The sequence below is a fragment of the Argiope bruennichi genome, chromosome 6 (genome assembly GCF_947563725.1).
Source record: "Argiope bruennichi chromosome 6, qqArgBrue1.1, whole genome shotgun sequence".
NCBI classification, from domain to species: domain Eukaryota; kingdom Metazoa; phylum Arthropoda; class Arachnida; order Araneae; family Araneidae; genus Argiope; species Argiope bruennichi.
Window position 1 is genome coordinate 43541055 of NC_079156.1, and position 239445 is coordinate 43780499.

Genomic DNA, 239445 nt, shown 5'->3' on the forward strand with positions numbered 1-239445 from the left:
GGATCGTTATCTTGTTGGAATAAGAAAGTGTCACCGATACCCAATTTTCAAGCACTGTCTAATAAGTTATGCCGCAACACATCAATGTAACTTAAAGCTGTCATTTTTGTGTCAATAAAGTGTAATTTTCCAACACCGCCATGAGCTACACAACCCCAAACCATCACATTTCCACCACCATGTTTCAGGCTCTGAAGTACATTTTTATTATCACGGGCTGTCTTATTTCTTCGCCAGATTTTTCGGATACTACGGCGTGAAAAAATTTCAAACTTACTCTCATCTGAAAAAATAACCTTTTTCCAGAAGTCCATCGGTTTGTCTTTGTATTTCATAGCAAATTGTAGACGCTTCTTTCTATTTACTTCAGAGATCATTGGTTTTTTTCTCGGTGTTCTGCCTTTTAAACCAGCACTATGTAACACATTTCTTATTGTTTGAGCGGTTACTCTAATGTTAGAAGATGCGAGAAGGTCATCTGCAATTTTCTGAGCAGAAATTTGTGGTTTTCTAATAGCTGCTTAAACAATACTTCGTTTATTTCTTGAAGTTAATTTACTCGGGCCTCCTGGCCTGCGTTCATTTTCACCACGTCCAGTATTTTTATATTTTCTTACGATGTAACCAATAGTTGTAAAGGGTAACTTAACCATCTTTTGAATTTCACGATAAGATTTTCCACTTTTATTAAGATTAACAATATGAGTTCTCATGTCTAAAGAGACTTCTTTTGATTTCGTGGCCATTTCTCAACTTTTCTCTGCGAGTGACCTTCACTGTTAAAAAAGAGAACCTTCAATGTTTAAAAAATACAAACTATCCAAAAAATTAACTATAATGTGAAAAATTACACGAAATGATAGTAATACTTACCGGAGATATAGGTGTACAAATATACTTTTTGCAAGAAATTTTCCAAGTTTGTTAGATTTAGATTTTATTTTCAATTATTTCAAAATATTTTTTTTGTTTACTTGGAAATAAACAACAAACTCACGCTCACACGTCGCAAGGAATAAAATAGCTGCTTATATGTTTCTAAAATTAAAAAAGTGGTGTACAAATAATCATTTTGCCTACTGTATGTATTTAGCTCTGAATTTATTTGAACTGCATAAATTCAACCACGTGCGTTAATTTATAATTTAAAAAAACTCTTTATTTGAAATTAAAAATGCCATATTATGATTATTGTTGTTTTTAATCTAAATTGCTTCAATACTTACAGATCCGTGTTTATTTTTTATTTTTTTGATTTTAATTTTTTAATTAATATTTCTCGCTTCGAGCCAAAAATCAAATGGCCATGAAAGTGGATAATTAATATGTAAAGATTTTTTAATGATGAAAAAATAATCGTTTTCATACGATTGAAGATCTAATCTTACTTTTCAATGATGTGGTAAATTAAAAATCTTGAATTGGACCTTTTAACATGTTTATTTTTAGAAAAGTTTCAAAGCGAATTCTGCGAACAATTAAGTAGTTATTTCCATTAAAAAAACCGTGTTGCTTTATCATTCTTATTTTGCATTTATTTCTTGTGAGTTTTATATGTTCAGTTTGTAGAATCTTTTTTTCCTAGAATTCGAATCCCTAATTAATATTTGAAAAAACATTTTGTTGCTTTTCATCCGTACTCCTTAGAATTAAGTTGGAGACTTCTTAAAAAGATTTTAAGTAAAAAAGCACTTAGATTTTATGTTCCAATTTCATGTAAGATTAATCAATACTTGTGATTCAACTTTTCAGCATAACGAATAACATTTTTATCATTAAGTGAAATAAAGAAAATGAAATCTATGAAATTAAGAGTTTTGGGTTGTAAATAGTATGGATCATTCGTGTAAACATTGGTCTTTAAACTTTGAGAGACATCCTTATAATTTTAAAAATATATACGTATATCTTTCGAAACAGACAAAGAATTACTCGTTTATTGGTCAAAATTTTAATTGAACTAAAAGGATTTGATAGTTTCAAAATTTGATTATATAAATGTAGCATCAAATATGTAAATGAAAACTTACAAAGAGATGAGTAAATATTTCAAAGAAACTTCGATTATCATTACGTTTATTGCAACGAAAATTATCATCATAAAAATAAAAGTAATTTCAACATTATTATAAAAAATTTTGATAAGGGAATTTGGATTAATTCTACATTTTTATTTCCGTGATTTCGCATTATAATTTAACAATTCTAATAATGGCAATGGTTATTTATAAAAAAAAAAATCCAGAAGTATATTCTTTATGAATATACTTCTGCCAAGAATCCTTTGATGATTAATTATGCCAGTATATTAGCTGATTTGATTAATTACAAATTCCATGTTGAAGAAAAATATACTTAATAATCGAAATCATGGCATTTAATAATTAAATAGTTCGTGATAACAAAAGAAAATATCTTATCGTTAAAATTGATTTTCAGAATGTAGTATCAAATTTATAAATGAAAAATTTGAGATGAGCTATTATTATAAAGAAACTTTTTCGATTATCTTCATGCTTATTCTAACTATTACTATCGTCATAAAAAATATTAACTTCAACTTCATTTTAAAACCTTTTCTTAAGGAAATTTGGAATCCTTCCATATTTTTAATTTTTTTCTTTTCGTATAATAATTGAACAATTCTAATAGTTGGAAATGTTCTTCAAATAAAAAATATCCAAGAACATATTCTTTAATTGTATTTTTTATAAACCAAGTATCTTTTATAGGCTTAATTGTGCCAGTATATTAGCTGATTTGATTAATTACGAATTCTATGTTGTAGAAAAAAATATACTTAATATTCGGAATCGTGACATCTAATAATTGAAAAGTTCGTGATAACAAAATGAAATACCTTATCGGTATATTTAAAATTGGATTTTCAGAATGTAGTATAAAATTTGTAAATGAAAAATTTGAGATGAGCTATTATTATAAAGAAATTTTTTCGATTATCTTCATTGCTTATTCTAACTATTAGTATCGTCATAAAAATATTAACTTCAACATCATTTTAAAACCTTTTCTTAAGGAAATTTGGAATGTTTCCATATTTTTAATTTTGTTCTTTTCGCATAATAATTGAAGAATTCTAATAATGGCAAATGTTCTTCAAATAAAAAAAACCAAGAACATATTCTTTAATTGTATTTTTTATAAACCAAGAATCTTTTGTAGGATTAATTGTGCCAGAATATTAGTGATTTGATTAATTACGAATTCCATGTTGTAGAAAAAATATACTTAATATTCGGAATCGTGGCATCTAATAATTAAAAAGTTCGTGATAACAAAAGAAAATATATTATCGTTATATTTAAAATTAGATTTTCAGAATGTAGTATAAAATTTGTAAATGAAAACTTCGAGATGAGTTAACATTTTAAAGAAACTTCTTCGATTATCATCATGGTTTTTCTAACGATTATTGTTATCATAAAAATAGTATTGATTTCATCATCATTATAAAACTTTTTCATAAGGAAATTTGATTTCCACTGACATTTTTAATTCGGTTCGTTTCGTATTCTAATTTAGCAATTCTAATAATGGGAATTGTTCTTCATATAAAAGAAATCTGAGAATACATTCTTTAATTGTGTTCTTTTTAAACCAAGAATCTTTCGTGAGATTAATTATGTCAGTATATTAGCTGATTTGATTAATTACGAATTACACTTTGGAGAAAAATATACTTAATAGTAGGAAGTGTGATATTTAATAATTAAACATTCCGTGATAACAAAAAAAAACCTCTGAATTGTAGCAAATTTGTTAAAATACATGCCCTAACGTGTTTCTTTTATGTGCCTTATTAATATTAGATAGAATTATCAAATTACCTAGCGAACATTAAAAGTTACTTAAGAAAAAGGTAGAAGTGCTTTTTTCATGCAACTAATGTCGACAAAACCATTATGCTAAGCTCTCGAAATCTCACTATTCATTACAATCCGACTGCGCTTAGTCATTTGCATGTGCTAAAAATGGAGGTTGAGAAAATTAGCCAAGAATTCAGACATTACCGAACCATTAAAGATTGCGGGATTTATTTTTTCTCTTATGCTTTCAACTATGAGAAATAATGTTTAATGATACAGACCGGAAAAGGAAGCACAGATTTCTGTAATAGCATTTTTTATATGAAGTCTCGGTACCTTTTTCTAGCTTTGAATGCACAAAAAAGCTAAAGCATTGGCTTTTGTTTTGTTTCAACAGTAAAACTGCAAACGATAATGCGTTGTAAATAAAATATTTTATGTTTTATATTATAGTACAGTATACACAATTTTTTGAAGAATATTCTCTTTGATAATATTTTAACACTTTTAACTATCTAGTCATATAATGTTTCATTTATATTTCACATTATGAGAATTTATATCCTTTCAAGATGTTGTATACAGTTTGCTAAATATCTAAATTCTAACTCATTTGCATCTGTAGAATTTTTCTTTCAATTTGTAGTAAGGAAAAAATAGATAAGGTTAACATAAAAATGATTCTCTTTAATTCAAGCATTATGTTTTCAACGTTATTCAATTGTAATTATACCAAAAGCTGAATTTCAATATTCTTACAAAGATGAAAGACAAATTATGTCTTTAAACATATCTCTATATTTTATTTCAGCGTGTTTATTAGCATTTGTAAATATGATGCATTGAACTCTGAATGTATTCAGTGATGAAATTAATTATTTGATACAGTTATTTTTCCTTTTTCATTACCTTAAGTGTATCAATTTTACCTGTATCACAAGTTTATTAAAGAGGCCAGAGCATATGTTACTTTCTTACTTTTATTATTATAAAGATACTTTTAATTATATATTTGTATAAACATAAATAAATCGTAATTGTGCAATGCATAATATTTCTCGTTATTTAATTATAATATCTATATGTACTGAATGGCTTCCTTATGCAAATTTTATGTAAGCGAACAATGTATTTCAAACTCCAGATCCTGGTACTAATTTCTAACTTGGAAATAATCACAGAAATAAATCTGTAAATGAAAAAAGTTGTTAAAAACTTGCATTATCAAATTGTCTTCAAGCTCTTTATTAATATTATATGGAATTATCAAATTATGAAATAATTATTATTAGCTTTATTTAAAAATAACGTAGAAGTATCTTTTCGAAGTAAATAATAGTAACAAAACCATTATGCAAAGCTCTGGCAATCTGACTATTCATCACTAGACAAATTTGCTAAGTCATCTGCACGTGCTAATAGTGAAAGTTGGAGAAATTAATCATGAGTACGGAGATTAAAAGAACAGTGAAAGCTCCAACAAATGTATTTTTTTCATTTTCTTTTAATGCAGTCTGAAAGAATATTTAATAAAAAATACATCGCAAATACTGGCTCAGATTTCTGAAATGGCTTTTTAAATTTATTTTAAGAGTTAAAAAGGGTTTTTTTTTCTATCTTTGGATGAACAATTACCATAAAGTATTATTTATGTTTTGTTGGTTTCAAACTATAAATAATATGCTGCAAATAATTAAAAAAAGAATTTTTCAGTTTTATTAAAGTAGGAAGCCATTAGAAGTGTCTTTATGGATAAGAAATAATTCTATGGATCACAAGAAAAGAAGCATAAGAAAAGTTTAGGCCTCATGTCTCCATTTAATGGTGCTAAAAACATTCTACAAAGTCATTTTCGTATTTCGATTAATATTATATTGATAATAAAAATATTGGAATCTGAAAGTAAGCCTTTAAAAAAATAATTATGTAAGTTATATCTCCGTTCATTTCATTTAAATACATACATTATTTATGAATCTAAACCTTCAGAGAGCAGCTGGCTAGAGGAAATATTAATTATTTTTAAAATCTATGAAACCATTCATACATAAATGTGATGTTCCTTCCTCCAAAAAAGTCATTTTATGGTTCAAATTGTAATTGAATATTAGAGATGTGTTATTTTATTAACCTCGCATTTGTTCTGGTTTTGTATAAATGAACCTTCTTAATGTTGTAATATCCCAGAACATCATAGTGCCATAAAAAACATAATTATCCGGATAATTTATCCTCTAAATGCACGTCGTCTTCCGTGGTGCTCCTAATATAAATTGCACAGATAATACATTCGTTTTCAAAAATAGAAGGAAATAAACAATTAAATATTGATGGGAAAATGAAAACATTTTTAATTTCAAGGCAATAATGTAATATTTTATTAAAAAACATGCAACAAAAATATTTTTTTTAAATTCAAAATTCAGGAAAATTTAGAAGTTACCATTGTTTAATATCTCGCCATTTTTTAGATACCATCGATTTTGTCAATTAAAGAAGAATTTAGTCTGTATATGCTCTTTCAAAATCCGTAATTATTTTAATGTGTTTGAAAATTGAGACAGATTTGGTAGCCTTTCAAATAGTTTTTTTTAGCTTTAATAACTCCAATAGCTTTTAGCTCCAATGGCCTTTAGGTAACTTTCTTTCTGTTTATTCTTTTGTGGGATGGCGTCGTGCAAAATAATATTATAAAACTTTCGGAGAGAACGTTGTATCGAGACTCAGAAATGAAAATAACAGATAATTACGATACTAAAAAGATTTTAAGGATTGTAACATGCTACAATAGTTAATAATATCATTCTTAACTATCGAAAACAATAATCATATTAAAATCAATAGTCATACATTACAGCTCTTTCCCTATTATCTCCTTGAATCCGTAGGGCCGCGGTGGCCCGGTGGTAAGGTCTCCGCTTGTGAACCGTAGGGTTTCAGGTTCGAGACCCGATTCCACCTAAGAACCGTCGTGTAAGGGGGTCTGTTGCACGTTAAATCCGTCATCCCAAACGTCCTCCCGCTGGTGTGGTGCGGAGAGGGGGGTGCTAGCTCAGGTGTCGTCCTCGTCATCCGACCGCGGTTCAAAATGACGAGGTCCATCCCAAAATAGCCCTAGTGTGGCTTTACAACGGGACGTTAATATAACTAAACTAAACTAAATCCTTGAATTCGTAAAACACTTCTTTGCATTTATACCTGTTCCTGAACACGATAGCTCAAATACTTTGAACCAAGTGAATGAAATTTGGTTTCTGATCTTTATACGAAATCGTTGATGGTTGCATTGTCAATATATAAAAATTTGGAAGGAAATCAATTCATAGGAAATCTGTCTTTCTGACTGTCTACATATGAATGCAATTAAAACAAAATCTAAAAAAAATGCAATTTAGTATCTTGATTTGTTATTAAAAGTGTAGTATGTGTCGAATTTTGAAACTCATCTGTTACCACGTTTCATGAATATGAAAAGTTAATTCAAAGATACATGACTTAGATAAAAAGAATTTTAGTAAGGTGCTTTAACATCTAAAGCACAGATTTGTATCAAAATATTAACTAAGTCTTTAAAGGGGTTGATCTCGCTTCGCCTTGTATCTTTCTCATGCATGCAAATATAATTACTAAAAAAATGTGAAGATTTAAACAAGTGAAGATTTTAACGTGACCTTTTTAACTAAGATGGTAATTATGCATTTTTGGTTTTAATAGGTGAAAAAAAAGAATCTGAAATTTGTTCTTCGTTTTCTTTCCTGTGATATGATGCGCTAAAATCTCATGTAAAGAATTCTGAAAATAACAATTGGAGGACTCATTGCAAGATCCACGATTTTTTGATGAAGGAAGGGCATTATAAGACTTTCTTTCGATAATATGGGAATTCCACTCCTACTTTTAAAAATAAAAATGCACTATCTTGATAATTTGTGCTTGTAGATAAATTTATAATATTTCCATGATTGTGAAATAACTATTCAGTATATAAAATCCTTTTATTAAGTCATTAATTTTTTTGTGATCTCAAAAACCATGACTATCAAATTAATGCTATTTTTTACATTATATAATATATTGTTGCGAAATTTCCGGGGTTCGTTTGGATAGTGGAAGTTATATGGTGTGGAGAACGCTCAATCACCAGGCGGCAGTAGAAAATAAAACAATGACGTTTATTTACACGAAGACACACAGGACAGCACAAAGACGACAACTACAAACAGCACAGCAGACGATTATCTTCAGCCGAGACGTGCAACATACAACAGCATACAACAGATTCTACTGCAGACAGTAGCACACAGCTTAGTTCAGCACTAGCTTCACTCCGTCACTGCTCCGCTTATCTCTGGAAGGCCAGTTCTTTCCGTCGGTTCCGACTACTCTTCACTGGTTCGCAACTACTCTTCTCTGTCGCTTCCGACTACTCAATTCACCACTGGTTCGCAACTCAATTCACCACCGGTTCACGACGACTCTCTTTGGAAGACTCGTTCTTCCCCTTCGATCCCGGCGACTCTCGACTACTACTCAATTCACAACGACTCTACTCTCTGTCGACCCCGACGACTCTACTCGGTCGCTTTCGACTACTCTCTCCGATCTGGTTCACGACTCAAATCACATCTACTCCCCGGCAGCTGCAGCTCCTTTTATAGGTCTTAGGAGGCGGGGCTAGAAGTCTCTCAACCAATCAGGAATGTTCGAGGCGTATTTCCGTTCCTACCTGACGGATCGGGAAAATTCTCGATGTTTCGGGTATAATCTATTTTGGCGCCAAAGTCTCCAAATTCGTCGCCAAGTCGCCAAATGGTCGCCAAGCTCTGGGACCTTCTATGGAACCCACTATGCTGGGAAGCCGCATCGCAGATTCGTAACAATATATATTTTATCTACTGCAATAACTTTTGATAAAATTATGGAATTACATTGTAAACAAATGTTCTTTTTGAAGAGCATTGAAGTGGTTTATCCGCAGCATTAATGTCGACAAAATTATTAAGATAAGCTCTCGCTGTCATACTATTAAAAAAAATATGACTTTGGTCAATCATTTACATGAGCTAAAAATGGGAGCTAAAGAAATAACACAGATTTTAGAGGAAATTAAAAGGTACAAACATTAATGGTCAATGTAATTAGAAAGTAATACTAATTCTTTTTCTTTAAACTCTTAGAAAGAATACTTAATGACACTGAACCAGACACAGATTTCAATAACGGCTTCTCATTTTATTTGGATTCTAAAAGTAAACTTTTTTACTGAGTTCAGGTGAAAAAAATAAGAGAATATTAGCTTTCTTTCAATTTGGATATAAATCCGAAAGCTTAAAAGTACAAGTAATGTATTACAAAAAAAATTATGGCATCAAGTCAAAATGGGAAATTGAGGCAAAAAATCTTCTAGGCATGGAAAGTTTTTATATATTAGCGATTTGTATCAGCTATAACCCATTAAAAAGTTTCAAAGTTCTATTAATAATTTTAAAATTCATAATAATTGTTTTATTCCTATTAAGAAATATCTATTATAGGCAGAGATATATACTCAAAAATTATTTAAAAAAAAGCATTAAAATTGAATTACAGATCATTTTTATTCTTGAATTTTGACGGATTTGAAAGTCTTTTATAATTATAAAATTTTAGATTTGGGAGGGGGAGTTATAAAGCTCTAGAAATAGTTAATATTTAATCTTTCCAGGTATGGTATTGCCATTTAGAATCACGGGAATAATCTGTTTTTAATAGCCATAAATATCTTCTCTTTACTCAATTTTATTCACCTGTTCTAAGATGGCAACATGACAAGAAGAAAAATTTGTCTATAATGCATCAATAACAGTAAAGTGTCATTCCTAAATTTCTTATTTGTATGCTGGTTTATTATAATCCGGATTCATTCACAATCATTGTACATTTTTTATACGACACAAAAGAAGTAATGCTTCTTCTATTCGCCATTTTCTCTCTTTTCTAAAATTCGCTCGTTTCCTGCCTCAATCATTTCTTAGCTCCAATAATGGAGGAAATTTTACCGAGTCAGCAAGGAGATAACTTCATTTCCTTGACTGCCATTAAACTAATTTGGGCGATGATGAAGAAGTACGCCCACCATTTTTACTTTCACGAGTATGAAGTATAAAGAAAGTATTGTAATTGTCAAAAAAAATTCAACCTCAATATTTTGACATGAAGTATATGACACTTTCCAGATCTTCTTGGATATGAAAAAAAAAAACAGATTTTTGGCATTATATTGTAGTGAAAGCTTATAATCCAGTTAACTGCTACGCTGCACATGCAATTGCTTTTGTATCGTAGTCATGTTACTGGATCTGTAGTGAAAGCTTATAATCCAGTTAACAGCTGCGCTGCACGTGCAATTTCTTTGGTATTGTGGTCATGTTATTGAACTGCGAACCACAAGGTCCCAGGTTCTATCCTCGCTCATCGCAAATTCGCCACAATATCTCTGTTTGAACACGGTAACTCAAAACCGATGTGACCTAGACAGATGAAATTCGGCATGTTATCTTTATTTGAGAGACGAAGACGTATTTCATCATTTTTGCTTTCACTTAAACGAAGTATAAGAATGTAATGTAACCTTCAAAAAGTTCGACCACAATATTTTGAAATATATTCACGTTTTAAATCTTTTTGGATTTGAAAAAATCATTTTTTAGCACTATGTTTATCTGTTTGAAACACGATAACTAAAAAACGCTGGAACCCAGGCGGATGAAATTCGGCATATTAACCTTAAACAAGATTAGTAGATTTCTATCGGATTTTGAACTAAATCCTTTCTGAAGAAGTTTGTTTACCTGGCTGTTCAAGTATCAGTGAATTTCATAACTTCAAAACGTAAAGAACTAGGCACAGCACATAAAATGTAGATTCTTAAGAAATTTTAAAACAAATCTATTATCAAAATTAAAGAGTCGTCCGTTTGCACTTCCGTAGATATATAAATGCAATAATTCATAAACGAAATGACTTAAATGAAAGAAATTCGATATATGACCTTGTGAGTGCAACTTTCTTTCTTTCCCCACAGAATATCCCCGAACTTGGAATCTCTAGGATTCTCTGTCGGTTGAAAGGATATACATTGGAGTATTTATTAAGAAATTTTTTTTTAGTTTACATATACAATACACAGAAAAACTAATTATATAGAATATTATAATGATGAAAGAGGTGTTCGGTGGGGAGTATGAGTAGATGAAATCTATTGAAGGTAATATATTCTGGAGAAGAGCTTGGTTGAGAGATGAAACGAAAATTTATAGTGGGCTTGGGTCTGGAGAAATCAATTCCTTGTTCTCTTGTAAGAACAGCACAAGATTTCTAATTTTGACCTTGGACGTCTTGTTTCTCATAACGTTAGTCCACCAGATATTTTCTAGGTCGTGGGTGGGTTTTTTTGAGACGAAAAGATGTGGTGAGAGGGCAGCTAGTGGCATAATGAAGGGGATCGCCTACTTCGCCACAACCACATTGATCCGATCCTTTTATATTGAATCGCTTGAAATATGAAGGGAAAGGGCCATGACCAGTTGTAAAGATAATGTCAAGCCTGTTCCAAGATGATGGGTTAAAGGACACTTTGGAAATGATTTGATAGATGTTTCTGCCAGTTGAGCCAATGTCCCATTCTTCTTGCCATCGCTGCAGTGTGAGTGCAACTAAGATTCAAGTCAAAGTCACATCTTAAAAATTCAGTAAAAATCCAAGATCTACTCCAAAGATCAATCGTGCAATTCATCCATGCTCCTTATCCACGGTTGACAGTTTTAAGCGACAGGAAGAGGTATAAATTTGTTAGAGACTAGGCTAAAAAAATACGGGAGGAACAATTGTTTCTGGTTCAAAGACATAACAGATTTTATTAAAAAACTTCAAAATGATTTTGTTTGTTAAGAGACTAGTAAAAATTTCATTCAGTGAAAGTGATTCAATTCATAATACTTTATTTAATATTATCTAATAATCAGATGTCAAACAACGATTTAACATTTTTTAACTATTTCCTTATCTAAAAAAGTGAATCAATGGAATGGATGCTGGTGGTTTGACTGAAAGGATCTGGTTTAAAACTCGTGATTCTGAAGTTGGTTGCGTACTATCGTACTATTACTGCCGTTCACTTTCAATAATCCCCACTCATAAATGGGAATATTTAATTGAAACTGGTTCTTGAATTTTTATGTAACTTCAGTTAAGTAATTTGAAGCATATAATAATTATTAATTATTAATGTATTTATAAATACATTAATTTACTTAAATTTTTTCGTCACAGTTAAAAAAATTTTTAGCTTCTAATTAATGTTATATATTTTAAAATATATTTAATGGATATTAAGTCATTTTTTGAAATTGAAGTGTAATGTAAAAAATTCGTGGAATCCTTAAATCTTGTGTTCTATTAAGTGCTCTATGGACTCACAGATGATTCAAAGAAGCTCTCTAAGCAGAACTTATAACTCATTTCAGAACTCGTAATATATTTAAATATTTTTATTTATTCGTAAACAAAGTATATAAAATAAAATAATTATCAAACAATTTGATTTTTAAATTTTGATTTAAAAATAATTAGAATTAAATCGATCTGTAAACTGAATAACTATAAAATTGATAAAAGCCAGGCAGATGAAGTTTGGCATTCGTTATTTTCTTCAAAACTGTTAATATTTGTACAAATCTTGGATGCGGCATTGTGTAATAAAGTTATTTGTGTACCGAATTGTGTGTCCCTACATTGTACAAATGAGCACAATAATTCAAAAGTGCAAGAATCTAGATGATTAAAATTTCCTATATCGTGTTGAAACCAAAATAATAGATTCATATCGGCGTGTAGACTAAATCAGCCAAAAAAGCAAGTTCAAAGTTCCTTATTTGATTCTTATTTATATATGATCTAGCTAAACTCAAAACGTTCAGTATTGTGGAAGTGAATGAAAAATTAAACAATTAGAAATCTTATGATGGCTACTTAATTTTTTGTTATGTTGCCAGAATTTCTTTTTTTAACGTATTTTATAGCAAAATCGATTTTAAAATATTACAGTTTAATTCAGCTTTAATATTCAGCTATACGAGAATCAATATAACATTCTTTTAGAGAAAACCTTAACTACAAAAACTTACTATAAAGAAATAAAAGTTTAAAAAAATCATTTAAACACGCCTCATTACTTTTAGAAACTGTTTTATGTATATCTTTATAAACCATTATAAACGTTAAATCCTTTAATTTTTAAGATGACTGGATATTAATATTTATCGATTTAAAAAGCGTATGTATGATTAAAAAGTGCGTTTTTGTGCGAAAAAACTTCTGTGTTTTAGGAGAGAATTTCAAAAATAAATTTTTCAAATATGTCTTGAAAAGCAATTAGGTAATGCAGGCATGAAGAACAAATTGAAGCTCTGTATCTTGGAATCTGATAGGATATTTTATCAGTTTTAAGGAGTAAAGTATAAGTTTTGATCAGTTCATTAGCAAATTAGAATAAATGTTTTCTTCAAAATTTTAAAAATATTTAATTTGAAATGTTCACCTTGGCGCCAAACGTAATGCAAATTTATCATAAATTCTTCGAGTTTAATTTTATAAACTGATTTAAACAAAAAAGATTACGACTTTATTTTCAAACCTTTTATCAGTAATAATAATAAACACAAATTTTTGTTAGCTCACTTCATTAGAATAATTTTCCTCTTAGAATTTTTGAAAATGGTGCTCTTGAAACATAAAGAACCTTGATACAAAAAGTGCTAAAAGTTTATGAAAATGAATTTATTTTCATTAAATGTTATCAAACTAATTTAAATTAAGAAATTAAGATTTTGTTTTTAACATCTTTTGTATGTATAAACAAATAAAGCCAAGTTTTCATTTATTAGCTAATAAGAATTAATGTTCCAAAATTTTTAAATTGTTGCTCTTGCATTGGAATCTTGAGTTCAAGCATAATAAAACGTTATGAGAATGAAATATTTTTATAAAGCTTGCCATTTAATTTTATTAAACTGATTTGAAAAAAAAATTAAGAATTTTTAAAGGCATTTTACCCGCATTAACAAATCAAGCCCAAGGTTTAAATATTTCATTAGATAAATTAGAACAAACGATTTCTTTTAAAACCTTGAAAATACTCTTTTTCAATTGTAAAAACATAGTATCGCACATAATTAGAATTTATCAAAACGAATATTTTTGTATTAAATTTTATGAAATTGACTTAACCTAGAAAATATAATTAAGGATATGTGCTTTTTGGAATATTTTATCTGCATTAAGAAATAAAATCTGACGGTTTATTAACTTAAAAAGGTTCTGCATTGAAATATAAAAAAATTTTATGCCGAAACATTATAGAAATTTATGATAATGATTTTATTTCTTGATTTCAAAAAGAAATTAATATTAAAATTCTGTTTAAACCTGAATATTTTATGAGTGTTGTTTTTTTTGTGTGTGTGTAATTTTCAAAATAACTGCTTTTAAATTACTTTAATAAAATCATTTTGTGTTTGTTTGAAAGAAAAGTCATGAAGTAGATATTTACATTCAATATATTTATTTTTTTGTTAAATGAATTCATATAACTTAACGTCTTTTATGTTTATAAAAATAGAATTTTACAATCGATATTTTTGCTCACTTCCTATTTTTATAATTTTGAATTTTTTCAGGCTGATAACGAAACAAAAATTCAGTATTTTCAGAGTTTCAATTTTAAATCAATAAATAATTTTTGGTTAAATTTTGATTCTAAATATTGGATAATTTTAAAAAAAAATGACTTGAAATTGCAGAAAAAATTGCCAATAGTTTCAAAGAAGTTTATAGAGTAGCGGTTACATAACTCTACTATCTTCTCTTTTGATACAATAGATGGCGCTACTTTATCAACATCAATGTATATTCCCATGATCCTTTTTGGGGTCGTTATTAGATTGCATTCTAAGTGAGTGTCGTGTATTTTCATTTTCTAGTTTGCTTTGTCTTGTGAAATGTGGAAGTTTGGAAATAATAATAATATAACTGTTCTGAAACTCGTCTATTACTTTCCTCTATCCCATAATAAAGTTATAAAGATTCTTGTCCATGTACAGTAGGATGTTATATTTTAGTAGTCCCTTTTCCTTTAATCTTTCACCACTTTAGTCAACTTTTACAAATAATTTGTCATGAATCAGACTAATGACTTTTAACGGGTTCCATGTGCAATAAAAACAGACTCCATGAATAGGAACGCTATTAAATACGAATCTTTTAGAACTGACAAGCATATATGTCAATTTAAACTATTCCGTTTAATTTTATTTTGATGTATTTTTATTTTTATATTAGTTTTTTTAGAGTCGATTTGTTTTCCATCTCGTTTTTATATTTTCACTTGTATTTAAATATTTTCTAGTTGTATTTTGCCATCTTTATTCGTCTTTAAAAAGAAGACTAAATGAGCATATACATTTTTATTCATTCAGATTAGAAACTGGCTCTAAAAATGAGAATGCAGGTGTTATAATGTAAAAAATAAATCGATTCCAGTAATGTGAAGACAAATTATTTAAATTCGGAAGAACCAAATCCTATTTGCGCTGTAATATATTCATTCTGCGGGATTCACAGATAAGTTTAGTTTGGCTTTATCGTATTTATATTCCATTTTGAACATGGTTTGATCATTTTGGTTTGGACAAGAATTATACGGTTTGGGAAACGATCTCGAAATTTTTAGGAGCAATCACATGACAAGAACGATGCATGGTCATCTTTCCTCAAATTTTCCATACCACATTACCGAAAGAAAATATGTTCCCGGATTTAATCTGCATCAAATTTTCTTAACTTAGCCGGCAATTCTTTAATGAAATCGAATATCGAACCCAGAACACTATTGACTAACGCCAAGGCCACCTTGGCGAAGGATATTGATTTTCTTTTTTTCTAAAATGTGTTTCAGATGCCGTACAAGTGTACAAACGGAAAATGGTGTCACATGACCACATGTGATTCCTAACATACTGGGAATATGCGTGGGAGTATTTCGGGAGGGTTTCAAACTAACTGTGATGAAAATTATCTTCTAAGATTTTAGATTAATTCTGATAAAACCTCTGACAGGATATACATCCAGCAAGCATTCAGCTGCTTGGGTTATTCTTTTGTGTGTGTGTTTTCAAATCTATGATCCTTATGATTAGGGATTGCAATACCGGTATTTTCAGCCATTTGTACAATTTTGTAATACCCGTATTCACAAGTTTAAATACCGTTTTTTCGGTATTTACTAGAAACTTTTTTAAATTGCCTCCACTATATGTTCAGGGATGGCCAACATAGCAATATAGTATACTTTTTTTGATTTTGTCTCCCTAACGGGAGAAATGAATTAGACTGTGAATACAAAGTTGCATTGTACAATCAAGAGAAGTGATAAAATTCCAAATACTATGAATATAGAAACTTTGGATTCCGACTTTAAAGAGAGTGAGAATGATATTGATAATGAAGATAATGACAATATAATTGTTGAAGAAAATATGCTAATGAGGATGAAATATTAACCCGTCACGAATTGCTTCCTATAATTTATAAAGTTCAAAAAATTGTTAAGATATTTAAACGTTCCCCTACAAAAAAAATGCCATATTACAAAAATATATACTAACTGAAAACAAAACAGACTATATGTTAATATTAGTTTCTAAAACACGTTGGAACAGTTTACTCCTAAAGATGTAGTGATTTTTGAAACTGAGAAATCCAATCCAAAAAACAATAATCGACTTAAACCTTCAAATTAATTTTTCAGATAGTGAATTCGAATTAATATCCAGAACTGTTCAGCTCTACTTCCAATAAAACTGGCTGTTGAGGCATTATGTTGGAAAGATTCTAATTTATTAACCGCTGATGCAACAATAAATATCACGTTGCAGTCACTGAAAGAACAACACACATCACTATCTGAAGAATTATATATTACATTGAAAAATCGCATAGAAGAAAAGTATACCGAAATAGAAAATGTCTTACGGTATTTACATAATTATAATGATTTTAAAAATGAAAATGAAAAAGAACAAAAGAGACTAACCCATTCAAATCTGATCAAGTTTATTGTAAATTTTCTTACATTTTCTTTTACCCAAAAACCTATCCACATTCAGAAGAATTCAGAAGAACAGTTATCGAAGATTATGATGACACTAATGTCGATAGTGAAAAGGAATTGTCTCTTGAACAAAAAGTAGAATCATCCATAAATAAATAAAAAAAATTCAACGAACTAAAATACAATACAGAAATCAGCTATATCCAAAAGCATCCGACGAGAACTCGATTTATTTGAAGATGAAGGGTTTAGAGGTAAATACTTGGAGAAAGTATATCGCGCATTGCTAACAGTACCAACAACCAGCGTAGATGCCGAAAGAGCGTTTTCGACAGCTGGTAATTTTTGCACAAAATTACGTTCTAGGCTTAATGATAGTACAATTGATGCAATATGTTTTTTAAGATCACATTTTGTAATAGCACCACAGACTAAATAGTGATATTTACACTTTTTTTTGTGATTTAAATAAATAAGATGTTCCTTTACTTTTTTGTGATTCCTTATATATTGTTATAATTTATAAGTTACAAATTATTTTTGTGATATTTACACTCTCTAATAAAACTGGCAAATAAAACAAAGAAACACTTGTTTTCTTCCTTTTTCTAAAATTTATACTACCGGTATTAAGACCTAAAAAATACCGAATACCGGTATTGAACTTTTGGTCCGATATTGCAATCCCTAGTTATGATCCTTTGTTTGAGATTGGTTAATTATGTACAAAAATTTTATGAAAAAAAATATTAACATTAGAATTTGTTAACTTAGCTTAATCCCAGAGTTACTAGAATACTTCACAATGTTCTGTATTAGTATAAATAGTCTTATTAAACTTAATTTTATATGACAAAAAGATTTTCATAATATTGATCTTCACCCTGTGTGGAATTTTCAAAAAACTATGTTTAATATATAGACCTAATACATTTCTTTTAAGATTCTTAATATTTCTTAAATGTTCTTCAAAAAAATGATTTTAGAATAGTTCATGAATATCTTTTCCAAAATTTACGAAACTCGATCAATCATTTGAAACATTAAACCTTCTTCTAAAACAGATTTCAGGAAGATTATACGTTGTCATCATGAATGATGAAATTCTTCTTTGCTTTAATCCTTCGTTTCCCTATGAGCAAAATATACAATGAAAAACTTCCTTCCTGTCTGTGTTATGTTTTATACATTTAGGAATAAAGTTACAGTGAAAAGTTCATGCATCTAAATTCTTTTTGATTTGCATATTTCTTATTCTATATGTTTTATCTCATCTTTCAATCATTCTTGGAATTATTAAATCGATTTTATCAACTCAAGAGAACATAACGCTGGAGCATATTAGAGTAAATTGAGTGGTCTCACCACAACTTTCTTGCACGCTTTCTAATAACTTGTTATGCCAGAGAATGCCTTGCGTGGCATTAACGTACAATGGTTACGAAATATTAACTTTTGGGGCGAATTTAGCATTTTTACTGACTCAGTCGTGTCATCCTTGGTGAGTTTTTTGGAGGTTAATCTCTGGCATGTCGTTAATAATAATTATCAAAAATCAAATGTATGCTTTAGATATGTTGTTTTCAACCGATTAGAACAAAGATTTGGCACAAAATTGTACTTTTTATCACAAAACCCATACAAAATATGATGTATTTAAGTCATTCCATTTTTGAACTATCGTGCGTACATGTTTCTGAAAGCACAAATCGACAGTCAATCAATCCGTTGTTGGATATGTCTTAAAATTTGTCAAGTATCTACATTGAAGATGTTAAATCTATGTACCAAATCTTATCTATTTGGCTCTCTTCGTTTTGTAGTTATGTTAACTTATATTCGAGAATACGGACAGACAGACTTCCTCTAAGCATATTTTTCTCAAAATTTGATAAAGAAAGCAGCAAATTTAGTGTTAATAGTTGCATCTATAAAATTTGTTATTAAAACTTATATAAAAAACATTTTTTAAAAATTATCAAAATTTAGGGGGATCTTACGATATTTTAACTGATATCATTCAAAGCACATTTCTTTAAATTTTAATATAGTCTCAATATGAATGTTTTGCAGTAATATTTTCTGAAGCTATATTTGAGGGAAACACTCCAAAATCTAACTTTTTTAAATATTTATGCTAAGATTTTAAAAGGCAATTCATTTTAAAGGGCACATTCTTAACCTGCAAAGTTTATTTATGCCCAATATGATATCGCCAAGAAAATGATTGTAGGCCAAGCAGTCTTGCCTATAAAGCGCCAAAAGACAAATACACAGAATGAAACATCCAATCTGTTTTATTATTAGAAGAGATAGAAATCAGAGAAAATAAAGATAGGGAAAGAAATTAATGAATTGCAAGGCATTTGGTCAAGCATATGAAGATAAAACTAAAGAGGAAAAGTTACGATACTGAAGAAATAAAGAACTAGAAAGTTGGAGTAACCGGTACTTAAATCGGAACCAATACAACTAAAAGTATTAAAAAATATAGGCATTATAAAAATGCTATGTTTGTACAAGAGCAAAAAAAATTCCCCTCAGAAATCTTTAAAACGGGTAGTAAAACTGTAAACTAAGCGGCAAGATTAAAGTAAGGGTTCATAATTCAAAAATTTTACTTTAGTGTTATAATTGTTTCATGATGTAAAAATTAATTCCCTTTATCACATATGTGAATCATTTTTCATTTTTTATATCAAAACTCTAAAATAAAATGTATTTTGTCTTATCAGAGCGAAAATTATTATTAACAAAATATAAGTTTGTTTAGTAAAAATAATTAAAATAAAAAAAAATGTTTTATTAAAGTTGTAGCACATATAAGAATTCTTTAGGGAAAAGTAAAGTTGTTTTGTATTGTGAAAAGATGTTGCTTTTGATAAAATAAAATAGTTTTTTTTTTCTATATCGTATCGCATTTTCTTTCATTTTGAAACATTTTTGAAAATTTTAATGAATTTTAACTTTCAAAGTTTTTGATTTTTTCCTTTGTTGATGTTATTTAGAATAATTTTGCGATGAATTTATATATAGTAATATGATAAAATCTCCGGTGAATTTTCCTTACAATATATGTGAAATATTTTTTTTAATTTCATTCATTTGATTCATAAAATTTCTAAATTATCATCTACTCTATACATTCGAATAATAAGACAAAAAGTAATTCCGATATTTTTCCTCTTCTATTTTGGGAAGTCTAGACTCTGAAATTCAACGAAATCTCATGATAGAATATTCTGATTATTAAAATATATTTCCTTTATCTGCTTTACATATACAAAGAGTTAAATATTTACATAGTCCCGCTCATATATATTTTTAAAAAACCAAGTAGCCGTTTAGAAAGCAACAGCGTGTAAGTTTCCGCAATTTTATAAGAGATATTAGTCTGATTTTTTTAGTCAGTAATAAATATTTCTTTTTTTTTCTTTTCTTACAAAGGTAGTATTAATATAAGATTGAATGTTCGTACTAGACTTAGAAAAAAATATATTCTTCATTAATAACGAAAATTATTTTTTTTCTTTCTTCTACAAAATTTTGATAAACGAGAAAGCCGATGTTCCTTGCTGAATGACAAATTGAAATCTTGCAGACGATTTTAATATTTTTCTTAGAGATTTGTAATCGCTCTTGAGTTTCCGCTCTTAAAATTAAAATACTCCCTCTTCTTGGGAATAACTCTCAATTGTATCATTAACATGAGGGCTCTCATACATTGGCTCGAATCCATAAAAAAATAACGAAGTTTAAACTGCTTTAGTCTCTAAAGAATAATATAGAATTTCAACCAAATAGAAGGAAAATATTTCTTCACAACGACTCACAAAGGAATGTGTGGAAAAAAAAGAAATTACAAAATGGAAATCCTGGAAGGTAGTATTCTTATTTTAAACTTCAATCTAATTCCAAACGCCCCAAGCAGTCTCTAAACTGAATATCTGTGTTAGTATTTTGTTTTAAAAAAATAAACTTTGAAACATTTTTATACTTGGAAGCAATTTGTTTTATACTGATATCGGTTTTCCAATTTTTGTGAAGAAACACTTGTATGCATTTAAGGAAAATTCTCATTTCAGTATTTTAACTTCTCCGCGGTTTTATTGATTTTTTTTTTTTATTGTGTGATCGATCATGGAATCAGTAGGGAAAAAAGTTTAGTATTATAATATCCTAAAGCAATTATATAAAAAAAGAAACAGATAAGTTTAAATGCTATAATTTTTCCATATTTAAATTTTCTCTTCATATTTTTTCACATTTTAACTATTTCCGGTCTCTGGTGGCAGTTGGCTTATTGGGGATAATGTTTGTAATTTGCCTTAAATATCGTATTAATGTCCTTGATTCCATTAAAGAAATCGTTTGAAGCATGAAGTGGTGATATTTCTTATAGTATCCCCCCCCCATTAAATACTCGTCCAGTGTTTTTCCCACGCCTGTGAGCCGTGTCTTTTTTGACCATAGTATTTTAATACAAAATTGCATATTGGTCTCTTATATGGCTAGTTCAAGCATGGCGGTCGGGAGATATCTCCAAATGGAAATGGTTCAAGTGGCAAAAAACTTTAATTATTTAATTTATTTTTAATTTTTGCTACTCCCAAAAAGTTATTTATGTAAATAACCTCATAGATTTCATCTGCCAAACGCTTGGAAAAAGATTGTATTTCGTCTTTCTTTGACAAAATAAAGGTTTTAAGTATTTCAATTCAATTCAATGATTCAATTCTGAAGATTTTGTGGTATGCTGATTGTAGATTACAAGAATCAACAATTTATTTCAGTATCGATAAATTATTTTTTTTTGCCATAATTTAAGATTTCATTTTGCTTGCAAATGAGCTTTGAACTTTCAAGAACTGTTTATATCTCCGTTTATTGAACTTGGAAGAATGAAGCAAAAATTAAACTCCAGAGTTATTATACTAATGATGTCCGGTCATTTCATGAAAATAATAGCGCACCTTTTGTACTTATTTATGCATCTAGTTAGTCTTTCCAAATGATTATGTATCCCTTAACTATTATAAAAGGCTATTTAGAGATATTCGTTAGCAGTCTAAATTTAAATGTAATCTAACAATCATTTTTCAAATGAATATTTCGTAGGGTCTTTTTTTCCTTTTTTTTATTTGGATTAATTTTGATTACATATGTCATCATAGAAGAATGGGCTTTGTATTGATTGTCATATGTAGAACTCTATTGAAAGAAATGTTTTTTCCTTAATCTTTTCAGCTTCTTTGGATATTGTAACCGTTGTTTTTATTTTCTATTATATTACTTTAGTAAAAAGATCACTATGGCGTCAGCAACAATTTGTTTAAGCTGCAGAGCTGTAAGTATCGCGGTATAAATTTCAAAAAATAGGTATCTCTTTCCCCATAATTATTATTTTTAAGCTGTTCGGAGGAAATAACCAATTATTTTTTATTTTTTGTAATTATTTGCTAATTTTGAATTATTGATACTATTATATTTAGAAAGTTTTAATAAAGATTCAATCGATATTTGCTGTCGTTTAGGAAAAAAAATTGATTTCTGATCCAGAATTTTAAGTAATAAGCTAATCAGAAAAGTAAAAGCATTAAATTTGACAAGTTGAATTTGAATATTTTAAATAATTTAAATGATGGCTGTAAATTTAGACATTGAAATAAAAATATATTTATCAATTCGTTATATGTAAAGTTTGATAATTTTAAATGATTTAAATAGTAACATCAGCTCAACATACTAAACAATTAATGTTGAACGATATGAGCTAAAATTATTCAAATAAAATTTTTTGGAACTCAATTTATGTAAAAAATAGTAATTATCAAATGTATGCCCATTTTGATAGAAAAAGGTTGTAAAGGCAGAAAAATAATAAACGATTCGGTATATGTAGAATTTATTTTAAATGATTTAAATAGTAATATCAATTCAACACTCAACAATTAAGTATTATTGAGCAAGATTATTTAAAATTATTCAAAAATTATGATTTTTGGAACTCAATTTATGTGAAAAATAGTTCCTATTAAATTAACATTTTGACATAAAAAGATCGGAAAGCAAGAAAAATAACAAAAATGACGAAAAATAAATATCTAAAAAAAAAATTTTAGTGAAAAAAAGATGAAGGTAATAAATTCTGATTAGCTATGGAGAATACACTGTTAAAGATTAAAACAAAAATTATTTCAGTTTTTTTATACACTCACAACACAAATAATGAGATCACTTTTAATTCCATTCACGTTTTATTGAAGCCTTTGAAAAAGAAGAAATGAAAAAATAAGCAAATAATAACTTAAGAACAATTTTACTTGCTTTTATAAAAGCAAATATAAAAATATTCCCGAGTGGGTTTTATTTTGTCAACTTTCTTGCACCCGTAAGTAAAATAAATAAAAAGTTCTCACGAGTGCTTTAAAGAAAAGACACTTACTTCAAGTTATTAGCCAGAAAGTTCCAAAAAACTTCCCATAAAGATTAAGAAGTGCTTCTCCTTTAAGTGCATAATCACATGAAATAAGAAAGATGGTTTATTCAGTGAAATTGAAAAGAATGGGATGAAATTTCTGACAAAAATAATGAAATAGTTTTAATTAAAATATTGAAACATAAAAAGCCAAAGAGTATTTCGTTTGTTTAAATTGATCCGTGTTATTATACATTGTTAGAGAAAGTATCTACAAAGCAAATTTTATAGTAAATAATTTAACTAACTTTACATGAAATTTCGAATATATTTAAATACTTTTTGTTTAGTATGAAAGTTAAAAGATAGGGTTAGAAATTTAATTTCGCATGTTTTGTTTTTTTATCATGTATTGTTTTAGATATTTCTTCTTTTAATGATTTGTATCTTGCTACAAAATTTACCTAATAGCGCCATTATTCCCTTAAAAAAACGATACAACTCTTTAGTATGTGTTGCATCGTTATTGAAATGGTTTCGAAAAATTACAATGTGTGTGTTCCCTAAAATTATTTTGATGCATTTCAATTTCTTAAAGATAAAAAAAAACTACCTTAATTTCTTGAATATAGAGAATTTTACAATTCTTCAGATATCTCTCTATAATTATTTATGGATTAAATAAATTTTACTGGATAATATAAATTATCTAAAATTCTATGACAGTTTTTAATTTATTTGTGATAACTTTGTTTCGAATTTTGATAATATGCTGGCAAGGATTTCGATTCCAATCTGAATAACCATTGTAAGGGTGTGTCGGTGGACATGTTTTGGTAGTTACGAAGTAAATTTGCTTTTTTTTATTATTATTCTTTAGATTCGAATGTTACTCTTGAAGGTATGAAGTAATGAAATGGTTTTTTTTAGCATTTATCAAACTGTAATTTTATATACAACGTTGAGTTGATTCCAAGAACTGACCAACTGTGCTATTAATTTTTAGTCGATTGATTTTTAAATTGAATTGAAAAAGTGAAATTAAAGAGATTTGAATCTAGATAGTTAGAAGAGATTTTATTGTACTAAAAAAGCTTCGTAAAACTGGAGTTTATACACGTAATCTTTAATACCTGTAACCAGCTACGATGCTGTGTGTTTCTGAGCTTATTGTGTAGGAATTTACAGCCAGTATTGCATTCCAAACAGTCAGTTTGAATGGTTGTATAAAAACAATTCTTCAGGAGTAGCGACATAATTGCTATTGTTTTTCTTAATTTTATGTAGGATTAATTTTTAAATATTGTTGTTAAATAATGTTCTATGTTAATTTCTAAAATTCAACGCTAAATGTTCTTACTCTTAACTTTTTTTTATTTATTTTTTGTCTGAATTTATCTTATTCTGATTTCATGAATTGTTTCGTTGAATGCGATATTAATTTAGCAAAAGAATTAAAATTTAGCATATTCTTAAACTATGGTTTGTGATTTAAAATATAATCTGCACCTTTGAAATTTTATCTAGATTCTTATTAATATTTAGAGAATCAAAGCTGAAGAAACTCGTATTTCACACTATATATATATATATTCCGGTTTATATTTCCATTCTATATATTCTATTTTACCTGTGTATTGTTAAATTCGTAGAATTAAAAACTTAAATGAGTTTGTAAAATTTAAAAATTTTTCTTTACTGAAAAAATTCTCTTTTTATAATTTTATATAATTGAATGTTAGATTTTAATTCAATATTGAATTAAATTCTGACACATTTTTTATTATTAAATGTTATGTTTTAAAGATTCCTCTCACAAAAGCGATAGAATATTTCTCCGTCCATCATCTTACACATTTTGAGGATTTATATTCTATTCTTAGAACCCCAAAGTTTGAGAAATATTTTACCTGTAAACATTTCTCAAATATCGAAATTTTTTTATTGATGTTTGTTGAGTTGACAGGATGTTTTTTTTTTTTTATCTCTCTTATACGAATTCATATGTGACTGTTTCCTACTTTGTTTCAGCGTATTTCTGTTCAGAACTCTTTACTCGTCTGATGTGTGATAATTTCTTATTCGTCCTTTTTATAAGTAATAAATCTTTTGTCTTAAATAAACTGGCTGTTGTAAGTTAGCTGTCTTTGATGACCAGATAGTCAGTTACGAATATTTGTTGTAATGAATTTGAATTAAATCTCTCAAGCTTAATTTCGTGTTCATGATTTCATCAAAAAAAGTACTTTTAGGCATTAAATTGGGACAAACATCAAAGCCGTATTAGTTATCAAATTTACAACTATTAATTGTATGTTTGAAGATTCCTAATGGAGTCGAGTCCCATGACATCATAATGTCATTAAAAGTTTGAATGAAAATAATTAAATTTCTTTCTCTAATGAAAACTGCATAAATAACAAACAGAATGCTTCATCTTTAACTTGAAACAAGGGAAGAAGATCCTGCGATATATTAGATATTTGATAAAGCAATGAAAAAGAGTTTTAATTTCATTGCATCAAAGAAATCTTCTGCAGAAAGAAATTTATTACATCAAATTTATTCAAAGAAATTTATTACATCTCCTTCAAAGAAATCTCCTCTAACTGTAATGCACTTCTTTCAAATTTTATTCCAATCATCAAAATCATGCCATAAAGCCATTTGCGTAAACTCCTTCATACTTCGTGGCAAATTATATCCAACAATTTAATGGACCCAAAACATGGACTCTGAACAGGTAGTTTCAATCGTAAGAATAAGAAAAAGTCACACAATGAAACCAGATCACTATGAAGCTCAATAATTGGTTAAAAACTCGCAAATAATCGCGCATTATCGTGATGCAAAACCCATCAGTTTCTCGTCACATTTCAGGCTATTTTCGACAAATTGCTCCCCAAAAACGGCAGAAAACACTCAAATAATAATAATCTTTAACTCCACCCAACTCCAAGGTGTTATGCATTAGAACTTCAACAAATTGCCCAGATAGCCATTTGGGTGAAGTGCATAATGCATAACACCATGACGTTCAAAGAAAATAGTTAACATTACTTGATTTTTTAGAAACTTTCAAAAGTTTTTTGTCGATTTTATTTCCCTGTTCAAACGCAATTTACTTATTGTCGAGCTGTTTCTATATTACAAGCATATATCCAAGTATCAATAAGTAATAATGCGTTTTATAGAGGAATCACATTTAAAGCTTCTCTAGCACTACTTGAGCGCATTAAAGAACAAATTTGTTCTTTAACATTAAACTTTTGAAGCGATGCATCTCATCCTTACATGATATTTCAAAACTGCTCGACAGGTATCAAATGATATTGAAACTAATTTAGTAGTACCTCTTATTGTCAAACGGCGATCAACAAGCGTAAATTATGTTGCCTTATTGATATGTTGCCAGTAAATAAAAGTGGGATTGTCTGCCAAATCGATCATAACATCTTTGAACTTTTCATACCAATAAAATATTTTTGTTTCCGATAAACAATTGCCGTGTTACAGACAACAATTTGTGATAACACAATTGCTTTGATTGTTGTAACATTTCATGTGGGGTTTTCTTCAGCATTTCATGTGGTTTTTTCATGCAACATTTCATGTATGTGGTTTTTGCAACTTTTTATGTAGTTTTTTTGCAGCATTTCATGTATGTGGGGTTTTATGGAACATTTTATGCATGTGGGTTTTTTTGCAACTATTTTATGCATGTGGGTTTTTTTGCAACTATTTTATGCATGTGGGTTTTTTTGCAACTATTTTATGCATGTGGGTTTTTTTGCAACTATTTTATGCATGTGGGTTTTTTTGCAACATTTTATGCATGTGGGCTATATTTTTGCAACATTTCATGCATTGCATGAAAACTACAATGTGCATATTTTCATGTTTTTGCAACTTGTGCTTTTGTTGCAGAAATTCCATTGAGGAAACAAAATTTAAGACATAATTTTAATTTAACATTTTTTAATCAAAATTTAAGATTTAATTTTTATTATTTTTATTTCAGGTATTCTACCAAAGATTCATCAAAGGATTTTGCATTTAAAAGTTGGAAGATCAGAAATAGAAGGGAAAATATGAACTGAAAAGCATTCATAATTATTCTTGAGGAAGTCGCATTTCAGGAATTGAATTCGAATTACATCGAAATGCAATAAATAACTTTTGCTTATAGCTTTCAATCCGTAGTTACAATAGTTAACGTTCCTCGATCTTCCAAATTTTTTCAGTATCTTTCTTGATAAATTGTAAATTAAATTCTTCAAAATTGAACGATAAGCTTTATTTTTCTTACAGGTTTTGTCTTTAAAAACAAATCCTTATGATCTGAGGATACCAACTGATTACACTATGGTGCTAAAATTCAATTTATAATATAAATATACATATAAGCGTATAATTGATATTCTTCATAGCAGTTTTCTGGAATTAGGAAACTATTTTGTTAATTTCATATTCAATTAAGAAATTTGGAAAAAGACAATAATTTAAAGTCACAAGATAATCGAAATATTATCTTCAAAAAAAAAACTGCAGAAGATATACAGTATACGAAATATCCCAAACATAATTTTTGCGAGAAAATCATCAGATTAATTTATTTAAACAATTAATCAAGTATTAACCAAGCAATTCAATCTACCATTCTAAATCTGAAAAGTAAATTTGCTGGAAGGCACCACAAATACCCGCCAAAATGATGCTCCGCCACCGCAAGCTTCACTCAAGCAACCTGTTGAAGAGCACGCCAGATCTGAGTGCCGAATCCAAAACTGACCAAAAGTCATCTCGAAGCAACTGGAGAACTTCCAGCGCCAACATCCCCCACAGGCACAATGCATCGCCGACTTCTGATACTTCGAGTCGCACGCACATGACAGACACTTCATCATCATCAGGAGACTGCAGTATCAGCAGCCCTCATCGCCGGACCAGAACGGTGAGCCCTCACCACAACAGGTCATTGTCCTTCAGGAATATGAAGAGACCCACGCCCCAGCAGATCCAGTGTGAGGATCTAGGGTACAGCCCCTCTGTCGCCGGCTTTCGACCACGAGGTTCAACAATGCCCTCGGATAATGCGAGCTATTACTTAGCTCGCAGGAGAATGAGGTGAGAATTTATTATGGATGTAGTAATAATTTCGATTCTTATTATTGTTGTAATGATTTCAAATTAGTTTCATTACTTCTTTAACAAGACAGCTTCATTACGTCTTTAACAAGACAGCCAGTGTTAAAGCTTTGAATCTGGAAAACCAAGTTTCGCTTGGCAGTTTTTTTGTAAAATTTTATTTTCTCGGGGGAAATATTTCGATATGAATCACATACTAATTACATATGAATATTTTTCAATCTTACCTACCTATGAACTGGTCATTTAAATAGGGAAAAAGGCACGAATGCATTTAGTTTAATCAGTTATTCGAAGCAATCTGGTATATTACAGTATTCATTTTACAGTTTATCTCTCATTATTCATATTTTTGAATTTGCACTCAGTTTTGCCATGGTAAAAACGAGTTCGAGACGGCGCTGTATGCCATTGTCGACATGAAAGCCAATAAAAAAAAAGCTCTATAGTTTTAAAAACTGGCGTGTGTGTGTGTGTGTGTGTGTAAAATCGTCTTTTTTCAAGAAATACCAATATAGATAAGCTTAAAAAGCAAGAATATTAAATATAAATAAAAAAGTAAAGCAAAAAGAACGGCTCGAATCGAGGACCTACAAGACAGGCGTCAATCCGTTGTTCTGGCCACTACACTGCACTGATCATACTTCTAAGAAGTTGAATATATTTATTCTAATAGTTGTAAAAAAAAAATGTGGCGATATTTTTTGTGTAAAATCGCATTTTTTTATAAAAAGCGACACTTTATCTAAATATAAAATTTGATTCAAGCCCATAGTCGTTTCTGAGATATACGAAATAAATAAATTTATAAAAAATTCAGTTGTTTTCTTTGGGCTTTAATTCCGGAGGAGCAGAATTTTCATTTTCACTCTTTTATCTAGTATCTTAAATAGATATTACTTCTGTAAATTGTTTAATACGTTGTTAGATACGGAACGCAAAGGCTGATGCAATCTAAAAAGATGAAGACAAGATAGAGTATTCAAAACTAAAAAATTATCAGGCCATGATGTTTCGAATAAGAGATTCGAAATTCAAAGGGATTTGTCTTTCTTGACTACAATATAGCATTTATATAGTTAACTTTTATATTCTTGGAGGCATTTATAAATTTAATCATTATATTCTTGGATAATATTAATGGAATCCTTTAAACATGGAAAAATTTGAAATGTTGCATTATGATGCAAATTAAATTTTAGATCGTTTTCCACAGATTTAAATACACATATTTCTGTTGCACGAGAATTTTTATTTATTGTAAATTAATGGGATCATTGTTATACATTAACTTACTGTGAGCCTTGAGGAGAAAAAATTCCACCTTTTAACTAAAAAAAATATTTAATTGAAAATTTTGAGTATTTACATGATGCCTATAAAGCTAACGAATATTTAACTCTATAGATACTTTTTCTATTTTCCCATTAGCTCTGAGCATTGTTGTTGAAAATTGACAGTTTGTTGCAAACTATTTAAAAGTGTTTCCTTTCTTTTGTTAACGCAGATTTGGTGAGATGTAAAGAATTTTGAGATTTTTTCAATGTGGTGGTCCTCTTTGTTAAACAGGATGGTAGGTATAGGGGAAGATGAAGGGGAAGGTCAGAGATTGACCATTTTGTGGCTGGAAGCCAAACGAGTCAAACAGGACGCCAGTTTGGTGAATTGAACCAGTGATATGGGTGGATTATGATAAAGACTACAATCGGCCACAAACAATTCCTGTCGATACTGATTTGTTCAGTGGTGGCAGGTTGGTCGGCTGTACACATAAAAAAAATCTGAGCAACGTTTTTAAATTTATGCCTGTTTACAATTCATTCAGCTCCACTGCTTAATAACTATACGCCAAACAATGTATTTAAATTGTAATTCTGAATTTTGAAATACAGTATTATAGAAAGCTGAGCTTACATGAGAATAATCGTTGACTAGAGTAAGAAACATCACAGGGACAGGACGACAACTTGGATATATGGATAAGCAGATCTTGAAATCATTGGACAGTCAGAACTTGGGCAGGACAATGGCATCCTATTGGCCTTGTTTCTATTCTTTCTCTTTTCCTTGTTGTCAGATTGTTGAAATTCTGATAGGTACACGATTTTGATGAAAGAAGGGAAAGGTGTATCTTCGTGTCATTCAGTGATCATTCCTATGTTACCTCAAATAAAAAAAAAATAACCAGAGGAAATTGTCTCCCCAAAACGTTGACTCATATTCTCTAATAACAATGTTATTCCTGAGAACTTTTTGAATGTCATTGGAGCACAGTAGTAAAAAATATCACCCTTTGATGTGAATTTAGCATTCTTAGTTAATCTATCGTATCAGCCTTGGCAAAAGTTTTGGCAATTACTTTATGGCATGTGGTTAATAATAACCAAAAATCGAATTTTTGTTTTAGATGCATTTTTTTCAATCGATTGCCACAAAAATTTGATCAAAAACTAATGTTTTGGTCATAAAATCTCATACCAAATTAGATATATTTTAGTCAATACGTTTTAGAGTTATAGCATTTATATGTTTCTGAAAGTACGGACCAGAAGCAGGTCAACCCATTGTTGGATTTGGCTCAAATTTTGTAGGTGTCTATACTATCGATTCTAAATCTGTGAACATAATTTTATCTATCTTGTCCACTTCACTTTGTAGTTATCAAGTTAACTTATGTTCGAACAGCCGGACAGACAGACTTCCTCTGTGCTAGCTTTGGTCAAACTTTGTTAGAAATCAACAAATTTGATGTAAATGTCATATATAAAATTTTATCCGTCCAGCTTTTAGTGCTTTTGAGTTATCCTTATCACAGACACGGACAGACACACGGGCATTCGAACGCAAGAAGCTATAAAACGTGCAGATTTGTCAAAATTTCGAGTTTGAATTCTTTTTCCCTCTGATTACTATACTCTATACTACGCACATGAGTAAGAAAAATTTGAGTTCGAAACGCAGATTTTTTTGTTACTATTGTTGTTTTTCTTATGGCACGTGCCACGGACAAGTCCTCTGCTCGAAGACAGCCGATTTAAGCCTAAGGGGGAGCGCCTCTTGTTTTTATCGTAGAGCCAACTTTGGGCAAGAGTACGACTTGACTACTCGCGCATCACTCATTCGCTTGCACAACCCCTTTTTACAGGATAGCACATTCACACATCTCGCAGATAGAATAGGAAGAACAACCATGCCCAAACCGGGACTCGAACCCAGGACGCCCAGATCACAGGGAAGACGCGCTACCCCTATGCCAGGCCGCCAGCTTTTTTGTTACTATACTTTCTCTATTCTTAAGCACACGAGGAAGAAAAATTAATTTATATAAAATTTCGCTATTGGTGAGAATAATATATATATTCTTCCTTTTTAGGTCAAAAGTGATGTACAACAGCAGAAATCTGACGCCTAGTCCACCGATACACGAACCAGGAGATGATGAAGACGATGAGTTCTATTTATGCCGTAGCTTCAGCATCAGTTCCAAAGGCGCCATCGTCAACAGGGGAGATTTCATTCGTCAGAGGTCTCGAAGCAACAACAGCGTGGCATCGACAACATCCAGCCTAACGACAGGAGGTAACAATACTTCATGTGCCTCCAACGCGACGTCTTATTCTTCTGGAGGACAGGGCAGAGGTCCTACATCCAAAGTCCAGATCTTAGGAGCAACAGGTGTGGGGAAAACAGCTCTCATCAACCAGTTCATGAACTCCGAATACATGAACACTTATGATACACAAGGTAAGATTTTTTAATTTTTTTTCAGTATATTTAAAACATTGTTCCAGGTTTAAACAAATAAATGTGATGAATCAACAAAAAACAATTTGTTTGGAGAGTTATATCTTTCATCAGTATGGTAACGTTTCATCCGTAATATCATACTGCTGCTAGAGATTGTAAATAAAATGCTTGGCGAAATCCTCTGATACTGTGAATGGTTGCTTTTTATCTTTCAGTTTGTTGGTATATTTAAGGAAAGGAGATCATCTGAAAAAGCTTCAATTTCTCTGTACATGCTGATCTGATTTCAAACGTTTTTTTTTTTCCTTATTTTTTATGTACATGTAAATATTTATATATTAAGTCTGGTATTATCGTTTCAACAAAAGGAACATACTACACTAGTTTTCACTCTTTTTGACTAATGAATGATATCTTTAGAACATCGACATAATTATAATAAAAATATGATGGACTAAAAGGAGCGAACTCATCATTATCACGCTGGCGAATTTTTTTATTGTTACAATACTTTGGATGAAATAATAATCATAAATCTAATGATATACTAAAAGGTGGGAGTTCATCGAAATCACGATGGCGAATTTTTTTGATTGTTACAATACTTTGGATGAAATAATAATCATAAATCTAATGATGTACTAAAAGGTGGGAGCTCATTGAAATCACGATGGCGAATTTTTTTATTGTTACACTACTTTGGATGAAATAATAATCATAAATCTAATGATATACTAAAAGGTGGGAGTTCATCGAAATCACGATGGCGAATTTTTTTGATTGTTACAATACTTTGGATGAAATAATAATCATAAATCTAATGATGTACTAAAAGGTGGGAGCTCATTGAAATCACGATGGCGAATTTTTTTATTGTTACAATACTTTGGATGAAATAATAATCATAAATCTAATGATGTACTAAAAGGTGGGAGTTCATCGAAATCACGATGGCGAATTTTTTTTATTGTTACAATACTTTGGATGAAATAATAATCATAAATCTAATGATATACTAAAAGGTGGGAGTTCATCGAAATCACGATGGCGAATTTTTTTTGATTGTTACAATACTTTGGATGAAATAATAATCATAAATCTAATGATATACTAAAAGGTGGAAGCTCATCAAAATCACGATGGCGAATTTTTTTTATTGTTACAATACTTTGGATGAAATAATAATCATAAATCTAATGATGGACTGAAAGGTGGGAAAACATCAAAATCACAACGGTGAATTTTTTTATTGTTACAATATATTATTTTTCATTACATTGTATAAGAAGTAATGATAAAAAAGTAGTTCGCCTTAATATTGTTAGAAGAATGCTACTCAGTGTACCTAACATTATATATTTTAGTACTAAAATTTCTAAAAATATTAACTTTAAATTGGTTATATTTGTGTATAAATAGTTTTTAATAAGTATCATATAGACATTCACAGTGTCAGGCAGACTGATATACTCTTCTTCAGTCTTATTCAGACTGATATACTGTTCCACCGAAAATGTGAGCAAAATCACTGACTTTGAGTTAGAAAACACACGTTAAGATCTATTGGCATCAATTTCCGTCCGGCCATCTGCAGTTGTTGTCACATATACAAAAATAGACATAAATAGGCATAATTAATAAAATTCTAATGATGAACTGAAAGGTGAGAGCTCATCAAAATCGCGAAGGTGAATGTTTAGATTGTTACAGTATTTTCTTTTTCCATACATTATATAAGAAATAATAATGATAAAAGAGGAATTTCTTCGAAATATTGTTAGATGAATACTAACCTCATATATGTTAGGAATAAACTTGCAGAAAATAGTATTTAAAATTATGCATAAAAAGTCTTTTGCGTAATTTTATGAGCACTTTTGTAAGTCACTCGATATATTTATGTAAACAGATTCACCTCGTATTCGTATTCAAAAGAACCCCATGTGATACTGTAAAAGCCATATAAATAGTATAAGATTTATGTTTCATGGCAATGCAAATATTTTAGAACTTTCATGAATTTAAAGCAACAGGGATTCTATCCAATACAAAATGTGTGAGCGAAACAGCAATAATGTTTTTATAGATTATTTTAAAACAAGCCTGAAATCCATTAATCGGAAAGTCTCCAATTTCTCCGATATCTTTCAAGCAGACATCTTTATTTTCGGTTTTTATTGCTACCGTTGAAAAAAAACCATATATGCTGTTTTACAACCTATAGCGGCTTTATTGAAGCACTCATGCCTTTAGAGATGGAGATTTAAGACCTACATTATGTATATATAAAGCAGAGAAGAATATCTTGCAAAATGATGTGCAAGAGAATCACAAATGTTAGTCGAAACACTTTCAGATATATTTTCAATAGCCATGGAAATGTTGTCAAATGTACAGGGAATTCCAATGTCCAGAATAAATTCAAATGTCAATAATTTACAAACTGTTGAAGATAGAAAAACCCTATTTGTGCTGAAAAGAAAATTGAAACAGCTCATGTAGAAAATGAAAATACAAAGACCTTAAAATCATTAATTTCAAAGCACTCAGAGAATAAATATTGTTACGAAATTTCCGGGTTCGTTTGGATAGTGGAAGTTATATGGTGTGGAGAACGCTCAATCAGCAGGCGGCAGTACAAAATAAAACAACGACGTTTATTTACACGAAGACACACAGGACAGCACAAGGACGACAACTATATACAGCATAGAGAAGACAATTATCTTCAGCCGAGACGTGCACACAACAAGACTGTACTTCAGACAGTAGTGCAGAGCTTAGTTCGGCACTAGCTTCCGTCGCTGCTCTGCTAATCTCTAGAAGACTCATTCTTCACCGTCGATCCCGACTACTACCGGCAGCACAAGGACACAAGGAAAAAATTTGGAGCGCCGGCGCCCGTAGGGCGCCATCTCCGATCGACAAATACTTTCTGCAGGACGAAAGATGGTTTGAACATGAGTGAGGAAGGGTCCTAAAAGAGGCTGGTGGAAAGGAACATCGGCTTAAGTACTATTGATGGGGTGGGTGGGCGGGCGAATCAGGCGTCTTGGTCACGGCGGTGGGCGTGGTTTTCAAGGAGTTGGATCTTCGGCGATGAGAGCGTCTATGAAAATGAGAAGTTTTTCTTGTTTACTCTTGGCTTTTTTGCTGAGTCTGATGGCATTTAGGATGTTGGGGAATTCGATCAGGAGTTCTCTGATTTCTTTTAGGTCGTTGAGGTGGTTTTTCAATTCTTTAATGTCATTTAATTCGTCTATCAAAGTGGGTTGGGAAGGCTGTGGTCTTCTGTTAATTGGTCTTTTGGGGATGACTTCTTGGCTTCTTGGGAGGGTAGGATTGATGTTTTGGCTATTGTTTTTATTAATAGCTTCAGCATATGATCTTCTGAGGTAGCTTGCAGATTGGGTTTGGGCTCTAGGTATAGCCGGACATCCTTTCCAGGCTGCTAGGTGACCGGTCGCGTTGCAGTTGATGCAGACAGGGTTTTCTATTTTTACTTTAATTTGGCAGTCACGGGTGGGATGGTTTCCGTTATATTTGATGCATCTGGGTGTTATTCGGCAGTTTCTGGCAGAGTGGTGGAATCCGGAGCAGTTATAGCATATAGTAGCGGTATTTTTCGTCCTGTACGGCTCTATTCTCACGGACAGGAAGCAGAGGTGATTGAGATTGAAGATATTTTTGTAGTTGCCGGTTTTCCTGACTTCAACGAGAAATAATGGGAGGAGGGTTTTTGCTCTGAAGTTTTTCATTTGATTAATTCTTTGGATTTGATAGTTGTTTGCTTCGAGTTCTTTTTTTGATATCTATTGTGGTGTACTACTACCGGCAGCTGCTGACTGCCTCCTTTTATAGGTGTCAAGAGGCGGGGCTAGAAGCCTCTCAACCAATCAGGAACTTTCGAGGCGTATCTCGGTTCCCAATGGACGGATCGGGGAAATTCTCGATGTTTCGGGTATAATCTATTTTGGCGCCAAAGTCGCTGAATTCGTCGCCAAGCTCTGGGACCTCCGACGCGACACCCGGACTCCGTCCAATACAGATGACTGTTTTACAGTCTTTCTGACGAGGGAACCAACTATGCTGGGAAGCAGCATCACAGATTCGTAACATTATATAAAGCTAGCTCCACGATCAACTCTTCAAACATAGAATTTCCTGCACCTCCACTTACTATAGTCTCCTTAAAAAGAAATGGAAATTTCTAGGGAAGGATATGGAATCGCATCTCCTAATACAGATAACGTCATAATTATTGTATTTTCTAAAATTTACATTTTTGGCGCCAAGTTTGTTGCCTAAGTCGGGGGCCATTGATCTGGCATCATTTAAGATATCTGCAACAATACCCGTCTTACCATCAAACTAATTACGCAGGGAAACAATAATACAAATTTGTAACAATAATGTTACACAAAATATAACTCCTCAACTCATAGATATGCTTCTTAAAAGGAAACGACATATTGATCATTTGAAAGTTGTTGTTCATTTTATTGTCTTATCCTAAGTAACAAGATGTTTCACTAAATGGAAATTCATCTTGTAGTTTGAATTGAGCTGTAAGATAATTCATCCTCGGTCCATCAAAAAAAAGCACTTTTTTAAATTGTTTTTTTATTTTGTATAAATGATTCACTTCTTCTTTCTTTCATAAGTATTCTATAAAGAAAAGGTAGAATTTTACAAAATATGATTAAAACAACTCAATGTAAAGTGATTACCGTTATATTTTAAATATAAAACTTAAATATAAATATTAATTAAATATAAATTAAATTTAAACATAAATATTTTTTAAAGTATGGAGAGCATTTTATATACTCTTGTATTCCCTTTTGTAAACCATCCGATTATGTATACAGCTTGATATAACTCTATATTTTTATCAAACGGTACTCGGTATATTATTAAAGCAGTCTAAAAAATGGGATAGTTTTTATGTTTCGTGAAAATGTAAATATTTTAAAACTCAAACTTTCATGAATTCAAAGTAAAAAGAATCCTATAACGCAAAATGCGAAAGCAAAAAAGCAGAAAATTTTCTGTAGAATTTTAAAGCAGACATGAAATCCGTTAACCGGTAGTCTCAAACGAGTTCTCGGATATCTTTCACTCACAGCTTTATTTTCAGTTCTTATCGCAAACAAAAAAAAGGTCATTTCACAATTTGTAATGCCATTCTTTAAACTATACTGAATTCTTTAGGCATTGAGCAATCATGTGTTATAGTTAAACCCCAAATTTTAAATCAGCAAATAATATTTTATTAAACAATGTATAAGAGAGTAGAAATTGTTTGGCATAATGTTTTCAGATACATTTTGAATAATTTAGTAATGAACATTGCAAGTTATTTTTTAGTTTGAATTTTCAATCTTTTAATTTTAAACACAGAATTTCCATAATATTTAATTATCAGGTATTGAGAATACAAGATTATGACATTTTTATTTTTACAATGAGTCTACAAAAATGGAATAACATAAAAGAACTCATTAAGAAAATTAATTCGGTAACAATTTTATAAGCAAAAGCAGTTGTAAACATCTTTAAAAATAATACAAATATAATTATTTATTTGAATAATTATATTAGTATTATTTTTAAAGATCTGTAGTCTCAAGTACTACATTGATACTTCAAGTACTACATACTACAATCAAGTACTACATACTACAATCAAGTACTACATACTACATTGATACTTTAAAATTTTTAATAATTTATTTCTGTTGCTTATTTTAACCATTTTCTCAAGGATGTTACAGAAGTTTTTCCATTTGCTTACTGATGGGTACATTTATCTGTATAGCAAAACACAATCTTATCCTTACATTAATATAACGAGCTTGAAAGTTGCTCAGTAAGTTGTTCAGTTGAAAACAATGTATTGTGCTATAAGATGTTCACGGAATAGGATATTCCACGGGCAATCGATCAAATGACAAGCAGCCCAAGCGGAACTCCAGTTTTGGTGGGAAATAGCAGAAATTGGCAAATATTAGAGCTTAGAGAATGAATTTGGAATTTTACAGCAAAATTTTTATTATTGATATTTAAAATTAAGCAAAAGGGAAATTAATGGTTTGTAAAAAATTATTTCATCTTACTTTAAGATATAGTGTGTGCGGGAATATAGAAAGACAGCTCACGTCAAAGAAAAGACAAAACGTATACTTGAAGTTATGACCGATAGAAATCTTATTGCATACAATTAGCAACATGCATGGAATGCATCTAATAAAGGGAAATATTTCGCATAAATGCACAATTTAACTCCTAACAAGTTTATTAACTACCTTGTTAGAGGAAAAACTAATGATGTCACATCACATTATAAAAGAACGTGGGGTCATATTTTAGATAAGTTACCAGTATACTTGAGTCTGATATCAATTTGATTCATTCCATTAGCTAAGTTAATATGAAAATGATTTAACTCTTTTGGAATGAAAAAATGATTTTGTAAAATAAAAAATATAGCATTTAAAATGGTGCAAATAATAGAAGGGAAACAGATGTATCAGATTAGGCTGGAAAGTACCGAATTTCAACGATCTGCTTTAGATTGAATATGCATTTTCTATTAGTTGTTCTAAGGCAGCGGTTCTTAACCTATGGGTCGCGACCCAAAATTGGGTCGCGAAGCATATTTCTTGGGTCGCGACAGATGTAAGTAAAGATGCTCAACTCATGGTTTACGTGCGGTATCCAGGTTTAACAGATATACAGGACATTTTATTTTGCAAACCAATGTCAACAACAACTAGAGGTGAAGATATTTTTCTTATGGTCGATTCGTTTTTTAAAGAAGAAGGATTAAATTGGAATCAGTGTTTCAGTATTTGCACCGACAGTGCAGCTGCCATGACAGCATCTAAAAAGGGATTTTTGACAAGAGCAAAACAAATGAATCCACAAATTATATCGATTCATTGTTACATAGACAAAATCTTGCTTCAAAAAAATTATCACCCGAATTATGTATCGTTTTGGATGAAATTGTTGCGGTAGTCAATTTTATCAAATTAAGAGCTCTTAACTGTAGAATTTTCCGCGAACTGTGTTTCGAATTTGGTGCAGAATACGAACATTTATTATATTATTCTGAAGTTAGATGTCTGTCCCGGGGCAAAGTTGTTCAAAGAGTATTATCATTACGGACAGAAGTCGAATTATTTTTGAGAGAAAAGAAACACCCATTAGCATCTATGTGCTAATCAAAATGTCAATTATTTTCAAAAAGTTATAAATATATTTTAATTTGGTCAATAAAAATTATTAAAAACACTTGATTATTAATTAAATTTTCCTTGGATCGAAAAGTACTTTTGTTTATCTTTATTATTAAAAAAATAAATAAAAAATTTGTAAGTTAAAAAAAATCATCATCGTAGGATTGAAGATTTTTTAAAAATACAATCTAAAATAAAATTTTGAAAAAATTTTGACTTTTTCTCAAATATTTCTCAAATTTGGGTCGCGGCTTAAAAAGGTTAAGAACCACTGTTCTAAGGTAATAGTCGATCAAGTACATTGAACTTAACTTGTTGAAAATTGGTTTCTTGTTGAAATGTGAAGCTTAATTTGTTTCTTATGGAATAAGAATGTCCCTAACCTGAAATTCAACATTAAACCGTTGAAGTTCATGGTGATCAGATAATAAGCAGGCATCACATCCGAAATGGTAATTTCTTTTGAATCGGGCTGAAGCGCATTACATACCCCACATTCAGCACCAAATTAAAAATTTGGCATAAAACTTCAGATAAGAAAAGGTGACATCTTCCATGTTGCCCTTCAGTCATGATTTGACTTCTGGTAATTATTAAAATGATATCCTCTTTTGTACTGATCTGAAAGGTAGTGTATACCAGACCCCGCGTTGACCACCAAGCTAAAGATTTTGCATAAAACTTCAAGTAAGAGATAAGATGACATCCTTCCAGTAGCCCATTCAGCCATGATTTGACTAGTTGATTACTAAAATGATATCAAACTTATATACTGGACTGAAAGGCAGTGTTTACCAATTCCCGCATCGCCCACCAAACTAAGATTTGGTCTAAAATTCCAAGTAAGATATAAAGTGACATCTCCCATGTATCAACCAATTCAGCCATGATTTAATTTCTGATGGTTATTAAAATCATGTTGCTCTTTTGTACTGGGCTAAAAAGCAGTGTTTAGCTAAGCCCCGCATTGATTACCAAACTGAAAATTTGGCATAATACTTCAAGTGAGCGATAAGATGAAATCTTCCATGTAACCCATCAGCTATGATTTGATTTCTCTTGCTTATTAAAATGATATCGCTCATTTGAATAGAATCGATAGGTAGTATATAACAGGCCCTAAACTGTCCACCGAACTAAAGGTATGACACAAATCTTGAATTAAGTGATGACGTGTCATCTCTCATATTGCTCTGTGATTGCTTCCCTTTCCCACACATGAAGTAGCACTTGTGAAGACAGGGAACTCTTCTGAAAACGAAAGCAAAATAAATATCAAGAAATGGTTAAATAATCAGAGGCATAATTTCTACCTAGCCAGGTTAAACAAGTTGGTCACGTTGTCTAATAAATACCTCAATCAACTTGATGATTATGTGGGATAGTAAATCATTTATATTTCTCTTGATTCTCATTTGTAGTTTATGCCGTTATTTAATTAGTTTTTATTGGCTTTGTAATAATCTTTTTCCTATCATTCTATGAATTAACAGGCATCTGTTCTTTTCGACAAATAATGTTATCCTAAAAATATTTACAACGCTTTCTTTCCATAAGACGCATCTTAATATTTAACAGTTCTTGCATTTGGCGATATTTATTTCTCCTTAAGAGACCTTTGTAAGTTTATTACAGATATGAATAGCAAGGAACATATTTTATTGGTCCAGTTGGAAATAGCAGATTTGATTATATGCTCGAAACACGTAAAAGGTTTACGATATTTTCTGTCAACATTCGCCAAATTTTATATCTCATATAAAAGATTCTTTCATTGGAAAGATTCGAGCAATCGATTTTTTTTTCATACTTCATTTATTCATTCACTCTTCATAGTAATCCCCAAAAAAAATTTTACCAATAAGAATTTTGAGTCTCTCGCATATTTTGTGTAATAAGCTTATCGTATAAAGTTAGTTACTTTGCTGTGCTTCTTAATTTTCTTTATTGCCTGAACGAGAAATGTTCTCCGAACGATTCGACGTTGAAACATTTTTTTCGAATAACTTGTTAAGGTTTCTATTTTTATACATAGCATTCTTTCAAGAGCGTGGTAAATGCAACAAGAAAAAAGCATAATTTGTTGTATTCTTTTCTTTTCGAAGCTAATTCACAAAAATGTTTTTATTACGTTGCTTTGAAATTCTACCAAAGCAAACATGTTTATAGGTTTTAAGTAGGCGTTATAAAAGTAAATATCTTCATACAAGGTATCGTTAATGAATTTACAAAGAAAGACACCAGTGGTATATGTATTTTGAAAACCATAAACATCCGATTCACTGAGTTCAACATTAGTTATATTTATATCAACAGATGGCGCTATATGTTGTAATTGCGGTGGATTCGTTAAGAGTTCATCAAGAGATCACCTATTTTCTAGATTATCCATTTATAGAAACTTGGAAGAAAGTTAGCCTATAAGAAGATTGACCAAGCGCTTCGTAATTGGTACATGATGGGCCCCAAATACAAGTTCCTTAACATTATTAACAGGTAATGTTAACAACGTATCTCCAGTGTGTGTCCGTGAAAAAAGTTACATATCCTTTGCAAGTAGTCGTTACAATCACATCACAATGGATTCAAAATATGCATAGAAAGGAAATGGAGCATATGAATAATGAAATTTTCTAAAACCGTCTGTAATGCGTCAATGGAAATGGAAACATCTGTGTCACCTATCAATGCTTGATGGGCATTGCGGATTGTTCTGAAAAGCAATGTCTCGCAAGAAGTAGTCGCAAAGGAAAGATTGAGAAAGTATGCTGGTTAATCCATGTCTGTTTCAGCAAATGTGGAATAATTCAAACCAATTCTTTCTTGAGGTATTTCTAAAGGACGAGAAAAGCTGTTTTGGCTCTTACGTTCAGGCCTCATTTCTAAATAAAGAAGGATATTTATATGTTTTGGCGATATACTAGATAAACCATTTAATCTAGAACTGCCAAATTTGGCATTATTTGGCATTAATATTTACTAAACTTCAAACAATATTTAAGAGAAGTGAAAGAATGTTGACAAGGTAAAGCGCAAAAGTTAATTAAATATTCGGTTAACTAGAGATAAATCAGAATTGTATCGTTTTTCAACTGGAAATTCAGAGTAAATTATCACACAAAAATAATTTTTAGATTAGCCATGAAAAAATGTTAACTCATTTGCGAGAAATTTTAATTTTTTTAAAATTTTACAAAATAAGTTCTTAAACATAATTTATTTTAATACTTTACATCATTGTATCGAAATTAAAATCAGCTTCTCTAATCTTTAAGCTAGAGTTCTATTAATTCAAAAATTATCATTTAACTTCATAATTTTTGTTAATTTTTATTAAAATAATTTTCAACTTTTAATTATTAAATTAAAACAAATGGCTGGTGATAATGATTAAATATTCAGTGATAAGCATACAGTTATTTAAAAAATCATAAGAACCGAATGAGTCAGGGCAAAAAATTGCGATGGATGTGGACGATGTTGAAAGAACTGGCATTGTGAATAGCAATAAGAAATAATTTTTTAAGTTAAAAATCTTAATATTAAAATCCGGAACTTAAAAGTTTAATTATAAAATAAAAATAGATAATTGTCCTAAATATCAGAATTGAAATGGTATGTTTGTGATTTTCTTCCCGAATGGATTTTACAATGAATTTTGGAGATTTATTTAGGGTTTGGATTTATTTATAGATTTAAGATTGAGATAATGTACAAGTACAACTAAAATTAGTTATTCATAAATTTTGGAAATAATATAGCTGAAATAAAGCTTCCTATAATTAACTATGAGCTGCTTAAGTTTGAAATAAACCGGCCGGTGTGATCTCCCCACTTTCTCGCAAATTCTACAATTAAAGTCTTACCCACACTAACCTTTGTAGAGGATTGGTATGGGCGAGGATAGAACCTTGGACCTTGTGGCTCACAGCCCAGTAACATGACCACGATACAAAAGCAATTGGTCGGGTAGCGTAGCTGTTAACTGGCTTATAAGCTATTCACTACACCCTACACAAAAGCATAGATATGGTTTAAGTTTAAAATGTCTATTTTGATCGACATTTTGCCGACCGAAAAATGCCAAAATTTGACATGGATCTACAGATGTAGTCATAAGATAATATCCCGAATTTCATTAATTTAAGCCATTCCGATTATAAGTTAATGCGTTTATACGTGCTAAAACATAGGACCAACAGACGATGAATCCTTTGCAAATTTGGTCCAAAATCTAATAAGAATCTATATTATAGGTGCTACACCATTATACCAAATTTTATCTATCTATATCTTTGCGTTTTGGAATTGTTGAATTCAATTTTAATCGAACAGCCAGACAGAGAGACTTTCTAGGAAAAGATTTCGTTCGCAGTTTGATAGAAATCGGCAAATTTTGTCCATGATTCGTATACGAGATTTCATCCATCTAGCTCAGAGCGTTGTTGAGTTATGTTCATGTAAATGCACAACATGCATTTTCAGAGCTAAGGAAGGTCTGAAATATAGAGATAAATCAAATTTTCGAGTTCGCATTTTTTGACGATTCCGATACTTTCTTTGTATTTCGTATTCGAGAAAATAAAATTAAAAAGTCAAAGTGCGGTGTAAAAAATATCTGTTTCGTAAAGAGTGAGTACTTTCTGATCAAATTTACAGTACATTTCAGGACAATTTTATAACTGAGAAACTTTGGAGTAATAAAAACTTTGAAAGAATGATTTAACGACGTTTAAGGAAAACATAAATTCATCGAAGAAATTCAAAATAATGCAAAGTTTAAACCTTTTAGAAAGTAAAAAACAAAAATAAATTTAAAGAATATTTTTTCTAAAAAAGGGAAGTATATTGAGTATATTGAAAGGGAAATGTATGATTATAAAATTGAACATCCTTCTTTTACTGCTAAGTTATGAGAAAATTTCTCCAGAAAATATCTTTTAAAATAGAAATATGTTACTTTAACTATAAATAACTCCAGAAAGAAGTATGTTAAAAGATACTCGACAACGAATTTGCTGAATAATCTTGCCAACTATTGTGCTCTTTCTTCTTTATAAGCTTTATAAAATCATGAAAAAATAAGCAAGATACCGGATCAAGAATTTTCCAATGATAATAAAGAAAATCCTCTTTCCAAGAAGAAAATTTATGCCCCCTAGAAAGCTGGGGCTATTATCAGCTCGATTTTGGAAGAAAATATGTACTCTTCCTCGTCTATAAAAGGCTGTTGACTGTGTAATGATGTGGGTCACGATAAGTTAAGGAGAAGATATATTATATATAAATCTTTTATTAAAAATACAGGAAATTGTGCGAATAATCCTGTTTAAAGCTAGTAATTTATTCAGAAGAGCTTTATCGTGTCGTTGTAAATCACTGATTGAAAATAATTTTATTTTTACCGGAAGAAATAATCTTCAACTTAAGAAGTAAATTTTAGCTTTGAGTATACAGAATTACTCCAAGTTATTGCATCGATTACAAATGACCATAAATTCCTGGTTTATTTAGGGCAAGTAATTTGTCATTTTAAGCGTAAATCTAGTTTAATGTGCCTCTTTACATTGCCAAGGATGCCAAAATTATCAGTCGTCAAAGTCATCTAAATAGCAGACCAAGGTAAATAGAGTGTATAGTAAATAGTGGTCTGTAAACAACACATATATCTTCCACATTTATACTTTTTTACTTTCTGGTACTTAATGTATACTAAGAGAAAATACAATATGCGCCAAAATATACAGTAAAATGATAAGATGAACAATATTACATAATACTGAAATAAAAAGATAAACAAAACTACATTACTGTTAATTTTTTCCTCAAAAGAAATTAACATATATGCATACACACTATTAGCGTGTTGATTTACCACGGTAAGCGTATTGTAAATGCTCAAAGTATGCACCGCCTCGCTGTAGACAGTGTTCATATTGTTCACCCAGATTCTCAAATATATTCTGAAACAAAGGTTGTTGCAAACTCCTGCTAAAAGAGTTGATTTTCTCACTTAATGCAGACACAGTTCTTGGTGGATCTTCATAGTTGAACGCACTCACCTATAACATTTGTGGTGAATAGCATATAAGCCAGTTAACAGCTCTTCTACCCGAACAATTGTTTTGGTATCATGGTTATGTTACTGGACTGCAAACCACAAGGTCCCAGGTTTTATCCTCGCGCATCCACAAACCGCTAAATATTCCCCACAAGTGGGCAAGCCTTCCGTTGATACGGTATACAACCAGAATGGCGACATTTCGTAATAATAGACAGCATAACTGTGTTACTTGGTACTGCCTTATTAATATTCTCTTGGAATTTTTTTTCCACCTTTTTCAAACTTGATCCACTGTCACGATCACTTTCGTATGAGCGGAAATAATGCTTACCTATAAATACTTTTTCCTCCGTCGAGAGACCCATTTCCAACAGCAACTGGGCAACACAATTTCCTTTTCACTATTGAGAATACATGTAGCTAGAGTTATGCCTCGTCGACAAATACAACCACGTGCTCGAGATGCGCGAGGTTCAGTACTGTATATTTTGGCTCCTACTGTATTGTATTCGTCGGAAAATTCGAATTCCAGATCTTGACGAACCTTTACATTTCAAACTCCTCGAGACCGAAAGATGCTTGAACAAAATTGTCTTATTATCTGTGAAGATGATAGTCAGAAACCATTTTGAAAGATGAGTTTTAAATCAAATGCGTAGATGTCTATCAAATTTTGAAAGAAATCCATTCAAAGGAAATCGGTCAGTTAGTGATTACTAAATCAATAGTCCAATGATTTAGCATAAATAATGCGTCAAGCGTTTTCAGTAGCCCATCTTATTGTTTGATCTCAACAGGACCGAATGTGTTTTGTGCGTTTTAGCGATTAACGTAGTGTCCACTTCCATCACAACTAGAGATTACATCCCACTTTGATGTTGACTTCAAAATATATATAACAATTTATCCGTTATCATAAAATACGTAACTAATAATCCGCAACGAGCGGCTGCCTATTTATAAACATAACTTATATAAACATATAAAACCTTAAATATATAACCTTATACTTACATATATAACCTTACTTATAAAACCTTACATTTTTTGCATCATATCTGTTCATGTGAACATAGTAAGTCAAAAGTGTTCTATCAAAATTTGAATGAAATCATTCAAAAGAAGTCGATCAACCTGGATGTTCAAATAAAAGTGAATTTGTTAATTTCAAATTATAAAAAGCTAATTAAATACACTTTCATACAAAAAATGCAGTATCGAAAATATCGATTCTTATCAAATTTTGAACCAAATTTTTCAAAGGGTTGGCTGCCTGTCGGTCTGTACAATCGCGTTTATATGTTTGTTTGTTTGTTTCTTATGGCACTTGCCACTAACAAGCCCGCTGTTACGAAGACAGCGATTTAAGCCTGAGGGGGACGTCTCTTATTTTTTATAGCAGCGCCAACTAGGGCCAAGAGTACGACTTTGCCACTCACGCATCATTCATTCGCTTGCACAACCCCTTTTTACAGGAGGGCACATTCGCACATCTCACAGATAGAACAACAGAAGAACAACCATGCCCAAACCGGGACTCGAACCCGGGACGCCCAGATCACGGGGAAGACGCACTACCCCTATGCCAGGACGCCGGCCCGCGTTTATATAAACACAGTCAGTTATAAACCCAATAACTTAAATCAATGAAATCCTGTGTATGATGTTATGACTACTGTAGTTCCATGCAAAGTTCAAAGGCATCCAAAATACACACGATAAATTCCCTAAAAATGTTTAAATTCATAATAAAGATATATATTTCATAAATAATTTTCACTAATACCATGCATGGTATTCGCTGCGTCATCCAGGATCCATTATTTTATCGCCGGGGAAATGGAATAAAATCATTATTAGATAATATGCGAGAAAGTTTCGTGGAAACCATTCCCTCTGGTTCAGTTATGAAATCGCTCAACAAAGTCATGCCAGCCCTTTATGATAAATTGCTCAGAAAATGAATAAATTTGCATAAGTCTGTGAACATTCTGTTCTATTTACTCATTTAGTTAATGATCTTAATTGCTCTTACCATGTAACGTTCGTTAAACTGTCGGAATAATTCAAATTTTCATTATGCTAATTTCTAAAATATTCAACTAAAAATGCTCCCACCCTAAGCGATCAAATGAGAATATGGAAGTTAACTTCAATGCTGTCTTCTAATCAAGTTGCGACAACAATTAGGGTTATTAAAATTAATCATATGCAGGTTATAACTCTAGGGAATTTCTGTACATGATAAGAGATGCTTACTTAAAATGATTCATAGTTACGGAATAAATAAAATTATACAGGAACCGTTGGTGGAACAAGGGTATAATGATTGATAAATTTTCTAGTAATATATTCATAGACATGGTAATTCTGTAAAAATATTTACGTTTTTTGCACTTAGGGTCAAAATGTATGAATAACTTTGGACAATTGTAAAATTTTAAAATCAAATTATTAAATTTTTAATTGAATAATTTAGTCTGAAATTCAGATTTATAATGCTTAAGTTGGATGCTTCAGAGGGATATAAAATTCCTTGTAGTTATTTTAAAAAGAAATTCTTAGGCATTTTAATAATCGTTACATAATTGCATACTATTAAAATTAGTATTCAACAACATTCCGATTGGAATAACAGAGCATGCGCCTGTTTCATAATATTATAACTTCTATTCAAAGGAAAACCTTCTTGTGTATTGGAGACGACATAGAGAACATATGCAAATGGTTTTCTTAAGGTATCTGACTAGGTTGAAAATATAAATAATTTTATTTTCTCTATTTTATATAGAAGGCAAGTTATATGACATGTAAGTAATGCTTATTAGGAAATTAATTGAGATTTAATTTAGATTAAGAGATTCATATATATAATATAAAGCTTATTTTGGTTGAAGCAGAATGCAGGTTCGAAGACACTGAAGAGACAATTAACATTTTTAGATTAATTTTAATATCCAGTCCGAGAAAGCAATTTATTTACAAGCAGGTGCGGACAAGGTGCGTCCACAACAGCGCGAAACAAAAGCAGAAGTAAGAAAAAGAACGAAACAAAATGATCTCTAATCTTATATAACATTTGATTTCCGACCTCGTGACGATAGAATACGCGTGTTGACCTTTGATAAGGGCGAAGGAGGGATCATTTTCAATTGATTCGTAGAGATGATTGCGCAGTAATTTTTACACAGCTTCAATCTAATTAATTAAACAGAAAGTGGAATTGTATCAGGAAATAAGAGAAGGAAATTACTATGGGCTAAATTAAAATAAAGCTTTGAAAATTAATTTGGTTTAAATTAAGAGTTTAAAATATCATTACATATATATATATATATATATATATATATATATATATATATATATATATATATAAGATGAGAGAGATATAGAAAGATAGATAATTGTTTTCTCTATAGATATATGTATTATTTTCTGTATTTCTTATATCGAACATTAAAAAACATAACCATTAATTGATATGTATGCAAACCATGTTACCAACAAATTACGATTTTGAAAAAAGACAATTCATTTCTACCATTGTATGGAAGCAACATCTTTTAATTTCAAATGCTTATACGATTTTTTGGATTTTAAAGATTTTTCTTTATTTCGGAATTACTAATATTATTTATCTCATATTCCTTAAACTAATTGACTTAAACTACATTAACTACACTAAAGGAAAGACGAAGTTTTATGGAGGAAAAAAAAGAAAACATAACAATTCTTCTTTATTTACTGCACAGAAAGTATTTGACTAAACGCAGGTACATTCCAAAAGTGACTCCACTTGAATAGCTTATGATGTTTTCTGAACAGAAAAATGCAATTTTTGATTCGCAAGAAATCCCATTTATTCTTAAATTTCATAACCACTCCTTCCTATATTTTTCAAAAATGAAGACGGAGAAAAACCCAGAACATTCTCGACTCTTTTCTTGTTATTAAGTTTGCGTTATTTATGGAAAGAATTTGATACGGAAAGTGAAAGGACGAATTTAACATTTCACGAAATGCACTGGTAAAGCCAGTGGCAATATTTGATTTTTGAAAATCAATTTATTGCTTCGCAAATAAAATAGATATGCTGCGCTTTAACAGACGTACGTTTCCGAAAAATATTTCCGGAATAAGGGAAACTCAAAATCGCATCTGATAATTCAATGAAATTTCGAGATATTTTTCCTATCTCACTTAATATTTATTGAACGCTGCTTTTTTGCTTAATATTGTATTGTCTATTTTAAAATTCACTAAAATAAGTTACTATTTGTGCACCTAATTAATTAATTTTCATTAATTTTACGAATCACTAATCATTAATTTTACGAATTGCTTTGACAGAAGATTTAATTTGATTGATTACCGTTCTGTTTGATGCTTTGTAAGAGTTTTGGGTACCAAGAATATATAATCAAAAAAATTGGATATCATCTGCTTTGATATACCGAGCGTTAAAGAATATATGCGATTGAAAAATATTTTTGGAATAAAATTCACATCTGATATTTCGGTGAAATTTTGAGATTTTTTTTTTTTTTGTCTGAAAAATATTACGCAAAATCTTTTCAGGATACGGAATTTTTAAAATTCACTAATCGAGAATTTTTGATATAGATGACAAATACTAATTTAGAAAGATAATTAAAAAGAATGGAGATCTCTTCGTTAAGGATATGAACTTTGGCAGAGCAATCCAAGTAAATGGTGAATAAATTGGGAAAAACCAATCAATAAAGGATTTATTGAAGCATCAGATTACTATCTTTTTGTTTAAAGAAATCATTTCTTCATTTACTTACTTCGAACTTCATAAGTAACTTTTCATCAATCCAATCTAAAAAACGATTATTTGCCTGTAATATATAGAGAATATTTACTTTTAAAGGTTTGCCAATCGATCTGAGGACTTGCTGGCAAATGGGTAAGTCAAAGTAAAATCTTTTGAGGGATTGTTCTATTACAAGTTGATCTCGAAAACCTTAAAGGAATTGATTGATTGTGTCTAATTGATCTTTATTTTATTGCCAATAGGATATTGCTGTACCCTAGTATGTTATGGGGCTTAGTGGCAATATGCATTGATATATAGTCAATTGCGCTGATAATTTGCTGGCAAATGGATAAATCAAAGTAGATTTTCCTGAGTGGGTCGTTCTATTATATGGTGATCTGGAAAGTCTTAAAGGGATTGATTGATTGTCTTTAATTGATCTTTTATTATCTATAGGATTTTTATTACTACCTTTTATTATTTCCTTTTGTGACCTAGTATTCGATGGGGTTTAGAGGCAATCTGCATTGATGATATAGTCAATTCCACTGATAATATGGTGGCAAATGGATAAATCAAAGTAGATTTTCCTTAGTGGGTCGTTCTATTATATGGTGATCTGGAAAGTCTTAAAGGAGTTGATTGATTGTCTTTAATTGGTCTTTTATTATTATCTATAAGAGTTTTATTACTACCTTTTATTATTACCTCTTGTGACCTAGTATTCGATGGGGTCTCCGGACAATCTGCATTGGCGACATTGCCAGTCAAGTTAGGGACCTGAAGAAAAATGGATAAGTAGAAATAAATTTTTCTGAGAAGATAATTCTATTACCTGATGATCTGGAAAATCTTAAAGAAATTGACTATCTATAATTGATCATTTTTGATCACCCAGGGACTCTGTTTCATCCCGATATTCAGCGAGGCTTCTTGGCAGCCTGCATCGACGTTCGCACGGGATCTTCTAGGATGGAATAAGATCCTACATACATTAAAAATTTTTTCAAATCTGCTTTCTTTTAAAGCTTCTATTTTAAAATTCTGCTAAAATCGTTTATCTTTTTATGTACTCAAATAGTATCATTACTTTTACGAATTACTTCGATAGGAGGTTTAATTCGATTGATTCTCTCTCGCTTAACCAGAAGAAAACCATCGTTTGTTGGGATATACTGCGCTTTTAGAAAATTTCTAAGAACTTTTCAATTTTCATATGGACTTAAGCTAAAAAATTGTCTTTGCTAATACGTCTTTATAATTCCATTTGTTCACTCATCAAGAGAGAGGTAATTGAAATATATTGTAAAATATTTTTTATTGGTTATATTTCGTAATATGGTATGGAGTTGCCTAACAACCATTAAAAGTATTTTATACAAGAATCATTTTAATTTTTATGACTAATATTTTATTTATAATATCATAAAATCAAATTAAGAGGTACAGCGCACTTAAATTAATTGCAATTAAATTAAATGGATATCTATTTACATTTCTTATTTTTTTATGTTCTCGATTTGTTTTCAGGTACAGAAAAATAATTGAATTTTTCAACCTCACCTTTACATATTACTTTCTCGAAACGTTTTTGATTTGTTGAGTCGCCATTTTTCTTCTGTTTATCCCCAATCAGACCATTAGACGTAGTGTAAATGGCGGAAAGATTTCATGAATGTCGGCACCTAATTTCATGAATGCAAATTTGAAAATTTAAATAATTTGTGAGGATAGTACCATAGAAACAATCAAATATGACGTAAATAGTGAGAAAACATTAAAACATGGGAGAGTAAATGAGGGAAATGCTGTATCTCAAATGAAGGAAACGATAACGCAAATATAACTTCAAAGTTAAAGACCACGTTAAAAACATTGTTATTCATAAATTGGAGAAATAAACTTGTTTTTCAAATTTATCATTCATATGTATTGATCTACATATGATCGAAGCCAATCAATACATTCTCAAAATGTTGACAAGGAACTATGCATAACTAAACAAAAGCAAAACTTCTATAAAAGAAGGGAAAACTTCACATCAGGCAGTCCCAAACTCCCACTGAGTTTCATCCGTCTTATTATTTAAAATCTGTTCTATCAGCGAAGAAAAATATTGACTACAAAAGTTTAACAAAACTTCTGCTGTTGCCACATTGGCCTTCTCAAAAACGGGTATTAAAACTCCAACTATGTAATTTCTTAAATCACCATTTAAATTTAACATTTTCTAACAGGTGCAAATATTTTTTTAAATTGGCTTAATTTTTATTTAAATGTCACACTATAATAGAATAATATAATTCAAATATAATATAAATAGTCATAGGTACGTATAATAGTTCCCAAAATATCGAAAATAAGTGGAAACCAGGCTAATTTAAAATTTGCCTAAATCTCAAGGAATGCCACAGGAGAACTAAGAATCAGACCATGAATCAAAAGAAATAAAATAAAGCTTTACAATTTCATATAACGATTTCTAAAAGGCATTGATTCATTATTTATAGATGACTCTGATAAAACATTTCTGTAATAAAAATGTGCATGATTTTTAACATATTTTCATTGAAAACACTGTAGCTTAAAATTAAATTTCCTCTTAAGGAAAAGCTTAGAGATCTTAATCAACCATAAAAGCATCGTGTATTTAAGTCCACCGACCTAATGGATCAAGCGCCTGCATTTGGTTTTGAAGTTTGAAGAGAGGATGTCGGCTCAGAAATTGACCTTCTCGTCTGACAACGGCTCAAATTAATGTAATGTGTCGCAAAAAAGTGTCTGTCTACGAATAGTTTCAACCTAAATTGAATTTTAATTTAACAAATATATTCGCTAAGGGAACTGAGCATGATTTAAAATTTAAATTATGATCTGTAAATAAATTCCAATAAGAATTATCTCAAATTGTTTGGTTTTGTAAAAGGTATTCTGTTAATGATGTTTTAATTTATATAATTTTTTCAAGCTTTAAATGGCTCTATTATCAATTTTATTATCGTTAAATTTTGGTGCGTTACTTTTTAATCTCAAAATAATTGAAACAAATTATTATAGAATCAATTTGCAAGGAGACAATAAATGTCCCGCTTTATCCACTTTTGCTTTATGTTTATAGAGATTTTACAGTCCATTATGATCAATCAATCCATCACTTACTGATGTACTAAAATTTGTACTTTGTTTTTTCGATAATATTATACATGTTTAATATTTTCATAACTTAATTAGTACTTAATTGATTAATTATCAAAATTTTACATCCGAACTATTGACCGAATTTAATTAAAACTAATCTTGAATTTGAACACAGTAAATTTCCAAAAAATTTAAATATTCCATAATACTTATAATGAAGAATTAAAAACTAAAAAGTAGAAAATTAAAAATTTAGGATTAAAAAGTAAAAAGTAGATAATTAAAATTTGAGGACTAAAAAGAATAAAGTAAATAATTACAAATTGAGGACTAAAAAGTAAAAAGTAGAAAATTAAATATTTAGGATTAAAAAGTAAAAAGTAGATAATTAAAAATTGAGGACTAGAAAGTAGATAATTAAAAATTGAGGACTAGAAAGTAGATAATTAAAAATTGAGGACTAGAAAGTAGATAATTAAAAATTGAGGACTAGAAAGTAGATAATTAAAAATTGAGGACTAGAAAGTAGATAATTAAAAATTGAGGACTAGAAAGTAGATAATTAAAAATTGAGGACTAGAAAGTAGGTAATTAAAAATTGAGGACTAGAAAGTAGATAATTAAAAATTGAGGTCTAAAAAGTAGATAATTAAAAATTGAGGTCTAAAAAGTAGATAATTAAAAATTGAGGTCTAAAAAGTAGATATTTAAAAATTGAGGTCTAAAAAGTAGATAATTAAAAATTGAGGTCTAAAAAGTAGATAATTAAAAATTGAGGACTAAAAAGTAAAAAGTAGAAAAATTAAATATTGAAGATAGAAAGTAAATCAATATGGAAAAAGTTTCTTGACAATATATAAGTAATAGTATTGACAAATATCTTAAGTAATTTTTATTTATGTTTTGCCATTGAGTAAAATTCGATTTGGAATAAGCAATTATAATCTCAAAAAAAAAAAATTCTAGATTTTATCTATTAAGTCCTTGTATTTATATACTCTTTGTTTTCTTAAGTGCTCGATACTATTAACGAAATTTTTTAACATAAAGGTGTCAAAGAAATGTTAGTTTTAACTATTACATCGCAAAGTAACAGTACAAATAATATAATTACATAAGTTAGATAAGTACTATCTGTGCTGAAAGACTTACTTAAACAAACTTAATCAAGTTTTCTTTCAAAGAAAGTATTTTGTGGTTTTGAATAATCACATTAAGTGCATGAAACTATGTCCTGCATGATAATTCTGTGTTTTGATACTTCGTTGCATTGTTTGTTACTTTGTGATGTAGCAGAAAATGGATGTCGTAATTTTGTTCACCAGTAAAGTTAATGGTTCTTACATTAATTAATGCATTAAATTATTTTACCACACTTATCTTTTTAATTATCATTCTTCTAATAAGGAAAATTTGTAATATTGTTCATACATTTTTAGAATAAAAGCATTAGGATTATATCTCTAAATATAATAAAATTTAAATATAAAAATATGTAGTGTTTTCATTATTAATTTATATTGCTTTAATCAGAAATTTATATTATAGCAAAGCCTTGCTAAATAACTACTCTTATGTCAATAACGCTTTGTAAATAGTGTAGCAAAATCATGTAACGAAAATCAAATTTGCATGAAAAGATACTTTATAAATAGGCAAAATTCAAAAAGTATGTATTTTTTTATTCTAATTTAACTGCTAGTGTATTTAATACTAGCCACCTTTGGCGACCAGCCGGTTCGTCAATCTTAATGTTCGGTTAAATTTTAATAATTAAATATATTACGCAATTCCTACTTTAATAGATTTTTCATCAAAATATTTTAAAACTTCAAATTTTGATAGTCATATAATTCACTCATAATATTATAAAGACCTTTAGTCATTACGTAATATGTATCTCTCATTTTCTGTTAGCCTCGTAGAATTTATGCTTTAAATTAAAGTGGAAAGAATTAATCTGCAATTAATATAATATTTTTTACTGAAACAAAGCATTTTTTATAATATGATTACTGATAACAGAGTCACTGAGCGTTTAAACTTTATGGGCACTAAGGAATAACTTAATTTATGTAATATGTCAAGAACAAAATTTTCTCAGATTCATCATGAACAGATCGATTAATTGACAATGTTTAATTTTAAATGCATCAAACACTAAGAAAATAAAATGAATCGTTTAAAATAATCGGTGGAAAACAGGTTTAAAAAAAAACTACTTAAAAAACTATGTACTTAAAACTATAAGCATATACAAAAAATATATAACTAACATAAATACAATTTAATTACAAAAGTATGCAACTAACCTAAAAATAATTTAAATCAAGAATCATCCGTTGATAATATTGTCAACAATCGGAACACAATGCGCATGCGTGAATTTTCATCGCCAGTTACGGTAACGCAAATGCGTGAATTTTTCTACGCCAGTTGGGGTAACGCTATACAGATTAGACATTTTTAATTTCCTTTATTCTGTTTTATTTTAATTCAAAAGTACTTCAGAATGAATCTGAAACATGGATTAATTAACAATGTTTAATTTTAAATACATCAAACATTAAGAAAATGAACAGAATCGTTTGAAATAGTCGACCGAAAAATGTTAACCCTAGCCTCATTACTGTTGGGGAAAAAAACTGAAGCCTTACTCATTTGGCGTTGGGAAAAATGAAAAGAATTTTTGGTGGAAAAGTTAGTTTTTAACTAATAATTAAAATTCTAATTAAAAATTCAAAAAAAGGGACTCCAGGTGCACATTCCCGACCTCTAAGGTATACACGTGCCAAATTTGGTAGCTGTAGGTCAAATGGTCTTTTCTGTAGAGCGCCAACACACACACATTGAGCTTTATATAAGTATAGAAGGAAAAATGATACAGAATTCGAGAATATGTATTTTATTAATGTTTAATAAATAGATGCATGATATAACTATTATTTTCTCGTAAACTAAGCATACAGAGAGAAAGTATTGCAATCGTAATATTTATGGAATTATGTATCTTTGTCTGGGAACACATTAACTCAAAACAGTTTTTGAGTATTAGGGGGTATTTACACCAAATATGTAAATTTTTATCAAATTTTTGAACCAAGTCAATAGTATATATGTCCATTTAGCTCTGTTGATTATAAGTAAACACAAATAACTACAATACTTAAAATATTAGATGGGTAAGATTTGTTACACAAAACCAAAACCATCAAGATGTTGTCCGTTTGTCGGACTATACTTATGCATGCACAAAACACTATAAATCAAACTCAATGATTTCAATAAATGAAATTTTTTGCACAATTTTAACATCTAGCCTTTTCACATTAACATCTAACCTTTATCAAATTTAGAGTTAAATCTTTCAAAGTATTTACTTTTTTCACATGCATGTAAAAGCGATAAATAAAAAAAACGCATTGTCTTGTATAAATGAAATCTGGAATGTTGTGTAGTTACTAAAAATGGATTGATATGTAAAATTTGTGTTTCTTTGGAACAAAAAAGAACTATCTAAAATGCATGTTCGGTTTTCTTTATTATAGAAATACTTTAGTAATAACAAGCAGTGACGTTGACTCTATTAAAATCAAGTAAAGTTGGTGCGCGTAGACACAAAGCAAAAAGAGGGATGGGTCGCTGACGCCTAGTTTATCCTCAGAGAAAATCGGACAAGAATCATTAAAAAATGGAATTCATCTGAATGTTTTCTTTTTAAAAGAAATGTTTATTTACATCCAAATAATATAAAATCCACATCAGACATCAACAAAAAGGAAGAACTTAGTAATTAAATGAAGCAAATATAATTTCAAATATATTATGTCTTTGTTAATTTAAAGCAAAATACATGAATATATTCTTTCAAAGCAGTAAGAAAATGGAGCAGGATTATTTCAATTTAAATCTACAATGCATCGTGTAGCCACTTGGCCACACGTTTTTATTTACTTTTGTAAGCTTCATATGGTTATTTCAAAGGGCAAAGGGTGTTTTTAAATCCTTTTTGATAAGGCATAATAGACCGATATATGGCGATAGTGCTATTGAAATTAACCTGGAAACTTAGAAAAATATCAAGATGGCTGTCATATGAATAGTTCTGCCACGATAAACGGTATCAAAATATTTTTTGCATTGTAAAATATATATTAGTAGAAAGGGACTTTTATTTTTATTCCAGAAATATTATAATGGGATTTGTAACAACGGGATATTGTTTAATTCATAATGTATACTAGTTGGCACATTTTAATTTATTTTTTTTAACTTCACAAAAAAATATTCAAACTTTTTAAAAATAATTTTCCTAAATTATATGCATTTATTTAAAATGCATATATTTTTTGTTAAAAAAATGAAAAATCATACATCATAGGGTTAAAAAAAAACCGAATGCAAGTATGGACATCTAGTTTGTGATACGAAACATTTTAAAGTATCTACGAAAATAATTCAATTGTAACAATTTGAGACATTTTCTGCGACACGTGAAAATAATAATGCATTGAAGCAGGGTTGGGAATTTTCTGCTTCACTAGTAGATTTTACTTGAAACAATGACCGCTGCCAAAATATGTCGGGGGGGGGGATTTTCCCCCATATTAAGGGAAATATTTCTTGGAATAGGAAGGGAAAAAAGCATCTTCCACCTTGAGAGCTTGGGAAAATGGACTTTCTGTTACTCAATTTCTTTTCATTCTCTGAGTAAAAAGCTACTTTTAAAGAGTTATTGTATTTCTTTTTTTGTTGTTCACTCAAGTGCTCAGTAAATAAGAAAGTTTCAAATATGTTGGACAGGAAATTTTGTCTTAAATGGATTAGGAGTATAAAAGTACTCAGCTATAAAAGTTCTTTGAAATAAATAAAAATTCTGTAGTTTCTGTTTGCTTTATGACAAGAGATTTATGTTATAATCTTTGAAGTAAATGATATTGGAACGACAACAAATGAAGGTACTATAATTTTTAGAAACCAAGGATAGATAAAAGGATACTGATGTCTAGCTTCTTTGTAAAGAGGTAATAAATCCCACAATTTGTTTTATTTCGATTTATTAAGTTATCTTATGTTTTGAAAACTTCATATTAAAAATAACAATTAATTTTTGAAATCAGTTTCCAATTTTTATGCTAAAACTGGATAATCATTATTTGATGCAATTGGCAATATTATTACATCCTAAGCCTCTTTTTCTTATGAAAGGAGGCACAAATTATATAACCTCTGGATTAAAATAACATTTTACTGTCAGAAATTTAAAACTGTGAAGAAGTATGCTTTCATAACTCAAAACTACTTCGCAATAGATCATTCATTATATAAGAATAGAAAATATCGCAGAGCTATTTAAGCTTCATAGTATTCAATAACTCGGCCAAAAGTTGCATTAAACTACAGACCAATTTTTTTCACATTTTATAATTTTGCGAAATAAGGAGAAGAACTCTCTGGAAATTCCTTCCTATCTCAAGAACCAAGTTTCGAGATATAGCTGTTCCTAAATAAGCATTTGCTGCTACAGCCGAGAAGAACACCGGCAACTCGCTGCAGTGCACTACAACAAACATTAGCTTACAAGTAGTAATCGGTTGTAATTACAACCATAGCAAACAAAGCAGCCAGGAGGAATTCAGCAGAAGGAGGGAATCTATGTAGCTTCACTCGACGACCTCTCCGAACGTCTGCAATTCACCACTGTCTCCTCGCTTTATCTGTATCCAACTGCCGACACACTATTTCATGACTGGCTGCTCCTCACATGAATTCAACGCTTCTTCCACAATAAACACCAGGACTCGGCACACAGTTCAGTTCAACAATTGCTTGAGCTCCACTCAACACTTTTCACCGAATTGATCCAACTATTCCGCCGTTGCATCGCTATTCTTTCGGTGACTCGTTTAACGACTACAACTACGACTGTCTTACGCTTGAGACTGCCAGCTTTTTATAGTTCTAGGGAGGCGGGCAGAGAAGGTTCTGGACCAATCAGGCGTATCTCGGTTCCTATTGGCTGCATTGCTAAAATTCTGAAAGTGTCCTATAATATCTATTTTATCTCCAAATTCGTGGCCAAATGATCGCCAAGTTCAGCGATAAGTTCTGAGATCACTCATGCGGCAAACGATCAGCACACAACAAAATGGTCTTTCCATGCTGGGAAGCAACATTACAGGTTTGTAACAATGTACTCCATTTATATTAAAGACATAAGCACATTGCAATCAAAATATTTTCACACAATTTTATAATAAAAATAATAATAAATAACTTATATATAAAATATTACATTTTTAACATAATATCACATATAAAAATTATAAAATTTCAATGGGAAACATTTCTTTTTGTTTACTACTCAAATTTCAACAAAAAGAGAATCTGAGTTCGAATGACTTCTTTAAGTACAAAAACTTTTATGTCTGACAATTGGTTGAATTTATTTCAAAGAAAAGGGTTCATACAAAGAATTGCAAATATGCTCTAGTATGGTGAAAAACGCAATATATATATATATATATATATATAATATATAATTTCTTATATCGCATGATTCGGCATATAAAAACATCTAGATTTTTGTTTGGTTGTCACGGATCATAGAATGAGAGCTATTATGGATATGTATCGTGGTTTTGGATAGTTTCCAGATGTTGAGTAAAACTTCAGAAATACCTCATTCTTCAAATATCATCCCATTGCGGTAAGAAAAATGACTTTTTCATCAGGTTTAAGGATAGAATACCACATATATGAGTTAATAACGTCAGCAGTTCGCTGAATACGTTAAGATTTTTCAGCTGCCGGGAGTTGGTAACTTTATTCCCTACAATACCGGACTCTTAATTTTTTTTACAAATATATATATATACATATGTTTTGAATAGCTGCCAATAATTTAGAATTGTTTTAAATTTAATTACTTTTTTGTGAAATTTTTTGAAAAAATTAAAATGTGACAAATGGCTACATTATGAATTAAACAATATCCCAATGACATAGTAAATATGTAATTCCACAATCAAAATAAAAGTCACTTTTTACCAATATATTTTTGCAATGCAAAAAATATATATTGATAGTATTTTTAATGGTAGAAATATTAGTACAGTAACCATCTTTGTATTTTTCCAAGTTTCCAATTTAAATCTAATTCTAGTATTGCTATTTCCACATATCCGTCTTTCTACAAATGTATTTTTAAAAAAAAGATTTCCAAACACTCATTATTGCCCTTTTAAACAGTCATGTGAAGTTTATAAATGAAAATAAAATCGTGAAGCCACATAGCTACAAGCTGCATTGTACGGTTAAGAACAGGGTCGGTTTCATATCAAACAAGTCAAAATCATGCCAATTACTTTGAGCCCCATCAAAAATCCTCCATAGTAGTTAGACATAAGAAATGGTAACAAATGTCTTATAGGGTTGCAATAAAAATTAGAGAAATTGTCACATTTGGCAAAAAATCGCCCAAAAAATTCAACTTTGGTGATCATAGAAGATATAATTCATTCATGATTTATTTCAGAGTTCACTTTCACTCTTTCTTCTCTCTGTACAAAGAAACAAAAAAAAAACAAGTTTTATTATAAAAGATTTAACATATTCAAAGGAATGAAAATTAATTTTTTATTATTAAATATAAATATTTTCAAAAGATAAGAAAATGTTTATAAGATTTTATTTATTTATACATTTTTCATTAACTTGGCATCATTCATATTTATTAGTACTTGGTTGATTTAACGTATTAAACAGAATGAAAATTAATTATTCAAATCTAAATATTTTCAAAAAAAATTTTAAAAATATCTTTTAAGATTTTATTTATTTTGATTAATTTGACATCATTCAAATTTAATATTTCTAGGTTGAAAAACAAACACAAGACGTAAAACAAAATATTCATTATTCTTATAGCAAAATCATATCTCGGCTTTATCCTTTTCAAAAAGTAAATCTTTTAATTAATAAACAATTATGCAAGAGATAATTAAAAAGTACCTTAACTAATAAACACATTTGACATTTCAGGGAAAAGAGATGAATTAAAATTCATATAAAAATTCATTAATTAAAACTTACGCTTTCTTGAATTTTTAATGATGTTTTTGTGCGTATAAGTACTAAGTAATCCTACGAAAATTTTACTTTAGTATAAACTTTTATTAAATATTAAACGCTGTCATTCTTAATTTTCGAAGTTGCAGATTAGATCATTAAAAATTACTTCATAGCGTGAGTTTTTTTTAATTAATTAAAGCATGGAATATATTTTAATAGCATAATATTAATAGCGATGGATTAAGGAGGCATATTTATCACATATTCGTAAAGTCGTATGTCATTTTAAAAATTAAATCTATAGAATAATCGTAAAATAACTTTCTCTTCTTTTCTTTGGGACTTCTGCTGATAAAAACTAAGGAATGAATGAAATTAAATGAAATTTTATATATAACTCATTGAATGAAATCACAGAGAATCACAATGAATGAAATCACAGAGAGATAAACCATCCTGTGGAAAAACCATCCATAAAACCTGTACAAAAACCATCGGTAGTGGTCTCCCAAAAACTTTCTCACATATTCTCTAAAAAGCTTGTCATGCCAGAGAACGCCTTACATGGTATTGACTTACAATAATTATAAAATATTGACTTTTGGCGTGAATTTAGCATTTTTATTGCATCTATCGTATGATCCTTGGCGAGATTGTTGGCGATTAATCCCTGGAATGTGGTTAATAGTATTAGAAAATCGAATTTGTGTTTTAAGTGAGTTTTTCACCAAACGGTTGTCAAAAAACAATTGATACAAAACTGTACTTGAAGTCATAAAATTCCCTTACTAAATTTGATAGATTTACGTCATCGCATTTTTGAAATATCGCGTTTGCATGTTTCTGAAAGTACACACACATACAGACAGTACAGAACGTTGTTAGATTTGGCGTTAATTTAGTGTTAATACGGTATACCAAATTTCAATCGTCTAACTGAAATCGTTTCTGAGTTATATATGTCACAGACTGACAGACGGATATTTTCCAAAAATGTGTGTTTTCTAACTCAGGTAGTCTAAAATGGAGATTCGTCGAAATCTCGAGTTCGAATTTTTTGATAATTACTGTATTTTTTCTATACTATGTATATGGAAAAATAAAAAAGATAGGAAGAAATAAAAAGGTTAGATATTTCTGTACCATTGGTTATTTCTTTAAATTGAGATAATTATCTATCTCCTTTATTTATTTTTTTGATGAGAAAGAAAATTCATTGCCAAAATACAGCTTAATTATGAAAGATGAAAATATACATAAGTTATAAATTTTTTATATAATTGTTAATTTATATATTTAAGGATATGTCCCGAATTCAGAACATCATACATCTTTGGAATCATTGAAATTATTTGTCACTGAGTTTAACATTTATTTTCAGTTCAACAATTATTCCTAATTTAGATTTTAAAAGTGTTCTTAAACTGAAGATTTTAATTAAAATAGTGACTTTACGCAAAATTAAATGTTCCAAATCCATGTTTAGAAATAACTGAAGTTCGGGTAACTAAATTTTCCAGTTTATGATAAATGCGATTCTTGTAAAAATTAACCTTAAAGAAATTATATTAAAATGAACAATCTTATTTCAAAACAAGAGTTTTAAAAACTATTCAATTTAACATTCGAATTTTAACCGATGGTAGATTATACATGCATTCTATCTTTATCGAAAGGTATTACAATGAAAATTTAATCATAATTTTAAATCATTTTATTTCAAAAGATCTGTATAAATAGCAATACATTCAAATTACGACGAAATTCGGCCTTTTATATTTCTAAATTCTATCTTTTTTGTATTCTTTCTAAAATAAGTTTTCAATTTGCAATCTGCGTCATTTCATTTATTTAATTGAAAGTCTGGATTCTATTTTTACAATGCAGATATTTTCATCAAGGAAATCCATTCTTGCATGATAAGAGATAAAATAGTAATATTTTAATCTCTTTCATGTGTTAATATTTTGAGGAAGACTTTGCTAATAGTATTGGAAAAATCTACTGAAGCATTAGATTTGCAAACATTTATCTAATTTATAAGATAAAAGTTATTGAAATCATATAAAAATGTAAATAGATGTTGATTCAAGATTTTAAATTTAATTAGAAACGTCTTTTGTTACCGTATTAAAAGAAACTGTTATTTAAAATGCAATTCTGCTTATTAATTTGGTAAGCAATAGGTTTGTAATAGTCCTTTCCAATTTTAAAAGAATTTAATTTAAATATAACCTACCTTTAAGGAATTATAAACAGTGTGCAATTATATAATAGAGGAGAAAATATGAAATGCATATTGCAGAATATGCATTTTATGTTATTTTGCAATTTCGAAATATCTATTTTTAATTTTTATTAAAAATTAAACAAAAACCAAAGGAGATTGAAGTGTCTAGTGCCAAACACCGTGGCATGATTATGTTTGTATTGCTTCCTTTACATTTATATCATTTTTTAAAAATTTAAAGTCAAACCTGTTTTTTGTGATAGATAGGACCCGCATAAAAGAAAAGTTGTTCTGAAACTTCATAAAAAGCTAAAACAAATTATTTTTTAAAACATATTAAAGAAAGAATTTTATGCTGTGAAGGGGGTGGGGGTCCCACTTATAAAATATATCGATGACTTGCGAAATAATGATGTATTTTCCAAATAAAATAAATAATTAAATTGCACATGGGAATATTACTTTAAAATATTATTTTTCATTTTAAACATGGAGAAATTTTCAAAATGCTCGTAATTCAATACTATTCGTCGTAATTCAAAACGCGAATCTTTTTGTGATAAACTAGTTCAAAATTCCTTTCAACACTTGAATATATTAGAGTTGATTTGATTTATTTTTTAAATATATTATCTGTTTTATTTTGGAATATTTGAATTATTTATCGTGAATGTGCATACATTACATACCATTGATATTGTATTAGTGTACATATGAACTTGACAGGAAACATTACAACAGTGCTATAATGCCAACACTGTTTGAATTCATATACCGCATTTAAAAAATCGCACAAAAAAAGGTCGTACAAAAGCAGGTTTGACTGTACTTTTATTTATAGAAACAACAACATGCTCAAAAAATATTCATTTAGAGTTGCAATGCATATGAATATGAATCCAATAATTAATTAGAGGTCTTATCGTATAATGTATTTGAAAAGTATCTTTCAAAATTTATTTAAATTAGAGGAAAAAAAATTATACAGAAATGAAAGTAAGTTTATAGTTAATTATAATAAGTTAAATCAACATTTCAGTTAATTTTTATTTAAAAATCTTTTTTAAACTTTGGAACCTCCTTCTTAGAATCATCTACTACCCAAGAAGCTGATGTGTGACAGACAAATGTATTTCCTAAAAACGGAATTAGTCCAAAATTTGATAGAAATTTTCAACTTTGATGTAAAGATTTCATATTATATTTCACCCTTATAACACAATAGAGTTTTGAAATTTTGTTTTCACACAGGCAAACAAACATAATTCTTTTTTCTTCGTGCAGAAATACCTAAAAATATACAAAATTTTCTCTTAATATACTACATATATAAGAAATTAAAGATACAATTTTGTTAAATATATTGAATATTTAATTAATGAGTTGAATATTTATTTGCTCAAACTTCATTTATCAATTTGAAAATTATAAATCGTTAATCCGATGCAAACGATTATCCAACTTTAATTATAGATTTTACTTAAATAAAAATATACATTAAATTTAATTGATATTAGTTTAAAAATTGTAAATGAATTTTCAATCAAAAATAATAATTAAATTCATTGTCAAACTTACAAAGCTCCTTTTCGACAATCGATGCCAGCAAAAAAGCGCTTTTTCCGCAATAATTAATTTCGAATGTAATTTTAAATGTGAATTCATGAAGTAACGACAATGGCCCTTCGTAAGTTTCGGAAAGCACTTTTAAATAACGTTATGTAATCAAAATCGACATAAATAATGCAATAAAAAATATCAAAATGAAAATGACATCAATTCATCGTCATAGGATAGTAATGAAAGCTGAAACACATAACTGATAGTTTATTTCAGTGATTGAATTTTATTGGAGGTCATTGCTTATAGGTACCAACCGAAAACAAATTAAATCAGGAACTACCTTATGTTCAGAATATACGTTACTCGAAACATATAAATTAAATCGGACTTTTTTTCTGTTTTATTTCAACATATTATGATAAATTATGTTGTATGATTTCAGTCTTCGTAAAGCCAACCGTAAACCGTTTCTATGACAGGCCAAAATTGTAAGGAAATCATTGGATATTTGTAGTACTCATAATACTCTTGGTATCGAATAGACTTTTGGAAATACATTTGACCTAATTTTGATGGAATTTTATAATTCTAATGTCATTTTCTAGTTGATAAACTTCTGTTTCAACCTTACTCTCGTTCTTAGTGAAAGAATGGAAAGTTATAATCAATTCTTATTAAAATGAAAAAATCTGAAAATTTCTTGGAGAAGATTTATCTTCCACTTTTGATAATATTTCACCTTCTTGGAATGGGAACACTATCATTTCCTAGGTTTTTGCAGAAAAAGAAGCTTTATAAATGGCTCTGGAATTCTCCAAAATATATCTTCAGCTTCACATTACTCTTCGTTACAGTGTCTCAGATCGCGCTGGTGTTACTGTTGCCACATAAAAAAAGGGAATTCACACCTCTCGTTATTCTTTTGCTTCAGATATCTGCTCACTTTCTTTATGTTTCGATCTCGTGAGTGTATAAAAAAATACTTAAAAAAGTGTCCGAAATTTTCATGATGTTAAATTCTGACTACAGAAGAAAGTAGTTAAAAAAAGACAATGGTGATTTTCTCTATTAGTTTTATAGTAACTACGATTGGTTTTGTGGCAATATATTTTATATCTAACGTTAGAATTCACTCACATAACCGTATTCGCAGTTCCACAAAATTTCCTAAACAATTCAAAGAACTGTGTTTGTTTCTTATAGATATACGACACGTATTGACTGTCTTAGTGTTTATAGTACTCAGTGCCTCTTTTACAGGTTATTACTATTTTGTTTGCCCCCATATTTCCCTATTGTGCTCTGAATTTTCCACAATATCTCGATATTTCATTGCGTCAAATAACTACTAAGCCAAATCCCATGTTTACCGTGATTTAGCTAAAATCATTTTTTCTGTGGATGATTTTCTATCATATCCAGCTTTCATACATGTCCTGGCTCATAGTGCTAAATAATTTTGTGCCTGCCTTGTGCTTGCGTTCATCCCAAATGAAGATTATTTATTTTATTTGTAATTTTGTGGCAGTTGTATTTAATTTTACCATATGGCTTCTGATGGTAATGCTACCAGCCTCTGAGGCGAATAAAGCTATTGAAATTGCGAGAAATATTACTATTTCGCTCCCAGGATGGTTCCCAGAACACCACAAGAAGCTAAAACCATATGTGAAAAGAAGAATAAAGTATCAAATACCATATTTGATTTTGTGGAGAATTTATATCATTGACAAATCTCTTCTGATTAGTTATATAAGTACTCTGGCAACATATGGGATTATGTTTGGAAATTTAGGATCTGTTCAAAATTCAAATGATGAAGTGTATATCACCAAAATGTAAAGACATACAAATTATAAATAATTTTAATAATATGGTTTGAGTCATCAAAATACAAGTTATTTATTTCTGTTTCTGTAAGTTATACTTCCTTATAGGTACTTTCCTCTAAGTAGTGTTTTAAATACGCTAATAACATATGATTTTTTGGGACCTTTAGATTCTGTTCAAAGTTCAAATGATGATTCATACATCATCAATCCTTTAAGATGTGCAAATAATTTGCTTAAGCATCGATTTAATCAGACTTGGGTCATTTAAATATGTTGTTGTAAATGTCCTATTTTTAAAGTACATTTTTCATAGCTCTACATAGGCTCTGCTTTCAGATGATATTTAATGATGACGTGTTCTGTTTTAATATTATGTTCAAAATTCGGATGATGACGTGTAAATCATACTTTTTTTAAGTATTCTTTTCTGATTAGTGTCCTAGGTACTTTAGTAACATATGGGATTCTCTTTGGGACTTTAAATTCTGTTCAAAGTTCAGATGATGAAGTGCGCATCATCACTCTCTAAAGACCTTGTAAAGGCATATCAGATCAAAATATGTTCATCAAAATAAAGAAAAAGGCAAATTAAAATTCTAAAATTGATTGTATTTCAGAAAAAAGGGAATAACCTACCAATCTAGGTAGTTTTTAAAAAACATTTCTTTTCATACGACTGAAAATTAAAAACAAAAACTTTAAACCCATTTTTTTTTTTTCGAAATGAGTTTTTTTCCAAAGATTTCCCCTTTTCAAACAGGATTACTAAAATACTATTAAAAATATCAGCCCAAAATTTGGCACACATTTGGTTCATTTCTAGAAATTATTATAATTAATCAAAGGAAATGAAACAAAATATAAATTCCATGTTCAGCCATATTGAGTTATAAAATTTTTAAGCTTAAAAAAAGCTTAATTAATTGTTTTACATATAAGTTTTAAGATTTGTTCTACAGAACAGGAACCGCTGGGAAATTTTTACTATTCACGCTGATTTGACTCCTTGCCAAATCTGCGGCAATGAAGAAGTAAAGACTGAAATTTAAACTGTTTTTTTTTTTATTCCCTAATTTCATTGTCTCTTTTACTCTTAGACTTCATTTCGAGTTATTTGTATAAGTACTTTTGACTGATTTCACCTGGTGATATTATTGTCTCCAAGAAAAATAAAAGTGAAAAATCAATAATTTTCTGATCCCTTTTGATAATATTATGCTTTATTCAAAGTCATTTTAGTTTTGATTTCACTGACATTCATCATGTTACGTATCATGCTAGGAGGAGAGTATGCTTGTTTACAATATTTGTTGTACAACAATTACATTAATATTATACAGCAATTATTTAAGACAGCACTGTAGAAAAGTTTATTAATGAATATGCAGTTTTAATTTCCCAATAAGAAGCAATTTAAATAATATACAATTTTTTTAAATATCCATACATGCAAAAGAACTAATATGGCCATGTATAAATAGTTTTTAATTTTCAAAACAGAGGCAATTTAAATTATATACATATTTTTATAATTTTTTATACAATCCTAATAAATGCCTAAAACGGAAACGGCAAGCAAAGATTAGTTAACCAAATTAATTGTTGATCTCAAAATCATGGCATGTTATTAAGTTTACTCACGTGCCTTGTTCGCCTGTATATGAACTCTTTTCAGAAATTATTTGAAAGAACTTTGCATTTTGGGTATAGTAAAATATTTTACTTGATATTATAGTGTTAGATAACTGCATATTTTATCCATGATTTGGGTATAGTAAAATATTTTACTTGATATTATAGTGTTAGATAACTGCATATTTTATCCATGATTTGGGTATAGTAAAATATTTTACTTGATATTATAGTGTTATTAACTGCATATTATATCTGAGATCAAAAGTTGCGTTGTCTTACAATCAACTTGAAACTTGATATAATTAAAACACTGCTCATGTGGCAGTGTCACTTGAGCATGGATTAACTTCAATTGCAGATCTGAAGTCTTCCTTTTTGTAAAAAAGTGACAAAATGTGTGATGAAGCCATCTTATAAGTCGCTATATCTTCTTAAGAAATATGAGGGTTGATTATTTCGGCAAACTCTGTCTTCTATAGCCATATAGCAAAAATTAAAGAATTAAAAGAATGAATCCAAAAGCAACTATGACCAGAATTAAAGTTTAGACTCCAATTAAGTTAAAATAACAGACTTTACCTAATCAGTGTTTTAGCTTAAATACCGTAATTAAATTCTTCAAAATATGTGCGAATTTTAAATTAGCTAGTCATTAGTTGAATAGTTAACTTTTCACTCATTTCTAACAACACAATCAGTCATCTTTTCCAACTGTTTCCTCTCTAATCTTTGCTTTTAAAGCACTCATTTGTCAACTTTCTTGAATTATCTTAAATTTCATTGAGATAAATGGCATTGCAGTGATTAATTAACTGATTGGGAAAACAAGTATTAACCTTCTGGTACAGACATTTTAATCTCGGGCTGTCTGAAATGTTATGTAATGGCTTTGTGGGCTAATCAGTCTGATGTGTGGAAGAAATGTATGGTGGCGCAACATCGTCGAAACATCACTTGAATAAGAACAACTGAATTGAAAGGAATTTCATTAAAATTTAGATGGTTTTAAACTGAGAATAAGAAAGTTTGGAGCAGGAAATCCACTTGATGGGAATTTTATCTTCGAAAGGATTTAATGAATACAACTTGGAATTTCGTAGTCAAACGAGAATTTCAGTTTCTCATTAATAAATTTGTTAGTTTGTAGCCAAATATAACGCAAGGAATTTTAGTTCTCATGAACAAATGAAATTGCTTTTCACGTAAATGAGACAAAGTCTTGAATATATCTTCGAAAATAAAGTCAGTAGGAAAATTTCTCCTTTGTAAGCAAGATTTTAATACAATTTAATAAGACTGTAAACTTTGCATTTAAAGAAAGTTTTAGAATAAAATTTAAGGTGTATGTACACACTTGAAACTTCGAACATCGTTCAAAATATCGAATATTTTTTTATTGCTTAATAATTTTCTCTGATCCTTTAGCTTTCAAACGATACCAAGATGTTGCCAATATTCCAAATATTTCTCGAGTTATAAATATTTTTCTTGAGGTGCTTTCATTAAAGACTCTAGTTACGGCATTTTTAAAACTCATTTTATGAAGAACGATATTTTTCCACAATGTTGCTTCACTCAAACAATCATAACTCATCAAGAAATGAACTAAATACAGTTATTTATATATCAAAATAATCTGTATGAAATAGCGGATGTTTTGTGCCTCAATCAAAGTTATAATTATAGAAATAAATTTTTAATAGCTGTTTAAAAGTTAAAATGACAGAAAAAATCTCGCTTTTTCTATTCATCGTTGATGAAAAAATTGTAAAAAAATAACTATATATTTTGATAACTTGATTGAGGCAGACAACATGCAGACTCATAGTAGGCATCATTTCCAACTAGAATTGTGTGTCCGTACAAATTAGAATTTAAGATATCATGTTTCAAAAAATAGACTAATTAGCTCCTTAAATATCATTTAATTAATTAATAATTAGTGTAATATGGTTTTTTCTCACTGAAATGAGTTTAAACATATATTAATAACCTACTGTAAAAAAATTGGATTTTTGAAGTTAAAATTTAAAAAAAAATCTTCAAGTGTGTACGTACACCTTAAGGATATGTTGTCCATGTCTTTCGATGAAAGATAAAATAAATTTTGGATTATTCTACTTTTCATATGCATTTGTAAAGTTAAGATGACGAAGAATATGAACACACATATAAATGATTTAAAAAACAGAAATAAATCTATTTCAATTTTATCGAATGAAATAAAAATTAAGGGGAAATTCGGGCTTTTAGTTCATAGCCTGTTTCGGTTTTATACATCTATTAATTTTAATATTTTTCTCTTAAAAACAATATTATTGCATATTAAAAAATTGTTTACTATCACTGTAACATACTTGTGTAAAAATGTATAACTTGCTAATAATGCAATATCGTTATAAAATGCATTTAATTCTTGTAAAGAAAAAATTAAATTGGAATTTATATAATACTCTTAATTTTTCATGATATTTTTTTTTTAATTTTTCATTATTATGACATTCATTGTGCTCGGTTTTCTTTATAATATTGTATTGTTTGTAGCTTATTTTTACCTTCATATTTTTGATTAAATATTGTTTCCATCTATTTTACTGCATAATAAAAAAATATGGTTCTTAATATTAATTTTATCATTTTATATTTTTAACCTGTAATATATTTCATAATTCCATACTATATAAATAATGTGGAAATTTGTAAAGAATCTTTCTTTTTTCAAATTCACAACCAGATGGCTCTGATATACGTAATTGAAATTTAATGAATAGATTGATTTATAATAAAATATCAAATCAATAAATATTCTTCACAGAACACAAGCAACTGAACACAATTTCAAAATTCTTGAAAACCAAAAAAAAAAAAAAAAAAAAAGTTAAAAAAAAATTGTTTCAAAACATGTTTTTACAAACTTGAAATATATGAAGTTAAATAAAATTGTATAAGCCTACATTCAGACTCAAAACAATTTATTTCCATATAAATCATAAAATCTATCAAATCTCTTATTTCATAATATAACTATTTCAAAGGCAAAAGTTACAGACTATTTTCATACCAGACAAACCTTTGTGAGTAAAATTGTAAATTGACATTCTGTTTCAGCGGATATTCAATTTCTAATTCCTTTCATAACGAAATTGAATTTTAAATTCAATGTGACTGTTTCAATGTAGAATTTCCTGTAAAATTCCATGTAAATTGACTCAAATATAAATGTCTAAATGATGTTAGAACAACTTTGAATTCATTTGTATCTCTAATACGATGCTGTTCCTAAAATTTCTTAGGTTTCATGCCAATTTAATGATGTTTAGGGAAAAGATCATTGTTTGCTTGGAAGTGTTTCAATTTTATATTTGTTTCTTTATTATTCCTTTCTTCATTGTAATTATTAATACAATCCACAGGACGCTGTACCTGATAGGATGTGTAGGTACAGGATTTAAGATTCAAGAAGAGCAAAAATTAGACATATATAAAATTAATTATTGAGTATATCATAATAGCATATCATAGCATAGCTAAAAAAAATAATACTTACTACATGACATAAAGAACTAAGCCTGATAATCCACACATAATCGATTCACATTTTTTTCTAAACTACGCAGTCTTTTTCTCTCTCTTGCAGCGTTCTTTTAAAGATACCTAAGATTCCCTTTCTTAACGTGTCACACGTGTCAAGAAATCAATATCAGAATCTCTTTGTGAAATACTGAAAGGAAAAATTTCTGTCCCTTTTGCTCTTATGTCGCGACGTAGGCTGACGCGTCATCTTATCGCTTCTTCCTTGTAGATAATGTGCCTGCCGTGTAAAAAGGATATCAATGTAATGATGACGCGATGATCAATTGACGTAAACAGACGTCAATTTGATCATCGCTTCGCTCATGTACAAATTATAACTCCCGTTTTGAAATAAATCGGAATTAAAATTGCAGAAGATTCTTCTTTTCGGCCATGCATCTGCTAAAACACACACATAGATATATAGGTGTTCCTATACTCATGGGCCAAACTTTGAGGGTAGGTTAAATTCATATAATAAAGCTTTTTTTTTTTTGTATAACAATATGGCTCGGAAAATAGTATAGGAAGGAGATCCGAGCCGTTCGCAACTGGTTTCATGACCTCAAATAAACTGTTCTCGCAAAGCTGGCGGTGAAATTTTTGTGATCCGGTTCTGTCCAACTGGAAAAGTGTTCATAGTACAATCTTAATGCATCCCTTCCGTTACAATTTGCAGCACACAAGATGCATGACTGCCTTTTCAAAGAGAATAAATCATTCCAACAGGCAAAAATGTTCTTTAGAGAATCGTTTAAAGCTTGCATAATACCATTCAAGCTCAATAAAATCGTTTTGCAGACGATTTGATAATGGTAATATATAAATAACCCTTCATAACTATTTAATATTTTTTTTCGAAAAAACATCTTTATTTAAGGTATGTCACTAAACTTGTACATCGTCTGCTCTAAAAATATAATATATATGTATATAATATAAAATGATATCTCTTAGTTTAGATCCTGATTAGCTTCCTTTTATCTTCAGTTAGTCCATGTTAACTTCAATATTAAATATTATCTTATTTCCTGATCTAATTCCCATTTTTTATTTAATTATTTTTAACACGCGTTGTAGAAAACTGACGATTTATATATTTTCTCGCTCTCCGAGTGAAAAGATAAAAATCTCTAACCCCCTTCTCATACCTTTCGAAGATACTCAAGATTATCTTGCCTAAATCTTCACATGGCAAAGAAATCCCTGTCAGAATCTAATATTAAAATCACTGAAGGGGAAAATGTCGGTCATTTTGCTCTTGTATCGCGAAATAAAAAATTTCATTTTATCGTCGCTTCACTTCTTTTCACAAAAATTATGCCTTCCGTGGTGAAATAAATCGAAGTTAAAATTTAAAGAGTTTCTTCTTTTCTTCCATGCATCTGCTAAAATATGTTTATATATATACACACACACTACAATATATATACGCCGTACTAATATAAAATATTACTATGAAAACTAAGCAGCAAATACGCTTTTATTCAGTGAAAACGATATCGACCGTTGAACTAAACGTGTTAAAAGTCGATAAATGAAAATAAAGATTAAAAATGATAGAAAAATAGATACGTGCTAAAAAATAGAGAACCGGTGAAATTAAAAAGTTTGCGGCAAAAGTTGCTGTGAGAAAACAGTTCTAATAATAAGATTTTTAAATAAAAACTAATCAAAATTTTTAATTAAAAGATTTTGTGATAACCTCAGAGCACATTATTATATAGAAACCCTTTTCACGCTACTTTAATATTCAAAATAAATTTACTTTTCTTTAATTTTAATAAATTTTCAACTATGAATAACTGCGAAATTTCAATTAATTTTTAATTAAAATTTATTAAATTTAAAAAAATTTTGGTGTTTATCTATTACCCAAGCAAATAAGTAGTAAATAATTGTGAAATTTGGATAGCTTTCGCCAAAAAATTTGAATAATTTTTGCTTTAATATATAGCTATTCATAATTTGTAGGTAATACTTTTTCTATTTTTAAAAATTTTTATTTATCAAAATGCTTTCAATGTAAAAATATTCATTTATGCACTTAGTCCAGCAGAAACTGAATTAATAATATTTTAAATCTGCTTTTTTTCCATCAACACTAATTAGTTTTTCACGAATATCACGAATATATAATTAGTTATCACGAATTTCAAGAATTCGTTGGGATGTAATTTATATTCATATTTTAATTATAATTATTTACTCAAAATGGAATCTGTGAAATCTCGAGGAATATTCTATTTTTAATTTTTGAATTCATTAAAATAAAGTTTGTAATCTCTAAAGAATAAATGAAAATCTTTAAAAAGAACTTAATTATACAAGAACTTTACTTTTCCTTTTTTAAAGTCTTCGTCATTGAATAGCAGTGAAAGGAACAAAAAGATAAATTAAGATTACAATACAATCTTCAATTTTCTCAATAAGTCAGATTGAAAGGGCTTGTCTTATTTATTTTTTAAATAATTTTGCTTAGAAAGTCTCGATGCAATTTTAAATCGCAATATTTAATAATCATAAATTTAAATTGAAGGGTTATTTAGGTTTTCAATCTAGTACTAAATATTATAATGCATCTTCCAGTAGAATGAATAGAATTTATATAATTCCAATTTATATAATTTATATAATCTAGTAGAATTTATATATTCACGAGTGTATATGTGAAATTTATTATATCTCATTAATTTTCAAACAAAATATAATAAAAATGTGTATAAAAAAAGTTTCAATAACTATTTCTAAACGATAAAAATTTCATCGAAAAATTTATTTTCAATTTCTTCTAAATCTGTTTTAAAAATATTATTTCATTATTCTAAAAAACTACCTAAACTTACCTGCAACATAATTCTTTTAGCATCGAATCTTCATTATTATAATATGTCGTCATATTTGTGAATTTCATGATTTTAAAAACCGCATGGTTTGCTGAGAAATACTGCGTTTTATAAATTTTATGTTTGGTTTACTTTTAAAACTTAGTTCTTACTTGGAGACGGACTTTTTACTAAGTCAATCTGTGATATTGTGACCTTGTATGAAGACCTTTATTATTTTTTCCGTCACAAAAACAGAAATTTCAATCATAGTCTTTTTATCTAAATTGCATGTTTCTATTTCTGCGTGGAAATTATATAATAACAAATTCATTTTATATTAATAAATTTCAGTGTCATATACAAATTTTGAATACTAGCATTTCCGGAGCCTCATATATGTTCAAACTTTATCTCTAGTTTAATTCTTCCTTAGTAAAGATATCTAAATGACATCACTTACAGCACAATATAATTTTTTCAAATGAAAATTCATTAAATGTCACAAAGAAGAAAATTTCAGTTACAAACCTATAACATGAAACTGAATTTTTTTCTTTATAACATTCCTTTCTCAGATGAAATGTTTTTGGCGACACACAAAATGGATACATTTTGGCGAGTATTTTAACAGTTGCTGAACATTTTGCAAGTTTGGCGACAAGATTATTTCATTAATAAATATAGCATACAAGCAATTCCTTTTCATTTGAAGCGGTTAAGACTTTTATTGAAGGAATATATTATAGTTTAAAGGAGTTTGTTTTAAGTATTTTAAATAAGTAACAAAATATAACAATATTTAAGCAAATTTAGAAACAAATTTTTTTTAATCCTCTTAAAATGTCACACAAATATCAATACCTAAAACCTTGTGTTTACCTACAAATATTGTCAATTTTGAGCTTCTATAAAAATCATTATCTCTATAATTTTATATAGATATACATATAGTGTCGTTCTTCTGGGAAATAATTTTTAATAATAAAATTGTGTTAATTTAAAAAATTATTGTCTAAAATTTTATAATTATGTGGAGTTTGTATATCATAGATGGCAGCAGAATCTAAATGATAATAAACTATTTAATTTTGACTCGTTTTAATGGAATGCTTCAATCTTTCATCATTTTGAACACAAGTTGATTTACTAACACATTTTGCAAGGGCCTATATTTTAACAAGTAGCCCTAATGTAGGTTTTAAATCCATTATTGAATGTAAAGAAGTCATAGCAATAAATCTTACTCTTTACTCTACAGGTTTCTTAGTTAGTCATCTGCTATGGTTTTGAAGTTTCTAATCATTGTGTAAATTTTTTTAACATACAAAAATAAATTTTCCTGAACATTCTTCGTGGGAATTTATATATATATCAATTATTATGCCATTTTTTAAAGTACATTTCCAAATTGAACAACAAATCTTATTGAGAATCTAAATGGCAAATAATTCTGCAAATATCACAATTTCTATTCCACAGAGGAAAAAATAATAGATTTTAATCAAAAATAAAGCAGAGAACCATCGGAAAAAAATCCAATCACAACAAATGCATTTTGTTACTGTTAAATAAAATTGGGATCAAATTTTTCTAACACTCAACGTAATACCTTTCCAGTAAATGCTCAAAGTTCGAAAGTTTTAGGATGGCAGTCACACCCTACTGGCTTCCAGAAATCGGTGAGTTTAAATGCGAGAAACGTTTTAGTGGAAGAGAGAGATTTAGAGTGAAATCCACTTTAGAGTATAAAATTTGTCCGAAAATATAAGAAAAGCCGAAAGATTAGAAGCACTCGCATCGAACTAGTTTCTACAGCATCAGTTGTGACATTTAAAATTAATCTAGATTAAAACGCTTTATTTCAATCTGCCAGGTTAAGTGTAGGTGATGACACTTTTTAGCAAATTATCGCTGATATGAGATTAATAAATAAGTACTAGAAAATCGAACATGTATTTTAGACATCTCTTTTCCTTAAGTGATGGAAAACTGTAATTATAAAACCTAACATAAAACTTAATTTTTTTAGGTCTTTGCCTTTTTGCGTTGTCGTGTCTGCATGTTTGAGAAAGTACAGATCGACTAATGATCAGCCCCTTGACAAATTTGATTCAAACTTAATAAACATTTACTCTTTAGATGCTGAAACTGTAAGCCAAATTTCATTTAATAAGTCCGTATACAGCCCCCTACAGATTCCCAGTAGAAAGTTATAAATGTATATAATTATTATATTATTTATATTAATGAGTTCTGGAGCAAATTTTTTTATATTTCTTATATCGACTTTTTAAATCAGACTATTAATTTATTTAAATAATTGTTTTTTTTTTGTATTTTAGTCCTGTATGGGTGAAATTTTGCAATCGAACTAATAATTTGAAACTAATTTTCCGCTGAGCTAATAACTTGGCATGGTAAACATCTGTCGTTAAAGTTTTGAATGAGTTGCAAAATTTTTACCGAAGACATAGACAGGAAAAAAAAACGAGTTAATATTGCTTTGACATTCATTTGTTTAAAATTTCAAGTTTCTAACTCATTGGGAGGTTAATATAAAATCGATTGCAAAATTTGCAATGAACGACAGGAAAGGAAGCGGATTAATAAAAACATGTTAATGAAATATATTTTTAGAATTCAAGAAGGTTTGAATCTTGGAGAATCATTAAAATCTCGAGTTCAAATATTTTTAGCAATTGCAATACTTTTTCTTTATATATTTCGAATACAGGAAAGTTATAAATGAAATTTAATTTACTACCTAATTTATAGATCAAACTAAGTGAAATACGCCTAAGATTTGATTGTCAGTTGTTTTGAAATGCAAATGCATTTAAGTGCAGTGATTTATATAAATAGAAATTTAGCATGTAATCTTCTGACTAAAATTGTAATTCTATATCAAATGTTGGTCTCAACCTGTCTTAGAAAAGAAATTGAAAGTATATACACGGTTTTCTTCTCTTCTTTATAAAACAGTGGGGCTCGTAACGAGACTCTGAAAATAAAAATCTGAAGACTCGCAGTGTTCACGGTCCTTTTTCCTCACTATTTAGCATGATGAGAACTTTTTAAAATGTCTTTTATACTGGAAGATTTTCATAATGATTTGATAGCTGGAACAGAAAGTGGTACAATATTTTGCTTTAGAAGCTGTTTTGTGAAAGAACGGATTTTTGATTTTGAACTCAGATTACTTAATGATTAAACAATCTCTAAAGCGGGTTTTCTAGAATTTGAATCTGTAATGAACATTTTAGAAATAAACTACCAGAGACGACCAACTTCATCCTTAGAACATTGATTTTTTTTTCAGAGGCGAATAGCGTATGTTCTTTCTGAAAATAAATATATGATAAATGTTTAAACAACTGATAAAAAATCACTTCGAAATTAATACCTAACTGAATTTAACGTTACTAGTGAAAAGAAACCTCTGATTATGTGGAATCCATTGTCTGGCATAGGCATAGTATTTTGATGAGGTCAAAAATCGAACCAATAGATGGCAGGACAGGACAGGACAGGACAGGATAGATATATCGTGGATAAAACGAGAATTCTTTAAATCCGTTATGTCATCTGCACATTGAAAAGAGACTTAAACATTTCTTTTCATTCAAAACGAGTCTTTTGTTTGCGTATTGTGCAATTTTTTTATCATGTTGTTCCTACGTGACTTGTTGACAATTTTAATCGCACCATCATATTTTTACAAATTCTGAAAAGACGGATATATATTCAGGATCTTGTCCCTTATTAAAAATTGAATCTCGATTTTAGTTTGGATACCGAAGATATAAAATATCTCTTATGAGTGAAATGTATGTATCATATGAAATAAAAGCACTTTAAACTGCGGAATTTTTTTGTGCGCAAAATGGATTAACACTAGAACGTCCGGGATTTCGATTACCCTTCAACGTCCGCCGGTGTCGTTTCGACACCTCGATATAAAATATATAAAATAATTGTAATAACTAAATTACAGTTGTTCAGTAGGGTTTAGTTTTAAGACTTTTTAATATTATTTCATGTAATTATCATATATTATGACCCTTTATATCATAAAAAACTGTAACAAAACAAATTACCTAATCTTGTAAAATGAAATAATAATTCATAAAATAATACATAAATACTAATATTTATGAATAAACATTCATAAATATTAGTATAATAAGCAAAATCGTAATTTTTGTGCGAATGCAAGTTTTTTTAATCATTATTTATCGTTTTTGTGCATAATGTTTTGTTCATACCTCATTTGCAATGGATACAGTGATATTCAATTTTCCTGTACATTTTCCGCACACCATTTTCATGTAAGGAACAAACATCTGTTCAGTTGCATTTCCATTACACAGTTTAATTTCGCATTTTTAGCGTTTTAGTGAATTTGTATTTACCTGATATTTCAAATTTCTTACGTAATTCATTAGCTAAGTTTAGTATATATTTTTTCTTGAAATAGATTTACCCAATATCGGGAGATAAATAATCTAAGAGTTGATTGCTGCAAGGTCCAAAATATTGTAAGATGTTTGTACAGGTCATCTTCTTGATGCAGCTTTTACGGAATATTTTCTTGCCATTTGATCCACACTATCTACACCACATTTGATTTCATTGTAGAAACTGACGATTTCCGGTCTTTTCTTTTCTGTATTGTCTATTGCTATTATTGAATGAAGTGTGCTCATCACAACATTTTTTTTCTTCTTTTCTTGATACATGGTAGGAGTGATACCGATATCAGCATGTTGATAAATTTTAGTGGAGTACAGATCTTTTTTTTTTGTTGTTGTTGTTTTTTACGCAATCAGAAATTTCTCTTCTTGCTTATGCATTGTTCCGACGAGACTGGTATTACACTTCAGTAGTTCTGCCAGTTTAAAAGAAGTGAAAAAGTTGCCCACTGTGTGCCCGTTGTATTCTTTGTCCTTAAATAGTTTCATAAGTTTCAAAACTACATATTCCTTTAATCTTTATCCTTCAGGCATCGAATTCTTTTTTCCCAAATATTGGAATGCATTCAATACATATTTACTCTCCAAATCAGTAGCAATCCAAAATTTCTTCCCATATTTATCAGGTTTGGACGCAATGAATTGAGTGATAGGGACAACGGGTTTTACTTGGAAGTAACTGTTCGTCGATCGTTACATTTTCACTAGGCTTGTAATTCTTCAATAAATTTGTCCCAAACTTTCGAAATCATGGCAAATTTGTCGGTTTGAAGTTTCTGAGAATGTGTGGATTTAAAATCAAATCTTTAAAAAAAAATGAAGAATTTCTCGAAACCTGTTTCGACACATTGTTTCTTTGCAAAAGTATAGCCCCCAATCAGACCCCCAATCAGACCATAGGGATTGTAGTTCTAAGTTTCTAGCACCACTTAAACTGCATACTGTGGTTAAAAGCTTATACGCCAGATAACAGCTACGACACACGGGCAATTGCTTTTGTCTTGTGGTCTTGTTACTCAGCTGCAAACCACAAGGTCCCAAGTTCTATCCCCGCTCATAACATATCCGCAACATTGGTGACCTCGGACGATGAACCTTCAACCTTCGTACAGCTATTGTGGCGCCATCTACCCACAGCAATTTAAAGTCGTCAGACTCACTTGACGCAAGAGCAACCACTCACTCACACACGCTCTCCATAACGCTTGGCGCTACTCAAATGGGTACAGGAACATTAGACTCAACAGCTAATACATCACCACTCAACAGCCATATCGTTCGTCTCACCTCCGACTCACTGAAGGGAGAGTACTGTGGTGAAAAGCTTATAAGCCAGATAACAGCTACGACACACGGGCAATTGTTTTTGTCTTGTGGTCTTGTTACTCAGCTTAGAATCGCAACGTCCCAGGTTCTATCCCCGCTCATAACATATCCTCTACAATATCGCTAGAAAAGCACAGAGTTCATCTATAGTTACAGCCCAGGTGATATCATTGAAAACTCTTTTTGCTTCAACTTCAGTTCATTTCCTTATGCTCTAATAAGCTGCTCTCAATGAAAAGAAATCATGAGTTTATAACAAATTAATTTACATTATATTTCGTGCAGCTTGTTGGACCACAGCTTTGTCGCAAAACACTTCGAGCAGCAAATCTGCCAAGAACATTACCATTATGTGGTATCCATTTTGAACCATCCCTAGCGACAAATATATCAGTATTTATTGGAATATTATCAATTTCATCAGCACTTTCTTCAGGTTCTTCGCAGTCACTTTCAAGCAATCTTATGTTTTCATCGGAATCTAAATTAGAACAAAATAGCTCACACCATCCGATTGATTCTCAGAAAGCTCTCGCAACAAATTAGCAATTTAATCAGAGCTTAGACCGTTTTTACGAGCCATCGTTTCAGGATGATTGCTTTGCACAAGGTTCGAAAATCAAATGAATTATTTTTATGAGCAGATAAATAAATGCTGTGAAACAAAACATTAAGACACAACAATTTTAGAATAATTGATTCATTTCAGCTGTGAACCCAATAACACTGTACTCAAGGTGAACAAAAGTGCGATAATACTTTGGGAAGTTTGCTTTATTTAGTAAACTATCCAGGGCCCGACTTAGCCTAATTCGGGCCCGGGGTAAAAACTTTTTTGGGGGCCCCCTTCTGTTTTACTACTTTAATAATGAAGAACCGAACTTCCTTACTGAAGCAGAAATCATGAAACAAACTTTCTGTTCGATGCCCCCCCCCCTCTGATGTGGGGGCCCGGGACAACTGCCAGGTGTGCGTTTCCTCAGTCAGGCTCCGAAACTATCGTTTGTTGAACGACAGTTATTTATAATGAAAAATTGTCTTTACGTCGAAATGACACCGACGGACGTTCTAAGTAGTCCGTTCTAAAATCACTCCTAATTAACCTAGAACCACAAAACTTTTTATGTGTAATCACCATGAAAAATGATTAAAAGTCACATAAAATTTTCAAATTCCCTGCTAAAATGCGGAAAGGAGAACAAACTAAACAAACTCCGATGTCCAATCGACACCGATGGACGTTCTAGTGTTAACAACGTTTAACATTTATACTACCTACGATATATAATTTTTAAAAAATTATTTTTAATGTAAATTTATTTTAATTAATTAAATTTTAAAGAATAGAGGTGTTTTCTCGTGTGATAATGAAATTATTTTGGATTTTTTTCCCACCTACAAATTATAATTCGTTAAATGTAAAAAAAAAAATCGAAAGAATATGGTTTTTATGACAACCGTAAATGTCTCTCAGATGCACCTGAACAATGAATTACCAGCGCTATTTGAAACTTGTGAAGCAGCTGCTTCAAAGTGATCTCGCTGTGTTTTCTCGTGTGATTATGAAATTATTTTGGATTTTTTTCCCACCTAAAAATCATAATTCGTTAAATTAAAAAAAAATTCGAAAGAATATCATATGGTTTTTATGAAAACCGTAAATGTCTCCCAGATGCACCTGAACAATGAATTACCATCGCTATTTGAAACTTGTGAAGCAGCTGCTTCAAAGTGATCTCGCCGTGAAATGGTTCTCAATTTGAACCCGCTGGCCCATTCTGCCATTTAAACTTGCTGTGAAAACTAGTTCGGATGACGGCTTAAATCCTTCGTGAATGCTTTGTGGCGAAACAGCCGGCTTTTGAATGTAAGGGATTCAAAGTCATTGTGTTGTACAGAATAATTGATGTCGCATAAAATATATTCTAGAGAATTATATTAAGTGCTATGAATTATTCGCCATATTAAGAAAATCCATTAAAATTAGTTTTAAAAAGTATGCGGTTGTTAGGTGTTTATATCGATAAATTGGTGGAAAATTTTATCTTCTTGCATGGCAACAGTAAAAAAAATTCACTTTTTTATATGCGAATATACAAAAAAAACATTGTAATAAAACACTTGATGCTGAAGATTTTGGTAATTTTATATATTTTGAAAATCCTGCTCTTAACAACAAATTTTTAGAATTATTTTAGCTTTAGTCATTTGATGAGTCTCTCTGACTGAAAACTCAGTGAAAATTATAAATCAAACAAACTTTGAGCTAGACGGATGAAATTTAGCATATAATCATTAAAAAAATTGTGTAGATTTCTGACAAATTCTGGACGTAATTCATTCAGAGAAAGTGCATTTGTATGTCTGTATAGTGGCAAAGAAAACACAATAGTTTACAAATAGTCGCTCTATGACTATTTGTAAAAACTGCAACTCAAACAAGCTTTGAGCTAGACGGATGAAATTTGGTACATCATCTTTAAAAAAATGTGTATATTTCTGATAAATTTTGGACAAAATTCCTTAACAGAAAGTGCATTTGTATGTGTATATAATAGCATAAATATACAATAGTTGAAAACTGAAAAAAGTAGAGGATAACTTTGATATCCAATTTAAGTACCTAAATTGTAGATATATCACAAACTGACTACTCCGACCTATCGGAAGGCACACAAAAAAACTTGAATGACCAGATTGCCGCAACAACAACACTGGCTGTAACTATGGGTGAGTCCTAAGGGCCATCACCGGCCACGGTACAACTCTTCCTTTTGGGAGTACATCCCGTCATCGATGGAAGGAACCAAATCCCCACCTATTCGTGTATCCATAAGGGTGGCGAGAACCAACCACCATGTCGAAAGCTTCTCAACCTCAATTACGAGGTGCCCCCCATGGGATTAAATTGTAAATATATGTGAAATTTTTAGCAAAAACTTTAACAGGTTGATCCTCTCTCAATCTGTACATGCTCATGTATATAAATGCGTTAACACAAAAACGCAATGACTTAGATAAAGGATATTTAATATGTGATCTCATTACTATAATTTCACAATTAGATATCATATTTTAATTTTAATCGGTTAAAAAAAGATTTTCAATATATTTATTCGATTTTCTTCATTATATTACGAGGCAGAAAGCGTTCTTATGTGGAACTTTGTGCTCGTTTATATTTGAATTAATATGAGACTTTGTACCTTTGTTTGTATTTGAATTAATATGAGACTGTGTACCTTTGTTTGTATTTGAATTAATATGAGACTTTGTACCTTTGTTTGTATTTGAATTAATATGAGACTTTGTACCTTTGTTTGTATTTGAATTAATATGAGACTTTGTACCTTTGTATGTATTTGAATTAATATGAGACTTTGTACCTTTGTTTGTATTTGAATACCTGCGGCATTAACGATGGTGCTCAAGTTTCGCAATTTTTATGCAGGGTGGAAAAAGGATAGAACTAAACAAGACAATTTCAAGGAGACCACTCAATTCAATGGAGAAGTCAAATAACCCACTGAAAACCGAATTTTTCGATATTATCGGAGCAATTAATGATGTTTTCAATACACAGAAAATCTTCCATTTTGTAAATCATTGAAAACAAAATAAAGTTTTAATCACTGAATAGAACTCAATGCGAATTTCCTTAACCTTTTTATATTCTTTTCCTTACCCAAGGAAGAATCATGATAGATGTTAATCTTATGATGGATGGTTAGAATTATAGTATTCCTATTCGGAGAAAAGTTGCAGAAAAGATCAAGGGAAAAAAAATCAGCCATCATTCAAAGAATTAAGTCTCGGTGGCATGCGCTTCGGAACACGAGAATCCGATTGGTAAGCATACCTTCAAAACTGAACGATGAAAATGAGGGGGCGAAAAATCTCCAGTATAAGCATAATCCATTCCGAGTCGTAGTAAATGTATACATACTATTTCAACATGATGCGGAAATGAATAAGGTATTAGCAATTACAATAAATACCAAAATATAAATGTAAAATGTACTTAAAATAAGATGAAATGTTTGGGGAAGTGAAAATTTAGACCCGCAAAAATGCTTTAATAGTTTAATTTTTCTTTTAAGTCTTTTGTTCTTTCATATTCGGAATTAATTTTATGATCAATGTTATTTTTTTCAGCTACATTTTTTTAATGAAAATTAATTTAATTTTAACCACTTTGTTTATATAGTCATGCACAGTACTTAGGATGAACGTATTTTCCGGATTCATTATTTGACTTTGATCTTTCACCCGTTACATGATTTTTTTCACCCATCTTATCAATTTAGGTTGTACTGTATTAATCTGTGTATTTATTATTCACAGGTGAGTATAGTACGGTTATAAGATGTATTATTCATATGACTATGGTTCATACTGTGTATTCATTGTTCATATTTCCCAGATAATCGTGATGTTGCCAAAATCAAATGCAAACGCCTCAAGCTCCATCTTTCATACTCTACCCATTTTGGTGAAATCAACACTTTCAGGAGCAGGCACAAACTCGCAGAAGATTTTCGAGGAAACAGTCAGGGCCCAACTTAGCCTGATTGGGGCTCGGGGCCAAAACATCTTTTGGGACACCCCCTTTGCTTCACTACTTCAGTAATGAAGAACCTTGCATAGAAGTACATAGAACTTATCTATGGTATTTTTCGTTAAGTAATTCTAAATGTTATTTAAACTTTAAACTAAAAATACTCTTAGTCTTAAACTTTCTATTCGATTTGGGGGGGGGGTCTATAACGTGGTGGCACGGGGCAATTGCCCCGTATGCCCCTGCCTTAGTAAGGCTCTGAATGCAGTAGTCGAGGACTCTCTCTTATTCATACTGAAGGACGACCGTATGTGAGACACGACACATAGAAAGTGTCTGGATAATATAGAATCCTATATCGTTGAATTACACAATGATACATAATAAAACAATCCAAAATTATGTCCGAGAAAGAAATACTATGGTAAGGCAATGAGTAGGAACACATTAAACATGTATTGAAAGGACGAAAGTTTCAAATTTTAAGAGAGAATGACTCCTCACCAAATAATAAGTTTCAAGAAGTGAGTCCGATTAGGGAGTAGCAATGTCTATTAAAAAGAGTCTAATTTACTAATAAATGCGAATACTTTTTTGTAGATGCTATTTCTATATGCATTGTAGTTCTATAGAGTAGACATACATTTGATCTGTATATACCAAAATTGACTTAGATATATGCGGAGAGGGGAAATGTGTTCCTCGGATCTTTTTCAAAAATTTTAATTTTCTAAAACAAATGAAATTTTATATTTCCAGCAAATTAAATACGAAAATATCATATCAAAATTATTTTTACGCCAATTTAAAATTTAAATTATTATCTTTTGAATGGTACTTATTAAGTTGTCTTCTCATTTTTTATCTTGAATTTTGACATTTTTAATAAAAAAAAATTATGCAATAATTTTAAAATTTGCGTTTATTGTTGCAATGAATTAAATATGAAATAAAATAAATATGAAATGAAATAAAATATGAAATAAAAATTTTTCCCAACAATTATAAAATCGCTTGTTGTTGTTTTTTTCCACTGCTGATGTTTTTTTTTAATGAAGATTATGTTTCATTGTTATATTCTTTGGCATTGCTATGAATTTTTACTCGTCTTATAAAAAAATTACAAAATAAAATAAATTATATTACATAATAAATTATTAATAAACCATTTTGTATTTTTTGTAAAAACAGTTCAATTTGTATGTAATAACTTTATTAAACATATTTTAAAAAATTTATTTGTCTGTAAAAAAAGGAAACAATTTTTTAATCTTAAATTCTTCCTTATATTTAATTTATATTTCATTATATTTAATATCGTTGAATATTAAAAAGTATATTATTTTTTCAACTAACTGAATGGCACTACTAGTATGGAATCTAAATTTAGTTTAATTAGTCGATTGGAAAATAATTTCTAGAAACATTAAAGTCGTGTATTGTGTTTGATAAATATGCAAGATTTCATAGCCTCAAAATATCAAGAAATGAATGAAAAATCTATTAAAAAATTCCATCTTGACACACATAAATCATGAGAAAATAAATAAAAGTGCTTAAAAATTTTTATTTTATTCTCTACGCTTTTATCTCATCTAATTTCCACTTAAGATTATTCGTTTTAACATTATTTCATTATGCACTTAAATCAATGACAATAAATAGTTCATTAAAATTAAAGACTTTATTAATACTATTAATACTAATTGCGAAATGATAAAAACGAAAATGTAAAAGCATTACTATGTCGCAATAAAGAAAATACTACTGGTAAGTAATCTTTCAAAGTATCCCAAGCCGAATCAGGATGAACTAATTAAAACGCAATTAAGATTATCCATAAATCCTCTTTGAAAATTCCACTTAGCGAATTTATTTCTTCGAGAAGAAAAATTGATTGCAGTGCAGAAATTTTTTTCCATCAACGTGATTAAGATTTATGATATACAATATTATTCTAACTTCGATATCGAAAGAGGCGAAAAGGATAAGAAAAAAAAGTCTAACGCTTTTCAGATAGTTCCCTAACTGGTCCTAACGACATGCATGTATAATTAACAGGGGAGAGAGTGTGTGTTGCTAATTAAACCTCGGTAGGTTTTGCAACAGCTTGAAGGACAAATATCTCGTCAGCCTCTTCAGGGATTTTGGGAAAAGAAAAACAGTCTTTAAATGAAATTGAAGAGTAGAGTTCCAAATCAAAACAACTTTGAAGTTTATGGCAGACTTTTTCAACAGACTTGCTACTGCTCTTGTTATTTTTGCTTCATCTAATTGAATTTCGCTCTTATTTTGCTACTCCGTGCGAAGTGCTTTATTTTAATTCTTGTCTGAGACGAAGGTTTTGCATGATTCGCACTTGTTTAAATAGGATAAAGTTCCACGTGGAAGGGTTTAATGTATTCCGATGAAACACTTGGGGACAGCTTGCGTTTTAAAACCTTTGAAAGATGGTCGGTAGTGAAAAGAATGTTAATGTTAAACATCGATTTGTTGTGCTTTGTTGAAGTTCGAACTTTGAAAGGGATTAATGAATAATAAACTGTTGAACGGATGCTGCGGAATTTGAATTTCTTGTTTGTTTTTCGTCAGTTTGTTTAATATTTTGCGGAAATTGTAGAATGAAGGACAAACAGCAACACTTAGATCATCAGAAAAAATATCTTTATTCTTCCAGCTGAAACTCTCTCTATACTAATACGATTGATATCATCAGAAAAAAATATCTTTAACCTTCCAGCTGATACTATCTCTTTACCAATACGATTGATATCATCAAAAAAGTTATTTTCAGTCTTCCAGTTGGTACTGTCTCTTTACCAATACGATTGATATCATCAGAAAAGTTATTTTCAGTCTTCCAGTTGGTACTGTCTCTTTACCAATACGATTGATATCATCAGAAAAGTTATTTTCGGTCTTCCAGCTGATACTATCTCTTTACTCTGAAGCTTTACTTTGAGCTGAAACTCTCTCTATACTAATACGATTGATATCATCAGAAAAAAATATCTTTAACCTTCCAGCTGATACTATCTCTTTACCAATACGATTGATATCATCAGAAAAGTTATTTTCAGTCTTCCAGCTGATACTATCTCTTTACCAATATGATTGATATCATCAGAAAAGTTATTTTCAGTCTTCCAGCTGATACTCTCTTTCTATACCATTCTCGGATATTTCCTTGATGGTTATTATAAAATTAAAAAATGTAAAGAGAATTAAATAGAATTAATAATAGTAATGAATAGAATTAATAATGTAAAATAGAATAGAATAAAAATGTAAAATAGAATAAATATTTTAAATAAAATTAAATAAAACTAACAGAACAAAATTAAAATAGAGCAAATATAATTAAATTTTAAAGAGGCGGTGGACTCTATCAGGCAATCTAGTAAATTATTCGCTTAGTTTCATGAATTTTTTTATGCATATGCGTTAAAATAGAAATACGCCAATTATCTTTAAAACTATTTAAAATGAAATGCATTATTTTCAAAAAAATTAAAAGCTATATAATTTCTAAAAATTTCAAAATATTCCAGATGATTTAATTTTTAATTATTACTGTTGTTTTTTACATATCATCCTATATAAATTTATTTGGGACAAAATTGTATACGATTTTGTAATTCCATTCAAATGTTAATTTTATGGAAATAGTTTTATGCACACGTTTTGAATTTTCATAAGAATTTTAAGACTTTTCTTAACTAAAATTGACTTTTATCTGAAACAATTGAAACATAAAATGCATACTTTGTTTTCTTTTAATGTTTAATTAAAATCTTTATTATCAATTTAATTTGATTTCCTCAAAAATAAAGTCACCAGAAACATTTCAAAGATATTTTAATCTAATTAGAATATTATTTTTCGAAAAGCCATTAATCATACTTTTTTTCTACAGCACCTTGAAATATTCATTTTCTTGAGTACATAATACTATTTTAGTTTAATATAAACATATATTTTAGTGAAATAATAATAAAAACAATAAAAAAAACTTTCATATTTTCTTCCATTTTTGTTTATTTCAAAGTCCACTGGCCCCTTAATAGAATTGAAGTTCACTTGTGATTGGGTGCATTTTAATACGTACAAATATTTCAAACATTTTTTTATTTAAAAAAAGAATGGAAACAATATGATTAAAAAGCAAAAAATAAGTAAATAAAATGAGTTCAAATTTTATGACGATTACTATACTTACTCTCTACTTCGTGTACAATAAAGTAATAATAATTCAAGAAACAATCTTTTTCAATTTTTAAATAGCCACCAATTACATTTTTGATATAATTTGACTTATAAAATGATTAATATTATAAAAATATGATATTACTTTTCTATCGTAATGAATCAATATTTTGTGACATCTGTAATAAAAAAAACCTGTAATAAGAGCATATATCTGCTAAAACAGTGACATTTTGGGTTATTAATTATTTATTTCTGATTTTATTATCATTTTTAGATTAAATTCCCTTACATACCCGCATCAAAGAAAAAAATCTCAGTTAATCGTTTCTAAAACGTGATACAACGCATGTTCAATGTGTGTTATCTCAAAAGTACTGCTTTTGATGTTAATCTAAACAATTTCGTGAAACTGAAAAATACAATACACCGACATGTGCATAACATTCCTCCTGAAATACTAAGAAGTACTGTTTAGAATGCAGTAATACGATTTAACTTACTTTCAGAAAATGGTCAACCCTACATTGAACATGCTTTTTAATAATTTTCAGAAATGATTAAACACGTTTTAAACCGATCTCTTCATGTCCTATTTTACCTAATAATATTGCATACAGCGTCACCCCCCCGGTGGTGAATTTTTGAATTTATTTTTTGACGAAAAATAAATGCCCATGATCTCCTTTAAAAATTAGTTTTCCTTTTATGACCATTTGAAAGTGGAACTTTAATTTTAACCACCCTGTACAATAATCAAAACGTACAGTGTACAAGAGTACTTTAAAACAAACAAGTTTAAATGAGTACATAAAATTTGATAGACTTTAAATACGCAAAAATTTGAGCATGTGGTGCCTTACCAAGTAAGAAAGGTAATGGAATGTTTGAGTTTTGAAAAAATAGCAACCGCTGATCATTGAAATGTGAGCATTCTGATATTATATGTGGGACAGACATTTGACAGTCACATTGAGAACATAGAGTTGGTTGTTCGCTTAGCAACAAGTGAATATGGGTGAATTTGGTATGCCCAATGTGTACACGGGTTGACACTGTGTCTGCTTTTCGATTCTATGGTGAAAACCACAGTTGCACGTGTGGTTTGTGGGCATTCTGATATTATATATGGGACAGACATTTGACAGTCACATTGAGAACATAGAGTTGGTTATTCGCTTAGCAACAAGTGAATATGGGTGAATTTGGTATGCCCAATGTGTACACGGGTTGACACTGTGTCTGCTTTTCGATTCTATGGTGAAATCCAGAGTTGCACGTGTGGTTTGTGGGCATTCTGATATTATATATGGGACAGAAATTTGACAGTCACATTGAGAACATAGAGTTGGTTGTTCGCTTAGCAACAAGTGAATATGGGTGAATTTGGTATGCCCAATGTGTACACGGGTTGACACTGTGTCTGCTTTTCGATTCTATGGTGAAAACCACAGTTGCACGTGTGGTTTGTGGGCATTCTGATATTATATATGGGACAGACATTTGACAGTCACATTGAGAACGTAGAGTTGGTTATTCGCTTAGCAACAAGTGAATATGGGTGAATTTGGTATGCCCAATGTGTACACGGGTTGACACTGTGTCTGCTTTTCGATTCTATGGTGAAAAAAACAGTTGCACGTGTGGTTTGTGGGCATTCTGATATTATATATGGGGCAGACATTTGACAGTCACATTGAGAACATAGAGCTGGTTGTTCGCTTAGCAACAAGTGAATATGGGTGAATTTGGTATGCCCAATGTGTACACGGGTTGACACTGTGTCTGCTTTTCGATTCTATGGTGAAAACCACAGTTGCACGTGTGGTTTGTGGGCATTCTGATATTATATATGGGACAGACATTTGACAGTCACATTGAGAACGTAGAGTTGGTTGTTCGCTTAGCAACAAGTGAATATGGGTGAATTTGGTATGCCCAATGTGTACACGGGTTGACACTGTGTCTGCTTTTCGATTCTATGGTGAAAACCACAGTGGCACGTGTGGTTTGTGGGCATTCTGATATTATATATGGGACAGACATTTGACAGTCACATTGAGAACATAGAGTTGGTTGTTCGCTTAGCAACAAGTGAATATGGGTGAATTTGGTATGCCCAATGTGTACAAGGGTTGACACTGTGTCTGCTTTTCGATTCTATGGTGAAAACCACAGTTGCACGTGTGGTTTGTGGGCATTCTGATATTATATATGGGACAGACATTTGACAGTCACATTGAGAACATAGAGTTGGTTGTTCGCTTAGCAACAAGTGAATATGGGTGAATTTGGTATGCCCAATGTGTACACGGGTTGACACTGTGTCTGCTTTTCGATTCTATGGTGAAAACCACAGTTGCACGTGTGGTTTGTGGGCATTCTGATATTATACATGGGACAGACATTTGACAGTCACATTGAGAACATAGAGTTGGTTATTCGCTTAGCAACAAGTGAATATGGGTGAATTTGGTATGCCCAATGTGTACACGGGTTGACACTGTGTCTGCTTTTCGATTCTATGGTGAAAACCACAGTTGCACGTGTGGTTTGTGGGCATTCTGATATTATATATGGGACAGACATTTGACAGTCACATTGAGAACGTAGAGTTGGTTATTCGCTTAGCAACAAGTGAATATGGGTGAATTTGGTATGCCCAATGTGTACACGGGTTGACACTGTGTCTGCTTTTCGATTCTATGGTGAAAACCACAGTTGCACGTGTGGTTTGTGGGCATTCTGATATTATATATGGGACAGACATTTGACAGTCACATTGAGAACATAGAGTTGGTTGTTCGCTTAGCAACAAGTGAATATGGGTGAATTTGGTATGCCCAATGTGTACACGGGTTGACACTGTGTCGGCTTTTCGATTCTATGGTGAAAACCACAGTTGCACGTGTGGTTTGTGGGCATTCTGATATTATATATGGGACAGACATTTGACAGTCACATTGAGAACATAGAGTTGGTTATTCGCTTAGCAACAAGTGAATATGGGTGAATTTGGTATGCCCAATGTGTACACGGGTTGACACTGTGTCTGCTTTTCAATTCTATGGTGAAAACCACAGTTGCACGTGTGGTTTGTGGGCATTCTGATATTATATATGGGACAGACATTTGACAGTCACATTGAGAACATAGAGTTGGATATTCGCTTAGCAACAAGTGAATATGGGTGAATTTGGTATGCCCAATGTGTACACGGGTTGACACTGTGTCTGCTTTTCGATTCTATGGTGAAAACCACAGTTGCACGTGTGGTTTGTGGGCATTCTGATATTATATATGGGACAGACATTTGACAGTCACATTGAGAACGTAGAGTTGGTTGTTCGCTTAGCAACAAGTGAATATGGGTGAATTTGGTATGCCCAATGTGTACACGGGTTGACACTGTGTCTGCTTTTCGATTCTATGGTGAAAACCACAGTTGCACGTGTGGTTTGTGGGCATTCTGATATTATATATGGGACAGACATTTGACAGTCACATTGAGAACATGGAGTTGGTTATTCGCTTAGCAACAAGTGAATATGGGTGAATTTGGTATGCCCAATGTGTACACGGGTTGACACTGTGTCTGCTTTTCGATTCTATGGTGAAAACCACAGTTGCACGTGTGGTTTGTGGGCATTCTGATATTATATATGGGACAGACATTTGACAGTCACATTGAGAACATAGAGTTGGTTGTTCGCTTAGCAACAAGTGAATATGGGTGAATTTGGTATGCCCAATGTGTACACGGGTTGACACTGTGTCTGCTTTTCGATTCTATGGTGAAAACCACAGTTGCACGTGTGGTTTGTGGGCATTCTGATATTATATATGGGACAGACATTTGACAGTCACATTGAGAACGTAGAGTTGGTTGTTCGCTTAGCAACAAGTGAATATGGGTGAATTTGGTATGCCCAATGTGTACACGGGTTGACACTGTGTCTGCTTTTCGATTCTATGGTGAAAACCACAGTTGCACGTGTGGTTTGTGGGCATTCTGATATTATATATGGGACAGACATTTGACAGTCACGTTGAGAACATAGAGTTGGTTGTTCGCTTAGCAACAAGTGAATATGGGTGAATTTGGTATGCCCAATGTGTACACGGGTTGACACTGTGTCTGCTTTTCGATTCTATGGTGAAAAAAACAGTTGCACGTGTGGTTTGTGGGCATTCTGATATTATATATGGGACAGACATTTGACAGTCACATTGAGAACATAGAGTTGGCTGTTCGCTTAGCAACAAGTGAATATGGGTGAATTTGGTATGCCCAATGTGTACACGGGTTGACACTGTGTCTGCTTTTCGATTCTATGGTGAAAACCAGAGTTGCACGTGTGGTTTGTGGGCATTCTGATATTATATATGGGATAGACATTTGACAGTCACATTGAGAACGTAGAGTTGGTTGTTCGCTTAGCAACAAGTGAATATGGGTGAATTTGGTATGCCCAATGTGTACACGGGTTGACACTGTGTCTGCTTTTCGATTCTATGGTGAAAACCACAGTTGCACGTGTGGTTTGTGGGCATTCTGATATTATATATGGGACAGACATTTGACAGTCACATTGAGAACATAGAGTTGGTTGTTCGCTTAGCAACAAGTGAATATGGGTGAATTTGGTATGCCCAATGTGTACACGGGTTGACACTGTGTCTGCTTTTCGATTCTATGGTGAAATCCACAGTTGCACGTGTGGTTTGTGGGCATTCTGATATTATATATGGGACAGACTTTTGACAGTCACATTGAGAACATAGAGTTGGTTGTTCGCTTAGCAACAAGTGAATATGGGTGAATTTGGTATGCCCAATGTGTACACGGGTTGACACTGTGTCTGCTTTTCGATTCTATGGTGAAAAAAACAGTTGCACGTGTGGTTTGTGGGCATTCTGATATTATATATGGGACAGACATTTGACAGTCACATTGAGAACATAGAGTTGGTTGTTCGCTTAGCAACAAGTGAATATGGGAGAATTTGGTATGCCCAATGTGTACACGGGTTGACACTGTGTCTGCTTTTCGATTCTATGGTGAAAAAAACAGTTGCACGTGTGGTTTGTGGGCATTCTGATATTATATATGGGACAGACATTTGACAGTCACATTGAGAACATAGAGTTGGTTGTTCGCTTAGCAACAAGTGAATATGGGTGAATTTGGTATGCCCAATGTGTACACGGGTTGACACTGTGTCTGCTTTTCGATTCTATGGTGAAAACCACAGTTGCACGTGTGGTTTGTGGGCATTCTGATATTATATATGGGACAGACATTTGACAGTCACATTGAGAACATAGAGTTGGTTGTTCGCTTAGCAACAAGTGAATATGGGTGAATTTGGTATGCCCAATGTGTACACGGGTTGACACTGTGTCTGCTTTTCGATTCTATGGTGAAAACCACAGTTGCACGTGTGGTTTGTGGGCATTCTGATATTATATATGGGACAGACATTTGACAGTCACATTGAGAACGTAGAGTTGGTTGTTCGCTTAGCAACAAGTGAATATGGGTGAATTTGGTATGCCCAATGTGTACACGGGTTGACACTGTGTCTGCTTTTCGATTCTATGGTGAAAACCACAGTTGCACGTGTGGTTTGTGGGCATTCTGATATTATATATGGGACAGACATTTGACAGTCACGTTGAGAACATAGAGTTGGTTGTTCGCTTAGCAACAAGTGAATATGGGTGAATTTGGTATGCCCAATGTGTACACGGGTTGACACTGTGTCTGCTTTTCGATTCTATGGTGAAAAAAACAGTTGCACGTGTGGTTTGTGGGCATTCTGATATTATATATGGGACAGACATTTGACAGTCACATTGAGAACATAGAGTTGGCTGTTCGCTTAGCAACAAGTGAATATGGGTGAATTTGGTATGCCCAATGTGTACACGGGTTGACACTGTGTCTGCTTTTCGATTCTATGGTGAAAACCAGAGTTGCACGTGTGGTTTGTGGGCATTCTGATATTATATATGGGATAGACATTTGACAGTCACATTGAGAACGTAGAGTTGGTTGTTCGCTTAGCAACAAGTGAATATGGGTGAATTTGGTATGCCCAATGTGTACACGGGTTGACACTGTGTCTGCTTTTCGATTCTATGGTGAAAACCACAGTTGCACGTGTGGTTTGTGGGCATTCTGATATTATATATGGGACAGACATTTGACAGTCACATTGAGAACATAGAGTTGGTTGTTCGCTTAGCAACAAGTGAATATGGGTGAATTTGGTATGCCCAATGTGTACACGGGTTGACACTGTGTCTGCTTTTCGATTCTATGGTGAAATCCACAGTTGCACGTGTGGTTTGTGGGCATTCTGATATTATATATGGGACAGACTTTTGACAGTCACATTGAGAACATAGAGTTGGTTGTTCGCTTAGCAACAAGTGAATATGGGTGAATTTGGTATGCCCAATGTGTACACGGGTTGACACTGTGTCTGCTTTTCGATTCTATGGTGAAAAAAACAGTTGCACGTGTGGTTTGTGGGCATTCTGATATTATATATGGGACAGACATTTGACAGTCACATTGAGAACATAGAGTTGGTTGTTCGCTTAGCAACAAGTGAATATGGGAGAATTTGGTATGCCCAATGTGTACACGGGTTGACACTGTGTCTGCTTTTCGATTCTATGGTGAAAAAAACAGTTGCACGTGTGGTTTGTGGGCATTCTGATATTATATATGGGACAGACATTTGACAGTCACATTGAGAACATAGAGTTGGTTGTTCGCTTAGCAACAAGTGAATATGGGTGAATTTGGTATGCCCAATGTGTACACGGGTTGACACTGTGTCTGCTTTTCGATTCTATGGTGAAAACCACAGTTGCACGTGTGGTTTGTGGGCATTCTGATATTATATATGGGACAGACATTTGACAGTCACATTGAGAACATAGAGTTGGTTGTTCGCTTAGCAACAAGTGAATATGGGTGAATTTGGTATGCCCAATGTGTACACGGGTTGACACTGTGTCTGCTTTTCGATTCTATGGTGAAAACCACAGTTGCACGTGTGGTTTGTGGGCATTCTGATATTATATATGGGACAGACATTTGACAGTCACATTGAGAACATAGAGTTGGTTGTTCGCTTAGCAACAAGTGAATATGGGTGAATTTGGTATGCCCAATGTGTACACGGGTTGACACTGTGTCTGCTTTTCGATTCTATGGTGAAAACCACAGTTGCACGTGTGGTTTGTGGGCATTCTGATATTATATATGGGACAGACATTTGACAGTCACATTGAGAACATAGAGTTGGTTATTCGCTTAGCAACAAGTGAATATGGGTGAATTTGGTATGCCCAATGTGTACACGGGTTGACACTGTGTCTGCTTTTCGATTCTATGGTGAAAACCACAGTTGCACGTGTGGTTTGTGGGCATTCTGATATTATATATGGGACAGACATTTGACAGTCACATTGAGAACATAGAGTTGGTTATTCGCTTAGCAACAAGTGAATATGGGTGAATTTGGGATGCCCAATGTGTACACGGGTTGACACTGTGTCTGATTTTAGATTCTATGGTGAAAACCACAGTTGCACGTGTGGTTTGTGGGCATTCTGATATTATATATGGGACAGACATTTGACAGTCACATTGAGAACATAGAGTTGGTTGTTCGCTTAGCAACAAGTGAATATGGGTGAATTTGGTATGCCCAATGTGTACACGGGTTGACACTGTGTCTGCTTTTCGATTCTATGGTGAAAACCACAGTTGCACGTGTGGTTTTTGGGCATTCTGATATTATATATGGGACAGACATTTGACAGTCACATTGAGAACATAGAGTTGGTTATTCGCTTAGCAACAAGTGAATATGGGTGAATTTGGTATGCCCAATGTGTACACGGGTTGACACTGTGTCTGCTTTTCGATTCTATGGTGAAAACCACAGTTGCACGTGTGGTTTGTGGGCATTCTGATATTATATATGAGACAGACATTTGACAGTCACATTGAGAACGTAGAGTTGGTTGTTCGCTTAGCAACAAGTGAATATGGGTGAATTTGGTATGCCCAATGTGTACACGGGTTGACACTGTGTCTGCTTTTCGATTCTATGGTGAAAACCACAGTTGCACGTGTGGTTTGTGGGCATTCTGATATTATATATGGGACAGACATTTGACAGTCACATTGAGAACATAGAGTTGGTTGTTCGCTTAGCAACAAGTGAATATGGGTGAATTTGGTATGCCCAATGTGTACACGGGTTGACACTGTGTCTGCTTTTCGATTCTATGGTGAAAACCACAGTTGCACGTGTGGTTTGTGGGCATTCTGATATTATATATGGGACAGACATTTGACAGTCACATTGAGAACATAGAGTTGGCTGTTCGCATAGCAACAAGTGAATATGGGTGAATTTGGGATGCCCAATGTGTACACGGGTTGACACTGTGTCTGATTTTAGATTCTATGGTGAAAACCACAGTTGCACGTGTGGTTTGTGGGCATTCTGATATTATATATGGGACAGACATTTGACAGTCACATTGAGAACATAGAGTTGGTTATTCGCTTAGCAACAAGTGAATATGGGTGAATTTGGGATGCCCAATGTGTACACGGGTTGACACTGTGTCTGCTTTTCGATTCTATCGTGAAAACCACAGTTGCACGTGTGGTTTGTGGGCATTCTGATATTATATATGGGACAGACATTTGACAGTCACATTGAGAACGTAGAGTTGGTTGTTCGCTTAGCAACAAGTGAATATGGGTGAATTTGGTATGCCCAATGTGTACACGGGTTGACACTGTGTCTGCTTTTCGATTCTATGGTGAAAAAAACAGTTGCACGTGTGGTTTGTGGGCATTCTGATATTATATATGGGACAGACATTTGACAGTCACATTGAGAACATAGAGTTGGTTATTCGCTTAGCAACAAGTGAATATGGGTGAATATGGTATGCCCAATGTGTACACGGGTTGACACTGTGTCTGCTTTTCGATTCTATGGTGAAAACCACAGTTGCACGTGTGGTTTGTGGGCATTCTGATATTATATATGGGACAGACATTTGACAGTCACATTGAGAACATAGAGTTGGTTGTTCGCTTAGCAACAAGTGAATATGGGTGATTTTGGTATGCCCAATGTGTACACGGGTTGACACTGTGTCTGCTTTTCGATTCTATGGTGAAAACCACAGTTGCACGTGTGGTTTGTGGGCATTCTGATATTATATATGGGACAGACATTTGACAGTCACATTGAGAACATAGAGTTGGTTGTTCGCTTAGCAACAAGTGAATATGGGTGAATTTGGTATGCCCAATGTGTACACGGGTTGACACTGTGTCTGCTTTTCGATTCTATGGTGAAAAAAACAGTTGCACGTGTGGTTTGTGGGCATTCTGATATTATATATGGGACAGACATTTGACAGTCACATTGAGAACATAGAGTTGGTTGTTCGCTTAGCAACAAGTGAATATGGGTGAATTTGGTATGCCCAATGTGTACACGGGTTGACACTGTGTCTGCTTTTCGATTCTATGGTGAAAAAAACAGTTGCACGTGTGGTTTAGTGACATGTAGTTTGTTGTTAGTTTCAAGGTCTCATTGAGCTTGTCATTTGAAATAAAAAATCATTTTAGTGGGCTTCTTTAAGTCGTTTACAGGGATAGATATAGCCACTGGAATACTTACCAATTTTGCTGCCTTGTCTGCCTCCGCATTTCCCAGAATTCCCACATGATAGGGTATCCAACAGAATAAAATAGTAAAATCCCGAGAAGCCAGTTTGTTAAAAATATGTAGGATTTTTTTAATCAAAGGATGATTATGAGGAGGAAGAAAAAAAAAAGGATTTTAGTGATTGTAAAATACTTAGTCTGTATAAACAATAAACTTTTTTCCCGGTCTCTCAGAAATTTCTTCTGATGCATAAAATACAGCACTTATTTTTGCTGTAAAAATTGAACAAAAGAAATGTAGTGTAAAAGAAATGACTGTATCTGGTAAATCTACAGCGAAAGACATGATTAGTTGATTTTTACCCATTGGTATAAATTGGAAGAAAGTCTTTGCATTGTTGTCAATATGAATTTTGTATCATTCAAAAGAGATTATTCTTTTTAAATTAACAAAGCTTCATTCGCTCAGTAATTATAAAGGTACCTGAAATGATTTATTTTTCTTTATTTATGTATCCTTGCTAATATTATTGGAAAAGTTTAATAAATAAATGCTTTTAATGCATTGAAACATTTACATTGCTAAACATTTACATTTTATTTACATAAACATTACATTTGCTTACATTTCTAAATGTAAGAAATTACGTGTATCTCATTTTCGATTAACTTAGCCTTAAGATTTTCATTCAGTATCTTAAAGTTTTAAGCAAAGCAAGCTAAGAGTATTGTTTATTTTGTCAGATTTATTTATACTGTCATTTGTCTTAGCAATATATTATCCTTGATATGTAGCACATGTAGAAACCTCAGGTGAGAATGTTTCTAATTTTCTTCTTCATGTACGCGTAACATTTATCACGAGAGGGTAAAACACATTTCTTGCAAGTAATGAAGAAAAATGACAAAGAACGCATGCAAAAGATAGTCATACACATAACCTTATAAACACTGTTGTTTTGTTAGCTTGGATAATAGTTTTTGAAGAATTTCTTGTTTCGGAAAATAGTATATTTTCGATCCAAAAAAATGTTTGGATTGTGCTCATGTTTTTCAAATAAATTTCAAAAATATTTATAAAGTCTAAGAAATTTTTTAATATAATTGGATATCTTTTTAGGCTCTGTTTACGAAAAAAAAGGGGATGGACATTTCGAAATTTTCCCACCTTATCCTTAATAAAAATGCTAGCAGCTCCATCCCTTTCACAAAAAAAATGCAGACCTTGGGTTAGATGATATATATCACAAGTGCTCAGATTTTTATTTTCAAAGTTGCGCACATGAAAGTTCCGGACTTCGCAATGTAATACAGAAACCCGAATATGCATTTACTTTTTTCGACCGATAAGAGCCAAAATTTGACATATACCTATAAATATAGCGACAAGGTCATATACACAAGTTCATCTATTTAAGTTATTGCATATTTGAATTATTGATATGTGTGAGAAATTACAGATAGAAAGATGGTCAAACTTTGTCAAATATAATTAAAATTTGATATGAATAAACGTATTAAATAGTCGTGGCTATCGTATTCACTTGTTCTAAGATAGATTGGAAAATTTCCTCATTAGATTTTGCCCAAAATTTGCTAACAATTAGCTCTATCTATCATTATTAAAACTCTTTTTAATTGTGTTCATAGACAGACAGACAAAATTCCAAAATGTAATTTTCGAACTCAGAGATGGAATCTGAAACATACAGTTTATCAAAATCTTAAAATTAAATAATTCGAAGATTACATTTTTTTTTTTCTTTTTATATTTAAAATAGTGAAAATGAAATAGTAAAATATTATTTCGATATATAATTTATAAAATGGTAAAAATAAGTCAGTGGACGAAAAACTAAATTCGTCCACGATACAATCAACCAATCGCATTTGATGATGCCACGATAATATGCTTTAGATGTCAAAAGCGACTGCAAAAGGTTGTCATACTCGAAATAAATTATTAAAATTTTCTGCTTTTGCCAGTGATCATTAACTATGTTAAAGATTTTTTTAATGTTTTTATCTAGTAACAAACAGTTAAAAAATATTAATACTTTCTGATACAGAAATGCTAATTATATCATTTGTTTTTGCCATTATTTTGATGCCAAGAAATTATAAAAATGTAGCGTACAAAAATAGAATAATTGCGTCTGGCTCTGTATTTCTCTTTTTCTATAAAAATAATTTATTATAAGAAATGTTATATAAAGGTTTTAAATCGTTTTATTTATTTTAAAATGTCTGGATCAAATAACTACTTCCCTTCATTCTAACAATAGTAAAGCATTTAACAATTCAATTCATCATTTAAAAAAAAAGAGAAATGAAAGTCTGAATTTTCCTCAGTAGAATTATTTCTGGATTTGATATGAAAATAAAAACAAATATCCATGAAAAATTACGAGACAATTTATATATTTGGCAGACAAAAGAAAAATCACGTCAGTTATTGTTATAGTTAATGCATCTTGGGAAAATAATGATAACATTTTTAATATCTAATGTAATTTTTCTATAATATAACGCATAGAAAAAAGATGTACAGAAGATATTTGGTTACAATTATTCCACGACTCACAAATGTATTGTTAGTAATTATTTTTGAATTTACTCCATTTCGACACTACTCCCAGAATGCCCCGTTCATAGACGTCTTTTGTCTGCTATTAAGATTAATTGTATACGCACTCCTTCCCTTCATCGTCCATTCGAAACTTTTATTTTCACAGTATCTCTGAGCTTATCGAAATTGTTTAAGTTATATAAGGATTGTCTAGACTAAAGGCGGAGGAGGGATTTAGGATTTCTCACTAGAGTTTCTATTAGTAATCTTTTCTTCATTGGGTGCATAAATATTTTTTTTTTTTACTTTCTCGTCATTTTTAACTGTACACTGTAATTATCAAAACATTCTAAATTAGGAGTTTGACCAATTTCTATGTTTCAGACTTTCTTGGGTCTGAAAAAACGATCTTGTCTATCAGTCTGTGAACTAAATAACTAAAAAATGATGAGAGATAGACAAATGAAATTTGGTGTAGGGAATTTATACCAAATTTGTAGATTTCAGTCAAATTTTAAATCATCCATTTAGATTGTTCAGTTGTTCGAATAGACGTGAACACGACAGCTACAGAAAGAGTTAGATAGAAAAAAAAATTGGCACACGAATTTAGCATCTAAAATATAGATCTTTTTCAAATTTTGAACAAAATATTTCAATAGATAGCTGGAACAAACAGGGTTAACAGACCGTTTTTTTTGCATGTAAACGCATTGACTTAAATAAATGAAATTTGGTATGGGTCTATGTGATTACTATTGCAATTCTAAGCCAAATTTTGTTTTCAATCAGTTCGTAAAAAAAAGATAAAATATTTATTTGACTTTCGGATACTTCTGTGTTATCAACATACCAGAGATTAATTGTCGAAAATCAATGTTTAGATTTACGCTAAAGATCCCTATCTTGCAATTTTTCTTTGACATTGTTATACAATTAATAAATAATTAAAGTTTATGCACTCTTTTTTGCCTTGGACTCAAAAAATAAAAATTTGAGCACACATTTGTTGCCTTGTCCAACCTTCTTGCAACTTCATTCGAGAACTTCCACTAGGGGCACTCTCAGTAAATTTAGAGTTTATTATATATATATATATATATGTTTCTCCCAGGGCTGTAAGTGACGACGTTTTGAATTTAAAGTGTGAGCGTGTGTGTGTGCGCGTACGTTTGTGTGAGAGAGAGAGTTTAGTCAGATATAATAACTTCCTGTTTTAAAGCAACAATAGGGCTATTTTGGGACGAACCTTATAATTTTGGAACATGGTCAGATGACGAGGACCACATTTGTGCTGAGAACCTCTCTCCGAATTTCCACATTACACCAGCGGGTGGTCGATTGGGCTCAACGCATTTAACATGCATCAGACCTGCTTACAGGACAGCTTATCAGTGTAGTCGTGTTTCGAACTTCCAACCTCCCGGTTCCGAAGCCAGGGCCTTACCACCAGGCACCAGGCTTTGTGTGTGTGCGCGCGTGAGATAGAAGGGGGGGAGGGAGATCCGTGATCCTTATGAGCTAACCTTTTAAAACAAAACACTATCTTAATTTGCTTTGTTCCAATGGTTCGCATGCCACAAATTCAATACTGAACTTGCGATTTTTAGATATTCCGGAAACCGATGAGCATCAAATTTTCTAAATTATGAGAACTTGATGCTTGATTGGTTATATGTGCGACCACACATATCGCTGTGTATTCAGTTTCTATAACTTGAAATGATAATAACTGATATCATCAAACTTTTATTGCAAAAAAAATTCAATGAGATGGATATCTTTTATTTTTTAAACATGATGCGTAAATTAGACATTTATTGTGTTCTGGATCAACAGCTATTTTCTTCAAGAAATATCCAAGTCTTGTATTCGTAAAGGTCGTCCAAGTTTCGTAAAGGTCGTCATTCACTGCCGCTTCATTCCACGTAAATCAGACCATTCCACATCAAAACCATCGCCAACGCGGAAATGGCTCAGAATTGGCGTGGCGTGGAATAGAAGATTCGATATCCAATCAGATTCAATTACCATCATTCCGCACCATTTGAATGTGCATTGAGGATCAATTGCGGAAATGAGTGTGGAAATGCGACGGAAGTAGAAAATAGGAAAACCGGATACGGAGAGCGTGACCTTCGTAAATGAAAATTGAAAGTACTGCACTTTGAACTCTAGCGAAATGTTCACTGAGGGAATTAGAAAAAGGTGAGAATCTGGATCTGAAAGATAAGGGTAAATGATAAAAGTAACTTGAAGTGATTAGATTTGCGTCATGAGAAGCGCACATGAATGGCAGATTTAATAAACTACCAGGTCGGAATTTAAAAAAAAATTTTTGATAATACGAAGCATAAAGTAAAGTATTAAAGAGAATAAGTCGTATAAAAATAGCATGGAAGAATTAAATAGGCATCTGTCCAGATATGCATTTTACAAAAAATGTTGAATAATGGGACCCATAATCTTAATACATATCTCGCAGCAATGATGTAAGAAATTATCAACTTTCTCTGACACATCATGCTTCCAGCGTAATAACTGGGGTCGCAATTCTTGCAGCAAGGTACTTTACAAATTTCTTTAACCCATTAACTGCCACGGTCCCTATTTGAGGATTTTGGAATTTTACGCACACCACTCGGCGCTAAAAATATATTTGGCACGCCTTATAGTTTAGTTTCATTTTATATATCAGTCAACATTGTGTAGCAGAAAGTGTATATTCTGTGCTTCCTTTAATCTATAACAGGCGTTCAAATTTGAAATTCGTCTGTAAATTGAAAGGAACAGAATTGCCGCGTTTGAAGCGTTAAATTTTTTGTTTGGTTTTTATAGTAAAATGAAATAATGTATATAAATATGTAATTTAAAGGTTATATTAATGATCTGTTATTTATTCAATCTTTTGTTTTTTTTATTGAATTCATTTTATTTGTCATTTTATAAAGATACCCATTTGGATTTTTTCAGAAGTATCAAATATTTTCAAAATAACACATAATTTGAATATAACACATTAACATGAATATAATGAATAAACATAAACATGAATATAACTGTTACATGACATTTTGTGCATGTATATATATATATATATATATATATATATATATATATATATATATATATATATATATATATATATATTCGACCAAGAGTTTTGAATTAATGCGTTAGGATATAATTGAATGCTAAGCTGTGTTAGCTGAAAAATGTTTTATATAGAATTATTTAGGATCAGTTCTATCTTTAGCGACATAATGTTTTTTAATATTCGGGAGTATATAAGGATTGTGGTTTATAAAAAGCAGGGAGAAGTCATTTTCTACTTGCCTTGCATACCATTTTATGCATGCCTCTGCCTATAAGGCAACATTTTTACGAAACTTACTTTGATGTGAACTATCACTTCTTTATATTCGACCAATCATTTTTTTTTTTTTTTTTACTTTTTCATGCACAAAATATAAAAAGAAAAAATAGTGAAATCGTTGAAAAATTTCAATTCGAAATTTAGTCGAAACGTCACTTTCCAGGGCTCTCTGAATCCGAAAAAGACTCATTTTCGGAATTATGTCGATTTGAGAACAAATAATTCAAAAATGCTTTAAGCTAAATGAATGAAATTTAATATATAATGACTACATCCAATTTTCAGAATTCTATCAAATTTTGAATGAAATCCGTTTAAAGAGAGTCTGTATGCTTAACTAACTGAATACGAGCAAGGCGATAGTTACCATACGAAAACAGCTAGATTGATCAAATTTGGTGCATAGATTTAGCATCTAAAGTGGAGATCAATTTCAAATTTTCAACCATCGAAGGTTTGAATATCTGCCGGGCCTACTTTTTTCGTGTATATAGTTACGAAATTTCCGGGGTTCGTTTGGATAGTGGGAGTTATATGGTGTGGAGAACGCTCAATCAGCAGGCGGCAGTAGAAAATGAAACAACGTCGTTTATTCACACGAAGACACACAGGACAGCACAAAGACGACAACTATCTACAACACAGAAGACGATTATCTTCAGCCGAGACGTGCAGCATACAACAGACTCTACCGCAGACAGTAGCACACAGCTTAGTTCAGTACTGGGCTCCGCTTATCTCTGGAAGGCCAGTTCTTTACCGTCGCTTTCGATGACTCTTCGACTCCACTGGTCCACGACTACTCTCTCCGATCTGGTTCACGATGACCCAATTCACCACCACTCCCCGGCAGCTGCAGCTCCTTTTATAGGTCTCAGGAGGCGGGGCTAGAAACCTCTCAACCAATCAGGAACGTTCGAGGCGTAACTCAGTTCCTACTGGACGGATCGGGGAAATTCTCGAGGTTTCGGGTATAATCTATTTTGGCGCCAAAGTCGCCAAGCTCTGGTACCTCCTATAGAACCTACTATGCTGGGAAGCCGCATCACAGATTCGTAACAATATTAACTAAATAACTTTAAAATGAAATGCAATGAAGAAATTGAATGAATGCGGTTTTATGACAACAATTGAAGATCTGTGCCAAACTTTAATTTCAATCAAAATTATCCCAAAATATGCATTTGGTGTTTTGTTGCTTGTATATTAACCTCATTCCAGCGATTAAAAGCCATAGATCACACACTAATGTGCTCTTTCACAATTATTGTTTGAAAATGACAAGTACTTTGTAAATAATACAAAAATATATATGTTTGAGAGTGTGCAAGACAGTTTCGAGGGAACCACCTCCGTTTATTAATCATTATCCTATTGATATATAGATATTGAGCGATATTTTTTATGAAGTTATTCGACATTCTGAATGCTATATAATATCCTTGCCATATTTCAGACCATTTTGCTCCAAAAAGGAATAAATATAATGTGAATTCATTTATTATTTAGTCACAAATTACCTTAGAGCTTTTCATTTTTACAGGATGTGCCATGGGTTCAAAAATCAAACTGAGGCATTTGTCAAGTAAAGTAACACTTCAGCAAAATTCGACACAATATTTTTCTATGATACAGCCTAATATGTTAAAAGTTAGCAGACAAAAAATATTCCTTGAATTACTGCAGTATCTCTTATACTTAATACATAATCTTACTGGAGTTAAATAACCCAAAATTAAAGTCTAAAAGTGTGAATCAACAGCCTAATGTTTAAATTGGAATAAAAAATATTAAATGTGTAAGTTCGATCTGAAGCTACATACTGGGGAAAGCAGGATCGTAATCTTGAAAATGAGCATCTGACTTAATGACACCTTGGACATTAGATGTCATCAGGCCACATGCTGTCATAACCCTTTTCTCCTGCTCTACATGGAAGTGAAGGCATTTGACATCTAACCAAAGTTCATTTAAATTAGTCATAGATTAATGGCATTTATTAGATGGAATTGGATTTCTATTTTGCAATATTCTCACAATAAGGTATCTTAAACTAGGGAAGTTATAACTTATTAGGCTCCTTATTTATTTCAACATTAGCACGAAAAAGAATAAGAATCAAGAGGTTCAAAAATTAAATTTATTTTATGAATTAGTTTTAAGATTGATTTTATATGTTTTTTTCAAGAGCAGATTCGAGATAATTGACTTAGTGGTACAAGGCAAAGTGTGCTTGAGGAACATGAATCAGTGAAGGAAAGTTGTGATTTATAACCTCTGAATGCCATTAGCGTTATTCGACAAACTGCCAGACCGATGTCTGTTTCAAACAATTAAGATGCCGTTGGAGAATTCCCAGTTTCTCGTTAAGAAAATTTGGACTGGTTTCCCTTGAAAGTCTTTTCGCAAAAGAATTTACCATATATATTTATTTCACCTATATCAAATTTCTATTTCTGATTTTACTTAAATGTTTAAATTTCACAATAATCAACAGAAAATTTACTATTTCTTCTATATCAAGTTCATTTGCATTTTACGCGATTACCTGCTCCTTTGACGAATTCGAAAGCAACTTGGAGGACATGTTTCCTAGCACCTAAAAGTTTTAGCTAAACTTTAAAAAAAAGTGCTTCATGCCCTAAAAAGAGATAAAAATGGGTAAAATAATTATAGGTTTTTCTAACACAAATATACAGCATATTATTGCATAAACTACTTTTAAATCATCTTAAAATTTTTAATTTTTAAAAAGATATTAATGATTGACACCTTTTTCATTCATCTTTTTTAGCATATTATTTATTAATGTCTCTTTATTCATTTATTTATTTTCGTCACGTTCTTATTTTTTAAAAATATTTAACAACTTTCTGAGAATTGCATATTTGCGTCTTTTATTTCATTTACGATCCATTATTGTAATCGAAATCCTCAAGATCTTCGGATTAAGATTATAATGCACCTCACTATATCAAAGGTTGAAACATTATACCTTGATTCCGTCGCTTCAGATCAATAATACATTATTACTTTAATAACACTCTCTAGACAAGTGTCAAATTTAAACCCCAAGTGATTAGACAAGGGCGTCACATTGCACTGCTATTGCAAAGTATAATTATCAAATAGAACATGCATTAGTCTTTCGAATATTGCAGTCATCCTTTATTAAATTTAGGGACAGTGGTACTCAAATATCATTCGTGGTGCGACCTCAATTAGTGAATCCAATCAAGTTCGGACATGCTTTGAGTATTGTTACATTTAACTCTATTCGTTAAATTCACGAATTAGCAGATATTGATTTGTTCAGTAACTTTGGTGTAATTAAAATGAAATTGTTTCGGTAAGTTGTTCTGTATCTTAAATTAAAGCATATCGCAATTTATACAATTATATACAAAATGAAGGTTCTTGTAAAAGGCTAGAAAATCTGACAATATCCAAAAATGATGGAATTTAAATTTCTTTTGTTTTTTTGGTAAAAAATCGATTAAGACGCTCTTGCATCGATTATTATTAGATTCTACACCGGAAAACAACGCCATCTTTCTCCACTTGTCTGTGTCTCTGCAACTTCGCCAGATTCTAAACATCTGATATGTGTACATTCTAGTGCAAATTACACTATAAACTTAGTTCACAGTATCGGTCGATAGTGGATAACACCGCTTTGCACCTTAGGAACCACGAACCATTTTCTTTATCCTGGCTAATCTATCCCAGTACTTACACTCACAGCAGTTTCTTTGTTTAGTTGTTTTGATTTTAATGTGTTTCTTAAATATGTTATCCCTGTTGCTGATTTAATTGATCTCTTGTTCATTATAGAAATTCTTGAATTTTCCATAATCCCGAATTAAATCGTGCAACTATTTAAATTGTACGTTTATTATTATTCACGCTGTTTTAGATAATAATATCGATAATTACCGAAATGTAAATATCTATTGAAGACTTTTCAGCGAGTATAATTAATAATAGTGGTTTTGATTTTTTTTAAAATTAAATTCATTAATTAATGAATTATTCTAAATAAAAGGACTGGTGAGACCGCGTTGGCCTGGTCGTAAGATATCGGCATAGGAACCGAATAGTTTCAGGTTGGAGACCCGATTCCACCCAAGAACCGTCGTGTAAGAGGGTCTGGCGCATGTTAAATCCGTCGAGAACATCTGTCGTTCTCCCGCTGATGTGGTGTGGAAATTTGGAGAGGGGGCTCTAGCTCAAGTGTCGCCATCGTCATCTGATCGCGGTTTAAAATTACGAGGTCCGTCCAAATTATCCTAGTGTTGCTTTAAAGCGGGACGTTAATATAACTGAACTGAGCTAAATCGCCAGATTCTGAACACCTGATATGTCTATTTTCCAGCGCAAACTACACTTAATTTTGTAACACTGTAACATTGTAAATTTAGTTCACAGTATCGGTCGGCAATGAATAACAGCGCTCTGCACCGTAGGAACCACAAACCATTTTCTTTGTCCTGGCTAATCTATACCAATACTTATGTTACTGTTACGCATTGGCAGTTTCTTTGTTTAGTTGTTTCAATTTTAATATGTTTTTTAAATATGTTATCACTATTGCTGATTAAATTAATTTTTTGTTCATTATAGAAATTCTTAAATTTTACCAGATCCCGAATTAAATCGTGCAATTATTTAAATTGTACGTTTATTATTATTCACACTATTATAGGTAATAATATCGATAATTACCGAAATGTAAATATCTACTTATCGTTTTTATTGAAGACTGTTCAGGAAGTAGAATTAATTATAAAAGTTTAACTTTTTTTCAAATTGAATTTATTAATTATTGAATTATACTAAATAAAAGGAATGGTGTAACCAAAAATTCCAAATTACGATGAATAGTATTCTACGCATATTAATTATTCTAAATCTTTTTTTAAATAATATCCAAATCTAAATTATTGTCCAATTAAAATGAAAAAATATAATGTTTTATGATCGATCATTTCATAAAGTAATATAATAAACTAAATACCGCAAGTGTATAAACGCTTTGGTTCATGATTGAACCAAACGTTGTTTATTTGTTCGTTGTTTAATTTTATTACACTCTTCTTGATGCTGTTAATTATTAACTCATTTTTCTTTTTTTCTTCATAACTACTTAGCTGAAACCTTCTATTTCGTTGCCAGGTTAATTTAATTCAAGCTTTTTAGAATACTTGAAATATTTGTAAATTTTGAGGGATTTTTATATCCAGAATTATAGAGCCTTTGAATGATTAAATTTCTGCATTTGTGAAGCGATAATTCGATGCTCGCATGAAGTAAGGCATGTTCTAAATGATTTCGATTATTCTAAGTTCAATTTTAATCGTCAATGTTGGGGAATTGACTTTGCCATGACTATATTTCCTCCATTAAAAATTCCCAAGACAAGTTAATAGAAGTAAATTGAAGTCTGTTCTAGGATTGATTCATTTGGCGCAACAAAATTATTGGCCCTTTTAAAAAAGAATTTTCTTTAACAGTGACTTCTCGTGAAAATCATTTAACGAAAATCTTGTCTGTAAAAATAAAAGACAACATTTGAAACACTTTTCTGGTAATGATTTATAGAACGGAATTTTAAATGTTTGATTGAAAAGGTGTAACCTTTTAAAATGAAAAATAATTTTTTTTTCTCTAAATCAAAAAAAAAAAAAAAAATTCTATCCTATGAATTTTTGCAGAGATTTTTTTAAGTAAGCATTATTTTTAAAACATTTTAAAGGACATATGCAATTGCGCAATTGTTCTCATTTTTCTTTCCAACAAAGAATTTTTTTAAATTAATGCAAACATGATAAATAGTTTCATTGTCATCCAAAAGTCATATTCAAATTTCTATGAAAATTTCAGCGTTCAGTTCATTTATGATTTAAAAAAATCCTTGTTCTACACAGCAGTTAAGAGCAATTATTCCTTTTTTGGAGCTTTTTTTATTAAAATAAATAAATATGTTTGGGTAAACATTCACCATTTAATATATAATACGTAAAAAATGATGAAAAATGTACGTATAAAATAATCAAAATTCGATTAATTTATAATATTTAATATCTATTTTTCGAAACGCTGAAATATGAAAGTAATAAAATTATGTAAATTTAATTTCAAATATAAAAAATATCTTTCAGATATCACATTATCAAAAATACCAACAAGTGAAGTGCTAAATATGATTTGTTTTCGTTGCTTATTTAAAAACAAACGTTATTCACATTTAAGCTTTTTAACAAATTTAAAATTTTTTTAAATAAATAATAATTAAATCCTTATTTCACATAAATGCAACTTATAATCGCTGATGTATTTTCTTTTTTAAAACTTACATGACTTTTCATAACCAGAGAATCCATAAAGTTTATATGAAAGTAAAAAGCAGTGATTAAATTTTCTATGAATGACTAAAGCATTTTTGTAATTGCTCAATGATTTCACGTAATAGTAGAAACAATAAAGTTAAAACTTTATTGCGATAGTAAATATTATCTGGACCATCAGATTACAAAAATCACGTCATAAATTATTATTTTTTGCCGAAAACATTTTTAAATTCATAAAAAGTGAAGTTTTTAGCCAGAAAACAATTATTTTAATACTTTACATAACCAGAAAATGCACAAAGTTTACATAAAATTAAAAAAAAATGTTGGTTATTTAATTCTGTATGAATGCCTAAAGCCTCTTTGAAATTGTTTAATAATTCAACATAATACTAAAAATCATAAAGTTAAAACTTGATTACAATAGAAAATATGATCTGGACCATCAGATTACAAATTCACATCATAAGTGATTTCATATTTATTATTTTTTTCCTGAAAACATTTTTAAATACATTAAAAGTGGCGCTTTTAACAAGACTAAACGCATTGTTGAAAATTGAGAAACAGGATTTTTGAAGTGCATCAAAAGATTAAAAGAATTACAGGCTTAAAAATTATTTTAAAATATTTTTTCAAAAAGGTAAAAATAGTAAATAGTTTTACAGAATTGAATAAAACTTTTAATGCACATTTTTCTTTTATTTATAATGGCGTTCTGCTTTTAACTCATTATTTCTATTTTTCTTTCTCCAGACATTTAATACAGCTTCATCCGTTTGCAAACGATTTTTCTCATCATAGTTTTTATTTTTCGCTGTTTCGTTTTATTTCTACAATTATGAGGTGAAATTTCCTTTATTGCATAATTGAACTTTCTCATTTCCTTTTTTACTTTCTCGTTTAATGTGTAAAAATGAAAGAAAATAGTCATGATTTCCCAATTAAATAAGAAAACACATTCGGAACTTTAATCAAATCGCTTATTTCGTTTGATTAGTTTCTTCTTATTAATGATCAGTAATTTTTTATGCTTCCCACAAAACAATTTTCCTGACAGTTAAGCCTAAAAGCAATTCAAATGTTTACTGCCACAAAATAATTTATTTTTTTATAAGGCTTCTCAAATTTCAATTTAATTACTTCTCGTATTCATTAAACAATTTCAATTAAGTATTTTTGGTCACATAACTTACATTTATTTTAATTTACTTTTTATTGGATTTATTTTATATTCTTAACAATTATATTTATATCAATGCTTTAATATGAATTGGAATAAATCTTGAAATTGCATTCAATAATTTTAATCAATATTTTCTTACATATTAATTAATAAATTTCAAATGGGGTCATATAAAAGTGATAAAACAATAAATAAATAAATATTCCTCAGTAACAGAGACGATTCGAATTAAATTTATAATTGAGGAAAAATTAAAAGCAGCAAACTTTTTCTATTAATACTTTCAATATTTTTTTTTCTTTTACCAGTAACAAACATATAAGAAAAATAATAATTTAATTAAAAATAATTTTTAAAAACATACTTTTACATTAGAGTAATAAACAGCAGATTTTTTTTATTTTAATTATTTTCTACTTTTTAATCTTAGAATTTGTTATTTATCAAATTTACGGCAATTTTATGCCGTAAATTAATTTAATTATTAACTTAACAAAAAGCCAACAATTTAATTTAATTATTAACTAAGAATACCAATTGATACCTTCAGACGTTAGATGTAAACATCTAACTCCTGAAAATATTAGGCAGTGTATAGCCAGATAGTGATAAAAAAATCAGCTACAAATTCCATCTTACCAAATCTGAAACAAAACAAGTTAGATAAAAATATATAATTGTTTCAAATGCAGAATCGTCCATTGTAAGAATATCATACTAATTTTTAAATCTCACTCATTTTTAAAGTGTTAATAATTTACTCCTTTTTTTTATATATGTATACCGATGCTATTAAGGTGTTTCCTATCTCCATATATTACAGTAATATGTGGAAGTTACCTCCCCTTTTTCGCATACTTTTAAAGTTATCCCCCCCCCATTTTTTGTATATAAAAATTGTAGAGAGTGGGAAAGGTCGTAAAAGTGCTCAGATTTTTATTTTCAGAGAATTTTATGATTTGTTGTAGAGGATATACAATCGACAACGCTTTTTCTGGACCGACTGATATCAAAATTGACACTGAACTACAATTTTAGCAACAAAATCACATGCCAAATCTCATGCATCGAGATAATTGCGTTTCTTATTTGTCATATTTAATGAATACAATTGTACAGATGGTCAAAGCTTTGAGTGATTTGTTTTAAAACTTGACATAAATGCTAATTTTAGAAATTATAACTATGAGCCAAATTTTATTTATCTAGATTTTTGCATTTTATTACTATCTAACTCGTTTGCATTTGAACAGACAGACAGAAAAATTTTCTATGAATGGGTTTCGTTCAAAATGGCAACTAAAATTTGGTTTGCATATTTTATACTAAATTTCATTTGTCTAGCTCAAAGAGTTTCTGATTTATCGTGTTCAAAGACAAAGAGATGGACAATCAAAGTGCTATTATTCCAAAAATGCAATTTTTTAAGTCAAGAGGGGAGAATTTGAACATTCGTCGAATTTTTTAACGGTTTTAATAGTTTTTATATGAATTCCTCGTACAAGAGAAAGTAAAAAGTTATTAATTTCATTCTTATAAAATATTTATTTTACTATCTTAAATGAATTCAAGTCATAGAAATTTTCTAACTTTTGGATTATCATAATCATTTAAATATATTTGCATTTGGAACAATCTAGGATTTCCTTCTAAAATTTAATTAAGATTTAAAAGTGAAATATTACAAATGAATATCTGTTTTTTAAGCAAATATTTATTACTTAACTATTCCTTTGAAAAATACTATTACAATAGGATATTAAAAAACTAATATCGTAAACTATTTAAAGTATTTTTATTAAAACTTAGCAATCCTAAAAATGAAGTTGTTTATATTACAAAGAAAATTGATTCTTAAAATTCAATACGATTATCTCTTTTCTTTGAAAAAAATTTTTAAGTAAACATTTGCTTTAAAAATGATAGAGAACCTTTGTGTAAGAAGTACTGAAATGTACATATTGAAAGCTACTTTTATTCTATTGAATCTTCCTTCTCAAACAAAAGGTGTTAAAATTCGAAGCATTTAATTTTAAATAGAAAACTTCATTATAAAAAGAGCGTTATTACTTTGACTTTAAAGATAATTTATAATTTCTATCTGGAGCAAATGTATTACAATATAAAGAAAGATTTTAAAAAAATAAAATCTACAAGTTATCATGTGAGAACATTATTATTTTTAATTCATTATTTGTCTTAATTAATTTAAGTCATTAACCAGTTTAAACCGGTTTACCAGAGCTCCAAAACATTTATGCCAGCCAAGAAAAAATTGAAAATGAAAATTGCCATTTATGCTTTATTCATTGCCTACGCGATTTCGAGCTTCAAAACCTCCTAACCAAAACAACATCATGTTCTCACATGATAATAATATTGAACCAATTTCGTAAAAAAAAAATAGTAATATTTATTAATTAAACATATTATTATTCAATGTAATATTTATTTCATTATAACATTTAAATCTGATCGAAGATACATTTATATATTTCTTTGACAACGATAGATTCTTCCATGTTCCATACATATCTCTATTAATATTAAAACTAGATTTATGGGAACTGGTTGTATGCTTACTTTTATTGAAACTCATCATTTTAACAAAGAAAAGAAAATTGAGGCTTTTGGTATATAATCCTACAAATTTTTAACATAAAATATTAGCAAGCAAGATTTATTAATAACAGTTACACGTTATATAATCCTTATAACATTACAAATTACACACGCTACTGCAAAATAAAACCAGCGGGAGTTGGTTCCCTCAAAACTATCCCGGATACTGTCAAATAAAGGTCCAGAGAATGCCTTGCATGGCATTAGCGTACAATAAATATGAAATGTTAACCTTTGACATGAATTTAGCATCTTTCCTTAATCTATATATCATTCTGGTGACATTTTTGGCGTTTAATCCCATGCATGTGGTTAATAGTATCCAAAAATCGAATTTGTATTATATACATGTATTTCAAAACGGATTAAAGCAAAACTTTGGCAAAAAACTATATTTGTTGTCCCAAAATAAAGTGCCAAATTTTATATGTTTAAATCATTTCGTTTTTGATTTACCGCGTTTAAATATTTTTGAAAATAGAGACCGACAGATGCTCCACTTTTTGCTAGATTTGGTTCAAAATTTGATAGGTGTCAACTCAATAAATGTTAAATCTTCGTACCAAATTTTATCTATCTAGCTCTTTTGGGTTAGTAATTATTGTATTAACTTATATTCGAAAAGTCGGAAAGACTTTCTTAGAAGTATTTTTTAACACTTTTGCTTATACTAAGCTATAATATTTAAGGTAACCGACTACGTTCAAAGCAATATTTTTTTTTAATTTGATTTTTTAAAAACTATTTATGGTTTTTAGATGTATTGTCAATTATAAATACTATATATACAAAAAAATCATTTGGAAATATAATATATTTTGAGAAATAGGAAAATTTGTAGTAAATTTTAATAAAATTTAACCTAAATGGTTAACACTCTATACAAAATTGTAATGCAGCAATCCTATTTTTCTTTGTACACAAGTTATAGAATATAATGATGAATGAATTGAACCAAAATCTAAGAAACATTTTGAAATGCAAAGAAATTATGAGTAAAATTATACGTATATATACATTTTTTCCATAAATTTACAACTTAATTTTTCTAAAAACACCTATACATGAAAAAGTATTTCACCAACAATAAAACTTTTGGTTCATTTCATTGCCCACAGTATTTAAAACACACGTTAAAATTTTTATGTAAATACCTCTATTAGTTTTTGAAATATCATGTTAACGGTGGATAATTTCTATAAAAATTAAAGTTTGAGATAATTGAAGTTAAAGAAAAATTTTAGCTAAAAAATTGTTTAAAATTCTCCTGAATGATAGTTCAGACCTTCCTTTTCCTAGAAAATACTATTTTGGAAAGAGGAAAGCCTGAACTACAAGAAATAATAAGAAAAGAAGAATTTGCCAATGTGGTCGATAACCAGTGTTTTCAACGTAGTCAGATACCTTAATTTTAAAACAAAATAGTTTTCTAAATATTATATAAATAAGTTTATATCAATTCCTTTTTTCTTCTTAACATATTGGTGTACTCTATATATCTAAATGAATAATGAAACATATATTTGTAAACCATCAAAATGAAAGCATTCAGGCTTTATTTGTCAATTTTCTTACCTTTTTTGCCCACATAGAGTTCCTTTCGTTTAAAAGATATCAGGTTCATTAATAATGAGAACTTGACGAAGAGACAACATCCCAAAAGTAAAGATCTTCTGTACACACCTTCGTCTCCTATTACATTTCCTTTCCCATTCTCTGTTCTAAACCATAAAAATGAAAGAATTCTGGATTTATTTTTCAATTTTTTTGCTTATACAGAATCCTTTTCGTTTAAAAGATATCAGATTCATTAATAATGATAACTTAACCAAGAGACAACGCTCCAAAAATCAAGATCTTCTGTACACACTTTCGTCTCCTATTACATTCCCATTCGCATTCCCTATTCAAAGCCTTATCACTCCAAATGATTACTTTGCCTTTCGTGGACTTTCAGAATTTCTTTCCCATCATTCCATGCAATCGAAGAGCCAGAAAGCAAAACCTGTGCACACTCAACACGGTGAAAAGCCCTTCAGGCATCTCTGGTCGGTGCTTCGGGTTAATGGAATTACATTCCCAGTCTTAAGAGAATAACATTCGAAGGACTGGATGAAAATTTCGAACCGAATCAACAAGAAAGAAAAGAAAGGATTATTTCTTGGAATCTTAATATCTGTTCTTAGTTAGGACTTTTATGACAAACCGGGTTCTTCATTAATTCAAGTTAAAATTTTTCAAGGATCATTTAAAGATATTAAGTACTTACTTAGATCCAGTAAGTAAAATGTTGGGTCATGTTAATTATGAGAAAGCAGCTGTTACACTTTGCGATTACTTTTCTTCAAGAAATATAATTCAGCTGTTACTTCCCTGTAGAGTAACTGTTAGAGGATATTACTGGTTTACTTAAATTCAGAATTTGAACGATCTCTTTGAATTAAAGGAAGATGAGAGTTAGATAGTTAATTACTATTTAATTATATAAAGTATTAATTAACTGCCCGAATATGTATTTGTGAGTTTAATTCAGTGCTTAATTCTTTCCAATATACTCTATTTGGCAGAAATTAAGTTTCAAAACTACATGGATTGTTAACTATGCACTAATCTCGTACGTCTGGGCAAGTATTCCTGTTTTCTATATTTTATGGATTTAAAACTTCCATGTGATCTTGAACTTTCTGCTAAATGCTTTGTCATTCGAAAGTATGAAAACGTCATCAACCTGTCAGTCTCTGTGTCTGAATGTCTTTTTTTTCCCAAATTTTATGATTTATGGATATTTTTAAAAATAATAATTAGATGCCGTGATCTAGGCGTCCTGGGTTCGAGTCCCGGTTCGGGCATGGTTGTTCTTCATCTGTTCTATCTGTGAGATGTATGAATGTGTCCCCCTGTAAAAAGGGGTTGTGCAGGCGAATGTGATGCGTGAGTAGCTAAGACGTACTCTTGGCCCTAGTTGGCGCTACTAAAACAAGAGACGCTCCCTTGGCTTAAAATCGATGACTTCGTCAGCGAGCTTGTCCATGGCAAGTGCCATTAGAAACAACAACAAACAAACAACAGAGATTTTTATTAAAGCTAACTGATAAACGAGCTAAACTGATAAAGCTAACTGATAATGAGCTATACTGATAAAATGCCCCACGAGCTTCATTGCCAGAATTGTAGAGCTTTGCTAAATGTTGGACCGAATTCATTAAAGAATTGATTCAGATGATCTATCTATTTTCAGGTATATGCATCTTATGTATATATATGTGTAAATATCTCATGTACATACTTATATATCTTATGTCTATTATTATTCCGATAATTCAAAATAAACCGGTTTATTTAATAATTTTCTGTTAAAATAATGTCGAACTTATACATGTGTATAATTAAATGTATTACAGTCAAATTCAATGATATTTGAAATAATCATGGAATAAATTATTACAGCCTCAATTCTGGCATTAAATTCAATTTCTTTGAACAGACCTCTTATTAGAAAGAAAAATCCGCAGAAAAAAGATGCATCTAAACATCGCAAAGTTTTTCTGAATAACTTTTCCAAAAATTGTTTCTAGGGTAATTCTCCGTTTTTATTTTGCTAATGTACATACGTTGGGACAACGGTCATTTTCTACTAGATGTGAGCGATAAAAACTTATTTTTGTTTTATATTTCCACTAGAACAGATAGAAAAAAAATTTGATAATAATTTTTTTCGAAACACCAGAAACGATAATGAAAAGGAAAAAAATTACACTTTTTTTTATAAGTCCTTGGAATTAAGTTGAAGGTCAAGGAAATAAAAACAGTGCATTTAATCTCAAATAATCACCATGTTTGGGAATTATTCATGAAATATAATTCTAATAATACTTTCTGCGAGTTATTATTCCTAAAATACTTGCATCTTTCTCATTAGTCATATCACGAAGAGTTACAAATTAAAGAACAAACTAGCTTCTTAGAAAAATCTTCAATATATATTTAGGAAGAGAATTGCAGCCTTCCTCATCGTATTATCCTTGAATGTGGATCCTTTAAAAGCTGTTCCCAGTTCCAATAGGAAAGGAATTTATTAAACTGCTTTTCTCACGGCCCCTATTCATGCAGATCAACAGCTTAACTCCCAGCAACGAAAAGATTTCAGAATCTTCTAGAATCTGATTATGGACTCGAATTTCTCAAGTTGAGCAATAGATAAAATATTCTAGAATGAATAAAGAAAATTAACAAAATTAGTTATTCGCGAGGCAGGGAAAGATGATCAAATAGACATTATGAGAACAAAAGACTTCGGAAACAGATTAAATTCTTTAATATATCTAGAGAAAGTTTTACATCCAAAAATTTATCTAAATTAGGAAGCATTTTTAGAATAAAGAGAAGAAATTATAATTATTTAATACCGACGAAATGATTATTCTTGAGAAAAAAATGATGAAAATTTTTGTCAGACAAAATGAGCAAAAGTACCTTATTTATTACATTTTCCTAATATTTATACAATATTTAATTTTTTAATTTCTCATATAAACATATTACTTACATACATAAGTATTTGAATGTCAAAAAATCCATGCTGTATTTTTTGGCGAATCTCCATGTTTCAGAAATATCAGAGTCTAAAAAACACATTTTTGGATTTATGTCTGTCTCTGATCTCATTAAAAAAAACCCCACTGAACTATAATCATGAAATTTAATAAAAATTTGTAATGTTACTTCCCAGCATGGTTAGTTCAACCACTGGAAAGACAATTTTACGATCAGCTCTTTTGGATGCTGATCAGATGTCAATGATCATAGGGCTTGGCAACAAACTTGGCGACCATTTGGTGACAAATTTGGTGACTTTGGCGACAAAATAGATAGTACTGGAATCTTCCAGAATTTAGGCGATAGAACCAATAGGAACCGAGATATTCCTGATTGTTCCAGAACCTTCTTTGCCCTGTTCCGGGAATTATAAAATGCCTGTTAAGCCGAAAGCAGTCATGTATAGAGTCGAGTTTTATAGTCGTATAGCGAGTCAACGGCGAATAGTTGTATTAATCCAGCGAAGTGTAAGCGTTGTGTGGAGTTCAAGCGTTTTGGGAATTGAGCTGTGTGCCTAATCCTGGTGTTTATTATAGAAGCAGCATCGAGTCGTGTGTGGAGTAGCTAGTCGTGGAGTAGTGAGTAGGCAGTTGGATATAACTAAAGCGAGGAGATAGTCGATAATTGCAGACGTTTGAAGAGACCGTAGAGTGAAGCTACATACATTCCCTTCTGCTGAATTTTGTCTCGCCGCTTTGTGTGCTGTGGTTGTGATTAATACTTGTAGGCTACTGTTTGTTTTAGTGTGTTGCTGTGTAGTGCGCATATACGTCTTGGCTGTGTATTTGTCGTCTTTGTGTTAGTGTTTTTGTGTTAATAACGTAGTCGTTCGTTACTAAGGACTATTTCTTTATCGACTAACAAATTGAAAGAACCCTGAATTCCTAACAATATAGTCTTAACACCAAATTCGCAGACTTTATTTTCAAAATTTGGATGAAATCCATTGAAAAACTGTCCATTTCTCGATGTGCATGTGAACACAATAACAAAAAAAACAAGAATTATAATCATGAAATCTGGTATAATATTTAAAACTGCATAAGCATTTTAAATTTCAGAATAAATCTGCCAAAAGTATGACTATTTATTAGTATGTATATATAACTATCGCGTGAAACCCAAAAACGCTGCGACTTATATCAATAAAATTTTATATTTTTGTTATGAAAACTGTAGATGTGTTTCAAATTTTGCATCTAATTGGTGGGAAGTAAAATGTCCAGAATAAAAACGCATCTCTTATCTCTATAATCCAATACATATGGCATCCAAGCACCTTTTGAAACATTTACTTTTACCTGGTTGTTACTGGTGACTATCTGTATCCCTTTCTCTCCTGTTATTACACCCTGATTGTTAAGAACGAGCCCATTGAAACTTGTCTATCCCACCAAACTTCATTAACAATCTTAAAGTGTTTTACTGTGTTTGTCTATGTTATGATTCTCGATACATAAATTGAGAAGAATTACCACATTTAGAAAAAAAGAATCATCAGACTCTTTGAGAATTTCAATTGACATCAGAGTTGAGAGTTTGAATTTCGGTCGGTTGCATTCTAAATAAACTGTAACTTAAGAGCCAAAGGGGAGGAATTGTATCAACCCTAGGATCAAAGAAGTCAACATCCTGATTTCTACAAGACGCTAAAGAGAGGATAATTTGAAAAATTATCCTCTCTTAAATTCTAAATAAACTGTAACTTAAGAGCCAAAGGGGAGGAATTGTATCAACCCTAGGATCAAAGACATCAACATCCTGATTTCTACAAGACGCTAAAGAGAGGATAATTTGAAAAATAAAATTATGAAATCCTATATGTCGCAAGATCACCAATGAAATAATCTATCAGATCTTCAATTACTGTCAAAAACATGATGCTTTTACCTTTTATTTTGATTTGGGGGGGGGACGTCATAGTTTCATTTTAACACACTTTATATATAATAAGTAATAATTCTCTTATTCCTCTTAACTCTAAATTAAATCCTAAATAATTTCCTAATTTTTATCTTAATTTAGCCCTTATTAACTTCATTCTAAAATTGTATCTTATTTCCTGATGCTGTTCCACCCTTTTTATTTACTTAATGCAACAGAAGCTCAATTAAATTGCTGACATCGACAAGTTCCCACACTCCGAGTGAAGCGATAAAAATGTGTCCATCTAACACATTCTTTTAAAAGATCCCTATAATTCCCTTAACTAAATCGACACGTGTAAAGAAATCCCTATCAAAATCTCACAATATATAATCATGGGGATAAATATTTCGTAGCTTTTCTCTTTTCGCTCTTGTGTCGTTCTGCGTTGATGTGCTTTGTCGCTTCTGCTTGTAACATAAATTAGGCATCCCGGGATGGAATAAAAGCGAAGTTTAAAATTCGGAAGTGTCTTCTCTCTCTCTCTTCGGCCTCTGTTTAAAAAATTATGTTTATATATTAAAAATAAGAATTTTCTTTAAATCATTCCTTTTTGTTTAAATCATTTTTCCTCGCCCATTATGTCTAAAAATATCTCTAAGACTTTTTTTTAATCACCTATCATCGAAATAAATGTTTTTTAAATGACGGGGCACATAACGATTCCATCTATCGAAAGGAAACAGTTTTCAAGCATCCCCATTAAACTTAATAGACTTGTCAAATCCTTCTCGAAATCTCCCTTAATTGGCGCATGATTTGAACTCGACAGGTCAATCGATTTTCGCCAAAGCAGTTCCAGTTTCGAAGATCTTCCGAAACAAAGTACCATAAAGGGCCTTAAGAGATGGGCGATAATTCAAAATGACTCTGATTAGCTTCCGGCAGGAATACTCCTATTAACGTGATAGATTTGCCCCATAGTGGGGCTCAGAGCGGAAAATTAGCTAATTCAGTTACTCGGATCTTGGCGTAAGTAAACGATACTTGTTTCATATTGCAAGAATTATATCGCCAACTGAAAGGAATTCTTCCGTGAATGTCTTTTACTGATAACCAAACTAAATAGCCTCGCGTGGTCTCCGTTAAATAAATGCGTTTCAAAATTTTGTGCACAAATTTGATTTTGATACCAGATAATTTATCTTACAAAATAAATTAACTGGTATTAAAATACCTTAATTTTTAATATTAACGTATTTAATTATTACCTTTATTTATTTAATTAATGTACATAACTTCAATCTTTATGGGTAGATTTATGTGCATTTGTGATAAAAAGAAACTGTAAAAAGTATTAAAAAGCTAATATATCTAACTATTATTTTCTTATTAGAAATTTTATTTTTAAGTGTTTGAATATTAACTATGTATTGTTGGCTTGTGGCTTCTAAAATCAGCAAATGTGGTCTCTCCGAAATTTTATCGCGTACTCTCGAGTGAAGTTTGTATAAAACTGCATAAAATTGTGGATTTCTGCATAAAATTGTGGATTTTTCGGTAAAGCCGCAAATATCTTTCATGGCATAGAAGGTAATAATCAAAAAATTTTTGCATTTTTACTAAATTTATCGCGATAATATATATTTTGGAAAGGTTTTCTTTTCTGGTGTCGAGACCACAATTTTAAACAAAACTACAATTGTAATCACAAGACAAACAACATATGAATTTCATTGAATTAAATCATTGAGTTTATGAGTTATTATTTTTTAATGCACATGAAAGCACAGGCCGACAGATGGTCAACTGTTTGATAGATTTGGTTCAAAATTTGATATTTTAGATACTAAACATCGGTACCATATTTGCTCTTTGCATTTTGGGGTTATCGAGTTCGCTTGTACTCAGACAGCCAGACAGACAGACTTCCTCTGAATAAATTTCGTTCGATATTTTTTAGAAGCCTATAGTTTTGGTTGTAATTTTATGTACCAAATTTCCTCAATTTAGCGCTTTGCGTTTTGGAATTAATCATGTTCCCTGACAGACAGACAGACTTAATACCAAAAAGGTGTTTTTCAGATTTAAGTTAGTTCTCAAAGTGGATATTCATCAAAATCACAAGTTTATTTTTTTAATTTTACAATACTTTCTATATACTTCTTATACAATAAAATTGTGAGGTTTTTTCTTTTCTTTTTTAGATCCAATCATTTTTTTTTTTTTTTACCTTCGTGGAGCTTTTTTCTTATCCTATGTTGTAAATCTTTTTTGATCCATCAGAACTACACTTGTGGTGGTAGCTTCATAAGCCATTTAACAACCTCCAGACTAGGGTGATCACTTTTGTCTAGTGGTAATGTTACGCAGTTTCGGACCCTAACGTCGCAGGTTCGGTCCTGAGCAATTCGATCTACCACATTGGAGACTCGGACGTGATATATTGATGGCACGAAAATATCGCTCATCTCTCCACTGACTCATTGGTGGGGAAGTATTGTGGTGGTAGCTTCATAAGTCAGTTAACAGTTCAGGACTAGGGTCATTACTTTTGTCTAGTGGTTATGTTACGCGGCTACGGAGCCTAACGTCGCAGGCTCGGTCCTGGGTAATTCAATCTACCACACACTTACTTCAGAATAGACAATTTTCAAGAGCGCAAAATATTCAAGAGATTTGGTCCTTTCCTCGTCTACCATTTATTGTTTGCTTTTGGTCTGATAATATTTTTTGCATTCTGTCTGTCAATTTCAGGATGCAAAAACCAATAATTGAAATAGAACTAAAACAAAGAAAACAGTTTCTATAATGCAGACAAAAAGATACATAGACATATTTTCACTCAAACATTCTTTTTGTGGATTGTCTGATGCAATCAGTGGGAGGGATCTTCTCAAATATTTTTCGCATATACTCTAGTAAAGGTATTATCTCGGAGAGCTCTTGGCGTACAAATAACTATGAAATACTAATCATTGGCATGAATTCAACAATTTTACTTAATCTATTGTGTGATCCTTGGCAGGGTTTTGGCAACTATTCCAGAAAATCGAACTTGTGTTTATTCACGTCTTTCCCAACAGATTAAAGCAAAACTTTGGCGCAAATCTACTCTTGTAGTGGCAAAATTACATGCCAAATTTAATATATTAAAGTCATTCCTTTATTCTAACGTCAGACTTTGCCTATTGTCCTCTTTTCTTGATTTAACAATAATATATATTATTTTGCTATAAAAAGCTCAAATAGATACTGTTATAAACCAGTAATTTGTTTCCCAGTACGACTAGTGTCATCGTAAGTAAGACGGGATGTACGATCTGTCCTGTGCGTGCTGAGCGTCAATGAACTCAGAGCTTGGCGACTAACTTGGCGACTTTGGCGACAAAAGGGATCATACTGGAAAGTTCGAGAAGTTTCACGATCCATCCAGTAGGAACCGAGATACATCCAGAGACGTCCTGATTGGTCTGAAGATTCTAGCCCCGCCTCCCCGAACTATAAAAGACGGGCACTCTGAAGCTGCGAAGAAGAAAGAGAGGTGTATGTGAAGGCGTTTGAGAAGTAGCGAGTCGGCAGCTAAAGCGAAAATGTCAGCCGTTAGAGAGACGGTAGAGCGAAGCTCCCAGGAACCCCTCTCCTGCTGGATTCTGTCTATCCGCTTCGTGTAGGGATTGCAATACCGGGATACCGAATACCGGTATTTTGAGCCATTTGTACAATTTTGTAATACCGGTATTATCAAGTTTAAATACCGGTTTTTCGGTATTTACTAGAAATTTTTAAAATTGTCTCCATTATAAGTTCAGGTATCGCGAACATAGCAATATAGTATACGTTTTTGTTTTTATATCTCCCTAACGGCCGAAATTAATTAGCTAATTAATGGCTTAATTAATTGCTCAAATTTAAATTAGCGAAACATGGATTATCCATGAAAGAAAATATTGTATCCATAACGAATGATGGAGCAACAATTATGAAAAAAGTTGGAAAGTTGATTGGTGCAAATCAGCAATTGTGCTATGCACATGGAATTCAATTAGGAGTAATAGATGTATTATACCAAAAACACTAAAGAACAGAAGAATTCAAATACTGTGGATATAGAAACTTCGGATTCCAACTTTGGAAACAGTAAGAGTAAGAGGGATATTGACAATGAAGATAATGACAATGTAATTGTTGAAGAAGATATTGCTAATAAGGGTGAAATATTAACCTATCAAGAATTGTTTCCTATAATTTAAAAAGTTCGAAAAATTATTAAAATATTTAAACGTTCCCCTATAAAAAGGATATGTTACTAAAATATATACTAACTGAAAATAAAACAGAATATATGCTAATAATAGATTCTAAGACACGTTGGAACAGTTTACTCCTAATGATGGAACGATTTTTGAAACTGAGAAATCCAATCCAAAAAGCAATAATCGACTTAAACCTGTAAATTAATTTTTCAGATAGTGAATTCGACTTAATATCCAGAACTATATCGGCTCTACTTCCAATAAAACTGACTATTGAGGCATTATGTCGGAGAGATTTTAATTTATTAACAGCTAATGCAACAATAAATTTCATGTTGCAGTCATTGAAAGAACAGCACACATCAGTATTTGAAGAATTATATATTACATTGAAAAATCGCACAGAAGAAAGGCATACCGAAATAGAAAATGTCTTATGGTATTTACGTAATTCTAATGATTTTAAAAATGAAAATTAAAAGAAGAAAAGAAAATAACCAATTCAAATCTGATTAAGTTAGAGTAAAGTTTCTTAAAAATTTTTTGCCACAAACCTATCCACATTCAGAATTCGGTTCAATTATCGAATATGATGTCACTACTGTTGATAGTGAAAAGGAATTGTCTCTTGAACAAAAATTAGAATTAGCAATAAATAAAAAAAATTTCAACGAACCAAAATACAATACTGAAATCAGCTATATCCAAAACCATCCGACAAGAAATCGATTTATTTGAAGATGAGGGATTTAGAGGTAAATACATGGAAAAAGTATATCGCGCATTGCTAACAGTACCACCAACTAGCGTAGATGCCGAAAGAGCGCTTTCGACAGCTGGTCATTTTTACACAAAATTACTTTTCATTGATGCATTGTTTTTTTAGATCACATTACAAAAATTTGTAATAGTACCACAGACTGAATAGTGATATTTACACTTTTTTTGTGATTTAAATAAATAAGAGGTTTCTTTACTTTTTTGTGATTATATACTGTTATAATTTATTACAGATTATTTTTTGTGATATTTATACTCTCTAACAAAACTAGCAAATAAAAAAAAAAGAAACGCCTGTGTTTTTTTTTTCTTTTTCTAAAATTTTTAATACCGGTATTAAAACCGGTATCCCGGTATTAAGATTTAAAAAATACCGAATACCGGTATGTAATTTTGGTCCGGTATTGCAATCCCTAGCTTCGTGTGCTGCTGCCTACTGAAGTGTGCTACTGTCGTCTACTGTGTTCGTCTCTGCTGTACATGGGTGTCGTCTGTGTACTCGTCGTCTTTGTGTAAATAAACGTCGTTGTTGTTTTTTTGCTATTGACGCCTGCTGATTGAGCGTTCTCCACGCCATATCACTTCCACTATCCAATCGAACCCGGAAATTTCGTAACAATACTCTTAATGAGGAATTACTTTCATCGTTAAGAGTATCCACCAATTCCTGCAACAAAAAGAGAGTGATGGTAACACACAGTTAGATGTTACATCTTTGTTACTATTCCAAAAAATACCAAAGCCAGAATCTATAATGCAGACAACATGCCCTTTTCATATTGATTTTTAAAGCATCTTTGACGACTATCCTTTCCTACAAAAACGGAAAACTTCCTGGTATATTTTTCGCCAGATATTCCAAGAAGCCAAATGCAAAATTCTTAATATCCAAATAAAACGATCAAAATTTAAATATTTCACATAACTATCTTTTGGGCATCCATTTTATTCAGATAAAGTGGAATGGAATTTATTCTTGTTACATCCCTTGAACTATTTTCCTTCTCCGAACCTAACAGAATCTGCCTCAAGGAGGAAATAAAATGCTAGGTAGAAAAAAAAACCATTATTTACCACAAAGTAAACAATTATTTACCACTGAAGAAAAGGTAGAATAAATTTCCATGTTTGATTGGATCACCAGGAATCTGTTTCTAAAATATGCAATATTCACTCTTAGTGCATCATGCCCAATACCCCACACAAGCTCAAGATCTTACATAAATACGTTTATAGCATAAAGTAATGTCTTTTTTTATGAATACCCAGAATATTTCGTATATTTGCTGTTTTAGAAAACTCGAAGTATGTTTTTAGAAGCATTATTTTCTTTTTCAGATGAAGACTTCGAAAAATGTGTATCTGTACTTTTGGATGGTGTGGAATATGAGCTTATTTTCCTGGATAATGCTTTACCTTTAGACAATATGGTAAGTTATTTGTTTATATACTTAATTCTTTGAATTCATAAAATCGAAATCGAAAATCAGTTTCATCTACTAAGAAGGTGCATTAGCTATAATCAAGAATGCTAAATTTAATGTGTGGAAAATAGTTGCTCCCTATTATTTTGAAAAATAAAAAAGAAAACAATTGTTTTGTTTCTATATGAATCCTACATAGCCAAAGTTTATGGATTGCGCGAAATAGAATTGTTTTTTTTTTCAAAAATAATTCTAATAAAAGATTTCATTCAAAAATTCAAAATGGAAGCCTGAATGAAAACTTCAGTAGATTAGAATTACATAATAATAGTATGAGATTATTTTCATCACGATACTTGTACGTTTAAAAAAACACACAAGAATAAAAAGAATTTATTTTTAAAATTTAAATAATTCGGAAATTTGCAATGTTTTAGAATAAAATTGCTGAAAGGATGCTAGAGCTATAACAATTCTACAATACGATCTGTGGAATATAATACTTATTAAAATTCGATTTAAAAAAATAAAAAGATAGGCAGAAATTGAGTGAACCGGAGTTTAACCCCCTTCTTCGCCAAGTTGCGATAACGCGCCAAGCTGGCAATCTTTATTATGCACTATGATTGGACATCTGCTCCCTTGCTTTTGAACATTTCGCAAGACCGTTGTTGGCGATTTTTAAAAATTGCGCCAAGCAGGGCGTTAAACTCCGATCGTACCCAGAAATTTTGTTGTTTACATCATTGGGCAGATTATTAGTGCACCTACATATTATAGCGGATTTAGTTTGGCTTTGTTTAATGGCACAAGAGCCAAATTGGCCACACTGCGCCAAACGTTCAATTATAGTGGAATCCGAAAACTAGCATTTTTTATTACGATTCTAAAATGCTTGCTAGGAAACGATTTTTTTTTCTCCATCCGAAATAATGGACATCTGGATAGTGTTTGGAAGATTGGCATGATTTTGGCATTCTTGGCCTGAAATCAGAAAAATAAATACGAAAACTGTAATTGTTTCATAATTCCACCCGATAAATCTTTAATCTCAAATTTTTAATGTAGTATTAAAAAATAATTTTGTTAAGAATATATTGAAAATAAATTGATAATAAAAATTCCAAGAGTTCATCAATTACAAAAGTATTTTTTGGTATCCATTATACTTCAAATCTTTAATTTCCTTCTTGGACATTCAGCAGGAAAATGATTTAATCTTTAATTTAATCTAATAACTTTTCATGAGGCTTTGCTTGGAAATTCTTTGCTGCCATTACTGATTTATTATGCTTGTTCCTTTTGCACACTTTTTTCTGTCTTGGAGCGGGAACACAGGAATCTTCAGGTGATTCTGATTCAAATAGCGAGCATCCATCACCTGATGCTTTGTCAGCAAATTTCCCATTATTAAAAAATTCCATAGATTCTGTAGAACTTAAAAAATCATAAAAGTCATTGATTCGATTATTCTCATAATGTCCGGTTGAAGATTTTCCTAAGAGATCATCGAAATTTCCGTCTTTTAATAACCCCAGTACTGATCTTGTAACAAGTTTTATTGACTTAAATGAGATCTCCAAGCCAACATCAAGAACTGTGCTCCAAATTTTATGCATTGAAGAATCAATCTCAGTTTCATAATTGGATAAAAATGGCTTCAGATAGAAGTTGTATAGAAATCTACTTCCGTTAAATTCAGAGTTAAGCATCCATAGAAGCGCTAGAAGAATAATTTCATTGTAGAGTGGCAGCCAAGCTCTTACTAGAACATCAATCCATTCCAAGAATTTAAGGAAGAGCATGAAGACCATCCAATACGTCAACCATCTTTGTGTTTCCTTTGCATTATGTGTTTTCATAGCTTTGTGAGACCAATAAACAGGAAGAAGTATTCCATAAATAATTATAATCATTTTCAAGCAGATTCTGGGAATCATATTTATTCCTTGTTTTAGCGATTCAGCAAACAGAAGATTATTTGAAAATGATTTAAAATTTTTTTTTTCAAATCTGATTGCAACCACAGTTTTAAAAAAGTAATTCATAAATTTAAAGCTGGAGCATCGTGTGTATTAAACACGCGAGCGCGGTTAAAAAATAAATCGTTTTTACCAAGATTATTAGATTTTTTTTTTTTTTTATTTAACGAACTTGAAATCGTCGATGTTGAAAATTGTGCATTTTACACTCAGCCAGTTATAAGACGGCCAGTAGGCAGCGCAAGCGTAGAAAGGGACTTTATTTATGTTTACTATAATTTCATAGGAATAGATTCAGGCATTCCATGCTTGGATATAAATTGCTGTTTTGGCATCCCTGAAATTTTCTTTTTCAATGCGTATCATATTAAAATGATGAATATTTACACAATGAAACTCGGTGAAATATAAAAAGTAAACGTATCTAAATTTGAAAAACAAAACTACAGAAAAAAATAACAAAAAAAATGAAAAAAAAAACCTGACATTAGAAAAAACAAAGAGCAAAAAATGTCGGACATCAATCTATAATAAGTCATCAATTTTTCCACCCAAAAAAAACCTACCAAATTCTACAAACGCATGCGCAGTAAGAAAAAAAAATTACAGTACAACTGTATGTTGTTGTTCTGTTGGAACAATTACTTACCATGGGCCGGACAGCATTCAACGCATGCGCTTCCTTCTGGCCGTCTTATAACTGGCCGAGTATAAACCCAGCATTATATCAAGTTAATAAAACTACTCATGGTTTTATGAAAAACGATTGTTTTGTGAACTTTATTACTTCATTCGGGTAATGCGCGCTTAGTTTTGTTTTCAATTGTTTCTTAAAAATGACATTTTAGTAGATAGATTGTGGCAACAGTAAGATATTTTTTTGAGACGTTTACAAATTATATATTATGTTTACTACGTTTTACAAGTTATATGTAATTTAAGTAGATTAGGCAGTTATAAGTGCACTTAATTAATTGCAGTAATTTATTAGAATTTTTTGATTTTTACATACTTAAACAGAAAAATATTTAAAAGTATAATTTCATCATTATTTTTCGTTTGGAAACTTTATACAGCAAATATAACGCAACCAAGGTAATATGCCTAAATAACTATTTATTTTCAACATATCTATTTGTTGTAATTTATTGTATATCTTTCGAAAAATATTTTATGATTTAATGTTTTTCAAAATAGAATCAAATCAAGTTTACGAGGCTTATATTATATGCGCCAATTTACTTTTAGAAACTATTAAGCTTCTAATATGAGGAAATTGGCTTTTATTGCTTAAAGTAATATAACCCACATTTAGATACTATTAGATGACATATGACGTTATATTTGCTATTGAATGCGTCTCATTTTATATCCAATTTGGAAAGCATTATGTAAAAAAGTCTAAACAGTCAATAAAGAACAGAAGTAGAAGTAAATAATGTCTCAAATAAATAAATCGAAAATATTAAATTTCCTTTAAATTAGTTGTTTTATTTAATTCATTATTGCAGACGTAAGTTAAACTTCATTATTTTGAGCATTTAATTTTTTTTAATATCAACATCAATTCGAGATTGTGAAAAAAATCGTCTGCAACAAATATTTAATGTGTTCGTCTAGAATTCTTATGTGTTTTTGCCTATAACCATGTCCGTAATTCGTATAATGTGTCTGTATGATGTAAATGACAAAAAAAAAAAGAAATGATAATTTCCTGCAAAAATGGTTTTGTTAATTATTCTTTAACTGATTGATTACTAAAATTTTGTTGCAAAATTATTCCGTATAATGATATTATTTTCTTTCGTCTATATTAACAATCATTTAATGCAATTAATTTCCAGAGAATCCGACGAAGATATATTTGTCATTTCTTATAACAGAGATTTTAAAGATGGTAAAATAAAAATAGTTTTAATACAATGTAATGTTCCAAAAGAGATCGAATATAGTAAATTCTATGTAGGAAACTTTTATACTTATTTTTTAAAATAAAAGAAAGCATGAATGTTTATGCAATTAATATTTAATTTTATTTGTACTTAATGGAAAGGAAATTTTAAAAGGTCTTTGATATTTTAAAGATAGTATTCTTTGGGCTTCATTGTTACTTAATGTCGATATTAAATCGATAGTAATCTATACTTATAATAAAGCTCAATGTGTGTGTGTGTGTGTGTGTGTGTGTTGGCGCTCTACAGGCCAGACCGTTTGACATACAGCTACCAAATTTGGTACATGTATACCTTGGAGGTTGGGAATGTGCACCTGGGGTTTCTTTTTTCTAATTTTTAATTAGAATTTTAATTATAAATTAAAAACTAACTTTTCCACCAAAAAAATCTTCCATTATCCCCAGCGCCAAACGAGAAAGGCTTCAGTTTTTTTTTCTCCCAACAGTAATGAGGCTAGGGTTAAAATTTTTCGGCGGATTATTTCAATCGGTTCTGTTTATTTTCTTAATGTTTGATGCATTTAAAATTAAACATTGTTAATGAATCAATCTTTCAGATTCATTCTGAAGTACTTTTGAATTAAAATAAAACAGAATAAAGGAAATTAAAAATTTCTAGTCCGCATAGCGTTACCCCAACTGGCGCAGAAAAAATCACGTATTTGCGTTACGTAACCGGCGAAGAAAATTCACGCATGCGCATTCTGTTCTGATTGTTGCCATGACAACGTTATCAATGGATGGTTTAAATTATTTTTGGGTTAGTTGCATGCTTTTGTAAGTAAATTGTATTTATGTTAGTTATATATTTTTTGTATATGCTTATAGTTTTAAGTACATCGTTTTTTAAGTAGTGTTTTTAAAACCTGTTTTCAACCGTTTATTTTAAACGATTCGTTTTATTTTCTTAGTGTTTGATGCATTTAAAATTAAACATTGTTAATTAATCGATCTGCTCATAATGAATCTAAGAAAATTTTGTTGACCAACTCTTGAGATATTACATAAATTTAAAAAGATATTCTTTACTGCCCATAAAGTTTAAACGCTGAGTGACTCTATTTTCAGTAATCAGATTATAAAAAAATGCTTTGTTTAAGTAAAAAATATTATTATATTAATTGAAGATAAATTCTTTCCACTTTAATTTAAAGCATAAATTCTACGGGTGCTAACAGAAAATGAGAGAGATACATATTACGTTATGACTGAAGGCCTTTTATAATATTATGAATGAATTATATGATAATCAAAATTTGAAGTTTTAAAATATTTTGATGAAGAAGCTATTAAAGTAGAAATTGCATAAAATATTTAATTATTAAAATTTTAACGAACATTAAAATTGGCGAACCGGCTGGTCGCCAAAGGCGGCTATTAATTTATAAACAAACTGGTTTATGTAAGCGAATTACTTTTAAAAAATATAAAAAAGATGTGATGTACTGTTTGATTGTATACTATAAATGTAGGTTTTCCCTTCATTTTATTACCAGAATTTTGTTGCTCAAATAATTAGATACAGAAAGTTTCTCTTAAAATTTTTAAGAGAATATATACCATGATCATAAAAAAATAATAAAATTAATTGAATCATAACTGATATCTTAGAAAAAGATTCTTTTTTCTTGTTGCTGTTCGAAAACGGAAATTAATTTAATTGGCAATTAAATTATGCATCATTTCAATTAAAAAGCTAATTAAATAAAGGAATATTTATATAGAAATGAATATTTACCTACATTTTTTTTAAATGTAATTATCTAAAAAAAATAATCGTCATCTTCAATTTAAGAGGTAATTTAAATTATTCCCAACAGACACATTCGATATGATCGTAATTCTTCAATTGCGCACTGCTGTTGGTTAATTAAGATTTTCTATGTAATAATTTAGAATAGTTTCAAAATGTGGGCAAGTGTTAAGGTCACTTTTGAGTAATGGAAGTATCATTTAATTACAAATATAAACCAAGATATAGAAATTTCGGTTAGAGTTTATAAACTGATTCTATGTGGCTGCCAAATTTGAGATATTCTTGCCGATCATTAAAATATTTTATTCTCTCACTTGTTTTCGCTATTGATTAGCTGTACTTCCAAATTAGTAATAAGGAAATTTGGTAAATAATCATTTAAAAAAACCATCAGGAGTGATATAACAGAATTTTTTTTCATCATTACTCTTATATAAAGATGATATATCCCTACTTTCTATGTATAATATAAAATTTATAAACCTTGGACAACAATGTGTACGCCAAGAGAGTTCAAATTGTTACTTACAGAGTCCCTCATATGAGTTTCGTAGATAGAAATTAGAATATGTATTTTTGATTCTTTTTCTCGACCGACTGAAGTCAAAATTTAACACAAGATTAGAGTATTTTAGTAACAAGATCACATACTGCATTTCATTTTTTTTAAGTGTTCTGTTTTTGAGCTATTGCATTAACATCTATATGAAATTATAGATCGACAGAACGGTCGACTCTTTGACAAATATGTATCAAAATTTTATTAGAATATACCTTTGATAAGAATTCACTTTCAATCTCTTTACATTTTTTTTAATTATCGCGTTCAACAAAACTGACAGATTTCCTATGAATGGAATTTATTCAAAATTTGATAAAAATTTAGAAATTTAGTGTAAAGACCATTTCCAAACTTCATCCCTCTAGTATAAAGCCCTTTTGAGAGAGACATGCAACCATAACACCAAAAAAAATTGGATATTTTGCACTCATGGATATCCATAACATGGAGATTCATAAAAATCTCGAGTTCGTGTTCTTAGAAGATCACAACGTTTTCTCCTTTCATATTACATATACGAAAAAGAAAAATTTAAGTTTGACTGCAATATTGGATTTTCTTCAAGTCTAATTGTATCTTAAAACAATTTGCCCTACAAAATACGAGTATTTTGAGGACTCAGTATTTTGGTAAAAATATTACTTTGAGATAAAGAATAAGCAATTCAACAAGAAAATGATACCATTTATTTCCTAACTAATTATGTAAATTTGCGCCAGTACTCCTAAACCCTTAATGCAGAAATATCTACTCAATGAATCACACTTTATGAAAGACGCAATCTCATTTCTCAATACAATATTGTTATAAATCTGTAATATTTTTTTCTTGCAGAGTCGTAGCGAGAAAGAAAAATTTACATGTATTGTAAATAGAGACTAAAAATATGCCAGGTTAATGATCTCTGGTCTTGACGACAGTTTAGTAATTATTAGATGATTCGATGACAAATTATGTGATTTTGATGACAAAAATGAAGCTTATTGAAAATACAAGAATTATGATAATAACTTTGTTACAAGATCCTTAGATTCTTCTCGAAAACTCATTACCTTTCATAGAGACTATATAAATGTGAGAGTAGTTAAGCAAATCTGTGTAATTAAGGTTTTTCCGGGGGGGGGCGTTGATCGTAGAGAGAGCCCTCAAGCTGTAATTTGATATTGCTGCGGTTTAATTCCGACTTACTGTTTGCCTGTGTATTGGTGATTTCTGCAAGTGCTAAATATATACATTTTGCACTTTTTTTTGCCAGTTTTTCGTATCTTGTGGAATAAAGCCTGGCTATATGTTATTGAGCTTTTTTGATATTTAGCTTGAGGATTTTCTCGTTCCAATATTTAATCATGCAATTAAACAGAAATCGAACTTTTTTTATTAAAACTTAGCCAAAACTTATTGAATTCAGATCGCAACACAGCATAATCTCTCAGTAAGGAAGGTCGTATATTAAAAATTAAATTTGATTGAAATCTACTGGTTGGCATCCTTTCAAATCGCCAGTGGAAGTCATATTGCCAATGCTGAAAGCCAAAATGACAGTGAAATAGGATTTGATTACTAAATTATTATTATGAATCATTTATTAAATTAATAAATCAGCCATTTATTAAATTACTATTATGCCTCTCTTCTCGTAATTACATTTCTTGATTGTCAAAATTGGCATATTCGCTTGGTTAATCAGAAGTGGTCACAACAGCAATGATTAAGCTTAAGACACGTTGCAAAATTCAAGAAGTATGAGCAAAATTTTTCTGGAGAGATGCAATAATTATTTAAAGAATCTAAATTTTATTTTCCTTAAAATTCTTTAGAAATGGCTCTATTTTCTAGAAACGTAAAAGTAATTTGAATATAAAGTAACGAATCAATAAATTTCTAACTGGAGGGAGATCTTAGGAAAGATTATCGTGTGTGAAAATTGTGATATTCAAATCAAACACTGCAAAATAAATGTATTTTTCATTCTAAAAAGTTATTTCAACATTCGAAATACCGATTCGAATTGTGTTGTTGATAAGAACTCCTCGTTTAACACTGATAAGACTTGCAGAATCCTTTAGCTTTGATACAGTTCTCCATCTTTAGTACTGAAGGCATAAATTCACTTGGTTCCAATTCAGAATATTTTAATCTTGAATAGAATTTCTGTTGATGCTTTGATGAAGTTGTTTTTAAAGTTTTACCAAAGTAAAAGGACATTTGTTTTTGCTATGGTGGTATGGAGTTTTTGATGAAACGGCAATCCTACATCCGAGAAAATCTAACTTTGGAGCTGCATTAATTATTTAAAAATTTTGAACAAAGTGCCGCTGTAAAAACATTTAATGAAACATTTATATGATGCTTTTTTTACATTTGACTTGTTGCCATTCGACAGTAAGTAATAAGAGCAATTTCTGTCGTACGTACGTTAATGTTTCAACTAAAAGTAAGTTGTTTAATTGAAGTACATTAGCGTACTTCGACTAAACTAAATTGAACAAAAAGGATTAAACTTTGAGAAATTTGCATAACTGATAACTGGTGTTTAGTGAGTGAAAAAAAAACATTTCGGAATTAATTTTAAATGATATTAATAATAAATAAAACGTATCTCACAAAAATGTCACGCAAATACAGTTTCCAGTAATATTTAAATACGGTTGTAACATTTCGCAAAAATATTCGTATTTTCAAACGACCATTCCATAAATTTGATCTAAATATAGAGACTGCGTCACTTCTCAGTAGTTTAAGTAAGCTAGCAGACTTCATACATGTCAATATTTCTGAAAAATAAATCAGATATATCATGAATAATGCACGTAGCTACCTACCTACAGTATAACTATGTTGCCACAAATTTATGAAAGATATTTCTTCAAGAACTGCTTAGAAATGCACTTTTCTCCATTCCTAAACAGAAGCAATCGTTCCAAGATAGTAAGTAAAATTTCATTTTATACATAGTCTACTTATTTATTGACTTTCCAGCCGGTATTTGAAAAAGGTGGGCTAGGAATCATTAAATTATGCAGGACATTACCCAGCCAGAATATATATTCATGTATATATATATATATATATATATATATATCAAGTACATAAAATTAAGCAGTTCTATATAAAAGAAAACAGAAAAGTACTTTTAATATTGATTTTGAATAAATGAGATTATTTTAATAGTTAAATTTATTTTTGTATCTGTTTGGCATTGAAAATGATTCATTATATCAATAAAAATTCTACGTAAAATCTTGTTTGATAATAGTTTAAGAAAAGTTTTATTTTATTATTAAAATCGAATATTTCCATTACTAGCTTTATTGTTTCTATTTTAAGTTTCATTTTATTATCGATGGCAGTAATTCTTTTCCTTTGTTCATTCGTATTCTCGGACTTAAAATAAAATCGATTACATCGCTAAGTACGAAGTATTTGTCCCCCCTTTCATTGCAAGCACTAGAATGGAATGAAATAAGTATTGTCTATTTATACATTGTACGAATGTGTAATATTACTTTCCTGCACAGTAAGACACCTGGTAAGGAAGAAAATGTTACAAATATCGTATTGGCTCCAGAATGGAAGTCGAATCAACGATCCCACCCAATCTTGGCGACTATCTTGGCAACCATTTTAAGTCTTATAGACAAATTCTGCGAGAAAAATGACGGATCCCAAATATTCGAGAATCTTGGGGATAACTTCATTAGATCTAAAGTCCCGATGTTTGTTCTAGAATATTAGTTGCCCTATTAATTGAGCTATAGCTAGCGGGAGTGTCCCTCCAAAACTTTCTCGAAAACTCTCTAATAAAGAAAATGCCTTCCATGAAATTAACCTACAATTTCATGGAAGGCGTACATTTCGTGAAAATTACCTTTCATCATTACAATTTCATGGAATTAACCTTTGCCGTAAATTTAGCATTGTTACTGAATATATCGTGCCATCCTTGGCGAGTTATTTGGCGAGTAATCCTTTGCTTGCATTAATAGTATAAAAAAAAAGAATTTGTGTTTTAGATCCGTTTTTCTTAACTGACTGAAACAAAAATTTGATATAAAACTGCACTTAAAATCACAAATTTTCACGCCAAATTTGAAATATTTAAGTCGGTGAATTTTTGAATCATTGCGTTTACATTTTTCTGGAAATACATACCGAGTAGACGAGTCGAGATATCTGAGTAGTCGAGTTGCGCTTAAACGAGTAGTTCAGCGAATTCTCTGTTTGAAGTATTGTTCTCCAGCGATTTCTCTCTAAATACTTTGTGCTATTGCGATTGTTTAGTAAGGATTCACTGCTTGTGTGCTTCTATCTACTGAAAATTCTGTTCTTGTGCACTGTTCGGCTATGTTTTTCTTTTATGCTTTTTTTGTTTTCGTATATAATAAAGCATCTTTATCCGTTATTGAACCTGATGTACTTGAAATCGTATAAACACATGGACAAATTTTTAATTTTTCAGCAATAATATATATATATATATATATATATATTATTGCTGAAAAATTAAAAATTATATATATATATATATACTAGCCGCCTTTGGCGACCAGCCGGTTCGCCAATCTTAATGTTCGTTAAAATTTTAATAATTAAATATTTTATGCAATTCCTACTTTAATAGCTTCTTCATCAAAATATTTTAAAACTTCAAATTTTGATAGTCATGTAATTCTCTCATAATATTATAAAAGCCTTCAGTCATAACTTAATATGCATCTCTCTAATTTTCTGTTAGTTACCGTAGAATTTATACTATAAATTAAAGTGGAAAAGATTAATCTGCAATTAATATAATAATATTTTTTACTGAAACAAAGTATTTTTTTGTAATATGATTACTGAAAACAGTCACTGAGCGTTTAAACTTTATGAACACTAAAGAACTGAGAATTTGTCAACAACATATTCTCAGATTCATTATGACCAGAACGATTAATTAACAATATTTAATTTTAAATGCATCAAACACTAAGAAAATAAAACGAATCGTTTAAAATAATCGGTTGAAAACAGGTTAAAAAAAGCTAAAAAAACGATGTACTTAAAACTATAAGCGTATACAAAAAATATATAACTAACATAAATACAATTTAATTACAAAAACATGCAACTAACTTAAAAATAGTTTAAATCATCCGTTGATAACGGTTGTCATGTCAACAATCAGAACACAATGCGCATGCGTGAATTTTCAACGCCAGTTACGATAACGCAAATGCGTGAGTTTTTCTACGCCAGTTGTGGTAACGCTATGCAGATTAGAAATTTTCAATTTCCTTTATTTTAATTCAAAAGTACTTAAGAATGAATCTGAAAGACCGATTAATTAATAATGTTTAATTTTAAATGCATCAAACATTAAGAAAATAAATGGAATCGTTTCAAATAATCAACCGAAAACTCTTAAGCCTAGCCTCATGACTGTTGGGAAAAAAATTTGAAGCCGTACTCATTTGGCGGTGGGGAAAATGAAAAGATTTTTTTGGCCTGAAAGTTAGTTTTTAATTAATAATTAAAATTCTAATTAAAAATTCAAAAAAAGGACTATCCTATCTCTTAAGTTAGATCAAACTGCACACGGTGTGCAAATTTGATTCAAATCGGTTAAGTAGTTTAGGAGTCCATCGCGGACAAACACCGTGACACGTAATTTATATATAATAAGATATATATATATATATAAAAAGAATGAATATTTGTTTAGGTGTCTTTTATACCTATCTACAGTTATTCTTAAAAGCAACAGGTCTCTATTAACTTTGAAATTTGATTAAAATGTGAATTAATTTAAAATTTGGCAAGTGTGTATCTTTAGGCTATGAAAATCAAAAATATAACCTCGCCAAAATATTCTTTATACTCTCTTAAGGTTCAAAACATTACATTTTTAGTGCTAACGATTTCATTTTCGTACAATCTTTTCTCATATTGATTTTTTTTTAATGTAACTTAATGTTAAATCAGTATCACTGGTTTTATTGTTACGAGGGAATTTAAACTTCTTTTGTTATCTTATCAAATCCACTAAATAGCATGCTTTTACCAGTGTTAAAATTAAGATAAAACCAGCGTGTGTGATCTTCCTAAAACTTTCTCACATTCACTTTATTAAAATTCTTATAAAAGGGACTGCCTTGCATGGTATTAGCGTACAATAATTACGAAATATTCGCCTTTGGCTTGCGTTTAGCAGTTTTATTGAATCTGTCGATTGATCCTTGGCGAGGTTTTTGGCGATTAATCCCTGTCATGCGATTGATATTATTCAAAAATCGAATTTTTGTTTTAGACGCATTTCTCTTGACCGACTGAAACAAAAATTTGATACAAAACTACACTTGTAATTACAAAATTACATATCAAGTTTGATATATTTAAGCCATTCATTTTTGAGTTACTGCGTTTACATGTCTCTGAAAATGCAAATCAACGTATGGTCAACCCCGCATTAGAATTAGTTCAAATTTGTCAGGTTCTACACAATAGTTGTTAAATATGTGTTCCGAATTTTATCCATCTAGCTCACTTCGTTTTGTAGTTATTGTGTTAACTTATACTAAAACAGCCAGTCAGACCGACCTTTTCTGGACGTATTCGCTCAAAATTTAAAAGAAATCCTCACATTTGACGTAAAGATCATATATCAAATTTCATTCTTCTGACTCGAATCCTTTTGGAGTTATCTTTTTCTCCGATAGACGGATGATCATTTTCCAAAAATGTATTTTTCGAACTCAAGGTGCTCTAAAACGTGGAGATCCGTCACAATCCCGAGTTCGAAATTTTTGGACGATCACTATATTTTCTCTATACTACGTATACGAGAAATTAAGAAATAAGTGCTTTCTTTGGACAACAGCTCCAATGTAGAATTTTTACTTCCATCACTTCCATCTTAACTAGCACGTTCCGTAATTTGTAATAAAGTAATTTCATTAAATTATTAACGTTCAATCTTATCAAAAAAAACAATTTGAAAATTTAATTAATTGCATTCAATATTAATATCTTAACAGACGGAGAGGTTATTATTCTTAGAGAAAAATTGGTTGCCAGAGGCGACAATTTGAATTACAATGTACCAATGGTAAAATAGACTACGCAATGTATTGCATGGTTTAGGAGTATAAATAAAGAAAAAAGAATGCTATTGGTTTAGGAGTATAAATCGGGGGGAAAAAAGAAAGCTAAGGGTTTAGGAGTATAAATCCGAAAAAATAGAATGCTATGGGTTTAAGAGTATAAATCGAAAAAAAAAGAATGCTATGGGTTTAAGAGTATAAATCGAAAAAAAAAAGAATGCTATGGGTTTAAGAGTATAAATTTAAAAAACAGAATACTATGTTTTTAGGAGTATAAATCTAAAAAAATAATGCTATGGGTTTAAGAATATAAATCTAAAAAAAGAATGCTTTGGGTTTAGGAGTATAAATCCGAAAAAATAGAATGCTATGAGTTTAAGAGTATAAATCGAAAAAAAATGCTATGGGTTTAAGAGTATAAATCGAAAAAAAAAGAATGCTATGGGTTTAAGAGTATAAATTTAAAAAACAGAATACTATGTTTTTAGGAGTATAAATCTAAAAAAATAATGCTATGGGTTTAAGAATATAAATCTAAAAAAAAGAATGCTATGGGTTTAAGAGTATAAATCGAAAAAAAAAGAATGCTATGGGTTTAAGAGTATAAATTTAAAAAACAGAATACTATGTTTTTAGGAGTATAAATCGAAAAAAAGAATGCTATGGGTTTAAGAATATAAATCTAAAAAAAAGAATACTTTGGGTTTAAGAGTATAAATCTAAAAAAAAGAATGCTATAGGTTTAAGAGTATAAATCTAAAAAAAAGAATGTTTTGGGTTTAGGAGTATAAATCTAAAAAAAGAATGCTATGGGTTTAAGAATATAAATCTAAAAAAAGAATGTTTTGGGTTTAGGAGTATAAATCGAAAAAAAGAATGCTGTGGTTTAGGAGTATAAATCGAGAAATACGAATGCTACGGTTCAGGAGTATAAATCGAAAAAAACGAATGCTATGAGTTATGGCCTAGAACTGCATTCTTTAACGTATTATTCAATAAACCTAAGCCGCTGGGTGCTAAAGCAATGAATTGATCGTAGAAAACGGGAAAGATTCCCGATTTTCCTTTAAGAGAAACGTAAATGTTGCAGGATTTTATTTGTAGAAAGAATGTTTACTGTGTACCGACAAATATAAACTTTACAAACATAGGGATCGTTTTTTAGATAGGGGTATTAATTGGAAAAAAAATTTTTAACAAGATGAAAATGAAACTTTCATATATTTTTCGAAACTTTATTCATAAATTTTAGGAAAATATATTTTTAAGAAATTAATTTAACTAGGAAAAATCAGATCCCACGCTTTATTCAATATATTTTAAGAATTCTTCAAATAAATACTTAGAAATTGAAAAAAAAGCCATTTTCAATAAACTTTTAAAGTTTTGGTTTCTTTTTCCTAAACAGTGCTGTAGAAATTTGTGCTTCAGTTCTGTTTACATCCAACTTATATTCTGATTAACCTTGAATTAACCTTGACCTTAAATTCAGAAATAAAGGGATTTTTTTCCATCAAGAAATTTTTATTTTTACGTTGGAAATTCGCAAAACATGATTTCTTTTGTCTTTTTATTTCTTTTTTTAGAGATACAGTCTTTAATCCAATAAATTTTTAAACAGTTTTTTTCACATTTGATTTGGCTCTTAAAATGTGCTAACAGCCAATTAAAGAATTTGTTTGCATCTTGCAATGAACAGTTGACAATGAATGGTATTCTACAATTTGCATGGATTAAAAAGACAAAATAAAAAAAAATTACAGCTTATTAAAAACTTGGAGTATTAATTTCTAAGTTTTAAAAAACCAAAAAATGAATTTGAAAAAAACTGATTCCAAATTGCTAATTAATATATATTAAAGATTTTAATGAGCTTGAACCCGATTTAATTCCTTTATTATTAAACATTAATTAAGATTTAAAAGTAACAATAATACAAATTCATTACAAAAATATCTAAATATGGATATTTGATTATAAAAACATTACTAAAATCAAATATGAAAAAAAAGCTTTAAATGAAATTTATGTTTTGTTTTTTTATAAAATTGCTTTTATAAATTATCTGTTGCAACTTTTTTCTGTTATTTCTTCTAAGTAAAAAAAAAATCAGTATTTTTTTATAAATAAAATATTAATCCATAAAATGCGAAATGAAAACTTCCCGTCAGCTTTGATTTAAAAGGTGAAATATAGGTCATTAATTAAGAATTATTTCTACTTTTTATGTATTAATCCCAACTATATTATTTTAGAAAGAATAAGCAATATGAGCCTATTTTTCCTTCTTCAATAATCAAGAAAATTTATTATTCCTTTTATTTATTTCTTTTATAATTCTCTTCTTTATCATTTCTTAATTTTCCTAATTAAAAAGCTATTTTTTTCAGACTTTTAAAGACATTTTCTTCGACAATTCATAAAAAAATTTTTAATTCAAAATTTATTTAATGAGAATGAATTAAAAACCTTTTTTTTCAGTACAACGACAACAAAAATTCACATGCGTGGTCATTTATTAAAATTCCTTTCAAAAAGATTATTAAAATGCTTTAATAATATTGAACTAAATTTCTATAAATTTAATTTTTATCTCTTTTTCTGTCTTTTTTCAAAGTTTTTATTTATTTATTTTTTATTTTTCTTTGTTTTTATTCTCATTTTTTTATATATATTTTCATAATTTGAATTCCGGAAGCATGTATACATTACAAGACCAAAATTAGCACCAGAGAATATTTTTCCTTAAAATACCATTTTAAAATTCCTTATAACATTTAAGTCATTGAGGTTTCTGAGTTGTCGCTTTTAAATGCATGCGAAAGTACATATTGATAGACATTCATCCTCCAGATGGATTTGGTTCCAAATTTGATAATAATCTATACTTTAGATACTAAATCTACGTACTAAATTTCATACATCTAGCTCTTTCAGTTTGGTAGTTATCGTATTATTTTGTAATCAAACGGCTAGACAGACAATTTCCTAAGAATAAATTTCCTTCGAAATTTTATAGAAATTTATAAATATGGTGTAAAGACCAAGTACCAAATTTCATCTGTTTGGCTAAAGCCATTTTGAGTTATCGTGTTCACAGACAGACATAATTCGTAAAATGTGTTTTCCGAACTCTTGAAAATCTGAGAAGTGGGAATTCGTCAGAATCTCGAGTTCGAATTATTTTTGACGATTACACCTTTTCTTTGTATAGTAAGTATACAAGAAAGTAAAAAATGAGAAATATAATTTCTCTTTTGTCGTGTGACTATTTAAGCCAAATTTTTGCACAGTAGCTTCTGAGGGTAAAGACACCTGAGCACCCGAGGGCAGAAGTCTGACATCTAGTTCAAATGAAGATAGAGCACACACACTCGCTTGCACAACCCCATTTTACAGGGGGGCTCATTCACGCACCTCACAGAGAGGACACAAGGAAGAGAACAACCATGCCCGAACCGGGACTCGAATGCAGGACGCCCAGGTGACGGGGAAGACGCGCTACCCCTATGCCAGGACGCGGGCAAGTCATAAAATAGCTATCGGAAAAGAACTTCACAAAGTTATTCGTTCCATCAAATATCGTTCTATAGTTTGCCATTAACTGTCTTTATTAGGATCAAAACAATGCATTGTTTATAAAAAAAAAATATTTCGAATTCTGCAGGGTAATAAATAAGCAGAATTTCATCATTTTATTCTTTTTGTTAATCTGTTTACCCTTTCCCCAGATATTTCTGTTTATGATGTTACGCTCAGTAAGCAGCTTCGACATAAAAATGATCATGCGATTTCAGCTCATGTTCGATTGGAATGCAAATAATGGATTATGCAAGAATAACATTTTCAAATTTGTATTCATAGATTCACATTCCAGAATTAATATCGTAATCTGTGCACTTCTGCGATTTTGAAAAGAATTCTGCTGCTGCGATTCTGCAGTAATCTTGAAAGTATTATCTGGAGGTGTTTCTAATTTTGTTTTGTTTATTCAAAAGAAAATGTGACAATTCTATCGTAAAGTCTGTTATTTTTTAATTGTTAAGTTTTAGTAAATAATAAATACGCTAGCTAATGTTCTGGAATATTCTAAAAATAAATTTAAATTTTTCCTTTGTTTAATTTAATTATCTGCTAAACAAAACAAAATTTGTTAAAATGGAAGTTATTGATAAAGTGTATAGCTTTTATTTCAAAGAATTCAGAGACGATATCACTTCTATTCAAAAAGAATTATCATGAAAAACAATCTTTTTTTTTTTTACTTTCTCCTATAAGAAGTATATTCGAAGAAAAATTTTATAATCTTCTTTACGTTCAACCTTGGAATTTTGAGGACTTTCCACGTTTCTTGAAGCGGAAAAATACATTTTTTTTTCTGTCTGGATACACGTGAACAAATGTTAAACGAGGTATTCCTCGTTAAGTAGAAGTGATCTCCATTTCTAATAATATTAATGATAATTGTCAATAAAAACATTGCACCGTCTATTAAAAATAATGGTATTTCTTATCAGCAGGGAAGGTAATAATGGAATAATGGAAGATGACAACTGAAGAGGTAAAATTAACATTTGTCAACATTTCTCAGGTGGTCGTTTGTTCTAAGAATCAATAGTTATAGAACCAATTTAAATTGTAATCTAGACGTTGAACCACGGTTTTGATACCTATAAGCGCCATTTCTAATAGTTCGAGAAACCATAATTAACAGAAATGGTGTTTAATAGTACGAAAAGACTGTTAATCCTCATCGGAGAGAAGCGCTTCTCAGTATAAGATGATATATTGAATATTTGTTGGTCGTTTTTCAAACACTTTATGCCATAGGATAGATTCAACAACTACAGAATTTTGTAGCGATTTAGATTGTAAACTTCAAGAGTAACGACTATTTTACTGTTAATTTCTGATACCATGATAGATTATGTGCAATAAAATGTTTGCTTAATGCTAACAAACAAATATTATTTCTCGTCGGAGAGAGATGCTTCTTAGAAAATAAGGTATTCAACATTTTAGTCACTTCTCGAACAGCTGTATGTTCTAAGTATTACTCAACATACTATAGCATTATCTAGTGGTTTTAATAGTAAAATGTGCTGCTTACAGTTTCTGGTTTTGTAGAAAGAAAAATTATCCTTTTTTTATTATTATTATTATTATCAATATTTTAGACTCACTTCATCTTTGTGCACATTATTCATTTATTTTTGATTTTATAATTTATCTAAACTTTCAAATCATCATGTACTTTAAAATCACTTTTAGAATTGATTCGGTTCTTGGTAATTTTGGGCCGTGGTACCTTAATTCTATATTTTCGACTTCAGGAAAGGGGAGTTCCAGGTTCGAAACCCAATTTTATCAATGAACCATCCTATAAATGAATCTGGTACACGTAAAATTCGTTAGAGTCAAATGTTTTTTCACTAGAGTGCTACAGGAGCTCGAAAATATCAGTACGGACATCATCCTCATCATCTGACTGCAACTCGATATTGAAATTGCTCTAGTATTGCTTTAAATGAAACATTTATCTAACAAAGCTAAATTAAGCTGGAAAATAACATGCTGTGGCGAATTGGAATGAACCTGGGACCTTGTGGTTCTCAGCCCAGTAACATGACCACGATACAAAAACAAATGCTAGGGTAGCGTGGCTGTTAACTGGCGTATAAGCTTTCACCACAGACTCTCCTTCCAGTGAGTCGGAGGTGAGACGAACGATATGAGCGTTGAGTGGTGATGTATTTATTAGCTGTTGATTCTAATGCGTCTGTACCCATTTGAGTAGCGCCAAGCTTTATGGCGAGCGATTGCCGATGCTTTTTGCTGCGTCAAGTGAGTCTGGCGACTTTAGTTGCGGGTAGATGGCGCCACAACAGCTGTAAGAAGGTTGAAGGTTCATCGTCCGAGGTCACCAATGTAGTGGATTGGAAAGAGCGAGGATAGAACCTGGGACCTTGTGGTTCGCAGCCCAGTAACATGACCACGATACAAAAGTAATTGCTCGGGTAACATAGCTGTTAACTGGCTTATAAGCTTTCACCACAATGCAATGTAATATTTCCCACATCGTTGAATTGCACCTGGCTGAAGAAATTATACAGAGAAAAAAAAACTTCGCATCGGCGCTGATAACACTTTATTGTTAAAATATATGGCAATAATAACTATGAAAGAAAATTTTAAATATTTTTAAAACTATGTTTTAGGAACAAACTAAAAGTATAAAACAAATAAATTATACTTTTAGAAACTAAATTATTATATTGTAAGCTTTATCATAATTTTTTTACTCAAACCTAACGGGAACTCGTGCCATTTGATATTACAAGTAAAAAAACCCTCATGTCGTTGTTAATTAATGTTGCTACTACAATCTACGATATCAAAGAATTCTTGAAAGCAAAAGTTTCTTCGACTTTTATATAATAAATAAATCCACAGAAGCAATTTCGATAACTGTCAGCTTTCAGATACAATTCTTATTGCCAATATCAAATGGCATGAAATATTTTATTCTATTGTTATCGAGAAATATCTTATATTTAGGGGCTCGCCTCAGATGCATTGACTGTGACATCAAAGCGAATCTTTTCCATAACTTCTTTTTTTTTTACCTTCATTTCGAATATACGGATATTAAACTTGAGTATCTGGAGAAATGCTGCCCGATAAAACGGTTAAATAGCATGACTAAAATATGCTGTTATTCATTTCTTTTTCTGGGAATGACATATTTAATACAAATTGAGACGTAGGTACACTAAATGGAAAACAATAAATATTTCTTTCATAAATCGCTGATGTATGTTTTCTGAAAGCAACGCTTAGTAATGTCAGGATTTGAAAAAGGGCAATAAATATTACTAAGAGTGCTATGAATAATGCACTTGATAAAAACTTAGTTTCCTTTCATGGAATTCTTGAAAACAACATTTTGATCTTCAAATTACTACCGTGCGAATTTCAATATCTTTTAAGACGAAAATTCATTTTTTTTTTCTTTTATAGGCTACAGAAAACAATATTTCAACTTACAGATTAATATATTCATTGCCATGATTTACACCTGTGATTTTTATTATAAGTATTAGTAAATAACCCTCTTTTATACTCTATTTTTATTATAACAGAGAAAGAGTTATTAAATAGAAAGTGTGAATCCCACATACGCTTTACGCAATGACATTTGTTCCAATTCCTCTACAATTTCTAATAATAGCAGCCTTTTTTTCCCATCCCTCAACAGTTTGTTATAATAATAGCATTTGTTTTCATTTCCCAATTATCTCTAATAAACCAATGATAACTCAAAAGTTTCTAATAATAAAAAAAATAGCATGTGTTTTCACTCCACAATTACTTATAATAATGATAACTCTAAAGCTTCTAATATTAAAAAGAATATCATCTGTTTACATTTCTCAATTACTTTTAATAATGATAACTCAAAAGTTTCTAATAATAAAAAGAATTGCATTTGTTTTCATTCCTCAATTACTTATAATAATGATAACTGAAAAGTTTCTAATAATAAAAAGAATTGCATCTGTTTTCATTCCTCAATAATAATAACTCAAAGGCTTCTAATAATAAAAAGAATATCATCTGTTTACATTTCTCAATTACTTATAATAATGATAACTCAAAAGTTTCTAATAATAAAAATAATTGCATTTGTTTTCATCCCCAATTACTTCTAATAATGATAACACAAAAGTTTCTAATAATAAAAAGAATGGTTTTCATTACTCAATTACTTATAATAATGATAACTTAAAACATTTCTATTAATAAAATGAACAGCATTTGTTTCCATTCTTCAATAATTTCCAATAACAGCAATATTTGTTACCACTCCTTAACAATTTCCAATAACAATAGCGTCTTATATATTTTATATATGACAAAAATTTGCAAATATTTTCAGAGGCAAGATATATAATGATTACTCCACTTCCTAAAAAGTTTTTATGTTAGTTTAATTCATCACTTATTAACTTATTCATCTTCATAACAATTAAATGATATGAACGTTATTTTCTCTAAAAAATGTATACACTTTCTTTTAAAACATATTCTTGAGTTTCATCTGCATTCATTCAGTAAAATTCAAGGACCTATTTACAAAATTTCTAAATGTATCTTCACAACCAACTGCAGCGTAAAAAGAAAATACTTCAAACGCATGTGAGCCCTAGGCGTTACCATCAAGTACTTATTAAATTAACTAATCTTAACGTTCCAATTCACAAACAAGTCTTTATGAAGAGGAAAACTGGAGACTTTGAAACGAGAAAGAAGATAAGAGACTGTTTCTAACTTATTCTATGGTTTAACGACCGGAAACTTAATCGATTTCTCCCAACTCTTTAATTGTAATCGTATGTTTTTCGTTGACTTCAAAACACCTTTTTTCCTTTAATTATGTAAGAATGGATGGAAACTTGTGAAATCTAACGATTCAGTAACTATGAAAAGTAAAGTACTTCCAATGACATCACTTAATAGAATCGATTTGGATAGCCAAGCAGAAATTAGAAACTTGTCGAAGATTTTAATTGAAGTATTTTCAATGGAATAAATACTTCCGCTCGAATATAGTACTTCAAAAAAATCTGTTTTAATAAGGAATTCTGAATGCTATGTCATGAGAAAATAATTCGATTTTAATTAACTTTATAGATGTTTATTGCATTTTTGACATTTGAAATTACCAAAAAAGTAACTTCTTTCTATTTATATTTGGTACAATAATAAAAATCAAAAATTGAAGTGATGCGCTTTTCCTCTGACCCAGTTTCATAAATGATTGTTTTTCTAATTTTCATGGTGGCCACGATGGCCTGGTGATAAGATCTCGTCTTCGGAACCTGAGGGTTCCAGGCTTGAGACCCGATTTCACCAAAGAACCATCGTGTAAGGGATTTGTCCGTGGGTCGTTAAATCCGTCGAGGCTAAATGTCCTCCCGCTGGTGTTATGCGGAAGTTTAGAGAGGGAAATGCCAGCTCAGGTGTCGCCCTCGGCATCTGACCATGGTTCAAAATTTCGTTGTTTATCCCAAAATAACCTTAGTGTTGCTTTAAAACGGGATATTTAACTATACTTATTTTTATGGGGCATGTTATCCTAAAATAAGGTTGCTGCTATAAAGCAAAAAAAAAAAAAAATTCTGGTCCAAATGACAACCAGAATGATGATTATAAAAATATCCCAACATATATGGACTCGGAACATAATGAAACTGAATTGGCAGTTGAGGCCTCTTCATTGGTTAGGAAGCTTGAAGAGCTGTTGCCATCTCAGATGTCCTCTTGGTCATCTGCCCATAATTCAGAAGTATATCGATTAAGTTAAGAAGGCCATAGGGCTATTTCAGAACTAGACAATACTGCAACTAAACCAATTCTAAATTTAAATTGAACACATCCTTAAAGACAGGGAGGTTTCATACATGTTAAAACATCCATGTTTAAATACCATTTGAATCACTGGTTCTTCCCTTTTACAACTTTTCACCCATTAGACGGCTTTGGAAAACTTAATTCATATATATTTATTTCCTTAAATGTTTAATTCAAAATTTCTAATCAACATAATGTATCCATATCGCAATCCTGAATAACTGGACAAAGAAGTCGAGATAATTTTTTTGTCCATATTAGTTAATGAACAACAGGTTTAACAGTCATTGTGATGTAAAATAAGTTGTCATCATGGAGTCTTCTGTTTTCACTAGGCTCATTAGAAAAATAATGCTCTCATGCATTTACTTTTTCATATTATTAGCTCAAAGCATTTTTGAGTTATCGTGTTTACAAAAATACTGTTGTTAACCTGTAGTGTTTGCTTCGAATAGTGTCATCGTAAGAAAGACCATTGTACGATCTGTCCTGTGCGTGCTGAGCGGGTGCCGCGTCAATGACCTCAGAGCTTGGTGACAAACTTGGCGCCCATTTGGCAACTTGGCAACGAATTTGGCGACTTTGGCGACAAAATGGATAATGCTGGAAAGTTTGAGAACTTTCACGATCCATCCACTAAGAACCAACCGAGATACACCCAGATATGCCCTGATTGGTCTAGAAGTTTCTAGCTCCGCCCCCCGAGAACTATAAAAGGGTAAATAGCTAAACATGGATTACATCTAAATGCTATTACAAATTATTACTACGCTTTTGGAAAAAAAAAAGATTTATATAATCATGCTTAAAGATTATCAGATTCCGTGGTTTGCGAGAATTTTAAAATATAAAATAATTATTTTCTGGCTTAATTTGGGAGGCAACAGTTGAAATTAGCTATTAATTAACCCTCATTAAAAGCTAATTAATATCAAAACTATCATTAAACAATTTTTTTCAGAGAGTTCATTTATTATAACATTTTTGCTTGAGTATAAACTTGTTACTCGCATTTAGTACCTTTCAGAAAAGAATGTTTTAAGAATATTTGATGAATCTTATGTTTTCTCTTAAAAACAGTTTATTTCTGTTTAAGAGATAAATAATCCTGATTGAATATGATTGTCAAACTTTTAATTTTTCATCATTTAATATGAAATTAAAATATCTGATTTTTTTGTTTTGAAAATATCTCAGGGCTTCTAAAAAAACCAGAAATTATTAGAATTTAATTTAAAAGCTTTTGTGTGTGTGTGTGTGTGTGTGTGTGTGTGTGTGTGTGTGTGTGTGTGTGTGTGTGTGTGTGTGTCAACTTCATCAAAGGTGAACGTCTTTTGATAATTCAGTTCAAATAAATGAAATTTGGTATGTTATCTTCTGACTATAATTGTAGCTATACCGACAACACAGGCTCATACAAGATAGGATGCACCTGAAGCCCAAATTAACCTTTAGAGGATTGTTAACTAGTTGCCAGTTACTCCTGTCTAAAAGGACTGAGTATTGCTGCTGTCACCACATATAGGAAATTGCAGAATCTGACAAAATTGTGCAAATTTCCTGATAGGTACACGATAGCAGTGCCAAAATCTCTCTTATGGGCTACTTTTAGTACTATTCTTTTTGCAAAATTCATCCTCACCAAGAAAACTGAACCAAAAATGAACTTTATTAATGATGGTTATTAAAATACATTTTCATTAACATATTAAACAGCAGCAATGATTTAATTTTAATTTGGTTTTTTGACCTTGAATAATTTTAAAGGTTATCACTATCAAATTAAATCATTGTTACGAAATCAAAATTTAATTTAATAAAAGATCAATTATAATTCTGAAGATGTTTCAGTGCTGTACAGTAATCGAAAATTTATAAATACACATTTCAATATTCGAATTTGTTAAACGTGATGAAAATGCAATTGCATCTTGATTAAAATGAAATAATAAAAAAAGAATGAAAAACTGGAGAAAAATTAAAATGAAAAATCTACGATCGCAAATTCCAAGTTATCATGTGAGAACATTATTAATTTAAGTCATTATTTGTCTTAATTAATTTAAGTCATTAACCAGTTTAAACCGGTTTGAAATAATCACGAGACTTCTCTCTCTCTCTCTCTCTCTATATATATATATATATATATATATATATATATTCAATTTTTCTAGCTGGCAAACAAAGTTTTGGAGCTGGTCTGCTTTACATCTGCTTTCAAAAAAGCATACGTAATAATAAAGATATACTTGTAAAAGCAGATAAAAAAATTTATGCGATTAAAAGATGGTGATGAAAATTGCCATTTAGGCTTTATTAATTTCCTACGCGACTTCGAGCTTCAAAATCTCCTAACCAAAACAACATCATGTTCTCTCATGATAATAAAATTCTTGGAATGAAAAGTGATATTTTTAGATTTTTTTTTCATTCTGTCAATAAGTGAGTTAATTAATTTATTAAGTTTTTCTCCATTCTCAATATCTTGTCATTTCTTAATGAAATTACATTTAAAAATAGGCATTGATTCTGGATAACAGGAAATTCGATTGCATACAATATTACCATAAATCTAAATCCGGCAACATGCAAAGACAATTTTTAATCCTTAATATAAATATGGATTTCTTTCAGTCTGAGTTTATTAATCAATTTTCTGACTTCATTAACAGCTCTTGACAAGTTTGGAGAACGTCTGGAACATCAATTTTGATTGCTACTTCTAGAGAGACTACAACAGTTTAATCTTTTCAGCCGAAACTTTCACAACGATTCATTTAATAATGCAAGTACGTTAAAGCTGGAAAAATATTGTTTTCCCTTCCTTGTTTATAGAGACACAAGTGACAAGAATCGAACAAGTTTCCAGAACATTTCATACTTACAAAACTCACCTTTGGATAAACTGAAATTAATGACAGTGTTTTGAAAGGAGAGGATAGCATTTAGCTCTATTTTGGGACCAATAAACTCGCTCTGACGAAAACGATTATTGTTAATTTCAAATGTTTATCAGCCATGTGGGAGTACAGTGTCCTCTCTGGTTTAATTTACCATCCTGTCAGACTGTAGCACAATTTATTATGCAGTAATCAAGTAAGGATTTGCAATTTGCATGGCAGATTGTTTACCAAGCAAATATTACAGCTGTAACTTTGGAGTAATGAAGTTTTCAGTTTGATTATTATAAAGTTTATTGAATGAATTATCTGGCACCTATTCAAGAGCGTCACCTGATGATATTGAATAGAAGTTTTGATATCATTTTAATATACAAAAAATATTTTAGAAGATTCTTTGTTTTATAGATGTGTTATCCGGCACAAACCAGACCAGAAAGTGTGATATAAAATGTTGCCATATTTAAACATTTAAAATGTTATAAAAATATTATAATCATAAAATAATTCCATAAAATTAATTTCTTTAAGATTATTTTGTTTGAAAAAAAAACCGAGACAACTTATTTGAAATTAAACGTTTATTTTAAATAAAATTGACAATTATATCAGGGATTCTAAAGAAGAGATTTTTATTAAACAGCAATTTATTTGTAGACGCATATGGGGAAAATATTAGTTGGTAATTTTAATCACATTTGTCAAGCATGTATGAAAGGGTCAATGATTAAGCACTCGTGATAAACTGAAAGTGTGAAATCACTAATTATTTCAAAGTGATTATAAATCATCTGAGAAATTGCGTTCTTTCTGTGAGGAGAACGATTGATTCAATAATCAAAAAGATTCAAATATAGTTTTTCATTCTAAATAAAAAGTGAATAAAAGAAATCTCATTATTTTTTATGAGGGACAGTTAAAAATAGAAAATTTTTCTCATTAGATATAGAGAATTTGATATAGAACAACAGTTTGATACAGAACTATCGATATCTGCCAAATTCCCTTTTTATAAGTCATTGCAATTTTGAGTTTACATGTATATGAACTTATAGATCAACAGATTCCATACTTATGCATATTTCGTATGCGTGATGGTAAAAAGCATTGATTTAAGTTTAAAACAAAAGACTCAAGTTATTATGAATTGCTTAGAGTAAGGTTCTGTCTTGGAAAATACACTGTAATTTTCCAAAATGAAATCGGAAATTTATACAGATTTGCAGTTTTTATATCTCGTCATCTCCAATAATATCGAAAAGCCGAAAATTGCAAATATTTTTTTAATTCAATTGAACTTGTTCGTTCATTCCCTGTTAGTTCAAAATATAATACAACATTTCTATGATGTTGTTTAAAATATTCTGAATGCCGGATAATATTATGTAGATGTCGTAACAATGTTGTAAGAAAGGCATTTTGTGCTTATAAAGTTGGAATCCCATTTTTCGAAATCATGTTCAGCTGTTACAATTCATCAAGCATCCAGCTTCGTGAGGTACTCATAGCATCGTTTAATTAATGAATAAAACCGAAAAACAACATACCCTTTAACATAGTTTCAAACCTGTGTGGTGAAAAGCTTATAAGCCAGATAACAGCTACGTAACACGGGCAATTGCACTCGACTGCGAACTACAAGGTCCTAGGTTCTATTCTCACTCATAACAATCCGCTGCATTGATGACCTCGGGCGATGAACCTTCAACCTTCGTACAGCCGTTGTGGCGCCATCTACCCACAGAAACCCAAAGTCGTCAGATTCACTTGATGCAGCAACACAAAAAGCCGTCAGACTCACTTGACGCAGCAACACAAAAAGCCGTCAGACTCACTTGACGCAACAGTATCAGCAACCACTCACCCACACACTCTAGCCATAACGCTTGGCGCTAAGCAAATGGGTACAGGTGCATTAGACTCAACAACTAATACATCACCACTCAACAGCCATATCGTTTGTCTCACCTCCGACTCACTGGAGGGAGAGTACTGTGGTGAAAAGCTTATAAGCCAGTTAACAGCTACGAAACACGGGCAATTGCTTTTGTCTTGTGGTCTTGTTACTCGGCTGCGAACCACAAGGTCCCAGGTTCTATCCTCGTACATAACAATCGCTACACCTGATAGAATCTAACTCAATTAATAATTTCCGTTGACCGAAATGTTCTCAAATCTTTTAAATATAAGAACACATTTTTCATTAGGTTCGTAAATTTTTAAAATAGGCGGGAAAATCCAGACAAATAATTCATAATAATTTCACACACTACTTTGAAATTTCGAAAATCTATGAATAGAATATAAACATTGGCTCGAAGCTCTGCTATTCTAGGAAATTAATTAATATCTTAGGATATCTAGGTTATTCGTTTTTAGCAATGTAAATCGAAAAAAAATTTTGCTCCAGGAAAAAAAATGAATAAAAATAAGACAAGCAAACAATCTTTCCCTGCTGTCTCTTTAATTAGTTCTACTGTTTAGGTTTTTTTTTTTCCTAACTCCTTTTAGAAGGAGTTTTATAATACTATAGGGCAAAAAGGTGAAAAAAGTGGAATTTGATGAAAAAGTACTTTAACTTTTCAACAAAACTTCTCAAAAATGCTTTATTAGCTATTTTTCAATCCAAAAAAGAATGCATGCATTTCTAAAGTGAATTTTTCTGCTTCTTAGGCATTTTTAATGAAAAAATTCGTCTTGGAAAAATAGTTGAAGAATTGCAGATTTTATAGGGAGGGGCTGGCATTGTCTTTTTCATTTGTCCATAAGAATTTTGTAAAAAAGATTATACATGGAAAAAATAGAATTAATTTAATAGTTATAGAAATATAAATTATTATTTTTATTTAAAAATTTTAGTTTTCTACACAAATAAACAAGCTTCAGATGATACAGTCAATTTTTTAGCCCTTCGTGTTAAAACTTTTAATATTTTTGTAAAAATTGTCAATATTTTTGGTCCTTGAATTTATTAGTGTTTATTTCTTTAAAATATCATACAAACTAGACTTTTTTATGAGAATAAAAACTTTTTATTAAAATAGTTGTAAATATTTATGTTATATGATAATGTTTAATTGACTGTTCTTGGCTCTTTTAAAAATGATTTTTAAAGCAGCAGGAGTGATCTTCTCGAAATTTTCTGGCATAGTCCTTAATAAAGTTGATTCTTTGACTCCCTCGCATGAAAATTTTATATTCTGAACCACGTCGTGAACATTACGAGTGCTTAGATTTTTATTTTCAGTAACCCGAGCCTGAGCATTTTGGGATACGTAGAAAGGAAAGCCTAATATGTATTTTGCATATATTTTTATTTACAGAATGAAACCAAAATTTAAATCATAATTACAATTTTTGGTACTTTTCTGTTTGCCGAGCTCAAATGTCGCCAATTGTGAATCAAGTCGCCCAGTGAAGCCAATGACAAAACAGTCAACGGAAATTTGGCAAAATTTGGCGGAATTCTACATTATTTGGCGATTTTCCGCTTGCTAGCGGAAAAGTATCCAGTTTTTTAATAGTAATCGCATATGAAATTTCTTTAATTTAGTTTTTACTGTAGTCAAATGTGAAATGTTTTTTAATTAAGTATCTAGGGTTTTCACAGGATCCCGCTTTAAACTTGAGAAGAAAAAAACTATTGTCACTAAAACTCAATTGATTATCAAAGTCAAGCATTTGGAGCTGAAAGTATTTAAAACTGTTTTTATTCCATTGAATTTTCCATAACTTTTTTTTTGTCGTGTGACTATTTTAAGCCAAATTTTTGCGCAGTAGCTTCTGAGGGTAAAGACCCTTGAGCACCCGAGGGCAGAAGTCTGACTTCTAGCTCAAATGAAGATAGCACACACACAATCGCTTGCACAACCCCTTTTTACAAGTGTGCTCATTCACTCACCTCACAGAGAGAACACAAGAAAGAGAACAACCATGCCAGAACCAGGAACGCCTAGATCACGGGGAAGACGCGCTACCCCTAGACCAGGACGCGGCTTTTCATAACTTGAAGATCACGATACACCCTTCTACTTTACAACCTTTGACTATGATAAGAAAATAGCGGATATGATAGAAAAGTGAAGGAGGATGATATCTGTTTCTCATCACCTTCTCAGCTTTTTAAACAATATGCAATTCTGAAGCCATGTTATTACTGATTTAACTGAAAATTTCTGCCATATAATCTAATGTTTAAGATTTCATCTATCAGCTCTCCCTCTAATGTCAATTGATCTAAGTTTGATTTGATATCCCCTGCTTTGCTCTAGATAAAAATTGGCTGAAGATTTGATTTTGTATATGTAAGGGTTACTCCGCCGGCCGAAGAGTCTCCGTGTGTGTGGAGGCTGGCGCACGTATAAATCTGCCGTGGTCACGAAGTCCTCCATGTCAAGAGTAATACCATTGGGGGTACTGGATCAGGAGTGATCGTTCTCTGATTCGAGTTTAATTTACGATCCGTGGATGAGTGAATGAAATGCATGAATGAAGTTCGCCCCTTAAAAAGGGTTGCAATGTGTGTGCAGCAAAGTCGTACTTTTGGTGCTAGATGGCGCTACTGTAAAAACAAGAGACGGACCCTTGGCTTAAAATCAGTGACTTCTAAAGTCAGTGGGCTTGTCTATGACAAGTACCATTAGAAACAACAACAACAAGGGTTACAATCCAATAAAATTTGTTGAATTTTATGTCAAGATTCTTTTGAATCCATTTCGTTTGTTGATATCGATTTCTGTTTTTCCGTTGCCTCTCTTTCCTTTGAGCACAAAATGTCTAATGACATTGCTACTATCGTCATGGCTCGGCATTCAAAATATCGAACAACATAGTGGAGATATCGTACGGAATCTTGTGTTAAAAGGGTTAAGTCCAACTTCTGAGCAAAGTAGATCTCTTACCAAGTTCAGGATCGAAGATGACTAGAGACTTTCCCTATGCTATAAAACCTTTTGGACTAGATCGAAAGAAATCAATTCAGACGTAAATGATTCCAAAGCTATGCTACTGATTAACTAATGGATGCGATTCAAGTATTGAGGATTCCATACTCTCTCTTCAATTTGAATATAGATGGCGGATGTTTCCAATGCGATTTACTTTTCCATTTATGACCCTGGTATCATTATCCCTAATAATGATAGAAAATATTGTGCATACATTTCTAGCGAATGACATGCATTTTACATGATATATATAACTACGCATAACATCAAACATCTAAATAATACTTTTAGATACAATATTACGTGATAAAATACATATTATTTAACGATATTGTTTGTTTCTAAATTAGATATTACTTTATACTGAATGGGATTCAATATTTACTTAGTATATATCGATATTGCAAATGTTCCAAGTTAAATTAAACAGACATCATATACTAAATCAAAATGCAGGATCTAATTGAATACTTAACTATCAAGCAGTATTGAACACTTAACTATCAAGTAATAAGCAATAAATTGTTTAAAGACAAAAATATTAACAATATTATTGCAGCAAGGCTTTCTTAGAGAATTGCCAAAAAAACTATGTTGCATAGTTCAATATAAAAATGTTAATAGGAGACATCATGCGTGCTCATGCATCATCATAGAGTTTAAAGACATCATGCGTGATAACATAAGCATAGTGTAAAAATTTTTAAGCTCTCTGAAAGGTAGACTGTGGAGTCAAAGCTTCAAAACATAACAATTCCTGAGTAGGAAGTATTATATTTTAAAGCCTGCTCATTAAAAATAAAAAAAAATTTCAAAATTTTTTTTAAAATTATTTGAAATGTTTTACTTCTTACTTTAAAAAAATATTCAAATTAATTGTATCAAATTCTGTATGAAGAAATACCTAAATTTATATCAAATAATATTGAAAAATGAAAGATATTTTATCGAGCAATATTATGTATAAAAGTATTTAGATGTTTAATGATGTGTATAGTTATGCTTATCATACAACAGTATGACATTCGTGTGATTTGAAAAGTTGGAGCAATATTTATCATCATTATTACGCTGAATCGTGCTAAAACTGTAAATGGAAAAGAAAGGTCATATTGGAAAAATTCCCAACCATTCTCAAATTGAAGAGTTAACAGCATCATATCCATCATATTTGAATCGCATCCATCAATGGCCATAATAGACGTTAATGGCCATTGCACAACTTTGGCCATTTATGTCGGAACAGTATTTCGTCCGTTCTAATCCAAAAAGTTTTACTGTACAAAAACGTCTACTGGAATCAGAAAATGCATTCAAACTAAAGAATTGAAGCAAAATGTTAACTTCAAGCTTAAATTTTACTATTTTTTACTGAAAATCGACCTTTATGATGCCATTTAAAATCGTGGAACAATCTTTTTAGAACAGGAATTTTCGCCCAGCCACGAAATTTGATTCATAGAAATAGACATAACATTTTTCGACTGCCATGTTTTCATTAAGTCGAATTTTTCAAAAAAAGTAATTCAAATATCATTCTGGAATTTCTGTAAGTTATACTTCAATATAATTTCTAAAACTTAGGGCAGATGTTTTTAATTAAAAAGTACTTTTCCATGTTTATTTTTTTAATTAGCATCTGATCTAATTAACGCGTCTTTAGTTAAACTTTTCCTCTGATATTAATTATTTTTAATTTAAAAGGGAAAAAACAGTGTTTCTGTTTCTTCTCACCCCTTCCACCCACCACTAAGGAAATATATTCTGGTGCAAACTTAAAGGTATGATTTGAACAGCCGACTCAACAACTTAAATCTGTAAAATTGCTGCTATGTATTCTTTTTGTATAAATTCGTCTGAAACATAGACCAAAATTCAATTGGAATATATTTTTAGAAATACTTAAATTGATACCAAATGATAAGAAAGAAATATTATAATAATAAGAACTGCTGAGAAAATTTGTTGAAATTTTTTCAAATAAAACCTAAATGATTAGTTCTTCGCGAAGAATCCAATTTCCTCCTTTTAATAAAATCTCTTTCGTCTCTGAATTTTTATTGGCCGAAATATCTTAAGGGAAGTAACAAGTTCTTCAATAAATCGCAAACTTTCTTCGCTTTTATTTCGTTTTTTTACCTCATCAAAGAACTGATAGTTTGAATGAAAAGAATTGTAGTCAAAGAATCAGGAAGTCTAGAGGGATTTGAGTATTTAAATTGATTCGAATGTCTTACATATACTGATCTCTATTTCAGCAATATTATTCTTGGTTCCATTTCAGAACTGCATGTCTAGGAGATTTTGTATTCGTATTAAATTCTTATCTAACATTAGAACATTAAATATCATATAATTAAAGCTATTTCAAGTAAATGTATTGTTTTACTTAAAACAAAAACCTGAATGATAAAAAAATTATTTTAATAAGGTATTTCTAAATGCACTAAGAAGTCCACAATATATTTTCTGAGATATGACTAGAAGTTCTTGGGAATCGAGTTTAAAAATTCTAGCTAGTATTTTTGTACCATTTTGTATTTGAGACATATTATAATTTTTTAGCATAAGCTTAATGTCTTTTAAGCGCACATATTCAAACTTCTTCATTGTTTCCTTGAACTTTATACAGTAAATGTATCTTAAAAAAATAAATGTGGACAAACTGTAAGCTCATAAATGCCAATAAAATTTAAGAATCGGTATTTATTACCAAAGAAACAAATTGAAATTTAATTTAATCGAAAACTTTTCTAGTATCCCAATATCTTCTATGAAATTAACAAAAATATTATTATTATTCAACAAGTTATCTATATTTATAATAAAGCTCAATGTGTGTGTGTGTGTGTGTGTGTGTGTGTGTGTGTGTGTGTGTGTGTGTGTGTGTGTGTGTGTGTGTGTGTGTGTGTGTGTGTGTGTGTGTGTGTGTGTGTGTTGGCGGTCTACAGGCCAGACCATTCAACCTACAGCTACCAAATTTGGCACGTGTATACCTTGGAGACCGGGAATGTGCACCTCGGGGTTATTTTTTTCGAATTTTTAATTAAAATTTTATTTATTTAAAAATTAAGCGAAATTTTGGCGTGTTTCTGCTATAACTTCCGAAAATATTACAGCACAAAAATGATTTTTACATCAAGCTAAAGATCAAAAATTTATCTTTTAAATGATACCAATATTTTAACCTTAAAATTAAGTTTCTATTTTTAATTAATTTTTAAATAAATATTTTAACTATATTTTTGAACAATTTTTTCTTACAAAATAAAAATAAAGATTTAAGCTGCACGAGCACGTTCACATTTATGGAGAAAAATTAGCTTTTTTCAAAGTGTTGCCATCACATTGATTAAAGCGCCAATTAAAAATAAATTAAATCTTTTTGGAAATGAAATCTACAAAAATATAATTTTCAGCACGTGTCTGTAGGAAATGAAACAAATATGAAATATTATTTTTTCTAAAAAATAAATTCAAGAAAAATTATTTTATGATCTTTTACACTCTCTATATTATTAATCCAATAAATCAGTTATATTTTAAGGCAAGTTTTGTTTAATATGAACATAATATCCATTCAAATCATGGCCATACAGCTAATTTGTAAACATTTAGTAATAGATACAGATCTGCTAAAATGGTCTAAATGGGAAATGATTATATTTTATGTAACTTGATTCAATAAATGCTCTAATAAATAACGAATTTTTGATTTTACATAAAGCTTCTGCTGTGGAAATCACGTTTAACAAAATGTTCTTTAAACACTAATATTTTAAATAAAAAAAGTTAATTTCCAATCAACTAAATCAATCACTTAAACTGACTGATTTATGAAAATTTGAATATCACTATTCAATAAAAAAGGATAATTTTAGATTTTCCATCGATCGCTTCAACGAAAATACGCCAATCAGCGCGCATGTTTCTCAAGATTAATTGGCCTAAGATTATGAAAATGTTGAGTTTTTCTAAATTTTTAACATTCAAAACTTCATAAATCAGTCTTAGTTGATCGTGGAAAATAGAAACATTCATTCATTTATTTAAAATTTGGTGTGTCCAGAATATTTCTCAGAATATGATACCTTACTGCATTAAATTTAGACTTCATAATTTTTGAAATATATTTATAGGTCGGAACAAAATATTATTATTGATTTCATTTCAATCCTTCTACTAAAACTAAAAACTGAATTTTATGCTGAATCTGAGAAATTTTTGTTGAATTATTCTTTGAGATATTACATAAATTATGAAAAATATTTCGTAGTTCACATAAGACTTAAATACCGAACGATTCTGTTTGCAGTACTCATATTCAATAATAATAATAATAAATAAATAAATAACAATAAAAATGATAAATAAAATAAAAAGCTTGGTTTTATTAAAAAATATCTTTACATTAATTGCAATTTCAGCATTTCCACTTTTAATTTAAGTTGAAGTTTTACCAGAAATGACAACAAATTAGGAAAATATATATAGTAAATTGAATGAAACGATCTAAACAACAGTATAAGTTTGGTATGACTACCAAAATTTGAAGATTAAAAATGTTTTGTTTGAGAAGATATTAAGAGACAAGTTATTTGAAATATTTAATTGAAAATTATAGCGAGCGGTAATACTAGCGAACCGGCTGGTCGCCAAAGGCGGCTAGTGATTAATAAAACAAGATGAAACAACAATTTTACCAAAAAACATATCATGCACAGTTGCAGAACCAACCTAATTACTAATAATGCAGCTACATTACTCTTACGAGCTTTAATTAATAGCTTCATGATATAAGCAATAAATTGTTTAATACAGCAATGTTGACGATATATAATATTAGCAGTTGCAAGGTCGAAAAGAAGAAACTTTTAAAGTTTCAAAACTCGGATTTATTTCACCACTGGAGACATATTTATGTACAAAGATTAAATGTTAAGAAATACGTCAGTCTAAATCGCGGCACAAACGAAGAAGATGCCAAAATTTTTCCCTTCAGTTGTTTAAATCTTTTGATAGGGATTTCTTTGACACGTGTCGATGTAGACAAGGGAATTTTAGGTATCTTTAAAAGAATGTGGTAAGCATTACAGAATTTTATCCCTTCGCTTAGAGCGTGAGAACCTCTGAATAAATCAGTTTTCTGGAGCACGGGTTGATAGAAATTAATTAAAAAATGGGAATTGAATCAGGTAATAAGAGACCATTTTAGAATGAAGTTAGTATGAGCTAAATTAAGAAAAAAATTGGAAATTAATTGACTTAAATTCTATTAAGAGATATCATATATAATATATATATTCTTATATCATTTATTACAAAAGGATTGTACATAAATCAAATTTTAAAAAATTACTACTCTCTGCGAAAAAAAATCGTCGAAATTCATTATTTTAGCTGTTTAATGGTCTCCTTAAAGGCGCATCGTGCATTGATTCGGTGGATCATCTGTGAAAGGCGATTAATTATTAAATGTTATTCGAAATTTCAGAACTCGTTGAGTTTTGCGCAGATAAGTGGCTCTGTTTTTGCTTAAATTGTTAAAACGTCAAAATTATGCCATTTGATATAACTAAGAAGATCAGGGAACTATATAAAATTGTTTGACTAACAGGATCAGAAATATTTCATAATGGATCAGGATCATTTAAAGGACCAATAGGATCAGAAATATTTCATAATGGATCAGGATCATTTAAAGGACCAATAGGATCAGAAATATTTCATAATGGATCAGGATCATTTAAAGGGCCAATAGGATCAGAAATATTTCATAATGGATCAGGATCATTTAAATGACCAATAGGACCAGAAACTGTTTAAGTTTCTTAAATTTTGAGTATTACATTTACTGATTGAAACAACATAAAAACTTGTTATTTATATCATTTAAAGAATTTTCCATATAAAGTATATGCCTATCTTTAATAATTTAGAAATTAATTATAAACTATGATTAGAAGGAACATCCTATATATGCACAATGCCAAGGAACAAGCAAGCATAGATATGAAAAAAATAAAGACAGCAATGTTCTGCATTCCCAAAATTCTGTGCATAAATACGTCCTTAACGTCTGATCGTGAACTGCTGATGAAAAAAAACTTTCATGTAAGCAGACAATTTCTTATTGAGACCAACGATTGTCCCTGTATAAATGGAATCTTAAAGACAATAAATCTTTAATATCAACCAGCAAGAGTAATCGCCCAAAAACTTTTCCGTGTACTCTCTAATTAATTTGTCATACCAGAGATGCCTTGCGGGGATATTGACGTACAATAAGTTACGACGTATTCACTCTTGGCGTGGATTTAGTATTTTTACTGAATCTTTCGTGTCATCCTTGGCGAGTTTTTTGGCGATTAATTCCTGGCATGCGGTTAATAGTATTCGAAAAACGAATTTGTGCTTTATACCCTTTTTTCTCAACCGATTGAAACAAACATTTGGCACGAAACTGCATTTGTAGTCACAGAAACCCATCCCATATTTGGCATATTTAAGTTACAGCGTTATTGAATGATCGCGTTTACATGCTTCTGAATGTACAGACGAACAAACAGTCAACCCATTCTTGAATTAGGCACAAAATTTGACAGATGCCTACGATAAATCGAGTATACCGAGTCTTATCAATCTGGGTATCTTAGTTTCGTAGCTATCTTGTTAACTTGCATTCGAACAGCCGGATAGACAGACTTTTTCTGAACGGACACTACTCAAAATTTGATAGATATCCGCAAATTTTGTGTTGTTGTGTTGTTTCTTATGGCTTTTGCCATGAACAAGCCCACTGTTACGAAGACAGCGATTTCAAGCCGGTGGTGGAGCGTCTTTTGTTTTTATAGTAGCGCCATCTAGTGCCAAGAGAACGACTTAGCTACACACACGTCACAACCCTTTTTACGGGGCGTACCCGAATCAGAGAACGATCACCCCTGATCCAGTACCCCCAGTGGTATTACTCTCGACATGGAGGACTTTGTGACCATGGCAGATTTATACAGGCGTCAGCCACCGAGCACGCGGGGAATCTTCGGCCGGCGGGGTTCGAACTCGCAACCAAGGGACGCGAATCCAACGCTTTACCAACCAGGCTCAGGCTATCCCGGCCTTCTCAATTTTAGGTGAAGACCGTATACCAAATTTCAACCATCTAGGTCAAAGCGTTTTTGAGTTATCTTTGTCATATACAGGCAGACATTTTCCAAAAATATGTGTTTTTTAGCACAGGCAGGTCTAAAACGTGGAGATTCGTCAAAATCTCGAGTTCGGATTTTTTTGAAGATTATTGTAGTTTCTTTATGCTATGTATAAGAGAAATAAAAAAAGGGAAGCGGATGATAAAATTTTCCTATTGTTGTAAATGAAAATAATCGGTAATAAAGATATAAGTTTTTCAGGTCTTATACTTTATAAAAAAGCATTGTAATAAGAAATATCTGTTTAATAAAACGTAAATAAAATCTTATATAAACTTATATAAAATCAGATTTTTTACAGGAATTAGTGCAGCTTTAGCACGATATTGTCAGAATACCTTGCTATTGTAAAGTCGATTGTACCCGTAACTAATATAAAAGGAATTTCCTTTAACTCAGATAGCTCTGCCTTTATTCTGTATTTAATTATAACTTCCCTATTAAGCCAACCATTTTCTACCAACTCAACATTTAAAAAAGAGTAATAAAAAACTCCTTTTGAAACTCACTAATGATATTTTTTCTTCTTAATTCATAAAAAAATATGTTAGGTTAATTTTATTCTTGTTTCTGGACTTATCGAAAGGAATCTACAGAGGAAGAACTTTCTTTGAACATAGAGAAAGGAATAAAAAAAGATCTTTGTTGCGTTGAAATGCATTCTCTATTATTATGAATGAAAGTTGCAGTTAAATGCCTCACCGTTTCTCGATCATCTGCTGGAATAATTAAATTGCTTCCCATGACTGAGAAAGAAGTAATTTTTACTTCTTGAAGAAGTCATTAAATCTGTTAATGAAAGATAATGAGTTTTTTTAAAATTATTTACTGGCGAATTGCTTTGCAAAAGTCTTCCATACAAGGTCGAAAATGTTATGTAGTCTAAGCAAAGAAAATAGAACTTGGGAAGGCAGTTTATTTTCTTTTGATCTGATTTTCTAAAGCTAAATTTATATTTTAAAGAACCTTTTTTTTTCTCGCATGTGTAGCGCAGAGAAAATATAGTAATCGTCAAAAAAAAAAAAAAAAATTTTTTTTGAACTCGAAATTTCGACGAATTTTCATGTTTTAGATCTACTTGAGTTCGAAAAACGAATTTTTATAAAATGTCCTTCTGTCTTTGACAAAGATAACTCAAAAACACTTTAAGCTAGACTAAAGAAATTTCGTATACGGTCTTTATACCAAATTTGTAAATTTCTGTTAATTGAGCAAAATCCATTCAGAGGAAGTCTGTCTGTCTGACTGTTCGAATACAAGTTAATACGATAACTGCAAAACAAAGAGAGCTAGATGGATAAAATTCGGTACACATATTTAATATCTATAGTATAGACACCTGTCAAATTTTGAACTAAATCCAATGAGTGTTGACCGTTTGTCTGTCTGTACTTTCAAAAACAAGTAAACGCTATAACTCAAAAATACAATAAATTAAATTTGATATGGGATTGTGGAATTATAATATAGATTTTTAACAAATTTTCATTTCAATCTATGAAGAAAAACCCATCTGAAATACAATTTTGGATGTTATTAACTGCATACCAAGGCTATAATTGCCAAATAACTCGTCAAGGATCCGAAAACATATTCAGTAAAAATGCTAAATTCACGCCAAAAGCTAATATTTCATAATTGTTCTACGCCAATGCCATGCAAGACGTTCTCTAGTATAACACCTTTATTACAGAATACGCAAGAAAGTTTTGGGGAGACGACTGGTTCAAATTAAAAATTCGTATGTTTCTCTTAATGTAGTTAGAATTTTTATAGTATTCACTCTATAATTATTACAGTTTATGAATACAAGCCAGTGTCGAGCTCTCAAATAACTCGGAAATCAATTGAACACTTTCAACCAATGAATCTCACTAAGACTAACAATAGTTCCGATTTCTCGCCAAGACACCAAAATAATACCTGCTCGCCAAAACTCCAATTTGGCTAAAAGAGTCGGAAATATCATATTTGGCTAAAAGTTTTCAAAAAAAATTTTCGACTTTGGCTGCTGGAACATATTTTTAGATGAGATCTAAATCTATAATAAATGCTTTTTTACATAAAATAAAGAAATGTAATTTCCAATTCAAGAGTATGTGTTCATCGTATTCTTTTCGGTTGAATGGATATACATGAAAAGATTTATTTTTAAAAAAAACATTAAAGTTCCGCAGCTTTAGACTGTCGACTAATGCAACACTTGTTACTAAGCATCACAGTGCCTACACTTAGATTTCAAAGGTCGGGTCCATGTATTGAAATGTAGTTTAAGACTAAAAACTACAGTATTGCTAATAGCCGTTTGCTATAAGCTAAACATTCTAATTTCCGTTTTATGTCAAAGTTTAAACAATTAAATTTCCAAGCCTTGTAAGAACTTTGATCATCATTTAATATAATGTTCAAATATGACAATATTTACTTCATAATTTAAAATTAAAAAATTATTCCGTTCTAGAAAAAAATGAAAAATGTGAAGCAATAAAACTGAAATGTGAAAAAAATCTATTAATATTACTTAACAAGAAACAACGTAATAATAACTGTTTAGAAGATTTTATAACCTTCTTGATTCTATTGGAATCATGTCTGCCGGCGTCCTGGCATAGGGGTGGCGCGTCTTCCCCGTGATCTGGGCGTCCCGGGTTCGAGTCCCGGTTTGGGCATGGTTGTTCTTCTGTTGTGCTATCTGTGAGATGTGTGAATGTGCCCTCCTGTAAAAAGGGGTTGTGCAAGCGAATGAATGATGCGTGAGTGGCAAAGTCGTACTCTTGGCCCTAGTTGGCGCTGCTATAAAAAATAAGAGACGTCCCCCTCAGGCTTAAATCGCTGTCTTCGTAACAGCGGGCTTGTCAGTGGCAAGTGCCATAAGAAACAAACAAACAAACAAACAACAGAATCATGTCTTCATAATTCCTGAACATAGGTCTGAACATCAAAGATTTTTATTCCGGGCTTTCGAAACTTGCTTATATGAATCAGAAATACTGTATATTTTTAACAGAATAAATTCACGAACTGTTTTTGTTCAAAACATAACGAAGTTTATTATTTATTATTAGAAAAATCAAAAGCAGTGAAAAAAAACACAATTTCATCTGAAGCTTTGATGCTGTTTTTGATTTCGCTGTTTTTTGGTTATTGATGATGACTATGGAAATGTTATTTGAAAGAACAAACATCGCAATAAGATCTGCAAAATTTGCATTAAATCTGTTGCGCGGGTAAAACAACTTCATGTTTTATAAGTCCAACACTATATTAAAAAACGCTCATAGCTTTCCTTTTTTCTATTGAGCACAATAGACCAAAATTTGAATGACATTTATTTGACATTATAACATAGACCAAAATTTGAATGACATTTATTTGACATTATAACATAGACCAAAATTTGAATGACATTTATTTGACATTATAACATAGACCAAAATTTGAATGACATTTATTTGACATTATAACATAGACCAAGCTTTGAATGACATTTATTTGACATTATAACATAGACCAAACTTTGAATGACATTTATTTGACATTATAACATAGACCGAAATTTGAATGACATTTATTTGACATTATAACATAGACTAAAATTTGAATGACATTTATTTGACATTATAACATAGACCAAAATTTGAATGACATTTATTTGACATTATAACATAGACCGAAATTTGAATTACATTTATTTGACATTATAACAAAGGAATGATATCCCATTAAACCTGCTTACATAAAACAACCTCAGAAAGCGAGTTAGCTCAACAAAATAAATCAAAACGAGTACTCTGATTTCCATTTCGGATTGAATATAATTGATTAGGATTAAATAGAATTAGGTTTGTTTTACAACGTAGCTACAGGTTGGTTTCGAATCGCAATTACAGTGAGTACACAAAACTGTAACTCAGTCATCATCGTGTTAATGAGAAATGAGAATTTGAAAAGGGAACTAATACCACTACTATCATTGTAATTGATCTACGTGCTTCAAAAATATGTTATCTAATAATTTATAATACAATTGAATTCTGCTAATTGCAGTCGCGATGAATATTATCATTCGCTTTATATTAATGAAATCCTCTGCTTCCGAACCGAAGTATTAAAATTGACGTAAAAATTCTCTTTTGTGTTACCATCATATCTTTAATGTTATCACGTTTAAATGAAGCTGAGAATCGGTCGACGCTTTATTTTCAAGTAGCGTCAATAATTGACATTCATGAATTCCTTGCTCCACTTGTAAAGAAACATCTGCAAATCATGTTTCCTATTGAATAGGGTTCACATTTTTTTTGTCTGGACTAAAGCGGTTTAGATTGGTTTAAAGTACCAGGTAGAAGAGAAATTTGTCGAATAACCATTCACCACTGTTAAGTGCGATTAAATCATGGAAGCAAAACACATTGAAATGAACTAATTTGAGTGTCATATACAAAACTGAAATTCTTAACAATTATGAAATTTTACCTGAAATAAGACAACTTAACACTGAAATGCAGCTGAAAATTTCACATCTCCCTCATTGTAAAATTTAGAAAAAATCATGAAAATTTTTTAAGGAATAATTGTCAATAAGCAACAATTAATGAATTTTTTTAATCGCCATTTTTAATAAATTACATACAGTCCGCAGGGAAATGGATTCTTTTTTCTTTTTCCCTGATTCTTTAAAAAAATATAGTTTATTTTACCTAATTCTTTATTGTTATCAATCGGTTACATTATCAAATTTCTTACGTCATAAAGTGAACACAATAAGCAAAAACCACTATATCCATCAAATTTAGAAATCCATATTTTATCTAATAGATAATTTAGTTTATCCATAATATCATGTCAGCTGAATGTTATTTGTGAAAGAAATTTTTTTATAAAAAAAATGCTACTTTATTAATATACTAAAAAGTTAAAAATATTTTTTTATCAAAAATACGATTGTCATTCATGATTTTATGAACAAAATTATAAACGCATGATGAACTGATAGAAATATGCTAATATTTTCAAATATATAATCTAAGATATATTTATTTTTTTTAATTTTTATAGAAAATTTTAGAAGTTTTTATTCTTATGATATTCATTGTCGTTTAATTTCCTAATAATTTCCAGTTCAAAAATATTTTTGCGATTTCTTTCAATCTCAATATTTTTAATGAAATTTTTTTTCTTCCTTTTCAATACCGCAACAAAAGCATGCGTTGAAAAATATTTTTATTCATTTATTCCTTACATTTCAGAACTTCATAAATTTTAAATTCGATAATAATTATTTATAATTCATAATTATAGAGATTACATCTAAATTCAATAAAAGTTATTTTAATGAATAACAAATTAAAGGACAAATCAGTGGTAGTGATTTGTTCAAAATTTTATCACATATTTCCTAATAAAAGTATTATCATTTTTTCTTTCCATATAAAAATTGCAAATAAAACCCAAGAGTCTTTTTAGTCTTGCATATGAAAGCTTTGTGCTTCGTAATATATCTAAGAAAAATAAATATGTATTTTGAACACTTTTCCTCTCAGCAATTTAAACCAGAATTCAACAATAACTAAAATTTTATTATCAAGGTCAAATACCAAATTTCATTTACTTAGTCCTTGCATTTTTCTGTGACCGCGTTTACATGCATGCGAATGTACAGTCCGATTGATAGTCAGTACCTTGATTATCAATCAAACTTGTCAATCCCTGGAGCAATTTTGAACCAACCAAATATTGATTCAAAATCGGACAAGGACTTACACTTAAGATGTTGAAATTGTGTACCAAATTTCAGTCATCCAGTTCATTAGGGTTTTTTTTTCCTTGCCCTCGCATTTGGACAAACAGATAATTTTCTTGTGAATGCATTTCGTTCAAAACTTTATAGAAATCTACAAATCTGAATGTATTTCCATATACCATATTTCAGTCATCTAATTCATTGTTTCTTTTCCTTGACCCGGCTTTTGGACAAAGTGATAATTTTCTTGTAAATGGATTTTGTTCAAAACTTTACAGAAATCTCCAAATTTAATGCATTTCCATATACCAAATTTCAGTCATCTAATTCATTGTTGTTGTTTTTTCCGTGCCCTCGCATTTCGACAAACAGATAATTTTCTTGTGAATGGATTTCGTTCAAAACTTTATAGAAATCTTCAAATTTGAATGTATTTCCATATACCAAATTCCAATAATCTAATTCATTGTTTCTTTTTTCTTTCCCGTGTCCTCGCATTTAAACGAACATATAATCTTCTTGTGAATAGAATTCGTTCAAATTTTGATAGAAATCAATAAATTTGATGTGATGACCACAAATTGTATTTCATCCATATCCATATAACTCAAAACATTTTTGAGTTGAATGTTAGTACGTATTTACAAAAAGACATGATTCTTTGATTTCAGAAAGATCTAGCAAGTAGATATTCGTCACTTCGATATCGAATTTTTTTGACAATTATAATATTTTATTTCTTTGTTTTTAAACAGTATAAAATTTTAATTTCATTTTGTATACTTCGTATAAGAGAAAAGACAAATATATAATAAGTTAGTAAAAAAAAATCTTATTATTATTACATTAATTGAATAGTGATTTTATAAAGTATTTTGGTTTAATTTATTCGGAAACTGAAAAAACTTAAACCATTTCGGTAGAATTTCATACTTTGATGGACAAATTATCTTTCTAAAACTACAGCTTTTAAGTGCTTCACTTTAAACTATATTAAACAAAGAGCAACAATTTTGAAGAGGATCAAACTGCCTCAAAATCACTTTCCTCTTATGAATAACATTAAAGATATCCAAGTTGCTTTTTCATCGAAAATACTTGTATAAACTTTGCAGTTTAGACTTATAAAGCCATAAAAATACGCACGATTAAGGCTTTTCTCCGATATAAACAACTTAAGACACCAATGGGCGATCTTTATTGGGACTTATATCAGCGGATTAACTTCCGAGTCATTTTAACATCAACCATCTTTCGGCCTTTGTGAAATTTTCCTGATTTCGACAGTTCTGCTGCGAAAATGAGTTTGCTGGCTCCATAAGTAATGACGGTCATTTGAAGGTATTTTCGTTTTGAATGCTTTCCTTTATCAAATGCGACCAGTTGCAGCAAGACCAACAAATCATGGTAAGGCATGTGTGAAGAAGAAATCCTTTATTTGTGAAAGATTTGAAATAATGTTACTTTGTTGCAACTTTTGAAAGAACGAAAGAATTCGTTCAGTTGAGTGGTTTTTTCTTAAAAATAAGTTGCAATAGAAAGTAGTTTTCTTTTGCTTTCTCAGCAGGAAATATATAAGGAGAAAGTATTGAAGTTTCGACCTAGATATTTTAATGAATTTCCACATGTTGCAGTTGCATTAATTACTCTATCTTCGCTTTTGGATAATAGATCGCGATGACTGATTAGGTATGCATCCCACAGTGCATTGCGAATGTTAATATAAAGAGATGAGATGCTGTTCTGTTAGATGTGCGAGAGTCACTGTCATGTCTTGTCTTTTCATGTTTGTGTTTGTTTTGTGTGAAATGTGATCATTAAAGAAATGCTCCCAAAAACATACATCCTCTTGCTTCTACTACACGTATCATAAATTCCACCATACACGTTTCTTCTATCCATCCATTCCTAAACATGATAACTGAAAATCTGAACGAGCTAGACGTATGAAATATGTCATTTAATTTTTAAATCATAACTATCTATATGCATTGAGTTTTGCATAAAATCTTTCTATGAGAAATCTGTTATTATTTTCCCAATATTAAACAAAACAAATTAGGTGATTGAAATCTAGCATTTGTCTCAAAGATCATTAATTATAATCCCACATTAAATATTGAACAGAATCTCTCACTGTCTGTTTGCACATGAGTATGTTAACACCATAATTCGAAAGCACACAAGCACGATAAATGAAATTTGGTATTTAGTGTCCATACTAAATACTATAGATTTGTATCTGATTTTGAAACCAAATGATGAATAGAATGGAGTTGTAAATGTCTCTATTCCTTTTTCTATACATTATAGTTTATACTTTCTATTCTATTCATAACGTACTAAGAAACTAAACACAAAACGTCCGTTTTACACAATTACACGAGAAAACAATGAATATAACAATGAATAAAACATTCTCTTTTATTTTATTATTAATTATGTTTATTTAAGAATATTTCACAGTATTCAACATTAGAAGTGGTTTTTTTATTAATAAAAAATAGCAGTTTTTAAATATTTATGAAGTAATCTTTAACAAATTATGCATATGGTAAAACAAAACTCTTGACATTATTACAGCTTCTTTTATCATTGTTTATCATTATATCAAGACTTTAGGAACTTAGCATTTTCCTTCAAAATTGGTTTAACACTATTCTTTTTGTATAGAATTCTTCAAACGTTTACTTAAATTATATATCTGGAGAATGAGATATTGTCAGTTGTATATTTTAATATGTGGTGATATTTACAGAAAGGTTATTTACAAAGTTTGTGTGGTGAAAATATTGTTAAAGAAAAATAGTTGGACCAAGGAATTGCCAAATCTGGCTCATATTGCCTGTTATATAATGAATAACCATAAAAACGTTACCCTGCCCCACCTTAAGACGTTTGGATTTGTCTGAATGACCAGAAAACTTAATAATATTGGCGAAAACTGTAGTTGAGTCCTAAGAACCATCAATGGTATCAATCCCTTCCTTTGGAGAACACAGAAAATGTATATCATAACACTTTCTTATTGAATACGTTCTTCAGAATTTGTTGTCTTAGAAAGAAATTCTATGTAAAATTCCGGAAATATTGCCACATCAGAAATTTTTTAAAACACAACGACTTAAGTCCTGACTCTGTCATTCGATTTTGCTCATGAACAGATAATAATTCAACCTTCCGTTTTCATCTATTGACCTCATTTCATCTATTGAATGTAGAATATTGAATGAATGTAGAATATTGAATGAATGTAGAATATTGAATGTATGAATGTATGAATATTGAATGAATGTAGAATATTGAATGAATGTAGAATATTGAATGTATGAATATTGAATGAATGTAGAATATTGAATGAATGTAGAATATTGAATGTATGAATATTGAATGTATGAATGTATGAATATTGAATGTATGAATATTGAATGTATGAATGTATGAATATTGAATGTATGAATATTGAATGAATGTATGAATATTGAATGAATGTAGAATATTGAATGTATGAATGTATAAATATTGAATGTTTGAATGTATGAATATTGAATGAATGTAGAATATTGAATGTATGAATGTATGAATATTAAATGAATGTATGAATATTAAATGAATGTATGAATGCATGAATATTGAATGAATGTATGAATATTGAATGAATGTATGAATATTGAATGAATGTATGAATATGGAATGAATGTAGAATATTGAATGTATGAATGCATGAATATTGAATGAATGTATGAATATTGAATGAATGTATGAATATTGAATGAATGTATGAATATTGAATGGAGTATATTGAATGAATGTAGAATATTTAATGTAGTATATTGAATGTTGAATATTGAATGGAGTATATTGAATGAATGTAGAATATTTAATGTAGTATATTGAATGTTGAATATTGAATGGAGTATATTGAATGAATGTAGAATATTTAATGTAGTATATTGAATGTTGAATATTGAATGGAGTATATTGAATGAATGTAGAATATTTAATGTAGTATATTGAATGTTGAATATTGAATGGAATATATTGAATGAATGTAGAATATTTAATGTAGTATATTGAATGTAGAATGTTGAATATTGAATGGAATATATTGAATGAATGTAGAATATTTAATGTAGTATATTGAATGTAGAATGTTGAATATTGAATGGAATATATTGAATGAATGTAGAATATTTAATGTAGTATATTGAATGTAGAATGTTGAATATTGAATGGAATATATTGAATGAATGTAGAATATTTAATGTAGTATATTGAATGTAGAATGTTGAATATTGAATTTCATTTCATCTATTGAATGTAGGCCTGGTTTGTTTCATGTCTTTTGTTAATAGATTCACTTAATTAGTCGGGGCTTACATCTTTTTTGTGAAAATATTACTTACATCACTGTAACGTTGAATCTTTAAGCCAACCATATGTGTTTTGAACTATTCAGCATATGCTTTAGCACGATGAGCCACATACTATTATGTATAGAAATCTTTTATAAATTATTATGAGCCACATGTATAATCAAAGGATTGTAAAGTGGATATAACTTTTTTTTATGTGTTGATATTCCATTCTATGTAAAAATCTTTTTAAATAAAGAACTAATGTTTGAAAACCTGAATGAAAATAATTAGATAAATAAATAATTGAATATTGTTTCCTAAATGCTGTATAACATAAAATAATTCTGACCAAAATCCTAAATTAAATTTCTTTAAATATAAGTAATTTATTATAAAACTTATTTTGAACAATTACATTAAAATTGAGATTATTTGCAGTTTCTTATTCTCGTTTCTAAATTCAAAAGAAGATAATTCATTGCATATTATAAAAAATTTTCTCTGAATTCAATCTGGATTGATGGAAATAAAATAATAATAAAGAATTTTTTTTTCATCTTTATTTGATTTTTTTTAAATCTTCAAACAACAAAGAATGATTTTTTTTAAAAATGAATGTCTTTTAATTTCGTGCACTGAAATAGTATTTTGATTCCAGCATCCAGTTATTTTTATATGTATTTAACACCACTTAAAACAACTCAAATTTTTAATGCTTTTCTGTATAGTTGATTTATGAAAAAAACAAAAAACAGATAGCATTTTTTTGGAAAGAAAAGTGGCAACACTTCTATAACAAAAAAGTGAAATAAAAAAAAATTTCCCCGAATTATCACACCAAATAATAAAAATTTGCAAGTGCTTCACTGGAACCGCGGTTTTCTTCATATCTATAATTGAGTTTATTTCATTACACACATATAATTGCTTTTCATTTTTTTTATGTTATTTTGGTTACGAAAAAAATATGATTCTCTGATTGAAACTCATCTTGTTATATGTATAGCTTGTAGTTATCAAAAAACTGTTCCATCTCCTTTCATTGAACCATCCACCTTTGATATACAATTTCTTTTTCTCCAATTATTTTATTTTGTGTGGGCAAAAGTTGTCAAACACAGATTAGTTAATAATATCTGGGAAAAGAATCTCTAAAAAAATAAAAGAACAATACATAAAAAAATTACGAATAAAGTTGTATGACAAGAATATTTTTTTCTCGTTTATTTATTTTCAAGCATCAAACTGAAAACGATTTTGAACCTTTTTATCTAAAAAGGAAATTAGTGGGTTTTTGTTTTGTTTTTTTTTCAATTTTCATGGATGTTATTTCAGCTGTATTTGATATCAGCGAATAAAACAAAGAGAAAAATGGAAATATAAGTGAGATATTCAGATTTCAAAAACTTTATGGAGCATTTAAAAGATTTTTAAAAAAACATTAGATGATTTTTTCTTTCACTTCGGATAAATGAAGTATGCTTTTGATTTCATGGCAGTCAATTGAAATCTGACATGTGAAAAAAAGGATTTTTGAAATGTTAAATAAGTAAAAGTTTTTATATGGTTAGAAGATCTTTGAAACTTTGACAGTTGGAAATAAAAAGACTTTCTGATTTTTTAAATTCAAATTGTTTTGTGCAGCAAGAGTAGGTTGTTATGCTTTGAATAAATTCTGCAGGCTTAATTTAAAATATTATCAATTTTAGTATTTGACAACCATGATATCCTGAGGTCTTCAAAAGAAAAATATTTTATATTGCAAAGAAAAATATATAAGTGAATATGAATTTACTTGATTTCGAATATCTGTGCCTTTTTCTAAATTTCTGTTATATTTTCAAATGCAATAAAATGCCATTTAATTATCTTTTAAACAAACTGAAGTACAAATGAAAAGAACTTTAATAGAAATTTTAATAAACAACTTTTATTATTACAAAATCAATACTACTAATGCAAATTCATTTAAAAAATAGTAATTTCGCAGTTTCTTTGAATTAATGATATTTAGTTTACAAGATACTCACTCTTATCTGGGCCTAATTCTAATTTCTGAACCGTTAGAGATAGACATATAGTTAGTTCCAAGTGGAAAAATGCTTTAAATGAGATAATTTATACTTTATGTTGTTTCAGTGAATAAATGTTTTTCTCAAAAAGATATGAAATCTAATTTTTATACGCTCCCAAGTCCGATCAGCCATATTTATTTTTAAAAAAATGTTGACATTCTAAAATAGATTTTAAAAGAAATTGCATCGTTGCCCATGTTATAACTATTTAAACTAAATAGGGACCATTTTCAAATTTATATTAAGAAACAATTTGAAAAAGTAAAAGAGCGGTGCATAACTTCAATATGCAAATGGTCCTTAAAATCACTGTCGAGTCCCCCCTCCCTCAGTCTGGAAATAATCTGCAAAATTTATCTAAAATTGTGATTTTCAACTTGATTATAAATCGGTCACCCCACTGGGGGTACCTCAGAAATGAGGATGAGGAGCTTCCGGTATTGTGGTTGGTTCTCGCCGCCCTAGTAGGTGCAGAAAAAGGTAGGGAGCGATTTCCTCCCATCGATGATAGGACATACTTCCCAAGGGAAGGGTTGTGCCGTGACCGGTTATGGCTGTTAGGACTCAACCCCAGCTCCCGCCTGTGTTGCTGTCATAGTAATCCGGTCCTTCAGTTTTATCTGTGTGCTTAGGAGCGAGTCGCTAATCAGTTTGTGATTATTATAAATAGGTCAATTTTATTCGTAGAATAATGGATTTTTTAGTTGTTGTAGTTATTTACTGAAATGATATAGTATCAAGGTTATTTTATTAAATACTAGCCGCCTTTGGCGACCAGCCGGTTCGCCAATCTTAATGTTCGTTAAAATTTTAATAATTAAATATTTTATGCAATTCCAACTTTAATAGATTCTTCAGCAAAATATTTTAAAACTTCAAATTTTGATAGTCATATAATTCACTCATAATATTATAAAGGCCTTCAGTCATAACGTGATATGTATCTCTCTAATTTTCTGTTACCCCTCGTAGAATTTATGCTTTAAATTAAAGTGTAAAGGATTAATCTGCAATTAACATAATAATATTTTTTACTGAAACAAAGCATTTTTTTAATAATATGATTACTGATAATAGAGTCACTGAGAGTTTAAACTTTATGGGCACTAAAGAATATCTTTCTTAATTTATATAATATCTCAAGAATTTGTCAACAAAATTTTCTCAGACACATCATGAACAGATCGATTCATTAACAATGTTTCATTTTAAATGCATCAAACACTAAGAAAATAAAATGAATCGTTTAAAATAATCGGTCGAAAACAGGTTTAAAAAAACTACTTAAAAAACGATGTACTTAAAACTATAAGCATATATCAAAAAATATATAACTAACATAAATACAATTTAATTACAAAAGCATGCAATTAGCCTAAAAATAATTTAAATCATTGAAAACAGGTTAAAAAAAACTACTTAAAAAACGATGTACTTAAAACTATAAGCATATACAAAAAAATATATAACTAACATAAATACAATTTACTTACAAAAGCATACAACTAACCTAAAAGTAATTTAAATCGTCCGTTGTTAATGGTTGCCATGCCAACAATCAGAACACAGTGCGCATGCGTGAATTTTCTTCGCCTTTTACGGTAACGCAAATGCGTGAATTTTTCTACGCCAGTTGGGGTAACGCTATGCAGATTAGAAATTTTTGATTTCCTTTATTCTGTGTTATTTTAATTCAAAAGTACTTCAGAATGAATCTGAAACATGGATTAATTAACAATGTTTAATTTTAAATGCATAAAACATTAAGAAAATAAACAGAATCGTTTGAAATAATCCGCCGAAAAATCTTAACCCTAGCCTCATTACTGTTGGGAGAAAAAAAGAACTAAAGCCTAAATCATTTGGCATTGGGGAAAATGGAAGATTATTTTGGCGGAAAAGTTGGCGGTGGGGGAAATGGAAGATTTTTTTGGCGGGAAAGTTAGTTTTTAATTAATAATTAAAATTCTAATTAAAATTTCAAAAAAAGGACCCCAGGTGCACATTCCCGACCTCTAAGGTATACATGTACCAAATTTGGTAGCTGTATGTCAAATGACCTGGCCTGTAGAGCGCCAACACACACACACACACACACACATTGAGCTTTATTATAAGTACTAGCCGCCTTTGGCGACCAGCCGGTTCGCCAATCTTAATGTTCGTTAAAATTTTAATAATTAAATATTTTATGCAATTCCAACTTTAATCGATTCTTCAGCAAAATATTTTAAAACTTCAAATTTTGATAGTCATATAATTCACTCATAATTTTATAAAGGCCTTCAGTCATAACGTGATATGTATCTCTCTCAATTTCTGTTACCCCTCGTAGAATTTATGCTTTAAATTAAAGTGAAAATGAGTAATCTGCAATTAATATAATAATATTTTTTTACTGAAACAAAGCATTTTTTTTAATAATATGATTACTGATAATAGAGTCACTGAGCGTTTAAACTTTATGGGCACTAAAGAATATCTTTCTTAATTTATGTAATATCTCAAGAATTTGTCAACAAAAATTTCTCAGATTCATCATGAACGGATCGATTCATTAACAATGTTTCATTTTAAATGCATCAAACACTAAGAAAATAAAATGAATCGTTTAAAATAATCGGTCGAAAACAGGTTTAAAAAAACTACTTAAAAAACGATGTACTTAAAACTATAAGCATATATAAAAAAATATATAACTAACATAAATACAATTTAATTACAAAAGTACACAACTAACCTAAAAATAATTTAAATCATTGAAAACAGGTTAAAAAAAACTACTTAAAAAACGATGTACTTAAAACTATAAGCATATACAAAAAATATATAACTAACATAAATACAATTTACTTACAAAAGCATACAACTAACCTAAAAGTAATTTAAATCGTCCATTGATAATGGTTGCCATGCCAACAATCAGAACACAGTGCGCATGCGTGAATTTTCTTCGCCTTTTACGGTAACGCAAATGCGTGAATTTTTCTACGCCAGTTGGGGTAACGCTATGCAGATTATACATTTTTAATTTCTTTTATTCTGTGTTATTTTAATTCAAAAGTATTTCAGAATGAATCTGAAATATGGATTAATTAACAATGTTTAATTTTAAATGCATAAAACATTAAGAAAATAAACAGAATCGTTTGAAATAATCCGCCGTAAAATGTTAACCCTAGCCTTATTACTGTTGGGAGAAAAAACACTGAAGCCTTACTCATTTGGCGGTGGAGAAAATGGAAGATTTTTTTGGCGGAAAAGTTGGCGGTGGGGAAAATGGAAGATTTTTTGGCGGGAAAGTTAGTTTTTAATTAATAATTAAAATTCTAACTAAAATTTCAAAAAAAGGGACCCCAGGTGCACATTCCCGACCTCTAAGGTATACATGTACCAAATTTGGTAGCTTTATGTCAAATGACCTGGCCTGTACAGCGCCAACACACACACACACACACATTGAGCTTTATTATAAGTATAGATAGACGATTGGTGGAATCGGGGACCATATAAAAAGTTATAATTCTTTACTTTTCTAAAAATACACTTATTGGCCTTATTTAATGATGACGACAATAAGCGTCAATGACCAAATACATTTAATTCTTCACGTCATTAAAAACATTTTTACAATTGAAAATCTCTAAGAGCATATAAATTATCTATTGGGCCACGTTAAGAATAGACACCCTTTAATTGTTACAAAGTTCTGACATGAATAATTAAATTTCTAAATTAAACTCTTATCATAGCAAATAGAAATCACACATTTATTATCTACCTCGAATTCTAATTATGCATTTCTTATTTTATACGATTTTATTTGTGTGCTGGTAGACATTTAATTTTTAAAAAATCTTTAATTGTCATTTTGCCTGCAAGTAAACTTTAGTTCATTGAAACTTGACCTTTTAATTAGAGTTTTAACAAACAAAATTTTTCAATATAATTCATTTTACCTTTAAAGGAATGTGAAATAACTTCTTCGCATGCCTTTTCTTCGCTGTTTAAATTAACGTCGAACAAGTTGTGATCTTTATTTATTTTTCAACTGAGAATAATTCTACAATTGTTAAATCAGCATCATAGTTTACGTGTTAAACACTAGAATCGTTAAACGAGCATAGAATATGGCGTATAATCAAAACTTTACATCCGTAGTATAAACGAAATAAATTACTATTGGAACAATGTATAAATGAGAAACGTATAAAAAAGACTATTGTATCTTATAAATTCGAAATATATTGTCAATTTTTTAATAATATATATTTATCAAAATACTATAGGAATATTTCGATGTTTAATATGCTTTATTTAATTACAAAAATCATTTTAAATAAATTGGATATGGTTCTCCTGTCATTTTTCCTTGAGTGTTTTAAATCATTTTGGTTGTTTTGATGCAAATAAAGATAAAAGATCAACTTAGAAGACTAGATTAATTAGAATTCTATTTTAATTAAATGCCAAAGTTTGAAAAGTTTAAACTTTCCAAGCTTTGTGTTTTGTTTAAAGAAATATTATTTGTTTTAAGCAATATTATCCAAAGAAATTCATTTAATTTGTTAATATTATTTAAATATTTTAAGAGAGTCTGCATGTGCTTTACAATTAGATTCTGAGTAATGATATTTACTGTTTTTGGAACTAATATATTTATATCATAAGAAAATAACGAAGTTGCTAAAAATAAATATTTTAAATAGTAATAACTTTATATAGCCTACATATTCATACTGAACTATGATGTGCCACATCGAATTACACCTTTAGATATGATCTGAGAAATTTCTCTTGTAATATGACTATGACAATAGGAATAAATGGTTTGTCTCACTTTTCTCCTAAAGCTTATAATGCAACCTAAAAAGCAGACGACTTTTCGTTTCATTCATCAAAGATGTCATTCATGACGTAATGATGTCAGATAAACGGAAATGAGAATCTTATTCTGTTAAAGTGAAAATCAGTTTTTAAGAACAGATAACGGTAAGACTGACATCCGAGTCTGATTGGGCGATATTTTTTTTTCTCTTTTCTTCACTTATTGAACTAAAAACTTTTTTTCTGATATATTACCAAAACTGAATTGCAGCCTATTCTCCAAGTCATTATAGTCAAAACTTTAAGAAAAGATATTAAAAGGAAAATTCTTTCCCAACTTTGCATAATAAGATCATTTGATATTTAAAAATTTTGGCAGGAATTTAAAAAAACGTTTCGAAGTAGTCTGCGCCTAGGAAAGGATTTTGTAAACACCGAAATTAGCTTTTCTCAGATTGATTCTATAATACCGGTTTAAAGTTCAATTGGAGCCTGCACTTTCATCATAAATCGACTTTTCTACGATTCTTAAAAAATGTTTTGTTTTTCTTGCAATAATTCTCTTATAAAATTGTTTTTTTTTTATTTATACAGTTGATCCTCTCTTTGTAAAGAGTATATTTATCCTCATATTTTTGTTTTTAGAATAAATTGTTTACAAATTAAACAATTCATATGAGCTCTGGAAGTTCAAAATATCTTTCGTTTATAAATGAGAAATGGAGGTATTTAAAAAGTATAATCTAGAGACCAGAGTCATATTACCTTTGATTCAAGTGTCATTGACTTTGTTCAAATTTTAAAACGAAAAAATGTGTTTCAATTTTTAATATCTTGAATGCAACAATATGATTCGGTATTATTAATAGAAGTTGATGATTTTATAATGCTGCATAAACATAGTACAGAGAAATAATATCGGTTATCAGAAGATTGTTTATTGTCATTTGTATAATTGCCAAATATTCATCTTCAGAATTAAAAGCAAAAGAGATTCATTCATATTTTAAACCACACTTTTATTCGTAGCTCTTATTTCATATAGCTCAAGCTTATGGACATAAAAGAAATTCTGTTATACTTCCACTTTCGACTGATGACTGATAATTTGCGCATGCTCAAAGATAAGCATGCGCATGAAAGTATTGGTTTCAACACAATGAATATCAGTTTAAAAAAATATTCAGAGACATTCAATGAGAAATTTCTAAACAAGGGGTTTAATAGAAATTACGTACAATATATATAAATATTAATCAATCAATATTTATTATATATATAAAATAGATATTTGTAGCTAATACTTAAAATAGTAGGAAATAAAATTTCATTTTTTAATCACATATTAAAATGTTAAAAAAATTTTATGTTGTATTGGCTAATATAACCGTGACTATACCAGCGTTTATCGACTTTATAAATATATAGAGAAAAATCAAAATTCATATATATATTTATATTTATGCCATATAGTTTTAGATTATATATTTACTATATAGTTAGTATATAGTTCATATAATATATATTTATGCCATATAGTTTTAGAGATTTTATATTTTACTTAATAAGAGGATTTAGGATTCTTAATTATTAATAGTAATTTAATAACTTTAAGATGAACAATATTTTAAATCTCAACATTTGAGGTATATATGTAAAAAATTCCTTGGAGTTCCTACTTTTAAATTTGGCAATATATTATTTACCGTGAAAGAAATATGGAGTTTCTAGATTCAAACTGGCTTTTTTAAGAGAATAAATTTTAAAAGAACAATTTTAAGAGAAGGTAATCTAAAAACTATTTGATGTAGATAGATGCTTAGTAATTTCTTGATTTAATATCTGTTGGAACATCAATCACCGATTCTCAATATAGAACGCTAATGATTACAAAATTAGGATAAAGAACATATAAATATTTTTAACGAAGCAAGAAACAACTATGTCAACGTACATATAAATAAACATATGTTCATATTTTAAAAATATTTTTTCTGTCCTAACTTTGGATTGGTGCAGTTTTAATCGTTTGGATTAAAATAGTTTTGGATTGGAGCCTCGTTTAGGATTAAAATAGTTTTTCATTGGAGCAGATTTTGTGTATTCACATGATTTCTATGTTCAAACGTTCTATAATATTAAATCAACTGTACAAAATTAAATATTTTAATCTAAAACCATGATGAAATGATAATAAGGGTTAATAGGAAAAAATTTGCCAGATTTATGTTATATTATTATAGTTATTACAAAGTTAAAAAGAGGCCAAAAATTCGTAATTGAGAAATATGAAACCAAAAGGAAATGACGGTTGACACATTTTTAAAAATATGACTTCGAAGACGGTACTATAAAATATGTAAAAGGTAATAAAACTTACCAACTTATCATGAGAAATCAAATTATATTCAGTGATATCAAGCTAAAAAAGAACCAAAAAAGACATGGCTCATTACAAATTTAAAATCGCTAAAATATGAGGCAGAACTAGGTCAGACAGATAAAACAAGTGCAATAATTTAAAACGATATTAGCTGATCACTCAAATTAAAATATCTTTATTTTACATAATAAAAGCACAATGAAAATATCTGGAAAAAAAATAACTTTGACATTGGCAAAAGCGCACAAATGAAATATATGAATAACAGCAAATATAATTAATATTGTGAATAAAAGAATTAATATTATGAATATTAAACTTATTATTCTGAATATAAAAATTTATTATTCTGAATAAAAGAATTATATTCTGAAAAATAATATCAAAAAGTTTAATATTCCGAAAAAATAGTCGTTACAAATTATACTTAAATTAACTTTCAAAAACTGATAAAAGAAACAATGATACGTAATTAATTAGAATTGCTGTCCCTGAAAAGATATTTTTTTTTAATTTATAATGGTATAAAAATAGATTTTTCAAACGTTTTACCCTTTATCTTGCCTTTTAGAGTAGCATACAAACTTTGAATAAAGTAATTAATCCTCGTAGGTGCAAAGAAATATATGTGTGAAAATTCGAATCCATCAAGACGTGTGGAATAGCATAAGATTCAAGTAAACAAGTAAAAACATACCGTGTTTTATACATGTAAATTGCAAAATGTTCATATGATTAATTTGAAATATAATAATACTACTTATATTGCGATTTTAAATAAATGTTCTACCATATGAAATGAAATATTAAGTATATTATCGTATTTTTGTAATAAATAACTGTATAGAATTAATACAATTTTTAGAATTTTCTATGGATACAATGTAAGGTGGATTAGAAAATCTTATTTTGAAAAATATTTTGATTTTTTTCAAAATTGTAAGATTTTCGGGTCATTAAGGGGTTCAGTAAAAAATCCGAAATAGTGAAACAGTTATTTATTTTACAGGTTACGTTACGTACAGACAATTTAAATGCAAAAGTTGGAATTATATTTAGATACATATATAAGAACATGGATTAAAAAGCGTGGAGCACATGCCATCGCTTGACTGGAACTAAGTCATAGCACCACAAGACTTCAGAGGGCGCTGTCTCTGACGGCATCAGTAGTTATGGTTAATATTATAAGAGCGGCTACAAGATATTAATCAGAAAGCAGGATAATATTTTTCCTTTTTCCTTTCTTTTCCATTTCTTTTTCCTTTTTCTTTCTTTTCCCTTTCTTATTTTTTCCCTTTCATTTTCCATTTCTTTTCCTTTCTTTTCCATTTTTTCTTTCTTTTTTTTCTTTTCTTTTCCTTTTTCCATTCCTTTCTTTTCCTTTTTCCTTTCATTTTTCTTTCTTTTCCATTTCTTCTTTTCCTTTTTCCCATTATTTTATTAGTTAGATGGACCATAGGCATTCAAATTAACAAATGTGTTTTTTCTGGCCCCAAATTTCTAGTCCAAAAAGCTCAAATTTATTAAGACGGTATATGCAATCAAATTTCGTTTTGTGAACTAAGCATCCCTATTATTCCCAGTTTTCCGATAAAAGCAGAGTCATTCCATTAACTCTACAAGTGAATTTTCATTTCATAATGCAATACTCAGTTTGCAAAACAAGTTACGGTATAAACAACCTATGAATATACTTATTCATGTATTCATGTATGCAACTAGTTAAAAAATTCTTTTAATAAAGCTTCTTAAAGTTAGTCCATTCTTCAATTCGTTTTTGAAAAAAAAAGTGTTTTTACATATGGATTATATGTATTCCATGTTGAAAGTTTTTGATTGAACTCTTTTAAGATAAACATCACTGTTTAAATTTTGCTTCTATATCACGAAAATCAAAGAATATTAAATCCTCAGAGTTTTCAAAATTACTATTATGCTCAGTTTTCCGATAAAAAGTGCTTCTAGCCACGAAATTTCCTTCCATTAGACTGTAACTTTGTCCTTTTTTCCTCATTAGCGATTGAAACACCCACGGCATTTTTCAACTAATTCTAAAAAAATGAAGAACATGCAAAAGAATCTTTGGCATGTGAACTGGATTAGTTTTACACTGATCAATTTTGAAAAAGGATATTAGAAATTTCTTAAAAGAAAAATCCTTCTATTATATGAATTCATAAGAAGACGCATTTTAGGAAGAATATTATTATAAAAGCGTTATAATGTAAATAAGTTAATGTAGTTAGAATTTTCCGGGGCTATTTATCTAAGAGTATTCCATTCAGTCTTGCATTTTCTATAAATCTGTTGAAAAAAAATGTTGTGCAAATCCTTTTTGATTTATTTTTTAATTTTAAAAAAGTAACATCTTTCCATGAACTACCAATATTTTAATTTTCAGAAAAACAATAATCTCGGATAAAAATAGAATAAAATGAGAAATTGAAATTTTTTTCATAAATTTAGTTTAAACATTTCGCCAAATCAAAATGTTGAAATTTACTGTTATATTTTATCTGTTAGATGCAATTAGGGATTGCAATACCGAACCAAAATTTCAATACCGGTATTCGGTATTTTTTAGATCTTAATACCGGGATACCGGTTTTAATACCGGTATTAGAAATTTTGGAAAAAGAAAGAAAACACAGGTGTTTCTTTGTTTTATTTGTCAGTTTTATTAGAAAATGTAAATATCAGAAGAAATAATTTGTAACTTATAAATTATAACAGTATATAATCACAAAAAAGTAAAGAAATATCTTTAAATCACAAAAAAAGTGTAAATATCACTATTCAGTCTGTGATTCTATTACAAATTTTTGAAATGTGATCTTAAAAAACATAATGCATCAATTGTACTGTCATTCAGCCTGAAAAATAATTTTGCGTAAAAATTACCAGTTGTCGAAAACGCTCTTTCGGCATCTACGCTAGTTGGTGGTACTGATAGCAATGCGCGATATACTTTTTCCAAGTATTTACCCCTAAATCCCTCATCTTCAAACAAATCGATTTCTCGTCGGATGGTTTTGGATATAGCTGATTTCTGTATTGTATTTTGGTTCGTTGAAATTTTTTTATTTATCGCTCATTCTAATTTTTGTTCAAGAGACAATTCCTTTTCACTATCGACATTAGTGTCACCATAATATTCGATAACTGAACCGAATTCTTTTGAATGTGGATAGGTTTGTGGATAAAAAATTTTAAGAAAATTTACTCTAAACTTAATCAGATTTAAATTGGTTATTTTCTTTTCTTCTTTATCATTTTCATTTTTAAAATCATTATAATTATGTAAATACCATAAGACATTTTCTATTACGATATGCCTTTCTTCTGTGCGATTTTTCAATGTAATATATAATCTTCAGATACTGATGTGTGCTGTTAGGAGTAAACGGTTCCAATGTCTTTTAAAATCTAATATTGGCATATATTTTGTTTTATTTTCAGTTAGTATGTATTTTAGTAATATGTTATCTTTTATTGGGGAACGTTTAAATATCTTAACAATTTTTTGAACTTTATAAATTATAGGAAGCAATTGTTGATGGGTTAATATTTCATCCTCATTAGCAATATCTTCTTCAACAATTACATTATCATTATCTTCATTGTCAATATCACTCTCACTCTTACTCTTTTCAAAGTTGGAATCCGAAGTTTCTATATCCACAGTATTTGGATTCTTCTGTTCTTTATTTTTTTGGTATAATACATCTATTACTCCTAACTGAATTCCATGAGCATAGCACATTTGCTTATTTACACCAAACAACTTTTTTCTAACTGTTGTTCCATCAGTCATTATGGATACAATTTCTTCTTTCAGGGATAATCCATGTTTCGCTAATTTTGATTTAAGCAACTAATTAAGCCATTAATTAGTTAATTAATTTCACCCGTTAGGGAGACATAAAAACAAAAACGTATACTATTTTGCTATGTTGGTCCCTGAACATATAGTGGAGACAATTTTAAAAATTTCTAGTAAATACCGAAAAACCGGTATTTAAACTTGTGAATACCGGTATTACAAAATTGTACAAATAGCTCAAAATACCGGTATTCGGTATCCCGGTATACCGGTATTGCAATCCCTAGATGCAATTAATGTTGCATGGAATTCAGGTTCAGTATAGCAAGCTCTAAATGAATGTATTCAGTTTGCAATGAAAATAAATTCCTTCCAAAGTTCTTTGAAGCAAATTAACATTGCAGTGGCACAACATTACTTTTATTGTCTCCAACTAGCCTCCTTTTCGACTAGCTTGTCCACCCCGAACATTTACTTTTCAAACTAATTGACAGTTTAAATTAATAGTTTACTAAACTATTAATGTTGAATGAATTTACTTAAAACTCCACTTACTTTTTTGAGGGTGCTGAAAAATCACCTTCCTTTCATCACCTCCTTGTTTACTTCTACTTGGACAGACAGATAATGTCCTGTCCTTGAATAATTTTGTCCAAACATTGTCAGAAATATACAAAATTCCAAATTTCATCCGTCTAGCTTTTGTAGATATCATGTTCACAAATAGATAGATGTAATGCCAAAAAGGAGGGTTTTTTTAGAGCATGAGCTGTCTAAAATGTTGAGAGTCGTCAAAATTTCGGATGCGAATTTTTTTTAAAAAAACTATAATGCTCTTTTTTTTTTCTTTCCTTTTTTTTGCATACATTGGACACTGGGAAAAAAATAGAAATTAGAAAAAAATAAAATACAAATTTTTTGAAGCCATGCTTGTAATAGTATACAAAAATATAAAAAAAATTCTTTTAACAGAATTAATAATTAAAACAAAACCATGAAAGCATGAAGCCCTTAAAATAATATATTGTAATGATAAAAAGCACAGAAAATATTACAACAAAAAAAAATTCTAAACTTTTATTAAATATTGCATTATATTATAAATAGGATTGAAACTTATTCGACAAGAATATTTCTATAAGTTCTCCATATTTTTAAAGCATTTTATTTTGGCATCCATATTTTTGACTAAAACATTTTTAGGATTATAGTTGAATATGAGAGTTTATTCTTAACAATGGTTTTAGTACTTTAAAGATGACACGAAAGCGTTTGGTTAAACTTAAGAATAATCATCCTTTAATAGACGTATAAATGGCAAACCTTACGTGAAAGTAAGTGAGAAATTTGAAAGGAAAAACTTTTTTTATATGTATTTGCTTTTATTATTTTAGATTTTAAGTTAGGAAACCTAACTTATTTTATATGGAACTCAATGTTTACGAAAAACAACCTTAGATTTTTAAAAAGCCATTTAAAGGAAAAGCTTTTCATTTAGCAATAAACCCATAAACTATAAAAGGACTCAAAACAATGAATTTATGATATATTCATGATATCACTTCCTAACATGTGGTCACATAAGTATTATCTCAGGCAGAGTTTTTTAAACAAGAAATTATTACAAGTCAGTAAAATTCCATGAATTTTAAGGTGATATTGGGCCATAAAATATACTGAATCTAAATTTTATATCTGGCATGTAATATTTTTATTGACTTGCAAATTCGCACCATAAAATCTTAGTTTGCAGCTAGAATTTGGTTCAGTAAAATCTATTCTAGTTTAAAGTAATGTGAAATTTTATCATATAAATAAAATATTTCGTGGAAACTTGAGTTTGTTTCATGTATACTGTAATTTCTTTTCCGTTTCCATCATATTTCTTAAATTGAACCAGACCGCAGTAAGATATAGACATAAGTACTTTGAAGAAGCTTTTCCATTTTTATTCCATATAAAACTGTACATTTTCAATCACATTTTAGTGAGAATACGGAAAATATGAGTTATAAAAGGTAAAAGAAATTTTTGGAAATATGTATTAGAGAAGTGAATTATTATTTTGGAAATAAATAAATACAATAATAAAAATTTAATTTTTATAAAATGATATGTTATTAATGTTTTGAAAAGGAGAAAATTTTTACTTCAAAACAAAAATATAAAAAAAATATGTAGATTTTTTTTAAATATAGTTTTAAAATACTTTATTAAATTAAAATTTTAATCATAATAGTAATATATTTTAATTTTAAAGAATGTTTAGAAATTTTTCCTTATGGTATATCATGTGGCTTTATCTTTTTTTATAATAAAATTTTCACCTTCTTATACTTTAATGTCTTGGTTTGATCCATTGATTTTGATTTAAAAAACCATTTTCTACTTTTTAGTGCAAAGGTTTTTTTTATTGTTGTTAGTTTCATTTTTAATGAAAATAAATGTCGCATGATTAAAAATAAAATATGTTTCATATATTTTCTATGGTTTGTATTCTATTAAATGGTTTCTTTTATATGTAATGAAAATTGATTAAAAGTAATAGGTCAATTAGAAATGAAGTTCTAGAAAGTATAATGTTTATCGTTGGGCGGGAAATTCAAAAATTCTTTAATAAGAAACGAGTGAAAGATGATAAAAGCCAATTTTATAAACATGAAACAGTACAAGTAAGTAATATCATTTAAAAACCTAAATAAGACATCTAGTGAATTTCTTTAGTGTTTCTATATGATATTTAATTATTTGAAAATAATTAAAGTTTTGCTTTAACAAACATTCGAATTAAATTTACTTCAATTCTTATAACCATCCTAAAAATATTAGATTATATTTAAGCATCCTTTAAATATAATCTACATTCAAGTAACATTTTTGAAAAATTTTGATGTATTTTTTTTATTTATTTCTGATCATGTTCGTTTACATACGTACTTCATAACAAAATAAAAAAAATTAAAATTTTATTCCTAATTAAAGTCTGCTTCTCATTTGACAATAAGAATTATATAAATTCTTAAAAACATATTATTAAAAATATTCCTTTAAAGGCATAAAAAAAACATTGGGTTTAAATTTTATTCAAGAGATTAATGGCAACTGCATTCGATATTTCTGTGAGAAATCTATAAAGGGAAACGTAATATGGATTAAATGTCCCCAAAACAAAGCAAATTAATTAAAAACATATAATTAGTAATTATATTTTATATTTTAAAGAAGGAAACAAAACTCATATTGAATTCCTAGTGCTCCCCTTACTAAGTCACTATTCTATTTAGACTTAAAATAATTTGACTTGTTGCTTTTATTTACCATAATCATTTCTTGGTCAAATAATAATTACAGAATTCATATGAAATATTTATTAATAAAAATAAAATATTTCACAAAAACAGGTTGCTAACAGAACTCTAAAAACAAATAAGCTTTCATCAAGAAAATCTGGAGGTTATAACAAAAGATAATAACAAAACATCAACCGGTGATAAAAAAAAAATTCTATACATATTGGAATTTTAATCACATTAATAAAAATTTTCAATCTATAACGAATGATTAAAAACTTTATTCCTTGTGGCATATATTGTGATAAAATTTTCTTATTATATTATTTTCAATAACCAGCATTTTTACGATTTTTTTAGTTCCTGATATTTAATTTTAAAAAATATTTCCCATTTTTAGCGCATTTATAATACTGCGCTCATAAGGAAGGTTTTAATTTTATTATTTTCTATGTTTTAGACTTAAAATAAAAGTAGAAAATAATAAAAATGAAATGTTCTTAAAAACATAGTTTTATTAGTATTCAAAAAAGTAAAATGTATAGTGTTTTTATATCTTTATTTTTATTAATTTCTGTATTTTGATCTTTAATGTATTTATTTATTATAAATATCGAGGAATCTTGTGATAATTTTTTTCTAAATTTGCTACTAGATGGCGCCACAAAATGGAATCAAAATTTAGTTAAAATTAGTTGACAATACTTAGTTGACATTAATTAGTTGACATTAATTTAGTTGACAATAAAGTATTCAAATTATTAAAAAAAGTGTTTTGATATCGAGCATACTTTTGACCCTTGCTTTGAAATTATTTCTTTTAAAATTAGTGTAACATCTCAGCTCTTTTTGATAGTAGTTCTTGTTCGTATATTGATAATTAAAAATAAATAAATAATAAATTATTTATTTTTAATATTAAAATTTTATTTTAAGAATAAAAATATATTTTTCTTATTGATAAAAAAACTAACAAATTCAAAACTGTACAAAATTTCAAAGCTTCGGTAACCCAAAAAGTAAATGAAAAACTGAATACAAAATTTCTTTATTAAAAAAGAAAGAAAACAAACAGAAGCATGTTAAAATTCAGCCTTCATATTCCAACCGCTAAATAAAAAAATTTTTAAAGATTCGAACCTCTAATTCGAATCACCGTATTTATGATGTTTAAGGTTTGATGCATTTGTCCTTATAATATTTTTTTTAATTTGTTCTTGATTATAGCAAAGATAAAAGCATGTAAAACTAGCGGAAGTGGTTTTCTCAAAACTTTTTTCCTTACTCTCTAATAAAATCCCCTATCCACATAAAATTGTAAACTTTGGAGAAGACCATGAATACCACTAATGCTCAGATTTTTATTTTCAGAATCCCACACATGAGCAGTTTGTACTTAGTAGTATAGTAAAGTAAACAATACTTTTGTATAAACTGGATGGCAATGGCTAATCACGATAACAAAATATTGATGTTTGGCGTAAATCTAGATTACGATCTTTGGCGGATTTTTTTTTTTCTCTTGCAGTTAATACACAGGTATCAGAAAATCAAATATATATATTGGATGTCTTTTTTCTCACTGGTTGAAACCAAAATTAGACCTAGAACTAGAGTTGTAGTTACAAGATCACATGCTAAATATTTTCGAGTTACCACGTTTACATGCGAGCAAAATGACAGACCGACAGACTGTTGATCCTTTGGCAGATTTAGTTGAAAGCTTGATAAGAATATACATTTTAGATGCTGAAATTAGGAACCAAATTTTATTGGCCTAAATTGTTACGTTTTTGAATTATCGCGTTTAGATACTTTCAAAAATACAGATTGACTGGCGGTCAACCTCTCGATGGATTTGTTTCCAAATCTAATACGGATCTACATTTTATATCAGTAAACTGTATATCAAATTTTATATATCTAGCTCTTTAAGTTTTCAAATTATTTTATTCATTTTGTCCTTGGACTATCACAGGAAAAACTACTATGAAAGTATTTCCTTCAAAATTTAGCAAAAATCTATAAATTAAAAATAAATCCAAGAACCAAGTTTCATTTCTTCATTCAAAGTGTTTTTGAGTTGCCATGTTCGCAAATAAACAGAGAGACATAATTCCAAAATTGTGTTTTCTGTATTCTGAGAGGTCTAAAATGAAAAAATCCATCAAAATCTTAAATTCGATAATTCGATTTTTTTTTCGGCGATTATTATACTTTTTCTTTCCATATTTCGTGTACATGTTTCAATCACAGTGTACGAGTGTATAAACGCTGATATTAAAACAATGAAGAGTATCATTAAAATTAGTATCTGTGGAAAAACTTTTTAAAAAATCAATATCATTAAAATATTAATTTATTAATTTTTAATGTGATTTAATAAATAATTTATCATTAATAATTTGCTCTAAAATTATTCAATTATTCGGAAAAATTTTAGCATTTCGAATAATTTATAAATAAGTGAATATTTAATGGAAATTTTGAAAAGCCCTTTCTAAGTGAGCACCTTCTACTCAAGAAGTAACTACGTGTTAAATTAGTTTGCTCTAGGTCCAACGGTCTGCCCTTTAGAGCATTTCGACGCAATTTTCAGCCTACATTTCGAGATCGAACCTACATTTATTATTTAAAAATAGGTTTATGGATTAACATTTTATATTATGTGGACAAAGATATATTATTACGTGAAATGTATGGCTAAAATAAAGATAACGTAGCATTCTAAAATATTGTTGCATTTTGTTACAATTTAGGGATCACGCTTTTTTCTAATATTTATGAAGATATATATATACAGTTTACCATTGTGTAACACAAAAGGTTAGGGATCACCTGATAAATAGGCTTTCAGATATCTATCGATATATCAGAATGGTGCTCTTGGGTTTCTCAAAAACATGTTTCAAAGAGTTTAGGATGTCGAGTGATATTTAGTGGTATTTGTGGCCTCGAAAATAAGGGCGGGGGTTGTAAGATGGGGTGGGAGGACGTGTTCTTTTTGTTCTAGGAAAAATCTAATGCATTGGCTTCTTTGGTTTGTTTTGCTTTGTAAAGAAATAATACCTCTTCTTTTTCATTGAAGTTGAATGGTTGTTTCCTTTTCGTTGTTTATTTTTAAAATATGATATAAAAATATGTTATTTCAAAAAATGGGATTTATTTCGCGATAGTAGGGCGAAACGAGGAAATTTTTAAAATATGGATACAGATAATAATGTTATTATAGAAAAGAATCAGAGTTGATTGATTGTGTGTCTTAAAAATTGTAATCAGAGATTTGAATCTCAGATCTAGAGTAAAAATCTGAGATTAATAGCAATATCCAGACGGCGTTGCCCACAGAGTGATATATATATATATATATATATATATATATATATATATATATATATATATATATATATATATATTAAAATAATGCTATGGTAATGAAATTAAAATAAAATAAATAGTTTGATTTGGTGCGTTTATTTTTCTTTATTTATAAAGATATAAATATAACTGTCAACGATAAAAAATCAAAACAAATAAATGAAAATAAAACTTTTTCAAAAGAAGTAACAGAAGCCTTTTATATAGCTCTATTAATAACTAGCCGCCTTTGGCAACCAGCCGGTTCGCCAATCTTAATGTTAGTTAAAATTTTAATAATTAAATATTTTTTGCAATTCCAACTTTAATAGATTCTTCAGCAAAATATTTTAAAACTTCAAATTTTGATAGTCATATAATTCACTCATAATATTATAAAGGCCTTCAGTCATAACGTGATATGTATCTCTCTAATTTTCTGTTACCCCTCGTAGAATTTATGCTTTAAATTAAAGTGTAAATGATTAATCTGCAATTAATATAATAATATTTTTTACTGAAACAAAGCATTTTTTTAATAATATGATTACTGATAATAGAGTCACTGAGCGTTTAAACTTTATGGGCACTGAAGAATATCTTTCTTAATTTATGTAATATCTCAAGAATTTGTCAACAAAATTTTCTCAGATTCATCATGAACAGATCGATTAATGAACAATGTTTCATTTTAAATGCATTAAACACTAAGAAAATAAAATGAATCGTTTAAAATAATCGATCTAAAACAGGTTTAAAAAAACTACTTAAAAAACGATGTACTTAAAACCATAAGCATATACAAAAAAAATATATAACTAATTTAATTACAAAAGCATGCAACTAACCTAAAAATAATTTAAATCATTGAAAACAGGTTAAAAAAAACTACTTAAAAAACAATGTACTTAAAACTATAAGCATATACAAAAAATATATAACTAACATAAATACAATTTACTTACAAAAGCATGCAACTAACCTAAAAATAATTTAAATCAAGAATCATATGTTGATAATATTGTCAATAATCAGAACACAATGCGCATGCGTGAATTTTCAACGCCAGTTATGGTAACGCAAATGCATGAATTTTTCTATGCCAGTTGGGGTAACGCTATGCAGATTAGAAATTTTTAATTTCCTTTATTCTGTGTTGTTTTAATTCAAAAGTACTTCAGAATGAATCTGAAACATGGATTAATTAACAATGTTTAATTTTAAATGCATAAAACATTAAGAAAATAAACAGAATCGTTTAAAATAATCCGCCGAAAAATATTAACCCTAGCCTCATTACTGTTGGAAGAAAAAAGAAACTGAAGCCTTACTCATTTGGCGGTGGGGAAAATGGAAGAATTTTTTGGCGGAAAGTTAGTTTTTAATTAATAATTAAAATTTCAAAAAAAGGGACCCCAGGTGCACATTCCCAACCTCTAAGGTATACATGCACCAAATTTGATAGCTGTATGTCAAATGACCTGGCCTGTAGAGCGCCAACACACAGACACACACACATTGAGCTTTATTATAAGTACTAGCCGCCTTTGGCGACCAGCCGGTTCGCCAATCTTAATGTTCGTTAAAATTTTAATAATTAAATATTTTATGCAATTTCTACTTTAATAGATTCTTCAGCAAAATATTTTAAAACTTCAAATTTTGATTATCATATAATTTATTCATAATATTATAAAGGCCTTCAGTCATAACGTAATATGTATCTCTCTCATTTTCTGTTAGCACCCGTAGAATTTATGCTTTAAATTAAAGTGGAAAGAATTTATCTTCAATTAATATAATAATATTTTTTACTGAAACAAAGCATTTTTTTATAATCTGATTACTGAAAATAGAGTCACTCAGCGTTTAAACTTTATGAGCACTAAAGAATATCTTTTTAAATTTATGTAATATCTCAAGAGTTGGTCAGCAAAATTTTCTTAGATTCATTATGAGCAGATCGATTAATTAACAATGTTTAAATTTAAATGCATCAAACACTAAGAAAATAAATCGAATCGTTTAAAATAAACGGTCGAAAACAGGTTTTAAAAAAACTACTTAAAAAACGATGTACTTAAAACTATAAGCATATACAAAAAAAATATATAACTAACATAAATACAATTTACTTACAAAAGCATACAACTAACCCAAAAATAATTTAAATCATCCATTGATAACGTTGTCATGGCAACAATCAGAACAGAATGCGCATGTGTGAATTTTCTTCGCCGGTTACGTAACGCAAATACGTGATTTTTTCTACGCCAGTTGGGGTAACGCTATGCGGATTAGAAATTTTTAATTTCCTTTATTCTGTTTTATTTTAATTCAAAAGTACTTCAGAATGAATCTGAAAGATTTATTCATTAACAATGTTTAATTTTAAATCATCAAACATTAAGAAAATAAACAGAACCGATTGAAATAATCCGCCGAAAAATTTTAACCCTAGCCTCATTACTGTTGGGAGAAAAAAAAACTGAAGCCTTTCTCGTTTGGCGCTGGGGATAATGGAAGATTTTTTTGGCGGAAAAGTTGGCGGTGGGGAAAAGGAAGATTTTTTTGGCGGGAAAGTTAGTTTTTAATTAATAATTAAAATTCTAATTAAAAATTCGAAAAAAGAAGCCCCAGGTGCACATTCCCAACCTCCAAGGTATACATGTACCAAATTTGGTAGCTGTATGTCAAACGGTCTGGCCTGTAGAGCGCCAACACACACACACACACACACACACACACACACATTGAGCTTTATTATAAGTATAGATAGATATAGATGAGTCGCCTCTGAAGACCAGCAGCTTAGCCGGGAACGTTGGCTATATTTAATTTTAGATAAATCGTTTACATACAGCTTCATGTCCATGATTCCACGAAACTGATAGACACTAAAGCCATGTTATTTTAATTGCCTTACTAAAGTTCTGTTTATTGTGTAATGGCAAAAAAAATTTCGGGATAAAATATACCAGAAAGTGGCAATAATTGTGCACCCCTACGTTCTGTTTCTAATATCCCCCAATGGTTCTTATCTTTTTATCACTGAATTTCAAAGATAAATTTCTGTAGTTTGATACCTGAGCCCAAACTAGAATATAATTCGTACTGACAGTTTTTAACATTTCGAAGTTTGATGAGCATATATCACTTTTGGCAATATAACATCATTCATTACAAAATAGTTTCTTATTAGAATATATTATTCTACTAGCCGCCTTTGGCGACCAGCCGGTTCGCCAATCTTAATGTTCGTTAAAATTTTAATAATTAAATATTTTATGCAATTTCTACTTTAATAGCTTCTTCATCAAAATATTTTAAAACTTCAAATTTTGATTATCATATAATTCATTCATAATATTATAAAGGCCTTCAGTCATAACGTAATATGTATCTCTCTCATTTTCTGTTAGCATCCGTAGAATTTATGCTTTAAATTAAAGTGGAAAGAATTTATCTTCAATTAATATAATAATATTTTTTACTGAAACAAAGCATTTTTTTATAATCTGATTACTGAAAATAGAGTCACTCAGCGTTTAAACTTTATGGGCACTAAAGAATATCTTTTTAAATTTATGTAATATCTCAAGAGTTGGTCAACAAAATTTTCTTAGATTCATTATGAGCAGATCGATTAATTAACAATGTTTAAATTTAAATGCATCAAACACTAAGAAAATAAAACGAATCGTTTAAAATAAACGGTTGAAAACGGTAGAATTTATGCTTTAAATTAAAGTGGAAAGAATTTATCTTCAATTAATATAATAATATTTTTTTACTGAAACAAAGCATTTTTTTATAATCTGATTACTGAAAATAGAGCCACTCAGCGTTTAAACTTTATGGGCACTAAAGAATATCTTTTTTAATTTATATAATATCTCAAGAGTTGGTCAACAAAATTTTCTTGGATTCATTATGAGCAGATCGATTAATTAACAATGTTTGAATTTAAATGCATCAAACACTAAGAAAATAAAACGAATCGTTTAAAATAAACGGTTGAAAACAGGTTTTAAAAAAACTACTTAAAAAACGATGTACTTAAAACTATAAGCATATACAAAAAATATATAACTAACATAAATACAATTTACTTACAAAAGCATGCAACTAACCCAAAAATAATTTAAATCATCCATTGATAACGTTGTCATGGCAACATCAGAACAGAATGCGCATGCGTGAATTTTCTTCGCCGGTTACGTAACGCAAATACGTGATTTTTTCTATGCCAGTTGGGGTAACGCTATGCGGATTAGAAATTTTTAATTTCCTTTATTCTGTTTTATTTTAATTCAAAAGTACTTCAGAATGAATCTGAAAGATTGATTTATTAACAATGTTTAATTTTAGATGCATCAAACATTAAGAAAATAAACAGAACCGATTGAAATAATCCGCCGAAAAATTTTAACCCTAGCCTCATTACTGTTGGGAGAAAAAAAAAACTGAAGCCTTTCTCGTTTGGCGCTGGGGATAATGGAAGATTTTTTTGGCGGAAAAGTTGGCGGTGGGGAAAATGGAAGATTTTTTTGGCGGGAAAGTTAGTTTTTAATTAATAATTAAAATTCTAATTAAAAATTCGAAAAAAGAAACCCCAGGTGCACATTCCCAACCTCCAAGGTATACATGTACCAAATTTGGTAGCTGTATGTCAAACGGTCTGGCCTGTAGAGCGCCAACACACACACACACACACACACACACATTGAGCTTTATTATAAGTATAGATATAGATAATCACTTTTACTACCACGCTTCAATCAAACTTTTGCGAAAGATCGAAAACCCAATTACATTTATAATAACCTGCAGAGTTCTATGCTTATGTTCTCCACAGCAACCATGCAGAATTGTGGAATCCTTCAAAGAATTTCACAAATTCTTTAAATACGTTCTTTTCTACGAACCTAGACGACCATGCTTTGATCGATATTTAAAGCCATTAGCATCCAGTAATTCTTTTATTATTCTATGAATAAATGTCCTATTCAAATCAAAGCATTTTAATTACTACTGAAATATTTTGCTTGCAGTAAATCGTGATGAAAATTCTCTTTGAACATAAAAGTTTTGGCTTCCAGCTTTAAGCTAATTTTAAGTTTTCTTTCTATAAAAAGTCGTCTGCACTAACAGAAAAATGCCAACGGCGGAAAAACAGTAAGATAAATTATTCCACCAATCATCTGACTCTATCAATTGTTTATTAACTCAGACGATAAAAAAAATCCCCATTTTTTTATTAAGTTTTACAGCATTTATTTACTATCTTATATATTAATCATTTTCAGAAACATTTTTCCAAATAATTCTGAAATGTGTCTTTCGTTTTCTTTTAAGATCTTGGAGGCAATGAGAGAAGAGGCTGATGCATACATTGTAACGTATTCCGTGACGGATCGGTCAAGCTTCGAGAAAGCAGTGGACATCTTATTCAGCCTACGCGAAAAAGGAATCACCAATACCAAGGCGGTGATTTTAGTGGGTAACAAGTCCGATTTGGCACGCACCCGTGAAATAGCAACAGAAGGTAAGATTTAAACGATGATTCACATTTTTATGATTTAAAGCAGTTTTTTTTTCTTATATCAAATATAATTTTGTAAGTCAAATTCCTAAGATAACTTTTTTATAAATTAGCTTCTTGCTATATGAATGTCTATATATCAATGTCAATAATGATACTTAATGAATTTTTGTACAAATAACTATTTTCTATAGCATTATTTAACAATTATTATTATATTGTTGATTATTTCCTCCACTTAGTCAGTAAAGTCAACAAGTTCGCCTGCAGTGAGCGTATGGAGACGCAGGCAATAGGCCTCAATACCAAATATCGATATTTATTGACACCAAAACACTAATGCACACGACAAAACACAGCCAAGACATACAGAAGCAAAAAACAGCAACACATCTAGCAAGCGGCAGAACACCAGCAGCACATCAATGATAAGCAGCTCAAAACGCTCAGGGCGATAACTCGTTCAACTACTAACTGGAGTTGAACTTAAAAGACAGCCTTTTATAGTTCCCGAGACACGGCAGAGAAGACCTCGAACGATCACCTTAAATCCCGTCCTAATGGACTTATAGCCGAAATTCTTGAAGATTCTAATATCATCTATTCCGTCGTCAAGGCCGGGAGTCACTGATCCCGCATCCAATCAGCATCCATTAGAGCTGATCGTAAAATTAACTGTGCTGGGAACAACATTACAGATTCATAACACTATTCATCTGCTTAAGGTAGAAATGATGTCTTTATTGGATGTTTTGCCAGTAAAATGAATTGGATTTGCGTTCTCTTTTGAAATTCATATATTTCAATCTGGCAGTCAATTAAAAAAGACAAGTCAATAGATTCTTTGAATTTTTAAAATTCCTGCATTCCTTTTAAAAGTCTAAATAAATGTTGTTTATAATACTAAATAAGCGAATGACGAAGAAAAATTCATCGCTGGTTTATACACTAATAGATTTAAACGTTGATGTATCTGACCAACTATTGACTCATTATGATATGGGACATTCATATTCGACTCAGTAGATTAACTAAGTTTAGATTTATTCTGATAAACTTATGAAACATAAATCCAAATTATTCATATCTTTTTTTACAGATAATTTTACATAATCTAAGATAAAAATGGTATCTAATTAGTCATGATCAATCCATGAGATTCTAAGTAGAATATTCTGTTCTTTTTGCGAATGCTATTGAAGAATAAATGAATAATATCATTTTAATCAGATGGGATGACGGATTCTCCCTCTATTTGACCTTAAATTCTAATTATTATAGCTAACAAAAGCTTGATAACTGTAATTTGAAATACAGATATAATACGATTTAAATATTTAAAGATAGATACAATAAATTCAATATTTGAGATGCAAATTAACGTCAATTCCCTTTATGTCATAGTTACATAGTAAATTTAAATGTGCATATCACATAACATTTAATTAGACATTGTTTCAAGGATAAGATTAAAGATTGGTGTACGGTTTCGCTCCAAGCTTGTCAAAATCATGCCAACCATTCAGAAATTCGTCATAAGTCCGCCATCATGGATAGCTACAAGAAATGGTAATACATGACCTTTGTGGATTGCAATAAAAAAAACCATCAAAATCATCACATTTTGCGAGCAATCCTAAAATAAATTCAACTTTCGCGATCAGACATTAATTTTAAGTCGAATTGATTTACATTGTACTGCGATGTTCGATATTTTTTCCTCCTATAATAATGTGTAATGAATATCAATATTAAATTGGCATGGTATACCTGATGAGTATAAATGAATTGTATAACCACTTTAACAACTGTTTGCCAAATGAAGCATAATAATTAACTGTAAGAATAATTTTTCTCTTTATCAGAAGGAAAAGCGGTTGCTTGTTCCTACGAATGCAAATTCATTGAAACATCAGCAGCTATAAACCACAACGTCGACGAGCTTCTGGTCGGAATGGTGAGCCAAATCCGCTTGAAAAATCGCCAAAAGGAAAAAGAAGAGAATAATCGCCCCGCCAAAACAACATCTCCATCATCTTCCCCATTCAAGAAAGGTGGTGGTAGTGTCAAAGGATCCCTTCGATCAAGTCTCAGAACCAAAGGCATCATCAATCGTCTGCTGGGTAAAAGTGGTCGATCCAAATCTTGCGACAACTTGTATGTCCTGTGAAAAAATTGCAGTTCATTTTATTCGATGTGCGAAACTCCTAATCTGGCATTAGTCAGATAATTATGGACGAAAACGGTCTTCGATATGGCAATGAGTTATAAATGAAAATGATATTTGTACTTGTTATCTTGGTAAATTCTTTACATATCTCCTAACGTAAAACAATTTGAGTTAGTCTTGAAATAAGATTCCTAATCCTTTTCGGTGAAATCCTAGATAGGCCCACATATTGGCGACTTATTTGAAATCTCGCCAAGTTGACTACTAATTGAATATTTGTTATTATTATTATTTTTCAATAAAAAAAACGATACTTGAAGGCTAGAAATAATAATAAATAAAATAAAATAAATATAATAAAAAATAGATATGATAAATAAATAATAAGTATAATAAATAAATAATAATAAAAATAAAATAAATGAAATAAAATAAATATAATAAAAAATAAAATAAAATAAATAAAATAAAATAAATATAATAAAAAATAAAATAAAATAAATGAAATAAAATAAATATAATAAAAAATAAAATAAAATAAATAAAATAAAAATAAATTTTAAAAATCCTTCTAGGTTGCCACATTGGTGACGTTATCGCTACTCGTTTGGCGAGAATTCAAAAAGACGCCAAGAGTTGGGCTGTGCTAGGATCCACCCTCCTTTTCTTTAGAATATCATCATTAGCTAAATGTTGCTTTAATTATTTTTTAATTATAGGAAAATATATAAGATCAAATTGAGCTTACTCTCTTCAGAAATACTGCCAACTAAATTATAGTAATTATTTTTATGACCACATATCCTCAGATTATTGTTGAGTTATCCATTATTAAACATCCTGTCCATATCAACTTTTCACTATTTAATGTTCCAAATAGAATTTCCTTGCCTGATCTATAAGCTTAAATGTTAGAATATTTTGAAACATTTTATAAAGCTGTCACTTTTACAGTTTTTTCCTAATGTTATCCAGCAAATAGTTAATTTTTTTTAGTTTTAATAATATTTGCGATTTCCTAAGTTTATTTATACAAAAATGGTGGATGAAGGTTTCTCATTTTTTCTCTATTTTTCATAGAGTATATTAAAAATTTCTTAATTTTATTCATAAACTTTAAATTATTGCAAAATCAAAAATAAAAAGATTAATTGTAGTGATAAAATATCCGACATAGGTAATATAAATAATTTTACAAACTTTGAAAATTTCAAATTGTTTTACCAACATTTCCTGAATTATATATGTAGTTATTATTAATGCATATTTGTAACTTTTGCTGCAAATATATGCCTTGGTATCCAAATTTACTGATTTATAAATGTAAAGGATCTCTGAAACCTCACATAATTTCTTTTTCAACTATTCTTTAAAAACGCTTAGTATACAATAATTCGCGGACTGCTTGTCCATATTTTGTGTTACATACGAAGCGAGTATATTTTTTTCATTTACAATTGTGGAATATGTATAATTTGTAAAAAAAAAAAATTTTTTCTGGAAAACCTCCCTTGTTTTTTTTAAATGAATTTTTAAATAACAAATAAAAACTATAAAATTATTTAGCACTTTCATATAAACCATTTACTGAAATGTATTCCCCCTAGTTTTAATTTTCGTGGATTTCTGCAATTAAAAAATTCAAAATTCTATGAAATGTTATTTCATATTTCAAAATTTATTTTTTAAAGCTTTTAAAAATGAGACATAGTGGAATTTATCTTATTGACATAGCTCAATATAATAATAGTGTAAATATAATTATACTGATAATTTTCCGGATTTAAAGTTATTTATTTATTCTAATTTTGACAGCTATCTTTCATTAATCTTGAAATTTCATAGTTTATTTTAAGTCATATCATAAACATTTTTTTCTTAAAAAATCATCGTTCGTAAATGAATGGAAATGCCGAAATGGCTTAGCTGAATACATTTTTAACCTCTTAATAATCATGCTCATGCATCGTATTGTCATCGAATTGCCGCTTCTCAAATTTATAAGCTGAAATTAAAACATTCAAAAAATTCGGAATAAAAGAAACTATATGCAATCAATAAACACTCGATAACAATCAATAAAAACAGGCTTTTATGGATTCATAGATGAATTAATAGTACAGCATCTTTCCGAAATGGAAGTTGCATATAATTAGATCATTAAAAAAAGCAAATTAGTTAAGGAGTGAAATTAAACTTTGATACTCTCATCAAAAAATTTTAATTTGTGCAAAATAAACATTGTTTAGATAAGAATCGAACCTCTCTGTAAAAGAATTTTAAGAACAATTATTGATCACACCAACGAATATATTATATAAAGAAAAAAAACTGAAGTAAAGAATTAAAATTTTAAGTAATTTTATTGCTTCATAAAATCAATACAAATCACCTTTTTTAAAAACTCAATGCTATTTCTTAGTTAAATCCTAGAAATCGTTCGCAATTATAGCCATTTATCGCTAATCATATAATAATATTCTATAATATGTAGAAAAATTCCAGAAATTTTTGAAATCAAAACTTTATTTAGTTTGATGTATAAATGATTAATTCTTCGTATTAACGCAGGAATAATTGCATTTTATTTCGGCTTGACTGAAGTATTCACTTTTATGCCATTTTCTTCAATATTAATCATTTTATTTCTTTTACATAAGAATTTCTACAAGTTTAATTTCTATTCGTGTTCTTTTAACTCATGCTTCACTTAATTTTCATAACTCAATTGGTTGTTTTAGAATTTGAATTTAATTATCACAATAAGATAAAATTAATATGCGATAAAATTATAAATAAAATGTCTCTAGCAAAATAAAACAAATAAAAAACGAAAATTTAAAATACGACCGAATTTTTAAAAATAGTTCAAATAAAACTAATCACACTACACAGGAGAAAAAAATAAGAACAAGACTAACAATAAAGGTCATTTCAACATCCTGATGAGACGAAAGGTAATTTTAAAAGTCATTTACTTAGTGGATTACTCCACTGTATTTGCACAGTCTCAACAGAAGTACCAATTACTAGATCAACAATTCATTAGTGTTAAGAAGGGTCCTTAGCTCCAAGAAGATAAATAGCTTCTTAAAGACTCCAAACTGCTTTCTTCTAATTAAAGTTACTAATAGGATGGGATCTTTCTTTGCTGCTTTCACCGAAGTAGTTCGATTAACTTCGTTGTTACAGGAGAGTCAAACAATGGTTTTTTATATATATTCTATATATATATACAATAGATATTCTATATATATATAATATTTCTGCATATATTGTATATGAATGATGCTTTAGCTACGCTATATATCACAATGATTCATTTCCATTCTACAAACCCATTTGAATTTTAGATTACTAAAATGTAGAATCAAACAGATTGATCTACTTGATTCATAAACAAGATTCAATTGCCCAAATAAGAATTCTAGCAACTCTATTCGTGTAAAATGTAGAATCAAACAGATTGTTCTACTTGATTCGTAAACAAGATTCAATTGCCCAAATTAGAATTCTTTCAATTATATTCGCTTAAATTAATACTCCAATTTTCTAAATAAACACGTTTTATTTTCAATGACAAAAAAATTTATTTATTTAATAACTTTGTTGGCAACAAATGTTATGAAAACGAGAAATGAGGCCAAACTTTTTCCTCTAGATTTGTAGCTGGGTGCTTTTATATTCTAAATCAGTTCTTGAAAAAGTGGTTAACAGAGAAGTTCTAAAAAAATTCTAAAGCAATTCATATTATGAGTTAAACAATATAATACAAAGTCAATTTTATTTAAGGCCAAAATACCAATTTATGTTCTAGCAAACAGCAGCTTTAGAAAATATGTTAACAATGTTATCAAGGCAAATATTTTCCTACTTAAATACAGACAATAAATAAGTAAGTATAATAAATTAAATATTTTTATTATTGAAAATTAATTGCATCTTAATGAACTGTCTTTTTGATGAAAATAATTGCAAAGTATGAATTTAATATTCAAGATGTTAAACAAAATAATTATCACGAAAAATTAAATAATGCCATCTTGAACTTGATTAAATTTATAAATAATATGAAAGCTTGCCATAGTTTAATGCATTGATTTTCAGATAAAGTTTAGTTGCAAAATATGAATTTAGTATTCAAACTTTATAGGTAAATATTTGTCGAGAAAAATTAAATTGTATCATCATGGAATTGAATAATATTAAAACCTAAAAAACTTTCAGATGTAAATGGTTTGTGTGTGAGATGAAAATTGAAAATTTATTCATAAAATGGAATTTTAAAAGAAAGGTTTTTAAATATTCACTAAAATAGAATTACAACCTTCAAAATCTGTTTTTTTTATAATATGTTAAAATGATGAAATAACTGATACAATACTTGTAATAAGTATTATTATTTATTAATTATTAAATAGAAATCTGCCATCTCAGATATCAGAAAAGATAAGTATTAAATTCCCTCTGAAGGACTTCGATTTTAATCTACATCTACACCCTGAAATCAGCGGCATAGTTTGGAATTCTCCCATATTTGATTTTCGTTCCATTTCTCGACTCAATGATTTTGTGAGGTACCATGAACTCTGAAATTCGAAAGGAATTTTGGAACAGAATTTCACAGAAAGGAAAAGCTCTACATTCTTTTGCCGTAAAAATGTAAACAACAAAAAAAAAGGACATACAGCATCGGAACTTTTTAAAAGTTCATTTTGAGTTCTCTGAAAAAAAGTAGCGTGAACAGGTGCGGATAAATCATTCGAATAGAATTTGAGATTTTGACAAAAAAAAAAAAATATTTTTGTTCAGTAACTGCGTTAAACTTATTTTTATGTTGTAACTTATTTTGCAGAAATTTGTACCATGTTAGCTATTTCACCGTTATTTTTCATTTTAAAATTTTGTTTTAAAAATGATCTATTCAAAAGTTTGTTTCATGAACATAATTCGAGCGAATAATTTTCTTAAATGGAAAGATAATTTTTAAATAATGGAATTTCAGCCATTTGTAAAACATTGTTCTTTCAATTAAAAGAAAAAAATTTTTAAAAGCACGTTATATTATAAATGGAAAGATTTGCAGATTTTTCTTAAAATGAAAATTTTGCTGAAAACGATTTTTTCGAAGGAAAATATTTGAATTAAACGTCCTGCATTGTTAATGAAATCGGAATTGCATTGCATTTATTTTAATTTAATTAAATACATGTGTGTGTTTTTTTCAATATGGCCCCTTGAATCAAATAATGTATTTACTATTTATCTGCAACCATCGAATCAGAAGTCTGACTATCTATGGAAGGAATGAATTCGCATGCATAAATTAAAATTTTGCTTAATAATTAAATTTTGAATGTACACGTTTATATTTTGGGCTCAAAACAAATAAAATGCATCAAAGATGCAAAGATTTTTTCGAAACGGTTTGACTTAAGATAATATAAATACTATTTTTGTTATAAATGGCTATAAATCATAAATTATGTATATAATAATTTTGTCATTGCTCTCTATGTTATATTGAATTATGCTAACTGTTAATCATTCTCTAAATTGAAAAATGGCTTTTAATTTTCATCATATAGCAAATTTTCAGTGAATTATTGTGAAGGCATTCTCGCGAATAAGAAATATAGTTTTTAAACAGGAATTTAGTCAATTTGCATTTCCTTAAATCTTTCCTTTATGACAAAATTTTGATTTTGTTTCATTAACATTTATTTAACTTATCTAGAAGTTGAGGTTTTTCAAAGAAAAGTCTGTTTAAAGTATAAATATATGCGCATGTGGTCACTGTAAAAATTAGAAAATGGAAAATTAGAAAATCTAAAATCAGAAACTAATTATGAAATTCTGAGATTTCTATGATTATTCCATCATTGTTATGAATATAGAACCAAATACATGAACAAGAATATTGCTTAAAGTTAAAAAGTTAAAAAAGTTAAGTAATTGTTTAAAGTTAGGTTTGTTATAGAATATATGAACAACGGTATTAAGTAATCGAACACGAATCATAGTTTTCTCAATTATGGATGGCAAAAATTATTGCAGTGACTTATTCTTGCAGGAACAAACATTGAACTTGTGTTACAACGCAGTTCTGAAATAAAAATTCGCATATTCTGAAAAGAATTTCTGCTCGTTTTTCTCCATTTTACGGTAAGGAATATCAAAAATAAATTATTCTTTCCTTTTTCTGATTCTCTAGCGAATGAGTTTGGCTTTCATTGCGAGGTTAAAGCAGATATCTAAAAATACAAAATGAAGAATTTGTTGGCTGTTCTACTGATTAAATTTGAAGACTGGAATTCATAGAAGAATATTAAGATTATAAGATCGGATATTTTCAATACTCAAACGTTTTCAGTGAGATTATTTCATTTTTAATGAATTATTATTTTTAAACATTCTTGTTAAAATAGTGCAGAATTTCTGATTCCCACAAAAAAAGAATTCCATTGCATATTTCTTGACTATCGCTATTGTATCTGTTTCCATGATCGTATCTGAGACTCTCATGTACGATTATTTATTTTTTATTTGTTTATCTAAAATTGTATTTATGTTGATTAATCCATTTTTATAGTTATTAATGAATGAATGCACTTCCTTTCCGTTACACAGAAAACAAAAGTAATGATTAAATGATGATTTTCTAAAGGCAATGCTATAAATTTTTAATTAAATTTATAGATTATCCTTTTACTATTACGATGCTGCATGTTACTCATTTTCAATTAAATGTTTGAACTGGTATAATAATCAATCGTAGATAGCAAATAGCAAAAAAATCTTCAATAAAATTGCGTTTTATTTCCCAATTATTTTTCATTGCAAGTATCCACTGTTAGATATAGCATAGTGAGATGGAACCACAATTAGCGGCAAAAACATCCAAATTCATCAACCATTATGCCGATAAAGCGGCCATCGATAAGCGCAGACGATATGTACTTTGAACACTGAAGAAATATGCTAGCAGAATAAGTTGAATATAAAATCCGAATAATTCTTTTCAATTATTTCCTTCTATAAATATTATTTTTAGAACTTTAACACTCATGCCAATATTGTTCCTGTGTTACATATTTAAACATGTTCGGTTGAACGTACTTTTACTGCAAAAATTAAAGTTCTTGATTTGTAGTGTTAAATATAAATCAATGAACGAAAATAAAAATTATTCCAAATTATAAATCTGCTTATAATTATATTTACTTTTTAATAATTATTTATATGCAGAGATGGGTCAGTTCTTAATTGTGAGGAAATTCAGACACTTTCCAAAGAAGCGACTGATGCTCATAAGTAACCCTATGGCATCACATTATGTCAGTTGTAAGTAATAACTGAGATGCTATTTCAACACCGCATATGAATCGGTTAGAACTATTATTATTGAAACCAAACTTGCTTCTGTTTTGAGAAATTGAAAGAGGAAAACTATTATACATTTAAAACCGAAATTATTGTTTCCTAATGATTTTATATTCATGTTTGAAATTCTGAATTCAAACTATTTTAAAATTAATGAATTCACATTATATTTTTATTAAAGCTGACATCTACTACTAAAAAGCAACATTTTAAGCATGATGATTGTAAATATTTTGATCAATTAATTTCTGTGACACATCAGTCCAAGTTTGACTGTTTATCTTCATTATGAAACAACTATAACTATTTTGTATAAAGTATATAAACGTTTTAACTGGTAATACAATAGTAAATAACCAAGACATATTGTAGTTAAATGTAGCATTTTTTTGTAGATTCCATTTTAATGTATGATTCAAATAATGTAATAATTTGTCTAATGAAATAAATAGAATTACTTTCTTGTTTAAAATATCCTAGCCAATATAAAATATACTATGTGATGTTGTTTTATATATGAAATTCGTTTGTATAGTAAAATATGTAGTGCATCTATGTAGATGTTTTGAATGTAAATAATATTCTAGTAAGACCATTTAAGTGCTTCAACTATGATAATTTTTTTATTTTATTTTAAGAACAGCAAATGATGATAGAATAGAAGCTCAAGTCCAAGTGTTACACAAATTTTTAAATATTATTTTCAGGTGAAAATTGTAGGAAATTTGGAAGAATAAATATATTAGAATTAAATTTTTTCCACCTGGACTCGGCTATTGTTAAGGAAATCAAATTTTCTAAAGGACGAATTTATTTCATTTCTATTAAAAGTATATAGATGCAATTTTAAATCGAAAACTTGATAACAAAAATACGATTTTTTGTTATGAAACTCATTAATATACGAATGCGAACATATAATAATCGTTGATATACGAATGCGAATACATGATATTCGTTAATATACGAAAGCGAATATATGATATTCGTTAATATATGAATTAATTAATTTCATTAATATACGAATAAATATAGTTTTTACGAATTTAAGAATTCATATTTGTATAAATAATATTTTAATATAAATAATTTATTTAATTAATATATAAATAAATGAAAGATAATGATTAATTTTCTTTCTCTTTAGCAAACGATTTTTTTTGTTTGTTTTTTTATTCCTTACGAATTCTAATCATTAAATTTTTTTTTACTTCGATTGGCCTTCAATATATGACCGCTTTTATCTTCCTCCTACATGCAGAACGTAGGCGGAAACATTTTATGCTCCCAGAATTAATATTTGAAATAATTAAGTGCTGAATCCAAATTCAGAATATTTTGGAATGTAAAAGTATTCGAAATATGTTTAGAGAAAATATTTGCTCCTCAATTACGTCTGAGTAAATTAAGGAAAAAATTTTCTTTGGGATATTTCATAAAAAAGGCAGAATAAAATTTTTAAAAATGCTTTCAAGGTATTAAATATAATAAAATTATGTAAAGTGAATTTAATATGTTATAAATGAATTTATTATTGTACATTTGATAATTTTTCTTTAAACAAATTTTCTTATTACACAATCGAATTCGTAAGCTCGCGATTTTATTCTATAAATCAAACATTAAACTGACCAAATATAATAGACTGCAAAAATTAAATATTTTCGATTAAATAGAATAAAAAAGTCAGTTAAGTATTTTTATATCAAAATAAAAAGATAGTAAAAGGAATTATTAATAATATCGGAAAAATTTCCCATGTATATTTTTCAAGTGTATATTTTTGAAAATCCTATTAGCACACCAAAAAACACAAAAGACTCTGGTTTGTTTGTTTGTTTGTTTATTTTGTCATAGATTACAAAAGATTCTCTATTATATATTTTGTGAAAAGTTTTAGATTTGTGGAAGACCAAAATGGTCACAATGAAGTGTATATTTTATACAATGTAAAAAGGTATTATAAATATATATATACTATACATATGTGTACCAAGAATTAATAAATGTATCATTTGTGCTCTTTAGATATACTAGCTTCATTTTATCGTATCTCATTATGCATAAAAAGTATTTTGTATTCAATGTAAAAGTATTTTGTGATTCCAAAAGCTTATGAACGGAGTTGGCTCTTTTTTGAAGGATTTCATTAAAATGATTGATTCTAAAGCAGGAAATTGCAACACAGTTATAGACCACTGAGTCCTGCTACGGGTTTTTGCGAATATATTCTCGTAATTATAAGTTTTATAAAGTATTTAACCGCCTTGAATCTTTAAAAAAAAAAATATTCCACTTTGATTGGCAATTTGCCAAGTTTTGTTCGTCAGTTCTTACCCTTGAATTGCGGGACTGGACACTAGTTTTATTCGATTATATGTACAGCAGCTACTAGATAATTAAGATGAGTTACGCTGAAAAGAATGAAAACACAGTGTTTGCTTGCGAAAGCGATGCAGATGATTTTTCAGACAGTGTTTATAAAAAGATGGACCTTGAATGTAGTGGATTAGTATTTAGCTTTTTTCGTTTGCCCCAGATGACTCAAAAAAGTAAACTGATGATAAAACTGTATGGTTTCGAAACTATATGTTGTAAAAAAATTGAAAATTCAACTTAAAACATGCATATTATGTTTTGCTTCAGTTCCTTATATTTAATAATAGAATAAAAACATATAATGTTTTTCTGCAGTTATTTTTTTTCTCAAAACATTTAGTAAGGGAAACGGTAAAAAAAAATGTAATTAAAAATGGCTTAGAAAAGCTATGTTTATTTTTCATAATTTTCAATCAGCATAAAAGATGTTTATCATTGCAAAAGATGCTCTTATGTTTGTTTTATTTGCCATACAAAGTGAGATGACGGTACTTATTAGTATGCTAAATGCAAACCATCAATTATTCCCTAAAATTAACATTAAATAATCATTTTCATCATTTTATCACTTTTTTGTTGTTTAGTATTTTTTTTTTGTTTAATATTTGCATCTACAAGCTAAGCATTTTATAGTAAAAACTAATTCCTGCAAATCTGAAGTACTTTAACAATACTATTGTTGCAATTGAATTTCTAAAAATATAGCTGGCATGAATTTTTTTTCAGTCATCTTCTGATTAAAAAATTGATCACTATGACATTCTAATCATAATATCATTCTCTGAAGAATTATACTCTATGAATCAAGCTTATATATAGCTGTATTTTCAGAAATGAGTAGTAATTTGAACATTTTAAGACCACAAACGTCTTCTCCATACTATGAAAAACATCTGAATTTCATTTGTTGAGTCATGAATTTCATGATACCTAACTGAATTAAGAATGTAATTTCAGATTTTCTCCAAGTTCTACGCGTTCCTAGAAACAGGGCATATAGAGTTTTTCCAATTCTTCAGGTTATCCATGAAGACTCCGACAACTTGATGAATATACTCTGAACAGTATGCCAAGCACTTACATCTACCTAGTGCAAAAAAAAGTAGAGATAGCACTCTAGCACTGATGCACTTTTAGTTATTTTAACTCTACGTTAAGGATACGTAAATATCAAGCTTAGTAAAGGGTGTCCCAAAATTAATGCAAGATTTGAATTTGCCATCATTCGTGCAGTAAAGTATTGGTAACCTTATTTAAGAAACCATTTGCCAGCTGATAGTTTAAGGTTAGAAAAAAAGAAGCGTTACACGATAGAACAATGTGTTAATGCAAAATTTGAATTAAATAAAAAACTCGGATTTTTTTCCTTTAAATATTTATATTTTTATTGAATTGTACACAGGATAAGGTTATATATGGAATAACAGAGCAAATGGCCTCCACAGCTTTGCTGGCACATATGTACACTTCTGTCGAAATTTCCATGACCATTTTGCATAAATGGGGCTGAATTTCGTTGCTGCAACATGGAATTTCCTCCCTCAATGCACGCGTGCTTTTGAGCATAGACCTTTGACTTCAAATAGCCCCATAAAAAAATTTCAATGATGATTCACACTATCTAGGGGATCAATTCTCAAATTTTCGAACTGTGACCGCTAAACTTTCATTTTTTTTCTAAATATTGTTCAACAACGAAAACACGTTGCTCTATCCTGTAACGCTCCATTTTTATTAACCCTAATTTATCAGCTGTCAAATGATTTTTTATAGGATTGCCAATATTTTACTGCAAAAATTGTGGCAAATTCAAATCTTGCGTTATTATTGGAGCACCTTTTATTTTCTAGAAGAAGCTATATAGAAAAAGATATACTTTGATGGTTTTTCAGAGATATCAGTCAGTTTTTAACATTAGTAGAAAATCTAAGAGTAGAAATTACAAATTTTAATCCATCTATGGCCAACTGCCCAAATATTGCATACAATTATGAATCATTGCAATAGACATAGTATCAGTAAGAGTTTTTTTTTTTTTTTTTTTTTTTTTTTTTTGACGAATTCAAAGATACAATTATATGTAAAGTTTTTTTCACGCCTAAAATTTTTTAAAAGTACTCTGTCTGTCCCATAATAATAGTAGCAAGTAAATGCTCAAACAGAAATCTTCAATCAATAAACAATGTTCCATAAGATCTATCGTTTGCTTTGACGCATCTTACCATTTTTAGGTTAACCTAATTACTACGAATTATGAATGTTTTTCTAATTTCAGCCGCCGGTCGAAATCAATTTTTTATCAGTTAAAGATCAATCCATTATAAATGTAAAATAAAAAGAAAAATGTTTCCGTAAAGGTTGAGTTGGGATTGATACATCAAAAAACTAAAAGAAAAAAAATTGCAGAAAGATGCAATTATATTAGCTGCAAAACAACTTAAATGCAATGACCATTTCATAAATTTAGAAACAGGCTTCCGAAAATAATTGTTAAGTGAATATTGTGCTGGCGTTGATTCTTTGAAAATGTAAATGCCACATCATGGAGAAAACTGTGGACGTAAATGAAAAGATTATGGAGAAAACTGTGGGTGCAAATGCAAATATTATGGAGAAAACTGTGGGTGCAAATGCAAATATTATGGAGAAAACTGTGGGTGTAAATGCAAATATTATGGAGGAAACTGTGGGTGTAAATGCAAATATTATGGAGGAAACTGTGGACGTAAATGCAAAGATTAGGGAGAAAACTGTGGACGTTAATGCAAAATTATTGAGGAATCATGAAAAATTCAGATAGTTAAAGAGGCATTATAATAGCAGCAACTCACACGAATGAAATTTTCAATTGTGCGTTATTCCGAATTTGAAAAAAAGGAAAATTAATACAATGGATTTCAAACACCATCAAACTATTTGTTACAAAAAAAATAAGAATGCGATGCTTCATAGTCAAAGGATCCTCCCACCTACGAATTTAAAATAAAGTTACGAAATTACTGAAAAATATAGAAAGTTTTTGAACATTCAGAATAATAATTAAAATTAAGATTTATAATTCAATTTTTATCTATCTGTATGGTGATAAATAATGCGCTCTATATTTTATTTATTTTTCACTTTTATTATGAGACAGATGGAGTATGTGATTATTATATGAACAGCAATATTTCAGATCTAGAAACTTAATTTGCCTCATTTTTATTCATATAGATTCTATCCATATTCTAGAATCATCATTGGAAGTAAGTAACTCTCTTAGAAACATTTGGTACTACATTATCTTCTACTTCTTCTGCATTTTGATACTTATCAAAAAAACATATGATAGTAGAAAAATAGTTCAGTTTTAAACTTGACAGAAACTTTTAATCGTGATCGATTTAAAACATCAAGCGCGCTGTATGTCTTCGATTTTTTTCGGGACAACTTCGATTTGGTACCTGTTACTTTTCAAGTGGAACATTTGACTATGTTCCTTGTAGCACGATGTATTTCAGTTGCAGTTTTCAAACTATATAATGTCATTTCTAGTCAAACTTTCTTGTTATTTTGAACTCAACAGCCGCACTGAAATTGAATAAGTATTAAAACAAGAAATAAACACTCGTATACTGTGATGAATTATGATTTGTACAATAAATGAATCATTGTCTTCGAAATATTCCTATTTTCATTTTATTTCTTTTTTTAACAATTTTTTTTGTAAACATAATACTTGCGATGTTTAGAATAAATGAATTTGAATAAATATATTCATTAACTCCAACTAATAATTTCTTTTATCGTCTGCGTGTATAAAATGACAATAAATTTTTTATTCCAGAGTTCATTTCACTTGTATGGCAAATTTTCAGATGCTTTTATTTAGTGAAAATGAAACTACAAATATTATTATCAAATCATAACCACTTATAACTATTTTCCCTCTGAGAAAATGAATGCAATGTCTGTAAAAATATCTTACAATTCATCATTTTCAAGCAAGAACCGATTGTTGGTCTAACAAGCAATGTTATTATGTTGATGTCTATATGATATTAATGTTCATATTCTCATGCATCTATCAGGAATGTAGTAAATCTAATATATATATATATATATATATATATATATATATATATATATATATATATATATATCAGTATTTATGATATTATGTATGTTCTGATATTTATTCTAAATAAAAAACAGAATAAAAATTCTGATGTCTGTTTGACAAACTCGTTTTTTTTATTTTTAATCCTTTCTGACTGGTTGATTAAAATGAGAGAAATTGATGCAATGAGATTTTAACAATCAATAGACTGATTAATTTCATACTGATTAGTTATTCTAATCAGTTAAAATAAGATTATAATTTATTAAATGTTTCTGATTTATTTGATATATTAAAGTAATATAAATACAAAATTTTCTTACTAATGAATTGTAAGCTTTTATTATAGGATTTTCTATAGCAAATCTCACTACATACTATTCTTAGAATTGTTTTGTACAGTCGACCACCCCGCCACCCCTGAACGAAGCAGTATCGACAGAATTTTTAGATTTATAGAGTATCGGTTGTCTAAGAGTAAGCTTTATTCAAAATATCCATGCTGTTTTATAGAAATAAACACAGAATTGTCACTAAATTATCCAAATTCTGAAAAATTCCGCAGGAAATGTACTTCCGTAAAATGAATAATATATTTGCTTATAGAAAGTAAGATGTGGCTCACATCCGACTACATATAGGGATATTCAAAATGTTTCATTAAACTTCTAGAGTAAATAAGGAATAGAAAAATAGATCAGTTTTACTTAGGATTATGAAATCGTAAACATCATGCCTGCTCGCTAGATTGCATTTTAAGGTCTAAAATGAGATGGTCGATTTCTGGAAATTCATTTAAGTCAAAACCTTCTATATTATGGAATACAACAATGAGGAAATAACTAATTTGTATTTAGCATAAAAGCAAAAAATTCAATTTCATAAAAACTTCAGAGCAGTACATGAATGGATCATAAAGGGAGACACGTCTTTTTTAAAATGCTGAACGACATCCGCGCTAGCCACTCCAGCTTATTTCCATTAGATATATCACGCAATAACCATACACACTATAACTTTACACTACCCATGTCCGCCATATTGGCATAAAAGATACAACTACCTTGAGACAGTTCCGGATCCCCGAGCTTAGAGAGCCTCTTTTGCAGCGAGGGGAAAAAAAATTATCAATTTCTCTGAGATTCTCTATTTAAAAAATGCTGAAAATTTAAAATTTGTTGATAATAATTACATCTTCATTTTTGAAGCCAAGAGATTATTTCTGAACGAGAAATAATGTTTATTTCTGATTAACTAAATAATTATACCTGAAATTGCTTAGTTGAGCAATAAAATTTTGCCAACCTTGCTACCAGGTGATGCCATGATATAAACCGACTTAAATGAAAAACATTTAGTGAATCTAGGGATTACTAGAAAGTATGAAGAGAAAGGTGATATTCCCTAGAACACCACCTTTAGACTGGATTGGATGTTCTAGAAGATTTTGATGTTGGTTCTAGAAGAATTGGATGTTCTAGAAGAATTTGAAGATAAATGAAGGACCGAGAAAACATGCTAACTTATCAAGCGAGTAATTCAGTGACGATTTCTTGTGATTGATTTCTAGAAATTGCACATTGTGTTATGTAGTAACACAAACTATAAACACATCAATAATATATTTATCGAAAGCTTTTTCCTTCGATTAAAGCATATAAAGATACTTTAATTATTACGAGTATGATAAACCCAAGTTAGGAAAAAAAGATAGCTAAAATCATGGAACCTACTATCATCTATTGTCCTGGGGCTCCAAAATCTCTAGATACTTCTCTTCTGGCATTGTAATTAAAGTTCATTCTATTTTACCTTCTGTACTAGTCATCTTAACGTAACTTAGAGCACCAAAACCTTTTGTCATGCCGCTGAGGATAAAATATTCATGTTTAAGACTGATTTCTTTTGGATTGATAGACCTTTTTATGGACTGATAGTCTATAGGATTGATTTGCCTAAATATTTATAACGTCCTTTTCGATTATCTAAAGATTTCGATTTCGAAAATTATTATCACGACCTTTTCGATTCATGGAGTATGAGACAATGGATAGAGTATAGAACATCCTGTAAAAGGTGAAAAGATTGATCAAAACATCCATTAACATTTGACATCTCCATGCATGGAAAGACGAATGTTTGTTCATATCTTTTACATAAATCTTCTATATAAATCTCTGTGAATGTGCCCCCTCCCTTTAAAAAGGGGTTGTGCAAGCGAATGTGACACATGAAGTAGCTAAGTCGTACTCTTGGCCCTAGTTGACGCTACTGAAAAAATAAGAGACGCTCACTCGATTTAAATCGCTGACAGATAACTATCAGCGAGCTTATAAAGTGCTATAAGTCACAATACAACGAATATAAATCTTCACTTTCCATTCGATCGTAATACAATTTAGCACGCGTTGTCTTTAGAACAAAAGGAAAATGCCTTTTAATTTCTGTAAGTCCAAAAATTAATTTAAATATAAGTCGAATAAAATTGAAGCAAGTTTTGATGTTTCTCAGTTGTATTTTCCAAAGTTATTAAATCACTAAGAAAATTTTCCAAAATCTTAAAATTTTTTTAAAAAATACTATTTTTCTCTAATTTTGAGCCATTTTTTTTTTTACTTTGCATTAATATACAATTTGTAAGATAGCTTTTATTGTCATTCTGAAATTTTCAATTTTTTTATTTAATTTCATTGTTCCGTTTGCGATTCAATCGCGTATTTTTATCATTGTTATAACTAAGAAGGGAAAAAATACTTTATTTGGACATTTATTCTGAAGTAGAATTTTCATCCATACTTTTATATCAAAGTATACACACATTTTAATTTGCACTCGCAGTAATTTGTAATAAATTAATTCCATGAAATCCTTAATATTCAGTCTTATCAAATAATAAGGTAAAATACCAAAAGAATACATTCCAAATCAGTTGTTTATTAGTCAGAAAAGCCAATATTCTTTTTGAACAGGCTAATCGCCAATGGTGACTACTATATTATAAATTATTTACTGAAAGATACATTAATTATATGTTCCCTCCTGTTACAAACCGCATTTCTGATAAAATTGTTTCTATATAACAAAGACTAAAGTTAGCAACGTAGTTCCTATCATTTATCATTCTTCTGACATCATGATTTTTATATAACAAAGAATACTTTAATTATTTTAGAAGAAGGATGAATGTATAAAATATTCTGCATTAGTATTTGTCCACAGTTTCGGCCTGAGAAAACAATGAGAGACTTTTTTTCCTTCTACTCTTGAGTTTTCAGGACTAGCCGTTAGCTTAATGGATGAAATTTTATGATAATGACTTGATAGCTTGTTGGAAGATTAGAGTCCCACAAAATGAAGCGTTTTCAAGTGTGTGATAAGTGGAGAAAAATGATGAGGCTCCACGTACTCGAAAAAAAGATCGATGAGGTTTCAAAGTCGATTCTGTTGCCAGATTGGCCAATGAGAAAAATTTGTTTATAAGAAGGAAGATTATTGGTTAGTACCATTTGTACTTTCTAATATACGAAATATACATGAGAAAGTATTATATCTAAAAAAAAATTTTTTTTGACCTCAAACTTTGATGAATATCTACATTTCAAACTTCCATTTGTCCTAAAAATACGTTTTAGAAATTATTGCGTTCACAGATAGCTAGATATAACACAAAAACACTGTGGTGGTAACTTCATAAGCCAGATAACAACCTCCGGAAAGGAGTGAACACTTTTGTCTAGTGGGCTTTGTTACTCGGCTATGAGCCCTAACGTTGCGAGTTCGAACCTCAAACTTGCACAACACATTGATATAGAGCGATGAATTTTGATATGCAGACAAATGTTAAACTTTCTGGAGAATTTAAGCGAAATATCTGTCTGATTGTCTATACATAAATGCGAGTATGTATGCTAGCTCAAAAAGCAACTAATCATAAAGAAGAGATTTAACTCAAAAATATCATAAGAAGTTAGATGTAGATGTACAATTTTGTACAAAATCTCACTGGGAAGGAAAAAGACATCTGTTGATCGGTATATTCGCGTGCGTGAGAACGAAAAATAACTCAAAGACTCACAGACTTAAATAAATAAAAACAGCTCTGCAATCTTATGGTCAAAAGTTTCACACAAATTTTCAAAATTTTAAAATAGAAAATTTTGATCCAGAGAGGGCTGTAAACCTCTTCAAATAAAAACTCTTGTCTTGTTAACATCTTTTTATTTTCGTGCACATTTTATGCCAAGCATTGGGTGCCACGTCTCGAACACAGAATACCGTTCTTCAACTCAACGTTAAGATACAAAACGAATGAACAAAAATTTCTCAAGCTACAGAAACGCCATCTATGGGCGTGAACCTGAAACAAGTGCAAAGAAATAATACTTACCGTTTTCTTCATTAAATTAGAAAGTACAAAACGGCCGCGCTGCTTCACTGCACGCCGAAATGGAGGACGAGAGAAGGTCCCCCACGTTTGTTGACTATGTTATGATGATCTGGTGTCTGATGCTTCGCTCCTTGTTATGCATTCAGAGTATGTAGAGGAGAATAAAGGGAAAGCAAAAAAGAATGTGTTAGATTGTTTAAGAGTGCGATAAAGACGAAAGGAAAACATGCTTGTTGCTTCCTCTGTTGAGTATTACAGTTGTTTCAATTTTCGATGTAAAATAGCGTATTGGAATAACTTTCTTACTTTCGCATATACAAAATATAGAGAAAGTAATCGTCAAAATATTGAAACTCAAGATTTTGCCGAATTTCCATGTTTTAGTAAGAAAAACACATTCGACATTTCGTCTCTCTTTAAAAATGATAACCCAAAACCACTCTGAGCAAAGACGGATGAAATTTGGTATATGATCTTCACTCTAAATTTGCAGATTTCTAACAATTCTGACCGAAATCAATGGGAGGGGAGGAGTCTATTTATCGGAATATAATAAGAGCTAGATGTATAAAATTTGGTACACAAATTAAATATCTTAAGAGTCACCCGTCACTTAATTATCCGTCAAATTTGAAATCAAATCCGTCTAAGGGTTGACCTTCTATCGAACTGCATTTTCAGAAGCGTTCAAAGGAAATAACTCAAAAACACAGTGACTTAAATAAATGAAATATGGTATGTGATTTTATGAATACAATGTAATTGTGTGTTAAATTTTGGTTTTAATCGAATGGAAATAAAGCATATGAAACACCAATTATATTTTCGAATACTTTTAACCACGTACCGAGGGTTAATCGCCAAAAAAAAGTCACCAAGGATCACACGATATATTCATTAAAAAGGCTTAATTGCTGCTGGTGTGTTTCTGTTCTCTGTAAATGTTATTCTTTTACAAGCTTAGTTTTGTTGCTTGTGTATTCTTGTACAATAAAGAATCTTTATTCGCTAATCAACCTAATGGACTCCATGTTCACCATGCTACCCCATGCACCGGATTCGGATTTCTGTAATAATACATATTTTCTTGGTTATTTACAGTAAAAACAAGCAGAAATTGTCAAAAACAAAACCAAAAATAGGCAAACTTATTTATAAAAATGTGTTTTTCTGACTGAAGGATATCTAAAACAAGAATATTCATTAAATATCTCGTAGCAGAATTTTTTTTGGCGATACAATAATAAAATTTTCCTTTTCTGTACATCGTTTGTGAAAATTTAGTAAGCCAAATATTCGTACTTTGGCTATCAACAATGAAAAAAAAAACCAGGAAAACATATTTGTAATATAAATTAAAGAAAACGCTATGAATTTCATCAAATAAGAGGGGGGGGAAATGCTACAGTAAAATATACTTAAAAATATTTTTTTAGAAATAAAAGAGAAAAAAATTGCGAAAGAAATGGTGTTATAGAAAAGATATTTTTATAATTTGTCTGGCGGTATTAAAATCTTTTTGGCCTACAATATTTTAGGAAATTATTAAGAAAAAAATACCAAATTGTCGATTATTTTTAATTAATAAAAATGTGAATCCAAAAATACTTCAAAATTAGACATTTCCACTTTTCAAACAATGCATGCACTAAATTTAATAGCTCTAAGTCCAGTGATATGTTTACGGAGCACAAAAACAGACACATATTCACCTTTGTTACTAGTAGAATTACATATATTATTGTCATGGAGACCTACGATTGTAACTCCAGTTGTAACTGCAAAATTTCAAAACTCCATAAGCCCTTCAGGAAGTGAATAAAATATCGATATTAATATTTTTTTTTCAAACACGGTAAATCAAAGAAAAACTTCCAAACCAGAAAATATCAGACATGATTTTTGCTCTATGGTTTATGATCCTAAGGACGGTCTTAAAATTCAGATAGTAACAAATTTAACCAATAAGTAATTTATAACGCCTAACAGTCCTAGAAATCCACCAGAAGCAAAAGGCAGAAAAAAGTAAAAGGAAAATAGCAAGTGTCGAAGAAAAGAGATTGATTTCCCGATACTTTGTAGCACACATTCCAGTTGCCATATGTGAAAAGGAAAAAATGCTATTCTGGAAATGTCAAAGAAAAAAGAAAAGTAAGTTCGTAAAAATAAATTTAACGCCTGTAGTGCGACCAAATAGTTTCACTGCTATTAATGCTACGTCTGAAATGTCATTGTACAAGTACCAACACAAAAACCACAAAATATAAAACAGATTTTAAAAAAAAACGAGTTTGTTGTTGTGGTGGATTAGGCTTACTTTTAAAAAATAACACATTACAAAAGAAAACAGTTTAAAAGACGCACATTTTATTCTTTCTCATGAATAAAAATATACTAAGAAAAAAAATCATAAATTGTCAAAAAATTCGATCTCGAGATGTTGATAAATTCTCACATTTCAGACTTTTCTTAATCCGAAAAATCCATTTTTAGAATTATGTCTGTCCGTCGCTCCGCCTGTCTATCTTTGAACACGATAACTTTAAAACGCTTTGATCCAGATGGAGGAAATTTCATAGATGGACTTAACATCAAATTAATAGATTTCTATCAATTTTGAATGAAATTTTACAATGGAAGGTAATTGAGCAGTAAACACAACTATTACGAAACATAAATAAATCAGCTAATAAAATTTAGCTCATCGGTGTTTAACATCTGAAATGTAAATCACATCAAAATTGCGATCGAACCCATATAGTGACTGATGCTTATTGACTTGGAATTTTGATGCATGTAAACTTTTATATGCAAACACAATAACTTCGGTAAATAAAATTTGGCACTTTGATTGAATTTTTGGTCCTTATTAGATTTAAAATCAAATATTTCATGAGTCTTACCGTCTTCTTTCTGTATTTTCAATACATTTAAACTCGACAACTCAAAAACGCATTGATTTATACTGGGTGATGGGTCAAGTTCTTTTAAGCCCTTCGAATTCACAATGGCGTCTCATATAGCCAGGAATATAACATGTATCTATAGTAAAGTGACTATGCTGAATTTATTGAGATAGTTTATAGTGCTCCTAGCGATGAAATAAGGAAGTTACAAAAAATAACCAACCAAATAATTTAGTTAAAACAATGTATTCTATTCCATAATAAAAACTGAAAAAGTTTCATGGAGTTATTTGTAAAAGTGAGATAAGTATTTGCGATTAAAATTATGAATTTTTCGTGATTTGAAAAAGAGTTCTTCCTAAAACTGAAAAATATTTCCTCAGATTCCCCTCCCCTTCGAGTGAATTTTTTAGATATTTTTTATTATTTTTTGTTAACTTTCTTCCTTGTTTAGATTTCACTTCGCCTTTTGTTGAACTCTGAAAAATTGTGTGATAATACCGAAGAATATATTTTTCAGTTTTAGAGTGAAATCTTTTTCAAATTACGGAAAGTTCATAATTTTATTCAGAACAATTTTTCCAATTCACTTCTAGTTTTGATCCTAATTGCAAATCCATACACGTTTAAAAGCCATGAAAGTGTCTGCATAAAATTTTCTTCGAATATATTTTCAGACAAATTTCATTTAAAATTATTGCATTGAGGTTTTAATATAAAATTATAAATATTAATTATACAGGCTTCTACTAACTTTTAAACGCAGCACAAATGAAATATCTATGTACATTTTTAGTTTCATCAATTAAAGAATTTTTTTTTTCAAATATTCAGGAATCGAACAAAACAGGAAATCTTCAAAGATGAAAGAGTATCAACAAAAAGTTGCAAGGCTTCGGTGAAATAGGGTACGTTTTAATTTCCTCCGTGAAGTTCTACAAAGTCTCTAAACTTTAACAAAACATTCGCAGATTTCTCGAATGTTTATACCGGGACTGTGGACGACCTTCTTTTTGATGTTGAAAGTATTGTTTTTAGTTTGGTTTCCATTCCCGGTTAAAACTAAAACTTTATATTTAAAAGAGCAGACGTATGAAAATACTTATATTTAAAATATTATATTTGTTCGAACATTGATTTTGACTCAAATATATTGAAATTGTGAAAATATTTCAACTCAGTTGTTCAACAACTCATTTCCTACTGTATACGAAACTGATAAGTTTGGTCAGAATTTAATTTTAAATGTAAAAGAATAGATTTATGTGAAATGAAATGTTTTAAACAAAAGTAAAATTCTACTCTATGAAAACATTCAAAAGGTCTTAAAAACTATTGAAGTGAAATCTATTGTATTGAACATTGGTAATAGAAACACTCACAGCTTTCGATTTGCTCTGTTCACTGATAAATATAAATCAGAGTTTTGCACAGTATGATGCGCGTACCAGTGATGGTACATTACATTCATTTGAATGGTACAATTTTTACATAAAAGATTTGAATGAATATACAAAATGGAATGAAAAGCGACGCTTTTTTTATATTTTGTTTAACTTTTTATGGCGAAATTACCCATCTTTAATGACCAGGTGATTCAGTGAGAGTATGGTCATTAAATTCCAATTCAGTGCCTTATGCATAAATTAATATTAATGAGCCTTTTAACAAAAAACATTTTTGGTTATCAAAATGGGATGGTATTAATTGTGTCTGGATATTAATGTTATGTTATCTTACTCATGTGCCTTACTCCAGAATTGATTATTAAGTAAATGAATATTCCTAATCGAATCAATATCACCCCAATATCGAGAGAAAACAGTATTAAAAAAATAACTCTACGATAATCCATCATCTAATTACAAGCTTCTTTCCGAGATATTTAAACTTCACTTTCTGATTCTGCATGTAAACTGCATAGATAATAAACATTTTTTTTTCGCTCAGCCTCCACCAATAAAAAAAAAATTATCACGTGATAAAATATCTAATAAAACGATGAAAACTGAATGAATTCCATTGCAACAGTTAAACGCATTGATAAAAATAATACAAAAAAAAATTTATAAAAAACTATCAAACGTAAAAAAAAAAAAAAAAAAAAAAAAAAGATTGAACAATTGGTTTCATTAAAAAGACATTTTTTTAATCTTGAGGAGATGTACAAATTGTTCTCTTATATAAATATCATTACCATTGAAATGATATCTAAGGTATATAAGTAGTTTGAGTAATTAAAATGTATTTTCGGTTACATTTTTACTTGTTTGTTAATTTTTAAATCCCACAAATAGAAATACAGTAATAACTAAAATGAAATCTACGATCACAAATTTCAAGTTATCATGTGAGAACATTATTATTTTTAAGTCATTATTTGTCTTAATTAATTATATTTATAAATATATATAATGACAATTTTTATTAAACTTTCATTTTCAATTTTTCTAGCCAGCAAACAAAGTTTTGGCGCTCGACCGATTTTGAGATGAAATAACAGCTATGATGTCATAGTTCTACGTCACCCTTTTAAAAACGCATATGCTGTCAAAGAAGCATACGTAATAATAAATCAATACTGGTAAAAGCAAGTCAACTTTCTAAAAGCGCATCTGCTTTCAAAGAAACATGCATAATAATAATAATGCAATACTGGTAAAAGCAGGTAAAAAAATATATGCGATTAAAAGATGATGATGAAAATTGCCGTTTATGCTTAATTCATTGCCTACGCGATTTCGAGCTACAAAATCTCTTAACCTAAACAGCGTCATGTCCTCACATGATAATAAATATCTTAAAATATTGTTTATATGAAAGACAGCTAAATTGAAAATTTTAATTCTTCCTTTATTTATTTTTAGCAAATGTATTTTTCTTTTCTTTCTCATTGGTTTAATTTGCTTTGTAAATCATTTCATACATTCTTTTTTATTGAAAACTAACTATATGAATAATTATATAATTCAAATTAAACTAATACATTTATTGAAAACTAATTAAAATTTCATATTAGTGTTCAATAAATGTGTTAATTTATTGAACTTATATTTATAAAGAAGCCAGCCGAATAAGTAATGGACGATCAGCCACCGAATAAGTAATATGAAAACAAAGATTAGATGCAAAATACTCATCATCAACTCACTAAATTCCCGGAGCAGGTTTTACCTGTCAATGGCCATGATAACGCCATAATTCCTAACTCTTAGAGAAGCAAGAACCAGCTTACTTCTCCGGCATCTTCTCACCCCATATTTCGAAGACTCCCCGAATAGGAATATAAAATTTTATAGAGGGAATATAAACTAGGAAATCTATATTAATTTATATTCATTATAGCCCTAATACATCCTCACATTTTGTCTTTGAGAAGGAGTGAGTGGTTATGTATTTATTCAATATTACGGTTCAGTATGCATAATTTTTTTTCACAAGTTTGCATTTGGTTCTTTTCTGTTCCGTAAAGCTCACGATTGCAGATTCTAAGCAGATAATTCCCATCACTGTCTTTTAAATTTTAGTTCGAAATTAGCCTTGATCAAAACAGTTTGTTTCTTCTGGTAATAAATTCCGTTCATCTCTGTTTAAGGCGCAATTCATTTCCATAATAAAAAGAAATAATGGCATATTAATTAATATGTTAGTTTCACAATATAAAAAATTAATTAATTGGTTCCACAAAATATTGACATTAAATACTGAGAAATAAAAAAATTAATACATTAATTTTACAAAATGTTGCTATTTAATGAATGAGAAATAAAAATAAATGAAAAGATGAAAATAATACATTAGTTTCACAAAATTTGCCATTAAATGAATAAGAAATAAAAATAAATAAAGAGTTGAAAATGCTTATTTTTGATTAATTCTAAAAAAGTTAATAAAAATACTTGTATTAATTTTTTGTATTAATAAATATTTGTATTATTTTTTTGTAATATTTATTGATTTTTGTAATTTTCATATTCATGACAATATTATTTGTGTGAATATAAGAATAATAGATTGAAATTAATTCGTAATGCGCATGCTCAGAATCCATCTCAACATTGTCATTCATCATCTGTGAACTGTGACCCACTCACTTTCAAGTAACGGCAGAAACTAACCAAAAGCAAATATGAATTATTAAATATTTGTTCGATTTGATAATTTGAAAATCTAAAAGCCGAAATATCATCTGTAGTTTCACTTATTTATTTTCATGTTTAAAATGTAGAAGCTCATGTAGAAGCTCGCTACGTTCACAATACAGCCATTATTTCTTTTATCTAGCTGACACACTAAGAAAAATCATTGAAAACATATCAAAAATAAGAATACATATAAATGCAAAGAAAAATTCTGGATAATATAACGTTATACTTAAATGTCTGTAATGCAGCAGGCGACTTTTTTTTCTGTCTATCAGAAACAGAAACTTCATAAAAAAAATGGTATAGTAATTTTTCAAATAAAAAAATAGAATAACATAAATCGTTGTAATCCACAGAGATCTCTCTTTTATCTATGAGTTAATCTATACTTATAATAAAGCTCAATGTGTGTGTGTGTGTGTGTATGTGTGTGTGTGTGTTGGCGCTCTACAGGCCAGGTCATTTGACATACAGCTATCAAATTTGGTACATGTATACCTTAGAGGTCGGGAATGTGCACCTGGGGTCCCTTTTTTGAAATTTTAATTAGAATTTTAATTATTAATTAAAAACTAACTTTCCCGCCAAAAAAATCTTCCATTTTCCCTACCGCCAACCTTTGCGCCAAAAAAAAACTTCCATTTCCCCCACCGCCAAATGAGTAAGGCTTCCGTTTCTTTTTTCTCCCACCAGTAATGAGGCTAGGGTTAATATTTTTCGGCGGATTGTTTTAAACGATTCTGTTTATTTTCTTAATGTTTTATGCATTTAAAATTAAACATTGTTAATTAATCCACGTTTCAGATTCATTCTGAAGTACTTTTGAGTTAAAATAACACAGAATAAAGGAAATTAAAAATGTCTAATCTGCCTAGCGTTACCCCAACTGGCGTAGAAAAATTCACGCATTTGCGTTACCTAACTGGCGAAGAAAATTCACGCATGCGCATTGTTCTGATTGTTGTCATGACAACCACTTTCAACGGATGATTTAAATTATTTTTAGGTTAGTTGCATGCTTTTGTAAGTAAATTGTATTTATGTTAGTTATATATTTTTTGTATATGTTTATAGTTTCAAGTACATCGTTTTTTAAGTAGTTTTTTTTAACCTGTTTTCAATGATTTAAATTATTTTTAGGTTAGTTGTGTACTTTTGTAATTAAATTGTATTTATGTTAGTTATATATTTTTTTTGTATATGCTTATAGTTTTAAGTACATCGTTTTTTAAGTAGTTTTTTTAAACCTGTTTTAGACCGATTATTTTAAACGATTCATTTTATTTTCTTAGTGTTTAATGCATTTAAAATGAAACATTGTTCATTAATCGATCTGTTCATGATGAATCTGAGAAAATTTTGTTGACAAATTCTTGAGATATTACAGAAATTAAGAAAGATATTCTTTAGTGCCCATAAAGTTTAAACGCTCAGTGACTCTATTATCAGTAATCATATTATTAAAAAAAATGCTTTGTTTCAGTAAAAAATATTATTATATTAATTGCAGATTAATCATTTACACTTTAATTTAAAGCATAAATTCTACGAGGGGTAACAGAAAATTAGATAGATACATATCACGTTATGACTGAAGGCCTTTATAATATTATGAGTGAATTATATGACTATCAAAATTTGAAGTTTTAAAATATTTTGCTGAAGAATCTATTAAAGTTGAAATTGCATAAAATATTTAATTATTAAAATTTTAACGAACATTAAGATTGGCGAACCGGCTGGTCGCCAAAGGCGGCTAGTTATAAATAAAAATCAAAAAGAAATAATATAAAAATCATACTATCTTTTCAGCATTGCATAATTGTATAATCGTTATTTTATGATACTCTCTGACTAAAGTTTGGATATCTTTTTCTGTTTATTTACTATATCGATATGTTTAATTTTATAGCATTTTTAACTATATATTTACTTAGTACTTCTAAAAATAGTGATTCTTTTGGCAAAACATCATAAGCCAAATTAAAGAGAGTGCTGGAAAACCATTCTTTTTAATTTAAATTCAACAATATATCGGAATTTTTTTCCTATGCTTGTAAAAGTTTGCCAATCAATAAAACTGGTTGGCCTTTATTTTATTTACGTAGTATTTGAATATATAGTAGGTATTTAAACAGAAAGTGTTCACTAAAAATATACCTTATGAAAGTAATCAATATTACTCTAAAATAAATCTGCAACAAAGTTAAAATGTTTTGGAGCACATAAAAAAATTACGTTTCATGATTTAAAAAATGAGAAAAACCACGAAAAAAATGAATAGCATTACAAACGAATTTCAATCTTATCCGTTAAATGCAAAATCCAATTTCTAAACATGTTAAAGGTTCAATATAGTAAAAAAAAGTGAGAGAGAGAGATTATATTTTTGACAAGTAAGTTACCTTTACCATTTTTTCAAGCCATAATTTACCGTGCATTTCCTTGTGGAAAAAAGTATTGAACTATATTTTAAAAGGGAAATAGTAAATTCGAAAGTTGAAGCGACAGGTCTTCTCTTTAAATGAGGGTGTCTCAGTAACTTGATTAAGGGGCAAAAAATAGATTTCAAGGAAAAAAGATGCAAAAAAAAAAAAAAAAAAAAAAAATCCAATAAAGAAAATATTATCATAAATTATTTTCGCTCTCATGGTAGAAGATTTAGGAACTTTAACAGGATTACTTTGCTGAGTTTTTTTTTAAAGCTCTGTGAGGAAAACGGTACTAAAAATAAAGCACAGCTTTTAACTACATAATTTGACTAAAATTAATCTTGATGATTACGTTTATTTAAAATAGTCACTTCGTCTTAATGTGATTTAAAAATTGTCGAGTGCCAATCAAGATTAACGATCGCACGTGACAGATTAATGAAATAAAAGTTTGTTTTTTTTCGTTGATGTAATGACAAAAAAAGAGGAAATGAGTTATCGTTTAATGAAGATAATGAAAAAGTTAATCTTAAACTACTCTATTAAAAGTTTCAAGAATTTAAAAACAAAAAATATGTAAAAATTTCCAATTATTTCTTTTTTGCATCTCACTTTTAGAAAAAAATATTCACTATTATGTTTTAATCAAAAAAAAAATTCCAAATATCAAATGCATTAATATATTTATGCTCAAAAAATATATAATATAAATGGGAAAATATTAAAAGATATTGAAATCAAATTTATTTTATAGCTATAGTTTATTCTCTTATTTCAAAGATTCAATTCGAATCAAAATGTCTTCAGAGGTAAATGTCATCAATATGTCTTCAGATTGAATATGCTTTCAATTTTGTTTAAGATGGAATGCATTAAACTTTTGAAATTCTAATGTGTTTTTAATGATTTTAAAAAACATTGTACTGGGCTTCCACTTACAACCGTTATACACCTTTAAACTTCTAAACAGTGACAGCTTAAGCCATTAAATTGGTGTCTAGGTATTGTAAAAAGCTATGCGTTACTCAGTGAGACAATTTACAATGCCATCTATCGGTAAATTTTGGAATTGGGATCCTCTCTCGTAAACGGAAAAAGATGAGAGAAAAAAAGTCACTTTAGAAGTTGTAGAACATTCCCGATTAGGTATGAAATGAAACCTTGCGCATATTGTCAAACAGCATGCAAAAAAGGAATATTTATTTGGTCACGATTTCTAAAATTGTCATGTCATAAAGTGTTGGAAAAAAAGACATATTCCTGTCTTCAGAATCATTTATATTGTTCAAAATACACTCCGTTAACCACTATACATATTTGCATTCTGTATAGTGTGGTGAAAGCTTATAAGCCAGTTAACAGTTAAGCTGCACGAGCAATTGCTTTGGCGCTACTCAAATGCTCCAATGGGTAAAGGTGTATTAGACTCAACAGCTAATAAATACATCACCACTCAACAGCCATATCGTTCGTCTCACGTCCGACTCACTGGAGGGATTGTCTATGGTGAAAGCTTATAAGCCAGTTAACAGCTACGCTACACGAGCAATTGCTTTTGTATTGTGGTCATGTTACTCGGCTGCGAACCACAAGGTCCGAGGTTCTATTCCCGCTCATCACAAATTGCCACAATAGGATTTCTCATTGCATATTGCGCAGCAGCACAAATGTTAACCGAAGCACAAGCATTAGTAATGCATTGCCGAAGATTCTACAATGTTCAGAGAGAGGTCGCATATACCTGCCCTTTTCCATCTATGCGTTTTCACACCGAGAACTCCAATGGGATCAAGTCAGATGACAGTGGACCCTCTACAGAGCCAGAGAGAGAGAATTACTTGATTCTGGAGTGTCTCTATTATGTACTCTTAATGTTTGAAATCTTATGTGGGAGGGCTGCCGTCAGATTGGAACAGTACATTTAAGAATTGGTGCAAAGACAGATTCACAACAAAGTCGGTTATTACATAATGCAGAAGTGCTAAGTCCCGTTGTCCTGTTGGTGTTACCTCTTAAAATACTGATCCAATGAGCCTTCATTAAAAATTCAAGTACCAAACATTAATCAGCCAGCGTTGTTGGTGTTGAGCTTCGACAGCATATCTCGGATTTTTCAGCAAATAGGTTGGAACATTCTGTTTATTAAACATTCCATTTCTCGAAAAGCATCATTATGTTTTCCACGAATGTTGGGTGGACTTTTAAATCATTCATCACAAAACTGTACTACGCTGTGGTAAGTATGGATGAGCACCCGTTTCACTCAAGATTGTCCAGACCGTTCATCCCTTTTTGGGCTACATGGGATCCATGTGATTTTTTTACCAAGCATAGTTGAATCTAACTGTGTGTTTGGAGAGACAATTTAGCAAGATCAGCAGAAAGTTTCATGGTTTGTAGAGACATTCAATAAAACAAGCAACAAGTGGAGAGAGAACTGCGATTGTTATGAATGTAAATCGCGAGCGCTTCTCCTTCGCATTTTCTCAGTAAGGTGGTCTTTTCTCGCTTAGCTCGCGTTTTATACCATATTTTTGAAAATCACAATCAAACAAATGCTCATTATCAGAATTCTCTATTAAGTATTAATGTTGCAACTTAATACTTATTTCATTCATCATTACTCATCATTTACTCATTTACATTTGTTTCAGTTTCTCTAAAAAGTGTGAATTATTGTTTTTATTCGTTAATAATTGATCACGAATATTATTTGCCTTTGATTTCAATTAAATATCTTTTTTCTCAAAAAGGATGATTCCAAGCGATTCTGTCAAAAAAGGAATTTAAACTGAATTTGAAGTAATTTAATCTGGAATGGCCGACATAGCAGGTACACCAATGATTTTTTTTATTATTATTATTAAATAGAGTAAATTCCAAAGTAAAACGATTTCTTCTACTAAATTGAATTATCGGTTCCTACTAATGTTAAAGTGTTTTTTAAATCTTAGATATTTCCTGCTCGTATCTAATAACATTCGTCATTTCAGTTTTTATAAAGGTTCCTTTCTGGTCTTTTCGATAGAATTGGGAACAAAATGATTATAAATTACACCAAATTTTTTAAAAAAATTAATATGATTGTTTATATGGTATATTCCATTGAATAGAATGCTATATTCTGTAGTTCTGTTGAAAACTGTTAAAAGTACGTTCGTTTGTAATTAGAAATGAGCAGTAAGATATATTATGAAATAATATGCAGTAATTTCTCATCATTTCAAATATTTCTCTTCAAACCAGTTCTTCACTGTATAATCAGAAGACAAACACATATATTCCCAATCACTCCATTGCCTCTGGGATAATTTTGAAAGTTTTTATAATAGAATATGATTAATTAATACATTAATTCGAAAAAACATTGTTTAATGAACCCTTCAAAACATGATTATACTCTCAAATGAAATATAAACTAATTTTCAATTAACTACCATACTTAAAATTGAAGACAATGATATCAGCAAAATTCGTTCCCAATTAACCTAACTGATTCTATTAAGAATGAATGATTCTTACAAAAACAAGATATCTTACTACTTTTCTAAGACTCTGGTAGATGGAATGTTTCTAAAATGAACTTATTTGTGTTTTCTTCGGATCATAACACAGCCGGCCTTCTCAATGAAGGGGCCAAGGTGCAAAATGCCATTTAAATCCCTAAATTTTTTATAAAGTAAAAAAAAAATTGCAAATACGAACACATGTTACTATTGTATGTTTATTTAATGCGTGATTTTGTTTTTCCTATTAATTAGTTTAGGGAAATTACAATTTTTTAAAATTTCTTTTTCGATGCTCAACATAGCAAGTGCATTTAAACGTTATACACAAATACTTGATCGAAGACAATTCTTTATTAATTTTAATTTTTTGAAAGAGCTCTCAGCATCCATTATAGTATCTGGTAATGTAAAAAAAAGTTTTAACACACTTAATACCTTTAAAAATAAATCATTATAATTATTAATTAGTATATATTGCAATATGTGTTGAATGTTATTTATATCCCTTTCATTCAAAATCAAATCCCGTAGCAAAACATTATTTGGATTAGGTTTTCATTTACATCGTTATCATAAAACGTTACAAGGTTTTTGGCACATTTTTCTAATTTATATTTGTCTAAAGTTTTTATATTCAGTGATTGATTTGAATTACCTTAAAATCTATCTTCTATCTGTACAATAATAGTATCAGTTAAGAATTAAAAAACAGTACCAAAATTCTTTAACTGGGGTTTCTATAATTTCATCTTCTATTATTTAGAAATATAATTTTTCTCTTTTTCGAATTCGTTTTACAGAAAAATGTTCTGAAAGATTCAAATTACGAGTTATCGCTTTTGCTTCGTTTAAAAATGAATTAAATTTTGTTCTTAAATTTTGGATTTCAGCTATAATTTTATTGACTAAATTAAAAGCCCAGTCGAGAACAATCGCTTTTACTTGAAATAGTTTATTGATAGTTCTAATTTCAAATAATATTGTAAAGCATACTATTAAACATAAAATAAATGTCATTTCTTGTATTGAATTCAATAGACTTTTGCCTTCGGATACCGCTGTATTGTTGTTATTTGCATCAATAAATTCTTTTAGGGCATTACAAGTTTGTTCAAACTGTATATACATTGTTTTAATCGAATCTATTTTGGTTTCCCAACGAGTGTCGCATAATGGTTTAAGAGGAATATTTAAATGCTTTTGTAGAATTTCTCATCATTTTGTAGATGCAGAAAATAAGCAATATAAACGTTGCAATATCCAAAAAAATTACAGTATATATACTGCTGGAAGCAACATCACAAATTATCAAATTAAAAAACTGTCAAAGGCAAGACACATAAATTGCATGAGGGTATAGAGCAATTATTCTAGATTGTACACCTTTATATTTTCCTTTCGTGTTGCTACCGTTTTGTATGCCTGTCCACTAATCAAGCTCACTTAATATTTCCAATAGAGCGTGTCCTAGTCCTTCTCCAGTCACATCAGATAGTTACTTCAATAAACCCTATAAATGACTCATTTATACCTTTCTCTTCAAAATTTACATTCCTGATAAAGACTGAAGTTTGTTTTCCATAGGAAATATCAGAAGTAGAATCAATTTGGATACTTAATACGTGACTACTTTTGACTACTCTTTAATTTTGTCAAGAACTTCATTTCCTAACGAAAGAGTAATTTGTTCTTGTTATTTTATGTGTTAAATCATGTACAATTCTATTTTTGAAATTTCTTTTTATTCTGTTTTTATGATCTATAAACACAGAGTCGTATTTACTTAATAATTTGATTAAATTTTAAAAAAATTCCGTTATTATGCGTTTTTATTATTTCATGGTTTTCTTGGAGCGGAAGATTATTACATTCTAAAAATAGAATCACATCTACAATTCTTTGAAATAGTAATTTAAGTCGTTCCGTTTCCTTATTTATATTAATTTGATTTGTTTTATCAGTAGTCGAACATAAATTTAGTCGTTTCAATAATTCTTTCCAAGCAATAAATGAATTAAGTTCTGCCTCTCTTCTTTCCATCCCTCTATCACCGTTCAGAACCTTATTTTAGTTCTTGATCATGTTACCCCCCCCCCCTCAATCGCGGGGGCCCGGTACATAGCATCCGCCGCACCCCTCAGATGGTAGGCCCTGATCATAACAAACTATTTCGAAGAACATTGACAGAATCATTTTTTCCTTAGTAAATTCTCCTATTCTACAAATTATTTTATTCTCACCCGAACCCTTACGATATATAAAAAGGGGAAGCTATTTTATTTAAGACGAAGGTCAAGTTGATTATTTCTCACAGCTTATAAAGAAAAAGCACAGATTTTCTGTATTTCTCATTTTTTATTAAATAGATTCAATAATAGCTAGATACCAAATTTTGAAATATTTTAAATTTGAAATTATTGTCAATGTCCTTCTTTCTAGATTCTTGTATGCTTAAAAAAAGTCATTAAAAATAAGATTTAGTGCACAACAGTTATTTAGATTGGAAAATCTACACATTTATAGCCCTTAATAAGTCCCCCTTTCCACCAATTTTATTCATCCAATAATTTCTCCACTTTGCAACCTTAGCTTACCATTCAAAATGCATTACGTTTATTTTGCGAGTATAATTTAACGTAATATATCCTTTTGCTTTGATAAATTGTAGTTCATCAGAGTAAACTACATTAAATTTAATAATAATTAAATAATTGATGGGTGAACAGCTGGTCACAAAAAGTGGTTATTAAGAATAGATTCTAGCTAAGAATAGTAAATTCAGAAGTTCTTACCACCTTTAGAAAGTTGAGCCATTTATTCTAAGAATATAATTATTTCTTATACAGTGATCAATTCAAAAAAAAAAAAATTATGAAATGTTTTCCTGTTTGCTCACTTGAACAATGAATCTTTTTATTTATTTTGATGCACTGTGCATAAATCTTTATTCCTACTATAAGAATAGTTTCTATCAATGAAGCTCATTTTAATGATTACTTAACCAGAGCTTAAACGAATTGACTTTTTCTAATTAAAACTTAAACATCATTTTATCTTCTTGATCTTAAAAACCTGTAAAAATAATTCAATAAGAATGATCATTATTAATTAATATAAGCATTGTTTTACCATTCCAGAGACTGATTCTTCAATGACTGCTACCTTCCAGCGATTGGTACGTACGTAATTCGCATTTATTGTGAATTATTTGAAATAGAAAAGAACAAATACAAAGTATTTTAATTATAGCTAATATTTAAATTGTTTAATAAATATGAAAAACAGTAAAATTAATAACTAATGTACTATAATTATCTGCAAGAATTGACAATTTCATAATCCATTGCTTCTGTGAATTAGCTGTACTGAAAAATATAATTTAACCGAAATTTGTTGACTTGAAGCGAAAGAATTATTTTTAATGCTCAAGACTACATGAATAACTAAGCTCATCCTGCTTCTTCAAGCAGATTCCTTTTTGAGATCTTAACCGATCATACTCATGTATCCGGCAATTTTTACATTTTAACAGTATAACTTTAATTTTTATTCAATAAACATGTATAAAATATAAAATTTCATAGTATTATTCTTAAAATACTAGGTCCCATGAGTCTTTGAACTTTTAAGATGCATTTTTCTCTAAATACTTTCACAAGTTTGACCAATGGTATAAATCTAATAAGAACTGTTTTCTCTATGTTAACTTCTGACATGTTTCAAGCGTATCTATGCATGATGTGGACTCTGACTACTAGTGTAAAAGGATAAAAAATATCCTCACTGTTTTAGATGGCATCAGCGGAACTGACTACCATATAAAAAAGCATTTGTTTTATAGACAGTAATTGACTGTATACGAACAATTTTCCATATAGTAACAATTGTTCATATAATAGGAGCTGAGAAAAACTCCTACATCCTAATTACAGCTTCTCATGATTTGATTATCTCTTCGACCATTTGCTAAAATTAAAAAAAAAACTTTATAAAATAAGAAATAAGTTATATTAGCCAAAATTGATGTCAGTACTATTCATGAAGATATCAGATTAGCATGTATGAAAGAAAAATTAAAATAATTTCAAAATTCTGAAAAAAATTTATTTTATAATTTTGAATCGCAATGAAATGTTGAAGATTCGAAGATTATCACATTAAAACTTACAAATTCTTAAAAGAATGATATTACATATGAGTTAAAATGAAACCAGATTACAAGAAAATAACGAGTTATACCTAATTTTTTTTAATAGGAAGTAATGTTCT

General features: G+C 29.7%; 2 protein-coding genes across 2 annotated transcripts; both read left to right on the forward strand.

Moving 5' to 3' along the window:
* The first annotated feature begins 28103 nt into the window (after positions 1–28103).
* Positions 28104–33819, forward strand: LOC129971728 (uncharacterized). The gene is made up of 3 exons (XM_056085705.1): positions 28104–28519; positions 31914–32284; positions 33707–33819. Exons 1-3 carry the CDS (start codon positions 28104–28106, stop codon positions 33817–33819), a joined length of 900 nt encoding a protein of 299 aa, XP_055941680.1.
* Positions 33820–83771: 49952 nt separating this feature from the next.
* On the forward strand, positions 83772–203936 carry LOC129971729 (GTP-binding protein REM 1-like). Its single transcript, XM_056085706.1, has 4 exons — positions 83772–83775; positions 128473–128564; positions 201580–201769; positions 203632–203936. The coding sequence occupies exons 1-4, from the start codon at positions 83772–83774 to the stop codon at positions 203934–203936; spliced, it is 591 nt and encodes a 196-aa protein (XP_055941681.1).
* The last annotated feature ends 35509 nt before the right edge of the window (positions 203937–239445 follow it).

What these genes read in the sequence shown, in the direction of transcription:
- LOC129971728 (XM_056085705.1), top strand. Translation starts at nt 28,104, where the DNA reads ATGATGCTCCGCCACCGCAAGCTTCACTCAAGCAACCTGTTGAAGAGC. An exon ending in TTAGCTCGCAGGAGAATGAG is followed by an intron (nt 28,520 to 31,913) that starts GTGAGAATTTAT and finishes CTTCCTTTTTAG; the next exon opens with GTCAAAAGTGATGTACAACA. An exon ending in GAACACTTATGATACACAAG is followed by an intron (nt 32,285 to 33,706) that starts GTAAGATTTTTT and finishes GTGTATAAATAG; the next exon opens with TTTTTAATAAGTATCATATA.
- LOC129971729 (XM_056085706.1), top strand. An exon ending in CTTTACCTTTAGACAATATG is followed by an intron (nt 128,565 to 201,579) that starts GTAAGTTATTTG and finishes TTTTCTTTTAAG; the next exon opens with ATCTTGGAGGCAATGAGAGA. An exon ending in CCGTGAAATAGCAACAGAAG is followed by an intron (nt 201,770 to 203,631) that starts GTAAGATTTAAA and finishes TCTCTTTATCAG; the next exon opens with AAGGAAAAGCGGTTGCTTGT.